The sequence below is a fragment of the Haemaphysalis longicornis genome, unplaced genomic scaffold, assembly GCF_048455015.1.
Source record: "Haemaphysalis longicornis isolate Haplotype H1 unplaced genomic scaffold, Haemaphysalis longicornis Haplotype H1 scaffold_4, whole genome shotgun sequence".
Taxonomy (NCBI): domain Eukaryota; kingdom Metazoa; phylum Arthropoda; class Arachnida; order Ixodida; family Ixodidae; genus Haemaphysalis; species Haemaphysalis longicornis.
This window is the reverse complement of record NW_027526361.1, coordinates 225,992,987-226,278,437: the sequence shown is the minus strand read 5'-3', so window position 1 is coordinate 226,278,437 and position 285,451 is coordinate 225,992,987. Positions and strand designations below refer to the sequence as shown.

Below are 285,451 nucleotides of genomic sequence, written 5' to 3'. Positions count from 1 at the left end.
CTGGGTTAAGTTTAAAACCGTTCTTGTCTGCCCAGCTGGCAAGTTTTTTGACACCGAGCTGGACTTGACGCTCACAGATGGACATATTACATGATTTAAAAGATACCTGGATGTCGTCTACATACATTGAATAAGAAATTGTAGGTGGCAGTGCCTTCCCAAGGGAGTTCATCTTAACTATGAACAGAGTGCAGCTTAGCACTCCACCTTGCGGAACGCCGTTTTCTTGCACATGAACTCTTGAGAGTGTGCTACCTACTCTCACGCGAAACGTTCTTTCGGACAAATAACTAGCAAGGGTGTTGAGCATATGGCCCGAAACACCGAAAGACTTTAGGTCACAGAGGATCCCGTAACGCCAAGCGGTGTCATAGGCCTTCTCAAGGTCAAAAAATACCGTTGTGCAAAACTGCTTGTGAATGAAGGCGTCCTTTATATAGGACTCGAGCGCGACGAGTTGGTCGTTGGTGGACCGCCCCGCCCTGAAGCCTGCCTGGCAGCTCTCGAGAAGACCATTGTACTCAAGAAAGTACATGAGTCTCCTGTTTATCATCTTCTCGAGGAGCTTGTACAGGCAGCTTGTGAGGGCGATGGGCCGATAGCTAGCGGGAGAGGAAGGGTCCTTTCCTTCCTTCAGGAAAGCCACTACTATGGCCTCTCTCCAAGAGCGAGGAATGTGCCCCGAAAGCCATATGTTGTTGTATAGATGTAGGAGTGTTTCAAGAGTGTCTGGGTGTAGGTGTTGTATCATGGTGTATGTGATTTTGTCTGCACCTGGAGCTGAAGGCTTACATGCGTTCAGAGCAACCTTCAGCTCATGAATTGAAAAAGGAGAATTGTAAGAAGTGTGCGACTTATTGTTATCACGCAGGGACTTCTTTTCTACAGATGTCTTGTGTTTCATGAACGTTTTTGTGTAGTGTGCTGAACTGGACACGTGTTCGAAGTGTTGTGCAAGTCTGTTAGCCTGGTCTTCCAGTGTGTCCCCTGTTGTACTAACAAGGGGCAGGCTGTGTGTCTGTTGTCCTTTTAGTTTTCGTATTCGTGTCCAGACTTTGTGTGTGTCGGTGTATGAGTTGATGGAAGTGAGGAAGGTGCGCCAACTCTCCCTTTTCGCCTCACGACGCACTCGCTTCCCAACAGCCTTTGCCCGTTTAAACGAAATGAGGTTATCTGACGTGGGGTACCGGCGAAAGACACCCCACGCCTTGTTCTGGGCCTCTCGTGCCCGCCTGCAGTCCTCGTTCCACCAGGGCCTCCTTGGGTTGCGGGACGCACTGGAGGCCTGGGGCATGGACTTTTCGGCGGCGTCGACTATGTGCGCCGTGACGAGTTGGGCTGCTTCCTCAACGTGTATGTGTTTTATGGTTGTGTGGTGTAGTTTAGATGTTTCTGTGAATGTACTCCAGTTTGCTTCTGATTCATTAAACCTGTTATGGGAAGATGGACTGCATGGGCCTTTACCTATGTATGTTAGGGATGTGGGGAAGTGGTCACTACCATATGGGTCCGTGCCCACGCCCCACTCAAGACATGGAAAGAGAATTGCAGAACCAATAGCCAAGTCGAGATGTGAGTACGTATTATGTCCTAAGTTATGGTATGTAGGCTGTTTTTGGTTGAAAAGGCATGCTTCTGAAGATGTAAGAAATTTCTCTATCAGGCGACCTCGGGCATCCGTTCTGGAGGAGCCCCAAAGAGAGTTGTGTGCATTAAGGACGCCTGTTAGGATGTACGGTTCGGGCAGCTGGTCGACCAGCGCCTCGAAGTCAGAGCTCAAAAGTGTGACATCAGGAGGAATGTATATGGAGCATACCGTTATCAACCTATTAAAAATTATTGTGCGTATTGCTACAGCCTCAAGGACGGTGTTGAGAGCGACAGGGTGGCATGCTAGGGATTTCCGGGCTATTATGGCTACACCGCCCGAAGAGTGTGTGCAGCCATCCCTGTCCTTTCTGAAGACCATGTACCTATTTAAGAAATTTGTGTGCTTGGAATTCAAATGCGTCTCCTGAAGACACATCACACTTGGCTGATTAGCATGCAGTATTTCGTATACATCGTCAAGATTTTTAAGAAGGCCTCTACAGTTCCATTGAATTATGTTTTCTCTTCCCATTATTTAGTGTAAGAGCTACTGGAGTGTGTGTGTTTGTTTATGTGTCGTCTTTCGGGGCTGTGACTCTCGCCTTTTTTGGCTTGTCGGGAGGCTTTGGCGTCGGGACGCGTTCCTTGCGCTGCGTTGCAGGCAGGAACGGCCCGACATCCATCTCGTCGTCGGATGTCTGAGGAGTGCCCGACGGACCGGGCCCCCTGGACTTGGCCCCCCCTCGGGAGCCCTTCGTTTGAGCCGCCACCGCCGAGGGCGTCCGGGGCGCCAGAGGTGGCACAGGCGGTGCGGTGGCGGTGGGAACCGGTGCGGGGCGCGTGGTGTCCATCACCTCTGTACCCTCCAACGCACTGGAGGGCGGGGAGACCGAGGCGGGAGCGGCACCGGTCCCGACGGAAGAGGTTGCCACCACAACCGCTGCTGCCTCAGCAAGCGGCGTGGTGGCGGGTTGGGCTGCCAGAGGCAACCCAGGGGGGGGGGGGGGGCGAGGGACCAGGTCAGACTCGCTGAACTGGGTCCCTGTGGAAACGAGACGCCGCTCCGCCCTCCGGCGAGCCGCGTCGGCGTACCTCCCCAGGGGGAAAGAGGCGAACCTCTTTCGCGCCTCTGGGAAGGTGATGTTTTCAGTGACTTTGATGTTGATGATTTTCTTTTCTAGTTGAAATTTTTCGCACTTGCGGGAGTATGCCGCATGCGACCCCCCGCAGTTTACACAAGTGAGAGTTTCGGCTGAGAAGTTCTCGCTCGGATGATCGTGCGCCGCGCACTTTGCACACGTCGTTCGGCCACGGCAAGAGTTCGTACCATGCCCGAACCGCTGGCACTTAAAACAGCGCCGCGGGTTCGGGATGTACGGACGGATGGAGCAACGAATAAAACCTGCATTTATGTATTGTGGAAGAATTGCGCGGTCGAAAGTCAAGATAATGTGTTTGGTGGGAATCTCCTTGTCGTCTCTGCGGATGGTGATGCGTCTCACGGCAGTGACGCCCTGATCCTTCAAGCCGGCAAGGAGATCCGCATCGGTTTCGTTCAGGAGGTCTGTCTCGGATATCACACCCTGCGAGCTGTTGAGGCTCCGATGGGGTGTGACCCGGATGTCAAGATCAGCCAGTCTAGTCTGAGCTAGAAGCTTTGCAGACTGCTGCTTGTCATTTATTTCAATTAAGAGTTCACCAGACCTTTGTTTTTTGCATTTATACGATTTTCCTACTATGGCTTCAAGATACTTGGCGATCAAGAAGACTGACTGAGATGCAAGAGGGTGGGTTGGATTGAGCGATTCCATCACAAGAAATCGAGAAAAATTATCTGGTTCAGGAAATGTCAAAGATGGCAATGGGGGAAACGATACTTCGGTGCGGCCCCTTTTAGGGGGCCGATCACGGTTGGAGGGGGTTTTAGACAATACCATAAAGCATAGTATAAAAGCAGGGAGACGGGGGTACTTTCTCCTTTGACCTTACCCTGGTAGTCAAAGAGGTCCCGGAGCTCCCTGCCTGGTAGACAGGCAGGGAGCCCATCGGCCGGAGCTTGACCAAGGCTCCGACGGCCACCGTTCATGGTTTCTAACCTTCCACCTATAAACACATTGCCACGGTTGGATCCAGCGTATGTTTGGGGGCGCGGGGTCCGCGGTATCGCCAGTACCGTCACCAAGATTGCTCAAGGTGCCCCGTGCGGGGGGCACTGAAGGTGGAATCAAGGGCAGGGAGCGTGTCTTCAGTGGTGGGAGGGTAGCAACCAGTGTCGGTCCTTGAAGTTGGGAGTGCCCGGTAGTGCAGATCGCGGTCTGCGGCATGAGCCGCTTCATTCCCAACCAGGCCGGCATGGCCAGGAGTCCATACAATGGTCACTTCTAGGTCCGGAGGTAGGTAGCGTAGCATGGGTAAGGCTTGCTGTGGGGCGAGACCGGCCTGGTAAAGGCGGCAGGCTTGCTGTGAATCGCTAATGATGGTGAGATAAGGCTGATTTCGATGTGTAGTAATGGCATGGGCGATGGCCAGGGCTTCGGCTTCGGGTGTAGGCATATTTCGGTAAGTTGCCGCAGTAAGGGTGTTGCCAGAAATGTCCAGGGTGACAAGCGTAGCCGGAGAATTGGGGGAGGGATGCGCAGCGTCCGTGTAACGGGTCTGCGGGTCATTGCCGTAACGCTTCTCGAGGTGGCGTACTCGAGCTTCTCTTCGCGCCCGGTTGCAAATGGGGTGCATGTGCCTGGGTATGGGCGCTGTTCTGAGTTGTTGCCGAATGGAAAGGGGGATGCGCTGTAGGTTAAGACGAGCAGGGGGCGGGGTTCGGCCTATATTATGAAGGACCTGATGGCCTGTGGGGGTGAGGGCAAGTCTTTGCAGCTGAGATACGCGCTGGGCTTCGATAAGTTCATTCAGGGTGTTGTGGAGGCCAAGTTTCATGAGTCGTTCGTTCGCGGTGTAAGTAGGCAGGCTGAGGGCTGATTTGTACGTCTTTCTTATGAGAGCATCCAACTTGCTAGTCTCTTGGGGTTTCAGATTGACGAAGGGGGTCCCATAAGTGATACGGCTGGTGAGCAAGGCTTGTACGAGGCGACATGTGTCTGACTCTCGCAGTCCATATGAGGAGCCCCGGATACGGCGAATGAGATGCGTCAGCTGGGAGACTGTCTTGTGTAGCTGTGGTAGGAGAGCTGACCCGGATCCGTCTTGATGGAATGGAACTCCCAAGATGCGAAGCGTGGGAGCTTGTGGGATGGAAACACCGGATATGCTGACCTGGGGATCGGGAGTTGTGTTAGCTTTTCTTCCCCTAGTGCGAGCTCGAAGAACGAGAAGGCCAGATTTAGTAGGTTCGCATGTTAGTCCTCTAGGTTGGAGATATTCCATTGTTGTGTCAATAGCTTGCTGTAGGCTGTCTTGCTGCTCACCGCTAGAGCCCCGGGTTGTCCAAATGGTGAGATCATCAGCATAGAACGCGTGGTGAATTCCAGGAATTTCTTGCAGCTTGGCCGGGAGGTAGAGCATGGCGATGTTAAAGAGTAAAGGTGAAATAACCGAACCCTGGGGTGTACCTTTGGCCGTGGTGGGGAGACAAGTTGAGGTGAGGGGGCCCAGGCGGAGAGTTGCTGTTCTGTCTCGCAAGAAGGCACTGACGAATTGAAAAGTTCGCAGTCCACATCCCGTGGTGTTTAAGTTATCTAGTATGGCCTGATGTGTAACATTGTCAAAGGCTCCCTTGACGTCTAATGTAAGAATGGTCTTCGGGGTGGTGCGGCTGAGGTGGTCAAGCACCTCTTCCTTGATCTGGATGAGCACATCTTGCGTGGAAAGGTGTTGGCGAAAACCAAACATGGTAAGAGGGTAGAGGTTCTGCTTTTCTAAGTGATCGGAATGATGAACGCCTCGAAAATTCGTAGTAGTTCATGTTCTTTTACCCCATGTCGCTTCCTTGAAATCCGTTTCATCATGTGCGTGATCTGATTGATCTGTGTCGTGATTTTTTTAACCCAAGTGTCCGCTTTGCCTTGTTGGTGAAGCCAAAAGCCGAGCACTCGAATTTCTTCTTTCCTTGATATGTTTGTGCCGTCTAGTGTTAACTTGATGTACGCAGCCCCTTACATGCGGCTAACACGCACTCAGATAGAAAAATTAGAAACGCAACTGCGCAAACCTATTCGTGTTGCCTTGGGACTCCCGAATTACACCCCACTACATGAGATTCGACGAATGGGAGTTCACACTCCAATATCACTCCGCATAGACATCCACAAAGAAGCGCAAGAGTCTCGGCTGCGCGCCTCTAGACAGGGACGAGCTATACTCCGTTCCCTAGGGGCACAAATCGAGGAACCAGAAGGCTACATTACAGAACGCCCTCCTTGGGAACACCTGCCAAGGCTGACTGTACATCCTATCCCCCGCCACATGAGTGTGGAAAACGACCACGAGCGCAGAGCCCACAGAGCGCGTGCCACCCGCCATTTAGTGGCGCAGAAGATAGACAAGGGTTACACTCCGGTCTACACCGACGCCGCCGCATCAGACGACGGTATAGTTGCTACCGCCGCGTACTACGGGAACGGACAAAGTACTCGTCGCTTCCTAGGAATTAGTGATCCCGGTCATGCCGAAGCGTTAGCCATAGCAGATGCCATCACGAACTTCACCGGCCGACGGAAACTGCTTATACTGACTGACAGCCAGGATGCGATCCGCCTCTTCTGCCGCAATAAAATAGCCACGCACATTCGCAACATTCTCGAAGTGCATCTAACCTCCCAACCAGAGCTTTCGGTTGAACTCCGCTGGATCCCAGGTCATCAAGGGATACCAGGAAATGTGGCGGCTCACCAACTCGCGCGCGAAACTCTCTTCCGCGAGTCTGAGCCTCCAATTGCGCTGCCGGAGGAATACGACCGCCACACCAGCCGCGTCGAAGAAAGACAAGCCAGGCACCAAAAGTTGGTAGACCTTCGCACCGATCAAGACACACACTGCGTTCCTCCCATCTCTTGGCCGCGATCGAAGACAAGTTGCATCCGCCGAGCTCAAGCAGGTGTCCTACGCACCCCACATATCATGCACTACATAGAAAATAAACCTGGCCACCCTAGCTGCCCACGCTGCGGTCACGGGTACCCTAACAACCAGCACTACATGTGGGACTGCATAGAGATTATACAGACAAGAAACATATACACAGACTCCCTTTCCCCTACTCCTGGCACTTGGGCGGAGTGGCTTGACCCCCCAGAGGATCCCCAAAAACAACTCAAACTCGCTCTCCGCAAGCGGACGAAAAGCGCCGGCCGGTACGCGCCCTCAGTCGGACAATTGACCACCTCCTCATTACGACTGACAGAAGAGGAGCACTGGGAGGCCCTCCTCCAACACATTGAGGCAGTTCTTGGGGGCGACTGGTAACAGCAGCTCCTTCCCCCAGCAACGCAGAAGCCTTTATAGAAGGGCTAATAAAGATGTTTTCCTCTCTCTCTCTCTCTAAGTGATCGGATAGGCGTTGATGTATCAGGTGTTCAAGAAGCTTTACGAGGCAAGAGGTCAGAGAGATTGGGCGGAGAGTGGTGGGGGTGAGGGGTTTGTTCGGCTTCGGGATGAGGGTGATGTCCGAATGTCGCCAATCTGCCGGGAGGGTTCCTGCTTGCCAGTGAGCTTTGAAGAGAGTGAGGAGTTCCTGCAGGGTCTCCTCATCCAAGTTACGGAGTACGCGGTATGTGATGTTATCTTTCCCGGGCGTGGTATTGTGTGTGAGGCGGGCAAGCACTGCGGTGAGTTCCGTTAAGGTAAAAGGGGCATCGAGGTCTTCATTGGGACTGCCGGTATAGTGGCTGACCGGAGGACGGGGATATCAGCTTGGGTGGCCGAAGAGATGATGCTGGATCGACTCAAGAAGGCATTGCGATGGGAGATCACTGTTCTTGATGAGGCGTTCTATCTTATGGTCGGTATGCCGCCGGGTATTAGTGGGATCGAGAAGAGAGCGAAGGAGGTGCCACGTCCTTTTTGAGTGTAACGTGCCCTGCAGTTGGTCGCAGAAGCTGCGCCAGTTCTGTCGTTGGATTTCTTGTGCATACGTTTGGGCTTGCTGGGTGAGGAGAGCGATGCGTTTCTTCAATGTGCGGTTATGTTTTTGCCTCTGCCATCTTTTAGTGAGGCTTCGCCGGGCATCCCAGATATGGGTGAGATGGGGGTCGGCAGCGGGCGTAGTATCGGTGAGTGCAATTTCTTGTGTGTGCTTTTTGACCCGTTGGTTAAGGGCTTGCGTCCAAGCAGTCAGATCTTGGGTAATGGAAGGAAGGGTATCTGTGTCTTGCCGGAAAGCGGGCCAATTTGTTAAACGTGCGGTGCCTTTCCTTATAGGTTTCTGTGTTAATGGAAGATGGATGGAGATGATGTGGTGGTCGCTACCGAGGGTTTCTTCTAGACATGTCCAAGTGAGGCCGGTGACGTTCCTTGCGAATGATAGATCGGGCGTTGTGTTTCGAGCCACGCTGTTGCCAATGCGAGTATTCATGGTGAGGTCATTGTAAAGGATGAGCTGATGATTCTGCGTGGCCCGGAGGAGGGCTGTGCCTTTTTTGGAGGCCAGGGCATAGCCCCAGGAAGGATGTGGAGCATTAAAATCTCCGAGAAGTAGGAGCGGACAGTTTTTTGCAATTAACGTGGCTTCATGTAGTAGAGCTTCTAGGGTGGATAGGCTGCCGGTGGGGGGACTGTAGACGTTAAGGATGTAAATACTGGGGTGTTGGGGCCGATTGGAAATAAGCTCAACGAAAGTGTGGGGGATGTCTTGGGGAAGGCGATGTGACTGGGCAGGATGTGTTTTGTGCACTAAAGTGGCGGTGCGGTGTTGTGGGTCGTCCGTAAATGCAGTGTATTGCTGCAGGTAGGGGACTGCGGCGTTTGATTCTTGAATGGCGATGACATCCGGGGGGTCTTGCAGGACGAAGAAAGCCAATTGGTGGCGCTTACTTGCGAGGGAGCGGCAGTTCCACTGTAATATGGAGAGCGAAGCTGACTGGGCGTTAGTCATAGTAGGGGTGATGCTTTATCTTCTTAGGCGGGTGGGTGGCGGCGAGGTTTTCTTTAATGCTAAGGATGGCCTGCTCTAGTTTGTTTTGTCGGTCTGTGAGCGCCTGTAGGCCTGTGCAAAGAGGCGCAAGAGTTTCCTTTTGGGTGTCAATCAGTTCTTTGATGAGCGTCGTAATTCTGGCGTCAATCACAGTGTGTAATTGTTCTACGGGTGGGGGCGGCGGCGGGGAGGGTGTGGGAGGAGGAGTGGCCACCAGGGCCTCTATCTTTTTAGTTAGATCGTCCAGTTGTGACTGAAAACGCTGCTGTTGCTGTTTGAGTTCAGCGATCGCCGAGGCGAGGGCAGGGGAGACGGGAGGAATGGATTGGGTGTTAGCTGTAGGTAGGGAGGGACGAGCAGTGGGAGGGGCCCGAGTGACGTCTGACCAGCTCACCTGAGATTGGGCAGTTGGTGGCTTCCCGGTGACTGTCGCGGCTGATTGAAGTAGCAGCGGCGGGAATTCCTGGCTGGGAGAGGTTGGCAGGTTGGATGTCCCGGGAAAATTGGACCGGGAGGGTTTCCGCGGCGGTGTGGGGAGAAAGCGTTTAGGACAGTCCTTATGAGCAGTTGGGTGGGGTCCTTCGCAGAGTTTACAGTGGGGGGTGCACACGTGGTCAGGAGGAGGTGTTGGGATGCCACAGACAGGGCAGTGGGGCTGTTCTGGTTGGGGGCACACATCCTGACGGTGTCCCACTTCACCGCAACACTTGCACGTTTGGATGGCACGGCGGTAGGGTCTACAGCGCACCATTTCGCAGTCGAACTTGACATAGTACGGTACCCGTGTGCCATTGAATGTCAGCAGAGCGGAGCGGGTCCGTCCCATGAGCCTGGCGTGAATCAGGTAGGGTCTATTGGTGGCAGTGTATTCTACAAGCTGGTCTTGCGTAATATCCTCTGGTAGGCCGTGGATGACGCCCCGGGAAGTTCCAGGGGGAGGTTTCATATACGCCGAGACTTGATACTGGGCGTCGCGGAGGGTTATAGTTGTTATGTGGGTGAGCCGGTCGGCAATGGCAGGGTCAGGGGTGCCGGCCACGATGAGATTGGTTTTAGACTGTGCCTGGAGGGTGACGAGGCACCGGAATTGGCAGTCGGGGATGTGGCTCGCAGCCGAGATGCTTCGCGCCAGTTCTTGGATGGGCCACGCGTCGACACGTAGACCGTCGTGTGGTCGCAGAACAGTGATGTAGTGGGTAGGTGGGAACCGGGGCGGAGGGATAACGCGCTTGGGAGCCTGGGGCTTGCTGGATAGCATGGCAGAGTCTTGGTTAGAAGGTACGTACTTTTGCTTCCGGGAGTTTATGACAGTGAGCCAGGGATTGGGGGCTGGAAGGGCACGGCCACTTTGAGGGTCGAAGTCCATGTCTGAGGTGACAGCTTCGTTGTTATCGCCTGCATCATGTTGCAGGGAAGGCTCTGGCGCTGACCCGTGGTGGTTGGTCGCATCGCAGCTCTCGTCGGCAGATGTGGACATGGTTGGCGTGGCACAGAGGCGCGCGCTCAGCGGCGGCGCGATGGCTGCCGTGCACGGCGGGGGCCGTGCACGCTAGGCCTGAACTGTAGGCCTGGTGGGGCGTCGGCGTGGTCGCAGAGTCTGGATGGCTTGTTGTGGCACCCGCTGGTCCGATCACGTCGATTGAGGGGTCAAAATGTTCCTCCGGCGTTCAGGAAGTCGTTGGAAGTGTCCAGCTGGTCGTGCACATCGAGCGATCGCAGATACAAAGCAGAAAGCGGGAGTCAAAACAAACGGGAGTCAGAGCATTTCTTTATCTCGCATGTAGCGTCCGCCGTCCGTCCGCAACAGCTCAGCGCGCAGGTGCGCCCTCTCCCCCACTCCTCCCCTCCCGCATCACGCTACCTCCTCGCTCTCAACAACAGGTCCGCACCCCTCCCCCTACATTATATAAAAAAATAATACTTACCGGCGCCTGGTTTCGATCCCACGACCCTGCGGGCGGAACGCAAGGTACATGGTGCTCTACCCACTGCGCCACAAAGCCGACACAGAATGGAAGGCTACGAACGCGCTTTATATCCTTGACTCATTCAAACTACGTCACGAAGCTGCTGATACAACGCATTCACTACCTGTGGGCGGAACGCGAGGTACATGGTGCTCTTCCCACTGCGCCAAAAAAGCGACACAGAATCAAAGAGTACGAACGCGCCTTATATCCTTGACTCATTCAAACTACGTCAAGAAGCTGCTGATACACGGCAGCAATTGCATCGATCTCGTCTTCACCAGTTGCTGCAACGCACGACCACTGCTTAAAGACCCCTTAACAGTACACTTTAGCGACCACGAAGCCGTCGTTCTCAGCGTCAAATACAACGACAACAGCAACAAATAAATAAATAACGACTTACAACCACCTACTCCTTGCCTTCACTTCTTGCGTCACACAAAAAAAGAAAAATTGGGCCCATCTCTCCACGAGGGGGGACTCGAGTCGCAAAATCACGAAAGTAATAATTAATATATGAAAGAAATAATAATAATTAATAGTAATAAGCAATAATAGTTAACACATTCACTACCACCCCACCACCACCCCCCAAACACTAACGTTAATGCAATACACCCACCCCCTACGCGACGCATTTACTCGAGTCCCCCCTCGCGGGGAGATGGGACCAATTTTTTTTTCTGTAGTGGAAGTGTTTAATTTCGAAAAAATTAAGCATCTATGGTAATATTATAAAGGAACACTGCAATTATTACTTATGTATTTGTTGTAATGTCTTGTTGTTCTTCAACAATGTTGCGAGTACGAACATTACACCGGACTTAGACGGGTAGATTTGGCTGTGACTATATAAGACTATTCCGCAGGCCTTGTTTTACTTTGGCCGGGTGGAATCGAGTCACAGACAGACAGACAGACAGGCAATCCAAAATTTCTGGGTTTAAGTAGCCCAGGCAAGACTATCGTCTTTAATAAAACAAAGCTGCATGTTCACTTCATGGTCCCTTTAAACTAACGTGGCGCTTGTATTGAAGAAACAACGAGCAAATCTAATGCCTTTAGTAATTATGCGGAAAAAATCCGGGCTTTTCTTGTTTTGCATGGATGTGGTTGTTGTTACGGTGCGTGCCTCATGGTGAAGCACTGCTTCGTATACAAAGTTTGAACAACAAATTCTCAGGGTTTAATACACCAAAGCCACCCACAGGCCATGAGGCATGCTGTTGTGGAAAGGCTACGTATTCACTCCTACCCCCTGGGGATCTTTATGTGTACCAGAACCTCAACTCACGGATGTTTCTGGTTTTAGCCCCTAACAGAAACGCTGCCTCCGCACCGGGATTGAACCTGCGTCCTTGGGTTCACCGGCAGAACGCTTTAGGCACTGAGCCACCACGGCGGGTTGCGGACAAACTTTCCAAACAATTTTTGAGGAGGCTGGTCTGGGTAACAGAAAAAGCGAAGTGTTGGACGAGCGTGCTTCATTAGCGTAAATTTGAAAATAAAGCCCACGGGCATTTTTATTTGCCACATTTTTTGTCTCACAGCACATCCCTTGACTAATTATTGCTCTGCGGATATCAAATGGAGTACAGGAGTTCAGCTATCCTATGACTTCGCTGCTTGCAGAGATTGGGTATGAAACCTCGGCTATTGCAACTCGTAAACTAGTCAACCTCGATTTAACTGAAGAAGCCATTGAGAAGCAGCAACTATGGCTCCTTAATATCTCCCAATTTTTACAAAATGTGAACTTTTCGAGCTACCTCCAAAATCATCCCAATCCTCCCACATCTTCTGAACCTGCATCGCTCTTTAGCTAAATGTACGAGAGTACATGCATATAGTAGTAGTTGACTGCCTATTTCAAGAAATTGGTAACAGAAATCGTAAACGCGGTTGCAAGTTAGCACTGTGTTTGTGCCATCTTTGTACTCCTCTTTTGTTCTGTGCATTTCCAGCATGTCGTACCATATCACCCAATAATTATACGATTGTAATTTTGACCGAGTACTTAAATAACGGCGAAGCAAACCTGGACGTGGAGTACCTAGTGAACAAAGCGTTAACATAACTCCGCAGCTTATCACCTCCAAAGTGGGAATGTAATTTCCCTCATGGCGATGGTCACCGTAACATGGACTGTCCCGCTGCTTTAGCGCGAAAAATGTGCACACCCCGTAGCATTCGATGGATCTGGCAAAATAAGTCTCTGGAGAGGGTGTAGCAGAACAATATAAAGCATTTAGTAGCCCTTCTCAAACAGCTGCACATATAAAGTTATTTTCTGTTCACAGTGATGTCCTACTTCTCGCAATTAACTGGCCCGCTTCCATCTAAGCTCCGCGAATGCAAGACAAGAAAGTCGCCACGTTTCTCACCGGCAACTCGCCTCACGGAGCACCTCACACAAAACAGACGGAAGCATAGCTTTTTCACGCCGTTTTCACTCTATGAACCTCTCCTGCTGTGTTTGTCGGGGTGGGGGAAGCCCGGTGCACAGTGATATCACCAAACTTCAGGTACCGGATGATGAGAAGCCAGCAGTCCATTGGTATCGCGTCCAGCTTTAACTGCTTGTCCGGTGTCGGATTACATACCACCGACGTGCGCACGACACCTGAAAGTCGCATGAAGGCGTCCAACTGGCACATGGCGTAAAATGCCGCCTGTACCTGTTCCCTGCACTCATTCAGACTCTTGTTGTCTCTTTGGACCGCCACAGCAAGGGCGTTGCTGGAGTGCACCAGAGAAAGCGCCATGGCCCCGCTGGTGTTCCTCAGGCTGCACGTCCCATCGCGCCAGGCGCCTTCAAAGACGAAGAGGGCAGCTCGCTCGACCAGCGCTCTATTGCGTGCCACGACGTTTCGCACGGCGAGCCAGTACCGCGACAGTTCGCAAGACCGCCCGATCCTAACGAAGGTGAGGTGGTAGTTGGCCTCGATGCCTTCTGCCAGGTGCACAAGCAGAGCGCGGAACGTCGCTGCGTGCGCAACGTCGAACGTGAATGAGATAAGCGACCGGCTGGAACAGACGATTCGGGCGAGGTAAGCCGCGTCGCGGTTGGACAGGTCCCACCGCTTCATGCACAGGTGCTTGATGTTCTTGTTTGTGGCTAGTGCCTTGAGGATGGCTTTCCTAGCGAGCTTCTCCGTAACAAAGTTCATGGTGAACGTAGTGACTGTTCTTCTCTGGAGGCACTGGATGATCAGATGAGCGTCGTCCAGGGGCACATCATGTTTCAGGCGGAGATGAAGGGAGCGGAGGCCTTGCAGCAATGCCAGGTCGGCGAGGCACTTGCGAACGACGCCGAACTGTGACTCCCTAGATGCTGTAAAGTAGATGGAGGGCACCTTAACGTCTAAAGCAAGCTTTAAGTTTTCTTCTTTCGCGTGAATATTTTTGGTATACCGCTTCAGCTCGCTTTGTAGAGTAGCTTGGTAAAACGCATTGCCTACACTGGATATCGACAGTCTTGGGTTTCCGCCATCTTTCAGAGCGGCGGCAAGAAACAATTTTATTTGCTCCACCCCCAGCGTGCTCAGGTTCATACCAAGGATTTGCAAGGATTTGCCCTTTGTCACCATCATCAAAACGGGAGCAACCGCCCAGTGTGCGTTGACCGTGTCCTGTTGATCATCTGGTATAGGCACGTCGACAGTTAGCCACTGGCAAGTCTCCAAATTAAGTTTCAAGAGTGTATCACTGGCCACGACCGCCTTCGCCACACTTTTGATGTCACTGATGTCTAGGAAAAATTTCTCGAGCCGTAACTCCTCTAGCTTCTCAAGTCCTTCCACTGCGTCCACAAGGAAGCTCACTTTCAGGGTTGGTTTCTGCAGGCAGCCTCAAAGTGTCAGTGACGTCAGTTCCGCCATGCCCCATATGCAGTCGGCCAGTAAGAAGACGTCATCACAATGCAGGCACGAAACATCCAAGGTCAGTTGTGTGAGGCTTGCAATGTTTCCTATAGTGCTGAGCAAGAATGTCGGATCTTCCAGTTGCGTTGTGTACTGCGAGAGGGACAATCTTGTCAGCTTGGCCTGTTCAAGGAAGTCCGCGAACTCCTCGAACTTCACCTCGCCTTCCCCTGCCAGGTCAAAGTGCTCAAGGTGGAGGTCTTGAAGCCAGTACAGACGGAAGATGTTGATTTTGTGCCAAATAGTGCTGCTCGATGCTGCTGTTCCCACTCGCGCATGAAGGCGAGTCAGTCCTGAAGCCGTGTGCACGCACTCAAGCCACATTTCGGTGAACAGGTCCGAGGTTAGGGTGATGCTGTCATCCAGATCAAGAGACGTGACGCACCTGTGCTCGTATATGAGCCAGCGCACTATGAGTGCCGCCCGCTTTGTGGCGGCCGTTGATCCGGGCAGCGCGTAAAACCTTGGTAGCGGCCCGAGGCTCAGGCCATGAACTGTTTCGCGCAGCTTCATGTTTACGGCCAGAAGGCAATTGTTGATCTCCGGCAGCTTGTTCAGCAGGTGGCACGGAGCGCCGCTCGAACATTTCCTCTCCACGTCGATGCCCAACTTCTCAAGGTGTGTGACGACTTGACGTAGGACGGCATACGCCTCCTTCACAGACAGTCCTTGGGGGCACATGCTGTTTAGCTACTCGGCATGAACTCGTGCGATGCCCTTTCGGGAGAGCAACTCGCTCTGTGATAAAAAGAGTGAAAACCACGTTAGTAATGCCGCTAACTAGGCATAAAAGCAAGGGGACTCAGGAAGAAAACTTGCTTTTCCTAAACTAAGCTAAAGACTTTCATCATGGCAAAGCATGCAAAAAAGCCATTCCTTTTTTCTGCACTCTCGTCGCAAAGGCAATCGCTATGTAGTGCAGCCGCTCCATAGCTCTGTGTCGCCCATATATCCGTGGAGTAACTGACCCTTCCAGAAAAACATCAGACTCCTGCGACCTTCAAGAATCAGCAACTTTTCACCGAGGCTGCCATTGCAAGTAGCCTCTTATGATCTCTGGCAAACAGCGACAACTAATCTAAAAAAGACTTAGAATAACGTTTCCCACGCATCATTCGTAACATACGGCCATTCTCGGCAAATATGAGCTGAAGAGAAGGTTCGGTTGTTTCCGAAAACCCCCAAAAAAAGTACATATTACGGTTTCATAACGCTTTCAAGGACTTGTTCAAGAAAAGAAAAGAAAAACTGCGCTTCAAATACAAGACAATAAGGAAGGGACCGGACGGGCGCAGACTCACAGCTAGCTTTATTGAAAAAATGAACATGACTTTATACCATCTATTGCACATGCGGAAAAAGCAGCCAGTTCTTGCTCTTGTCTTGTAAATTCACCGTCCTGTTCGAAAATTAAAACTCACTTTCATACAACATAACGGATACCTCGCCCACGTATTTTCCATTGTTATTACAACTAAAAAAGGCTTGTACAAACTGGCGGGCGACTCGTAGCCTGCTTCTGCTCACCACTTTAGTTTCTCAACGAGTCGCCCTAGAGTCGGTAGCCCTTGCATGACCACGTAGCCCTTGCATGACACCTTTGCATGACCACGTAAAGTAATAGAAAACACTTGTGCAGACCGACGAGGGATTGCGTTTTTGTTTCTGCTTATTCGTTGTAATTATTTACCGCCACGTGGGAGATTGGTGTACGTATATTGCTAGTGTTTTCTTCAAAATAAACCAGTTGTGAGTGCAGCGCTCTCCTGTCTACTTCTCGTTCCTTTTTTACGCTTTGTTTTTTACGCGCTGATTTTCAATCATGTGCAAGATGGGAGTAGCGTATCATTAAAAAATATTCTAAGTTCTTCGTTCATTTTCGAGGAGTTCGTTTATTACAATACCGTATTATTTTCTTTGAGACGGATGATGATGATGATCGTTGGATGTTTATGGCGCAAGGCCAACCGGGGCAAAGAGCGCCAAAACAATAGTCGATGATTGGGGTGAAACCTTAAACACTAACTAAAATCAGCAAAAACAAAAGTAAAATCACAACACGACAATGAGCATGGCTGGTGTATAGGGCCAGATTTCATGATGCGTGATAGGAAATGAGGTTTAAAAACTTGACGTCGGACAAATACTCAAACACACGTTTCACGGAAACAATGGCATCATCACCTAGGAAAAACGATGGATGTAGGGGAATATGTTGTCTGTACAGTTCTCTGAAGTGTTTGTGTCGTGTTGTGTGAAGTGCCTTGCATGTGATTAGTATGTGTACTACGGACAGGGCCTCTCCGCACCTGCTGCACTGGGGTCTAGGAGATCCCGTCAGCAGATACGAGTGAGTTGCATGCGTGTGCCTTATCCGTAGCCTACCCAAGGCGACTTCCGTGTGTCTGTTGTGTGAGTCAGCTGTGTACCGTCCCAAGTGTGGCTTTATTACATGTAGTTTGTTGTCTGTCTGTTCGTCCCAGTGTGTTTGCCATGTTCTGCGCAGGTGTTGTCTTATGTGTGGCTTGAGGTCTGTGTACGGTACGGTTGTTATGTCTACAGTGCTCCTGAGTGCAGCAGCAGCTGCCCTCTCGTCTGCCAACTCATTCCCAGCGATCCCAGCGTGTCCTGGAACCCAGCAGAGGACCAGCTGATGCTTCTTTGCATACACAGACATGATAATGTTAAATACAAGATTAACTATGTGGTTTTTGGGGGGTGTATGCGATGACAGTGCGCGAACAACACTCAAGGAATCCGTGTAGATGATAGACTTCGGAATTTGATTGTCATGTATGTGTCGTACAATCAGCAAAATCCCATGAGCTTCTGTTGAAAAAATTGTCGTGTGGACGCTCATGGTTCTGGCTGCACTGAAATTCGGACCATGAGCAGCGCAGGAGACCATAGTGGAGGTTTTAGACGCGTCACTGTAAAATTCTGCAAGTGGGTATTTAAACTGCAGAGACAGAAAGTGCTGCAGTATTGGAGCTCGCGGTACCCGATTTTTGTCAAGTTTCATAAAAGAAAGGTCGGAGGACACAGGACGAACTTTCCAAGGAGGTAAAATGTCTGAAAAGGTTGATCCGTACACATCTAAAAACGAAGCGCTCAGATCCGAGGCTCGCTCTCTCACTCTAAGTGAAAAGGGCAGAGGAACGGATGGGCGATTTACAAAAAGAACAGATGTGGATGTGTCGTTAAAAACAGGATAAAAAGGATGGTTATACAGCGATGAAATTTTAAACGCATAAAGTAAGTCCATGTACGTCCGTTGGTTCTCAAGGCTCCACTTATTACACTCGGCATACAGACTCTCGACAGGGCTAGTGCGAAAAGCACCCGACGCAAGCCGTAGCCCCAAGTGTAGCACTGGGTCAAGCATTCGCAACGCTGTTTTAGTCGCCGACCCATATACCACACTGCCATAGTCTAAACGAGACCAAACCAAAGCAGTATAGAGCCGTAGTAGGAGTTCTTTGTCGGAACCATACGATTGATGGGAGAGAATACCTTAAGTATATTCATTGTTTTCAGACATTTATGTTTAAGTTTCTTGATGTGTGGAATGAATGTGAGTTTCTGGTCAAACACAACACCTAAGAACTTGTGCTCCTTGTTCACAGGAAGCGACACGCCATTCAGAGTAATGTCTGGGTCCGGATGGACCCCGCGCTTCCTGGAGAACACAACGCAGGAGCTTTTTGCAGGATTCAATTTAAACCCATTCTTGTCTGCCCAGCCGGCAAGCTTCTTGACACCAAGCTGGACTTGACGTTCGCATATTGACATATTACATGATTTAAAAGATCTTTGCACGTCGTCTACATACATAGAATAAGAGATTGTTGGTGGCAGTGCCTTTCCAAGAGAGTTCATCTTTACGATAAAGAGAGTGCAACTCAACACGCCACCTTGTGGCACGCCATTTTCTTGGACGTGAACCTTTGAAAGTGCACAACCAACTCTTACTCTGAACGCTCTCTCCGACAAATAACTAACAAGGGTGTTCAACATATTATTCGAAACACCGAATGACCTGAGGTCACTAAGGATCCCATAACGCCAAGCGGTGTCGTAGGCCTTCTCGAGGTCGAAAAAGACAGTTAAGCAGTACTGCTTATGCACGAAGGCATCCTTGATGTATGAGTCAAGTGCAACCAGTTGATCGTTCGTCGATCGCCCCACCCTGAAGCCTGCCTGGCAGCTCTCGAGAAGACCATTGTACTCGAGGAAGTACACAAGCCTGCGATTGATCATCTTCTCGAAGAGCTTGCACAGGCAGCTCGTCAGGGCTATTGGACGGTAACTTGAGGGGAACGACGGGTCGTTTCCCTCCTTCAAGAAAGCCACTACAATGGTCTCCCTCCAAGAGTGTGGAATGTGCCCCGAAAGCCATATTTTATTATATAGATGTAGAAGTGCTTCAAGTGTGTCTGCGTGTAGATGTTGTATCATTGTGTATGTAATGTTGTCTGGGCCTGGAGCTGAGGGTTTACACGTGCTCAGAGCAGCCCTCAGCTCATGTAGTGAAAACAAGGAGTTGTAAGAAGTCTGTGATTTGTTGTTGTCGTGTAGGGACTTCTTTTCACAAGAGGCTTTATACTTCAGGAAAGTGTTCGTGTAGTGTGCTGAACTGGACACGTGTTGGAAGTGTTGTGCGAGTGTGTCAGCCTGGTCATCGAGTGTGTCCCCTGTAGTGCTGACCAGAGGCAGGCTGTGAGTTTGTTGTCCTTTGAGTTTGCGTATTCTCGTCCATACTTTCCGTGTGTCTGTGTAGGAGTTGATCGATGTTATGAAGGAACGCCAACTCTCTCGTTTTGACTCACGGCGCATACGTTTTCCTAAGGCCTTGGCCCGTTTGATCAAAATGAGGTTATCCGACGTGGGGTACCGACGAAGGACACCCCACGCCTTGTTCTGGGCCTCTCGCGCCCGCCTACAGTCCTCATTCCACCACGGCCTCCGCTGGTTGCGCGGGGCACCAGAGGCGTGGGGAATGGACTTTTCGGCGGCGTCGAGGATGTGCGCCGTGAGCAGTTGGGTAGCTTCTTCAACGTGTAGGTGTCCTATGGATGTGTGGTGTAGTTGGGATGTCTCTGTAAATGTATTCCAGGTAGCTCTTGCTTCATTAAACCTTTTATGGGAAGATGGACTGCTCGGGCCTGTACCTATGTACGTTAATGAAGTAGGGAAATGGTCACTACCATATGGGTCCGTGGCCACACCCCACTCAAGACATGGAAAGAGAATTGCCGAACCAATAGCCAAGTCAAGACATGAGTATGTGTTGTGTCCTATGTTATGATATGTAGGCTGTTTATTGTTGAAAAGGCATGCTCCAGAGGATGTAAGAAACCTCTCTATCAGGCGACCCCGGGCATCCGTACGAGAAGAGCCCCAAAGAGAATTGTGAGCATTAAGGTCGCCTGTTAGAATGTACGGTTCGGGCAGCTGGTCAACCAGCGCCTCGAAGTCAGAGCTCAAAAGTGTAACATCAGGAGGAATGTAGATGGAGCATACCGTTATCAACCTATTAAATATTATTAAGCGTATTGCTACAGCCTCAAGGACGGTATTCAAGGTGACAGGGTGGCATGCTAAGGATTTTCGGGCGATTATGGCCACACCGCCAGAAGAGTGTGTGCAACCATCCCTGTCTTTCCTGTATACCAGGTAACTATTCAAGAAATTTGTGTGTTTGGAATTCAGATGTGTTTCCTGGACACACATTAAACTTGGCTGGTTGGCATGCAGAATCTCATGCACGTCGTCAAGATTATTCAGAAGGCCTCTGCAGTTCCATTGAACTATGTTTTCTCTTCCCATTATGATGTGATAGAGCTACTGGAGAGTGATTATGTAGGGTCTTTCGGGGCTTGCACTCTTGGGAGGGGCTTTCTGGCCTTCTCTACTGACCTGGACGTCGCAGCCTGTTCCTTCCGCTGCGATGACAGCCGGAAGGGCTCGACGTCCATGTCGTCATCTGATGGCAAGGGGGTGCCCAGCGGACTGGGCCCCCTTGACGTGGTACCCTTTCGGGCGTTCTTTGCCTGCGCTGCCAGTGCCGAAGGCGTGGGGAGCACGACAGATGGCACAGGCAGTGAGGCAGGGGAGGGGGTCGCTGCGACTGCCTCCGTCTCCATCTCGTCCGGGCCCTTGCGTGTGCTTCGGGCCGGTGGAGAGGAGGAAACGATGGGTGCAACAGCATCCCCACCGGACGTGGATGCCACCACAGCCGCTGCTGGCTCAGCGAGCGGTGCGGAGGCGGGTTGGGCTGCAAGAGGCAACCCAGGGGGGTGCGGGGGCGGGACCAAGTCCGACTCTCGGTACTGGGTCCCCGCCGAAACAAGACGCCGCTCCGCCCCCCGGCGAGCTGCGTCGGCGTACCTCCCCAGGGGAAAAGAGGCGAACCTCTTCCGCGCCTCTGGGAAGGTGATGTTTTCAGTGATTTTGAGATTTATTATTTTCTTTTCCATCTGGAACCTTTCACACGTGCGGGAGTACGCAGCATGAGGTCCATGACAGTTGCTGCACAATAATTGTTGTGCCTGGCAGTTATCTGTATCGTGATCTTGGGATGAACATTTTGCACACGTTGTTTTGCCGCGACAGGAGGTGGTGCCATGCCCGAACCGTTGGCACTTGAAACAGCGCCGCGGGTTCGGGATGTAAGGCCGGACAGAACAGTGAATGAAACCTGCTTTGATGGATTCGGGGAGTGTGGAACGGTCAAATGTCAAGATTATATGCTTTGTCATGGTTTGCTTATCATCTCGCCGCATGGTGATGCGCCTCACTGCCGTCACGCCCTCGCCTTTCAGACCTTCGAGCAGATCGGCTTCCGTCTCATTCATCAGATCTGGCTCAGAAATCACACCCTGAGAGCTATTGAGGCTACGGTGGGGTGTGACTCTGATGTCCAGACCTGCCATGCAATTCTGGGTAAGGAGGCTTGTGGCTTGCGGGTGAGTGTTCACCTCGACCAGAACTTCGCCGGTTCTCAGTTTCTTGGCTTGGAAAGACTTGCCAAGGATGCCTTCAAGGAATTTGGTGATAAGGAACACTGACTGGGAGGAGATGGGATTTGACTTGTCAAGAGATTCAACAATCAAGAAGCGCGGATAGTTATCTGGCTTTTGGGATGCAATTGTTAGCAAGGGTGGGAATGAAGCTTCGGTGCGGCCCCTTTTCGGGGGCCGATCACGTTTGGGGGGGGTTTGGAAAATGCCATATGATACATTGGGAAGCAGGGAGACGGGGGTACTTTCTTCTTTGACCTTACCCTGGTAGCCAAAGAGGTCCCGGAGCTCCCTGCCTGGTGAACAGACAGGGAGCCCATCCGCCGGAGCTTGACCTGGGCTCCGACGGCCACCGTTCATGGTTTCTAACCCTTCACCTATAAACACATTGCCACGGTTGGATCCAGCGTATGTTTGGGGGCTCGGGGTCCGCGGTATCGCCAGTACCGTCACCAAGATTGCTCAAGGTGCCTCTTTGAGACGGATGTAAAAGGTAATTGAACATTCATGGCTATTTGAAGGAAATCGTGGTCACTAAAGCCGTTTAGGTGCGTTACGGGTCTGATTGTTTCGTGAGCACTGGTGAGTAAAAGGTCGAGAATGTTATTACCACGGGTAGGTTCGTGAATATCCTGAAACAAGTTAAAATCTGGAGTGAGATTTATAAATTAAACTGGAGTTCGACAAGTCGATGATACATTATCCCAATTTATGAGCGGAAAGTTGAAATCTCCAAACAAATACTCGAATGCGTTGGACACAGCTGAACAGCCGTGGTTAAACTATTGCGTAGATCGGAAACGAATGATGAACTGGCGTCAGGCGGACGGTAGCAAGCACCTGGTAGTGGTTTGGTTGTATTAATCGTTAAAGCCACCCACACAATTTCTAGGGATGAATTTGTGTCGATGATAAAGAATGGTAACGATTTCCTAATAGCTAAAAGAACGCCACCACCTCTTTTTCCACTTCTATCTTTGCGATAAATACTATAAGACTGGATATGCGATAGGCGGTTATGTCAGGATTAAGCCATGTTTCGGTGAGAACACGAATATTCGATTGGTTATCGTCAAGTAGAGAAGAGACTAAGTCACGCTTAGGCAGAATGCTGCGAGTACTTGCAAAAGATAGTGCCAACGATGTCCCAGATATGGGTGGTTTCTGCTGAGAACTCGCCCCTTGACACGTGCTGATATCTAGCTATCTACGTGACAAGACAACTGCATCAGTGACTTTATTGTACGTGTATGTTTTGTTATTGGTGAGCAGGCAATCAAGTGATAGATTGGAAGACACTTTTTGAGGCTTCGGGAATTCAAGCAGCTGCCTTCTAGCTTGTCGCATAGCCGGCGAGAAGTCTTCGCCAATAGAATATTCTAAGCGTTTTAGCTTGTACCCAGATGATAAGATGCGTTGCTGGTCTTTAAAAAAGGTCAGTTTCGCTATGATAGGTCTGTTTTTTCTTCTTGGTATTTCCCGAGCCTATGTACTCGCTCAAACTGTGAACTGTTTGTTTCAATTTGCAGTTTTTCCGAGCCCAACCTTTTTTTCAGGCGCAGTCCAGTCCTCTTTAGGCTCATCCTCTATACCGTAAAAGAGCAAGTTACTGCGTCTGATTGTTTAGAATTTCAAATTATTTGCTTACTGTGTCATACGTACAGTGTAGCGTACAGTGAATGCGTGCTCCGGGTGGTAGGGGTTTTTAATGAGGCACAAAAGACCAAACGGCTACAGCCAAGGGTCTAACCTAAAGCTCGAGAACCGAGTGACCGGGCCTAGCGCGCGATCCGAAGACGAAGATTCCGTTTCTTCTTCCTCGTCGTCGACCGTTGCGTGTGCCCTTTCTTATACAACACGTGACATTTACCTCCCCCCCAGGGGAAGCATCGTCCCGATGCTCGCATGAAGTTGTGGTGAAACAGCGATCCAGTATGGGCGTGTCACGTTCTTGCGAAGTAAGGCTTCATGCGGACGATGTGGACCACTTCCGACCGGCGTTGGCGACGCCGGGATGGAACACCGTCTTCCGGAATCACTGCGTAGGTGACGTCACTCAGTTGTTTCAGAACTCTGTAGGGTCCAAAATAGCGTTTCAGAAGTTTTTCGCTTAGCCCTCGACGTCGGATGGGGGTCCACACCCATACATAGTCGCCAGGCTCGAAGGAAGCGTGCCTGTGACGAGCGTTGTAAAGAGAGGAATCCTGCACCTGCTGTTTTCTGATGCGATACCGAGCGAGCTGCCGCGCCTCTTCGGCGCGCTGCGCGATCGCTTGCGCAGTCTCGTCGGCATTCCCGTGGTCGTGTGGGAGCATGGCATCCAGCATCGTTGTTGCCTCGCGTCCGTACAGGAGAGCGAATGGCGTCATGCGCGTGGTTTCTTGCCGGGCCGTGTTGTAGGCAAACGTCACGTATGCGAGAATTGCGTCCCAATTTTTGTGTTCTAAGTCGACGTACATGCTTAGCATGTCTGCAATGGTTTTGTTCAAGCGCTCGGTCAGGCCGTTCGTCTGTGGGTGGTAGGCCGTAGATTTTCGGTGTGAAGTACCGGTGAGATCCATGATGGCGCGTACCAACGCCGAGTTGAATGCGGTTCCCCTGTCCGTGATCAAAATTTCTGGTGCTCCATGGCGCAGAACAATGTTGTCCATGTAGAATTGAGCCACGTCGAGCGCAGTGCAACGCTGAAGAGCTTTTGTTTCGGCGTATCTGGTAAGGTAATCGGTCGCGACGATTATCCACTTATTTCCCGAAGAGGAGGTTGGGAAGGGGCCCAAAAAGTCCATGCCGATCTGTTGGAAAGGTGTTTTCGGTATTTGTACAGGTTGCAGTAAACCAGCTGGGCGTCCAGGCGGTGTTTTCCGTCGCTGACATTCGCGGCAGGTGCGAATGTAGTGTTTCACTGTCGCAGGAAGCTTCGGCCAGTAGTAGTTCTGCTTGATTCGGGAAGTTGTACGCGCGTAACCAAGGTGACCCGCAGTCGGCTCGTCATGACAGGCCTGTAGTATGTCGTGGCGAAGACACGCAGGGACTACTAAAAGGTAGGCTCTGCCATTTGGACCAAAGTTGCGTTTATAAAGGATATTGTTCCGTAAACAAAAGAACTTTAGGCCGCGTGCGAAGAGCTTGGGCTTCCGTGTAGAGCGGCCTTCCAAAAAGTCCACAAGTGGTTGCAGCTCGGTGTCTTGCCTCTGTTGTTTACACAACGTTGGGGCGTCGATTGCTCCCAGAAAAGCCGTGTCGTCTTCATCTTCAGGGCCGGGGAGCTCGACCGGGGCTCGGGACAGGCAGTCTGCATCAGAATGATGTTTTCCTGACTTATAGACTACCGTCAGATCAAACTCCTGAAGCCGCAGGCTCCAGCGGGCTAGGCGACCAGTGGGGTTTTTTAAATTGGCCAACCAACAAAGTGAGTGGTGGTCGCTCACTACCTTGAAGGGACGGCCGTAAAGGTACGGGCGGAATTTCAAGACCGCCCATACAACAGCCAGACATTCCTTCTCGGTGGCCGAATAGTTGGTCTCCGCACGGGACAATGTCCTGCTTGCATACGCAACAACTCTTTCAGCACCGTCTTGCCATTGGGTAAGAACGGCGCCTAGACCTACGTTGCTGGCATCGGTATGAATGGTGGTCGCAGCGTCCTCATCAAAATGGGCGAGTACAGGTGGCTCTTGCAAACGCCGGCGCAGATCCTCGAAAGAATCGTGCTGCTCATTGGTCCATACGAAGGCGACGTCGTTACGGGTAAGGCAGGTTAGTGGAGCCGCGATGTGTGCGAAATTTTCAATGAAGCGCCGGTAATAAGAACACAGGCCTAGAAATCGCCGCAGGGCCCTTTTGTCCTTGGGCGTCGGGAAATTGGAGATAGCGGCTACCTTTTCAGGGTCGGGTGTGACGCCGGCGTTGCTGACAACGTGGCCGAGGAAACGGAGCTTCTCATAACCAAAATGACACTTTTCCGCTTTCAAGGTAAGACCGGCGGCTCGTACGGCACGAAGGACTGAAGATAGTCGTTTCACGTGTTCTCCAAATGTTGACGAGAAAACGATGACATCATCCAGGTACACGAGGCATGTCTGCCACTTGAGGCCGGACAAGACAGTGTCCATCATTCTCTGGAATGTTGCCGGCGCCGAACACAAACCAAAGGGCAGGACCTTAAACTCGAAAAGACCATCCGGTGTTATGAAGGCGGTCTTCTCGCGGTCGCGCTCATCTACCTCGATCTGCCAATACCCGCTCTTTAAATCCATGGAGGAAAAGTAACGGGCGTGGCGAAGCCGGTCTAGAGAGTCGTCGATTCGGGGCAACGGATAGACGTCTTTTTTGGTCACTTGGTTTAGCTTCCTGTAATCTACGCAAAACCGTAAAGTGCCATCCTTCTTTTTAACCAAAACGACGGGCGACGCCCACGGACTTCGAGATGGCTGAATGACATCGTCTTGCAACATTTGTTCCACTTGGCTACGAATTGCTTCACGTTCCTTGGTAGACACACGATAGGGATTTTGGCGAAGAGGTCTTACTGCGTCATCAGTGATGATACGATGCTTTGTGAGTGGCGTCTGTCGGACCGCAGATGTCGAAGAGAAGCAATCCATAAACTTCATGAGCAGTTCGCGGAGTTCTTGGCGCTGCGTGAACGGCAAGCTGGGGTTGACATCAATCGCGGGAGCGAGACTGCTCTCGCCAGGCGGGGTGCCTTGTAAGGCGAAGCAGTCTTCGTCACCGCCAGGAATGTCCTCGAAAAAGGCGACTGCAGTATGTTTGGCGACGTGTTGGTGCTCATTACTGAAATTTGTCAGCAATAACTCCGCTTTGCCGTCGACTAAGTGCACGACACCTCGGGCAACTGCAACGCCGCGACTGAATAAAAGCGCATCGACACGTTCTGCGATGCCGTCTACAGTGCTTCGCACGTCGCAGTTGACGGATACGAGCATGCAGGAGCGCGACGGTATGTTGACGTCGTCGTCGATAACCCGCAACGATGAGCGACATTCTTCGCTTTCCGGCAGGCGGGGGTTCGGCGATAAGGTGATTAAGCGCTCGCCCACATCGATGACAGCGTTATATTCTCTTAAAAAGTCCATTCCTAAAATGAGCTCCCGGCAGCACTCTGCTAGGACCACAAAAGTGCCAACAAAAGTAGCGTCTCCTATGCTGATCCTGCCAGTGCACTTCCCCACCGGCGTCATTAAGTGGCCCCCAGCAGTGCGAATTTGAATCTTAGGCCATGGCGTCTTAACCTTTTTCAACCGATCAGCGAGGGTCAGGCTAATGATCGAGTAATCCGCTCCGGTATCAACAAGGGAAACAACTTCATGTCCATCCAAAGATACGACGAGATCGGCGCTTCCACCATCGGCGATAGTCACTCTCGTCGTCGTGAATTCCTTCGGCGGCTTCGCATGATTTCGAAGGTCTTGCGGGGTTATGCTATCAGCAACCCTGCCTCCCGGAGTTGCTGCTTCTAGTTTCCCCGTCTAGGGCTTGGGGATCTTCCCCTCGGCATATCTGTAGCGTCGCGGCGGCTAAGTGGAGCGTCGTTCCCTGGGGACGGTGATCGATATCGGCGGGACGGCGAGGGCGAGGCATTTCGACGACCAGCGAGGAAGTCTTCGATTGCAGCAGGTCTTTGTCCGAAGCGAGGCCGGGAAGCAGCAGGAGAAAATCCGGGAAGGCCAACCTCGCGGTACGGGCAACGGCGGTAAACATGGCCTGCTTCGCCACAGTGGTAGCATAGGGGCCGGTTGTCACTGGTACGCCAGAGGTCAGTCTTCCGCACTTGTCCTCGGAATGAATTTCCCGACGGCCAGGGGCGTGTACCGGCGGCCGCTGCCTGGGGACAGACGTCGGCTTGAGGCATACAGTTGCGCGCTGGGGCGCTCGCAGGAGGTGGTTGGCGACGCATTGCCGACGCATAGCCTGCTTGGAGCGGCTGTGGCTGTTGTTCCGGGGCTGCAAACGTTAAGGCCTGCCTGATTTCTTGGCGCACGATGTCGACGACTGATGCAGACGCCGGCCCGGGAGGAACGAGTCCGTGCAGCTGCAACTCCTCCCGAACGATAGATCGGACGAGCTGCCGCAGTGATCCATCGGTGGACGCAGCAGTCACCACAGTGCCAGTTGGGCTGGAGGATCTGCCGGCCCCACGGTCGTACTGTCGGCACCGCTCCTGCAGGGCTCGCTCGATGGCTGTCGCCTCTTTGATGAAATCCTTTACCGTACGAGGAGGATTTCGCACGAGGCCAGAGAACAGCTGCTCTTTTACACCGTGCATTAGGTGTCGCAGCTTTTTCGGCTCGGACATATCGGGGTCGGCTCTCCGAAATAGGCGAGCCATGTCCTCCGCGAACATTGCGACCATTTCGTTGGGCTTTTGAATGCGGGATTCCAGAAGTCGCTGGGCGAGCTCTCGGCGGTCTGTGCAGGCAAACGACTCTAGAAGCTCCCGCCGAAATTCGTCCCACGTCGACAATTCACCTCTCGCCTCTCGGTTTTCGTACCAGGTCCTGGCGCCGTCGTCCAGCGAGTAGTACACATGCCCAAGTTTTTGTTGAGGGTTCCACTGGTTGAACGACGCGACACGCTCAAACTGCTCCAGCCAGTCCTCGACGTCTTCGAACGCTTCACCACGGAAGACGGCAGGAGTGCGCGGCTGGTGAAGCGTTACCTGAGAGGCAACTGGTTGCGTCATTACTTGCGGTTGAACCACTTGGCGTCTCGGCGCGTCGCTGGAAAGGAGGCCGTACTCAGGAGACAGGCCGAGTTGGCGGCGGCTAATCCGATGAACCGGGGTGTCAACAAAGCGTGGCCGTACCGGGCTCCCAGGAGGGGTCCTGGACATCAGGTGGTTGTACCCCGCACCTCCACCAGTGTAGCGTACAGTGAATGCGTGCTCCGGGTGGTAGGGGTTTTTAATGAGGCACAAAAGACCAAACGGCTACAGCCAAGGGTCTAACCTAAAGCTCGAGAACCGAGTGACCGGGCCTAGCGCGCGATCCGAAGACGAAGATTCCGTTTCTTCTTCCTCGTCGTCGACCGTTGCGTGTGCCCTTTCTTATACAACACGTGACAATACCGTAAAAGAGCAAGTTACTGCGTCTGATTGTTTAGAATTTCAAATTATTTGCTTACTGTGTCATAACACGACATGATAAGGTATCCTTGCTGTACTTTGTGAAGCAGCTCAAAATGGCAATCAGTATGCTTACTCGAAATATGAAGAAACTGGACCTTAAGGATCGGTGATCACTCCTACTATAGCCTGGCTGGCTCTTTCACCATGCACTGGCCCCACGCCACATAACGTGTACACATGAGCTTCGTTCTTGGTTAAAGGACTCCTCCAATAGTTTTTACGGGTACTTTTCTGGCCCTACGTCTGTTCTTTGTGTTGTTAAGATACAGGCGCCAAAAAAATATCAGGATCGGTGCGGAAATAAGTACGATTTTTTACGTCTACAAATACAAGCAAATGCGGCACTACCTACGCCACACCCGAAGCCTTCATATGTCGACACAACGCGGGAAGCCTGCGCGCCCTACGATTGGTTGAGCTGGCAATATTTTGATGATGATGATGGTTTGATGTTTATGGCGCAAGGTCAACTGGGGCAAAGAGCGCCAAAACAATAGTCGTATATGAGAGGTGATACCTTAAACACTAAGTAAAATCAGCAAAAACAAAAGTAAAATCACAAAACGACAATGAGCATGGCTGGTGTATAGGGCCAGATGTGATTACGCATGATAGGAAATGAGGTTTAAAAACTTAACATCTGACAAATATTTTAAAACCCATTTCACAGAAACCATGGCATCGTCACCTAGAAACAGCGATGGGTGTAGGGGAATATGTTGTCTGTAGAGTTCTCTGAAGTGTTTGTGTCGTGTTGTGTCAAGTGCCTTGCATTGTATGAGTATGTGGACTACGGATAGGCCCTCCCCACACCTGCTACACAGGGGTCTTGGAGATCCCGTGAGCAGGTGCGAGTGCGTTACATGCGTGTGGCCTATCCGTAACCTAGCTAAGGTAATTTCAATGTGCCTGTTGTGTGAGTCAGTAGTGTATTGTCCCAAGTGTGGTTTTATTACGTGTAGTTTGTTGTCTGTCTGCTCGCTCCAGTCTGCTTGCCAAGTTTTACGGAGTTGTTGTATAATGTGTGGCTTGAGGTCTGTGTAAGGTAGTGTTGCCATGTCGACTGTGTTTCGTAGTGCAGCATTGGCGGCCATTCCATCCGCCACTTCATTACCGCCAATGCCAGAGTGGCCTGGCACCCAACACACAGTCACCCCAAGGTTTGAAGAATAAGCTACCATAATCGTTTTGAAGACAAGATGAATGACATGGTTTTTTGATGACTTTCCGGATGATAATGCACGGACGACGCTCAACGAATCTGTATAAATGACGGATGTAGGAATATGATGTTCAACTATGTGACTTACAACCAGAAATATGCCATATGCCTCTGCCGTAAAAATACTTGTATTAGCATTCATTGTTCTACATGCTTCAAAATTGGGCCCATGCGCAGCACAAGACACCGCAGTGGACGTTTTAGATGCATCGCTGAAAAACTCTGCAGCCCTGTATTTATTCTGCAGATGCATGAAATGCTGCAAAATCCCACTTCTTGGTGTCCTGTTCTTATTGTATTGTACGAAAGACAAGTCACATGCCACAGGACGAAGATGCCATGGTGCTACAAGATCAGTGTGAGATGATTTGAATGTGTCTAAGATGGAGACGTCATGTATAGTCACCGCGTCCCTCACTCTCTGCGAGAAAGGAACAGCAATGGATGGGCGGTTTAAAAAGAGTTTAGTTGTGGACGTATCATTAAAAACCGGTTTAAAGGGATGGTTATTCATTGATGAGATTTTGGAGGCATATAGGAGGTCAACATAAGTTCGCTGGTACGCTAAGCACCATTTGTCGCACTCTGCATAAAGACTGTGGACAGGACTGGTACGGAACGCCCCACAAGACAGGCGAAGCCCTAAGTGAAGCACTGGGTCGAGCATTTTAAGTGCTGTTTTTGTGGCTGAAGCATACACAACGCTTCCGTAGTCCAACCGTGACCCTACCAACGCGGCATAAAGTCGAAGCAGGAGTTGTTTGTCTGCACCGTACGATTGGTGAGACAAGACTTTTAGAATATTCATTGTTTTTAGGCATTTTTGTTTAAGTCGTTTTATGTGGGGTATGAATGAGAGTTTCTCGTCAAACACCACACCCAAAAACTTGTGTTCTCTTTGTACTGGAATCGAGTCACCAAAGAGTTTTACGTCGGGATAGGGCAGGATGCCCCGCCTTTTTGAGAATACAACGCAGGTACTTTTAGAAGGATTAAGATTAAATCCATTTTCATCTGCCCAGCGAGAAAGTTTATTTACCCCAAGCTGGACCTGACGTTCACAAATGGATATGTTACATGATTTGAAAGATATTTGAACGTCATCTACATACATCAAGCAGGATATGGTTGGCGGCAGTGCCTTTCGGAGAGAGCTCATCTTAGCTATAAACAAGGTGCAGCTCAATACGCCACCTTGAGGCACGCCATTCTCCTGCACGTGAACATTTGAAAGTGCCGAACCGACCCTGACACGAAATGTTCGTGAAGACATGTAACTACAAAGAGTGTTCAGCATGTTACCCGAGATACCAAAAGATTTTGGTCTCTAAGAATGCCGTAGCGCCATGCTGTATTATATGCCTTTTCAATGTCAAAAAATACTGTCATACAGTATTGCTTATGAATGAATGCATCCTTTATGTAGGCCTCTAGAGAAACCAGTTGATCATTTGTGCATCGCCCCGCCCGGAAGCCTGCCTGGCAGCTCTCGAGAAGACCATTGTACTCAAGAAAGTACACGAGCCTACGGTTTATCATCTTCTCGAGGAGCTTGCACAGGCAGCTTGTCAAAGCAATGGGCCGGTAACTGGACGGAGAGGAAGAGTCCTTCCCTTCTTTTAGGAAATCCACTACTATGGCCTCCCTCCAAGAGCGAGGAATGTGCCCCGAAAGCCACATCTTGTTATATAGGTGGAGGAGTGTTAGAAGAGTGTCTGAGTGTAGGTGCTGTATCATTGTATATGTGATGTTGTCTGGGCCTGGAGCTGAGGGTTTACAAGTGCTCACAGCGGTCCTCAGCTCGTGAAGTGAATACTCCGAGTTATAAGAGGAGGTTGACTTATCATTATCAAGTAAAGACTTCTTTTCAGCCAATTGTTTGTGATTAATGAAAGTGCTAGTGTAGTGTGCTGAACTGGACACGTGTTGGAAGTGTTGTGCGAGTGTGTTAGCCTGGTCTTCCAGTTTGTCCCCTGTTGTACTAACCAGGGGCAGGCTGTGTGTCTGTTGTCCTTTTAGTTTGCGTATTCGTGTCCAGACTTTGCGAGAGTCAGTGTAAGAGTTTATGGATGTTACGAATGAGCGCCAACTCTCTCGTTTTGCCTCACGGCGCACACGTTTTCCCATCGCCTTAGCCCTTTTCAGCAATAAAAGGTTTCCCGACGTGGGGTACCGGCGCAGGATACCCCACGCCTTGTTCTGGGCCTCTCGCGCCCGCCTACAGTCCTCATTCCACCACGGCCTCCTCTTGTTGCGCGGGGCACCAGAGACGTGGGGAATAGACTTTTCGGCGGCTTCGAGGATGTGAGCCGTGAGGAGTTGGGTAGCTTCTTCGACGTGTAGGTGTCCTATGGATGTGTGGTGTAGTTTGGATGTCTGTGTAAATGTATTTCAGTTAGCTCGTGCTTCATTAAACCTATTATGGGAAGATGGACTGCATGGGCCTTAAACTATGTATGTGAGTGAGGTGGGGAAGTGGTCACTACCGTATGGGTCAGTGCCCACAGCCCACTCGAGGAGAGGAAAGAGAACTGCGGAGCCAATCGCCAAGTCAAGACATGAGTATGTGTTGTGACCTATGTTATGGTATGTAGGCTGTTTTTTGTTGAAAAGGCATGCACCAGAGGATGTAAGAAACCTCTCTATCAGGCGACCTCGGGCATCCGTACGAGAAGAGCCCCAAAGAGAATTGTGAGCATTAAGGTCGCCTGTAAGGATGTAGGGTTCGGGCAGCTGGTCAACCAGCGCCTCGAAGTCGGAGCTCGTAAGTGAAACATCAGGAGAAATGTATATGGAGCATACCGTTATCAACCTATTAAATATTATCAAGCGTATTGCTACAGCCTCAAGGATAGTGTTCAAAGTGACAGGGTGGCATGCTAAAGATTTCCGGGCGATTATGGCCACACCCCCAGAAGAGTGTGTGCAGCCATCCCTGTCTTTCCTGTATACCAGGTAACTATTCAAGAAATTTGTGTGTTTAGAATTCAAATGTGTTTCCTGAACACACATTAGACTTGGCTGATTGGTATGCAGAATCTCATACACGTCGTCAAGATTATTCAGAAGGCCTCTGCAGTTCCATTGAACAATATTTTCTCTTCCCATTATTTAGTGTGAGAGCTACTGGAGTGTGTATGTTTGTTTATGTGTCGTCTTTCGGGGCTGTAACTCTCGCCTTTTTTGGCTTGTCGGGAGGCTTTGGCGTCGGGACGCGTTCCTTGCGCTGCGTTGCAAGCAGGAACGGCCCGACATCCATGTCGTCGTCGGATGTCCGAGGGGTGCCCGATGGACCGGGCCCCCCGGACTTGGCCCCCCCTCGGGAGCCCTTCGTTTGAGCCGCCACCGTCGAGGGCGTCCGGGGCGCCAGAGGTGGCACGGGCGGTGCGGTGGCGGTGGGAACCGGTGCGGGGCCCGTGGTGTACATCACCTCGGCACCCTCCAACGCACTGGAGGATGGGGAGACAGAGGCGGGAGCGGCACCTGTCCCGACGGAAGAGGTTGCCACCACAACCGCTGCTGCCTCAGCAAGCGGCGTGATGGCGGGTTGGGCTGCCAGAGGCAACCCAGGGGGGGGCGGGGGAGGGACCAGGTCAGACTTGCTGAACTGGGTCCCTGTGGAAACGAGACGCCGCTCCGCCCCCCGGCGAGCTGCGTCGGCGTACCTCCCCAGGGGGAAAGAGGCGAACCTCTTTCGCGCCTCTGGGAAGGTAAGGTTCTCAGTGACTTTCACCTTGATGATCTCCTTCTCCTGTTTGAATTTCTCGCATGTTCTAGAGTAGGCCCCGTGGGGCCCCTGGCAGTTAGCACACATGAGGGTTTGCGATGGGCAGTTGTCTGATGGATGATCGTGTTGTGCGCACTTGGCGCATGTTAGTCGACCACGGCAGGCGGTAGTGCCATGCCCAAACCGCTGGCATTTAAAACACCGGCGGGGGTTGGGGTTGTATGGCCTGACGGGGCAATGAATGAAACCTGCATTTACTGATTCAGGAACTGTGGGATGGTCAAAAGTCAATATTACATGTTTTGTTAGGATTTCCTTGTTATCTCGACGAATCCTGATACGCCTCACTGCTGTCGCACCTTGGTCCTTAAGGCCTTCCAACAGATCGGTGTCAGTTTCATTCATCAGATCTGACTCAGTGATCACACCCTTGAAGCTATTAAGACTGCGGTGGGGTGTGACCCTGATGTCGAGATCTGCGATGCTAGTTTGAGTCAAAAGATTGGTAGCTTGTTGCTTGTTATTCACTTCCACAAGAACTTCTCCTGTTCTGAGTTTTTTGGCTTTGTAGGACTGACCAACAATGCCCTCAAGAAATTTCGAGATCAAGAAGACAGACTTTGTGGCAAGGGGGTTCGACGCATCAACAGATTCGATTACCAAAAACCTAGCATAGTTGTCCGGCTTTGGGAAACTCGTCGTTGGCAACGGAGGAAAGGATACTTCGGTGCGGCCCCTTTTGGGGGGCCGATCTTTGGATTTGGAAAATTTGGAAGCCATATATCATAGTATAAAAGCAGGGAGAGGGGGGTACTTTCTCCTTTGACCTTACCCTGGTAGTCAAAGAGGTCCCGGAGCTCCCTGCCTGTCTACCAGGCAGGGAGCCCATCGGCCGGAGCTTGACCAAGGCTCCGACGGCCACCGTTAGAGGTTTCTACCCTTCACCTTAAAAACACATCACCACGGTAGGACACAGCTTATGTTGGGGGGCTCGGGGTCCGCGGTATCGCCAGTACCGTCACCAAGATTGCTCAAGGTGCCCCGTGCGGGGGGCAATATTTTGTAATGTCAATGTATCCACCACAACGAGCCTAATTATGTTCTACGTCATATTTTCCCCTTAAATGATGCATAAAAACTTATTCGCAGATAGTAGCAAAGCCAGACACTACTGGCCGCTTCTAGCGTGTGTGCCCCCTTTCAAGCCATGTTACGTACGATGCGCCGCTTTCAATGCTCTCAGAATCGCACGATGTCCGGAGTCTGCGCACCTGGCTAAAATGCATGCCAAATCGTCGGTATGCGTTTTATATGACTATGTCTATTCTCGGCGGATATCAGCGCCGACGCCAGAAGGGTGTAGTCGGCGAGCATTGCAAAGCAGACAGCAGATTCGATGTTTTCCGTCCTTCTTGAGCGTCTCGGCGTTTGGGGACGTGCTTTCGCACTGTGAAGCGCCGTTCCGTGCACCAAAAAACAATCAAATTTACCTTTTTTTAGCAGCAATCGGCTACCATGACACAAATTTAACGGCGCTATTTTTGTTGGAAAGCTGTTACCAAAGAAAATTGCAATTCCATAATGGTGCATTCCTTGGCCTGCGTCGGGGAGGCCGCGACTGTGCGACAGCTTTTTATGAGTGAAACGAGGGAGCTCTGGCCTAATTTGTTGTAGTATTAGCACGAAGAGGATCATCCACAATATCGGTTCGGGATAAGCAAACGTTACAACTACCAGAAATTCCGGAAAACGACAAAAACTAAACACACACATAGATACTAGTTGACGACTGCAGGCATCGTATGCTAAGCTCTTGAACCTTGCCGCGTCTTGGAATAGCCGAGTGATTCTCTGAATTTCAACTAACTGTGAGCCACTTTCCCGAAAATTCTGTGGCGTTGGTCGCTCGTCTACAGCACAATGAAGCCAAGCCATGCGCGAACGGCAAATGCTGTGCAGGCCCAACAACAAGACACTGTCGAATGGCACACCGTCTTCTCTATATATCAATGCGCAAAGCGCATCCGTGTGGGCTGAGTGGAAAATCTTTCCTCGTTAGGAGTACATCCCAAAGGAACACATCAGAGCCGTTGTCAAAAATTGAACCCCTAACTGCGTTTAGGTAATTTTAAAAGAGAACGCTGGCCCTAAGCCGCATGGCGGCATTACTGTTGCTTTCTTTTTTTTTTTCATTGTACCTGGTGTCTTATGTTACTGTCGAAGACGGGCAACAAATAAAAAAAGTGGAATGACCGACTGGTTAATGCACCAGACTCTGCTTTTGAATGTTGGTAGTTCGACCGCGGGGAGGCTGCCTTTCCTTTGTGAGCACCTGACAAGTCTCTTTTCTTAAAAAAAGAGCGTATGTGCGACTGTTTCTCGGCTTACTGTGAAATCACAAGTGGAGTTCACATCAAGTCTAAGTAGCAAGGCAGCGCACACGCTTCACACTTAGAATCACTCTTGGCATTCTTCAAGGTAAGTCTTGTTAGGAACAGCCTCCATGTTAACCAAAAGTAGCTTAAAGAGAATGGTAGAGTTCAGAAAAGTAGGCCTAGAAACATACACCAACAAAGCCCGACGGGCAGGTGAGTTCGGCTAGAGTGAACTAGAATGTCTTAGTTCACTCTACTTCGGCGATCTCCGCTTTCTACTTGTCTGCGCTGTATCGGCGCGGTTGTCGCGGTGCCGCCGAACGACGCCGTCAAGAAGCGCGGAAAGGAGCTTCCCAGGTCAGACAACCATAGACTTAAAACTTCCGAACGCGGCGCGTCCTCATTGATTCCGCGACGCGTCGTCATCGAGGAGAGTGGGAAGCAAACAGCAGTCCCCCGGTTTTGGAGAGAGCGAGAGCAACGTTCAATTCGCTTGTATTTTTAAATTTAGAAATTGAATAACTCTTGCCTTTCTGCACGTATCTTGATAATTCTTTTAGCGCCTATCTGTGCATGACCTGAAGAACGACGTAAAGCCGGAAAATAACCTGGAAGAAAAACGCTGCAGGGGTCCTTTAAAAGAGTGCTTACATGGAATTTCAAAGCTGAGATGATGTAAAAGGCTTCCTTTGCATATGACGATATCTCCCAGAATGTTTCAGCAGCAACCTCCAGTGTAACATACTTTAAACCTATTTTACTCATCGCGCGCACGAGAAACCTAAGAACGGATACCCTTTTGACATCGGCATCAGCATGACGCCGTTTGCTCCTGCCCCCAAATTTTCGACACGAGGGCGCCCATGACGTGAATACGCACTGGCTGTGGTTTCGGGACGGATGTCATGCTGCCCGTACGCCTGGAGATGGTGGAGACCACCGTTGGTGGAGACCACGGCGGGTCTGAGCAGGTCTGGGTGCGTCGCGAGCGTGTCCGGCCTGTCAGTGGTGCGATAAAACCGTGACGTCATGAGCGCGGCCCGGTTGGCTGCCGGCTCGGAGTTCGTTTCGTCGAAACCGAAACTGACACCAATAAACGATGCTGTGAATAGAGAGTTAGAGCAGAGTGGAGAACCCATCCCGGTACGGTACCCGGTAGGCGACCGGCGTCACTGCGCGTGCGCCGAGGTGAAAAAGCTGGTTTTGCGCATGCGCAAGCGTACCGGGTACCGTACCGGGACCGTTTCTCCGCTCTGCTATAACTCTCTATTAAATACTCACGCTGCGATAGACCGTCTAATGTGTCATTTTATGATTAGTGGGGTATTGGGCACCCATAGCATCGAAAAAACGTTATAGGAAAATTTTTTTTTCAGCTTTCCATTAACAAGATGAAAACGAGCATTGGACGACTTAGCCCATGGTGCACCTTCACAGCTTTCCGAGAAATGGGCGGGGCAATTTGTTCATAATTTATACGAGTGCACGAATCCCTCGGGCTGTTACGAGAGCCACTATAACGTGCTCTAACGCTTTCTGTGACATCTAGTCACGCTGCTGGCATCACAATGATGCATGTCTTCAAGGCTAGATAATTGCCCCAGAAATTTATTTTACAATCGTAATTTGCAAAATGTATGGATATTTTTCTGATGGTCATGATATCCGGCTATAGGAGCATGGATTGAGACATTATATAGATTCATAACACTGACAACGCCTAAAATCATCCAATCATTAACACAAAAAACGCATTCTTTCGACGGCTCACAGCTCTGGTTCCACATGTATGTCGGAATCTCTTGGTCTCATCAAAGAAAGTGTATATGTGTTATTCGAATTAAACATTTGTTCCTCCCTATTGTTCACCTCCTAATCTTGTGGACTTCCCCTAGATCATAAGCATCCATAGTAGTTCGTAATTATGATCTCATCCCTGAAGAAAACGCGTGGCTTGTCGGAAGCGCAACAGAGATTTCAGAGACTCAACCTCGCAGGTATGCGTCAGTTCTGCAGTTTCGACAGAAACGGCTGCTAAAGAAAACCATGAATCCAAAACTACAGGCCTTCTGGCAAATCTAATAACATTGTTTACCGTGACTGTATCAGTAGCAGCTGCTTTCAAAATAGTGGAAATTTGGGTGGCCAATAGCTGTAGTTTTCCCCTGCTCTGCTTACAAGCATTCAGCTGGTCTTTAGGAAGAAGTGAACATTCTTGCTCTTTCTACTGTTATGACCAATGGTGTGAGGAAAGGAAATGACATAACATGTGTAGCGGGAATTGTCCGCACTTAAATTCTTTTTGGCCAACCTTTGTTTAGAGCGCCGGAGTGCAAAAACTTCAACTAATTTCCTCATCCTAATAATCAATCGGAACACAAATTATTACACATGATGAGTAATATTAGCGAGTAATATTACCGTAGCAAAGGCTTGTTCACAATGGTTTCGCTACGGATGCCATTGTGAACAAGACTTCCGTAGCGAAGCCGAAACGTCGTGTGTGTTGTTTTCAATGTATTTAAAGGTTTTACCAGTTTTTTTTATGAGTGTTTCCGTTTTTACTTCAACTTCGATAGACGCACTCATAAACTCCCTCAGATGCCCAAATTGCTGCACAATGTGGATGACATGCCGTCGCCTTTGTTGAGAGGATTCAGGATTGTCATGCTCCCACCTACCACTCCTCTGCTCACAGTCATCGTCCGCTTAGTGAGTAGTGGCACATGTGACGGCGACGCGTCGTTCAGAGAAATTTTCAATTAGAGTGAGGCGGCGTTACGCACAAGTCTTTCACAATGGCTGAATGATGACGCTTGCAGCCATAATAAAGGCCATGAAGACAAAATAAAAGTTTGATTTACTAAAAAGGACTGTTTTGTCCGTAACACAGTGACCGCAAAATTATCTTAAAACATAAAACAAGTAAAAGATGTATTAAGGAAAACCAGTGAAGCAGTGGCGACTCCCCAGGTACCTTCTGGATACAGCATAACCATCTTATACCGCACCCGAACGAAATAGCGGCTATAACGAAGAAATCTTCGTTCCGCGTTATCATTTCTATACATCGATTTTGTGTCCAGATATAGCGAAAAGCGGATATAACGAACTGATTTTAGTTTCCCGATGTATATCGGGCTCGACTGTATTTCTCTGTGACGTCACATAATCGTGTTGGTGTAATTTTCGGCTGCCGACATAAGCCAACGCAAAGAAACAGAGTGGGTGGTTGTAGTGATACATCTAGTTCCGTTTAATCGCATCACTTGAATGCTAACGTGCAGTTGACATAAGTAAAAATATTTTTATTACAGACCCATATTACGTCACTCCTGCCCATATTGTGTCACTGTAGCGGAAAATTTGAAAGTTTTGAAATATTTCTGGCATGTTGCTTTTTAGTTTAATGAAAACGTCTTTTGTAGCTGGAACGATGCCGAGTGAGCTAGCAGAATCTAGTTCTTCCAAATTGAGCAAAGTTGTATTCTCTCTTCACGGGCCCTTATAATGCCACGGTTGACGCAATGCACCCACCTCTTCAACCTCCGTGGAGGTACGAAGGAAACAGCGGTACAACTTGTGACGCCTTGATGTATTGGCTTTGGCGCAGGCGTCATGCACACCCTCCGGCGGCTGCTGGCATTCCGGCTGGTCACCCATGGACGCTCCCACCAATGGCTGACACTGCGGACTGCCCTCCTGATGGGCGTCTTCTTGTCGGCTGGCCCTGCGGATGCAGCAACGGAGGGTGAAAGTTTAAAGACGTCAGTGCTTCTTGGCATACTTAATCGAAAAAATTTTGGTCGGTTTGTCTGCATGTATGTTCGTCTGTCCCTCGGTGGTATACCACCCGGCCAAAAGTCAAGACAATTCTGAAACGAGAGGTTTATACGCAAAAACTTTCCAAACGACGGAACGGCGCGTTGCCGTTTGGCTTCTTAGAATGCGGCCGGGGGCACCGTGGGGATACCGCTTTTGTATTTTTCTGGGCGTATTTTTTTAAAATCAAGCAGCCAAGTATTTTTAATAAAGAAACCCTGCAAATGGCACTTATGAATTGATGTATTGATGCCTCAGGAATGCGTACTGTTTTGTTTTATCTCAACAACGTTGACAAGTATGAACGTTGCCACCGAACTCAGACAATTAGAAAGGGCCGTGGGTACATAAAGGTATCGTCCGACACGAGTGTAACTTTGCCCGGGCGGCTGAATATTGTCTTTTGTATGCCTCACATTCATGTACCCAGTGCTTCACCCGAGAAGGCCTTTGCGCTGTTGGTGAGCACTTCAAATAAATAAATAAATAAATAAATAAATAAATAAATAAATAAATAAATAAATAAATAAATAAATAACTAAACAAACAAACAGAGGTACAGAGAGAAAGGCCAAAAATTTCTGCGTTCAAGTAGTCTAAGAAAGACTCTGGTGTTTAAATATGCCGCGCAGGTGCTCACTTTGCCGCAAATGTCGTCGGAAGACCACAGTTTCTTCCGGACCTGCCAAGTAAATGCCTCCCTTCTTTTTCTCGCTCCCCTTTCATGCTCCTCCTCTCCCGCATCCCTCCTCCTACAATAAACACGCTTGAGGTTTGATCAATTCAATTTAAATTAACCGCTCTCCACTGCTCCACGCGTGTTCCACACGCTATCTATTGTAACCTTTCGTCACTGTGCCGTTTGACTTCTTAGAATGCCGCCAGGAGGGCTAGTGTCGCTGGCGACCGCTTTTTGTATTTTTCTGCGGTATTTGCTGTCCCAAAAATTAATTTAAAAGAACAATGCACATATCACTTATGTATTGATGTTGTGCCTCAAATATGCCTATTGTTTTCTTTTTGCTGAACGTGTATTGACATCGCCACCCATTATTTAGAAGTTTATGTATACTTTGCATATATAATAGCCCTGATAAACTGACGTCTGGAATGCCCTCGAACCGAGTGTCATTCAACTCATATGAGGGCCTTCGAATGCCATTCAGAGTCCGTCGTGCTCCACTACAATTTCGATGTCATTTCAAAGCTTTAACAACCGCTCACCGTGCTGCGTGCGCGGCTGCAGTTGAGTTTGTTTTCATGCAAAAATACAACAATCAAATTTAGGAGCAGTCTTTGGCAGTAAAATGATATCAAATAATAAAAAGGCGAGCTTTGACACAGTTTTTGCTCAAATCCAGAATTGTAATGAAGTTTTTTTTTATTACTGTTGGGCTTATGTTTTCTGCTGTCTGGCCACACTGGTTTGTCGCTTGTTTGCACTAGTGCTGAGAGTATGGAATTATTACATCCTGATACCCCGATTTCAGTGACTGAAGAGAAAACTAAGTCCCACAAACGAAAATATATTGTTTGTTTTAAGTACAACCGCAATATATTTGTTTATCCTGAGTGAAGACGCTGTGCGCGAGAGTGCCTGAAGTGGCATTCGAGAGCCCGAATGTGTCTTGGAAGTTGGGTTGCTCATTCGACTCGAACGTCATTTGACCCGAATGCCATTTCAAAACCCAGTGGAGCAGAGAAACTTCGCATTAGAGTCGAATGACATTCGGTTTGAAGGCATTCGAGACGAACCGAAATCCATTGATACAGGCCAACAGACACAGACAGACCAAAATTTCCGCGTACAAGAAGCCCAAGAAAGTCTATTATCTTTTAAAAAAAAGCGAATGAAGCGAGCCCAGGCCTCAAACGTCCATGTATAGTACGCGCGGAGAAAGTTGGACGTTGAGGGGAGCAATCGTTCGGCCACAAAGACAGTGCAGCGATGGGAGGTAAGAAGAGCGTCGATGAAGAAAACAAGCCAGACTACGTACATTAGGCGAAGGTGTCGCAAAAAGTGGCCACCACGAGATTTTATTTTCATTTTGCATTTACCATTTATGGGCGTAATATCATCCGACATCTAAGAGTAGTGTGGCAGGCATTGTGGTGGGCTGACTTCAAGCTTCCCTGTCTCTCACCCCTCTATGTAGAACTGCGCAACTACCATTGAAGTGACATTTTCTCGAACTCGACTCAGGTGAGCGTGGTTGAGCCACATCGCTGGTGAAGTCGGCTCGGCCCCCTTCTAAGTAGGCTTGTTTGTTTAGTCGCCGCACTTCTCCGCTTTGTGTGAAGCCGCGCGTGTACATGTAGCCCATGAACGCCGATTCGATACCCTGCACATACGTCCCAAGTAAGGAACGAGGTGACATTGAAACCAGAGCCGGCACTTGATTACTCAGTGCAGAGCACTTTAGGGGCTCGCTTTATCTTTTTTTTTCTATATTCCCGGTATTCGACAGTACAACACAAATCAAATGTACGCAATCAACAATACGGCCGCCATGCCATGGTGGGCTGGCGTTGTCTTAAAATTCCCTAAGCGTGGTGAGGGGTTCGACCCTTCACTCTTAACAAAAACGCTCGTAAAAGGGTAGTAACGGCTGCATTTACTAACTCCTTACGAATTTTACTACCCCCTGAACGATACGTAGGTCCTGCCACTAAGTGTGGAACCGTTACCGTGCACTTAGTAACTGCTGCTTGTTTGAAACTAACCTTCACTGACAGTAACAAAATTCTATGAATTATTGAACGTAATAACTACAGCACTTTCCCCACTCCAAATCACGATTAAAACGTTACAGATCCACATGCTGACCTGTATATGCTGACATTAAAATGCATAATTCTAAAATTGTCGCTAAAATATTTGACTTTGGCGACAAGCCCACAAACTCTATCGAATGATTTTCCGCTTCTGGCTATAAAAGCGAGAAGAGCAGATGTGTTTTTAAGGTAACTAAACTTCATAGTGGCACGCTACCGGTAAAACCCTGGCTGCAGGAAAAAGAACTATATGTACACCCATGGGCACTTGACTGTCAATTATGCAAAAATTGATTGATTGATTGTGGGGTTTAACGCGCCGACGCAACGCAGGCGATGAGGCGCGCCGTAGTGGAGGGCTCCGGATTAATTTTGACCACCTGGGGATCTTTAACGTGCGCCGAAATCTCGTACACACGGGCGTTTTTGCTTTTCGCCTCCATCAGAAAAGCGGCCGCCGCGGCCGGGAATCGAACCCGCGACTTCGTGCTCAGCAGCGCAACGCCTTAGCCACTGAGCCATCGCGGCGGGTGATTATGCAAAAAAGCTGGAAACAATCGAGCACATCTTTCTGGAGCTGTTGGGATGCAGTGTTCCACTGGGACACCCTCCAACGAACCTTGAAAAAAGACTTACCAGTAACGCCTTATGGCATTCGCTTTTTGCCCTTAACAATGAGGGAGGCGTGCCCTATGATATGTTCATGGCACTTAGTCTGCATTCTATGTGGAACACTCGCATGTCGGTTCAAAATGCCGAAGAGGATGCTCGCACAGTGCGAGAGTACTTTATTGAAAGCGTTGCTCATAAAAGAGAAGTTTATAGAGTCATGCCGGAATAACCTGAGTGGTTACCCATTCTGGATGTTCTAGCGCAATTCAAGATGTTTTAAGCCACTCCCTTCAGCCGATTGGTGGCTCGAGCTACTAATTTGTGTACTGGGCAGTATGTTTTGTGTTGTCGCCAAGCAGGCAATAAAGGAAAAAAAAGTTGTACTCACTCTCCTCGTGCATTCCGCTGGTTTTTTGCTCAATTTATTTTTGGGTTGACTGAGTGTGGTATGTGCGTGTTGAATGTGTCTATATATGTCGCGCTGCACGATCAGCCGATCCACATTGCCACGCGTAGAATTTTACTAGGTTATGCATGGCCAGTTAGTAAAATCCACCAGGTACCTAGTTTATACTGGGACAAGTATACCTGGTTAGTGTTTTGCTAGTAAGTGCCATGACCTTTTTTTTGGCAGCCACTCAGGAACAGAAGTCTTTGTGCTCTGTACTTCAATAAACTGGGAAACATTGTCACGGATATATTTCCGCGTCGGCCGCGCGTCTACGTCACAATTATTCTACGCCTTGCGTGACCGCCAAATACTGTGCGGGCCCAACAACATGACGAGATCATACGGCAACCCATCCTCTCTCTCTGTACACAAAAACCCTATGCCATGGGGGTTCAGTGGAAAATTCTTTCGAAGTGTCCCATAGAACCACTGCTGCCCAACAATGGAGAAAGACATGCTCCACAGTTTCCAGTTTCTTGCGAATAGAGCAGTCAGTTCCCCATGGCATCGTGTTCCCATGGCATGGCATTCTTCATCCATGTTGCAACTGAAAGCGTGCCCGTATCAGTGTAAAGAAGAAAGACTTCACTCTTGGTGATACTTCAGTTCTCTTCAACCATTTTAGAACATCTTGTTCTGGGCCTGCACGGTATAAACCTCTGTACTTTGGTACAAGTAAGACTCGCATACATCCTTATATAATTTTTTTCCGTGTAACATTGGACAAATAGTGCATGAAAATCAAGCAAACAAAAAAACGGGATGTCACAATAATCTTTTTTAAGTATTCATAAACGCCCCCTGTCATACTACTCGTACAAACTACGAATTCGGGCAAAGCCCGCTAGGGGCTCGCTTTGTCGTTTTGTCGTCGTAGCTCGCTCGCGGGACCCAGGTAGAGACACCAGGCGTTCCGTCGCCGCGGCGTATTTTTTTTTTTCTTTATTGCCTGCTTGGCGACAAAACAAAGTGCACTGCACAGTACACAAATTAGTAGCTCCAGCCACCAGTCGGCTGAAGGGGGTGGCTAAAACATCTTAAACTGCGCTAGTACATCCAGAATGGTTACCCACTGTTTCTTGGGGCATGACTTTATACACTTCTCTCGTGTAACCCAGGATCTTCGAAAGCCAAGCAGTTTATACAGTCATAAGCTTTCGAAACTCGTGAACCGCGGGCGCTCGCCATGCATCTCCCCGATGTTTAGCGAAAGAAAAAAAACTTCTGGTAGATTTGATGCAAAATATACGTAATTAACCGGCAGCACCCGCGTTCATTTAGTTAGGAACGCTCGTTGGGTTGGTTTTTTAAGCGAAAAAAAGTGGAAGTGCAACGCCGGCACGTGCAGGAGGAAAAGCGAGCACAAAAAGAACAGAACTCCCACTGGTCAGTTTCAGGCAGGGGGCGCGCGAGCATCGCGAAGGCGTGAAATTTTAATTGCATTTGGTGGTAGCAGTGAGCGGATAACAGCGCTCCATCCCATTATGGCGAATCACTGCTCTGCACTTCCGACAGCTTTGACATTGAATGGAACGGCTTCATATTTTTTTTACTGTGTCTGTCACAAAAAGCTAATAGCCAAACTAAAAAAATGTTATCGGAGACGGAGAAGTTGTTGCTTGGGTTCGAGCTTTTTTGTTTAATAGGTCCCAGTTTGTTACCTTCGAACATATCGCATCGGATGTAGTACCAGTTACATCATGGGTGCCGTAGTGTATCTTGCTGGTGTATATGAATAGTATAATTACTAATATAAACTCTAAAATAATGCTATTTGCGGACGACTGTATCATTTATAGAGATTAAAAATGGACAAGACCACTACTACCTTAACAAACACTTCAATAGTATTTCAGAATGGTGCTCAAGCTGGCAAATGACAATCAATGTAAAAAATTCCGCATGCCTGACAATAATGAGGAAAAAAGAACCTTCAGACTTCCGCTATACCATAAATGGCACGGCTTTGACACCAGTACAGAAACATAAATGTCTAGGCTTATAACACTAACATCAGACAATTAGGTGGGACGAGCATATACATCGCACTTTCTCTTGCTATGTAAAAATTGAGTATTTCTTCGCAGATTAATTCGGTTGGCACCCTTGTCAACAAAACTCCTTCCACACAAAACATTTGTTAGACCGCGCCCTGGAATATAAAAATACTGTGTGGTTTCCTCATACCCAGACTAGCATTAAGACAGTATATAGAACAGTGAACAGGAAGACCATACGATTAATCTGTTCTTTGCGCTGGCCAAGACCGGGCCGGGGTGTTGTGCAAGAAACCGCAAAAATTCGGTTGAAACTCATTGCGGTCTCAAATGCTTGTGTGATCAAGTAGGCTCATAGGATACCGCACAGGTTTTCTGGGTATTCGTAACTGCAAAAGTATGCGGACAAATAAAGGGCGCCGCAAGAGATAACCCGATTCCTTCACGCGCGTTCAAAGTCGTAGAAGTTAAAGAGAGATGACACTGCTTGGTGGCAATTAGGCGTAAGCATATATGTGTGCCGTGTTCGTGAGAAACCGAGAGATCATTAACGGCAGCACGCAACGCAAGAGCGGGCACAGAGAAGAGAAAAAAACTCACGTCTCCGGCGACCGTTCTTCCGGTATTCGCTGGTCAACGATCGCGGTGCTCGGTCGCTGCCCCATCTTCGATGGCGAGAAGCCTGACGGAACGTTGCGGCTTGAAGACGTCGCCGCCGCTGCTGACACCACCCGCGCACCAGGGACCGGTTCTCCCACGACCACTCTTCAAACACCTTGGTGTTTAGCTGTCAGCGTGGATCCCCTTGGGCCCTCTCCAAGCACGTGGTGAGGAAAAGGAGGAGGAGGAGGGGCCATTAAGGAAGAATGTTGCCCCTTTGATCCCCCGTGGCTTCCTCCGCCTCTTCGTCCCCGGCTTGTGCGAAGCGCCCGCTTTCAGCTCGGCCGTTCGCGCCTTAGGGACACACCTGTCCTTCGAGGACGCGCGCCTCCTGACCCGCCGTGCAATCGCACTAAAGCACTCCGAACTGGAGACAGGGCCCATCGGCCGCGGCCGTTCTGCACCGGCTCCGAACTAACAGCGCACTGACACCAGCAGCCCGGGACCAATGGCATCAAAACAAGAACGGCAACTGCAGGAGTTGTAAGGTGTTAGCAGACGCCGAACACCTGCTGCTACACTGTGCCGACTTCGAAGAAGAATGAAGCGCTGGAGCCGATACTGCGCCCAGTGCTGCCGCGGAACTCTGCGTACAGCCCTGAGGGCGCTGGCCTCGTTCGAACGGGCCTGTGCGGCAGCGTATAAACATTTGCCCTCTATGCGACAACCAGAACCGAACGACCATGTACAGTATACACAAACTCTCAAAATCTTCTCTTTTTTCTCCACTATCTTTTATTCTACCCCCCCCCCTCCCCGCCCCCCCTCACAACTGACTTGCGGGACGGGATGACAGCCACGCACCCTATGGTGGTGTTTTCTAAACATATATAGAAAATAAAACGTCAACCGTGTCAATCAGCGGGCATGAACTGGAGGAAACGAAGAGAGCTGGTACCTAAGGGGGAGGGGGTACGGGAGGGTCACGAAATTTTATCAAACCCCGCTTCGTCAAAGTGTTAAAAAAAAAAAAACTACGCCGTTTTGAATTCCTTTTAATCAAGTAAGTCTCGCGAGGCCTTTTGCTTACAGGCGAAATTTTCCTTTTTAATATATTGCGCGTCTGAAACAACTCCCCTTCTGTCTCTCCTTTCTTTTCTGTAAACCTGTGTCCACCATTCTCCACACCAGCAGGCGTTCTGGTGTACATCCTTAGGTGAGACAAACTACGCCTGCTGGTGGTCTTTCTTATCCATTTTGACAATAAATTCATTCATTCATTCATTCATTCATTCTCCCACTGAAGCAGTCTCGATCACAAGCTGTATAATCGACAGATTTGATGAAATCACAAGCGTTTTTTTCATTATTATTTGCGGTAATAGACGTCCTTGTTCGTTACTGCCGATAGCAATGCAAGTTATGCCACTGTGTTCGCGTTATGTTTTTACGGCCGTGTTGGACTAGTAACAAACGACCAAACGTGAGGTCAAAAAGGCCCTTAAAGGAATGAAAAAAAGGTAAAGCTTAAGGTCGTGATGGGACAAAAACCTCGCTACGTCACTACGGTTTGATTGATTGTAGGGTTTATCGCACCGACGCAACGCGGGCGATGAGGCGCGCCGTAGTGGAGGGCTGCGGATTAATTTTGACCACCTGAGTATCCTTAACGTGCGCCCCAATCTCGTGCACACGGGCGTTTTTGCTTTTCGCCTCCAACAGAAAAGCTGCGGCCGCGGTCGGGAATCGAACCCGCGTCCTCGTGCTCAGCAGCACAACGCCGTAGCCACAGAGCCACCGTGGCGGGTTATCGCACTATGGTGGAAACATTGTGATAGAAAGGCTCACGGGGTTACTCTCGCAATGCTTCAGCACCTTAAAGGTGCCAAATGGACGGCAAAATGTGAATCTGATTCTAATTTACAAAAAGGGCGACGTCAAAGACCATCGAAATTTCAGGCCCATCAGCTTGATAAGTTCCATGCTAGACTTTCAGCCACCTAGACCCTGTGAAGGACTATCCTTTCTATCCTTTGCCACTTCTTTAGATGCATTTGAGCAGATAAGAACATTTTATTAAATTTGATTGCTGGCATTTTCACGTCCCCTCTGTGGGAAATTTCAAGGTAGACAAAACGTTATAAATCTGTTTCCTGTGCATTCAATAATGGGTGCCTGCAGATTGCTTAAAATTCGCAGCTCAGCGTAAGTTCTGCCTACCATTTCATTAACACTTTCCTAGTTGAAAGCACAATGGTATCCGAAGCGACAAATTTGAAAAACAGAGATGAACAATAACTGGAGTGTCACTTGTTAGCCTTATGTACCCCATACTTTAAAGCACTCTTCAGCAGGAGTGCCAAACCTGGCCCAAACGACTATCTTACCGGCTGCACCTCTCCCAAACTGGCACAGTTGGAGCTTGAGCCTCCTTGCCAGGGATGGCGAAATATTACTTCTAAAAAGTAATTAAATTACATGGCTCATTACTTTCCTAGAATTTTCTCAATTCTAATTAAGTACATTAGAAATTACAGGTGGCCGAAAGTAATGACATTACATTACTATTACTTTCAAAACTAATGAAATTACTGTGAAATGACTTTGAAACGCATGAAAAGGGAACAAAGAGGCACGAGGAAGCAGGCAGAGCTCTCGTCGAAGCGTTGTTTCTTCGCGTTCCTAGAGTTCCTATGCCCAGAAACTCTCTGGGCATGGGAACTCTACTTCTTCAACTTTTCTTGGTCTGCTTTTTTATGCCGTAAGAAAGGGGGACAGCCTATATTGTAGTCAAAAGTAATTGGGAATGTAATGAGTAATTTCTATGAAATTACTGGCCTGAAGTAATTTATCACATTACTAAATTACCAACACTCAAAAGCAATTCACTACATTATACATTACAGCAGAAAGTAACTTAGTTACTTTAATATAATTACTGCCAAGTCTGCTCCTTGCACAGGAAGCCAAGCCAGTCAGCGGAGTAGATGTCCATGGCCGGGAAGGTGGGCTCCACGCATTCAGCAGGCCAGCCACGAAGGTGAACCTACGCTCCCTGCTAGAGATGTGAGCGGTTATTTATTTGTTTATTTATTTTTAGGGGCGAAGCTCCTAAAGCCATGGGTCTGTCCATCCATTGTGTCTCGTGGTACGTGACCGCCGCATGCTTTCGGAGATGTCGCAAAGTGGGCCGCGTTGCACGCGCAAGAACCGGCTGCAACCGGCAGCGCAAACTCGGCACCGGGAGCGCGAGCTTGTCTGTGTTCGCCAACGGAGGCGCGAGCGCACGTGCACTGCGAGGGGGAGATCACGCAAGAGATCACGCCACGAACGCAGGCAGTAGTTCTCGGAGATCGAACGAGACGCAAGGACCTTTGCTCGTTTCCTCTCGTCTTGTTCGGGCACAAGTTCGCCCTAAATAAAAGTTCTTTCTTCAAATACGCACTCAGATGTATCCATATGAACCCTACCACGATCCGAGGAACGTGTATAGACTTAGTGTTTGCAAACTTCCCATTGCAGCCAGTACAAGAACCTCTCTCGCTTCATTTCACAGATCATAAAGCCGTCGTAATGAAGGGACCTCGCAATACCGTCATGACAACGACGAAATGAAAAGAACAAACGAAGAAACGAAACAACAAACGAACAAGAACAAAATAAAAGAACAAAATAAAAGTTGATTTGTACAATGTAAGCACACAGTCTTACGTCTTTCTTAATGATGTAATGGGCGAACTTTCACGGGAGAGTTACGGTTACCGATGACCTCCCCCTCTCGTGCTTCGCCTAACTTATCATCATTCATTCCGTGGATATGGCGTGATTTTTATTTATTTATTTATTTATTTATTAATACTGCTATCTTTGTTTAAGATCTTAGCAGGGTGGGAGAAACATAATTTACACGAATAACTTTCGCGGCAAAACACACAAACAAACATAGACCAAATATACAGAAAACAGAAGAAGATGCATCATGTGAGCAGGTGCAACTCGAACGCAGATAGTGTTTTTTCGGTTACCGCATTGTTAGAGAGGTTGTTCCAATCGACAATGGTTCTCGTGAAGTATGTGTATTTGAAACAATTGTTGCGTGGATTGAGTGGTGTGACTGTTAGCGTATGTCGGCGTCTTGTATCGTAACCAGTTGAAAAGTGATAGATGTTGGAGGTGTCAATAGCATACTGTCCAGTAACTATTTGATAGAAAACTTTAAGGCGTAGGATTCGATTCCTCTCAGATACTGTGGGCAGGTTACTCTTATGGAGAAGTGCAGTTATCGACGTGCGCCCGTAAGAATTGCATATAAACCTTACCGCCTTCTTTTGAATGTTTTCTAGTTTTTTAATATTGGTCTGAGTGTATGGATCCCAAATAATTACCGCATACTCTAGCATGGGACGAATAATTGTGTTGTAAGCTAGGAGGCGCACAGAGGGGGTTGAATATTTTAAGGGACGTCTTAAAAAGAAGAGTTTTCGAAGAGTTAAAAAAAAAGCGTTATGGAAAAACAGGTTTTTTTCCGTTTGTTTTTTTCGACCAGGGTAACTTGAACAAAACAAAGAGAGCTCCTCCGGTAAAATTTGTTGTGTTGCGACCAATCTGCAGTGGGGAAAATGCTTTCTGAAATGAATGATTTGACGTGAAATCGTGCGCAGATTTTGAGAGCGGAAGCTCTTGCAGGACTTCTGTGATGCAGCATGAAACAATTACGTTTTTTTTAATGTTAACGGAAAAATCGTGTTTGTGGTGCCGTCACGTTCCCCTATAGGAGACCGGGAGAAAGCGCTAAGGCTCATGGGTACGTCGTCTGCTCCCGCCACTTCCGGTTCGAGAGCTCTCCTTGCCATAGAGTTTCATACAATAACTAGAGGGGAAACTGGCGCTGGTGTCAACGCGAACATGGCAGCGGCGCTTACGCTTCAATGGGAATGATGGGTAGTTTTGGAACCGGATTGCGTAAGATCGAAACAGGCTTCTGGCTGCGCAAATTGTTTTTTGACAAAAAAAAATTCTTATTGTCCGGTTTTCCGTTTACAAATTACATGGCGAACAAAAAAGTTAGTGACAAAAAACTGGTTTTGTACGAAATAGAACGCCGCGTTAAAGAAAAAGCAGACGCGGAGTCGAGGAGGTTTGCGGAGCAGGTTTGCCATTTGCCGCCAACTACAGCAGGACGCGGACTTCTTTAAAAACTACTTGTAAAAAGTTTCGGCGCTGGTGGTTTGTAATAGGAAGCGAAAAGTTTTGTGCTCATAAAAAAAAGAAACCGATTACTTTTGGAGAAATTATTCTTGCCTGAATTAGTGACATTCATCAAGCTGCGTTCCTATCGACCGCCGATACTGCTGGTCTACGCCGTAGCGGCCGTAGTAGCCGGCGTTCGCACAAAAGGTGTGGCTATTCCAAGCGATTCGCAACCGTCGTTAGCTTCGACAATACATCACTTTGCCGAATAAGCAGCGCCGCAACTCCTAATTCGCAGACAACTTCGCCGCACAGAGCGCCGTCATTTGTGTTTTCGTACTCGCTGTGCCGGCAATGAATTGATAACCCACCCAATTCGCAACTCTAGTTCTAAAACATTCTACTCAGGGTGGCGTCAGTGCGCGCACTTGCATGCAGTTCAAGGGGAAACGTATTTTTGATAGCTTCTCCCAACACACCGCATGGGCAAATGCGTTCATGTAAATCCAAAACGAAAACGAAACTGCCTGCAATCCATAGTAACATCCGCAAGCCATTGAGTGCCAATCCGAATCCACAACTACCCATCACTCCCAGTGAGGCGTACGATCGCAGCGCCAGTTTTCCCTCTAATTATTTGTATGAAATTCTATGCTCCTGGCCTCCCATGGAGGAAAGTATTCTTTCCTCCATGTAGCCTCCCGGACGCCGGCGACTTTCACACGCGTGTGTGAAAGTCACCGGCGTCGCCGTTTACATGTAGCAAAACGTTCCCACACTACCAAATCTGGTAGCGCGCACTTCATACTTGTCAAAATTCTTCAGCAAAAAGTAAACATTATGCGCATTTGAGGGAAAACGTAATTACATAGCTGACACTTGCACTGTTCGTTTGGGTAAAAATAGACGTGGGCGTAATGTATGCGATAGCGAACACAACAATGCGTTAATATCACACTTTAATCACGATATATAGAAAGGGCTTGCGTTCAGGACTGAGGCTGGGGGCTCGGGAGCCAAGCCAAACAGTGACATAAAGTCCCAACACATAGCGCGTGAGCATAATGAACGCGGGAGAATTGAAGCGAATTCAGTAAAACTGTTATACAGTGGTTCTCAAATGAGGGTACGCGGACACACTGGATCCGCCAGGGCATTTCAGGGGTTCATGACACCCTCCCCTCACTACCTGATTAGAAGAAAAAAATATTCAGGGAAACTTGTGCTCACGCGCAAGACATCAATGGCGGGGCTGTTGTAGGTTAGCATTGCCGGACACATAGGTAAGTTTTAAGTGTCGTTGTTTATTCGCATAGTTGCGGTGCCAGTAATTGTCGTCATATGCATCGAAGAGGTCGTAGTCTTCTCCGCGGCGAAGGGTGGATGTAAAAGTCAATCACAGCACTGTAGACTTCCAGCAGCTCAACTGGCGAAGCTTGCACTGGGTCGCGCAAGGCTTGAACCACAGCGAAGTTGCAGGATTTCTTTATGAAACGCGAGTCCTGAAGATACATCACCACGCATTTGTACAAGTTTGAAATTGTTTATTCACATGTTCCCTAGTCGCTTTGCACTGTGCTAGCAGTAGTCAACGTCATATGAATCGACATTGGCGTGTTCTTCATGCCCAGTAGCGCTTCACGACAGCGCTGGAGTTCTTTTTTCACTACGCGAGCCGGCTACTCGGCGGTCCCCGCGAGGCACGCGCTCACTACCACTCGGCATTTTCTCGATTCTCGTGGTTCTTGCTCCCCCCCCCCCTTTTTTAGGGGCAAAGCTCCTTAGGGCGTGGGTCTGTCAATCCTCGACGTATGTATGTAGCCACCTCTAGTTTAGTTCTTGGATTGTTTACTAGATGGCGTGGCTACCTCTAGTTTAGTTCTTGGATTGTTTACTAGATGGCGGTACTTGTATATGATAAAAAGATGCGCTTGGATTGTTTACTAGATGGCGTGGCTACCTCTAGTTTAGTTCTTGGATTGTTTACTAGATGGCGGGGAGCGTTGTAATAAAATCCGTTCGCTGTTGGTGCGCGCTCGGAGTCGCCCGATGGATAAGGCTGCAGATGTGCGAGCCCGCGAGGCAGAAGCGCTCCGTGAAGCTGCGCGACGCCGCCGCCAAGATCCTGCCGTACGAGAGCGGGAGGCCGAAGCGTGTCGTCTGGCTGCGCGACGACGCCGCCAAGATCCCAGCGTTCGAGAACGAGAGGCCCAAGCGTCATGGCAACGGCGCGAGGACCCTGCCGTACGCGAAGCGGCACGGCTGCGGCGCGAAGAGGATCTCCAAAACGTCAGAGAACGGGAAGCGGCGAGAAAGCGCGCGTATCGGCAGGCAGACCCCGATGCAGTGAGAGCTCGTGAGGCGTCTGCAAAACGCATCAGGCGAGCTCAGCCCCAAGGTGCCGACGCGCGGTTTAAGCGAGACTTTCTAGACGTTACGTTCGGACACAGATGTAGTGGGCGAACTTTCACTGAAGAGTCACGGTTTTACCGACGATTTACCCTCAGGAGCTTCGCCCACTCATCATTCACCCCGTGGATATGCTGTGAATTTTTTTTTCTAAAGCCCCTGTGCGTGCCAGGAACGCTCGGCGGTCACCGGGAGGCACGCGCTCAAGAGCTCTCCGCATTTTCTCGGTATTTTACGGCGAACTTGCTTCTTGTAAAACAGCGGAGCTGTAGCTGTTTTACAAGCTGAATGGCTTCCCTGGACAAGGCTTCCCTGGACGCCTCGTGCGTTTGATTTTTTCGCGTAGCACAAGTTCTAACGTTGGCTTTTTGCACAGCACGCCAGCTATGCGAAAAAGCCGGACACACAAAGTATGTCATGTAAATCTTTAGGTAACTTTTAACTGCAAGCGAAAAAAACATGCATCATTTAAAAACAAGATACAAAAATCGGCCATTCAATAAGTATGTGAGCCAATTTAGCTGGAAGTGCGAATTGCTCGCCATTTTAGTGCGACTTTTTCAACTCGGAAAGGAATTTTTAAAAAGCTATGAGAAAGTAATACATAGGTAAATATAGTTTTTTTGAGTAACCAGCGTTGGATAAAACGTCCTCAAAAAAACTTGGGTCGATTGAAACTGTCCGGACCCCGTCGACCTTTCTCAGTTCGCAACCGGAAGTGTCGAGTACACCGCACATCAGGCATTAACGCTTATTTTGCTTGCAGAGAAGCCAGCGTCTTTCAAACCTGTAATTAGACAAACGTCTGACAAGTCGGTGACCTTTTAATTTGTTTGCTGAATATCGGGAGATAGATATCTATATCTATATCTATATATATATCTATATATATATCTATATATATATCTATATATATATCTATATATATCTATCTATCTATATATATATATATATATATATATATATACATACACACACAGTATATCTATATATATATCTACTGATATTCTTAACATTTCTTAGCATTTCTTAGCCTCGCCTGTTCCTGCGTCGGACGGTGTCAACAGTTTCGCGTCCGCAGCAGGTGCGCCTCTCCTTCCCTCCTCTCTCTCAACAGCAGCTGGCGCGCGCATGCGTCGTAGTCAGCGCGTTCGCTGACAGGTGCGTGATAGCAGCGCGGTGGGTCGTAGAAGGGCGCGCGGTGCTTGCGCATGCGCGCTCCCCCCCCTCCCCCCCGTACTGCTCTCCCTCTACTGCGCGCGCTGCAAATATAGCGGCTAGCGGTCGCTCGCGTTTCAGTCACTGCGTTGCTCCTTCCTTCCTTGGTTGACGCTCGTGCCCACGTTTACTCGTATCTGCTACACCAGCATCACGGAAGAAGCGATGGAAGCAACACTGCCTTCAATCAGTACTGAGGCCCCAATGCTCTGCATTTACTCGTGTTCCCCTCGCGGGAAGGCGCGGGAATTTTTTACTCAGACGCCGACGCCACCAGTGAGGAATAGAAAGCTTCATTTCAAAAATGGCGAAGCTTGCATTAGATCGTGCAAGGCTTGAACCACATCGAGCTGGATGATTTTTTTCTATGAAAGCATTCATTGGCCCACTAACACGCATTGCATTAGGTTCGAAATGAGTTATTTACATGTTGCCAGAATGTAATCCGGGAGTTGTTTTCGAGATGTGCGATTTACGACTCTTCGGATCAGCCAAAGGTAGTCGTGCGTACTAAGATTAGGTCTGAAGCCGGTTAGCGATGGATGAAACCAACCTGTGCGCTCGAGGTGCAACTGAAGTCGGTTGTTAATTAATCGCTCGATGACCTTGCACATGGTCGGAGTTCGTGCAATAGGTCGCAGATTTTCGGGTCTTCGCTGGCGTCTTTACCAGGCTTCGTGATGGGATGAATGAAGGTCGTCTTCAAGTGCTCGTGGACTTATCCCGTTTCCCATGTATCGTTGACAACACTCAGAAGGGCTTCATGGCCGTGCTTTGGCAGATTGCGGAGATCTTGCCAAGTGATTTTATCATGGCCCGGAGCGGATCTAGATTTGCCTTCAGCGAGCGCAACGTGAAGTTCTCCCAGAGTAAAAGGAGTGTTGAGTTCGTCTAGAGGGTGTGGTATGTCGATGTCGGGAAGAGATTTTAGTGCCGTTTTATCCTTCGTCGCATGCGGAAAGAGTGTCTTGATAATAGTTTCTTCTATGTCGTAATAGTCAGACTGCAGTCTCATTTCGTCAATGATAGGAAGCTTTGCTTTACCACAAAGGCTCCCTTGCCGGAGCCGATTGCGAAGATTTTGCCAGTTTTCTCTTTGTAATGTCTTTTAGTAATCGTTGATTTTCTTGTATAGTCGTTTCAGTTTAATGAGGTCAGGGGGACGTTTGCCACGTTCTCGATACTTCCTGATGAGACGTTGAGCCGTTCGGAGCAACCTATGCATATGGATATCTGGGTTGTCAACCTCAACAGTGCCGATGGCTGATTCGGCAGCAGATGTACGAGCATCGGAGGCGTTATGTATGAACTCAAGGAGGTCCTGTCGGGAGTTGATTTGAAAGCAGGATAGAAAGAGATTCCAGTTTGTTACGGTAAACGTATGTTTCGGGCGAAGCCTTTTACTGATGAGATGAAGGAACATGAGGAAATGGTCGCTACACCAAGTGGAATCTTGAGTGTGTTATTTCTTGATTATACCAGATGTAGTTATCGTGGGGTCCGGTGAGGTGTCCCGCTGAGAAGTGTGAAGCCCAACTCTGGTCGGTACAAATGGTTCATTTCTTAGCTGGAGGGAGCTGAGTTCGAGGGCTTGTTCTCAAGAGTTTTTCTCGTAGATAGGAGTGAGAGTATCCCCATAGGCTACTTATTGCATTAAAGTCTCGTCCAATAATTATTGGACCAGAAAACTTCAGCGAAAAGAGGCGAGTTATCCAGTCGTGGGTGTCTAGTTTTAGAATCGCATTGTGGCCTGTAGTAAACGGAGACGACAAGCATGGGTTTGCCTCCCGGAGGTTGGATTCGAACGACGATAACCTCCCTATTACAGTTGCTAGCGGCATCCCACCTATGTTGAACGGCCTGGAAACACTTATGAACCAGTACCGCAGCTTGTACAATGGCGGTTTTTGGTTTTGCCGGATCTTTGGAAGCATGAGCAATTTTCGGGTCCATAAAGGTAGTGTAGTCAGGAATTTTATACGGTCCCCTAGTTTCTTGTAAAAGCAAAGCAAGAGGCCGCGTCCTAGATATCTTATACTTAAGCAGAGGTCTATTTTGCGTGATGCTGCGGCAATTTCATTGTATGATCAACCGATTGGCAACGGGAAGCGATGAAAGCGTCATTTAGCGGGTCTGCTTCCTCTTGCATTAACAACCTATATGTCGACAATTTGGAGCAATTGGCGCATTTGATCGGCAACCTGCTGCAAGTCGTTTCTCAGGCAGTTAAACTGTCCCTGTAATTCGCTGATGCCATTAAAAGCTTTCTGTCATTCTTTTGAATTCTCGAATTTGATTTTGGCATCACGTTGGACGAGCACCTGTTCAGTTATTGGTAGTGAGCAGGCTTCTGAAGACTGCGGTTGAGAAGCCTTGTTCTTTTTTGTACGTGATCTGCTCCGTCGTTGAGACTCCTGGTGATAGACTCGCGAGAATGCCCGTTTCGTATCGCTGGATTTGCGGATTCTTCTCCCGCTGACTCTTCTCACTGACTGTTCTTCCACCTTCAAGCGGCCTTAGATTTTCCTACTGGCGTACCAGTCAGCGAAGCGTCCGCTTGGGCAGCGCTTGTGTGGAGCGACCTTGACCTGGAGCTAGATACAGTGTACAAACTAACAAAGTGAAGAAAGGCACATTGTTCCATTCACAAACGTGTCGTGTCTTCGTTTCAACTGAGCGAACGAATTCGCTGCTGAGCGCGACGTCGCGGGTCGCGAGGCCGCGGCGGCCGCTTTTCTGATGGAGGCGAAAAGCAAAAACGCCCGTGTGTACGAGATTTCGGCGCACATTAAAGATCCCCAGGTGGTCAGAATTAATCCGGAGCCCTCCACTACGGCGTGCCTCATCGCCTGCGTTGCGTCGGCGCGTTAAACCCTACAATCAATCAATGAATGAGCGAACGAATTGCGACGACCCGTCGGCGGCCGACGGACTAAACGCTGGTTCGACTGACTCTGCAGGAAGGTCGGCGAGCCGTGCACTAGCTCACTCAATCCAAGTCATATCTTCCTGACGGCCCACGAAAACGCCACAGAAAACGGGCGAGGATGCAGAAAGGAGGACAGCATTTTCGAATTGATTTTTCTACTAAATAAATTCGCGTAAACGCACTCGGAGTGGCTGAAACATGGCTTGTGAACTCCGGACTACAATTTGCGCTAGTAATCCCGCAATGTTTACACAAATCACTTCAGTGTCCCTTTAAAGATCCCCAAGTGGTCGAAATTAATCCGGAGCCTTCCACTACGGCGCGCCTCATCGTCTGCATTGCGTCAGCAAGTTAAAACCTAGAATCAATCAATCAATCAATCAATCAATCAATCAATCAATCAATCAATCAATCAATCAATCAATCAATCAATCAATCAATCAATCAATCAGAGGTAGGGGTGGGGGTTGTGACAGCATCCTGCCGTCACAACCCCCACCCCTACCCCCTGCCGTCACAACCCCCAATCCTGCCCCGCGGGCTGCAGGTTGCCGACGAGCAGGTTGCCGAGAAGATAACGAGCACATTCAGCATGTCAATATTTGGGCCGCGCACATTGTATACGGCTATTTTATGTTATGAAAATATTTCCACTTCTTGCATGCCCGCAGAAGTACGTCAGGCTTGGATGACTAGAAAAAGTGGCAACAAGAAGTATCCTCATCATTCGCGGCTGCTAGTTCACCTCGTCGAGTTTTGAACTCCGAAATGGCGACCGGCCATACAGCATTTGGTCCGTGCCGGCGGAATGCAATGATGGCGCCGCATTTTTGTATTACCGTATTTGCCCGAATCAACACGCCCCCTATTGCAACGCGCGCGTAAGTTTATGTAGGAATATTCGAAAAAAAAAAATAACCTTGTGCTTCATAACTGATTATCCAGCTCCTGCTGGCATTAAAGCTGGAGCCGTGAACATTCATTGTAAGTTAAATTTCAGGTGTCTTGGCATTATTTTTGACGTGACGGGCCGTTCGTTCATTTGTTGCTAATTTATGAATTCCACCTTGAAGTCTTCAAGGTCTCAAAAACGTTCGCGCTCAGGGACGGTGAGGCCTTTAGATTAAATATGGTCCTAAGAAGGAACGACACAGAACGCGCCAACCGATGATGAAGTTCCCTTCCTGGACAAGTCATATGTATGAGTGTTTGTGTGAGGTAACCTTTGGGGGCCGTCTATTCGTAGTTTCGGTTTTTGATCTCACTATTTTGCTTGAATAAGCTGTTTTCCTAATAAACCTTCAGTTATTAAACAGCGCTTGTGTCTTTCCTACTCTTCATGTCCTGTTTTCTGTCGGTGCCTCTGACCATCATGAGAGTGCAGCTTGTGTATTTTCTTCGCAATGAATTTCGAAAACATTGTTTCCAGTGTGTCATGTTGGCGGACGTAAGGCGTACACGAGTCGCTGGGTGCAGGCGCGAGTGTGTTTGTGGCAGCGCGCTATGAAAGCGCTTTTTATTTCCGATCGACGGCTAGAAAGGAGGGGGGGGGGGGTCGCACAGAAAGCCGAGGAGGAAGCTTTGGCTAGCATTTAGAGTATTAGCGAGCTCTTACATGCACCGTTGTGCTTCTCTAGCCGCCAACAGACGCTAGCGGGGCGGTCACCCCGACCTTTTCACCTCCACAGAGGACATGCGACTGGCGCGGTTACTAAGTGTCACAGCCAGCACGCGTAAAAAAAAAATGTGTGGAAAGCTCCTCGGGAGGCTTCGAAAATTATTTGTTATTAGCGACTGCTCATGCGACTGAGAGCTTCTTACTAGTCGGGGCGAGTTCCGCTGGTGCCACGATGCCTTTGCCGATTTTGCACAAGCTGTATAGAACAGAGCGAATGCGGGTTTTCTTCGGCGGCATACGTCGCGTTGACGATCGCGGAGCGATCGCCAACGCGACTTATGGTGATCGCTACATGGGAGACAAATGCAACATGGAGCGAATTTCGCCTGCGAATCCGCTGGAACGAACATTCCCACTTGCGAAGTTCGCAATGCCTGGAATTGTCGTCTACATGGGGCCTGCGAACGCCGCGATTTCCGCATTTCAGATGCGCCTTGTTTGCAGAGTGAATTAAGTTTGCCACCAGCAAAGGTTGTTGTGATTTTAACAAGGGTGGTTTTATTTTACTTTCTTGGCAAGTTGTTTCTGCCTGGTTTGCGGTAAATATAAGTTTATTTGCGATTTTATATAAGAATCGCAAATTCTTTATCAATATACGCACACACAGCAGAAAAAAACAAACGTTTTGGTGTGCCCGCGCTTTTGTCGCGCTCATATATACAAGCAACGCATTCTGGTTTCCAAGCGTGCAAGTGGTGCCGAGCTGTGCTCCTATTGGCCGCAGGTCCGGCCCCTCTACGCCGCGCACGCCGCACGAGCGGCGTTTGCTCTACCGCTTCAAATGTTTGGCACTTTGCCGCAGCAACGAAAAAAGGTTGTTTTGCCGTACGAGCGGCGCCGCATCAGCGAATTCGCAGTCGAAATCGCTCCATTTAGTACGGGCTGGAGGCGGCGATGCGGCGGCGGCGGCGGTAGCGACCTGCACTTTCTCGTTTCTGTCGCGCAACAGATTGCCGCGCCGTCCGGGCGCCTGGTTGTAGCTTACGAGGGCTCTCCTACTTAGGTCAACTTCCGAACAAATTCGCCAACACCTCCTAAAGTTATTCGTGTATGGAGGGGGGTGGGGGCGCAGTTTCTCGTGTACGACTGCGCGCTGGGCTGACCTGCAGACCTTCGGCGACCGTCGACAGAGTCCTGGGCAAAGGCGTCCGTGTATCTTGACAGGGGGGACAGTATTGCAGAGTAGTTTGGGAGGGGGGGGAGGGGGGAGAAAGGAAGGAGGCGAGGATATACGGCGCGCCAGCCAGCCCGTATGCGCGAACAAGCGCTGTTTCGAAAATGCATCGGTATCGCCGATGGCGAGAAAAGGAAAACAAAAAAAAAAGCAAAGGGTGGTGAGAAAGCAGGCGCCGGCTTGTAGGCACCGCCGAGGTAAAAAAAAAAAGAAAACTTCGTAGAGCGAAAGAGTAGTAGTAAGTAGAAAACTTTATTATGAAGTCAGGCTATCTGGCTCTCAGAGGGTGGTGCCCTTAGTCCAGGGCCCTATTTTCTGCTGCGATCCGTCTTGCCCGGTCGACCAGTCCGCGCTGGTCGTCCAAGGCTGAGCTGGAAAGAACGGCTTCCCATCCGGAGGGTGAGGGGATGGGCATAGGCAATTTGGTTGGGGGTTTGGGGCATTCCCATGTGGAATGGTACAGGTTCGGGTGTCCTCCACAGGATGGGCATCTGTCTGGGTACATGGTAGGGTAGAATTTGTGCCGGAGCGAGAGGCTAGGAAACGTGTTAGTTTGTAGCTGGCGCCATGCAGCGGCTTCCTCACGGGTGAGTTGCGCGTGTGGCGGAGGAAGTGTTTTACGGGAGAGTCTGTAGTGTTGTAGTATATGTGTGTATGTGAGTGGGATACTTTCTCTCTTGTCTGGTTTGGGTTGGTCTTCCACTGGCGCCCGGAGAGTGAGGCCTCGGGCTACCGCATGAACGCGTTCATTGCCAGGGAAACACGCATGCCCAGGCGTCCAGATTAGACGGATTGGTGGAATCAGTCGGTTTCGCTGCAGGATGTGATTGGCGGTCGGGGTGATACGTCCTTGCGCATAATTTCGGCATGCCTCTTGTGAGTCGGATATAATATTTATGGGGTTCCCTGAAGGGCGAGTGCTGATAGCGAGTGCTATTCCACACTCTTCCGCTTCCGTGCTGTTCCCGGAGCGAAAGAGGTGGTGGGATTCCCGACGACAGATACCAACGGCAGAGAATCGCGGTTACGCGAAGAATGGACCCAAACTTCGGAGATAATTGCAGTACGCGCGTTGCTCAGAGATGTACCGTAATCAATGTACTGTAATCAGAGATGTACAGAGATGTACTGTAATCAATTGAGCCATGTTAAAAATACTGCTTTACTGTTAAATTTGAGGCTGTGAAAGAATTATAGTACAGCGTGACGTCGATATAGCAATAGCGTGTTGGAAGCTGCCAGATAATTCTAAGCGTGCAGCTGTGGCAAAATTGCAAAGCAAAAAAATGTTAGTTGAACTTGCACAGTGCTTGCGATATATTAAACATTTAAAATTCTAATATTTGTACAGTAGAAAGATCTAAACAAAATAAATAACAACTGTGCGGCCGTTGAAAATATTTTACTTTCTCAATGTTTCTTTTTTATGCTGACCGTTTCTTTACCAATTTCAACAACTTATTTTTACCTCTTAAGCAACCGTTTCTTTACCCTCTGGTATTCTTTAAGAAAACGTGTAGTGAAAGTTGTAGTTTTATCTTTGCCATAACTGAACTTGCTTGTGTGGTATCTTTTTTTCTTTTTCGTCCGTACTGTACGTGTTTGAAATTGAACGGTTTAGAGCATATTTTGCTTTATACTGTCATTTTACTACAAAATATTATTGCATTAACAATATAATTTGCCAATAGGTTTTACATTAATTTGCATTTTTTAAAAACAAATCCTTTCGTTTTTAAGCAAAGCTTTATTTGCTGGCTGATGGAGACTGTTTGCGAAAACGACTGCATGAAAGCCAAGTTTCTGACGATGATGATGGTGGCGGGTGAAGTAAAAGGAGTTTGAACCCCAGCGATCAAAATTGAAACCTCCAGCGATCAAAATGCACGCCTCAAAAGCTTCGTGAAGGGAAGGGGCCTTCCCTCCACATTCTCCCACCCGAAAGCGGCGCCAGCCTGCCGCACAGGAAGCACAGCTTGATCCAAAACTACGCCGTCACGTGTTCATGTGGAAAGTTTCCGCGAAATAAGGACGGGAGGGAGGATCGGAGCTGAAATTGCAAATATACGCCGAAACACCAACGTAGCGAAAATTATGAATCCCGCTAATGCGTATTCACCCTTGCTGAGGCTACAAAAATGGCGCGTCTCCTGTGGGCGGTCGCGAAAAAAAAAAAAACGGCATGTAATGCGGGCTTACAACTTCGATGACATCGCGAAATGCGGCAGTTTTGTGATGAATGATATGGTCCTGCCTAACAATGAGTCCATTAATAAAATTAACAAATGGGGTATACTAAACTTGTCGGCGCAGTGCACTGACAAGCGACGCTACTAAGTGCCGTACTGTGCAAATTAAAAAAAAATCCCGGGCCATTTCCACTAACGTGAAATCTGGTGGAGGGCGAAGCATGCAGTGCATAAGTATTCCTACCGCCTTGGCATTTTTGCCAACGGAGATAAAACCTCTGGGGTGGTACAGGTATGCAGCTTTGCTGAAAACGTCTTTTGTCTTTGAAGCGCGAAGCTCTCTAGCGCGAGGCGTAAACGAGTGCCCCAGTGTTTTTTTTCTGTACGCGTTACGTTCCAGCGCAAGGCGTAAATGAGGTTTACGGTGTTTTAGTACCGTGACTACATGACACGAACGACGATTACGACGACGACAGGAGACGCCTACACCCCTCCCCTAAAACTTTTCCACTGCAAAAGCGGGACCATTGAGTATATTCCTATTACGGAGCCTTGACCAGCTTCGATTTCAAACCTCTCAATACAAACCAACACGAGAGCTAACGGACGCAAGCACGCAACTTCTTGTTGCTTTGGAAACGCCGGTAATGACGATAATGTGGCACCTCACAGTTACTCAGCACCACGGTGTAAGAATCAGCACCAACGCGTGAACACGTTTCCCAGGTAAAACGAACAAAAATCTCCCTCGCTCTCCCTCACTCGCTCACAACAATCTATCGGACATAAAAAGTGAGGAGCACTAGTTAGGGAAGCCCTTTTCAGCGATCTAGCGCAGCGAACACGGCGGAAACTAGTGTTCATGCTAACCAAAAAGCAAAATACGAAAATAAAACATCGCAAGCAATTTCGCCTTCATAAGTAGCTGGCTGACGACCGTGCACAGAAAGTGAAAAAGCAAAAGGCGGGAGCCCACGTCTAAATTTCAAATATGGCATGCAATTTCACAGCCGTAATGGAAAATGACCGTCGATGACAACATATCAGCAAGGGCAGCGCGCATTTTACCTTGATGTAATATATATTTCAGAAACTGCGCGCAACAGTAGCGATTCGTACTTCCTGATTCGAGCAGGCAACGCACATAACGCACGATTCTTGTCAAACCGCACGAACGCATCCGCCAACTTTAGTGGCAGCCAGACAACAAAACGAATGCAATCCACGCTGTGAAGGCGGTTGGAAAGCAAAGCTTTACGCGACAGCCACAATTATTGCCCATGTGGCGTCACTTGAATTCCCGCACGTGGCTCTAGAAAGAGCGAAACCAGAGATTCTGCCAGCCGTTACCCGAGATTCGCGCCAAAGATCGCCCTCCCCCTCCCTTCCACAGCCGTTACCCGGGATTCGCGTGGATGGCGTCCCCAACGAACGTGCGTCGGCGGAAACAAAACGGAGAGGGCCTTCTTTCGAAGGGTGAGCAGGAGGGCGGCACGCGCTCTTGTTACAGGTGCTGCCTTCAAGGCGCCCTCTCCCTCCCCAGGCGCTGAATGAAAACCAGGCCCAAAGCAACCGTCGCTAGAGCAGACGACAAATTCGTCACGCCGGTGCTCCTGCCGTTGAGAGCAAGCACCTACGCGGGGAACGCTGGGTAACCATTCGTGGCGCCATCTGCACTGTGCTCCGTTGTAACGAGTAATGACAAACCGCCACTGTAACGAGTAATGACAAATACTGATACCTTTGAGACGCCAATGCCTCGCAAACAGGCCACGTCTTCCACAACACGCCTTTGGCCCATCCGATCCGTGCCGCCATTTTGATACGTGAATCCGTGAAAATCTCTGACGCCTTTTCCAACGAGTACTGGCGCTCACAATTTGCGCTGTAGAAGATCCTATATACCGATAGCTGTAGCAAGCAAGTCAGTGATGTAACACCAGCAACCATGACACCATACTACGGTGCTTCCTCGTGCTTCTATTTCAGCGCGCAGCGATAGTTGAATGCATCCTCTTTGTTGAAACAACTTTACCAACACCAATTCCGACACAAAACGCTCCGAGCCCTAAACAGCACTCGTCGCGCGAGTGTGCACAGCATGCCCTCTATGAGGCATGACACGGAAACGTATCAGTGCATTACAGCATCAGAAGTCCATCCAAACCCTATTCCTAAATCAACACGTCACCGAAACGTCAATTCCATGGTTCCCCATAGCAGGAGTGCAGTGACGGCATTGCTAAATGCAGTCGCGCTATATAAAAGAGGCTCAGCATACGAGTGGATAGCTCCAGCGGCCACCACCACAGCGAGCGGCTCCTGCAAAGATTAGCCAACACGAGTAGAAGCTCAAGGGTCGCCGCTCACAGCGGTATGGACCGCACATTGCGCGAGTGCACCCGCCACTCGAGAATGGCGAGCGGGACTCACTACTTGCGAGTAGTGAGAGCACTCGCACTCGCGAGTGGCGAGTGGGGCTCACCGCGAGTGGCACTCGCGAGTGGCGAGTGGGGCTCACCGCGAGTGGCACTCGCACTCGCGAGTGGCGAGCGGGGCTCACCGCGAGTGGCATTCGCACTCGCGAGTGGCGAGCGGGGCTCACCGCGAGTGGCATTCGCACTCGCGAGTGGCGAGCGGGGCTCACCGCGAGTGGCACTCGCACTCACTCGCACTCGCACTCACCAGCCCACAACGATGGCAAGGCTCACTCACCACTCACTCATGAGTGGTGAGTGGGTGTGTGTGAGTGCACTCGTGAGTGAGTTTGCCGACCTATGCAGGGACGGAAGAAAACGCTTCCCCGAACCACACCGCTCCTTTAGTAGAACCCAGCAAGCCATTTATAGACAGATCCAAGCCGGATCCTTCCCGCATCCATACCTCCAGAACAAAATGTATCCAGAGAGACACAAAAAGGAATGCAACTTTTGCAAACAACCTGGCACACTCCGACATGTCATAAGAGAGTGCAATTTCTCGAAAATGTTCCCCCCGCCCCTCCCCCTACCCAATAATGCCCTTACCGAGCGATGGGAGATCTTGCTGTCCAGCCCCGCCTTGGAAGACCAGCAAACACTGATCACCAGGGGCAAGGACGCACTGGAAGCATATGGTACCCGAGAAGAGGGAACCACCCCATCTAGCGCTTAAGCGCTACAATTAAATGCTCAATAAAGTTGTTCCTCCTCCTCTTTTCGCCAGCGTCGCAAAGATGAGGCTCTCGTGCGGGCACAGCACAATGCCCGCACACTTTCGGAGAGCGCTCGCGCTGCCACGGCGAAACGCCCTCCCCTAACAATGTCGCGACGCTCTCCTCCTTTGCCTTCTTTCACTATTCTGTCGTGCCATCGTTCGCTCTGTTACGACGGCGACACGGCTCAGCCCAGAGACGGCCGTCAAAGGGCTGCGCACAAAAAGAACAGAACTCCCACTGGTCAGTTTCAGGCAGGAGGCGCGTGAGCACAGCGAATGCCGGGAAATTTGAATTGCATTGGGTGGTAGCAGTGAGCGGATAACGGCGCTACAGCCCATTATGGTGAATCCCTGCTCTGCACTTCCGACAGCTTTCACATGAGAACGGCTTTAATTTTTTTCGCATGCTTGTGGTGTCATAAAAACACCATTTTAATTTACGAAATAGACTCTGGGACCATCGTGTGTATACTATGTTTGTATTCCTTTTATGTAATAAACTTTCTTCCTATCTCTCTCTCTTCCCCTTAAAGAAAGTTTTTGTCTTGATTCCCTTAGCTTCGATTCCTGGTTAGCAGCGTTACTAACATTGTTTTCACTCTTTTTATCACAGAGCGAGTTGCTCTCCCGAAAGGACATCGCACGAGTTCATGCCGAGGAGCTACACAGCATGTGCCCCCAAGGACTGTCTGTGAAGGAAGCGTATGGCGTCCTACGGCAAGTGGTCACACACCTTGAGAAGTTGGGCATTGACATGGAGCGGAAATGTACGAGCGACTTTCCGTGCCACCTGCTGAACAAGCTGCCGGTGACCAACACCTGCCTTCTGGCCTTAAACATGGAGCTGCGCGACACAATTTATGGCCTGAGCCTCGGCATGCTGCCGAGCTGTTACGCCCTGACCGGATCAACGGCCGCCGTTAAGCGGGCGGCACTCATAGTGCGCTGGCTCCTATGCGACCACAGGTGCGTGATTTATCTTGATCTGAACGACAGTGTAACCCTAGCCTCGGACCTGTTCACAGAACTGTGGCTGGAGTGCGTGCACACGGCTGATAGACTGGCTCAACTTTTTGTGCGAGTGGGAACAGCGGCATCAAGTGGCACTCTTTGGCACAAAACAAACATCTTCCGTCTGTACTGGCTTCAGGACCTCCACCTTGAGAACTTTGACCTGGCAGGAGAAGGCGAGGTAAAGTTCGAGGAGTTCGCGGACTTCCTTCGGCAAACCAAGTTGATAAGATTGTCCCTCTGGAAGTATACAACGCAACTGGAAGATCCGACACTCTTGCTCAGCGCTATAGGAAACATTGCAACCCTCACACGACTGACCTTGGATGTTTCGTGCCTGCATCTTGTGTACGGCTTGGTACTGGCAGACTGCCTACGGGGCATGTCGCGACTGACACACCTGAGGCTCGCAAGCTCTTTGCAGGAACCAACACTGAAAGTGAGCTCCTTTGTGGATGCAGTGGGGGGACTCGGGAAGCTAAAGGAGTTACGGCTGGAGGAATTCTTCCTGGACATGAGGGACATCATCAGTGTGGCGAAGGCGGTCGTGGCCAACGTTACGCTCTGGAAACTTAATTTAGGGACTTGTCGGTGGCTAATTCCGGATGTGCCTAGTCCAGAAGAGCGCCTCGATGCTGTCAACGCACACTGGACGATCGCTCCACTCGTGATGCTGATGAGAAAGAACAAGTCCTTGCAGCAGCTCACCCTGAACCTCTGCACATTCGGGGTGGAGCGAATGAAAGAGCTTTTTCTCGCCTCTCCGAGTGCGGCAGGCTAGGACTGTCAATCCAAGAAGCAGGCCCCGAGTTTTACCAAGCTGCGGGGCAACTCGAGAGGAAGCTCAAATTTCATAGTATGCCCGCAAATGAAACAAACTTGAAGGTTGTTAATTACTTTGAGGTGAAGGTCATCCGCTTCACAACGTCCAAGGAGTCAGAGTTGGGCGCCGTTCGCACGTGCCTCGCCGACCTGGCATCGCATCAAGACCTCACTGATGTTCACCTCAGCCTGGAACATGTGGTATCCCTGGACGACGCTCGTCTGATCATTCAGTGCCTCCAGAGAAGCACAGTCACCACGTTCACCATGAACTTTGTTCCAGAGAAGCTGGCTAGCAAGGCCATCCTCAATGCACTAGCCATAAACAAGAACATCCAGCACCTGCACATCAAGCGGTGGAACCTGTCCAAGCACAACGTGGCCTACCTTGCCCAAATCGTCCGTTCCAGCCAGTCGCTGAGCTCGTTCACGTTTCGCGTCGTGTTCGCAACAACGACCCGTGTTCTGCTTGTACATCTGGCAGAAGGCATCGAGGCCAACTACCATCTCACTTACGCCGACATCAAGCGGATTCGCGGACAGTCCCGGTACTGGCTCGCCGTGCGAAATGTCGCGGCACGCAATAAAGCGCTGGTCGAGCGAGCTGCTCCCTTCGTCTTTGAAGGCTCCTGGTGCGATGGGACGCGCAGCGTGAGGAACACCAGCGGGGCCATTGCACTCCTTCTGGTGCACTCCAGCAATGCCCTTGCCGTAGAGATCCAAGGATACAACAACGAGAGTCTGGATGAGTGCAAGGGGGAGGCACAGAAGGCATTTCACGCCATGGCTGAGTTGAACAGCTTTATGCGACTTGCGGGCGTCGTCCGCAGGGAGGTCGTATGTAATCCGGCACCGGACAAGCAGTTGTAGCTGGACGCGATACCAATGGACTGCTGGCTTCTCATTCTCCGGTACTTGAACATTGGTAATATTCAATCTACAGTTTGCTTCCCACATCTAGACTAACCCAACAGTGGTGGTTCATAGATGAACGTGCAGAGCGCATCGAGCAAGACGTGGCAATCCCATCCGTTCGTCCAACTTTTTGGGGGGGTCTGTGAGTTGATGTGGGGGTGTGAAGCTTGGCTAGGTTCTTGTTCCAATTCGTGGAGCTTAGGCCTCTTGCGGTTTTTTTCTGGAAGCAGAACAACAGTGTGGGCAGAAAGTAACTGTTTGTGTGCGCAGCTGTTGGAGAATGACTAATAAATGCCTAATTTTTTCTGCCCCACTCCATGTAAGTGCAGAGACCTATTTCGCCATGTCCGTCGAGTGCAATGGGGTGTGCACATTTCCCGCACCAACGCAGTTTCGCAGTCGAGGACGTGCAAAAAAAAATTGCATTCGCACTCAGGAGGTAATGCATTGCGCGGTTACATTAACCCCCTTCCCATTGCGGACCCCGCTTTTAGGTTGGCTTCGCCATTATTTGGGTATAGGGACCGGGCAGCTGGACGGGTGGCGCCACCACTCGGCGCTCCCCTCGTCAGTGGAATGAGCCGGTGCATTGGACTACACAGCCTCCCGTTGTTTTTGTCGTCTTTGCTTCGGTGCTTTGAATGTTTTGGTGGTGTTGTGAGCGTATATGTGCGGTGAAACAAAGTCTAGACAGATGTGTTGGGTTCTTAGATGCAGTAATTACTACGTAAACTTGTCGGACGCTTCTAAGTTGGGTATCGGCTGCAATGGCATGAGCGCTTTTTGCAGCTACCTGCGCTTGGCTACACCCGTTCTGAGTACGAATAAAACTACTATTAGTATTATTATTTTTTTCTTAAATGCACTAACGGCTACGCAAACTTATTGGATGCTTGTAAGGTTGGGAATGGGCTACATTGACACGAGCGCTTTTTGCAGCGCTGTGCGCCTGGCTCCGCGCGATCTGAGTAGGAATAAAACTATTAGCAATATTATTATTCATTTCTACCACTTTAAATTATCTACACTGGTTTCCATGACTACGGTTTCCACGCCAGCCTTAGCGCTGGGATACCTCGATACGTGTGCTCTAAATATAAAGGCACCTGCATACGAGATCGATTACCGTGTAGCCGTAGAAATGTTGCGGTAGTTTACACTTTCTGTAACCGTGAGCTTTGTGCCTTCGGTTTTCGTGAGCGACACTGTGACAGCATGGGAGCCTGAAAGCCGAAGTGTAAATCCCACATTTGTGGTGGTCATTTTATCAAAAGCCAAACTTATTCACCAACTCAACAGCCCAAGCTACAAATCATCCACCATCCCTCCTCCCCTCCCCGTTTTACCACCTGCGTAGAATAAAGGCTGGCACCGATAGTTAAAAATGTGGCAGCGTTAACATCAGCCGGTGTTTTTTAATGCTTAAGTATTCTTTACAGAGTACCTAAAAAATCGTGTAATGCCTGGTGAACACCGAAAACGCGCGATTAGTTGCCTCAAATATGGGTGCATCAGCCCGAGTCCTCCAGCACAAACACATTTCCGACACGCTGAACAAAGTTTAGATTTGGAGAGGGGGCATGGAAGTTCAAAGCTGAACAGCAAAATCATCTAGCCCTCCGTGTAATGATTATGATGGCTGAATGCAAAGCATTCTTCCTGCGAAATCGAATGGGAAATGGTCAAAGTCAAAGACGCTGCGATCAAAAGACCAAACTGCGTGCTGGTCAAATTCGACGCTCAACTAGCCAAAGTTTTAATCCAGAAGGCAACCAAGGCAACCCATACGATAGAGCTTTGCGATAAACCCTCATCGTCGTTAGACGAAGGTGTGCATGATTTTTCAAGCGTAGGTGGCAGCTTGTAAACCGACCGCAGCATTCAGTTGTGAAGCTGAGTACAGGTTTCGGGCACCCTCCTGTTTTGCGTCCTTCAGCCACGCAGGAATTGGTTTTTGAAAAACCATTTACCAACTAGCCAGAAACCATTGCAATTCTTCTAAAGCAATGCTTCTTCGCGACAAGCAATAACGTTCTACTATCATGCGGTATTTATTCTATCAACGATTCCGATTACCGGTGACTGTAGTAAGAGCATTTCTGTGAAATTAAACACGTTTCAGCCGTAGGTAATGAAGTTACGGAAGCGTCGTCCGTCACAATTTCTGTTTTGAGGTAAATCTTAGAATACACCCCCTAACTTTGTCTTTCGCTTGTGCACGACGTCGACGCCGTTCCGTCATCAACTGCGCAAGGCCAGCGCCGCAGCATTCTTAGATCGGTTGCACACACCGGCTTTGTCGGAGCATTTAGCTGCAGTATACTCCTCGATACGCGAAACTGCAGGCAGGCATCAAAAAATTGCATGAAGCAACGGACTTTCACTTCCAGCTTGACTTCCAGCTTGGCGCATTGAGCGTCGTCTGCTATTTGTAAATACTGAGTATGGGCGTAAATCACACACATGGCATGCCTCGTGAACGTCACATCCACGCTCAAGATTTACCGATCTGAAAAATGCACGTGGGGTTACGTACGCTTTGCAAGCCACACCGCAGAAAAACGACAGAAAGCCATGCACAGTTACGCTGCGCTGACCGCCACCGGCATTCCACTGACGAGCGGTTCGCCACGGGCGGCGCTGTTCGCTGAAGCGACGGTGGTGCCATACAACGGCCGCCCGGTCCCTATACTCGGCCAAAAGTACAATCGGGTTATTTATTTGGCGACATGGTACGACATGCTGGAAGAGTACGGTGCAAATGAAGAGTACAAAGACGGCACAAGCGCTGCGCTCACTTATCACTGTGTGTACGATTCTCGCTAGAAATGTTGTGAAATAGGTTGTCAACTACTAGTGTAACATGCGCTCTCGTGCATCAAACCAAACAGCAATGGAGGTTCGGAAGATGTGGCGAGGGGTGGTCGCAACTGGAAAGGTTCATATTTTGTGGAATTAGTAGGGGTGTCGCAATATTGATATTTTCGAATACGTGTGTAAAGTACAAATAAGGCAAAAACTGCCTTCGAGTATCGAATAAAGTATATGGGTAGTGATTACAAGATGGAAAACAAAAGTAACTAGAGTTTTGTTAACCCCTTAGACTAAATTGTTGCATAAATAGATGGAGGGGGTAACACGCTCACAAATCACTATGCTGGAATAAATGTTAATTGCTCAAAGTTTTCAGAAATAACCACTTCGTATGCCCCCTGAAAACACCTTTGCTTAAAGGAAACAATAAACAAAGGAAAGTGCGAAACTTCTCAAGATAAAGCTTTTATTGCTTCGAAAATACGAACTTCATTTATTACAGCGATAGGATGGCTGTCGCCACCTTCAAATTGCAACATAATGTATCATGGCAAACCACGCCTTGGGGCCGCGGCGTTACAAAGTCAAGTGGTCCGAACTCCAAGAAAAAAACAAAAAAATCCCAGGCCACCTGCTTTTAACATGATACCTGAGGAGGAGCGAAGCATGCAGTGTATAAGTGTATTCTTGGCGCCTTGGCGTTTTTGCCTATGAAGATGAAGCCGTTGGGGGAAAAAGTATACAGTTTGCTTAAGGCACAAAGTGTTCTGGCGCGAGTTTTAGCACCGTGACTACGGCAACGACGACGACGACAGGAGACGCTGAGCTGTTGGCGTCTAAAAAATGTTTGGCAAGAAGTGTCAGGGAGCGGCAATTTTTTAATCAAACAACGGGGCACGGGCACTGAACCGTACACCTAGATACTAATTATCTGCCCTTATCTCCTTCCTCGGGGCAAACCTCGGGGTTCTCGCTATCAGCAAGACTTTATATTTTTTGCTCGCAAAAGCATTTGCAAGGCCCCGGGAGCTTCCGCCCCACAAAGGCTACACGTGACCTCCACGCCTTGCAGGTAACACACCTGCACCCACCGAAAGTGCATCTTGTTTATAGGTGCCTGCCTGCGTGCGTGCATGCGCCTTGGCAGTAGTGCAGTGCCTTCATTCTGCGTAAAAAATAGACCTCGATTCCATTTTGTTTATTACATTGGCGCGGCCGCGAGCTGAGCAAATTTGGGCAGTTTGTTGGTGAAAACGTACCGTGGTTGCCTCGCGTGATGATAAGCAAGCGTAATGATATAACTTTTTCGGTCGGTACGTCATTGCAACGCGCTCGGGGTGCATTTTTCTCAAGAAAAGAAAGGGTGCCTGAGAATTGAGGAATTATGCACATTTTCCCACGTACTCTCCCATTGACATAGCTTGGTGAATGCGCATGTGGAGGTGCGGAGCGCGGTGCATTTACTCCCCACGCGTTTCCAACCACGTTGAAAATGGGTTGGCATGCAGAAAAAAAAAGGGTCCTGGTTTTATTGGTCCTCGTTTGGATGCTTTAATGGTCAGTAATACGAGGCCAGCTTCCATTGAAGTGGGTTGAGCGGAGCGGCGTTAGGCCTAAGCCTTACAGCAGACGGCGCTGTCACGGCCGCTGCCGTGGGGTCTTTTTACTATACTCGGTTACAACTTAAGAACGGCACCGAAGTTGCTGCTGCGCCTCATCACCGCAGCCGGATGTCACTCCGCGCAGCACAAGTAGCGCGTTACTGGGAATATTTTGAATATGGCACGAGCCGTTTTTGTATCTTGTTGTACCTAATATGCTTATAAACTACTGCAGCGACGGCAAACAAACTACGTGAGAAAAGGCAGACGCTATCACGCATTCGTGGCAGTCTCCTTTCAAAACGCGCGCGCCCGTTGACACCCGGGTCCGCCGCTTAGGAGGAGTGATACCGTACATGAGCTGGTGCCGTTCTTAACTTGTTCCCGAGTATAGGTGGTATTGCTTGCCCTCGCCGGCGTAGTGAATAGAACCGTGTGCTTCCACGCATGCTTACGCCGATTCGTGACTACGTCGGTAATTACGGTGCCATGTAGTTGGGCCTTTACCGGAATTCGGGGCACGCATATAGTTCGTTACTTGCACGGACATTTTCAGCTTTTCCAGTATGTTCAGTCGCTGCCGAATATTCCAAAATTTTCGAATGTGCATTTATGGAGTGCTAGTGTTGTTGTTGAACCCGTTTATTTCACATTTTGATGCCAATCCAAGGCTGCTGTGAAACAAAACTAAGGGGAAAAAAAGGGTAAACGTTTTGTCGCTTTATCACTGGCTTCAGTCGTGACGGGCTGTAGTTCTGGCAGTGTGTCTGAGCCGGGAACCGGTGGCAGGAGCTTCTGCGTCATGGATAAACTGGTTGAGCCGTTGAGCGACCGCCAAAGTTCGTTGGCGACCACTGCAGTTGTACACGGGGGTGGTGCAGCCCAGCTGTGAAGGGAGTTCGGCCTTATCTCACTCGGGAGTGAGGCCAGTGGCGCTGCTACTTGAGCGGCACAGGCAGCGCCTCCTGGCAGCCACGGCGGCATATTTTGCTCGTTCGGGGCCGGCGAGATCAGCCGCCGGCAGCGGCCGAGGTATAATAAGGAATTCATCGTACTAGCGAACATTAAGACAGGGATACAGCTAAAGAGAAGACGAAACACGAAAGACGAAACAGAGCGATGAACACTAACAGAGAAGACGAAAGCTGTAGCCCTGTCTTAATTTTCGCTAGCACGATGAATTCCTTGGTATGCAGTAACCAACTCGGCCAACTTAGCGCTTTAGCGGTCGAGGTATAACAGAGAGGCGCCTTTACGGGCGAAAAATAAGCAATTCTGCCTACTTTGATGTTTGCGGATGGCTCAACAGCTACAAAAACAAGGCTGAAACATCGCCGAAGAATAAATTACGTTGGCTTTTACGCGAATGTTATTAGGGAGAGCACAGGATGCGCTTCAAGAAGCCATTTGATCACTTCCAACGCTTGGTTCCAGCCTTCTTCGTCAACAGCATCGGTGGGAGCTTGTGGTCGGAGCATATGTTGGCTCTACATTTTGGTGGCTGGCCTCGCACGCAGGAACGTCAGTATAACCGCGTTTCACATCGCGAATTTGTGCGGGAACTTTTTCGGGTGACGTGTACACTAAGTTAGATGTTCGACAGTTTCAATAGCGCTCGTTGTGCTAACATTTAAATAAGCGTTTTATCTGTTGCTATGCGTCCTTCCTTGGACGCACAGATGGCTTATCCAATGCACGCGGCAACTCCGTAGACAATTTCAGCTCGACTCTCGTGGCTACTGATATAAACAGCCTCGATCGCGTGTGTTAGCCACAGCCGCGGGAGACAGCCTTCCAGCAGCTTCCTCGGAGAAAGAAAAGAAAAGAAAAGAAAAGAAAAGAAAAGAAAACGCGCTTTGGGCGTGCCGACAACTACAGAAACGAAACAAGGGATTATGTACGTGAAATACCGACAAAATTTGAGAAGTTCAGAGGGCCGTATGTCTGCTGTGCATGGATTCCTACGCCACTTTTGTGGCTTTTTATTGCACCCAGATTGGTGCTTTTCTGATTTCTTCGGTGTTTTTGCGCGGTTTTTCCGGTTTCTGTTATTTTGGAATGAATAAATAGGCAAGTGCGGCGAAATGGTTTTCTTTTTGTTTCGTTAGTTTATTTCCAGTTCTATTGATATTTTTAGTTTTTCTTACATAAATAACATACATTTGCGCTATTATACGAAAAATGTGTTGACTTCGCTAATTATGCCCTTTTGTGCAAATGCAAGGCGTTTGGTGCGTTTTAATAATTTTTTGTCTTGTTCGGGTTGTATTTCCAGGTTTTTAAAATTTTGTTTCATTAATCATGTGATCGTTGTTAATAAGGTAGACTTTTCGATATAGCAAGGTTATTTTTATATTGATTTTCCTTTACGTCCTCTTAATTTCACTAGACAAATGGTCTACAGTTACTCTATTACGACGCGTTAACTTCGATCTCCCATTGTGCGTTATTGTGCAAATGCCAGGCATTACACAGATTGTGCTCTGGGGTATTAGCAAAAATGCTGACGGATTAAAATTTATATTTCAAATTTTCTGCTTACATCCGCCGCACTTGTATTTTAAACTATTCATTTCAATCACACCACGTTACAGGGCTACACAGACGGTTCTGTTTCGGTCTGAATTTCTGCGTTTATGCCGAAGACGTGGTTGCTGGCATCTAGTTTTTTTTTTTCCGCAGGTGAAATAGCCTTTATTTTTTGGTATTTCTGGGCTTCCTATTTATTGGAAACCACATAATAGTTCAGGCACGGCCCGCTCAGTGCAGTCACGCTGGCCCTGTGCACGAGATACGCTGACCGGCGAAGAGCGGTACGAGCAAAAGATGCGGCGCGGACAGACAGGGGGCGCCACTGGTTGAAATTGAGTGGCGCCACCATACCAGCGCACGGGGCCTATTCCGAATAAAGAAAATATTCGATTTGCATTCGAAATTTAAAATACTTGCACACTTCTAGAAATTAATAAGATGTTAAAGAGCCATAGCTGTAGCTTCGCGATTGCTCCTTTAGTCTAACTAAGGTTCGCTAGTTTGCCAAGGTCTACTAGCCGTGGTTTACTGCCAAATCTCTGCAAAAAGCCAATTCATCAGACAGCTGCGCTTCCACTCCCTTTGATGTCCGCAGAGCCTTGAATTAATTAAGAGAAGTGCCGAGGGACAAAGGAAGTGGCAACCTAAATGCCTGTGGACTTTATTACAAGGTTACACCAAGCACGTACAGTCGGTAAAACGCTTGTCTATAACAGCGATTTCGACTTCAACCAGCTACATCCGAAAACTGCCGAAACATACTCATTCCAAACATGTCGGAGACAAAAGCGAAGGGCTAAGACTTCAGAATTCCGCAGTAGTTTTATTCAAATCCCGCTCAGGCGGGGCAGGATGGGGCTGAGAGTACGAAAGCTGTGTTATAGACAAGCCTTTTACCGGCTGTACGCTCGTCTAACACTTCATTTTCGCTGTTCCCGAGATCAGCCTCTTCAAAAAAAGTTTAGGAACTTGTACGAAACCCACCCTGGTGGCTCAGTGGCTAAAGCGTTGTGCCGGTGAACCCAAGGACACTGGTTCGATTCCAGCCGCGAAGGCTGGTAGCTTTTCAGGCGGGGGTGCACATCAAAAATGGCCGCGTGTTGAAATTTCGGCGCGCGTTAAAGATCTCCAGGTGTCCGGAATTAATCTGGAGCCCCTCCACAACGCCATACCTCATAGTCCGTATAGCTTTGGCGGTGTTAAACCCTGAAACTTTGAACTTTGAACTTTGCACGAAGAGTGCTTCGTGCGGCAGCAGGTACCGCAATGAGCACAGCATCTGAAGCACGAGCTATGCTTGCAAAACAAGAAAAAAAGGACCTAATTTTCTGCGCGTAATGATTAATAAACGCATTAGATTTGCCCTGTTATGGCAAGACGAGACAGACAGGAGGGTTCGGGGTAATGACTGGCCGTTGAGGGGTGACATCTTTATAGGCACGGATATTTATATGATGGTGCTGATATCGATGGCTCGTACCCCATAGGGGGATTCGACATGCCGTTTGTTTCTTCAATACAGGTGTTAGATTAGTCAAAAGGACCATGAAGAGAGCTTAAAACTGCTTCAATCAGAAAATTGACCAGCCCATGCATCACTACAATTTTGTTCAACAGGAACATGGCTGCCATCACCCAGGGATTTGTGCTTAAGGGGCCCTGCAACACTCTTTTGGCAGGGCAAGTAAACCCGCACTACGCTTAGATTGCACTGCCAGGAATACTTGAGCCAAATATTAGACGTGTATGTAAAGCGGTAAGTTCGAAAATATCTGTGACAGTTGTTGGAAAACTAACCACGCTCCCTTAAATTTCACATTTTCACATTTCTGGTAATGATTAGGGGGGAGGGGAGCGCTAGCAGACATGTTTGTAATGTCCCCAATAGCAAAGGGTGTCCTCCAAGCATACGAACCCACTGTGTGCTTCTCCAAGTCGATTTTGGACTGTGTGAGAAATAGGTACTGGGTGAGCAACCGAAGAGATGCAGGCTAGGGAGCTATTTGTGATGGAGTTGGCTCCGGTAGCGCGTCGTATAGTGCATGCATCGTCAGGATCAAAGATAAAAAGGAGACGTGAAGCAAGATCCTCCAAGCTTGAAGTAACTGCACTTGAGAAGGAAGGCCCACCTGATTGTCCAGAGAACACATTGCCACATAGAACTCAATTGATGAGGGTCAATGCCTTCGAAGTTCAGAAAAAGGTGCAACATATGAATCTGACGTCCCCTGCTAAGGCCGACTTAGGAATGGGTGAGTCCTCGGAGCAAAAGGGGGGCAAAGCTGCCAGAAAATGAGGGAGAAGAAGGAAAAGTGTTTTGTGCGTGAAATCAAGGATGAATCGATCACTGTCACTTCCAAAACGATGTACGGTGGAGGTGTGAGGTTAATAATGTAGGCAGGAGAAAGTGTCTTGCTCCACCGACTGCAAAACTACCCCGCCCTGTACGCCTTGAAAAGTCTTAGCAGAGTCGCGTAGCTCTGGTTGGGGGAGAGAATATTTGTGTGCACGTGTGCAGCAAGCATCCACAACTGTGTGGCGTGACCTACGTGGCCTTGTCTGATTGATTGTAGGAATGCCCTGACGCAACGCAGGCGATGGGGTGCACCGTAGTGGAGGGCTACAGATTAATTTTGAGCACCTGGGAATCTTGAACGTGCGTCAAAATCATACAATTGGGCGGTTTTGGTTTTCGCCTCCATCAGAAAAGTGGCCACCACGGCCAGAAATCGAACTCGCATCTTCGAACCCGCGAACCCAGGAATAGAATGCGGACGTGTGAACCCGTGTCCATGTTCCCGCGTTTTTGGGAACCGAACCTGTGCCTTAGACACTGAGCCACCGTGGTGGGTCACGTGACCTTGTTTATGCGAGAGAGTGTTTGCAGTTGGATATGTGTGGGAATCAAAATGTCCTCCCGGGAGTGAAAATCACATTTAAAAGTGGGCGTGACACATGTCCGATTGTCGTGGCGGAGTAACCACGTTGTCCTGGAGGATATGTGCACGGCACTCGACAGTCTCTGGCACTATGGACAGCATAGACCGCGAGATCGCGAGGTTTAAAGAGCGGGGCATAGATTAGGGTTTGCAGAAGGCAGGAGGCAGGCAGGCAGGAGACAAATCTAGCTGAAAAATCCTCAGGGGTTTGTATATCAAAAAACACCCTAGCACTCCCGTCTTCTAGGGGTACGGGGTTAACTCGGGTAGGTGACTGGAGCTGTTTTGCGCGTTTCTTTTGCAATTCTCCTTTCCACGGGTTTTTTTGACACTGGTATGGTATGGAAGACCACTAATGAAATGGGGCGAAGGGCCTGACAATATGTCTCCTCCGTTTCACACGAGTGAGAATGGCTGGGATTGAAAAACATAGCTGCGCGATGATGTTTATGGCATTTAATATGCTTAAGCTGTACCTGCGCTGCAGTAAAGGGCTCCGGATTAATTTTGTCCACGTGGGCATCATTATTGTTTGTTAAAATTTTGGCACATAGGCATTCTCACTTTTCTCCTCCATCAAAAAAGCAGCCACTTGAAACAAACCGGTCCCAGTGGCTGCACTGTGACCGAACCGGTGTCCTCAAGCTCAGCAGCACAACGGCTTAGCCACTGAGCTCAGTAGTATATTCGAGCTTAGAGGAGCGATAGATCAAGAGGGCGGGTGGCTTCATGCGGAGACCCCCAAATTTATTATTGCACAGTTAATTGGTGCAGTGAATGGCCCTCACGATGCACCCACTGGTATTACTATCTTTTGCAGGGTTTGATTGTAAATGCACGGTGTCTGGCAGGAGCATGCTTGTTGAACCGCAAAGCACTAATAATTTAGGCACACTAAACTATTGAGATTAGGTCTGGTGTGAGCAGAAAGGACGAGCCGCCAAGACTTGTTCTGAAGAGTGCTTTAATGGAACATGGTAATGATAGGGATGCTGTGCACGAGGGAGTCGAGGCGTAATCTCTTTCAACATCCTCCCCGACCGAAGATGGCTACAAACGCAGTCCAGTTGACAGGCATCAAGAATTCATGTCAGCTGAAGCAGGCAGAGTAGGGGACCTCGCCGCTTCTGCTTCCACCGATGAAAACGACGCTTGTTAGCGTGCCGAAGCGCAGACCTGTTCCCTTGCTGGGAAGCCGCTGAACTGTGGAAACGAGTCCGCAAAAGAGATTTTCTCGTTGCCGCTTCTCGGTGGAAACTTCGTTTGCCAGTTGACAGTCATTTTGTCCACCACAGAAGCTCGCATTACTCGTATCACCTTGAAACTCCTTGCAGACTTCTGAAGAATGATAGGCAATATTTTCCTTCGTCTTTTCTTTATCATTGTTTTCTCTGTCTTCCGCAGGCTGTTCGCGACTCGGCCTTGCTCGACCTGTCCCTCGACCTGTTCGCGACTCGACCTGTCCCTAATTACTTCTTTTTTGGCGTGGTTGTTCCTTCCCTGCGTTTGTGGTGACATTTGAGGGATTTCATGCGGTCGGCTAGTTCAGGGAATCTAAACAAGTGCCGAAAATCCAGAAGCCTGGTTCCTTCTTTCGCTTTCTCTTCAGACGTGCCATTCATTTCCTCATGCCAGTTCGCGTGGCCGGGCACTTTAAAGGGGACATGAAGACAAAACACAAGTTTGGTTCATTCGAAAGATTGCCTCGTTAGAACCATACTGACACCACTTTTAACACACACACTTAGCTTAAATAAGCTATATAATTAGGAAAAAAGGGAATGGCCATGCGACCCACTAGCTCATTTCGCGTAACAGAACATATGATGTCATACCAGCCAGCTCTGCGATTGGTGGAAGCCGGCTAAAGCAAATGCAACTTAAGCCGAGCTGATAAGCTTGCCGAGGAAGATATTTTCGCTTAAATTTAGGGCATAATTTTTACAGCCGTAATAATGGGGTTATAAACAGTGGATGTTACAAAAGCACCAGGCGCGTAGCCAGGATTTTTGTTCGGGGGGGGGGGGGGGGCTAAGGTTATTCTCCGCCCCCTCCCACGCCCCCCCCCCCCGAAAGAAAAAAAAAGCGCGGTAGTTTGCAAGCGCCCTTAAAGGCTATGAAGATAATATACATGTTTGGTTCATTAAACAGACTGCCTTGTCCCGATAACAATGATAGCAGTTTTACAGCAAACTTCAAAGGAATTATCGATATATTAAATTAAATATTTGAAGCAATGGCGAAGCCCCGCCCACTTTCCGTCGGCGATTTCACTATGACAGCACAGGATCTTGTTGGACGATTGGTGCCCAACGACCTAAATCACCGGCAAGGAACATAATTGCGCGATTGTAGAGGGGCCTCCATTGATCTTATCATTTGAATTCCAACGTGCAGTTAACACACTCACAACAACGGTTTAGTGCTAGCCTATATATATATTGAAGGAACTAGCCTTCTTGTAAAGTGGGTACGCGAGCCGCGCTTCGCGTGATGAGGAAACACCAAGACATGGCAGTAATAAATGAACAAGTTTTATTCTACGCCCCGAGAATAAAAACACAAAATTAGCCGGCCCTTCTCCAGGCCAGTGAACATAACAGAACGCAACCCTAGGATAACAAGCCGACAGACACCATCTCGTGATAACAGGTGGCTGGGGGGAGCAGTGGAACAGTGATCACCAGCAAAGAACGTTCTATCCTGAACTCGCTTGTCGGGGAGCTTCGACGATTCAACCAGCCGTGGTCAAGCGAAGCGGACACTTACTCGTTTTCCTCGGCTACCTTGCGTTGTGCTGTTGTCCTTCCGTCCGAGTAGGTACGGGCCTCTCGTCACTCACTTCCACGGGCCAAACACCACCGCTCGACTACGCGCGACTGACCGCGCCCTCGGCTTGTCTGGCCCCCTCTTATGGGCGCCACTATCTGCCTATGCTGCGCACGCATTCTGCGTAGAAGATTGGTATCTCCTGCCGGCTGTGAACTATCAGGGCTTCGTCGTGTGTAATGATCTGTGCCCTGCGGGCGTCCTGCGCGCATGCGCGCCACTCCCTGCGCCGAGGTGGCCCACACTCCCCCCCCCCCCCCCTCGAAGACCACACGCTGTGTGGCTTTTGGGTATGGATTTTATTCCCGAGAACGGAAGAGAAAAAAAATTACATTCGAGGATAACGAAGGAAAACAAAGAAGAAAAATGAGAAGGGACACATGCAATTGGCAATTCTTTAGGTGGTCTACACTTCGTCCTCCATATCGATTAAGTCTTCCCCTTGCAAGGCGCTTTCCCGAGGCTGTAGCGGGATCTGTTGCCCCATTCTCGCGTCACCGGGGCCCTGTAGTGCCGCGGCGAGTTCCTGCCGGAGGCGGCGGGTGGCTTCCTGCGGTGGTCCGGGGCCAACGCTTGTTGTAGAGTTGCCTGTAGGCGAAGCCGTTCCCGGTGCGTTTCGGAGGACTCGTGCGCGGATTCCGACACCACGCATTGTGCGCAGACAGCGCACCATTGCACGAAGGCTTCCTCTGGTAGCGGTCTGAGGGGATCTATGCGGCGCAGGTCATACAGGCTTCTTCCCGTGAAGGGTGCAGGAGCGGGTAGGGCGCCTCTGGCGGGTCGAGGCTGCGTGTCCCAACTGGAACTGGAGGTGTATGCAGCCTCTGCACCGCCGCCGATGTGGCACCAGGTCGCCACATCCCTGGTTGCCCGGGCGCCGTGTGTTGGTCTGTGGTATCTCGGCGGTGGCCTGCTCGTGCGTGGAATGTCGTGGTGGTGCCTTGGCGCGTGATACCGGCCCCTCCCAGCCGGGAATCGAACCCGCGACCTCGTGCTCAGCAGCGCAACGATGGGGAATGGTATGTCCCGCCCAAAAAGCAAAGCCGCTGGCGTGAAATTTGTGGACCTGTTGATGGTCGTGTGTGTAGCAAAAGCCATCTCTGCGAGACGGCTGTCCCAGTCTTTGTGCTTTTCCGTATAAACGCCACCAGCATGGTCTTCAGGTTTCTGTTCACGCGCTCCGTGATGTTGGCTTGGGGGTGGTACGGGGTGGTCTTCTTGTGTTTCACGCCTAAAGCACTGCAAGTGTCAGTGAATGTTTTGCTCTTGAAGTAGGTGGCATTATCCGTTATAAGCTGCGCTGGGAATCCGAATCGGGCAAACGTTTCCAGCAGTTTCTCCCAGATGATCTTTGAATCCAGCCTACGTAGTGCGTACATTTCAACCCACTTAGAAAAGTGGTCCGTGATAACGAGTAGGTAGCGATTGCCCTTTCCTCATCTAGAATAAGGGCCCATCACATCACACGCAGCAATCTGCCACGGGTAATGGCTCTCCACCGACTGCATGAATCCCGGAGGTTTTCCTCCTCTTGGCTTTTCTGACTGGCAGATTGAGCACGTTTGCGCATACTTCATGACGTCTCGTCGCATCCGAGGCCAGGTTGCAAAGCGGGCCAGTTTTTCGTAGGTTTTCTGGCCATCGCTATGTCCTGCCAGGGCAGAGTTGTGGTAGTATTCAAGGAACGCTCTGCGCAGGTTTGCAGGCACGAAAACTCGAAAGGGTGATTCCCCGCCGTCGTTGTCGCAAGCAGGGATGTAGCGGAGAAGTAAACCCTCCTTGCTCCGTACGTAGCAGTCATGAGGCTTGTTTGCAGCTGTATCGTCTGCTGCATCGTCGTTCACACTAAACTTTTTAACACCTTTAAAGGTGCTAAAAGGGTGCACTCAACATTTTGCACCCTTTTTGCACCTTTTAAGGACTAAAACATTGCTCCGGCACCCAATCATGAGGGTGCCACATATTAAGGGGTGTAAATCTTAACATTTTTACACCCTTTAAGGTGCAAGGAGGGTGTACTGAACATTTTGCACCCTTTTTGCACCTTTCAAGCACCCAAATATTGCTCGGGCACCCCACCTCGAGGGTGCCAAAATTCAGGGGTGTAATCAACAGTTTCATAGGGTGCTACGACCGTTAAAGGGGTGCTAAAAAGTATTTCTTCTCGATTGGGGTGTTACCACGGCACCTTATCGTTAGGGTGCCTAAAAGAACGGTGTGTGAATGCAAGCATGCAAAATTGCACAAAAACCGGCTGAATGTTTAAACCGCACATTGCACTATTTCACCGCCCGTTGAGAGAATAAATATGAACTCTCCACATAGACCAGGGGAAAGGCTCTAAAATTGCTGTTCGTAAATTGAACAAAACGTGCTGAATGTTTAAATTCCACTCTGCACTAATCTAGTGCTTCGAGTGTATCACAAGGTTCGTTTCGATATCTGGGTGCACGGGAAGGAAAGGCTACAAAATGCCTCTTGTAGTCCTATAAATAAAACTTTTACGCGAGGCATCGGTGTCCTCAACGAAATCGAATTTACCTAAGAATTTGTTCCCGTATTATTATGCCCCGGGCAAAAATTCCAACAAGACTTTCTTGTTGGGCTCACAGCACGCCTGTGGGGCCAATACGAAGTTCTGTCGGCACTCTATCGTTCCAATAGCCTAGTCTTCCAACAGGGAGTTTAACCTTGATGGCGTTTGTGGGGCCAATAAGAAGCTCTGTCGGCACTCTATCGTCCCAACAGCGTAGTCTTCCAACAGGGAGTTTAACCGTGATGGCGTTTACCGGCTCGCCAACACGATAAGTCAACGCCAACAGACGCCTCGTTCGTAATCAGCGGCGCGAGCGCGCCATCAGACAGAACCGACAGACGCCCTGAAGGTGGTTTTTAGGGCCTAAACAGCAGCGTCTATGTCTGGCATAGACGCTAGACGTCAACGTTTGTGTTCTGAATTTTCCCTTCAGTAAGTAACAGTCAGACGGACGATAACATAACTATGTGAAGATATGCTTTGGCTCATACCACGGCAAGCGCAATCGTTTGTGGCTGCAGCCTCGGTTGCTCTTCGTACACAACAAACTGAATCGGCTGTACAGCTTTCTTCGAGGGCGTGTATGCAGGGGTTCTATCTTCCTTTTTTGCGCAGGCCGACGGGGGCGGTCGTGTAAAATCATTTTCGCTCGTCGCTGCCGTAGGGTTGCCACCTTCCTGGTTTTGGACCGGCCCGACCGGTTTTTTAAACAGCGGGCCGGTTGCCGGTCCATATCTAAAACCAGCCGTCATCAGCCGGTTTTTTGGCTTTTGTGCCGTGATTATGCCCGTTTTGGCGTTTTATAAGCGTCAATTCAACAACTAAGACGATAAATACGTGTCGACAAGCATAGGCGTGCGCACAGGGGGGGCAGGGGGGGCGGCCGCCCCCACTAATCATCTGAAGGGGGCGCCAAATTTGCCCCATGCCTTGCCGATGTAACACATGAAAGTAAAATTTCTGCTCAGAAATATTTTGTGTGTGTTGCAATTCCATCACATTGAAATAAAAATTTTATAACCATCCCTCTTTGCACTGCGTTCGCACCGCAAGGCCTTCAGTGAGAAGAGGTCGGGAGTTGCTCTGGGGGGGGGGGGGGGGGCGCAGCGGTAAGACTTTTTCCCCCCAAATTGAGAACTCTGCGCACGCCTATGTCGACAAGCTGCGCAAAGACACGCGAGCAGAGAAAATACGCGGGCGAGCGTGCTGCCTCAGATGGAGGGGGACCTAAGGGAAGAACAAAATAACGAAATTCTACCGCCGCGGTCAGCAATTGCGGTTACTTTTCAGTGAAGCGCATGCAGAGCGATTAACCAAGCTCTCAATCACTTTCAGTACAAACGTTATGTTGATTTCTCTCTAAGAAAACACTACAATAAATGGCACTGCATGTTAAAAAACATGGCGTCTTTTTTCAACACAATCCCCCCTCCCCCCCCCCCCCCCGGAAGGCCCGTTTTTTTTTTCGGGGAAAGGTTGTAACCCTACGCTGCTGTTCTGCCTACCTGCTTGCTGTACCTATTACGTCGCCGCCACCGCAAATCCCCACTTGTTACAAACTCAGAGGTTTTCGCACTGTTAGCAGTCGTTTTACACGATGGGTTTGATGCGCCTGACATGCCAGGAGTGACATCGCTTGTAGTATTAGAGCGACGTTGCTTGTCTGCAAGACGGTGCCGGTCAAACAAGCGTTATCAACGCCATAATTCTAACAGCACATTCCATTTATTTCGTGGCTGCCGTGGCTTGCGCAGAAAAGGTCGGGTTGACTGCGATAGCTTTTCTTGAGTCAAATAATGGAGCTTTGGCTCAATCGCTTGCAGCGCTAGCAATGCGGCCTCGTCTGCAAGACCGGTGCGTGAGAAACAAGCGTTAGGACAGCCAGAATTTCAAAAATGCAGCATAAACTAGACCATCGTTAAAGGAGGCGATGACTAGACACAAGCGACAATATTCGTTGACAACTTACGTAAGTATAGAGTTGTTTTAGGCACCTCGAACACCGCCCGCCGGCATAGCTGTTTGTAAACGCGTCCGTTTACTGTTTTGTAGGTCAATGGTTCGATTCCTCGTCGAACGTTTTTTTTTTTTTTTTTTTTTTTTTTTTTTTTTTTTACGTGAGGGTTTCATTAGCTCCTTTTTTAACGACCAGGGTAAGCACCTGTTCCTTGCTTTCTATCACGCCGACATTTACCGCTCTCTTCCTAAACCCAAAGTAGCTCGTTTTCTCGCACGTTCTCTCTTGAGAAGCCCGCCGTGAAAACAAAACCAAAACAAACGTCAAACCTCTTTACAATATCAGTATATATGTCAATTACTTTATGTGTATTCACTTTTTGTGTTTAAAAACCTTAAATTTAAGTTATAAACACATTTCAGACTTTGAAAGCAGAAAGATAATTACCAACATTACAGTAGTAACACAATTTTCGTCAAACATAGAGGTGCTGCATTTGAAGTCTGGCAACTATCTCTCACTTTTGTGCGTGTTTTTTCATGGCGTTTTGTGCCGAGTGGTTGGTGGCGTGATTTAATCCGTTTTATCTATTTCAAGCTTAAATCATAGTTATAGAAGCTTTATGGGTGATGTCTACCCTTCCAACCTACGCGTGTGTTGAACATGGGGACCCCGGAAGAACGATCATCGCCGGATAAAATACTGCGCGTCAAAAGTGGATGACATTGCATCAGAACAAAGCGTGTTCGTGTGTCCGCGAGATGAAGACGACAGTGAAGGAGAATTGTACGTTGGAAACATCGTTTTTGCTCGGGTAAGTACGCATTTTTTATTATTCTGTATTTGGTTGGAACGAGTTGTGGTGTTTATGGATCAGTAATTCGCTAGACCCCCATCTCGTTTGCTCTGAGAGCCTAGGTGAGTTAGTATACTTGTTTGGCGCCCAGTCCACCGTTTCCGCAGAAGTCAGCATCAATTTACTCTGAAGCTAGACCTTGGCTACGATGCTCGCGCTATGGTACACGGCTGCTAATAATTTCACATCACGCAAGGCTCTTTAACACCGGGGCGTTTGTTTATGTGTCTCTCAAACAGTGCCTTTGCGGTTGCAGATCGCAGTCGCAATTTCGCGTGAGTGGCACAACGCTGTGATTAGTCCTCCCTCGTGAATACCCGCGGTATACCAAGAAATAACATGAACAGGAGGTTCCCTGGAAGTGCATGTGAAAACGCGTACACGTGATTCCATGGCTGGCGTCTCGTAGGTGTTGTGAAATCTCTCCCCCCCCCCCCCCCCCCCCCCACGAATTCCGTGCAGTGCGCTTCGCAGCTATTGCGCTCGCGAGACCGGCAACCGTACGCCTCGCGGTCTTCGGGCCGCGATATGTGTGCTGTTCTCGTGAAGCTCGACAACAGCGAAATTGCCGTACTCGCTCGCCAACGCGCACCGACAGCGTACGCGTCGACCGGGTGCTGACGGAGTTGTGCTGGAAGAAAAGCAGGCAAGAGATGAGGGCGCACGAGGTGTAGTTAAACATGAGAATTTACAAAGTGCAAGGTGGAGAAAATAGTATGCAAGGGCCGGAAACGGTGAGAGAGTTCGGGCCGCGCGCCAGCGAGCGAGTGCGGTAATTTACGTTGCCGAGCTTCACGAGTCCGGCACGAATATGACGACGCCCGTCTGAGAGTTCATAGAGGTATAGAATTCACATACGTGCAAATTGAAGGTGAAATGCGCGCATGTGGCCTCGCAGGGAGCTAGCATAGTCTCGGGGTAGTGGGGGAGATTTCACAACGCCTACGAGGCGCCTGCCGATTCTGTCAGAGTAGCTCTCGGGAAGTCTGGGGCTTGATATCAGAGGCATATGTATTGTTTAAATTAGTGCTGAAAATTGAGCCAATTCGCAAGTTCTCATTTTCGCAAAACCGCAGGCCATACAGAGACTAACAAGAAAGCTGTAGGCACTCACTCAACTCGATTTATATTGGAGAATTGAACGTGCAGATACAAGTCAGACATTGAAATGGAGGAGCCTCAACTATCACGCACCAGTTCCGATTGAAAGAAAGGGATACAGATGAGCTGCTAGCATGCGTTCCATGCAAATTAGCTCAGTAGCTAGCTTTGCATATATCATGCATAGTACTCACAGTACCTGCGGGTCTAATAAATACATTCTTACTGTGACCTAAATTTCACTGGGGGTGTTCCAGGAATGTTCTTATTAGTGCCTTGGAGGTTACTGTCTTTAAACGATTAAAAATCTACTTGATGTAAGCATTCGTGCTTTGTGTGTGCTCTTCTTGTATTTCAACAAGTGTCAGCACACTCACAGATTATGCACCTGCAGGTGCTGCTGCTGGCTGTCCTGGGTCAGCTGCCTTCCAGTCCAGTTTCAAAGGCTTTGCCAGGGCCTCCCTTGGCCAACCGACACTGCACCTGCTGTACCCAAGTACTGCCTGGCCTTTCGTTGGTGCTCCGTACGCTTTGCCGCCAGGAATGGTCATTCATCCATCATCTGGCCGCTTGGACCACCCGTTCAGAAGTCAGCGCATTTGCTCGACACATCGGTCCAGGCACTGCTGCCATATCGGTGCACCCACCGATTATGTACTTTCAGGTTAGTTATTGCATGTTGTGGAACTTGCCATGATGTATACCTGTTAGCAGTGCTGTGGCCTCTGATTATTTGAAACATTTTCATGAAGCAGTGCTGTGCGTATGGAGCGTGTCATTGCTTAGCAGAGATATTGAAGAGAATCTGGGGCTGACGACTAAAGGGCAAGAAGAGAAATTGAACTGACTTTGAAGCAAGTATTCGTATGTAATCAAGCCAAGCAAACATTTAGGATCTTTCGATATGGTTTTAAACTTGCAATACAAACTGGTCTACTTCAGATCATACTGGTAATAATCATACTATACCGAAAAGTACATCCCGCAGTCTGTAGAATTCTGACAGCGCTTTTTTCGCAGTCTCTCATGACAGGCAGTAATCTCAATGGTTGGAAGATAGTCGAGGTAGCACCAGTCTTTAAATCAGGAGACGGTACTTCACCATTAAATTTCCCTAACAAGCACCATATGCAAGGTCAGGAAACATTTCATCCACTCTCAGGTCGCTAATTATTTATAAAATCACAATATCACATTCGAGTATCACCACGGTTTTCACAAGGGTTACTTGAGAAACACAACTTTCAGGATTTGTTCACGATCTACATTGATCCATTAACACAGGCTTACAAACTGCGGTAGTTTTTCTCGATTTTTCTAAAGCATTCAATCGCATTGCACACCACAGACTACTTCTCAAACTTCACCCTAATGTCCTCACTTGAGCAAAAGATTTTCATTCTTCTCAAATGCAGTTTACTTCTAATAACTTTATACTTCTTTTGCTCGTGCCACTTTGTTGTCCCCCCAGGCAGGTTGCTTGGTCTATCTTCCATGTTGCATATCCTCCCATGTAGGTCTATTTGCAGATGATGTTGTAATTTATCACACAATTTCTTTCAACTACTACCGTCAATGCTTTCAATCTGATCTTAACACAATTAACTCCTGGTGCTGCAAATGGCTAATGTCGCTTATCTCTAAAACAAAGTGCATGACTTTAACGGTGGCAAGTCTCGGATTGTAAATACTTACTTCATTAACAACAGCCTGATTACCTCTTGAGACAAAGGTGTTTTGGTAGGCCGGTAGGGGAGGGGGGATTGCATGGTGGATTTCAAAAGGTACATCGATTGGGAAAATAAGACGTGTGATTAATATTTTCATTTGCACTCCAAAACTCGCTTTATTTCATATGTTTAACACACTGCCGTGGCTAGGGTGGTGTGCTGTGGAGGCGAATGTCGGTTAGATACCGCTTGGTGTAGCCGCTTTTCAGATGGAGGCAACACGTAAAGACGCCCGTGTTTGGAGATTTCGATGCGCACAAAAATACCCAGATGGTCAAAATTAATGCGAAGCCTTCCCCTACAGTGCTCCCCATATCCCAAGTGTAGCTTTGGCGTGTTAAACCACCGTTTTTTTTTTTTTTTTTTCATGTTTTTGGTATAGTACCAGCTGCTGGTAAAATTATACATAATGTTTCCAAGAGCTAAATATAAAGGCCATATTGAAGTGCGTTTATGGGTCTATCTCATAGCAGTAGTGAAAGGTTATATACTCTGGTGCAGGTTAAGAACGCCAATGGCTCATGTGGTGTAGTCCAGTGTTTGACGGAATGCCGTGTAGGCAGGTAAAAGCATTATTGCAGTGATGAAACGTAGGTCACTGACCAAGTCAAGAAAGCCATTTAACGGTTTGTTGCTTGTTCACGGTGAGCATGTGTCGTGGAAAACGAAGCTATATTTTGGGCATTACGCGGCGCAATGAGTTTGCATAGATATGGTGCAGATTGCCATCCATTATGTTGATGATGTTGGGCGTCGTCTGAACAATGAGGGACTCGAGCAGTAATCGAGAAGATAGATTGCACTCAGTTGTCAGTAATTTTGTCTTGTTCCAGTCGACCACGTGTCCCGTCCTCTCACGGTGCTCTGCCAGTGGACTTGTTTTTGCATGGCCCTTGTTCACTTCGTTCCAGTGCTGCATTAATCTTCTGTGCAGATTGCCCGTTTCGCCAATGTACACTGATTTGCATTCAGCGCATGGAATCTAATAAACAATACCCGGAAGCTTGGAGCGTGAGAGGGGGTCTCTCACGCTGACAATGTCAGAACGCAGCTTGCTAGTGGGCACATGCACAATGTATGCACTGCGTGTCTTGAAAATGTGTGCGAGAGTTTCACCGATGTGTGGGACGTAGGTAATTGCTGCACGTTTTGATGCAGTCGTTGTCCTGAATATAATGCCTAAAGCATTATATTCAGAAAGAAGCGAAGAGGGCGACTAGCAAGAATCCACATTGACATTAGCAGGCAGAAGCGTCCACAAGGCCTGTGTCAAAACGTGCTGCAATTCTCGTCCTACACATCAATCAAACTTTCGCACGCATTTTCAAGAAACACATTGTGCACATCGTGCAGGTGCCCACTAGCAAGCTATGTTCTGACATTGTCAGCGTGAAAGACCCCCTCTCACGCTTCAAGCTTCCAGGTGTTGTTTATGTTTTGAACAAAAAAAGTGCCATTTAAACGTGACACCTCCTTCCTTGCCGATTTCTGATGCCTGATTGTTCAGTTTGTGGGGATACGTTTAGCAGATTGCTCACATGTCTAACCTGTATTTGTGCTTGAGCAGTCAAACGCTGATGTTAGCAGTGAAGTAGGTGAAAATTGTAGTTTGATTGTAGTTGTGTGCAGATTAGCTACATTGTGTTAATTCGTAGAAAAGCAAAATTGAGGTAACCCTGCTAACTGTTCCGCATTGCAGCATTTTATTATGCGAACGTTAAGGAGTTCAGCTGCTTGTTAAAGGTGAAATAAACAGTGGTACAAAAAGAAGAGCATCTACTAAACAGAAATATCTTCACAATCGCAGGATGCCAACGGTCCGCCTACCAACTTGTGTCCTGCATCGTTTCTGCTGGCTGGAGCGGTTCATGGAGCATTTTCCAGCTTCTCAAAGTTTGTGGTCAAGCGCTCCTCCAAGTGAAAGATGCCGCAGAGGGATCTTTTGTTTTAATGCCACAATTTCACGTGCTCAGCAGCAAATTTACTCGTAAGGCTTTTTAAATATTCATCACCCAAGAGGGCATGTTACCTTCGTCTTCGGTGGAATGTGTCTGCACTCAGGTTATTTGTGACAGAAACAAGTGGACCACGTCATGAGAGTCATTGAGGCCTTGTTGATTGTGCATGCTTCTGAAATGACATTTTCATTAAGCTGAATACTTTCCACATATTACGATTTGTGAACAAATTATGGTAAAAGTCATGATTAGTTGTACTACACTGCAGGAAGGAAATACCAACATACGTTTTAAGCACCTCTGATATTTCAGATCGTTGGCTGGTGAGCAATAAAACAAAACTGAAATTTTTTTAAAGTAAAATCAAATATTCGTTGTCACCAGTGCATGACCATAGTAAAAGCTATCTAGTCACCAAATTTAGAATTAGACACGAAATGCCAAGAAAAATAGGGAAATAAACTAGACAGCTGGCTACAATAAACCAATTCGTAAAATTCCTCAATGTCTATCAAGTGATGATTCAGGCGGGTTAGTTAAGATGTCAGTGGGTTTACACACCCAACTTGCAGGGAAGCACATGAGCTCCCAATGTTAACATGTTTTTAGTGAAGACCGTCTTCCTTCATTAAGCTGCTTTGCACATTGATGCCAGTCTGATAAATGTCCTGAATTTTTGTTATGATCAATCTTTGTATGGGAACCATATATTTTTATATGATGTCGCTGTGTATTTCTGAAACTGTATCTAGTCACTAATTCCAATTTGTCGTGGTCAGGTTTTTTCAACTAATTCGTAGCTTTTTTAACAATTATGGTATATTTTGTGTGCCTAAAGGAATGCCTCATTGCATGTTTAGCCTATGTAGTGTTGAAAGCGGACATTTTGCTTCAAAGTGGAATGTCGGGCTAGCAACAAGGTACTTCGCGTGCTGCTCACTTTCATTCATGCCATTATTTTTTATATTATCATTTAAAATTAAAAGCCAACCAATTTGCTGTTGTTTTAATTTTGTCACCTACTTTATACTTTCTTTTTATTTCAACTTTGTGTAAGGATTGACTATCCATATTTTTATGATACCAAGGCGTTGGACTGGGCTAGCTGGTACATGTTTGAATGGATGAAAAACCATAGGAAAACCCAGGACACAGAAGAGAACGACGGGACAAACTTGTGCTGTCATTCTGTTTTAACTGTTTCCTGTGTTTACCACTGGTTTTTTATGCATTCAAACATTTTTTATGAGTTTGTTGAACAGTGATTAGTTTAGGTGTGTTCAAACAATTGTTGGCTGCGAAGGCTCCCTGTAGCATTTGTATAAGTGCTCTCTGCTTTTTTTTTTTTGAGCCAATACCCCACCACCAGTCTTCATGAGGTGGTCTTTTGTAGAAATAAGTTGAAATAAATATTTGTTTGCATTGCTTTACATGTTTTGAAAGAATTTCTTGTTCATTCTTGTTTCATTCAACCCCGTTTCAGAATCCTGCTTAAGGCGTTTCCTCTGTTATTTTTTTTCAGAACCAGGAAGGGTGCTCATCCTCGGTTCTTGCTGAAGCAGCAGTATCCATACTTCACACGTGAGCTCTGAACACACAGTAATTATGGTATGAAACATTCTACCAGTATAAGCCTGCTTTGTAGACGTCATTGTAGATGTCAAAGCTCTTGACAGTGTAGTCCAATGTCTGGTGTAACTGGCAATGTCTACAACTTGTAAAAATTAATTTTGTGGCTATAATGTTTGTGATTATTTTAAAATGCACGTCAACTACTATTTAGAATCGCTGTCTAAATTGGCAGCCATTTTCCTGGTGGATACAGAAAGTGAAAAAGCGCATGTGTAGAGATTTCAGTGCACCTTAAATGTCCCAAATTTGCTAAAGCTAATCCAAAGCCCTCCTTGTGGTGCACTTCATATCCCATGTACAGTTTTGCGTAAAAACAGCTAAAAATTTATGATCAATTTAAACTTATTTTAATGTTTTTAAATGCAAATATTCTCAGTTTAAGCTGCCATATTTAGAGTAAAATATTTTGTAACAATTATATAGCTACCAAAGGTTTACAGAAAAGCTTTTTGCTTTTGGTTGTGCACCTTCTTATCAAAAGAAAAATGTTGTTAAGAAAGGCAGAAGAAACCCAACTATGGAAATTAGCAAACCCTAAAGCTGCGGATAGAATGAATGTTTTGTAGAGAATCTTTTGCTGATTTCAGTTCTAGTCAACTCTAAAAAAGTCTATCGACGTAGAATGCTTACCGTGAGGCACCTCGTAATACTAGCCAAAACTAATGGGCCCTGGCTGTTGGCTTTTCATTTGCAACAGTGACAAATGACCCCACATCCACCGGCAGGGACATAATGCAAGGCACCATGTACAAGCTAGCCTCATGATAAAATAATGTTTTCTGAACAATGGCATTACATTTCAACCATGGGCTTCACCAGGGAACTTGTATGCATTGTTCTGTGATGTTTGCAGTTCTTTCTTGTTATTGCTGTGGGGTCATTTAGTCTAAAGGTATGTTTATAAAACTCCAAATACCACCAAACCTTGCAAGTGCTGTACCATATGAATATTTTTCCGTAAAGCAAAAAGAATAATGCAAACGAAAATAAATGGCTTGGGTACCCAACTTTTATAAGTAGATTATGAGCCGCAGTACGGAGGGAACTATATTATGAGCCGCATTACGGAGGAAACTATACATTTTGCATTTGGTCTTCCTTGATATTGAACCTTCCTGCTCAGCTCAAGAATAAGGCACTAAACATTGCAGGTAGCTACCTTGATTGGAAGTTTGATGCAATACTAAGAAGCCAAGGGTTTTAAGGTTCAAGGAAGTTTTGTGTGGTTGAAGTGTTGCACACCTAATTGCTTTCACTGCACAGCATGGTTAGGCTCTGCAGTGAATCTCGAAGGATGTGTACTGCAGTTCGGCAAAGTGAACATATAATTGGTTTTTTACGAAGTTTTGGGTGATCAACTACCTCTAAAGTTATAACTGTACTGAGATGTGGCTCCTGACTTTTTAAATTGATGTTTTAACAATCGGTGACACAAGTTCAAGGAAATTATCAGCTGATGTTGAGCTTCAATGGAATGTCTCACAGAACCGAGCTTGGAAAGCACGAATGTTTCATACCATAATCGTGTGTGATATTGTGCAATATGTGGTCTCACACCTGCTGCACCTGTGAACCGAGGATGACGCACCCGTTTTGTACCCCTTTAGGTGGGTGCTTTTGCAGAAGATGCTCCTACAGATTGGGGTGCTAAGTAGCAGCCTAGGATACTTTTAGGCGGAAAAGGGTGTTATAAGGCACCTGTCTTCTGGGGTGCTTCACAGAGGGTGCTCCTGCGGCGACAAAATCCAAGCACCCTAAAGGGCGTAAAATATTCAGTTTTTAGGGTGCTCCTGCGGCGACAAGCTGAAGCACCCTTTTGGGCGTAAAAATTTTTAGTGTGAATTGGCAATCGAGAGGAAAATGCGCCTGCACTCCTCGTCACTCAGCTGCTCTTATAACAGTTGTTCATGGGTGATTAAACTTCCCCATGCTTCGCTGTGGAGTGTAATAGCGTGCGCTTCTGGGGTTGCCTGCTCTCTGCCTGGCAACGGGGCGCGGGACAGGGCATCCGCCACCTTGTTGCTGGTGCCTTTCTTGTACTGCACCGTATAGTCATACTTCTGTAAAGTTAGCGCCCATCGGGCTAAACGACCCGCGGGGTTTTGCAAGCGTGATAGCCATGCCAAAGCCTGATGGTCGGTCTGTATGGTGAATTTCGCTCCGTCTAGGTACATGTCAAACTTCTTGAGGGCGAATAGGATAGCGAGGCACTCTTTTTCTGTAACGCAGTAGTTCCGCTCGGCTCCCGAGAGGGTGTGACTTGCAAATGCCAGAGGGCATAGTATGCCATGGTGCTCTTGGAGCAAAACTGCGCCGACTCCGTAATCACTTGCGTCTGTTTGAACGACGAAGGGACGGTTGAGATCCGGCAGACGTAGTGTAGCGGTGTCCGCGACCGCTTTGGAAAGTATGCGGAACGCCTGTTCCTCTTCGTTTGTCCAGGACCAGCCGACGCCTTTTCGAAGTAGCTGGTGGAGCGGCCTGGATAGGTCGGAGCAATTAGGGATGAAGTGTCTGTAGAAGCCAACCATTCCCAAATAGCGTTGCAAGCTCTTCACGTCGGTGGGGCGCGGGAATTGCAGTATGGCCTGTAGTTTGTCTTCATTGGGTTTCACCGCGCCGTGCTCGACAACGAAACCCAGGAGGTCAATCTTGTCCTTGGCGAGCTGTGCTTTTCGAGGGTTCACTGTCAGTCCTGCATTCTGCATGTGCTGAAGAACCGTTTGAAGGTGTCCCAGGTGATCTTCCATGTTATCTGAAAACACAACCACGTCGTCCATGTATGCCATGGCGTAGGTGAACTTGGCATCGCCAAGTATGATATCCATTGCACGCTGAAATGGTGCTGGGGAATTGGACAACCCGAAAGGCAATCTGACGAATTCGAAAAGTCCTCTGCTGCAGGTAAAAGCAGTTTTCTCCCTATCCGCTTTGTCTAGGGGGATCTGTAGAAAGCCCCTGCTGCAATCGAGCGTCGTGAAGACTTTCGCCGAGCCGAGCGAGTACATGACTGCATCGATCGATGGGAACGGGTACGAGTCTCTCGTAGTGATTGCGTTTAAGCGCCGATAGTCCACGCAAAGGCGAGTGCTTCCATCCTTTTTCTCTGCTAGGACGATGGGAAATGCCCACGGGCTTTTTGAAGGTTGTACCGCTCCGGTGTTCAACATTTCTTGTAGTGCCCCGTCTAAGCGTCCCTGCTTGTGTACGCTCAAGGGCCTCGGATTAAACCGGATGGGGCGAGCGTTACCCGTGTCGATGCGATGCTTTAACACGTTGACGGTTCCGGGGGTCTCCGTAAACATTGGTGCAAATGGTTCGAGTACAGTCGCCAGTTTTACCTTTTGGTCTGCTGGTCCTTCGAACGTCTTCAACACGGTCTCTAAGCCCTCTGCTTGTCTGGGTGGCCCGGGAGGGGTGACTTCCGTGCGAAGTTGGAGTAACGATTCCGGCGAACTTGCTCCAAATTTGATCGGTGTGTGGTCGGTCTGGTAGCGGTAGTTACCGGCTCTGAGGTCAATTATAATCCCTGCCTTCACGAAAAAATTCCGTCCTAGGATTGCTGGGCAAGAAAGACCGGGGATGTGCAAAAATCGCTGTCTGTGCTTGCGTGCATCTGCGGTTACGGTGAGCCCCGCCGCCAATGGTGCCGACACGGATTGGTTGGCGGCCATGCGCACGGTTGTGTTTACTTGGCGCAGAGTCAAGTTTTTTCCTTTGCAACCATTCTTAATGACGTCTCCAAACACAGAAATTGTGGCCCCCGTATCCAAAAGTGCAGGTACGTCCATTCCTGCCACCCGGATGTTTATACAGGGCATCTTTTCTGGCTCGTTGCCCCGCAGTCTGAATTCCGAAGGCAAGTTGCTCATTGGATTGGTGCTCCTATGCGTCGCATGCAGGGTTTGAAACGCTGGAAGGTTGCCCCTAGGGCCCCACGTTTGGCGCCAGTGAAGGAACTAGCCTTCTTGTAAAGTGGGTACGCGAGCCGCGCTTCGCGTGATGAGGAAACACCAAGACATGGCAGTAATAAATGAACAAGTTTTATTCTACGCCCCGAGAATAAAAACACAAAATTAGCCGGCCCTTCTCCAGGCCAGTGAACATAAAAGAACGCAACCCTAGGATAACAAGCCGACAGACACCGTCTCATGATAACAGGTGGCTGGGCGGAGCAGTGGAACAGTGATCACCAGCAAAGAACGCTCTGTCCTGAACTCGCTTGTCGGGGAGCTTCGACAATTCAACCAGCCGTGGTCAAGCGAAGCGGACACTTACTCGTTTTCCTCGGCGACCTTGCGTCGTGCTGTTGTCCTTCCGTCCGAGTAGGTACGGGCCTCTCGTCACTCACTTCCACGGGTCAAACACCACCGCTCGACTACGCGCGACTGACCGCGCCCTCGGCTTGTCTGGCCCCCTCTTATGGGCGCCACTATCTGCCTATGCTGCGCACGCATTCTGCGTAGAAGATTGGTATCTCCTGCCGGCTGTGAACTATCAGGGCTTTGTCGTGTGTAATGATCTGTGCCCTGCGGGCGTCGCACCACTCCCTGCGCCGAGGTGGCCCACACTATATATATATATATATATATATATATATATATATATATATATATATATATATATATATATATATATATATATATATACCACTCCTGGCGATGTTACTTCACTGCAGCGCTAAATTTGAATATTTATATTTGTTGCATTGCTTCGGTTGAAAAAACGTCTGTAATTGGAATGGAGCTGTACGAGTTACCAAAGGCTAGTGCTATTATATTGAACAAGGTGGTGTGTTGTCTTCAAATAGGCCCTTTAAGGTTCTCTCATGATATTGGTGTTGATTATGATTGTATTTGTGCCAGGTTAAGTTATAAACTGGGCGAAAATCCGCAGACCACGTGGTACAAATCTATGCCCGTGATACAGGACGTACATTGCACGCACGGGAACCTTGTGCAGGCATTGCATTAAACGGCCATAGTTTCATGCAATCGCTTGGTTTATTTCAACGTTTGGAGTATGATTAGTGTGACATCCGCAATAATATGACGTAGGCCGTAAGAATTAGATGTTTTATTTAGTTGTTCTTGCCCAAAATGCAAAGTAAAATGTTTTTGCATTCAACGTCCGTACATTAGCTGCCAGTGTAAAGCCAATGGCGCTCATTCTGTGCAGTATACATCGAATCTTTGCACTTACGCTATGTGCAGCGCAGGTCTTATATTCAAAAAAAAAAAAAAACGAGAGGCTATGAATTATACCTGCAAGAAGCGTTATATCACTACCAATAATTTCAACAAATATCAACCCTAAACAGACATCACGCGCAAGAACAGCGTTGTTAAGGGCTAAAATTACACGAACCTGGCCGTATTAGTCCACACAAAAAGCGGAATAATTGAGCCATCGGCATTTGTTAAGTCATGCCAGTTTAAATTTGCGCTTCTGTTTTGAGTCTCAACGCAGTCCATTTCGTATATTATAGCTTCTATCAGGACTCGGGGAGGACATGAGAAGCTTGTGCTTTGTAACATAATGAATCTGGTTGACATTTCCGCACAGCCCAAATGTAGAGTCTGCTGTAATGAGCTTGGTGTTCTCAAATAGCTGCATTACTACCGGCCAAGTTTTGAATGCTTCGTGCATAAATGCCCTATATAATCTGCCTGAATGCGTGTACTATCAAGTTATACCTTTTCTGGAGTAGCCACTCCCTTTAGTTACCACTCCCAGATGAGGTAGAGCAAGTCACTGCAAAGTTCGCCATTCAATGCTGTATCGAACTTTATATTTAGCAAGAAAAAATAATAACGCAAATACGGCGATGTCATACTATTGCGGTTAGGCATGTTCTGTGCGAGCTGAGCAAAATATTGCTGCGTTTTGAATTTTGTCGTGAAATCTGAGGAAAGAGTTATAAAAGGTCATACTTTTTTAGCTGACGCGTGCGCTGCCATTTTTCAGCCGAGTACACACTGCCGGTTTTAAAGCTAAACGATAAAAAGTATTTGCAGTTAATGAGCATGGGCGGCTCTGGAATGTATAGGGCGCACAGAAGTTTTGTAGTTTTCGTTGCAGACGCGGGAAATGGAAATTATGTTTGAAATCTCCTTGGTCCACCAGAAAATAGAGGATTGGGCAGCTGTGCAGAGCCAGCATGACCTTCGGGCATGGTGGGATACCCGAAACAAGTCAGCATTTTGTTTCCCGGAGTGCACCAAGAAAACATGCGTATTGGCATGGCCCCGCATACAGAAAGAGCAAATACAACCATGCTTTAGCATGAAGCGGACAGTAATGACACAGTTAAACTATTTCCTTGGTTGACAGCGACCGTGATGTTCAAACTAAAGCATGGTTTCAGGCTACGACAGGATAGATTGGCTAAAAATTGCAAAGTTGTTTACCGTGATAATTCCTCGGTTATTTCGGTTACTTAAGAAATGCTGACGATTGCTCAAAATGCCCTTCATGCAAAATTTTCGAATGCATATAGGTACAGTTTTGGATCCAGGAAGAATCACATCAGCGTGCACCCGTATGTGTGTGTGTGTGTGTGTTAGGGGGGGGCGTAGAGGGGAGGAGGCGGGCGGAGGTGTGGTGGTGCTCTTGAGAGGGCCTGTTGTATGTGGCCTGTTTATTTATTTAGAAAATTCTGTTGTAATGCATGACCGATTCAGCCTTGAAAGGACGATACTCCTGCGCCCACAGAACTTCAAAGAAGGCCAGGAAGAGTTCAAGGAAAATTCTACCAGAAAGGCACGTTCGTTTCTTTGCCACAAGTACGAAGGTCCTTCACTTGCGCTGCGCACGCTGCTATGGTTTTAAAATTGGGTGTAGCAATGGATGCACGCATCGATATGAAACGCGGTAACAAAAATGGCCTCGTATCTGCTCCTTTCGTTGCAAATGTCGTCAAAAGGCGATAGTCTTTGTAGACATTTGCCAAGGAAATTCCCCCCTTCGCTTTCCCGCTCACCTCTCATGCTGTTCCTGTTCCGTCGCGCTCATCCCAAGGTAAACACACTAAAGGTTTGCTCAAGGCGATTTGAATTTACCGCGTTCCACGGGGTTCCTCGATGCCAGCGCTGCAGTACGGCGGAGACGAGCGTGAATCGAGGCGGCCGACTTCAAGGTTTATAGAACCGCGTTGCCGTGCTCCCCGTGCCATAGAGTTTCTTAGTAAGTATATTGTAAGAAACTCTATGCCCCGTGCGTTCCAAGCAGAACGTGAAACCCAGCTGGTGGAATCTTCCTTTGCTGTTGCCCCATGATTTCTCATATGCCGCCAGGAGGGGGCGCGGGCAACAGCAGGTGGTACGCGTTGTTCTGCAGTAGGTGTATACAAGATCATTTGCTATCGAAAAACCAAGCATGCAGGAATTTTTTAATAAAGGAACACTGTTAATATCTCTTGTGTACAAATTTTCAGTCTTATATTAGCGTAATGTCTTGTTCTTTTTCAACAAAGTTGACAAGTATGAACATATAAACCGGGCTTAGACGTTTACATTTGGTTGTGAGTATATAAGACTATTGCGCTGTGAGCATTTTCCTTTGGCCGGTTGGCTGAATCGAGTTACAGACAGACAGACGGACAGACAGACATAGAGACAGACCAAAATTTCTGGGTTTAAAGGAGTACTGACACCAAATTTTGACGCCTAAAAATGATATAATTGGTTTCAGTAGTTTGTACAGATGCCCCACAGAAACGTTTTGCGGCGATCCGAGGCCGTAATCGCATCTAAAATCGAGTTTGATTGTCCCGGCCGCGAGCTTCCACAAATCGGCAGAACTAGCGAAATCGCTTTCGGCGTGACGAAAGATCGGCCGGCGTGTCTGGCCGGTTCAGGGTGACGTCATGTAGTCGTTTTCGGAACCGGAAACGATATCCTGTGCTGCTGTTGTCGGTGGTATTCGTTTGGGCAGGAGACGTGGGTGTAGCCGTGTGAGCAATGCTTGTAAACTTTGCGCACTTAGCGTGTTGGACGTCTTTGCTCTTCAGTTCGTGGCCGGCGCATGGTGTTGCCTTGCACTGGTGCCGAAAACTGCGCGATGCCGGCACCGCGCGGTGCGCGATGTCGACGCGCACCGCGGCGACGCGGTGGTGCGCGTCGCCGCGCTCGCCCAAGTTGTGCTATGGCAAGCTCGCGGAATGCGAAGTACTGCTCGTGGAAGCCTGTCCGAGCAAATCGACGACGACGCCACGATGCATTATTTTCCACGCGGCGACATGCAGCACTAAACGTGGACTGAGTTCGTGCGCGTCGGCGGCCGCAAGAACTGTCGCCCAAGCCAGCAGGCTCGGCGTTGCTCGGCTCAGCTTGGGTGTTGGGAACTTTAGGCTTAGTATCGTGGCGATTATTTGATCGCCGGTATCTGTACAACTGCGAATGGCCATCCTTTACACAACTTTTCAATCCACTATCATCCCCTTTTTCGCATATAGAGCTTTATTTTGGCGATAATTCCCGTTTTAGCGATCGGTGATCAAGACATCTGCCGTGGCCTATTTTGATTCTAGCGCGCAGGTGGCGCCATCTTTCGGCCGCTTGCCGCACCGCGGTGCCGGCAGTGCTGGGTCAGAGCGCCGCACCTCCGCTTTCGGTCAGCGTAGGCTTACCATCGCGGCATATATCTGACCGCCGCTTTAAATTCAGCGCTGATGACAACCCCTAGCACAATTTTTCACCACACTAACATCTACTTTCTCGCATGTGGAACTTCTTTTTCGCAATCAGATTGATTATAAGAGTGGCGACAAGCTGTTGCTATCACGGTTTGCGCCGGTTCGAGCCGCAGTGATGTTAAAAAACGGACGACGGCGAAGACATCGCCGGCCTAATCGCGTGGCCAAATGAAGTTGTTAGGTCTGTCGGGTGGCAGCGACTCATCCGAGTCTGATGATTCAGACGACATGTCGACTCCGCGGGCAAGTGCGGACCTTGTGCAATCGTAGCAGACGATGCGGCGAACGTCCCTGACGTCACGGGGGAGACCGTGACGTAAGGCTGGCCCGCTTGCAGACTGGCCTTTGAACGGCCATTTTCCCGCGCGGCGACCGAATTTGAAACGGCTTGCAATAAACATGCTATATTTCATTCTATGCTGGCGGCTGACGGCTTTCGGTTCGATTTTCGTAATTACTGGGCCAATAGGTATTATTTACAGCATAAAACCTGAAAGCGAGGAATTTCGTGTTAGTGCTCCTTTAAGTAGCCCAAGAAAGACTATCGTCTTTAAAAGTCCCTAAAACGGGCACACCATGCGACAGCGGCTATGTCACATGGAGTTTCGTCCCAGTAAAAGCAAACTATTAAAACTGCAGCCAGAACAAATATATTTTTCACTCGTCATGTACTGATACTAACGCTGTCCCGATACACTCTGAGTAATCCTCTCCAATTTCGTGCATAATAAAATATTTGGCCGTTTACAGGACTTGAATTTACGTTTTCCCTTATTAAAAGTCGCCTATCCGCTCCACCGTGGGCGCTGTCAATTACCAATTCCAACGCAAATACTGCATTCGAAATAAAACGAGATAGACATTTTTTTAGCTCGCAGACGCAAGTTACTGTGGTATCGTTTAAATATTAGGAAGTGAATATTTAAATATCAAAGAATGCATAATTGATCTGCACCGCACAACTTAACGTGCAATGCAACCTCCATCGTCAAAAGACATCAGTGATCATGTAAGGATTAGTCACTGGAAGAAAATGACTTACAATTCGATATCGCCGTTGTGACTCCGGCCCCTATATACACTGCTCTGGGCAGCCGCCGTCCAGGGAAAAAGCGGTCGTGGACGCAACGGAGGGGCTTTAGTTGTGATAGAGGTCGAATATGGCCATCTGATCGTTGTTACTGTCGCGACGCCGTCTGCCTGTGGCAGGGCTGGTGACCGTCGTGCCTTCACATTTAGGATACAGTCCGGGACTGGCTCGGGGAGCCGCAGCGCGCCCTTTTTGTCGACCCGCTGTTCTCCAGTTTCCTAGGTTAGGGGAGAACACCGCCGAACAAATCTGCCTAATCGCGGGGGTGAAATTGACTGTCGCAACATCGCTGTCGGAAGGGGACAACACTCAGTGCGCGCAATCTGAGCCCACTTCAACAAAACCCTCCCGGGCTTGACAGAAACGTGAAAAAGGAAGAATGAAGGGCTGACGCGAGGAAGAGGGGCGTACCTTGCTGTGTGTCTCATTCGCAAAGGCCCTCTGCCCGCGCACGGCATTCATCCAGCGAAACTGCACGTTTCAACCATTACGTAGGCCCATCGCATTCTTAAGTTACCTTGCAGGAGTATTGAATGTGTGCCCACGGTTGCTTGATCTCCCCCTTTCTAGGAGATGGAGCGGCCGTGGTCAGCTACCGCCGCTTGCACGCTGTTCTGCTTAACATACAAAGATCGTCTGTTCTCTTTCGGGCCTGCATTGTACCAGTCTTCAACCATCAATGGCCGGCGGTCCCTCTTTTTTTCCGCCGCCAGTTAGTGCGGTCCATTCCTTGCTTCCCCGGCCGAGTCAATCTCCTCTGCTGAGAACGACTCAGCCGGCCAATTATTCTCTGTCTTGCCGCATGTCTCGCACAAAGGGATACAACGCATGCCTTTGGCGTCCCGTGCGCTGAGCTTACCCGAAGGCACCGTCGCTTTTGGGGCTGCACCCCTCCGAAATCATCCCTCAGCGGTTCGCACCCCTCAGGCGCTTCGTTTTGTCACGGCCGGACTAGACTCCCTTTCCGCAGCGCGGAAAAAGAGTCGAGTCCGGCCGTGCTTTTGTGTAAACACACATGCGGCATTTTTGAAGCATTTCGTGGAAAGTGCCATTAGTCCCACTTTCGAAGAATATGCAGCTTTATTCACAGGCGACGTACCAGGCACACAGGCAGCACGGCGACGGCCGGAAAAATTTCGGGGGGGGGGAGGGGGGGGGGGGCTGACCGGATGCAGCTTTATTCACAGGCGACGTACCAGGCATACAGGCAGCACGGCGACGGCCGGAAAAAATTTCGGGGGGGGGGGGGGGCTGAAGCCCGGTCAGCCCCCCCCTGGCTACGCCGCTGGAAAGCACACGTGAAAATAGACGTATACCGATGTGTACTGTTGCTAGTACTGTGCGCACTATGCTTGCTTTTAGCTGCAGAGCAGTCCGCCGCTTTCGTGTTGTCTTACACGCACTGGCGGATCGGCGTAAGCGGCATTGTCTTACGTGACCCTGTTTATCGAGGATATTCCATGTTTCACGCAGCGATTACTTTTTACAGTAACAAAAACAAGCCAGGTGCAAATACGGTAAAAAAACAAAGCAACGGCAGACAACGGCGGGACCCTACCATACATGAGTATGGTGCGCCATCTGGGAAGACTGACGGCAAGCAGCGCTTCAGCCGAATCACACAGTGCAAGCTCGTTTGTATACGCGCGCTTTGACTTCATTGCTGACGTCCCTAAAACGCTCGATGTGGCAGGACAATCAAAACTTTTAACCTAAATTGATCAATTTCTCAGTGAATATGGCTTCATTTGCTGACGGACAAGCAATATGAGCACTATAATCCATGGAATCTTTGGAATAAAACAAACTTGTCATTTGTCCTCATGGCCCCTTTGAGTGTCATTTTAACCAAGCAAGTGAATGCAGTAGTTGTTTCTTTGGATGTGCAATCACTAACGTTGAACTCGGCAACATTGTTTGCTGGTCGTGCATGCCTTGTTACAATCATGGTCACTCAGCTCCTTCTGAGCAGTCAATGTGCGTCGGATAGCACGTGATGTCTTCGGCACAGACACCAAGACATCTGCTTTCTATTGGAGGAATCTCTTGCCAATTCATTTGTCGTTTACACGGGTCGTTCGGTTACCAGATTATTCTTTCCATTCGCAATTTCCATATTATAAGTATGTATATAATCTTTCCGGTGCTTTCCGAGCTCTGACCGGACGCGGGCTTCGATGGACGCAATTCGAGCTAGCCGGTTGGTTCTGGTTTCAGTTATTTTCATTTTCAGCTTCACTTTTGCCGACATTACCGTGCCTTAAAATTCAAATGCGTTAAGCATCTCACATGTCAGATTCTCAATATCCACGGTGTTTTCTACATCTCGGTTAATCTGGTTCAATGAATCGTTTTGCGCAGTTAGAGTGTTCAACAGGCGAGTCAACTCCCGTATGGGTGGTTGCTCCACGCGAAGGAAGTCTACGACCTTGCCGATCACATCTGTCACAAGCTCCCGTACGATTCGCCGTATTTCGTATAAGGCCTCCATGGTCCAATCCAGCATCACAGACGTCGTTAAAAGTATGGGATCGGATTAGGCGGCAAAGGTTGGCGTGATCATCCCTGCCGGTACTCCGCTGCGATGGCGCATCTCATATGTCTCGGCAAAGGTCAGCACGAATGGGTCTGGCTCGTTTCTTCTTCTTTAGCCGGCCCCCAGCTTTATCGACGACGGTTTTGTGGAAACGGCGGCTTCATTCTTGTTCCCCAGAGGAGAGAAGGCGGTCGAAGGTACGGCGAATCCGCTCGGTGTGGCTCACCTCTGGAGGTCTCTTGGTCCCGGGTTTCTTGCACCAAAAATGTGGAGGAAGGGACGAGCCACCAAGACCCGTTCTGAAGAGTGCTTTAATGGAACATGGTAATGATAGTGACGATGGGCATGAGGGAGCCGAGGCGCTTTCTTTCTTAACACGGTCCATCGCTCAGGTCTCAGCTAGACCAGGGGGTGGAGTGCGTAGCCATCCTCCACATTGTGTCCCTGTGCATTGACCCTAAATTTTCTGTGGCGTTAAAGAGGCTATAAAGACAAAATTCAAACTTGGTTAACCAAAAGGAGTGATTTTCACCGATAACAATGATGCCAGTTTCATTGCAGACCCCCAAGGAATATTACCGATACTAGAGAAAGCAGATGAGGTCGTGGCGACTCCCTAGCAATTTCCCTGTGACGTTCTCTTGCGTTTGTGTAATTGGCGGTCCCCCACTTAGTATACTGACAAGAGACATGACTGCGCGATTGTTGCGCGACCCCTAGATCCGTTTTATCGTATGACTTGAAAGGCTAACCCTTTGATGCCCAACGCTGCTCAGGCGCACCACCTCAAACAGTATTTTTTTCCGCACTTTGAGGTTCCCGGACCTTCAAAAATTAAGAAAAGAGAGGGCAGCACGTACTTGCGTGCGCTAAAAAAAGTCTTGTTTATGCGTATCCCCTCGCATCAAGCCCAAGGGTTCAATGGGCTAGTGATAGGTAAGCGAAATTGCGCAGTGTCGTTGTTATTACAAGTGATAGCAACACAAACTTTACGTTATTGCCTTCACTTGAACCATAAATCACGCTGATCAAGGTAGTTTTCTTGTTCACTGATATGTGGGCAGCCGGCGCCCATTGTTTTTCAGTACCCAATCTGGGTCATTGTGTCCGTCTTAATGAGAGAGAGAGAATAAACATCTTTAATTTGGAGCTTAACTCTTTCGCTACCGCGCCTATCAAAATCGATCAATTTGATCGATACTTTTGGGAGTGCCTTTTCATACCGTTCCAGGCGTTTCTCGAACAAGTAAAGCTGTTCGGAATTAGATCAGAAAATGGCCTTTGAAAATCAGTTTTGTGTTCATTTTTGAAACGGAAACGTGATTTTTGACACGCTTTTGAATTACCTGGGAATGGAAAAGGGGCGTGGTCATCGCGCGTCACGGATACCAACGAAGAATGCATGCAACTCGTAATTACTCTGCACCAGCGCTTGTTTTTTGCTATCATGGCGTGAATGGGGAACTTGCAAACGATTTTCAATAGTCAGGTTCGCGCTCTGACAGTATTAATCCCAGAAATCGGCTGAAAATGTCAAGCAGTGCCGGGTTGCAAAGCTACCTTATGATTTTAGGCAGTTTTATTGCCTTTGTGCAAGTTGTTCTAAGTACTGCGGTAGTTCTAGTTACCCCAGGACCATTTGCAAACAGTTTACAACAGTTTCGGTTTTGTTTCTGCATCGCGAAATTCATATTTAGCGTTACTACGCAGTTACCCAACTTCAAGCCTACCTGCCATGGCGCCTGAAGCGTCCGGGACTGATTCTCCAACAAAGCACGGCGCTCTTGATTTCCCCCCACCCTAACCCGATTTCTGCGATAAGAACTTCAGAGGCAAGTCAAAAGGTCACACCCAGTCGCCAGATATCTGTTCCGCCGAGGACAGCGCTGCAAACCGGTAATACACTGCCAGCTGTTCGCCTTCCAGTTTCGTTTCCATGCGAGGGTATATCCGGGCGTCTAATGTTGCTGCTTAGTTGAACTGTCTATTCGGACGGAGTCTCTGATAAGTTTTTGTACTGTTTCATTTGAAAAATGTTAGGTGGCGCTGCAATAGAGGAGGCTCGTTGTGCTGATCTTTTTCAGCGCGCAACTGCTACTCGGCCAAAGATCGCAGGGCACGATTCCAGCTCTTCGTACCTCATTTTTGCGAGCAAGGCTGCAATTGCGCGTAAGAAGATAATAATAAAGCTCAGCTTTATGTTTTGGAAGATAACTGACTGTGAACTACAACAAGCATCAGCCACGGCGTTCCGTTTTCAACTTCATGCGTGTTTTTTCCGCATCAAGTGCTTGTCCCAAATATTGTGCTCGCTGTAAATGCAAAGTCAGCCATTGACAAGATGTTTTTACGTCATGTGGGGGCAAATTGGTGCCTCTGATAACGTCAAACCGCCAAATTTATTCCAGGGAACCACCCGAAATTGCACATTTTGAATTAGAGGTTGGGCTTCACCGCATGACACGAGCACCGTGCGTGCTAACATTTTTTTATCTGAAAAACTGTTCCGCGCAAGTCGACATTTTTTTAGAGTGTGGTTTTGAAATGTTTCCCTACAAAATATATATTCTAATTTTTTTCTATTACCTGTGGTTTGATATACACAACTCCTTTTTTATCATTTTTTTCGACAACTTGACAAAAATTTTGATTTTGATATTTTTTTTCACAACAATGATACATGAAAACCTTTAAAAAGCTGGTGTTATTGGAAAGGCCGTTAAATATTCTGCTTTTTGTGCTCATGCAATTAGTGCCTAACCAACTTTTTAGCAGAAAAAAAATGTTTTCTTGGACCCCTAAAAATTGGTCAATTTTCTGCGGTAGCGAAAGAGTTAATGGTGCAGGATGGTGAGAGCACCACCGGTGGGGGGAGGGGGGGCCTCCGCTGGTCCGGGATGCCCTGGTCCTTGCTGGCTGCTCGTGCCCTCTCTATCAGCATGCGCTGAGTCGAGAGGTCCGGGCTGGATAGCCGGTCCACCCACTGCTCGTACGTAGGACGAGGATTGTGTGTGAGCGATGGGGATTGTTGGCACTCCCAGAGCAGATGGTACAGGGTGCCTGGGTGGGGGCAAACGTGGCAGGTACTATAATACTGGGTGGGGTAGATATGGTGGAGGAGGGTACAGTGCGGGTAGGAGTTGGACTGTAGCCGTCGGAGTGTGGTCGCTTCGGCTCTGGAATGGTGGGAGTTGGTTGGAGGGAACCTCTGACGCTCGTGTCTGAAGTGAGCAAGAATGTCCGTGCAGCCATTCAGTGTGGGGGGGCCTTCTCCGTGTATTGGCTCTCTTCGGAAATGGCCCGGAGGGTGTGTACTGGGGCAGCGGCGTGTGCCGCCTCATTTCCGTCGAGAGACTAGTGTCCCGGGGCCCAAACGATTTGGATGTCGGGAAGCTGCGGGATGGCATTCAGGATCTTGAGGGCGAAGAGTGATATGCGGCCGAGCTGGTAGTTGCGGCATGCTACTTGCGAGTCCGTAATGACTGCAACGTATTCGCTATTTGTTGTGGCTGCTAGGGCGATGGCGATTTTCTCAGCTGCGTTCGTAGAGGTGGTGGATATCGTGGCGGCTGTGACCTCGGTTCCGTTGTGGTCTATAACCGTGACTGCGTGGGCGGGTTTGCGGGTGTACGGTGCGGCGTCCGTGTAGCGTGTCGTAGGGTTCCCTGCGTGCTTCTTTGTAACTGCATCGACCCCTGCTTTGCGGCGTGCTTTGTTGTAGAGGGGGTGCATATACCGCGGCACGGGAGCTACACGAATGTGTTGACGGATGTGGAGGGAGACACGTTGGGGCTGGTCATCTTTGGGCGGTAGCGGGTATCCGAGGCGTGTAAGGGTGGCTCGTCCGGTAGGTGTCAGCTTGAGACGGGTGATTTGGGAACAACGATGAGCCTCGTGCAATTCTTCCAAAGTGTTGTGTACCCCTAGTTGGAGCAACTTGCGCGTGGATGTTGAGGGGGTAGGCGAACGGCGAGTTTGTAGGCTTGGCGGATTAAAGTATTGAGTTTTTCTTTTTCGACGGATTTGAGAGCCAGGTATGGTGGGCCGTAATTCAGACGACTGATCAGTATTGTTTGCGTTATTCTTAGTGTCCTTCTCCTGAAGAGAGAGAGAACAAGACTTTATTATCACTATCCGGCGTGTGAGGGAGTGGGTCATGCCGCGCAGGGCTTCGCCAAGGCCGTAGCGGCGGTGGGCGATGCGTCGCACGAGATGCGTTAGTTGTGTGAGGGTGCGTTTTAAAGCCGGTAAGGATTGAGATCCGCTTCCATTTTTGGGTTATGTTGAGACCGAGTATGCGGAGGGGGGGACTGTAGGTACTGCGAGGTTGTTGATCGTTAATTCCAGATAGGGGATTGGGTCTGTTCGTTTTTTGTAAGTGCGAGCACAGAGCGTGAGGAGGGCGGCCTTCTCTGGGGCGCATTTAAGTCCACAAGCTCTGAGGTATGTTTGAGTGACGTGTATTGCTTCCTGAAGTGCATCTTGTTGGGTGCCGGTCCAGCCGGTGGGGACCCACAAGGTGAGGTCGTCAGCGTAAGTGCATGGCGTAAATTGGGGATTGCTGCGAGGAGCGGCGGGAGATCTTTCATAGCTAAGTTGAATAGCAATGGTGAAACGACATATCCTTGTGGGGATCCCTTGAGCGCCATTGCGAATGGGTCGGAACGGAGATGCCCAATGCCTATCGTTGCCGTGCGGTTGGTCAGAAAGCAAGCAATGTAGCAAAATGTACGTTCGCCGCAGTTGGTAGAGGGAAGACCTTGCAAGATAGAATGGTGTGTTACGTTATCAAATGCCCCTTTGATGCCTAGGGCTAGTATGAATTTTTTTATCTGATTTTTCAGGGTGTCCAGAACGTCGTCTTTAATTTGAAGTAGGATGTCCTGGGCCGATAAATGGGGGCGAAAGCCGTACATTGTATGTGGGAAGTACCCGTTCTCTTCGATGTGGGGTGATAGTCTGTTGTGAGCCATGTGCTCAAACCGTTTTCCGACACACGAAGTGAGAAAGATGGGGCGTAGGTTCTTTGTAATAAGCAGTTTGTTGGGCTTGGGTATTAGGGTGATCTCGGCGTGCTTCTATTGTGGAAAGGGTTCCAGCCTGCCAATGGGAGTTGAAAAATTCCAAAAGCTTTTCAAGGGCAACGTAATTACGGTTGCGGAGGAGCTTGTTAGGTATCCGGTCTTTTCCTGGGGCTGTGTTGCGGGTTAGATGGTGAACGGCTGCTTCGATTTCCGCCATAGTAAAAGATGCGTCCACGTCTGGATTTGGTTTTCCCGTGTATGATGGAAGTGTCAGAGTAGTAGCGGAAATGGGTGCTTGAAGCGGTTGCTGAAGCTCTCGCAATAAATCTGATTCTGTACCCTGGTAATTGTGTATCAGGCGCTTCAGATGGTGCTGCGTTGTAGATTCGATTACTTGCTGTCAAATAAGGATCGGAGTAAGTGCCAGGTGCGGCGCGTGCCGAGCGTGCCTTGAAGTTGGTTGCAGAACTCAGCCCAGTTTTGTTGGCTAAGTTGTTTAGCATACGCATCTGCCTCTGCTGTGATTTGAACGATGGGGATGCGAAGTTTCTTATTTGTTCTGTTCCTTTTCCACCTTCGAAGCAGGCCTTGTTTGGCATCCCAAAGATGGAGCAGGTGTGCGTCAGTGGCTGGGGTTTCTTGGGTTAGGGCAATTTCTTTTGTGTGCTTCTTAGCCCTGTCAAGTAACCGTTGGACCGAGTCATTTAGATTAGTGATGGAGTCCGCAGGGGTGTCGTCTCGAAAGTCTTTACAATTAGGGAGTCTGACGGTGCCGATGCGTTGATTAGCGTGTCTTGCGTGCGCAATTTCCAGTTATATAATATGGTAATCGCAGCCGAGTGTTTCGTCAAGTCGCGTCAACGTGGCACTCGATATTATATGTGAAGGTGAGGTCCGGGGTGGTGTCCCAAGAAATATTGTTGCCAATTTTTGTCGGGAGATCTGGAATGTTGCACAAATGCAGAAGGTTCTGAACTATTGCATCACATAGTGTTTTGCCTTTCTTGGTGTCGTTTAGGTATCCCCACGCCGTATGTTGGGCATTGAAGTCGCCAAGGACGATTAATTTTTGTCCGCGCGTGCGCTGCCAGACGGTTTTAAGGAGTTTGTCGATAGGCTGGCTTGACTTTTCTTGCGTGGATTGGATTGCGTGGAATAATTTCTACAAATGTATAGTCGATCTCAGTTGGCAAAGTGTGGGATTGGGCCGTTCGGGTTGACTGTACCAGGATAGCGGTGAGGGAGCCAAGGCCGGTGACATGTGTGTTGTAGCCACGGAGAGTAACAGTGTCCAAATCTGTTTCTTGAAATGCGATGAAATCGGGTTTGTGCTGTTGCGTGTAGTGGGTAAGTGTAGACTGCTTGTTGCGGTAGGACCGACAGTTCCATTGCCACAGGGTGAGCGTGGATGAGGGGTTGCCTTTTCTGTTACATGTCATGGTCGGATTGGAGGGTCGATGATGTGTCGCCCAGTTCGGGTGGTAAATGCCGCGTCATGGGCTTCTTGCGTGCTTTTTTGGCCTTCTTAGTTTCCTCCAGCAAGTGTAGCCTTTGATCAAGGTTATTAAGGCGTTCGTCGAGGCGTTCGCCAGTGCCGCGTATGAGGCGCTTCAAGCGGCTGAGATAGACTAATGCGGGTGCAGCAGCGTGTGGGATGGCGGACAAGGGCTCTAAGCTGCTTCTGACGACTGAGGCGTCTGAGGTCAAGGATGCTGTTTCTGGGTTTCTGTCCGCTTGGGGAGTCGGGGTGCTTAGTGATTGCTCCCGAGTTATTTATTCCATTTGTGCGAGGAGCTGCTCGATGAGATTTTCAAGGGTTGCGGTGCGTTGGGCTGTCTGTTCGAGCTGTTGTTTCAGCAGTGCATTTTCTTCTTGAAGCATCTAGATAAGGGTACCGGGGGATGGTGTGATAGTGGGTGCGGCAGGAGCAGCGGGTGTGGCGAGGGGGGGAAAAGATGTACAAACAGTGAGTGGTGGTGTAACAATGGCTGACCAGCTTACTTGTTCGTTTGGTTCGTTTGGTAATGTTCGTTTGGTTGGCAGTCTGCCTTTGCTGCTGGCTGGCATCGTAATTAGGTGCAGGTCGATGGCTGTTCTGATTGGGGAATTTGTGCCGTAGTTGGGCGGTGGGTGGCGGCGGTCGTAGTTTCTTTTTGCACTCTCTGCTGGCCGGGAGGTGATCTAGTCCGCAGAGCTGACAAATGAGTTTGCAGTCATGGTCTGGTTGGGGACCAGGCGCGTGGTATCACTGGCAGATGGCGACGTCGGGATTGGGTCAGACATCTCGTCGGTGTCCAAGTTCACCGCAGAGTGTACAGCACTGTATGGTCTGGCGGTAAAGGCGGTAACGGGTTAATAGGCCATACGCCTTGATGTGAACCAAATGTTTTTCAGACTTCATATTTGCGATGTCGGAAGTTCTTTTAGATCATAGAAATGTTTTCACAATTTTAAGCTAGAAACTAAAGTTTTGGGCATTAAAGGGATAACGATTAGTTAACACACTCATGAATTCTTGCCGACATTATGTCACTCCTCCCCATATTGCTTCACTGCGGCACGGAATTAAAATCTTTTTAAATATTTCGAGTTTATTTCATGGCTGGAATAGAGCTGATAGAGTTACTAAAGACTACTTTCAAACTAAACAAAAGTTGTATTTTGCCTTCACGGCCCATTAAAAATCACGGTGCACACACCTTAGGTATTGCACGTTTCAAAATTTTAAATTAGCAATGGCGCCACACGGAGACATCGTAATATTTCATAAAGCCAGCAGTCTCCTTGCCAAGGAATAATACATTAAATAAAGGTAGTGTCTATTCTCACGGGAACCATGAGAATTAGTCGGAAATTTCTCACAGCAATCGCCTTTGATTGACTAAACAAGCCACCCGAAGATTCTCTGGGGCAAGTATTCCTTAAAGGGTCTATGAAGACAAAATACAACTTTGGTTAACTTGAAAGAGTTAGGCTTCAGTACCTCACGCAGCTCCATTCCGGCCACGAAAAACATTTTTGAACCGATACAAACGCAAGAAATACTTAAGGACTTTCAAATTTCGCGCCACAGTGACGTCTTATCGGCACGAGTGACGTCATATGGGCCATCACTAAAAACAATTTTCAGTGTCTTAACTGCAGGTTAGCATTCAAGTGATTCGATCAAACGGAACTGGTGGCCCACTACAATCGTCCAGTCATGTGTCCTGGCAATTGATCTGTTCGGCCGCCGTCAATCGCCCAAACAAGATTCTGTGACGTCATTGAAAAGTTGCCGGAAGCTGGCTAGCGAGTCGCCACTCCTCCACGTGTTTTCTTTAATATCTCCGTTATTTTCCCGAAGTTTGCAATGACATCGGTATCATTGTTATCACGACAGAGCAGTCTTTCTAATTAACCAAACTTGTATTTTGTCTCCATGGCCTCTTTAAAATCTTTGTTCTACAGCTGCTCATGTGGTGCTGTTGTATAGCACTTGCTTTTGAACTCGAAGGCCGAGGTTAGAGTCTGGCGTTGATGAAGATTTCCTTTTTTAATCTTTCTGATTTTTCGAAGTTTCGCTAATTGTTATTTCGCTTTTTTCTATTCTGGTTATTACTATATCAAGAGATTGACGCACACGGCTTCTAGAATGCATTGGATTAGGTTCAATATATGTTGTGTTCTGTGTCGTTGGGCTGAGTTAGGCTAGGCTTGTTGCAGTTGGGCTGAATTTGGGAAGGTTATGATACGTTCGGTGAGGTTAGGTTATGTTAGGTTACGTTGGGAGCTAATATTATTCAGTGATTTTTAGGCCAGTCACCTTTTAAGAAACTGCCGTGAGAATTTCCCGGAGGCAATTCTCACGGCTGCCATGAGATTAGACGCAGCCCTAAATAAAATACATTCTAGACAATACATGAAAAAGTCAGGACAAATATTTACTGAAAAAAGACACTTTAAATTGCTTGTACGCATACACGCAATACTCAAAATCACACGAATATTTTTTTCTGTTCTGAATGAGAATATACATTTTTTGCTACAATATTTACACATTGATAAAAAGACTAACTACTGGGCTTCCTCAATCACCAGTCCCAAACTGCCTGGGAGGTAAGCAAGCACTCAATTTTCCTACGTATTCACACGGGACTTGCTGTTTGAAGAGAGTCAGACTATTTGCAGGCTTTTAAGGACTGGTAAATTGAGAACAGCCAGGAATTACAGGAAGACACTATGACATAAGTACACAAGTTCGTTGTTTGGCAAAAGTCATCAAGTTCATCTGATGCTACGACCTTATTAAGTGTCTAGCATCATATTTGACTTAAGCGAAAGTTGACTTAACAGAAAGGGGATGGCTTAGATCTGAAACAACCCGTCACAATGCATACATTTGTTAAGTTGGTTTAAAGGCCCCTGTAATTAGTAAACAGCCTGTACAAACAACATATCTGCAATAAACCAGATTAGATAACTTGACGTTCAACAAAGGCAAGTACTAACACCCGAAAGGCAAGAAAGCCAGCACAAAAATACTTTGCATCTTACACCCTTGAGAACAGAACGAAAACTCGAAAGACAGTAAGACAAAAAAAGATGGGTCAGGATTAGGGTAAGAAAGGTAGTGTAAAAGTAGGGTCAGGTAAGGGTAAGGGTGAGGATAAAGATATATACACATGTATGTTCACAGGAGGGATCATCACGCGCACATTGTGCCCTGCCTGATTTCGGACATATCTTTGTACGAGGTAGCGAAAAGCATCTGGTAATGCATGGCTTGGGTTACGAAGAAAAAAATGTGTTGCAAGGCACTCTAATTTAATTACACCATAGACGCTGCCCACCTTTTTTTGTTCATTGACACACATCAGCAATGCTTTTCACTTCCGTTACAAAAATAGCGTAGACAGTAAAATAAAAAAAAGAAAAACTAATCAAGTTCCATTCAATTGTTACTGTTTCTCACATTAGGAGCACATTTTCACATCACCAACAGGGCCTTTGTGACATTCTTTGCTCTGCCTCACTAACTATCCTTGAATGGTAAGCTGCCTAGGCCTGATAGTGGCTATACACATCGAAACTTGACTAAACCTACTAGCACAGCAGCAACAGCAAACATTGCTGGTGAATTATTGCCAAACGCTACCTACGCCAAGTAATTGTTGCAACTAAAAATTACAACACTTGTTTGATCAATCAAAAAGCAAAAACCCTAAAATAACTTTTGTACAGAATTATTAAACTGGGCAATTTCAAGCATAAGAAAAATGAGAATCCACATTCCGTTGCAACCGTTACAAGTTCCTCTCACGGTGGCTCTTTTAGGTTTGTTATACATTTTTAGAATAAGTTATCCCTGCCCTTGCTCCAAGCCCTAATGTATGGCATCACAGGTGTATAATCACACTATAGTTACCTCCGCCTAGCATATCCATGGATGAAAATAGTTTTGCCCTAAATTATTCAGGTATACCTCACATCAGATCACATTGAAATTACCTTCCTCATACCACACTGAACCAGAAAATATTATATAAAACCCTGCCTAAAAATTATTCTTACATATTTTTGCTTCAAATTTGTACCTTCCACAGGTTTGAAATAAATGTATTTTGTATGGCATTTTTTCAATGCCTCAATTTTTAGCATTTTGGCTTTGCTGCCACTGGTCATGTAATTTCCCAAAATACTATTGCTTGATTTCATCCCATTATGCGAAACTAAGCGTCGATATTGTAATATACTCATCACTTTTTTTGTTGGACCCATTATTCTAAACAGCGTACAGGCTCCACCCAGAACTAACTTGTAAGGTGCTTCTAAATAAATATTAAACGAATTACTGACCTAGACGTTTCTATTTAAAGCATTCAACCTAGCACAACAATTGCTGATCGTAACTGATTTAAACAAAAATTATCTACTACTCACTGTACTCTCCTGCATTACTGACAATATTTTTGCGAATTAGCATAACCAATTTGTGCATTGGTTTTGACAGGCCCTGCTGACAACTGGTTGACAGGCATGTCCTTGTCTCCATGTGATCGAAGTACGTGGTTTCACTACGAGGCAGCAAACTTGATTGGTTGAATGATTGATTGATTTATTGATTGATTTTGAGGTTTAATGCACTGCCACTACACAGGTGATGAGATGCCCCGTAGTGGAAAGTTGCTAAAAAATTTTGACCACCTGGGGACCTGTAACGTGTGTCAAAATCTCAAACACATGGGCCTGTTCACCTCCATCAGAAAGGGGGCCGCCGCGGCTGGGAATCGTACCCACATCCTTGGGCTCAGCAGTACAACGCCTTAGCCACTGAGCCACCGCGGTGGGTAATTAAAACATCAAATAGTCTCGATAACACAGCCAGGCACTGTTAATCCAATAGGCTAGGCTTTAATTGGCACCCTGAAACATGTACGCAGGACTAACCTTGTAGTTCTAATCAACATCCGAAATGAACAAGAGCTAAAATGAATAAAAAACTACAGAAGTTTTTTTAGAGTAGGACACTGGACTTCTTTGCTGGCTAAAGTGACTCTCTGGAACGGAACAGTGAGGTTCAGGGGTCTTTTGGCTTTTAGAATAATCAAAGGTATGCTATAATTATTATAGAGCACTAAGGACCCCAGAATTAAGAAGCAGATAACAACAACAACAACAAAAAAGAATCAAAGCGTAAAGCTCGGGAATCTAGCGTGTTACCTCACTTTTTTACCCTTTTTGCTTCACATGGGTAAATATTAACGATACAGTTAATGCTATACCTATCACACTCAAAGTCATCCCGTGTAATATTCAGGAACAGAACGCTTCGTGCAATAGTGGGAAGAGCGCGCTTTGAAACCGCAGACTTGCTAAACTGGACCTTCAAAAATTTTGATTTCTCTGCACAAGAAAGAAATATGCTGCCACAAGTTTCGTACATAATAATAAATAAATCAGGGCGCCCTCAAAATCGTTAGGAGCTACAGCCTGAATAAACAGATGCAAAAGCAAATATCTGAAGAATGAAGTACTTCCAGTGTAACTTCGATAAACAGGCTGTAAACGGTTTAAAAAAAAAATTAGTGTTCTGTCAAGCCACAAACCGTGGAGTGCATCTACGCCAAATCACCAAGCGAGTGGCCGTTTATAAATGACTAGCTAGTTTTGCTCCAAACGTTGCCAAACGTTGCCACAATAGACATGTTTTTGCCCCAAAATGGTTAACAGCCAAGTAACTGAGCTGCAAAGGTTTTGTAGCCGAACAAAAGATCATTGAAGCTTCTGAAATAACAAAAACACCGGGGCACATCAACGTCACATATTTTGCTGCGTGCAGGTCAGCTATGCAAAAGTATGACAAAAACAAACAAATAAACATACCGTAATCACACCTAAACTATTAAAAAACTAAAAACACTAGCAATTGCGCATTTTGTGGCGAAACAAAAACCACACGTCACTCAATACGTAAAACGCCCCATGCTCGCCATAGCGCCACAGAGTAAATGACTGTGTATAAGTACACTATAATACACGAAGTGCTCTGGAAGACACATCGCTGTGGAGAACAGCTCACGCGAGTCCCTCCACCCAGTGTTCTTTTCAGGCACGTTTTCCCAACTTTCTACATGGCTGCCGATTTTCAGAGGTGGGAACGGCACACGGTCAGATGTTCAGCTTGTCTTCGTAGATGGCTATGACGCACATGAATGCGATCCCCCCCAGCACTCCCAGGTTTTTCACGACAAACATCTTGAAAGGGCTCTTCCCCCTGTATTGCTTGAGCTCGGGCAACTGGTAATAGAAAAGAAAACAGTGCGGTATAAGCCATTAACCAACTGATTGATTGATTGATTGATTGATTGCAGGGTTTAACGCGCCGACGCAACGTAGGCGATGAGGCGTGCCACAGTGGAGGGCTCCAGATTAATTCTGATCACGTGGGGATCTTAACGTATGCCGAAATCTCGTACACACGGGCATTTTATGTGCAGAGCACTTTATGGACTCGCCTTGTGGTCGTAGCTCGCTAATGGTCGATGTCAAGCGACTGCCGGAATCAGGCGGCGCAGCGAGATAACGGACCCAAGTAGAGCCTGGTGTACCGTCGTAGGGGACTGGGAGTTACGCTGAGGCTTCAAAAACCAAGCGGTTTAAATAGCCATCCGTTTGAATCTCGTGAGCCGCTGGCGCTTGGCATACATCTCCCCGTTGTTTAGCGTCAAAGAAAACTGCGGGTACATTTGAGGCAAAATATACGTAATTAACCGGCAGCGCCCGCATTCATTTAGTTAGGAACGCTCGTTGGGTTTGTTTCACGACATTTAGCGAAAAAAGCGGCGGCGCAAGAAAAAAATGGCGCGTTCGAAATGACTCAGAAAGGCTCCAGCCGTTCAAAAAAAAAAAAAAATTCATTTCGAAATGCCGCAGAAAGGCTTCATTCAGCTGCTCAAGAAAAAAAAATGGCAGGTTTGAAATGATGCAGAAAGGCTCCATCCGCGCAAGAGAAAAATTACGTGTTCGAAATGACGCGAAACAGCCCCAGTATACGAAATTAAAGTAAGCACAAAAAGAACGGAACTCCTGCTGGCGCTGCTTCAGGCCGGGGCTGTGCGAGCACTGCGAGGGCGGGAAATTTGAATTGCATATTCATCAAGAGAGGAGTGAGACAGGCCGGTGAAGAGCGCGATGGGTGGTAGCAGTGAGCGAATCACGGCGCCACCACCCATTATGGTGAATCACTGATCTGCACTTCGGACAGCTTTCACATTGAGTGGAACGGCTTTTTTTCGCCTCAAACAGAAAGGAGCCGCTGCGGCCGGGAATCGAACCCGCGTCCTCGTGCTCAGACGTTAACCAACTACTGGCTGTGTTCTGAAAACGGCTAATCCGCGAGTTTTAAATGCAATAGCATAGGCAACAAGTGACATAAAAAGCACAATCTGCCTGTTCTGTCATAGAAATAAGGCAACGTTTGAGAGGCAGAGTAATACAGAAGAGGGAAAAAGAGAGATAAGGTAGAGAGAAAGGCATGTCGGTTAACCCTAAAATGATGTCCGGTAAGTCACCCTGAACTGGGGAAGGTGGCACTAGGAAAGAGAGACAACACAAGAATGAGGAAATAAAAAAAAAGATTTCAAAAGTCTGCACATCCAAGTTTGGCCCCACTACCAGGCTTTTTTAAATGCAGTCACAAAGGCCATTAGATCTTGGGAATTGAAGGCTGTGTGAAGGGGCTCAGAGGCGATCACGGAAATGATCAACACCTGAAAATTTTGCTTTGCTGAACAGGCGCTTGTTCAGCATGACGGAATCTGGTTGCCTCAGTATACGGCTACCAAAATAATGGTTCAGGTTTAGCGCTTCTTAACCTAGTTATACACACGAAAGGAACTAGACCATGCACACTAGTGTTTCGTGAAAGTGTTAGCCTTCGCTTGAGGTTTTGCAGCCTAGCGATGTCTATTGGATGATTGGATTTATCATTTCGCTTGCACTTAAGTGCCCACACAGAGAGCCCAGCCAGCACTGATCAATCAAGCGCAGGCGACGAAGTCGTTTCATCCTCGCCACGTGGAACCGCATTGGTGAATCGCCAAGCGAGTGCCTTTAAGGAGGGCGCAAATAACTTCCTTGCAGTGATCTTGCACGCTCGTGGTTCAAGGTCACTGCGAAAGGATGAACGCTCTTGAAAGATGCGGCGTTCTGTAGAGCTTAGGAATTGTATGCCTCGTTAGCAGATGCTGCATAAACTTAGGGTTATAACTCACCATGTCAACAAGCGCAACGTAGAGAAAGATGCCAGCGGTGACGGTGAGTATCCAGTCCCGTGCGGCCGCCTCTTCGCCCAGAAGAAACCCGGCGTACAGACCTCCGAAGGCTGCCAGTGCAGACAGAAAGTTGAGGAAGAGAGCTCGACGGTAACCCAGTCCGGTCGAGATCAACACCACAAAGTCACCTGCGTATAGCGCGAGTACACTTTGTTAAAACGTGAATAAATAGAACTAATGGGCAGTCACTTTAAATTAGCTATGTTTTCAGTGCTGTGCCATGTTACGCCATTTTAGTGCGAAACTAAACAAATTTTCAATATTTTCTGTACTTTTTCAGTTCAAAAAAGGTATGTTGTGGTTCATATGGAATTCAGCGAGTTACCAAAGGCTAGTTCCTTCAAAATGAACAAGGTATTTTGTTTTCATGGCCCCTTTGGGTGCATGACCTATGCTAAGTGCCCACAAAGACAGACCTTGAATGACAAATTTCTCCGTACACCGCTAGTTGCCTTCAATCCGCACAAAATTCGAGCAAAATATAAAATCTCTCAAAAAAAGTCAAGTTAACTCTGTAAGCAAAGAAAAACTTGATTTTAAGTACCACATACACGCGATTGCCCTGCATAGTTTTGAACCACGTCAAGTTGGAAAGCAAGGAATGCTATGAAGTAGCAAATGTCCTTCGCATATATAAGTTCGTTTGAACTTCAATATAACATATTGTATTGCATCTCGCTCACTTGCACTGAGATTTTTTCCACCCCCTCTTAGCACATGCAGGTGTGTTATACAGTTTCTCAAAGCCTGCGACAGCCTTCAGGCCAAATTATCGCAGATGTATAGTCAACAAGGCAGAATTGAAAGGATCATTCTAGGACACATTTTTTGCTTTCATGCTCTATATTTTGTGAAGCAATCATTCAGTAACCGGAAATAATTCCACATCAGCATGTTTGATTGCGTTTGCAAGGTGTAAGCCTGAAAATAAAATTTGTTTACGGTGTGCTTGCTTTTATGGTATAAATTTTAGTCCTTTATCTAACCAAATCACTTATTTGGGACAGCAAAATTTTAACACTAAGGTAAATTTCAGTCGGGAAGTTAGAAACTCTTTATTTAGCCAGGCATTTCGACACAGCTGTCCCCAGAGTGATACAGTACACATTTTGTTTTGTAAAATGTCCATGGCAAAGTCGCTAGCACAATTAAAATATTGTCACGAAGCCAAAGACGACGCAGTTGCCTTCAAGAAAAAACAAGTTTATTGGAGCGAACTTGTGCTCCCCTAAAAACTCAAAGAATACACAGGCGGCGAAGCAGCACTCAACAAAGTGACGTGCGTAGGCGAGCGTCGATGAATCGAATGCCGCGGCGTAGGCTCCGCAAGCATTTATCTTTAGGCGCGAGTGTTTCTGGAACCGTCGAATAACATCCAGAACAAATAAGAATATTCTAGGCTGTTCGCGTTAGTTCGGAACGCTCTGCCTATCAGAAGAGATAACACATACGGCACAGAAAGAAAGAATGGAACAAGCGCTTCCCTTGGCACACACATAACACAGACCGGCGCAGCTGGGCGTTAAAAGCAAAACACAAATAAACAAACCCATTGCATGGTTCGCGGCAACATTTACAAAGGGGATAAACCACAGAAAGGCGACTGATATAAATAATGCACATTTATTTGCAAATTCTAATTAAGGGCAAGTGGGGAAAAAGCTTTTCACTTTATTTCCTTAAAATATTAATTAGCCGTTCAACACTGTAAAGAGCATATCTACTTTCACCAGGCAGCAAGTATCGAACAGTATAACAGATCATGAAAATGTTACATGATAAGTAGCATTACAATAGGTGTAGTATTACTGATCATAAAAAGAGGTTCTGTCGTACTACAAGTGTACGCACACGTACCGAGGTAATTTTTTAAACTCCAAATCAGCCCCCTGGAATGTCTAGAATGTCTTTCCACTAACTGCATCTACTTCTTTCATCGCATTGGTCATTTCATCTTACCGAATTCATGTGGAAGCTCGTGGCAGAACACGGCCAGCGATGTGGAGAGGCCACTTTTGAGGCCGGAAGAAAAAGCAGCGCCGATGGCCAGACCATCAGCCACGTTGTGAATGGCGCCACCAATGATCACCATGGCAGCCAGCGTCGACATGCCTGGATAGACATACCGAAAATGGCGATAAAAATTCCTGCTCTTTGACATTAGGACATTTGACCCAAACATTGACAAGTTCACCTTTGCAGCTACACTCAGCCAAACAAATCAAAACCAGGCGCACGTGGAGTGGAGTGTTGAATGCACATCGCTTTCGAAGGTACTCTGGCCCTTGTCAAGAAATAAGAAAGGAGCTTGGACCGACTCGATGATAATGCCGTGCATTTCAGTATTGGCTCGTTAGTGAGCGTGAATAATTATAACCACTCAACGAACAGGGAGAACGCATGCCACCTGAACCTCGCCATCAATTTCTCCTCCTGTTCGCGCGCATTCAACCCTCCTCATTCGACCCCTCCTTCATCGTCAAGCAGATGAGAGAGATTAACTCTGGTATTCTGACTACCTCCCCCATTCGAGCCTCTCGTCGAGGAGATTCTTGAAAGCGATTTGCACACGTAAAAGCACTGCGGTATCCTCCAGTCAGTAGAGTCAAGGAAACACAGACTCAGACAGATTAGAATACGGCCATAATTATAGTGAGGCATCGAAAGGTAGACATATAAATATATCGGTAGATTTATATACTATACACAAATAGATATTGGGATAGAAATACATACAGATAAAGTGAGCGACGCTTGTACGAAAAGATTGGGCAGAAAAATTACGGGGAGTTGACTTTTGAACACGCATGGTTAAAATCCCCACCACTGAGAGCGAAAAAAGTCAGTTGAGATATGCTGTGTTGTGATTAGAATGTCTCAGTTAAGATGTTGGATATAATAAGTTCAGGAGTAAAGTTTGGTAACTGGCCGTGTGACTGGATTGATTGTGGGGTTTAATGCGCCGATGCTTCACAGGTGATGAGGCACGCCAGAGTGGAGGGCTCTGGATTGATTTTGACCACCTGGGGATCTTTAACGTTGGGCGAAATCTCAAACACACTGGTGTTTTCGCTTTGCTTTGCTTTACCGGGAAATTACTGTGATTTAAATTATTTAGGTACACCTGGCAATCACACGTAGAAACAAGCCAGATAATGCATGGCATTGTGGAACATGAAATACTGGAATGAGTGTGTGTGTGAGAAAAACGTGTAATAGAGGTAAGTAAAAATTAAACAAAAAAAACCCACAATAGAGGACGGCATTTTCTGAGTTCAGAAAACCGTGACTTGTCACTAATGCTCACAAGAGTGCAACATTTCATCCCGCAACATTTACTTCAACAACTGAATGCTGCCTTGCAAGACAGCAATATCAGCATTGCTGTCGGCCAACTTCCTTGAAAGCAACTTCGAGGCTTGTAAAGCAGTTTATAAAGCCCAAATCGAAAAAAAGCACTGTGAAGTTAGATGTTCAAAGTAATCACACCAGCAGAACAGCTATGTGTATAGCACTAAGGCAGTAAATGATAGATACATTTTGGCATAAGCAAATCGGAAGAAAAGGCTTTGTTTATGCAAAATGCAGCAATGAAGAAGTGGCTCCAAAGTTTTTGCTAGTTCTGAGACTACAAAAAGATTTCTCGCCCGTATTTCTGAGGGAAGGTATAAAAAGCTTAGGGACCACCGGTCTCAATACTGTCGTCACCAAGCAACTTAATTTTGCCCAGAAAAAGGCAGTGCATGATTTGCAAGTGCGACAGAAGGCTGACAAACGAGACAGTAGCTGTCAGTAAAATGTCCCATGTCAAAAGTATTGCCGGCTGCTTCGCTGCCTCTTTATTTTTTGCAAGCAGACCACTTGAGAATAAAAACAAAAACAAAGGCACTCCTAAAGCAGTGGTGTGATAATGCATATTATATAAGTGAGAAACGTAAACGCAGTACCATCTCGTTCAAAATAATCGGTTGACAAGAACTTCCGCACAAACGCAAGAAGCGCCTCATTGTTGGTTGTTTTTTTATTGAAGCATCGTTTAATCTGTTTAATCGAAACCAGAATTGCCTGACCTAAACAAAACCAAACGGAACGGAGTGTAAGTAGAACCGAAAATATAGTCAAAACCGCAACCAGTTACGCAACCACGGTGCCATTGTGGCGCCCATCACTCGCAGGTTTCTGCTTCTGGCAGATTCTGTTTTTTTAGCATACTTTGCACACTGCACTTGCATCTCTTGCTTTTGGGTGCAATAGGCCTGGATAAAGCCTTACGCAGGATAAAACCTCTAAAACGTCGTTCGAGCCTTGAGACCACCGACTATGACCCTGGGGTGACACCTGTGCCGGTGGAAACACCAATCCAAATGTTGGGAAGTTTCCGTGAGAACAAGGTTCGAAACTCTTTCTGCCCTGCCTGCTAAGCGCTGGTGGTGAATTGAAAAATTTCTGCGAGAGCTAAGGAGCCATATATAATGTTGTTTTCGCAAACCAATTAGATGTAGTTCCATTGTATTTTATACGTATGATGAGTGGACTACTGAACTCTTTTATAGGAAAACTGTATATGCAGCTCCCCACCCAGTTTTTGCACCTATGTGGAACAAAAACTTGGGGCCCCGGTTGAGCCACGGGGGGGGGATTCTAAGGAACAAGAAACACAGGTCTAAGGTCCTCCACATTTTGATACGCCTTATATTGACCCTGGTAAAGTGTCTGTCCAGCAATTCATTATTGCTTAGAGGTAAAGTCGACTTCAGAAATATCAGTTTAATGATGGTCTCTGTAAGCTGTCTTTCTCGCATCATGTGTTTTGCAGTGAAGCATGACCATCTATGGAGGGAGTATGGTTACAGCCCCACTTATTACTCCTCTTCACAGCCACTCCCTCGTTCCCAAGTCGTGTATACTGCAGTGCTCACCCCCCTTCCCGCACGCTTTTTGGCGGCCCCTTGTGCAATACACTAGGGCCTGTGCTGTGGTTGGCGTAGCCGTGCTATAATAACAGGCCATTGTCCCTACACACCAGTAATGTGTCCTTAGTCTGCGACCTAGAGTTTGAGCTACTGTTCTTATAATTCAGAATACGGAACCCACAGTATAGCTACTATTCTTATAAGTCAATATAGGGAACCCACAGTATAGCCACTGTTCCTAGAATTCCATATAGGGAACCCACAGTATAACTAGACTTTAACGTAGCAAATACCACCAGAGCTCCAGCTTCACTAGATTTCCCTTTTCCCAGGGTGGAAGGGCTCCGATTTTAAGTCAAAGTATCAGGGCAAAAACCATCTACGGCTTACTTTTGTACTATAAAGTTTGTGCCCATTAAGTACCACTGTTGCTGTTAACTAGATTTGAAGTCGCACAATGCTGAACCTGTCCTCTCTATAAACAAACTTCTGATAAACGGGACATAATTTCCCTATAGCTTCAGGTTCTGTTTAACAAGCACGCACTGTGCTAGGTTTTCGAGGTTTAAAACTGCCATAAATAACAGGCTGATTTAGAAACATTCTTGCAATGATGAAATGAAAAGTTCACGCTTGGCGTAATACGAACCACAGCAAATTGATCTTGATTTGAATACCGGGGCTTGTGGACTTTCTTCGGTAGCCAGTGAAGGAGTGCTTGAGCAGTGCGCCTGGGCAAATGTTAGAGGAAGTCACAGCAGCAGTGTGCATGCCCGGCCATGCTGATTGCGGTACTATATGGCCAAAACTGCGCAGGAAAATACTGACAGTGAGTGACTAATTCAGCAGCACAGCCCTGTGTTGTAATGTACTGTTTGCTGTCCGTTGTCCTCAGTTGACTGCTCATTTACAGCACATCACCATCTTGTCACTCCTATTTCCTAATGTAGTCACAGTACCCAGAAGTGCTCAAAAAGCTCAATGTATATGTCTAACAATATTTGTCTATGTCATATGTGTTACAAAATATGTCTAACATGTCAAGTCTATATGTCTAACAAAATATGTCTAAATAAGCAGCAATTAAGACTACCAGATTCATAGATAAATAGTTAAAGTTGTTCTCCAAAGCCTCTCATAACACTCAGGACAAATCTTGAGGTAACTGATCCTATAACAAGGTTTTAAAGATTTTTGTGAATTTGAAAGTTTAGAATAACAGCAGATTATTATGCTGAGTTTTTAAGTTGCAGGGCAAGAACAGAGGGATAAAAAAATTTTGAAGACTTTCTTAGGCCTAACGAATAGTACTAAATGCAGAATGCATTTCTGACACGCGAGACAACGGAAGGCCATGTTTTGCTCTGGGTGGGTTGGTTCACTGCTTGCTAGAAGTGTTTTTTTATTGTAAGCTTTAGGTGCTGAACCTACATCTGCGCTATGAGTTGGGCTGTAGTAGAGCGGTGCGGATTAATTTGGGCCATATGGGAGTCTCCTAATAACACGCCTCGAAAACTCAACACACAGGTGTTTTAATTTTTCGCCTGCATCAAAGAAATAGCTACCACAGCTGGCATGGAGCCCTACGTCCTAGGTTTCAGCAGGTCCAAGTTCGATTCCCAGCCGCAGCGGCCGGTTGTCTGATGAAGGCGAAAAGCAAAAACGCCCGTGTGTACGAGATTTCGCCGCATGCTAAAGATCCCCAGGTGGTCAAAATTAATTCGGAGCCCTTCACTACGGTGCGCCTCAACGCCTGCGTTGCGTCGGCGTGCTAAACCCTACAATCAATCAATCTAGGGTGGAGGCATTTCATTGCACTGTGAACAGAGACCGAGAAAAATACACGCTGCGACCAGTAAAGTTGCGGTGCTTACCAACTCCACATTGGATTCTGTTTTAGAAGAAACCTTCGTCATGTGCAGATCCCCAGGAATGTTTTTAGGAAGGTGGCTGTGTCCATGACCTTCATTCTAGGGAAGAAAGAAGGAAGCAAGGAATAAGTCTCACAGTAGAAAATGAGCAAGCGTATTTTTAGACCATGAAATAACTGCAGATTCTCAGCTTATAACCAATCACAACTAAAGGTACACCGTAGCTACTGCGATTTATGCTGTAGTTACTGTGAGCTTTTAAAAAGGTCATGAAGACAAAATAAAATTCTTTATTAAAAAGACTGCTCTGAGCCGGTAACAATGACACCGATTTTACTGCAAACTTCAAACAAATAATCAAGGCATTAAAAAAAGACATGAAGCAGTGGTCCGCAGCAGCCACTTTTGGGCCTTTGTATATGACGTCACAGAATTTCGTTTGCGCGATAGTCAGGTGTTTACCTAAGTTACCGCCTAAAAACATGACTGGCGAATGTAGTGGGGCTTCTAGTTTTGTTTGATAGTATCACTTGAATGCTAACATGCAGTCAACACACTGAAAGGATGTTTTCCTAGTGTTTGCGATACATCTGTGGTGCAGGCTGGGCTCTCTTGCCCATCTCACACTCTGTTGGCCTCTATTGTGTCCCTGAGGCCTATAACACATCACTGCAGCGTGAAATTTGAAAATTTGACTATTTTTGCATTCTTTCATTTGAAAAAGAATCTTTCGTTACTGGAATGAAGATGAGCGAGCTACGAAAGGCTTGTTCTTTCAAATTGAAGAAAGTCGTATACACTCAAACCTCGTTTTAACAAAGTTGAAGCGGACCTGTATTTATTTTGTTATATCCGTTATTTCGTTATATGAATTACAACAGTTTACCGCAATGTATGCTCAGTTGGGTGCAAAACGATAAGCATGCAAAGAAGGTAATCACCTTGCGGCCCACTGTAGCACTAAGCAACCACGCATGCGACAGAAATCGAATAGATGACAAATATTTTGTTTTCTCAATGCGTCCTCTTCCTATGTTATTATCTGCTAGACATAGCTGGGAAAAAGTCTGTGATGCTCCTTTGTTTTCGGACATTGCAAGTGAATGACTTCCTTTTCAGCGGTGGCCGCTGCCCTGATGCTGTTTTTGCCATTGCCACGGGCGCCAAAGAAACGATGTAAAAAGTCAACCGTATCGAGTACCTCCGATGCACGTCGAACGCGTGTGCATGGGAGACCACGCCATCTTCGTCATCTCTTGCGTCGGTTTCTCCGGTGCCATCAGCGACAATAGCATCGTCGGTGGGCCGTGATGTCACCGCGAAAACTTTAGAACAACCGCGTCGAACAAGTGTCGAGCTCCGCGGAATACTATACGCACCATAGTCGGGGTTTCTTTTGGGGGAGGGGGGAGCGACTAATATTAGTTCGTTTGACGAGACAAACTAACCCTGGACTACATCCAAGGGGCCAATTAATGCTTCCTGCATTATATTTGAAAGTTCTGCGTTGCATACGAACCTCTTCGCGGCCGAAGATTGTACTGAGGGCCTCGAAGACGAAGAGGCCGTAGATGGCACCGATGAGGCCCAGCTGCTTCCACATGTAGCTGGGAACGAGCCCTTCATCATCGTGGTGGTGGTGGTGCGAGTGGCCTCCTCCCTCGTGGCCCCCATCATGCGTGTGAAGGCCAAGAACCTGGTAGAAGCAAAAAAAAAGCTCAGGTGAAACACTTCCGAACCTAGTTATCACGAGCGAATGCTAAGAATATGCATGCAGTCTTTCGTGAAAGTTCCCTTTTGCTTCAGATCCCATGCCCTGCATTAATTATAAAGTCCGAGGGAGCCACAAAACACTTCGAATTACCCAAAATTCCAGTAATTCAGAAAGCACAAGAACAGCATTTTACCAGTCCACCCGCCGCGGTGGCTCAGCGGCTAAGGCGTTGCGCTGCTGAGCACGAGGTCGCGGATTCGATTCCCGGCCGCGGCGGCCGCTTTTCTTATGGAGGCGAAAAGCAAAAACGCCCGTGTGTACGGGATTTAGGCGCACGATAAAGATCCCCAGGTGGTCAAAATTAATCCGGAGCCCTCCACTACGGCGCGCCTCATCACCTGCGTTGCGTCGGCGCGTTAAACCCCACAATCAATCAATCAATCAATCAATCATTTTTACCAGTCGGCAACACTTGATTTCATTCTTCGTTTCATTCAGAACCTTGACTTCAGTTGACTTCAGCGTGTGACACGCGTTTCTGTGATAATATATAACCCATCGCTAAAATCGAATCCTGAAGCGTCCACGAAACAAAACTGCTCACACGGAACTGTTCGCAACAAAGAAGGTTGAGGACCACAAAAGAGAGATGCTACGCTGGTGCGAGCCTCAACTGAACTGCCGCTTTATCGACTGTGCCCTGCTTCTGTTGCAACAGTGCCAACTAGAGCCACTAAATAGGCTACGCTTAAATTGACATACACCGAGGCCCTTTAAAGTTGGTTTCACTGCTTTAAACACTTGCATTGCTGGAAGAACAGCTTTTCGGGAAGAATGTTAGCTGTGTTTTGGTGAGAATATGGAGGCCATAGGGCCATTCTACAGCATGTCCTTATGCGGCAAAGCTTTGACACGTATGCTTTACAGGTAAATAAATGAGTTTTACTGCCGAGTTCCCGTAGAAATGCTTAGACTTTCAGTCTCCCCCAATTTTTTTCTATATAACACGGATTTGGGGAAAGAAATTGTTCACACCACTCTTGCTTTTTGATGGACTTTTTGCAGCAAATGATGAATTGCAGCAAAATTAACTGTTTTGCCAGAATTACTGGTGCTATCCTCATGTAAAGTACAAATACAAGACCATATAATACCTTTCTGCAGTAACAACGAGTGTGTTGTAGATGGTGCCGAGAAAGCCCTTAACACTTTAAAAAGACCAGCATAAAATGTTATCCATTGCTTCTTGGAATGTTCCAAGAGTGATTTGATAAGCAGTATAGCGCTAACCACATAGAGCGATTTTTCCGGCGACGCGACTAGCGACGCGACTAGGATCCGCAGTCGCCGAACCGAAGTCGCTCGCCGAGGCAACCACATGACAGCGACGGCTCGAGCCAACGGCTCGAGCGACTGAGGATGGCGATTTCAATGTTGCCGCACTGCGCATAGTAACGGGCTCGGTACATTTTTTTTGTTCATTTGTCATAAAAAGCATGACTAAAAAGTATTACGCCTTTCTACCTTGCTTTTTGCACTTCATTGCATCTCTAAAACTGGTTTCGGTTAGCGATAGCGCACGCTTTTTCTTCTGCGCCTCGTCTCTCGGATCCAACATGAACGCCGTGAAGAATTCGCTTTCTTGACGTCGTTTTTACCACACGGGTCTCATCCAGTGTGTGCGGGAGCCTTCTTGCTTCTGCTTCAGTGTGTACACAAGCTTTGCCACGCAAAGCTTTCTTTGCCGCTGCACCGCAAACGCCGTCTGCGTGGATATAGTGCCTTCTAGGCACTATAGCGTGGATTTGCAAAATCTTCCCCCCGTTCTCTTCCAAAACCGGATGTTGCGGGCTTACGTAGGGGCTCTCCTATTGGCTAGTCACTGAGGCCACTTCCGGGACGCGAGCGGCTGTTTCAGGCGACCCAGAACCGAGCGATTAGATGAGCGACTTGGTCCGCGGCGAAAAGTAGTTCGTCGCTATTCGCGTCGCTCCCCAAGTCGCTTGCAAAATCGCTCCATGTGGTTGGGGCTTATGATTTTGTTATCTGTCACACTTCTTTAAATTAAATGCGTTGCTGTTTCCAAAAATATGTTAGCTCAGCTTACGGTTGAGTAAAATGCAGAAAGAAGAGGTGCAGTTTTTACTCTGAGACGACCAGGCAACTTTCTGGAAGGCAAGACACCCTAGAATCTCTTTTAAGTGCGAATGCACTTTAGAAGCGACCCCAAACCATCCACCGCCGGCGGCGGCGGCGGCGTCCGCAGTGCTCCTCTATATTTAAAAAAGAAACAGCATCCGGCGCCAGGTTTCGATCCGAGGACTTTGCGGCCGCAGAGCGACGCTCTACCGACTAAGCCACGGACGCCACGCTGATATCAGCGTGAGTAACGCGCCTTATATCTTTAACGCATTCAAACTACGTCGTCAGCGGCGTGCGTTGGCGACTCAGCGGCGTTATAGCGGCTTGATAACTGCGTGGTGTACACGTGATACTACAAACCCGATGGAAGAGATGGAAGAGAAGGCGGCGAGGCGGTGGGCTGCGGGGGCCGAGCGCAAGCGCCGCAAGCGGGCCGACAACCGTGCATTCGCACTTTCACATTCTCCCCCACGGGGAAATGCGGGGGAATTTTTCGAATTGAAATTTTGGGCGTTTAATGTTCCGAAGCTACATTTGGGCTATTAGGTGTGCTGTAGTTGAGGGCTCCCGATCAGTTTTGACCACCTGGGGATCTTTAAAGGGGCCATGCAGACAATGCAAAACTTTGGTTCATTCGAAAGATTGCTTTGTTAGAATCATACTGACACCACTTTTAACGCACATTTCTTTAAATAAGCTGTATAATTAGGGAAAAGGAGAATGGCCATGCGACCCACTAGCTCATTTTCTACAATACCACCTATGATGTCATATGTTTCCAGCTGTACGATTGGCGGAGGCCGGCAAAAGAAAACGGAAATTAAATTATTCAAGGCTTATATGCTTGGTGAACGAGCTATTTGCACTTAAATGTAATGCATATTCATTTTACAGCAGTAACAATGGTGGGGTAAACAATGAAAGTTACGAAAATGCACGTAAACATAGAAGTACTGATGCCCACTGTTGTTGGTTCTGGTACACTACGCTTGTCTTAGCTGCACAGCAGTCCGCTGCTTTGAAGTTCTCTTACACGACACTGGCCGATTGGCGTACGCGACGTTCTCTTACGTGACCCTTTTTCTCGAGGACACCCCATGTTTCACGAAACGATTACTTTCTACCGCGTCTGTTACCTGCGGGATGAGGTGCAGTAGGGCATCGCCAGTCATGGTGCCGAAGGAGAGTCCGATGAAGCCCATCATGATGTAGTAGTAGGCATGCCTGGCGAGGCAGGGCAGAAGGAGCACGCCCATCAGCGAGCAGAGGCTGATGACGAACACCGACAGCGTCCCGTACCCGTACACTGCGCCAGAAGGACGGCAGCTGCGCTGTTAGCCACCTGCCGCAGCAGCAAGGGAGCAGCGGAGCGACACTTCAGGTACGCTGAGCAAGTTAGGTTCTCCTGGTAGCGCAAGTCGACGCTTTCACGTGCAGTAGTTGCACGTGGAAGTGAAGGGCTCGTAACAATTTAGGTCAGTTCAGGTGTCCCTGCGAACTGGCCAAGTTGGAATTGATTAATCTTAGACACTTATTGCGCCCAAACGTGGAAAAGAAAGGGTATTAGCACCTGTACGTGTTTTCCTTTCTGGTCCCCATTTGTGTACGTACGCTAAGCATCAACGTTGACCTTTCAGGTGCACTGAAATTATGCGCACATGAGATCAGTATTCACTGCACTGCCACCACGATCTTGTCATCAGTCGCACAACGTTTTAGCCACTGATGGAATGCAGTAGGTGGATCACTATTTTTCTGATCTAAGCAACGAAAGTTTGAGGGCCATAGAATGGTCTGTAAGCTGCACTAGGGACCAAGTGTATTTGAAATGCATCGGCAGGTGTGCCGTCCTCCACTTGAAAATAACTTTGAGAGAAGAAAACAAATTTACTTTTGCATGTCTCACGTGCACGGGATTCAAAAGTAAGGAACCTGTTTGTCACAATGCGGTAGGGGCAGACGCTTAGTGTTTGTGCCTTCAGAATAATTTTAAATAATTTAAATAGAAGAATAATTGAAATAGAATAATTTTGTAGCTAAAGGCTCTACTCAAAGTTATTTTTAAACGCAATATCAGAAAACCTAGGTCTTCCCAACAGAGGCGAGATTTTTGCGAGGCTGGGGTATAACATGAACTTGCTGCAAAGAATTACGAGGAATTCTTAGAACTTTCTAAGGAGGTGAAGGCGAAAGCCCAGTTGGACTTTGTGGTGAACTTTCCGCTAGTCTTGCACACCCACTCACCACCGTTTTACCAAACTATTAACACCACCCTTCGTAGCTCCTCCCACGTAGCTCCACCCACCTCCCACTTGCTTGCCATCGCCAGGAGCCTCCCGTTAGCTCCTGTCAGTACGTTCATATCGAAAGGCGGCTCGTGATACACGTGTAGCAGCGGCCTGATTCCTTAAGCTGGTGCGAAAATTCTAGCTCTCACTTCCCAGCTTGCGCAACCTACTTGTTCTGGACAATTTTTTGCACCTCAAAACAAAGATCGAAAGCTTCCGCCCCCACCCGTCCTAAACACAACAAAACAAGGAGTTCTTGATAAGCCTTAGCAAGACAAGACCACATTTTGACTATTGTGCTTGTGGCCGCATGAGCATGGTGGCCCACAATAAATAAGGAAATTAAACGACTGAGCATGAATAGAAATGTCTTGCACTGGAAGACCCATGTCATTAAAGAACATGAATATGAATGAAGCGGAACAAAGCCTATTTTATAGGTTGTGCGCATCGATGAGAAAGAAGGCAATTTGTTTAAATTTAGGCCCACAAACTTCTAGTCAGCATTCGGTGACCTCGCACACAAGTCATGCTATATGCTATCACATCTAAGTATTACAGCGCGCTTGTGTTTTGTTCTTGGTTGGATTAGTTGTTCTTAGTACTTAGTACCAAGGACACACTTAGACAAGTACTTAGTTGTTCTTAGTACCAAGGACACACTTCCCAAAGTGTGTCCTTGGTACAACTGTAGCAGTTATGCCAAGAAAGGGCCTATTGACACAGCACGCTTCACTGTTTTTGCCAAGGCAAAGTTTGGCATAGAACTTCTTTCCCCAATATGCACTACCTTTGAAGTGGTAAATGCAGCAGCAAAACAAGGAGTGACATGTTTTTGTGTTTGGTATACATTCAGGAGAATACAACCCCATTTTGCTTTTCTAGGCATCATTCTTCTTTTCCTAAAATTTTTGAAATTATTCTAGCCCCTGTATTCTGTATTTCCTTTTACTCTCGAGCCTCCAGTCAAGACGATTCTCAAAGGCGACTTTTGCGAGTAAAAGTGTTGCGGTATCTTTTACTCAGCCGAGTCGAGGAAACCCATGGAGTAGCGGACAGACTCAGAGTACGGCGATAAGACAGTAAATCACTCTTTATGATGTAGTACAGCCCAGCATGCTTATAACAAACATATGGATAAATGTAAATCAGTTCGTTATATCAGTTTTCGCTATATCCGGACATAAAATCAATGTATACACGTGGTAACGGAAACGAAAGATTTGTTCATTATAACCAGGATTTTGTTAAAACCGCGTTTGCTATAGATGGGCTATACTGTACATGTAAAAGCCTTGGCATTGTATTGTGCATGTGGCATGCTAGTATTGTGAGTGCCGCCATGTTTCACAGCTATCTTGATGTAGAAGGTTAAAGTAGCCCATCGTCGTATGCACCGCGTTGATGAAAGTTGTAATCGCGAGTTCGATTCCCGGCCGCGGCGGCCGCTTTTCTGATGGAGGCGAAAAGCAAAAACGCCCGTGTGTACGAGATTTCGGCGCACGATAAAGATCCCCAGGTGGTCAAAATTAATCCGGAGCTCTCCACTACGGCGCGCCTCATCGCCTGCGTTGCGTCGGCGCGTTAAACCCTACAATCAATCGATGAAAGTTGTAGAAGTGTCGCGTAGAAAGCGGCATGTTCATTCTAGGCTTGATATGCTGTCGTGGTGCTAACAGTGGTGTGCATGTGTCCTCTCACTATCATCATCATCCTCCTCCTCCTCCCTATGCAACGTTTTAATCCCCTTTCAGGTAATATGACTGAGAAGCCTGGCAAATCATGCTTGTTAGCCCGACATGCAAGCCATTAGTGTTAATTGTGTTATTTGTATTATTTCAGCCTCCTGATGATTTTAAAGAGTACTGACACGAAAATTTTATGTTCCATTTTTATTGCTTTTATCGATGCTTAATGGTTTGGCAAACCTGACACTGCACTTTAAATACTTCAGCGTGTGATAATTAACTGCATTGATTGGCCTGAAAAACGTTTGTTTCAATTTACCCCGCTTTCAGCCCGAAAGGTGCATACGACAGAACCCCGGCATGACCTCACTGCTTAGTGCGGATGTCAAAACACTGTGGAGGCCGGTGGGGGCGTTGCTTCTTCCGCGCCACTGCCGGAGCTGAACGGCTGAGCTGCCTGAAGGTGCTAGGCCTGCCATTGCGGCAGAAATTCGATTACCGCTTTCAATAAAAGTCCCGATGGCGACATCTATAGCGATTCTAGGCTATATTATCACTTCCTTTCCCGTGCGTGGAACTTTATTTTTGCCAACAGTGCCTTTCAGGGACGTGGTTATGCCTGTATCTTTGGCTACGTGCACCTGTTTGTGAATGCGCCGGCGCCCAGTCGCCGCTCGGGGCGCCGCGCCGGCCGCTCACGTGAAGTGACGTAACGAGTTTTTGACGAGCGCTGTCCACGTCACTTTTTTTGGCTAGCACGGGACGATGCCACGCTGATGTCCATTTGCTGAGTGCCGCTCCGCGTGATGTTCTATCGGCGCGATAAATGAGATCCAATTAAGTACGTTCTTCGCATCGCAGGCGAAGAACGTACATTACGTACATGTACGAAGACTCGACATCCGGCGTTTTCGTTTTTCACCTCCACTTGAGAAGCAGCCACCGTGGCCAGGATCGAGTGCGCGTCCTTGAATACAGCAGCACAACGCCGCAGCCAACGCGATGAGCCAGCCAACATAGCTAACTAGTGCTTTCGCATTGAAACGTTTGCAACAAACATACACGTGCAGTCCTTGTGAAATAGTGCAGGGAACGTCTTTTACAGAATGCACAGGAGGCATATGGAATCAGTTTGTCTTCCAAGTACTAAAGCTTGATGTTGGGCTAGACGCATACACATTACTGCTTGAAAAACAACGCAGAAAACTTGGATAGAGAAGAGGACAACCATAGCAGTTGTGATGGTCATCTATTTTGTCCCGATTTTCCGTGCTGTTTCTCAAGCAATATTTAATAATCCTTCAAGAAACGTGACGAATGAAACGAGATGCTGACTCACACTCAGCTGTGGTTGGCCGGTGCGAGGCCTGCGTACCCTGGCGGCAGACGTCACTGACCGCCTGCTGAATGAGTGCTGGGCAGAGGTGGAAGAACTCGTGCCTGCTGATGGTGCCGTTCTCAGACCGTCCAAACTGACTTATCAGCTCCCCGGGGCTCCAGCACTGGTGGATGATACAAAGAAAGAGCATTTGCATCCTTATTAACAGCGGAGCTGTTTAAACTGTCTTCTGTCTGTGCAGATTGTTAACCGGAAATTCCGCTCGGCGAAGTGGAGTGGGGAAAAATGCAAGGCCAAGAAGTGTGGGGGAAAGTGGCGAGGGGGTAAAGAGCCCATGAGCGGGTGTCGGGAGTGCGTGCCTCAAGAAAAAAACTCTTCCCGTGTTCGGAATAGAACCTGGGTCTCTCGTGTTATGAAACTGCTACCTGATTGCGCTATTTTTGCATTCGGGCACAGAGCATTTTTGGGGGGTTTGGCTTAGGACTTTGGCTGAGTTGAAGTGGACTTGGGCTTTGGTCTTTGGCAGTTTGGATTTAAAACTTTAGGAGGGTGGGTAGTGGGCTTTGATTTAAACCAGTTTACTTGGAAAAAAGCTTCGTTATTTAACCATCTTCCTCTTAAAAAAGGGGCAGACCTAAGAAAAGCCAAGTTAAAGCTAGTGCAGTCCAGTAGATCCGCTGTTTCCTCAGGGTTCGCATCTCAATTGCAAAGGTGGCCGACTTTGTTTATGCGAGAAATAAAGGGGGGGGGGGGCTGTTTGTGGATTTGCCAAATGGACCAATCAACAGTGTTTTGCTTTCGCAGATCTTCAATATCTCGCAAACTGCATGACGTGAACAAAAATTTCTGTAATTTGTTTAGATGTTGGAGTGCACTCTTAAGTGGAATGCAGGTCCCCTTTTTGAAGCTTTATGGCCGAAAAATCCAAACTGGCAAGAAACAGTGATTTGAAACTGAACCAGTTCACAGTTTTAAATCAACTGTGAACTAGTTCACAGTTTTAAATCGCTGTTTCTTGCCAGTTTGGATTTTTTTGGCTTCAACAAATTAGAACATGAAAAGGCGTTCCAAGTTCCTGCTTCAACATTCAGCTGGCCTATGAAGCATGCTGTAAAATCGCGAGAGGTTTTTAACTCGCACTGAAATATCAACCCCGGTGTTCGCATTTCTCTTTCATGAGAAAAAAAGAAAGATAGCCACCATGGTTGGAAATATCCCCCACAACATCGAGGCTCTTAAGCGCAAAAAAAAGGCTGAAGCACTGAATCAGCACTGCGGGTTGAACCTGAATAAAGTGAATGGTGCACATGTAGTGCACTTCATTTACCTTCGTCCTTGCGCTGTTTCTTATCATTAAAATAATGTTAAGCCAAACTACAGTTGGTGCACTCACCTTCAGCGCGGAACTGGTGTGATTGTGGCTGTCGTGCTCCGGCTCCGGCGGAACACTCCGTCGTCTCCTTGACAGCGCTGGCTGGCTGGACGGTATTTTTTCGGGTGCTTGCACCACAGGCTGGTGTTGATGGTGCTGGTGGTCGACTTTGTGTTCCTCGTGGTCGTCATCAGGGTCGACGTGCTGTCCAACATGGTCGTGATGCTCCGAATGATCGTGAGTGTGACCGGTTGTGGATGTGCTCACTGCTGGTGGGGTAGATGTCAGGTCGGCAGTGGTGCCATTGCCTTGGTGACTATCATGAGTTGAGTGCTGGTGACTATGTTGGTCCTCATGGTCATGGTGACTGTGATCATGGCTGTGGTCATGGTCATCGTGGCGATGCTCATGATTGTGGTCATGGTCATCATGGCTGTGCTCATGTTTGTGGTCATGGTCATCATGGCTGTGCTCATGATTGTGGTGATGATCATGTCCATCCTCGTGGCTGTCATGACTGTGGTCGTCGTGATCATGGCCATGCTCATGGTCGTGGTCATGCCCGTGACTGTGACCATGGGCAATCTCATCTGAGGCAAGGCGCAGCTTCTTGAGCAGCCTCTCCAAACCTGCGAGTAGGGTAACATCGAGGAAATGTGACACATGCTAGAATCACAATGTTATTCAGTGTACGCCTAAGTGTTTCTCCTGGAGCTCGTCCATTTTATATCTCAATGCAAGTGCTGAAACACGCAAATTGATTTATTGTGGGGTTTAACGCGCCGACGCAAAGCAGGTAATGAGGATCGCCGTAGTGGAGGGCTCCGGATTTATTTTGACCACCTGGGGGTCTTTAACATGCGCCAAAATCTCGACCCCACAAGCGGTTTTGCTTTTCGCCTCTATCAGAAAAGCGGAAACGCTTATCCAATGCTTAGTGGTTGGTTCCTGATGGCGTGGTCTTGTGAATGTTTAAAAAGTGCTCCATAAGCAATTCACTGGACTGCACTGAGTATGACTTGCCATTGGTGCCATTGGTGTGGAAGACAACCAGGCAGAAGCAGTCATTCAAGAAGATTTCAGATGGCTCTAATAAGTAACCTTAGACAAAAAAGTGCTTATAGCCACAATAAAACGATGTTGTGTGCCTAATTTTTTTCCCCATTTCATGGCCGCAAAGTGAGGGGGTCGACCTATATTCTGGCTTATATGGTAGGTTAGTTTTCTATAGATTTTTCGATGCCCTCACATCAAAACACCGTGCAGCAAAGCTAACTTTACCCAAGCGTTTCTGAAGTGCAAGTGATTTCATGGAGCAAGGTGTTTGCATGAGCACATTTGCTTATTTGTTTGCATGCATCCTGCTTGTTTGCATGTAACTGCTTTCGAAGGAGGCATCTTCTGGGGGCAGAAACTTTTACTCCGCCGGTCGAGTATACGACAAAAGACCAGAAAGACGCCATTTTTTCATCGTATAGTCTGGGCTCGCAAACATTAGGGGCCTCTAAAACTTGCAAGTCTGATGATGCGTGCGCGCTCTGCTTAAAGGTGGCTAGCCCCAATTTTACGTCATAAAAGGATAGATCTTCCCACTGACTCCAGCCTAGTTATTGAGGTTACATGAACATCGAGGAATGGTTTTAGGTGCAAGGACCCTACCCCTGTGGTGGTTGGCGGCGATTGCAATGTGGGTGGGTCAGGACTGAAAAGGGAGTAGTTTACGCGTTTTGTGTTGAGGACGTTTCTCTTGCGATACCACATCGATCTGGCCCAACTGACCACCCAGCGACATATTACGTGTATCGATAGGGCGTTATTGCTCGAGAATGTCTCTTCAGTTTAGGGTATCGCAGCGACAATTGTGACTTTCATTACTTAAGTGGAAATGACTTTACAGCTTCGCTGGTTGTACATAAAACATATGGCGGAATGGCCTTAAATTTTGTTTACAAAAAGTGTGTAGGCATTCTCTTTGTTGGTAGCAAATGAAGCAAGACAGTATTTAAAAACAAATACTGTCATTCTGAGGGACAGAAATACTGTTTGGTGCAATCAGGCAATATTCTGGATACGCGAATGAAAAGAAAAATATTTTGTAGTTTTTTACTAATCCCACCATTGGCTGTCCAAAGCGTCAAATATTCGGTCAAGAACTTGCCTTGCTGGGTCATGACTTCAGTTGAGTTGTCACCATACCGCTTGAACAAGTCTTCGAGGAAGTCAGTGACAGCATCTCCCACTTCAATGCAGTGACCTGTGCGTAACAAGCAAAGGAAGATATCGTGTCATGAAGCAAGGTAGAGGCATAGCAGCACTCTCTGTGTAACAATATAACACCGTAATAAAAGCCGAAATAATGCCAGCCACTTTCCTTTCCTCATGAGCCCTTGCAAACTACTATCACAATGAAGTGCAAAGTACAATCTTATAATGCTATAAACGTGATAGGGCAAACAAGTATATACGACTGCGGAGGTATTTTTCCCTGTGCGTCTACATTTGATACACTTTTGTAAGATAGCCGTATCACTGCTCTGCCTTAGTGGAAAGACAAAGGAGTGGGTCTGGTGATCAAGGCGTGCAGTTTTTTTGCAGAAAATATACTCACAAAAAATTACTCTGCAACCACATATAATTGTGGGAATCATGTACTAATACATACTTGCATTAGCTTCGTACTTGCCTTGGCTTGGAAGGCTTAGCGAGTGTTTAACGAGCAACATAAAAAACAAAAAAAGTTGTTTTTTGTTAAGGTATGAAAAATAAGGAATGCTGTAGGAAACACAAAGTGAAATAAGGCTCATTTTTCTATGTTATATGTTTTTTATAGAAGGACACCTTTTTTATAGAAGGAACATTTATCGTCTGCAATTCATCTGTGATCCTGATGGGACAACCAGCTTTTACATAGAACTTTTAATTTTCGCAGTGCCCCAGGAAAACATGTTTCAAAGGAACAGACAACTGCTTTTTTGTGGGGTGCATGTCCTCTTGCTCGTACGAAAGCTAGTGTATGAATAGGAAAGGCTGCATTTGATTACTGTTTTAGCTGGGTTTAAGTATTTCTTTTCTTTCCTGTACAGTTAAAAGTATGTTGCTCTGAAGTTCACTGTCGTGGTTGGCAGCATTCGTTTTGGCATCATACTTAAAGCTGGTAGATCAAGACATTCAGCTTTCAAACATTCTATAGGGCCCTGTCAGGAAAACCCTTTTGTTTCAAGGTGTTTCCAGTGATGCCCTTTCATTCGCGACAGAGAGGATACACTCCACAAATATCTGTTGTTTGCCTTTAATTGTTCTACCATAATTTTAAGGAAACAGTTTGTGAAGAAAAATTAGAGCCGTTCCACTCATTGTCAAAGCTGTCGGAAGTGCAGAGCAGTGATTTGCCATAATGCGCTGTGACGCCGTTTATCCGCTCACTGCTGCCTCCCATCACACTCTTCGCATTTCTGTCTCACTCCCTGACTTTAATGGAGGTTTGTCCAATGCAATTCGAATTCCCCGCCTTCGCAGTGCTCGCGCTCCCCCTTCCTGGAAGGGTACGATTGGGGCCTCGCACATGCCGGCGTCTTACTGCGCAGTATCGAACGCGTCGTTTTTGGCGGCCACTTTTTTCTCTTACTATAGTAAAAACCAACCCAACGGGCGTTCCTAACTAAATGGACGCGGGGGCTGCCGGTTATATACACAGATTTTGTCTCAAGCGTACCTGCAGTTTTCTTTGCGCTAAACAACGGGAGATTTATGACTGGCGCCAGCGGCTGAGGAGTTTCGAACGGTTATGGCTGTATAAACCGCTTGGTTTTCGAAACCTCTGTGCTACGCCATTACGGTAAGCCGTGGGGCTTTACTTGGGTCCGTTATATCACTGCGCAGTTTGATTCCGGCAGTCTTGTGACAGTGTGACAGCGAACGAGCTGTGATGACAAGGCCAGCCCCTAAAGTGCTCTGCATTTAGAAGTCCATAAAAGTTCTGTGCGTAGAAGAAAATGCCTTCACTGCCGCCAACCTTCAGCTAAATGATGCACAGTTCGTAATGGCAGATCGGCTGTGTCAGGTGTGTTAACTGTGGTGCAAACATTTACCGCAAGCCGATATAGACATGCCATCGCCCAAAGGCATCACCAAGATTCAATGCCTTAAAAAAATCCCGGACCATCTTCACTGACGTGAAACCTGGGGAAGGGCGAAGCATGCAGTGTATAGGTGTATTATTGACACCTTGGCGTTTTTGCCAACAGGGATGAAACCGTTGGGAGGTAGAGGTATACAGTTTTGCTGTAAGAGTCTCTCGATCGTCTTTGAAGCACGAAGCCCTCTAGTGCAAGGCGTAAATGAGTGTCCCGGTGTTTTTTAGTACGCTTTACGAAGCACTCTAGTGCGAGGTGTAAACGAGTGTCCCGGTGTTTTTTAGTACGCGTTACGTTCTAGCGCGAGATGTAAACCGTGACTGCATGAGTACTGTGACAACATGAGTGCCGTGACTACATGAGTGCCGTGACTACATGACTACAATGACTACATGAGACGACGATTATGACGACTACAGGAGACGCCAACAGCCCCAGCCCCTTAGGGGATTCGCCCCTAAAAATATTCAAATTTTCGGGTTCAGCCTGCCGAAGCTACATATGGGCTATGAGGCTCTGGATTAATTTTCACCCCTTGGGAGTCTTTAACGTACGCCGCAACATTGACACATGGGCATTATCACTTTCGCCACCATCAGAGAAGCATATACCACGGCCAGGATCAAACCAGCATCCTTGGGCTCAGAAGCACACTGCCTTACCCACTGTGGTGCGTAAGTTTCGCTGCTCTTGGATGTAGAACTGTTAATAAATGACAAGTTTATAGCATGGAGAGGCTCACCCTGTGATAGGTGAGTAATGACTGCTGCTGCCACTTTCTCCACGTATGCCTCCCGATCTTTTTCATACGGCATGATGCTGCCCAAGACATCCTCCGCTGTGAAGCACTGGGAGAACAAAAGCGTAGCAATGTTGTCTCAAGGCAACGTGAGCGAGAAGTTGATAAGGTGAGGTGGGATTTTCATGAAAATTAAAAAAAATATGTTGCAAAGAAAAAAACTTATATAGAGCAACCAGTTCAATGATAGATATCCGTTCCATTCTGATCGCACAGTTGTGTGAAGGCAATCCCAGTCTTGTGCGCATGCTGTAACGTCTTCAGCCTTTACTAAAGCTTTAATGTTGAATAGATTACTAGGTGTAAATGAGTTTCAGTTTGTATGTGCTTCACGCACTTGGGCACATCAGCCCATCCGAACCTCTAGATTTTATTCAGCTTTTAATGTTGGGGGTGCAGAGTACAAAATCCCGCTTCGTCTCACGTTATCGGCAATTTAGGAGTGTTTTCTCCAGTATTTACCTTGCCTCCTCAGGTTTCACTGCCACCTCTTCAGGCTGGTCATGTATGCACAGCGGACGTTATGTATTTGTAGCTTATCATATTTGGGAATGGGGGCTCGTAAGACAAAGGATAAGCAGTTCATTTCTTTTTTGGGTGAGAATTGGAATTTTGAAATGACACAAAAGAATGAAAATGGAGACAAATATGGGCTCTCCATGGGATACGAACCCCCAACTTTCGAATATTACACCCAATGCCCAATTACTGAAGCTACAGGAGGGCAAAAATTGACATATCTAATTGTTGGACACATTGATAGACTATAGAACAGCATGGTATGTCAGCCAGAGCTATAATGGTGGCCTTAAAATTATGGTGAACGATTGTGTCTAGGGGCTCCAAAAGGGGAGGGGGGTCAATGGCAAGGAGGGGAGAAGCTCGAGACCTAGGTCTAGATTTGGCAAAGTTAAACTGTCTCCAAAACAAACAAAAATGACTTGACTGAGTGTGGTGCAAAGCGTAAGGCGCAACACGACTGACCCTTTTCGCCCAAACTTACGCCCCACCTGCAAAGGCTAATCGTTATTTAAAGGGACACTCAAGTGATTCGTAAACATTGCAGGATTACTAGCGCAACTTGTAACCCGGAGTCCATAGGCCAGGTTTCGACGACTCTGAGTACGTTTACGCGAATTTATTCAGTCGAAAAATCAATTCAAAAATGCTGTCCTCCTCTCTGCACGCTCACCCATTTTCTGTGGCGTTTTCGTGTGACGTCAGGAGGTAATGACTTGGCTTGACTGCGCTACTTGCATGGTTCGCCGACCTTCCGACAGTCAGTCGGCTCAGCGTTTAGTCCGCGGGCCGCCGCCGACGGGTCGTCGCAATTCGCTCGCTCATTTGAAACTGAGCCACGACACGTTTGTGGACGGAAGAATGTGCCTTTCTTTACTTTGTTAGTTTGCACACTGTATCAAGCGCCAAGCCCAGGTCGCTCCACACAAGCGCTGAACAAGCGCACATGCGACACTTCGTTGACTGGTACGCTAGAAGTAAGATCTAAGGCCACTTGAAGGCGGGATAAGTCAGCGAAGTCAATATAGGCACTAAGTTAATAAAACCAACTGACCCTTTTACCGTACAGCGTAAAACTAGGGAGCACGAAGAACTTTTGTGCGCTGGGTGAACAAGCACAGCGGTCAGCAGCACGCCCACACAACTGTGAACGCTTTTCCGTCTAAGAAATGCAATTGCTAGACATGAGATATTGTGGAAATTTGGGGGAAACTAACTGCATGAGCGCTATACAACAAATAGTCACCTAAGCTGCTTATGGTGCTAAAACTGAATAAAAGTGTAAACTGGTTATACATTATATACCTAATATTTCCAACACCAACTGCGCTGGTCCGTGGTCAAGCGGTCTGGAGCGCTAGGCTGGTTACTTTGCAAGTTGAAAGTTTGAATTCCTGAGGATACAGCCATTTTTATTTTGTAAGTTGATTTTTTTCGTTTTCGGCCGATGTTTTGTATACGGATTTCACCATTTTTTGGCCCGTAACGTTCACTGCTGCACGAACGAGTTCGCAGAGAGCGCTCAGACTGACACTGACGCGCTAGCGAGTTCTCGTTGGCGTACTGTTGCCATAAGCACAGGCTGCTTGCGGGCAGTGGGTACAGGCCAGAATCAGCAGACCCTTGGCCTGGTGCGAACACGCTTTTTACGATACAGGCATGAGTGAGGCCAGCTCCAAATATGGGGGAAAGGCGCATGGCATTTGAGCGTCTACGGTGACGCGGAGGGTGTTCATCCACTGCGTAGGCCTCGGCTAGTGATTGCTACGATTGCACGCCGTCCTGGGAGGCTTATCTTACGCATTTTACAGCCGAGAACATGGCAGAAGCGCGGTATGGCGATTATTGAGATATCGAGAATGCCCATCCAACGATAACATCGGATGTCAAGCATGTTTTACAGAACTGAAACCGAAACTTGTTTGAATGCTAATCTTGCACATCGTCCAATCACGGTGCACCTCCTCCCAACGTCACAGCGTTTAGTTGTTGCGGCCGCCGCAGACCGCCATGGTAGCTTTTCTTCTTTCGGTCTTTATGAAATAATTACCGACTTATCAACCGGATAAATGATGAAAAGTGTGTTAGTTGGAGCCAGTCTACGCAGTGCAAGCAAAAACAAATTCACTTCAGTATTCCTTTAATTCCCCAGTTGCCATTTTTGTTTTCTTATAACTTGTTACGGACACATTACTATAATTAAATTGGCTATTCCTGTAAAATGGAGTAAAGTATGTCCTTTCCGTAATTTTATTGGCGATGTCGATGGCACCTTGAGTGAAAGAGCTTATAAGTGCATTTTGAGTACCTCGCAAAGGGTATGACTTCTCTTCTATTAGGGAGTGTGAAGTGGGTACAAAGTTTTTACTTAAAGTAATTGGCGTTTTATTAAACACTTATCAGGAAAGACGGAGCCACTGACTTGTGACAAAAAAGAAAACTACCCAGCGCATGTTTCTAGAGCCACAAATGCGATAAAAAGAAAGAAGTGAAAGGTTGGCGCACATAAAATCTGACTATCAAATTATGGGGATCCAGCAAAAGGTGTCCTTAAGCTGTAAATACCATTATCATCATCATGACCATCACATGTATTGAGCCTTCTGGCCTTCCCCGCTTTGAAAACAGTTCCAAAGCCTCTGGATGCGTCGGATGAGCTGCTAAAAGATTAACTCTTCAGGAGATTTCAGAGACACTAATGGAGGAGAAATATAAATCCGCACCTTGTTTCTCCTGGTGGGCACGTAGACGGCCTTGACCCGCCGGAGGATGTGCTCGAGGCGCGCGAGCCGCTCGGTCGTCCCCGGAGCCTCGAGGCGCAGAGCAGAGCGGCACTCAGAGTACGAATCGCAGCGGGCGCTGCCACCATTGCAGGGCCTCGACAAATCCGACAGCCGTTCCAGCAAGAGCACACTGAGCTGCTCCCGTTGCCAGCCTTCCCGGGTTCGGGATGTGCTGTTCCATCCCGGCAAGTCTGCCAGGCTTTCGTGGGACAAGCACTGCGCAAGCCACACGTGGAACAATTAGATCATCATAAAGGAACACCAGGTGAACATTTCTGGAGGTTGGCAAGGTTTCTGTTCAAGAAGGGCTTTTAAAGCAAAAGTTTTCTTAGTAGAACCGATAGCGCCCTGTCAACAAATTAATGCAATTCCCCATAGACCGGAAAGCTCTGATAAGCTCTCTCCATGGACACATTGCGTGCGTGAAACCGCGCTTCCATTCAAAAAAGTTACTTGAAAATCGTGAAAAAGAAACGGTTCTAGATAACACAACACACGCATCGATCATAAAGGAGTACAATGGTATGCCTTTATCTCCTAACCGACGTATCAGTATACATTTCGATCCTTTGTAGATGCGTTTACCTAGTGCGCGAAAAATTGCCGCAGGGGTTTGTTCTTTGATTGCGATTTGAGTCTTTGATCGATAGGACGCATTGCAGCGTAGGTATTGACGCACTTTGGACGCAGCTTTAATGTCAGAAAGATTTCACACTTCTGTCAACCTTCGTTAGGATGCGAAGATAAAGTTTTTTAACGCTGCAAATACCCCGGCACAATCTTTACATTACGCAGCCACAAACATCCGAGCATACACTTTTACGTGTGATGAAGAATTCAAAAAATTGCACTAAGTGTCAGCTTTCGCTTTCATTGCTTTATATGAAACTACTGCAATATAAAAAGACAATAATTTTCGAGCAGCAATAGTTTTTTTACCTTATAAAGCTGCTCACTTGGCTGCAGCTGGTAAACGTAACTGTAACCAAGGCCAATAATAGCGCCAAAAATGATTTGCCAATGCTCATCGCTGTGGTAAAATGTAGTATAGTGAGAGTATTATATAAAAATGAGCATAAAATAGCATTGCCCTCATGCCGGTTGTATGAGCTAACTGATTGCATGAGCTCTGGCGGGTTGTCTTCAGTGCGTGAAGCATCTCGACAGTGTCCACTCAAATTTATCTTAAGGACAGCACATGAACTGGACAGCACATGAACGTCAAGACACTCCAAGTGTACAACGAAAATACTTTGGCCTTAGCAAAGCTAATTATGCTCAGCAGACGCGTAGTCAATGAGCTATTTGCTATTACAAAAAAATAACACCTGCTTCGTATGCAAACGAGATTATTAGCAGCCTGCGAGCACAGTTTTTCAGAGTTGGTGTATTCAGTGTTTGTAAAGCATGGGGCACATGAGAAATGCTGAGAGTACCAGCACTTTCAGTCACTATGGAACTTCGCAGGTAATAGTTCTGATTACCCAGCTCTTTATAATTACTGCGTGTAAAATTGTTACTGCTCAGTCATAAAGAGCTTAGCACACTGGTTGGTTGGGGAACACGGCAGCATGCGAGAAGTAAATTAGTTAACAGCCTCAGGAACGATAATGCGCCAGCATAATCCCGGCATGTATTTCGAAATCCACGGTGGTCGCACCGCGTGACAGGGTTACCGCACAAATTAGGTAATAAGCAACCTTGGGAGTCATTTGCTTTTCAAACGAGACCTATTTAGTTTTCCCGATAAAAAGAAAAAAATTGAAGTTATTCTACTCTGTGGAGGCGGTCGTCTCGAAGAAAGAGTTTTGAGTTCCGGACATGATGCATACATGAAATCTAAGCCATAACGTTTGCTATGGTTGAACGAGGTTAGACCAATTTTACAGAGCGAAAGCTAAGTTTTCGAGTGAGAGCAAACGCGCACGCAATTGCACCGCAAGAGAAAACGCGCAGTGCTTGGCGCAGTAGCCGCTGTAGGCGACAATGGGCGGTGAACTTGGTGGCACGCCGTGACCTTACTCTTTCCCCCTTCCTCCTCTCTCCCCCCTTTCTTGGAACGAACCAAGGAGTATATAAAGATTTGTTATATCCTCCTTGAAACGAACGTGCGATTAGATTCACTGCGGAAGCGGGCGAGGCGCTGGCTTGACCTCGGCTGAGCTTGAGCTTGAAAGTCAGGTTGACGCTACGAGGAACGAGCAGTTTTCTTGGTTTGACCAGGAGTAATAAGCTTCACGTAGAATAGCACCCTCAGAACAACACCTCCAGTGTTAATTACAGCACTTGACATACGATCGCCATGGAAAGATGAAAATGAAAAATTCCACGGCAAAGAATTCATTAGGGCCATACAGTTTTATGTATTGAGGCATCACAAGACAGGAACGGTTGGAAAGCTGATGATGACAGCGCAGATGTTATTTTGGCTTGAATTATATTATTCGTAGCTTCTGAAGGTGTACGCGCATATCAGAAACTTGGGAATATCAAAGCAGATAACTCGATATTTGATGCAGCTCTGAATGAAATAGCATCATTTGAAAACAAATACTTTTCAAGTATTTCGACGTTCGAAAGCAAATATTGACAGTTGTTTCAATGAACGCAAATGCGCAATATATAGCCTAGTTGGAAACGAGAAATGCCCCGCGAACGACCAGTGCTAAATGTAATCTTTAGACCAGTTAGTACTAGCTACTCAGTTGATGTATTGCCCTTCGAGCACTGGCGATCGACCGCCGCAAACGTTCTCCGGCTTCCTCCGCAGGCGGCGAAGGCATTTCCCTCAATGCACCAGTGGCGTGCGGGTAAAGGGCAATAAGAACGAGTTAATGGATCGCCGTCTATCTCTTTGGCATTAGGCCAATTCAACCTCGTCCTTCTCTTATCGCATCGTGATAAAGTGGTCGCGCTCAAGGTGCCCTGGTCAACAGTATCTAGATAAGAGGGCCTGGATACTTACCACCACATTCCTGGATACTATGATCAAATGATACTCACATCGATCGTTTTAGATGCGACTGCATCTCATTCACTCGCCTTGTCCCTCCATACGGCGTTGTTGTTGTCCGTCTACACCCCTCCCCCATTCTCCTCGCCGCGCGAGCTGCGCTCTCCGCCGCTCACCCCCTCTCCTCTCCGATAGCAAACACTCTCTCGCGAGGGTCATTGGATTGGATTCGATTGGCTTGGCTTGGCTTGTATTGGATTGGATATGGATTTGGATTTGGATTGAAGTGGATTTTGTTGGATTGTGTTGCGTCATAGCCGCGCCACGTTGCGTCATAGCCGCAGCAGGGGGTTCACGGCACGTTTCACGCGATGGGAGAATCAACCTAACGGAAACAACAACGGAACCCCCTATGCGTTGCATCTACACAGGGGTTCCCGCGAGGGGAGGTGGGAGTAATTTTTTTAACATGTAATTTTCTTTTGCCTACACAGAAAATAGAGAAGACGGCATAATTGTCTAGCTTCGTACTTCTATACATTTAGATAAACCTTTCCAGAAAAGAAGGTGTTCACTTCGTAACATTGATTTGATTGATTGCAGGGTGTAACGCGCCGACGCTTCACAGGCGATAAGGGGCGCCATAGTGGATGGCTCCGGATCAATTTTGACCCCCTGGTAATCTTTGACGTGCTCCGAAATCTCGAACACACAGGCGTTTTTGCCTTTCGACTCCAACAGAAAAGCGGCCGCCGCGGCCGGGAATCGAACCCGCGACCTCGTGCTTAGCAGCAACAACGCCTTAGCCACTGAGCCACCGTGGCGGGTGACCCCGTAGCATTGGAGAAGCCAGTCTTATCAGCTGCGCACGTTTAATATTGCTTGACCAATAGATGGTGCATCTGGGGAAACAATTCACTGTCGATACACGTACATACAGCGATAGAACAAAGAACGTCAGAGCGTGCGCGGAGAGAGGTGACGTCGCCGAACCGGCGGCGGTAGTGGCTGCAGTAAGCTGCAGGATAGCTTCTGCTTCGAAAATTTCGCAAAGCCTTTTAAACGAGCCTTTTATTTTTCCACAAGCTAGTTACTGAAGCAGGTTTGAGAAATTGTTAACTGAAATTCTCTTATCGGAAATCGGACAATATTCTTTTGATGTTGAACTATTCAGACGAAATCCTTATTTGCTTCGAAAGCAAAAATCGCTATTCGTACACTCCTACGAAAAACACTTGAAGATCCACTGGTGGATCCGTAGAAATACGTGAGCATCGTGTCCCTCACCCTCGCGAATTGAGGCTCGGCTCATGCGCACGCCTCGTTCCGACTTCACAAAGGTCCCCAACGGGGCGTTTCACGCATGGTCCTCGTACACTGTGCCAACCGTGCTTATCCTTCTAAACATCCCAGTGGTCACATTTCCTCGCTTTAGCAGCGGCATTGGCCATCTGACGCTTCTTTTGTTGTCCACCAGTATCGGCATTTCGTCGCCGTAATTTTTACCTATCCCATTCCCCTTTTGCTGCTTGTGATGGTTCGGCCCGATCTACTGTTCTTAATAGCCTTCCGTGCTTTCTGGAACATATACAGCGACAACTCTCGTTCATTTGATTTTCAATCATTCTTATTTATCGATAATTCTAACTATACGATTCGGTACCGCCAAGCCTTCAAAGAAAACTGCGTACAAAAAGCCTGTTAATTGGGACGCGAGTGGTCTCCGCAATGGATAATTGCGCCCAACCGCGCCCGCAGTTCCGTTCCGAGGGCGTTGGGCAGCTCGGATTCGGCGGTGCAAGATGCCATCGTCGGTCGGGCTGCCAAATTCACTGGGGACCTTCCTTCCTCGGTCACCACCCCTCCCCCGAATTTGCCCTTGCTGCAATAAAAGTTTTCTCTCTCTTTCTCTCTCTCTCTCTCTCTCTCTCTCTCTCTCTCTCTCTCTCTCTCTCTCTCTCCGTTCCTGGCCTATGGCCAGTGGACCATACCCGCTGCCTACGCACGAGGCAGCATCGGCCTCCGGAAGGCAGAGAAGAACGCAGAAAAAAACGTAAATTGGGTAAAATCTTATCTAAGGCAACCATAGCCGATGTTTTGGGAGACGTTTCTTTGCGAACTACGTCGATGTGGACACGAGTTCAGTGCGGGGCTTGCTGACAGTTGCATCATTTCTGAGGTTGGAAGCGTAGATCCAGTCGCTGCCAGTGACTACGAGGATAAGGGCGGATAAAGCGGCCATCGCTCAGAAAGAATGACCACAAGGAATGCTACCCGTCTCTTCCCCAGTTTTAAGTGTACGCGAAGAGGAAGTCTTCCTCTACATAGAGCAGAAATGTCGGTTTTTGCCTTGAATGATAAAAGGCAGGCTCCAATCGCGGATTTTTCTAATCATTCAGTTGCTGGCTAGCTCTACTGCTCCCCAATCGCATTCTACGGTTTTGTCATTCACTTTCGTTAGTTCGAACTCTCGTTACTTCGAAATGAGGTAGCGTCCGCTTGCAGTCCGAATTACCGAGCTTGTATATACCGTATTTACTCGACTCTAAGCGCCCCCTTTTTTTTTACGCTCGCGATGCCCACTCGAAAAACCTAAAAAAAAGGACTCGAAAAACCTAAATTACCCCCCCCCCCTTTTGTTTTCGCGGCCGTATCTCAACAAGACAGGCGCAAGGAATAATGTTTTATTTGGTAAACATTCAAAACATAAATAGGTAGACAGTGAACCCAACACTTATGTCTGATCCTCAGCCACCCTCACTACCACTAAAGTGTTGTGCCGCTTCGGCCACCGCTGTCAGTTCCCCCAGCAGGTCGTCTTCTGTTCCGTTGAGGTGTTTGTGATTGCAAACTTCATAAATGACTTGGCCCAAACGTCAACTCGGGCCCTTCCACTTGTGTAAAATCCACCTTGGGCTGGTTGCTTGGAAAAGGAGGTGCTTAGATCCGTATGCCACCCGGTGGGAGGGGGGGGGGGGGCGTGGAGAGGGGGCTCACTCTTTTGCATAATAAAGTTTGATCAATCAATCAATCAATCAATCAATCAATCAATCAATCAATCAATCAATCAATCAATCAATCAATCAATCAATCAATCAATCAAACGTTTTAGATGCGAAGCATCTCATGATCGGGGCTGTGTCCCTCCCTCCCTCGTTGTCCGCTGTCCGCACTCTACTACGCATGCGCGTCTCTTCAGCCACCTGAGCGTTTGGGCTGACGTCAGCGCAGTCCACTATAAAAAGAAATAGTTAGGCGGCGCCCGGTGTCGGTCACACTACTCTCTAGCCGCAACGGGAGGTACGTGGCGCTCTTCCCACTGTGCTACAAACCGAGACGGGAGCATGTGCTACGAACGCACCTTATGTCCTTCACTCATTCACACTACGTCAAGAAGCTACTGATACAACGAAGGCACGCGAAGCTTAACGTCACCGGAAACGACGAACTGAAAACTAATGGGAACTTCAGTCGGCCCCATGGCTGCTTCGCATACTACTCAGGGTTCTCCCTACGGGAAGATGGTGTAATTGTTTTTCCCGTTTTTTTCCCCGAAAGTAGGGGAGGGCAATTGGAATCAGGGGGGGGGGTGCTTAGAATCGCGAAATTACGGTATTATGCAGCAGTCGCCCTGCTGAAGTGGTTTCACAAGTACGCACTCAGTAGATGCTTCTTATAATTGCAGAGAAATGAAAACTACCTTTCATTTTTGTTTTATTCGAACTCAAAGCGATTGGCAGCGTCAATAGGCTGGACGTGCCTGTGCGTGCGTGCGAGACGGCCCACATTTTTGTCCTTCCAAAGCCGGGGGAAGATTGCGCAAAGCACCAAACGCTCTCCTTTCCCACGTCGTAATCAGCCAGCCAGGCGGGGCACGGCTCTTGCGCGGTTTCGACATCTCCGTTTAAGTGGGCCAGAAAAGACAATGCAGCGTCTTAATGCGAAAACATTAAACGGCTAACTGTGCGAAAAAGCCGGCGCCGGGCGTTGGCGTCTGGGACAGACAAACGGTTTTTGGTGGAGCGTATACATATGGCTTGCGCATGAAGTCAGCACCGTCCTCTCTGGCGCACTGCTCTCAGCTTTCGTTCTCAGCGCTATTCGAGATAAGGGCCAGACAAAGAACTTAGAAGACATGTTCGCAACCTTCAATCGCGCACTCGTGCACGAACATGGAAGCTAAAGTGACGGCAGTGCGAGCCACAGGCTTCGCACTAGGATAAAAACAAAAGGACTGCGCTGCTAGGCTATGCACAGCCACGTGGGAAGCACGATGCAGAGACTTGCAACAGTGGCCGTGAGTTTAGTGTTCGGCGGCGTATCAAGCACGCGCCCCACTGACCTGGCAAAGCGGCGCAACAGTCATAATAGAGAGAGTTAGCTGACCGTCTCTGACGATCCGCTTCACTCCCAACGGCCCGCTCAGCACAACCAGAGCGTCAGCCACACAAACAGAGGCTTTTAGCTAAGCGATAACCGTGTCCCCCTCGACGGGTAATAATTCGCGTCACTGGTCGTGTCCTGTGCGTGTGTAAACAAAAACGTCATCCCACAGTAAAGATAAGAATTGGTATTTTGGTGGCTCACATAAAGTGAAATACGGTATTAAGTGCCATATTTCAACTTTTTAATATAACGTAGTCGCTCACACAGTATAATGGTCCTAAATAATCTAAAAGAAGCCGTCCAACGTTAGCCAAGACAGGGCTGTCTTTCTCGGCGCTGCATAGAAGTAGGCTCGCGCTTCGGACGACGTTTTTTGCTTCCGTCCTAAAGCTCGTTGAGGTGCGGGCACCTTTGCCTATTCGAAAGCGCTTTCGCGGTTTGGTCACTCGTGTTTCAAATGAAGCAACGGAGTTCACCGTAGCGCGCTCGCCTCGCGGGGGGCAGCCATGTTGGAATTCCTTGCGGTATCGTATGCTGCCGCTTGAAAGTCCGCTAAGAGGCCCCGGATAGTGGAGCGGGGCTCCGTTCCGGTATCGCTGGTAGTGCCCTAGCGCGCCACGCATGCGCAATGGCACTCCCGCTTGCTATCGGAGCGGAGCGGACCGTCAAAAACGGTCAGCTAAAACTCTCTAATTACTCGCACCGCAAAACTGGGGGGAGCACTCAGCCGCGTTCAGCTGGACATTAATGCTTTCACATTGACGACTCGGAAGTGACTAGGCACTGGAGCTCACCTGTACGCACTCGAAGGCGCTCAGTCCGGCGGGCGAGCAGCGAACCTTCTTTTGCAAGCTGCGGGCCAGCCCCTCTGCGCCAACCCGCGGGTCCTCGGCGCTGCTGCAGGCGGCGAGCGCCAGCAGCAGGAACTCCCCCACGAGCCATGTCGCCTCCTCGCGACGCATGCTGGGCCTGGACACCTGCAGCGTGGGCACAGAAGCAGCCTCAACGATAGGAACAAAACCATCCAGACTGGGGTTATAGTCAGCGAAGCTGCACTGGCTACGAGCATCGGCTCTGAATTGGCTTAGGCGGCATGGGGCCCTGAAGACAAAGTACAACCAGGGGCGGTATTCTCCTGTTTGTCCGTTTTGCATCCGTTTTGTTGTGGTGTACGTTCAGTTGTAGGCGGGCTTAGGGTTGACTTTTGCACGAATGTTCTAGTAAACACATTTTAAACGACTAAAATTATTTTAAAACATCTTTTATGTGTTCATTGTTCCGCCAACGAACCAAGAACAAGGCGACAAAACATCGTCTGCTCCAAATCGTCTGCTCATGGGAAGCCGCGGCTCATAGCTCCGCCGGGCTTGTATGGCGTCACATCAGGGTGTTCGCTTTTAGCCAGTCAGGGCTTGCTCAAAACTGACACTTTTGAAATGGGCACAAAACGGACAAAACACGAGAGTACCGCCCCAGGTTCAGTTTGAAAGAACTAGAGTTTGGTAACTCGCCCCGCTGTATTCAAGCTACGAAAGGCTTTTATCAACAGCAACAGCAACAAGAAAACTAGCAAGAAGCTTTGCAAAACATTGAAATGTTGTGCTACATGACGCAACACCGGCAGCGGGGCCCAATAGAGGTCATCCCTAAAAACTTAGTTATCACTGTGTCAACTGCACGTCAGCATTCAAGTGGTACTACCGAATGAAACCAAAGGCCCTACCAAATTTGCCCAGTCATGTTTCTTGGCAGTGCACGCTTTGGTCGGCGGCTGCAGTTCGCACAAACAAGATTTTGTGACGTCATAAAGAAATCTCCGGAATGTGGCATGGCTGTTGCCCCCACTTCAGTTCTTATCCTTGATGCCTAAATTTAGGTTGCAGTAAAATTTCTGTTTTCTTAATAGGACAAAGCAGTCTTTTTAAATAAATGAAACTTGTACTTAATCTCCTTGCCCTTTCAATGTGATGCATTGCACTTTTGCGCCCATCACCCTTCCCCCTCATTGGGGCCGCGCCTCCGCTCGCGCCGTTGCTGATCACGGAGGACGTGCGCATACACACAAACCCGCGCGCGTCAAGCCACGCTCCCGTCCTCCGCCGCACTTCCCCACAGCGCAGGTGCGGTGCATGCTGACATAAGTCGTCCTCTTTCTTCTCCGTTGGGCTATCGTTCGCTCTTGCGGAGCCTCCGAGTACGGGTACAGACATCTTATGGCTGATCCCGCTAGCACTTGCGCACTAATACGCTCAGAAGATGTATCCAGGCTGTAAACCGCGAGATTCGAGAAGCGAATTGTCTTAGAAGCAATAACCTAGAAAACAATTTCGTTTTCGAAGTACGTGCTCGTTTTCTTCCTTTTTCTTTTTTTGAAGTTCGCGTTCGTGCGAGTATAATGGGCGCCAGTGCAAAATTAAACGTACTTATACGTTTTCTTTTCTGAACAACAACAACAACAGCAACAACAAAAACAACAAAAAAAAACAGTGAGAAGCAAGCTTCCAACGGCCAGAACGCAGCCCCTGCAACGAAACACGCCTGCTACATGAGTGCGATGACGACGAACTTACCTAAGAGTAAGGTAGACTTGAAAGCTCGGAAAGGAGGCTACTGCTCTGAAGGAAAGTGTGCAGTAGACTGAATATGCTCAAGTGCATACATGAAGTCTTCTTTACGCGTTTGATGTGATAACGGCTGTTATCACGGTGCAGCACAGACGATGAGGCATGCGGACAAAGGGACTGTTATCTCGGAAGCAGGACAGGATGTTTTACAAGGGACAAGAAATACCCTTCACCTAGCTGTCCTGAATACCCAAGGATAAGAATCGGTAATCGGAATGACGCATTTACAGGAAGAGCTGAAGTGGACTTCTTTCCGCGCCAGTCCGATAAGCAACACAGTCGTAAATAACACGCGGATAAAGGGTGCCTACAAAACCGGCGAATGTTCTTAGAAAGATAGTTGTGCAATTCGTGCAAACTTTTCATCGCATCTCATTTGTTTCTCAAGAGGGCATTACACAATGGGGCAAGGTACGCCTAGTGGTGATAACATTAGACAAAGCGAACAAATACTAAATAGAATGTTGCGAGGAAAAAACCACTTCCGAGCGGGAATGAGAAAGCAGGACATTTCATTTCAAGCTATACGATCTTACATTGTCTAATGATAGGGGCTGTCGTGATTATGTCATCTCTTGTTGCGACAATGTCGTCGTCGTCGGAGTGATATACGCCTGCCGTGTAACCTTCACGTTGTAACGGTTGCTGTGGCGTCGCCGGGGGTTGGTTTTATGGTAGAGCGAGCTCCCGCCTCTTTCCTCGCAGTGCGGTATTTTTTTTTTTTTTCATTTTCTTCCGGGGCGTACTTTTGTGGGAAACTAGGTTGCACACTGCAGCTTCCGCTAAGGTAGACGCTTTAGAGTACATCGCAGTAGAGACTCATACAGAAACGTGTCCAGTAGTATGGTTGTGTCCTCGCATTCGTCATACTTTCTTTCCCATTCCGTGGTTGGTTGGTTGGACCCTTCAATCCATTCCGTCGTTCTCTTACTGAGGGGCTCTAACAATCGCCGTCATCGTCATCCCTACACACACGCTGTTAATGCAGACGTGCTTCGATACTGATCATGATCAAATTGCATGATCATGATCATGACCTAATTGCATGATCAAATTAGTCCCGTAGGCCTCCGGTGGTGCGATTGTGTCGTCCCATCAACATCATCATGATCATCTTCCTTTTGCCTTGTTTTCTTTTCTGTTGTTTCGTTCTCCTTCATCTCGTTAGCCTTACGTATACGCTTTTAGCGTAAACGTTCTGTGCTGTCGTCTGTAATTAGCATGCAGAAATTACTCCTGTAGGCCTTTGGCACATGCCTCTGACACGCGTACTGAAATCGACGGCCCAAATGCCTTCCCTAGCAACACACATTGTAGGTGGGCCAGTTGGTACACAACTGAGTTACAAACAGCGCAAGAACAGGACGATGGGAGGATGACACAAACACGGCGCTGGCTAACAACTGATGTTTATTGTCATGAACATGCAATGAATACGAAAATACCGAAAACACGTCACATACCAATCTTGGAATGACAAATGTAACAACAATAATAAACGCGAAAAACTAAAAAAAAAAACATCTATGACACAGTAATCTGCACTACTGTTAAATCCGCAGCATCCAGCACAGTTTATATCAGAGCGGCCCACAGATAAGAGCGGTTGGAGATCGGAGAAGCATGGGAAATTCACACCGGGCAACAGGATTGCATAAGAACATCTTACTGGGAAATAAATTGACTATCTTGGTAACTAGGAGAGATTGTGTGGGCCGCTCATGATATAAACTGTGCTGGCTGCTGCGGGTTTAACAGTAGTGCAGATTACTGTGCCATGGAAGTTTAGTTTTTTGCGTTTATTATTGTTTTCACAGTTGTCAATCCCAGATTAGTATGTCACGTGTTTTCTGTCTTCGTGTTCATTGCCTGTTCGCGACAATAAACAGGAGGTGTTGGTCAGCGCCGTGTTTGTGTGGGCCTCCCATCGCCCTGTTCCTGCGCTGTTTGTTACTCAGAATTCACTAGGTCTACCTGAAGCAATGGCTAGAGCTGAGTGAGGACCGGCCGGAGAGTGGGATATGCAAGCTTCACCTTATGGGCCGAGTTCAAACCCCAGACTTAAGTTCACCCAATTTCTAAAGCGAAGCTTTCTATGTCGTACTTGTGGCGGTGTCGGAAAAGAAAACGCACTGCAGGACAGCCAATTTTACGTGATGGGAGGACACACGATGATGATGATGATGATGAAACGCGATGCGTTCCCCGATACAAATACAAAGTCCACAATCCAATCAGCCAAATTCCAAATCAACAACGCTGGGCTAACCGAATCAGCACATTCAGATCACCCGTACCATCACATAGGTTTTAACTCTGACTGATTTGAGTGTCGACCTTACATTTGCATCGGAGAAACCTTCGTGTTTCAGCTATCTTTCTTCCAGAAAGGGGCGTTAGATTTTCACTAACCGCGTGCTGGGCCGTCATTCACCAATTTTTTCTTTAGTTTTATTCTGTTAGGACAGACGGCCATTTTTTCGACACCGCTCCATCACGTCGACGCCGGGCGCTGAATTTTAGCATAATGGCGAATTTAAGGCTTCAGCATTGAAAACACTGTTGAACATAATGGGAGCGCGTGAATTTCAACGATATTGAAAAAAAAAATCAAGAGAAGAGATGTTGATAAAACACTAAATTACACATGTTAAAAGAAGAGCCGATAATCAGTGGTTATACTATAAGGTCTAATTTGCACATTATGTATTCCTACACCCGAACATGCTAACGTTCGGGAGAGTATGCATGCATTTGAATTGGTTCCATTCATAGTGCATAATACGCAGCTCCGTAGTAGTAGAGGACGTAGACCCGGAAATACAACTGTTGGGACGAGTACGCTTATGGATACAATGGACTTCCGGATACGCGTGTGTATCCATTCTTGCGTGGGGATAAACAGACGCGGACCTGCCTATCTAATATGTTCGGTCGTCCGTGCAGCCATTAATGCACGTACGAACGCATACACATGTACCCTGTGCACAGACATATGCGGGCCGACGGACGTACGCGTTATGCCCAAAAAAAAAACTTGCATAACGCGTTAGTGATCATGGTGGGCGTTTCACGCGTGAAAGTGTACTTATCTATGATCCTGCTGTAGATTGGGGCTGCAGATTAATTTAAACCGCAGGAGGATCTTTACCGTCTGCCGAAATCACGTCCTAAAGGCGTTTTAGTTTGTTGACTCTACCAGTAGAACGGTCGCCGCAGTCTGGGCGTCCTTAAGCTCAGCTGCGCTCCAGCGTTAGCCCCTGAAGCACTGCACGGGTTCACCGGCTAACGAGGAACCAAGTACAAGCAACCCTTATGCGCACGAGTTACTTGTAGGTTATCTTCTGTGATGGGGAACGAGTAAGGTATGCCCGTTACTTTTTGGACCTCGAAACGAGTAAAATATTTAGTAGAAAAGTTTGATGTTGGGCCTGTTTGTACAGAGGTCAAAACTGTTAACAACAACGCGCGAACGCGTGGCCTGCGATACGTGCATCGCAGCCTGGTGATAGCCACCGGCTTGACCAGCGAGATTTGCGGCAGCTAGGCATGCGAAAGCCATTGCTAATGCTTCCGTGTTTTGGGGGGAAAGCTTCGACGTCGAAAGTCGCTCGCCACGAACGCCGCCTTCGCCTATATCAAACATTATCTGAAGCTGATAACCAGGGCAGTCTCGTTTTCGCCTTTGGTATGGTTTCCAAGTCCCCCTTATTTATATTCTAACCATACAAAAAGGCTACGACAAGACTGGGCTGGTTATCAGCGTCAGATAACGTTTAATATAGGTTCTGGCGGGGGTCGTGGCGAGGGACTTTCGGAGTCGAAGCTTTCCCCCCAAAACACGGAAGCAGCAGCAATGGCTTTCGCATGCCTAGCTGCCGCAAATCTCGCTGGTCAAGCCGGTGGCTATCACCAGGCTGCGCTGCACGTATCGAAGGCCACGCGTTCGCACGTTGTTGCTAACAGTTTTGACCTCTGTACGTACTTTGAAGAACGGTGGAACCCAGCCTTGAAGACGTGTAAACGAGGAGAAAGTAGGACAACACACACGCTGGGACTAGCAACACTTTAATGAATAAATTTCGAAGAAAAAACAAGGTCAGGGCTTGCGCCGTAAAAATTCAGGTAAGAAGGCCAGCTGATCACGCAATTCGATTCAATTTGTGGCTCCCCTACCAATTATATCAGTTTTGTCAAAGAGGGGCCTGCATCCACAACCTCGGCAATGGGTTGTGGATGCACCCCCCTTTTTGACAAAACTGAAATTCTTGGTAGGGGAGCCGCAAATTGAACCGAATTGCGTCATCAGCTGGTCTTCTTACCTTAATTTTTACGGCGCATGCCCTGACCTTGTTTTTCCTTCGAAATTTATTCATTAAAGTGTTGCTAGTCCCAGCGTGTGTGTTGTCCTACTTTCTCCTCGCGTACGGGTCTTCAAGGCTGGGTTCCACCGTTCTTCACAGAATATTTCGCTTCATTTGAACAGAACCATGCACAACGTAGGTTACACGCACTTTTTTTAAACATGAAACGCTCGCGCACGTGAGAACCCGTGACCGAAAGTCAGCATCTATCGGGATTTGTTTGCTCGCTGCCCTGACTTTGGCTGCGCGCCACGGTTTGACATGTGCGATGTCAGGACGAGGCGTAGGAAGCATAATGCGAGGGAGATATTTGAGGCTGGCCTATTATCAGAGCAGGGTCGTCGCGCGTAAATGTGCCATCGCTCGGTCTGTCAGATAAGAAGTCCTCATTTTTTCGCACCGCCGCAACACGTTGGTATTGGCAGGGAGGCTGCCATAATGGTGTGAGTACTTATATGCAGGCGTTTGATTGATTGATTGTGGGGTTTAACGCGCCGACGCAACGCAGGCGATGAGGCGCGCCGTAGTGGAGGGCTCCGGATTAATTTTGACCACCTGGGGATCTTTAACGTGCGCCGAAATCTCGTACACACGGGCGTTTTTGCTTTTCGCCTCCATCAGAAAAGCGGCCGCCGCGGCCGGGAATCGAACCCGCGACCTTGTGCTCAGCAGCGCAATGCCTTAGCCACTGAGCCACCACGGCGGGTCCGTCCGTCCGTCGTTCTGCTGATCCTGCAAGGAAGAGCTGGGAGCTGCGCTGCCTCCAATATCTCAAGCGTTATATGCGTTCTGTGCCTATTGGACAATTCCAGGCTGTGTGGAATAGATTTCCTTTGTCCTGGCATTCGCGGCAGTTTTCATTGAATTTTGATGGGATCTTGTTCCAAGAACGGTTAGTTTGCAACTATGGTGACAAGAGGGGGATTTGTGTGTGTGCGTGTTTGGTAGTGTAGCGGGGTTGTGAAGCGGCACTCCAAAAGGGCGTTTTTGAAGTTAGCGCTGTGTGGCAACTGTTTTCTCCAAGGTCCTAGTCTGTATGCGCTATGGCTTTTCCAAGGGTAGGTTCAAAATCTTCGCGCAGCCCTGACAATGTTTTATCAAATTGCCTCGCTGCTTTAAGTAAGCCTGTGTAACCATGCACTTGTTTTTTAGCCTGTTTACCACATTTCAAAGCCGTATGGCAAGATTGAAATCCCCCATCGCGGTAGCTCAGGAATTTTCGCTGCTGAGCCCACGGACGCGAGTTCGACTACCGGCAGCGGCTGCCGCTTTTCAGATGAAGGCGAAAAGCAGAAACGCCCGGGTTTCGCAATTTTAGAACACGTGAAAGATCCCCAGGTGGTCAAAAAATCAATCCGGGGCCCTCCACTGCGGCGCGTCTCATACCCCAGCCTTCTGCGCATATACCCCCCCCCCCCCCCCCCAAACTTTAAATCACATGACATTCATCAGTGACCGCTTTAAATTGCTTCTCCCACACTTGCTCCGACGTGCACACTCGGCGCCTTGGTGGGTTCTTCTCGTTGCCAGCAACACAAGCAAAGACAAAATGGGAGGGCGTATCTGCTGCTACGAGCGTATTGCGCAGTGTCGCTCTGTGCAGCGATATTTTTAGCTTTCGAAGTCCTCCGCACGAAATAAAGAGTGGAAATTTTTATCGGCAGTGTTGCAGGGCCCATTAAACGAGCCCTCCGTCCACCCGCTCTAGCAAAGAGACATTTCTTCGGCAGTTAAGTTGTAATTACTCACTGGTTCGACGGTCTTCCCGGAACAAAGATATTTGCGTGCGGACTTGATGAGGAAAATAGATATTCCCAAACTTCAGACGGTCAATTGGTGGCAGCAAAACAAGCTTGATTCCACGACGGAAACTCTGAGAATAGTTTTTTTTTTCACAAGACCGCACATCACGAGTAACCAGACTGCACGAGGTCGCGCGTCATTTTTGAGCAGCGACGCATCGACCCAGAGACCTAGTGAACACATCATTATACACGTCACGAGGTTCGCCTTTTGAATTCAGTCACGCTTTCACGCGTGCGCACACAGAACGCGGCGACTCGTGGCTAGGCTTCCGGCAGTCTACAAAAGGGACCGCGGCTAAATCCGGCAACAGCCGTAAATACAAAAAGTGCACCCGTTTTTTTTTTTTCTGCTCGTGACCGATGGAATGAAACACTCGGTGAATAGTTACGACATAGTTTCAAAAGCATTCAAGGTGTGATTCTACAGGACCTGGTGGTCACGCTTGATGCCGAAAAAAATGCAACGCTTTGTTGATATCTCCAGAAATTTTCTTCTTAAAAAGTCTGAAAATTTTAAATAAGAAGAAGCCCCCTAATCTGAATGTTAGCCACCTGCCTGTTGTCCCATAATACCTCGCGAAGATGCGGTATGTCTTACACAACGCGGCTGAAAGTTTCGGACTCAAAGTTAGGCGATGGGCTTACACCCCTCGCGGAACGCTGGTTTTGCACAAAGCTCATGCATTTGGCGAATGCATCGAGCAAGGCTTACTCCTTCGTATTTTGTCGAGTTGATGAGCCCATATAGGCAGCTTGGTGGGCAATGGGCCGGGTCGGTATTAGGTGCCATCTTTTAATTGGGCGTGCGCATGTACTGTGCCTCTGCAAATAGGCTTGTGCGTAACTTAAAAATTCTACAGCTTTGCACAGCGCAAAAGATATGAAATGCGAGGACAGGGGGGTGCAACACACACAAACTTTGCATTCTAACGCATGTGTATAAAAAGATGGTGCCTAGAAACAGCCGATGTGAGGTAGACTAACGACAGATTTTGCAAACACCTGCACAAGACAGGACACTTCGGCTATCACTGCCGTCACTTGGTGCCGGTTCTTTTTTGGAGATAACAGGATGACCGCAAGTCATGCTAGACAGATGACCAGAAGATTGTTGATGTTGCATAAATGAATCGATAGGCGAATCGTGCGTAAGTGCACGCGCCATTGGGTAGAACTCGAAAAAAAATTTGATTGCATAGCCCGTGCAATGTTTCACTAATTAGTGCCACGAGGAGGAGCTCGATTGCGATGACTCATGGTAGTTTTGTTATAGTTATGGGTTACTTAAATTTAACGTTTTGTGTCTTATTATTACCAAAACTTTAATTGGAGGTTAGCGCTTGTGCATGTCGGTTCTAGTAATTTTTTCATTATCGTATCATTTGGTTTTTTTTTAATATCTTCTATGTTATGTCGACCTGATGAACTCGGCGGCCGAGCGGCCACACCACACCCTTCATCACCAGCCCAGACGAACCAGAGCTCTTTATTAAATGATGGCTAAAGAAAGCTCAAAACTACGATTCCCAAATTGCTGAATCCCGTACCGCGCAACGGTACGAGGGTGGCCCAAGTGCTCCTTACCAAAGCATGGAGTGGCTATGCCATCACTGACGATATAACGGCACGTTGAACGCACTACAGGCAACACAAAAACGCGCAAATTCCGCCTGACAAGCTTCTCTGCCATCAATGTCACCGACCATTAGCATCTGCTCTGGTCTTGCCGGGAACTGTCAGGTATCCAATAAAAACTGTCAGATATCCGATTTTTCGTGAAAAAAAAATTGACGCGAAGGTATTTACAACTGTAACTTGATTTCATTTAGCTATCGACTTGCGCCGATTTTGCAAGTTTTCCATAGACTATCCTGAACTCAACAGAAGCGGAGCGCAATATACTTGGCTGAAGGAGATTATACTCGTTTGATATACGCCGACAAAACCTGTATCGTTCCAAGCTATCTGGCTAATCGGCAAGCAAGAACTGTTTTCGTTGAATTGTCGAGGAGTTGGTGACATTTTATGAGCTCAGTACGAAGTCACAAACTATGCCTCTTGGTAGAGTTGTTAATTTTCTGGGAGCTCATTTTGTTTACCTGTGAAGAGGCTGCTTGCATCAGTCTTAATGAAGTCTTCGAAATGCTAGAGTTACATGTTGCTCATTGGCAGGAACTTCTAGCTTCAACCGAAGCTGTAGAGGAAGTTGCGATTGCCCTAGCTTCCGGCACAACCAGCAGGGACTTCATCACAAGAATAGCTGAATCGCAAGCGGCATGTCGAAGTTATCAGCGGGGGCGCATCACTGCACCAGCACTGCACATTCTGAAAACAATTGGTCTAGGTTCCCTGTCGTCTAGGTTCCCTGTCGTCTAGGTTCCCTGTCATAAATAGCTCCAAGGTGATGGGGCAGCACGTGCCGCTGCCCGCACGTACAGCCTCCCAAATTTTTAATAATACAGCGGGAACGACGACCAATCGGCATGTCATGGCCTTATCACGCGGTGTTGAGAACCGAAATAGGCAAGAGTACGCGCACGCACATAAGGCTATCTGCTGTATAAGTGTTACCTGCTACGCTGTTTCCTTAAGATTGGTAGACCCCCTGCCAGTGAATCGGAATGACTTTATTGTCGAGAAACCGTTGTTATATGATGCGCATGTGCTCATCAAATGAGCGTTTGGTTTCCCTTTCGGATCACTTGCCCCGCGCAGCGCGAGGAATGTCACTGAAAAGGTAAATAAAAGTAGAACAGGACCGGTTTTATGGCCGGAATGGCCTTAAGCCGCTGCGGATTATAATGCGATAAATAACAGGGGATGTGTTGCACTGAGGAGAACAATGTAGCAGACGACGCTCACACAACAGATAGTTTTATGCGCGTGCGCGTACTCTCGCCTATTTTGCCGGTGAGCACCGTGATAAGGCGCTGACATGCCGATCGGTCGTCGCTCCCGCTATATTATTAAAAATTTGGGAGGTTGTACATACACTGGGCCATTACCCGAGACGGAACGTTCTCCGCTGTGATCAAAACTGACTCACTTCGCCGGTATTCAAAAGTCCTGGCACTTTTAGGCTTGGCAGGAGAAAATTCCCATCACCGCACCCTCGGTTAACCAGACAAGAAGCCACCACTCTTCGGCGATTGGAGACAAATTCCAATTCCCATAGCACCCTCCTCCATTCTATCTACCCCACTCAGTATCCCTTCCTTTGTAATTTCTGTCCCACGCCCGGCACCCTGTACCACCAGGTATGGGAGTGCCAACGAACTCCAAACCAACCCCCCATCCCGTTCCCTTCTTTTGAGCAGTGGGTGGCTCGCGTGGCCGATCCGGTCATTGGACATCAGCACGAGTTGGTAAAGAGGGCTCGGAAGGCAAGTCGCAGCCTGGGTATCCGGGAATAGGAAGGCCCTCCACAGGGAGAGTGTCCGGATGTCAGTACTTACGGATCATCAATAAATGTCCATTCTCTCTCTTTCCCTGTAGGAAATATTCGGGGTAATAGTATAAGAAAAACAACGCATCTCTGCGCACTCAAAATATCATGCGCATCTGTTAAACAGTAGGACTCTAAATTAGGAGAAAAGCTAACCTAAAATGATGCCGTGGGATAGAAGCTTTTAGTAAAAGCGCCGATAATTGTACCTGCGCTAATTTGTAAAAGGTTTACCAGCGATGGCATTCCCCGATTATCCCAAGTTTTGCTGTAATTTAAGGCATTCACAGTCAATTTCTATTCAATCGACTCCCGTTAATACGAAGTCCACGGGAACCGCAAAAAAACTTCGAAATAACCGAATTACCAATGAAATAAAAGACACAATAACGACATGGTGATTAGTTTGCAAACGTCTCCCCTCTTGATTCTTGCTTTCGTTATTATTTCTTTCTGTACAGAAAGGGGAGCAGAGGCTTGGAGCCTGACTAGGGCCCCTGCTCTGGGGTGGTAGGTAGCGTGCGGGCACAGTATACTAAACTGCACACTTGCAGTCGAGTGTACAAAAACAAGACCAAAACAAGCAAACAAAAAACAAAAAAATACAATTGCGGTCATGCGCCTAGAACGCTGAATGTGCGACTACTATGCACAAAACAAAGAATACAGAACGAAATTTTCACACGGGGTATGGTATCACAACACTTGCGAATTTTTCGGTGCAGTGCATGAGTGAACGGACAACTAAATACACACGAAACAGACTTACTTCAGCATAGATATCTACAATTTCACTGCAATAATTTATTTCATGCGTCGGTAAATTTCAGCTATGTGCAACTAACTGTTCAAAGAGGACATTTTTAATGTGCTTTTAACAAACGTTGGCCAAAATAATGTGGTTCTGAACTTTGTCGAATAAGGAGGGGATGTGATAATCTGTGTTGCCGGCCGTAGTTCTTGTATAAGACATCGGTCGATGTCGTCTCCGCAAGTTATGTTGCGTGGCACTAGCAGGGTTGGAAGTATTGTATAAATCACCGTCCCTAATGCACTGAAGTAGTTTGTTCTAGCATATTTGATTCGCCTTAAGAAGTGAATGCTTTAAAAAGTGTTCATAAGTATACAGTTAGATATTGAGGCCCGCCGTAGTAGTTTTCGAATATTCGTAATACCTTCTTCTGCAACAAGGGAAATTTGTTATAGTTCTGTGTAGACGCAGTTGTGCCCCATAAGAAAGCTTGGAGAAAAACAATGAATAATAGAGCGTATTCTTTAGCCGTAACGGTATGATATCTCAAAATATATATATACACAGCCCACCGCTTTGCTCAGTTCAGCTGTTAAGTTACACACATGTGCATTCTATGATAGATTATTTACGTTCAGAATCTCGACTGTCGCCGCCGAGACGAGCGTGTGACCCGGGTTGCCGTGGTAGTTGAGACTTATATCTCAAATCGAAGCCTATAGCGTCCACCGCAAACAGTTCACACAGCGCTGTGCGAAAAAAAAAGAAGGTTGACGACCTGAAAAGAGAGAGATGCATACGCACCCGCGTTATCAAATGTGCGCTACCTGAGTACCGATGGCGCAAGCATCGGTGCAGCCCACGGTGCTGTTCTGGCGCTAAATATTTTTGAATTTTATCAAAACAGGACGCTCACGTCGACGCTTTTTATTCGAAATAACTCCCACTTAATCGATTAACCGGCTCTTAGCTTCGAATTATGAAGCCATTTCTTCCATTTGATTGCATGTAAAATTGCCGGGACCAGCGCATCCCTTCCAATTAGGCGACTTCGAATTATCTAGAGCCGACTGTATAAACGTTAAACGATAGAGCTTCGTTTAAAAGCTATGTTGTTCACAGGAGTGGCCGATCTTGCGGACCGTCAATAGGCGTGTAAAAAAGAACCTTTTTGTGAACTCCACTTTTTTAGAGACACACTTAGATCCACACGTGTTATTTGTGCTCACCTGAAATGTTATGCAGAAGAACCTTTTAGCATGACCTTTGTACGAAAATAGTAAAAATTGCCTCAGCCGCTGCCTAGATGAGAAAAAAAAAAGAATCCCTGTCACCAACTATTTCTAAACCTAAGTGGGACTTGAAAGTATCTTAGAAGTAACATGTCACCTTTTTCTCTACTGAGCACCAGTCTACATAGATGAGATATTAATTTTGTCTAAGCCCGTCAACTGCTTATATTCATAAAATAGGATATGATCATTGATCGCTCACTAGGTCGACAGCGGTCTTATCAGGGCTTCGGGTTGTGTGTTTACATTGTTTTCTTTGCGCACCCTACCTTTCTTTCTTCAAACTATCACCGAAAGCCAGAAGGGATCTAATTGAAGGGGCAGAGGCTCGTTGCATTGCGTACTATGTGGGCGTAATTGTTCACTTTACCTAATGTTAATGGCTTGGTAATGAAAATGCCAGTGGTTGCCCAATTGTTTTCCTAATGATAACCTTACAGTTGGCTACCGCGGAGGGCAGTTCTTCAGATCTAACTCTCGGTACTCGTTTGAATGTTGGCGTTGCCCAGATTGCGTGTGCTTCGTATGCGGCGAAAACAGTTTTGAGTGCTGTGTGCAGAGCTACAGACTTTGAATTCTTCTGCAACACGCCAAGTGGCTCCACTTCGAAACTCGTAGCGGCCATTCCGGAGAGAAAGAGGGGAATTGCGCGATGTCCCAAATCAGCTTTTCTCGTGCTGCCTTACACTTGCAGTGTTGGCGGTCTTGAGTAATTTCTAGCCACGCATTTTTCAAATTAACATTCTTTTTTCATGTTGTCGTGCGAAAGGGGATTTTCATTGTGCTCTATTAGGCATAATTATATTCGGCCATGTCTGCACTTGAGCGGGGCGCGTATTACGCTGGGAGCGTTCTGGGAACCAGGATCACTTTAAGGCCGGAGGAAATGTAGCGTCTGTGCTTCCGTGGGAATGCTCCTCCCGAGAGAACGTTCGGGGAATAGTGCCTATTAGCGCCCCTTCGAGATGGTATTACGACGCCCTCGCCAACACCGCGCCCCGTGAATCTGCATGGGAAACTGACTGCCAATACAGGCGGAGACGATGGAAGAGCGCGCTGCGAACTGGTCGCGAAATTATAGTGCCTTTTTCGCGTGTGCCTAGACACCCGATATTAAGTGCGGGCTTGTTTCTGGCTTTGCGTACATACAGGATCAGTAGTTGCAGTGTAGCGCTTGAACACATTCTATGTAGTTTCATTTGTGGAACGCTTTGCTTTGCTACATTTATTATTCGGCTTTCAGAAGTTTCCCGCCAGCAGGAGGAACTTGTAATGACCCTATCGCCAGAACTGTGCTCGCAATTGTGCCGCGATGTTAACCAATCATTAAAATGACAAGTTGCTAGTGATTTATTATAGAAGTGTATGCTTCCCTCCATTACCTTGCTGCAAATTTCTATGGGGATTAGTCGTGTGTACTGCGGTGGGAAAGTAACCGCTTCCGCGCGAATTTTAAATCAGATTCGATGATTATCCGAACTGTAAACCAGGCGCCTAAATATGTGGCTGTACCTGAAAATGTTCTCATTTTCAGGTACAGATTTTTCAACTAGTTCGCCAGGCATGGCGAACTAGTTAATAAAACAAGCAACCATGCTTGCTTGTTTTATCACTTCCTCAGACAGATTCCCGAGCAGTTGTAAGCGGGCATCAGCATTAGAAAACGCTCAGGTTGTTCAATCCTGTTTGACACTAATGCCTAACCAAGCTGACGCTACTTTGTCCCCGACCTGCATTGGGCCTGGTTCTCCAGCATATGCTTTTACCAGTACACCGAAGACTTGGCATTAATTTCGACGTTGCTGCATAGATAACAGGCTTTCTGTCTTTTACAGCCACATTTTTAGCGAAATAAAATTGCCCTTCAAAGGTTACCCTTCTCACGATGGTCAAGGAAAAAACAAAGGCCGGGTACGTTTACTCGGGGAACACCTACACTATCAACTGGGAACGCAAGTGCCGAAGCGCGCTGGCTTGAGGAACACCCAAGTTGACATCGGGTGTTCCTCAAGTTAGCGTGCTCGGACACTTGTTTGTTCCCAGTGTATAGTGAATAATTAACTAGCAGCGCATAATCCGAAGGCAGGCTCTGTTCAAATAACACGATATTTCACACAGTCGACGACGCACAGTGCTTTGAATCTGTCAAGTACTACTCTCGCAGAATAAAAACATGGTGTTCATACAGCCTAATGATTACCAGTAACTACAAAATTAAGGGCAGAAGGTTTTTTCTTACTAAACACGAATACAAGGGAGCTTGTTTTTTTGAGTACTTTGATGTTAATTTCAAATCGAATTTAGCGCGTATTAAAATGCTAATCAGACCACTGCATCTCCAAGCGGCATCATTCGGGGTCAGCTGAATAACGCATCACCGTAAAATGCTATGAAGTCCGAAATATGTCAACATACACTTTCCCGAAGAACAGCAGTTTAAAAATAACGAAACGCTAACTGGCTAGCAACGAAAGTTAGGAAAAGGCGAGAAGACCATTACTGGAAAAATAAAATTCAAAGCCCCTTCGTCTAACGACAAAGGTGGTTGAAACGCGAAGCTTCTGCCGCCGCAAACCGCCGCAAGTTGGCTTTCCTTCCGCGGCAAGTTGGGTTTCTTGCAGTGCGTTTTGGGCGTGACGATTTGGATTTTGGACTTTGACTTGGGAATTTAAAGACATTGGCTTTCGGCCAGAGAGAGTTTCTCGTTCCGACCATCTTTCACTGCACCCACGATCATCATCATCGTCAGAGAAAGTTGGATTTTCTGCAGTGTGCTTTCACGTACGGTCGCCATCAGTGAGGCGAAGAAAGCTTCGCTTTAACAACCAGGTAACAGGCGGTGACGGGGCTGCCACAAACATATTGGTCGGAGTATTCAGTCGCAGGGCAAGATAGAGACCTTTAGGCAAGACAGATTTTAAAATTAAAGTAAAAAAAAAAAAAAAAACGAAGGAAGCTCACACTAACGCCTAGGACTTGAAGGTAGCGAAGCTGTACGGAACCTTCACGACCATCACGAAGGTTTGAGCCCTTGATTGGAGCCAGTTTGTTCCATATTCACTTCCAAAAGGACCTTTACTCCTTCATTGCTGCTATAGATGTGAGCTTCCTTCATTTTTTGGGTAGTGATAATCCCTAGACATCACATTGGAGGGGCGTACGCTATGACGTGTCCTTCGCGTACCGAGCAAGTGCTGCAACGATGACGGCAAACACTGGTGTTCTTTTTAAATGCAGAGCATTTCAGTATATCACGATGTCACCCGCGTTGACGTCCGTAGTCGTAGTCCGCACCCCTTCCCCTACACTATATAAAAAAAATACTATCCGGCGCCTGGTTTCGATCCCTCGACCCTGCGGGCGGAACGCAATGTACATGGTGCTCTAACCACTGCGCCACAAAGCCGCCACAGAATGGGAGGCTACGAACGCGCCTTATATCCTTGACTCATTCAAACTACGTCAAGAAGCTGCTGATACAACGCATTCACTACCACCAACTCCCCAAACACTAAACGTTAACGCAACACACCCACCCCCTATGCGACGCATTTACTCGAGTCCCCCTCGCAGGGAGATGGGCCCAATTTTTTTGGCTAATCTTGGCCGATCTCCCTAAGTAGGTATGCTTGGCTTGACAAACACGCACCGGGAAGGCTGGGCGGTTGTTGCGAGGCGCGCACACACGAGCTCTAGGCATTTTCTTGGTTTTGTTAACTGCCGGGCGGTCGCCGCAATCTTGGATAATATTCCTAAGTGGGTGTGCTTGGCTTGACGAACGTGCGCAGGAAACGCTGGGCGGCAGCCGCGGGGCACGCAGACACGAGTTCTAGCCATTTTATTGGTTTTGTTAACTGCCGGGCGGTCGCCCCGACGCCCGCGTTCACGTGCGCGCGCTGGGCAAATTCTTGGTATTTGTAACTGCGGACACGAAAAATTACGATTTTCTAAACATCTTCGCTGTTAATATCCTCGGGGCACTACTCCTGCTTACGTTCTCAGCACGCAAAAGTGTAGCGATACTTACCAAATACTATTTTTTTTACTGTACGGGGTATTTGCGTCTCTTCGGTTTTCTTTTTTTGTTTTGGTGCCAATTACTCAACAAGGAAACTGGTAACCCTGCGTCACAGCTTTCCTAGTTTTACGGTTTTCAGTGGCTGGGCTGGGGTGAACCTGTTCTACTCACGTGTCATCACGCCCACCTGTCGCGCGGTACGCATCATTCTCATTTTCCCCCCTGCGCTGGCAACGGAGAAGGTCGCGCGGTGGTAATGCACGCGAGAACTGCGCACTCTAGAGAATTTTACTCTGGAAACATGTGTTCAATTTGCACACAAACTGAAACGTGTTTTATTTACCCTTGACAGCGGCAGCAATCTTCTGTGCCGGAGAACAGCAACAACAGCGGTTTTTCTCAGAATGGACCACCTACGGCTCTCGCCTTGAATAGCAGCAACGAGACAGCTTAGGCAAGCGACGTCGCATTCGCGCAGCACTACATAAACGGGGAGCCTTTACCCGACGGCTTCATTCGAACTGATCACCACCGCCAGTACTACCGGAGATAAACAATATTCATCGAGACCACCCTTTCTACACCCCCTCACCCCCATTTTCTTCTCAGAATGAAATTAATTAAGTTCACCATATCTTGGACCCACGGAGAGAAAAATGTAAGGACGGCCGAGATCACTCTAAAAGTCGGAGGAAAGAAAGGTTGGCATTCACTTGGGGCTTCACTCGTCACAGATATCAGAATCTTGATAGTGAGGCGTGCCGTATGCAGTGTTGAGCTGCGGTTTGATTCACACTTCTCTTGATATCGAACGTGCACCGACATCTCGGACACACGGGCGCTTGAGTTGTTCGTATCCACCAAAATACCGGTCATATATTTGCACGGAAGCCACCATATGGAAAGTCCCTTTGCAAGAAACGCGCTTCTTGAAGGAATCAGCCGATGCGGCGCTCACATTGCTCGACAACGACGAGTTGTACGCGGTGCAGCTCTTTCTAGTGACCGGTCGGATACCATACGTAATGTTCTTTGTTGCGCGATGCAGCTATGCGATAGACGCTATGTTGCGACGCGAGATCGACTCAAATTGTGCTTCAGCTTCCGCTCACGATGTTTACAAGTAAACAATTGCCCGGCATTGGCGTATCGAGTCTCCTGTAAACAAACGATTTCCTCAGTGAAGGGTCAGAAATTCGTCGACACCCTTTTTCCACCTTGTATTCTAGAAGACTCAGAAGTATTTCAGCGCATTTTCCTACTTTTTTGCTCAATCAGTACAGAAAAACGGTAAGTGAACAAGGGCCCCTACGTTCGTCTTGGTGTTAAGTATCCCCAACCCCGAAGGCATCAATAACCCTGAAAGAAGGTAAACAGTTAGCGACCAGTACATTCTGAAGGCGTACAGCAGTGCTTATTATTAAGTGACCTCAGGGAGCGCCATTTTCCCCGATCTTCTTCATCTGTCAATCGAGGATAATTCTGAGAAATGTTGCTTTCACCATAAAGCATGTGCGTCGTTCTGGCTTCCCAGACTGCCTCTAATTGCAGAAGAAGAAATGCCAACAAAAAAATGAAAGGCAAACGCAGAAGAGATGATGAAAAGCTAGATGATGACGGACCTTAGGGGAAAAGCTAACTCCTTTGGCAGCCACGCGTCATGTGTCCGTTCATCGCGCATCAGCAGCACTCAGAATCCTTTTTTGGGTTTCGTCAACATTTTTGCAAGTCTAAGAGGGACACTGGAACGTTCGTGATTGAGAAATGCTGCGCCAGGACATGAGGATGCGTGCCTTTGGCTCCTTCCGGCAGCCGACGGCCTACTTTGTTTGGCACGTGCGCACAATGCACCAAGAGTACGTTTGCATAGCTGCACCATGTGCAATGCCGGCGAAATATCCGCGTCGCTGCGCCGCGCTGCCTTGGCCTGATCGATAGCACGATGTCCGACACTCTGCCGTTGTTTTTTGGCCACTCCGCAATTTGTGGCGTTTTCCCAGTGTGAACACCCCGATTTTTTAAAGCGAAGATTTTGATGGCTATTGTTCCGTGCAGTTCTGTTCTTCGCGAGCAACGGCGCCTTGCAGCAAAGCTAACTTTTTTGCGAACGCTCACCAGAAAACAGTTGCAGCTTTTGCTTTGTCGAAACTATCCCGCAACAAAGCATGTGACCAATAACCGCTAAGACGACTATACCGTAATAACGAGTTTAATTTACTTTTCGCAATTAGGTAGTCAACAGTGAAGTTGCAAGTGTTGTGGAATTCCCGTCTGCTGTCAGTACAGGGGATTCTACGAGACGGAAACGGAAAGCCCCATGTTTGCTTGCTAGGATCCAGTCAATCCAAGTTTCATTTAGTAAATATCACAAAGTCACTACCATTACCAACTGATGAGAAAGATACGTGTGCATTCTCTAACGATGTGTGTGACGACCGTTTTCTACAGTATATTTACCTTCACAAACTGGATTGGCTGATAATTATTTGTATTGCGATAGTGAAGTCACGTTTCGAGCGCTATATTTCGAACGCTATAAACCGCAGAAAATGTTCTGACGGAAGTCCACGTGCGTGGCTTTGTGAGGTGAGTTAAGTTTGTGAGTTAAGTTTACAACTCGCATCGCTTATACCCTCGATCACAGCTTTTGTTACGAAGCACAAAAGACAGTTTTCTTTGGCGCTACTTCCCGCGCTTTACGTAAACGAGAATTTCACCAACGATTGTGGATGATACACTGAAACCGTTGACTGCCACGAAATCATTTGCTGAAAGAACCTTGTTTCATACTCCAATTTGAGCGGTGTATTTATGGCGAAAGCTAACTTTAGCCTTCAACGTCTTTGGCTGGCGGTTCAAACGACATGGCCATCCTCGTAAATAAATGCGAGGAACGGTCAGGAATTTGTGTGAAGCTTAAGGTGTGTACCTCGATTATACTCGTGATGAGCGTGATTTTCGTTCCCCCATCCCCCGAATAAAGATCCGATGAGCTTTAGTTTAACTTAAAGGAGCCATGAAGACAAAATACAAGTTGGGTTTATTATAAAGACTGCTTAGTCCCAATAACAATGATACCAATATCATCGCAATCTTCGAACAAATAACGGAGATATTAAAGAAAACGTGTGAAGCAGTCGCGGCACCCTAGCCAATTTCCCGCAACTTTTCTATGACGCAACGGAACCTCGTTTGTGCGATTGGCGGCCGCCTAACTGACCTGTCGCGACGACACATGACTGAACGCCTGTAATCGGGCTTCTAGTTCCATTTGACCGCATCACTTGAATGCTAACGTGCAGCTAACGCACTGAAAATTATATTTTATTGTTGGCCCGTATGACGTCGTTCTTGCTCATAACACGTCATTGAGGCGCAAAATTTGGAAGTTTTTATATACTTCTTGCTTTTTTTTCGTTAAAAAACATCTTTTGTGGCTGTAATGGAGCTGAGTGAGATACTGAATCCTAGTTCTTTCAAATTAAACGAAGTTGTATTTTCTCTTCATGGCTCTTTCAAATATATACAAGACTCTTTTTTTTTGTAACAGCAGCGGTAATTTTTCCTGTACACGGATGAATATTCGAGCCTACCTCCTCAGTTGTTAAAGAGCGTAATTTCGGACACACCGAGCGCTCGCCACTCTCCAACTCGACGCGCTCGAATCTCGCTACCGGCAACAAGAGTTGGTGGAGAGATAAATGTCCCCGAGAAGGTGTAATTTTCATTTGAACGATTCTCGCGGTGGTTTGGAGCAGGACCAAAACTTTGCCAAGCCACCTTACCAAGAATACCCAAATACCGTTCCAGAAAGCTTTGATGGTGAGCACGCTGGTGTGCAAAAATGTAAATCGCGCCTCTTCACGCTTGCCGGCAAGACAACCACGCCAAATTCTTCCCGCGTCCGGGACTTCTAAAGATAAGATAACAGAACTGAACGTTTCGTTTTACTTACTTGAAAAATCGGATGGGGAGGGCGCACCCAGTGTCGCGGAGGTTATCGCGTAGCGGCGCGCAGGCGGCCCCGGCCAACACTCGGGCGGCAATCAGGACGCAAAGTGTAGCGGCTCAAAGTGGTGCTTAGGTGAGCGTTAGCATCGCTCGTTGCGGAAGCCGTGGAAAGAGAATCACGCGTGCGCCGAAACCTGTCCGCCTCCGTGCTGGTGGCCGCTCCATGGCACAGAGGAGGCTGCGGCAGCAGCGATGGTCGGGGCTTGCGAAACGGCGTAGTAATCACACCTGACGGGCACAGTAGCGCTTGTTTCGCATCTCTCCCTCTTTCCCACCTCGCAGGCAATTCCGCAGCAGGAAAAAGCGCGCGTCCGCAGGTGGGATGTCCAGCGGCCTCGACGTCGGGGTGTTTGCAGCGCGAGTGAAAGTGCCGCACAATATCGCCCGGCGGAAGCGAAAAAGACAAAACGACGACGAGCCGCTCCGCCGGGGCACGCCACGAATAGCTTTTCTTTAACGATCTGGGCGCGAATGTTATTGCACCTACGCTCAGTCACGAAGGCAGAAAAGAGTGAGCGTAGAACTGGGAACGTTTAGGTTCTGGTTCCGTGTGTGTGCATTGCGCGGCGACGTTGCAGGTGAGAGGCAACTGCTGCGCGTCCGGTACTGCCACGCCCCCATATTTTAAGCCAACCGCGATTGAAAGCTCTCTGAAACATAGCCGAAAGAACTGCAGGCATTTTTTACCTTTTTGTTTATGTAGCGTGGTCTGTTTGTGCCGTCAGTGGGCGTATGAAATGCTTTTGGGAGACTCGATTTCGTCGGCGCATCAGGGTATATTTTGGTACAGAAAAGTTTCATGTAAAAATGCGTCCATGCACTCCGTGCAGATGGTTAACTAGCGAATCTGTGATGCGCGGCGGATATTTCCACGTGTGTTTCTTTTTATGGTTCAGCGAAGGCTGTTGTGCCCGGGCAGCAGCATCGGCACGGCGTAGACAAGCACGTTTCGTTCCTGCTGGCGGCGTTGCTAATCGTAAGCTGCGTGCTCCTCAGGAGTACGTGTGACGCGTGGTCTGTACTCGTTTCGAAGTAACGTGCGGCAGGTGTTTGTCAGTGCCACTTTGACGCCCACCGTTACCAATTCAGCTGCACACTGAAAAAGAAAGGGAGTCAAAAGGAAGTCGCCGCTACAATGAATTTCTTTGACTCTACCAAGACTCCCTTTTACACTACGACTCTCTTTAAAACAGGGGGAAGGGTGACAGTGACTCTTAAACTTTGCAATGGGAGTCACGTATCAATGGCATGTGCTCCACTCAGTGGCTGGCTACGGAGGCGCTGTGTTGCGTGATACTTCGTCGCTCCCTCCCCTGCACTTCCAACTCCTATACAACCTGATTTTTCGCGCATGCGCATGGGGTTGCGCCGGAGGAGTTTTCTGCGTATACTAGACCACCAGACGTTCCTATCGTGCAGTATTGGAATCCAAAGCGACGTTGCCAAGGTTGCAGAAAGGATGTACTATATAGTGCCGTGACGCAAAGGAAGGTTAGGAGTTTTCGAACCTAAGGGATATGAAGCGGTTCATCATCCTGATCATCATCATATCAACATGGCTGAATCCTGAAGGTCATCACGACATTCTAGGATCCAGTAGGGCGGTCACCATGTAGGCCGGCGTACGCGGCCCTTCATCGAGTAACGCGATACCAGGCTATGTTCAGACTACCGACGCAAAGGCCATATCGCGCGCTATGGGCGTAGAAAAAAACGGCATTTCACGCAGTTCTTTGGCTTAGACGTGAAATGACTCATTATTTAAAGATATTATACCACCTCTGAGACAATAGTCTGAACCCGGCCTTATCCTAAAATTCCACAGCTGCGCTATGAGGGTGCCTCGGATGATTTACGGGAACGGATAAATCATCCTCGCTGCTCAGAACAGGGGTGTATCCCCGATAGCTTATGCGATTGGTGTTATCAAAGGTGACAGACTGCCACTGTTCCTATGAACTGACGATCGTTCACATGGCTGCAATTTTTTGAAGCAAACCTAGCGTGTCATAAAACTCGACAAACTTCACTCTGATTCCGAAGGACGAAGCACATCCCCACAGAGGGCACGACAACGCCTTATAAAACGGCTAATCAACTCCAGGAATTTAAGTCAATTAACAAGTTCAATAACGCTGTTTCTTTATCTTGTGTGTTATACCGAAGCTACACCTGGGATGTGAGGCGGTTCGCAGCAAGGGGCTCCGGATTAATATTTACCAGCTGGGGATCTTTAACGTGCGCCGAAATCTCGACACAGGGGCGTTCTTGCTTTTCGCCTCCATCAGAAAAGCGGCCGCCGCGGCCGGGAATCGAAGCCGCGTCCTTGGGCGCAGCAGCCCAAAGCCTTCCACCGCGGCGGGCAGTTTGGAGTTTATTTGTTTCTTTCTGAAGCGAACATTTGTTTGTCGCTTTGTTTCTTTCTCAAGTTCAATAAAGCAATCCCTTTGTAAATTTACAGTGCGTGCGCCATCGAAAAATTAACCCAGCTTCACTGACTTAAAGGAGCCATGAAGAGAAAACACAAGCTTGGTTCATTCAGAAGATTCCCTCGTTAGAATCATACTTACACCACTTTTAAAGTAAACTTCGCTCAAATAAGCTACATAATTAGGAAAAAATGGAATGGCCATGCTACCCACTAGCTCATTTCCCGCAACAGAACCTATGATGTCATATGCCCATGCAGCTGTGCGAGTGGCTGAGGCCGGCAAAAACAAACGCAAATTAAGCAGGGCTTATAAATAAGCCTGCCGAAATAACTATTTGCTATAAATTTACGGAACAATCTTTTTATGGCAGTAAGAATTGTGGACTGAATAATTAAAGTTACGAACGAACACGTGAACATAGAAGTGCAAGTGCGTACTGCTGTTGGCGCAGCAGTACGCAAAGTGAAACTGGGCTAAGTATGTCATGCGGAAGATCGACAACACTTGGACACGTCTTGAAACAGGTTGGCTATGACGGGGCGAGATAAAAAACTACGTGCAGGAATAGAAAACTTCAATGGCAAACAATAGATTCAGATGACAGCAAAAGAGCAGGCTAACGGTGGTGCAGCGGCGCGAGCGTGTGTGCGTGCATCTAGGTGTCCCTGTACCTGTATCTATGCGTGTATTTGAATGCAAATGAATGCAAGCATGCGTGAATTTAGGCCACATGCCTGTATGTGCGTACGTATCTATGTGCGTATGTACTGTCAGCGTCAAATGAAACGCGAACTCTAATATGTGAACCAGAACGTGCAAAATTCTAAAATACTGCTTCTAGAGCTCATATAATGGCACGCTGTTTGTATGTTTGGAAATCCACTTTTCCCAACTTTGTTTTTGTAGCTAAGCCACGCGTCATTTTGGCTTGCATGGGAAGAAAACCCGCTATTTGTGTGTTCAGGTTCATATTTTCGTGTTCGCGTTGCATTTGACGCTCAGAGTACATATGCGTGCTTGTATATGTGCCCGTAAGCATGCATGCGTGCAAGAAGGCATGTGTGCATGTATGTATGTATCTATGTATGTATACATGTATATATGGATGTATGTATGCATGCATACGTGTACGTATGTACGTATGCACGCTCGAGTGACTGACGTTGCGCATACAGATCCTCTTGGCCACAGACTTCTATTTCAGAGAGTACGTTCGGATTTAAACGAGTGGGATCCTGGTGGTGAGACAGCGCACAAAAACAGGTACAATGAAACGATGTGTACAGCACGGTACTAGCGCGCAACTACACCATCCTCCAGGCTACAGCGCAAAAAAACACACACGGACAAGAAAGGGACACACACAGCGTTGCGCACGTCCCTTTCTCGTCCCTGCGTTTTCTTCTATGCTCCATCCTGGGTCCTGTTGAACCAACTAGCACGGACCTTAGATCATCACCGTCATCCTTTTATCTACAGGACGAAGGCTTCATGCATGTATGCGTGTATGTATGTATGTATGTATGTATGTATGTATGTATGTATGTATGTATGTATGTATGTATGTATGTATGTATGTATGTATGCATGCATGTATGTAGGTATGAAGGCTTCAGGACGAAGCCTCTCTCTCTTCAGGACGAAGGCTTGACCCATGGACATTCAGCGCTTTTCACTGCGCTGTCTGAATTCATTCTTTACGGTCAAATTTCTTAATTTTTTGCGCGCCTATTTCATCGCAGTATCGCGACACAGTGGCCGATCTTGAGGGGGGGGGGGGGGGGCAAAATTAACAAGGCAAACGTAACGTCGCAAGAGGCAGAGAGCCATCGAACCTGCGGACAATAGCGATGCTTCGCAATGTTTGCCCCTTCGGGTTTATCGCAAGAGCCAGGTTCACTTTTCAGCGAAATGTAGTCGCCGTATTACATCATACCCCGATTCCCGAGATGGCTTTGCGAACGTGGAACGTAGCCGTATATATCTACGGTGGCCTTTCTCCGAGCCAAAGATGCTTTTGGCGGCAACAAGGTGCTCCTTAACTGTCCACAGTCTTTTGGGCACAGGCGAATGTTGGTTGGGCTGAGCAACGTTACCCCAGTAGAGGGAGTAAATATTTTGTTATCTATAGATGAATCGCGAGTATAAGGCTGGGCGTCGGCTAAGAATTTTAATCCAATTAATCGATTAATAAGTTATTTTTTAGAAAAGAAATTAACAAAAATACTATTCTAAGAATATTTATAGTAATAGAATAATAATGATAATAACAAGATCGATGCACCCGTCGGCCTGTTCGCAGAGATTCCAGATGAAGTAAGCAGTTTATCACAGCGCTGATGCGGGCGAGACGCTTATCACCACGTTGGCCACAGACACTTTTCTAGAATCAGGAACATCCGCACTTGCCGTAATTGCAGAGGAAGCCAGTTAATTGTGGTTTACTTACGACCGTTAGTTTATACAACGGCCAAACGGTGCGATTGCTCGCTTGCCCATTTTTTTACCGCGTAAATTTGTATTAAGAGTAGCCACTTTCTTGTCTGTCTTGGCTATATGCTTTCGGTTTTAATCACTATCATCCGTGATGAATACTTGCATGGCTTTCTGTTGTGACGTGATGCGAGTGTTTCGAATACGAATAGGATTCTCGATACGCTTCCGCACTCTTGTTTCGGTTTGCTCGCATGACTTCAACCGATTAACCGGGTAAAAAAAATTATTCGCGACTAAAGCATGAATCGATTAATCGGAAGGTTAATCGACCAATCGGCCACCCTTAATCACGAGATGCCAAATAATGGGCGCTGGACTCAGTTACAAGTAGAGAAAGGTAAAACAATATAAACTACCTGGACATTGTAATAATTTCGGAGCAAAAGCAGTAGCGGTCCCGAATGTATGCGAATACATCCACACTGCATATCAGAATCAACAGACAACCTTCGGAGGCAGTTTGTCAGACGGTCATGTCGAGACGTTCGTGTCAATAACGATGGAGGTGAGAACGCGTACGCGCGAGTGAACTTCTTTTTTGTTCGGACGAGTGTGCTCAGAACCGAGAACCCGAGTTGCAGATGTCAATCCGATAAAGTGAATAGGCAACGTTCATAAATGTAGTGAGAGTCTGATGGAGATGCGTCCAGAAGGGCAGGAGGATGTTCCCCTCTTCGTTAGGATTGATTCATTGATTGGTTGTTTGTGGTACCTCCTTTGTAGGAGGAGAAATGACGTGTGTCTTCTCATCAATAAATCTATCTGTGTTGTACTACTGGGCTTTTTTCCAGCTCTGGTGTTAACGGCAGGCCCAAATTAAATGTTGTCCGTTACAGGTAGCAGCTGTCCTGGGCTATATTTCCCTCCCTGTTTGTCTTCTGGCATGCTAATCTAATTTAAGCCACCTCTACGCCTTTGAAGTTAAACCCTATGGTTTTGGCAAGGCGAATATTTCCTGTGACAGAACGAGCGTAGATTACTAAAAATTACTCCACTTATTTTTGTACAACCGCAAGGTCCTGCCTGCTCTTCTCTCGTCCATATTAAGAATATTTTACTATCATGGGGCCGAACTACCACCTTGCCACTACTGCGGAGGCTATCCCAATGCCAGCCACGTATAATGGGAATGCTCCCGTATAATTTCAGAAATATCTACAGTCCTCCCAGAAACAAAGCAGCGCACCCTTCTGAGTTCCACCTGGCTGACTCAGGCCCTGACCGGCTACTTGGGGTAGATCTCTGCGCTTCAGAAGACAGCCCAGACTAATACACCTGTCACACGGGCACTTTCAATCGCGATTGAATCGATCCGGATCGAGCTCATTCCAGACCGGGCGCTGCTACACGGCAGTTTCAATCGCGATCGAGATCGATCCCGCTCGAACTCAATCCTGGTTTCTCAAGCGCGATCGAGGCTTCCAAGCGCGGTCGAACGAAAGCGGCGATACTCTCGTCCCCGCTCAGTAATGGCACAGAAGGTGACAACTTCAAGTAATGCCATGACTTGTGTCAAATAACTCGACCCAAATAAGCGTGCGGTAACATTACGTATAACTCCGACTGCGCGAAGTTACCAGACGCCGCTTGCAAGTACATTGTTAGCGCCATCTGGCGTATACGAGTGCAATCGGTGCAACTTCTCGATCGCGACTGAAACGGGTCGTCTAGCAGCGCCAGTGCATAGAGCGCACTCGAAAACTCGATCGCGATTCACTTCAATCGCGATTGAAAGTGCCCGTGTGACCCCGGTACAAGGCTGTCCGGATCACCACCACCTGATACTAAATAAAGTTTCTCTCCTCACGTGGTATTAGATCGCGGCTGTCCATGGATGGGGGCGAAAGATCAATGTATGATTCACACATTAGTAAATGCGTCGCGTTTACGATTGCCGTTGTCACTAATGCCAGTGCGGGCAGCGCAACGCAAGCACCGACAGTGACATTGACAACGGCCAAGGCACTATGGGTTCCGGAAACTCCGGAAGGAAACTGTTTATGGCGTAACTCGCGGAATATATCCACTGTTTTTAGCACATCACTGACGCACAATTATTGTCAATTGCCACGACAGTTACGTAGTAACCTGGAAAATCTATACCATTGTCTACGGCTAAATTGTGTTTGTACAAACGGTTACCTCTTTCGGCTTGGAGTAACATAAAACGCACACTGCGATCATTTCTCTTGTGTAGAAGCAGTTGAACATACTTGTTTAGTATGCACGGCCTACATGGCAGCAGGTCGCACTTTCTTGAAGACACTGAGCGCCTAGAATAGGGTCCGATAACTCTTAACCATATTCAGGACCGTAGGCTTGTCCCTCGAAGCATCGCTAAGCTGTGAAAAGTTTGTTTTAGGGACAAAGCCCCTTAGGGGCTGGGGCTGTTGGCGTCTCCTGTCGTCGTCGTAATCGTCGTCTCATGTAGTCTCGGTGCTAAAACCCTGGGGAAACTCGTTTACACCTCGCGCTGGAGGGCGTCGTAAAGGGTACTAAAAAAAAACCCCGGGACAGTCATTTACGGCTCGAGCAAGAAAGCTTCGTTCTTCAAAGACACGAGACTTTAAATTACAGCCAAGCTGTACACCTCTACCCCCCAACGGTTTCATCTCCGTTGGCAAAAACGCCAAGGCGCCAAGAACCCACTTATGCACTGCATGCTTAGCTCCCCTCCAGGTTTCACGTTAGTGGAGATGGCCAGGGATTTTCCTATTTGGCTGACACTGGCCTAAGTTCAAAATTGAAAATTATGTGGTCCGAGCTCAGAGAAGAAATAAATACGTGTTATTCCGTCATCGCTTAGCAAGATCAAGCCAGTTCTTTTTTTTCCCTCTCTCTCTCTCCTCCCCAGGTTCTATTATGGGCCTTATCTTCCTGCGTCCTCAACCCTCAGCAAATAAGCATTTAGGCAATTTTAAACGTGCACAAACCTCTGCTTTTTCAATATGAAGCCTTCTGTCCATCTCGATGGGTTATGGGGATAATGGCGAGGCTGGTTTTAAATGCCGTGCGGATTACGAAGAGCGATGTAGGCATGTGCACCCGCAGCACGCAAGGGACGATCATTGCCGCTGAATGTAAAGATTGGTTATCTTTGTGCCTCGCTGCGACAGGTCTTGTGCGGCTTCTGAAGAAAAATGGCAAAATAATTACGGCCACGTGCCTGCAGCCACTAAATACTCCGTTCACTTCCTCTACGCGACAAGCCTAAACAACGCCAGATAGCTTGAGCGGACCGCACGAATTCAAGGACTGTGCCGATACTCCACTCCGTGTGCTCATACGCAGCACAACGGAAAATCACCCAAGTACTGAGCTGAATTCAAATGTTTGGTTATATTGCGCACCCTAACAACTGCGGCGAACAGCGTGGAATAATGAATTCCACGCTGGCGGCTTCCATAAAACAGCCTCCTGCGTTACGGTTTCCTTGGTACATTTTTTTTTTGTACGGAAGGTTTCGCATGCTTTGAATATCGACGATGCTGGACTTAGTGTGTTTCAGTAGTTCTCACGTGCCAAGTAGCTTATGAGGACAGTCGTTACGGAAGCGCATTGCATACCTGCGCCCAGGGCCTCATCGTAGAAAGAGAAGAGCTTATTTGAAAAGGGCAGGGTAAAAAATGACTGTTGCGACGTTAAGAAAGCCCGTCGTTCAGCCAGTTCCCGCGCCTTTCTTGCCAGTCGTGACACGGGAATGCCCACCCACAGCGTTTCCGCGTGCGGAAAAAGGAGAAAACAGAGTGAAGGAGCAGATCCAAAAGGTATAAGAAAAAAGAATGCTTAGAAGGAGAAACAAAGAAAGAACAGGATGAAAAGAGATTAATAATTGGCGCTATCACAATCTCCACTTAGCGGTTGGCGTGGTTAACTTAAACGCAGCTCGTGGCTTTCATTTCCAGTTTCGAAACTAATATGTCCCGTTTAGGTCTACATCTTATCGTGGAAGCGCAGTAGACTTCGCTTGCGTCAAACTCATATTCTTGTAGACCTATAATCTTATATTCTTACCCAAATGTAGGATGACTTAAGTAAGCTTCTCCGTAGACCAGACCTGTCGGAAAATAGTTTCCAAGTTCACAGCTCCGAGTCACCGCGAGGCTCATAACAGCGAAAAAGCGGCGGCACCGTTGGCTTTAGTGCTACGTCCACTGAGACCATGGCTACTTTCACGCCCATCGCGCGGAAAACCTGGAAAATGGCGGCGTTACTGCGGGTGCCGTATTCCTTCTTCGCAAGTTATGAATTAACTTAATTAGCTCCGCATCTTACTCCAGTGTTCGACGAAACTTGGTGGGGTCAGGGGTCACATTTCGAAGTCTAAAATCGCAGTCAGTGTTGACTTGGTCACTGAATGCGATTTTGCGCTTCAAAACAGCTCCGTACTACCCGTAGGTGGTCCGCTAGTAGGTGATAAGGACTATAACGCTGCCCAGATGAGGGCTAACTGACTGTGATAGTCGACTAAAAAATATGGCGTAGCCGACAGACTGAAGACAGAATGGTCGACGACGCAGTTATAATAAATGCAAATATTTGAGTTTACCATCTTGCGCCTAGTGACGATCAGTAAAACCAAATCGCCCCGTTATCCGTTTTGATGCAAAGAAAAACTACGTAAATTTGCGTCTGCATGCCAATCCAACCAAGGACCTCCGGTTTGAAAGACAAGTATGCATCCCCTCTGCCATCACAGCTCGATGACTCCAGCTGACTTAAGGTGCATATATCCGGTAAATGCGTCGAGGGCTCCTACTTAAAAACATGTGTTAAAGACATGTACTCAGGCCTATGCGATTCATTTAGGCATGAACGTCGGGCCTCCGTGCGCAGCGTTTTACAGGCTGACGCAACCTGGCGCACTGAAACTAACTGCAGTAACAACTTGCGCTCTTGTAAACGGAACCCTGCATGTTGAAACCGCATTTCACTAGAAAGCTCGGACAAACGTCCTTGCATTGTGTGGCTTCCGCATAAGGGCTGACCGCCAACTTGCCACGGTTTTGTCCATTGTCTGGGACAATTCTCCACGTGAACCCAACCTTGGCCTTGGTTTCATTAGGACTCATTATATTCCTTCATCGATTTCTCTCCTCCCCCTGATGTTTCCCAACGCTTCCGCTCGAGTAGACATTTGTTATGATGCAGCGCGCAAGATATCGTACACGCTTGTATCGCTTGGTTTGTTGGGTGCTGGGCCGAGTATTTCTATGCCAAATGAAGCAGTTTAGCGCTGGAATGTGGCTGCCAAAGGAGGTAGAAATGCTCATTAACTGCAAGAAGCGCATGGGTCAGTAACCGAATTGTATATCCCCGGGGACGGGGGCACGTAGAAAGACAGCCGTACGCGCAGACAATCACCACAGCTGGGGTTAATGAACGTTTTCCAAGGCAGGCGCAAGATCAAGAACAGCGGACATCAGCATCTTAGATCCTGCGCTTCCCTTACGTTTTGTACGAGCATGTACAGGCGCAGTATACGTAGTTAGTAACAGGAGAATTACTTTGCTAATGGGAACGGTGAAGGTCAAGGGACATGATCTATGCAGTGCTGTTTAAATCTTGAAGGCGTTGCTAGAGTCATTGACGGAAAGAAGGCAGCACTGAAAGTAAAATTGGAGTAACGGAGCAGCGTGGCAAACGTAGGGGTTCTCTCTGGCGATTTGAACTATGACCACGGAGAATGAAAGACTGCAACGAGATGGTTGAAAAGCAAATCTGAAGGGACATAACACATGTCGACGTAGCCGGAAGCTTTCCACACGGTACATTATCTATCCGTGAGTGAAGCAGCGGCGCCAAATGTCCTACACGCCGAACTTTAAACTTCATTAAACTCTCTTTGTTTCTATTTCTTTTGTATCCGCTGCTGTACGCGTGTGGCGGTGACCACCGGCTGCTGATAACGGGAGCAAACCTCGGTGTAGGTAAAGGCAAACTGCCCTGGGCCTTCGTAGTCTGTCGTGATAGACATCACAGAACGCCTCGTTAACACCTGTCTGCTGTTTTGTGTGCGTGGGCATAAGCGCTGAGTGCGTGCGCGAACGGAGCGAATGTCAATTCGAAGACATTCTAACAGCGATGTTGTTTAAGCTGGTGGTTAGGCCAGTGAATGTGCGCAACAAACCCTCGCCGCGCCGTACGGAGGCCACGCCTGCGCAGATGCAGAACTAAGCCGTGACGCCACCACGGGGCTTAAAAAGCAGCTCCGCTCCACCGCCGCGGTGACAGAACCGCTGGGCTTCCGACGAAGGGAAAGTTAGGGCGACCGAAGAAGAGCGTCACTAGCGAAGAGGAGGAAGCGCGGCGCGAAATCCGTCGTGCGCTTACTCGAAAACGGATGCGACGACTTCGGTCCAATCCCGAATATCGCGCTGGCAAGGCGGCGGCGGAACGACAGCGAGTAGCAGAAGATCCGTAGTTACGAGCTCACGTTACCGAGCAAAAGCGTGCGTGAAACAAGACGCGCATAACCACGCATAAACTTAGCCGAGCCGAGAATAAGCTAAGTGGGGCCGCCAGCTTTGCTGTTGGCCCAGTCTTCTGCCACCAGTCTTCTGCCCCATGTTTTCCCCAGTCATCACAGGGCCAATGCGCTGGTGCTCGTGTGTATATTTTTTTAAATGCGAATGCATTTATTAGCCGGGGGTTGTCTTGCTCCGTTGGCCGGCGTGCGCCTACATTCCTCCAGCGCTAGCGCACGTGAGCGCGCGCACGTGCGCTCCCGCCTCGTAGTTCTGCCTTCGTCGTCGTCGTCGTCGTCGTAAATGCGAATGCATTTCTTTCGCCGTCGTCGTCGTCGTCGCACTTGCGCTCGCGCCTCGTAGTTCTGCCTTCGTCGTCGTCGTCGCCGTAATTGCAAATGCATTTCTGGACGCGGCTATGGAAAGTGTGCGCGTGCGCTCCAAACCCTCTGACCCCATAGTCTTGGTTGGCGACGTCAACGTTGACGTGCGCAAGAAGAGTGGCGAGTGGGTGGTCGAGTACATGCAGACCAGGCACTCTATGCATTGTCTCTCTGCCGGCTTCGACACGTGCCCCACTACCATTCACGGGAGTTGCATTGATCTGGTCTTTACGCGAAACTGTGACGCGCGTATGCTTCTCAAAGACCCTTTGACCGTGCACTTTAGCGATCACAAGGCAGTGATTGTGGCCGTCAGGTACAACGATAACACAAACAGGTGCTGATGAATAAATGATTACGTTCACACTCTCGTCATTAATTACGCCATTGCTCGCAACACACTCATCGGTGCACCCAATGCATTCGCATTTCTGCACGATTCCCTTCGGGGAGGTGCGGGGGAATTTTTTAATCTCATTTTCATCTTGTTCATCCGGGCCAAGACCTGTATTGCTAGACTTGGCAATTTGTAACCCCCTAAATGTCTCTCTTTCCTCCACTGTTGGCTGCCAAATAGGGACAAGTATATCTAGTCTTTGCAACCAGCATTTCAAGCCACAGGTCTTTATATAACCCCCTGAGACTTGACAACTTCTACCGATAACTCTGTCAGCTGGCTCCGACGATTCAAAGAATTCTCTCCGCCGAGAAACGAAAACGGTCGGCCCCGGGGCGCTTAGCCACTCGACACCACCGAATCTGCCGCCCCAAGACGCGCAGAACGACCGGAATTTACGGCCCCGGTCGCGCCGTGAGGACCCGAGAATAAATTTCATGGTGTCGGAACGAAACGAAAACCGGAAACAAAAAACGAAAAAAAAACTATTTTTGGCTGAAACGAAAACGAAAACGTAACAATATTAATTGTTTCGTTCAGGAGTGAAACCGAAAAAAATTCGTTTCAGTTTTCGGTTTGAGTAGAAATTTCAGGTATTTTAAGAATAATTTCAATTTCCATTCAGCGAGATGGAAATTGCGTTGATTCTCTGGCATCAAAAAGTCTTTCGTCTTTCTGGCTCATTCGGAAGGCTTGCTGCCAATCCCATACTCTCCGTTTGTTCCGACAGGCGCAGTGCTGAGCTCCACGCGTGATTGCCGCGGTCATCTGGCTGCGATGCAGACGTCACGGCTTTATTGATTTATTTGGTTAGTTTAGGGGGTGATGCATGTATAATATTGTTTAGGGGTGTGATGCATGTATAATAAACAATAATATTCTAAAAAAAGACGAAAACAATGACGAAAAAATACAACCTTTGGTGTGAACATGCACCACTACCAGCGCGAACAGCAGATTACAGCCGCACTCAATGCAAACAGCTACCACTAACGTTGCACTTGTGCGCAAGTGCTGCGAGAGTGCAGCGGAAAACATTTCATAGGCAGCGGAAGCAAGTTTCGGGCAGGGCAGTGTTATCTCTAATAGTTTTTCGAAAAATACGCTTCCAATGCGGATGTGCGCCATTATTAGATCCGACGCATCTCATTCACTCGCCTTGTCCCTGCATCCATCCTGCGTTGTTGTCGGCGTCCACCCCCCCCCCCCCCCCATTCTCCACGCCGCGCCAGCTGTGCTCTCCACCGCTCACCCCCTCTCCTCTCCGATAGCGAACACTCTTTCGCGAGGGGCATTGAATTGGATTCGATTGGCTTGGCTTGGCTTGGATTGGATTGGATTGGATTGGAACTCTGCGATGCTTCGTATCACCTCAGGGTCCCCCTCGGGAAGATGGTGTAATTTTATTCACCAATTTTCCTTCTGTTATGCCTTCCTCCGACTATATATCGGGGGGTTGCTGAAGGTAGTGAAGTTAATTCATTGCTACCTATTCTCATACAATCGCTTTTAAGATTAAAAACAGGAGTTTTACAGTGTTTCATGAGACAGACCATTTTAAACTTTTAACAAAGACATCACAACTATATGAGTTCCTCAGAAATTATATTTTTCAATAACGTATTAGGCACGACTTCACCTTTTTTAACGAAATTTCATAATTCTCAATTTTTTCCACAATTTCACAAATCCAAATTTGTTTCACGCAAACATGAACCGTTATGAACCATTATTTTTCTCGTTCCGGCGCCGAAACGGAACGGAACTTTTATTTATTGAACGAAACAGAAACCGGAACGAAAAACATTTCGTTCCGACACCTTGCGGGCCGAGATCCTCGAGAGAACGAACGCGCCCCCGACACGGGTGTGTTATGACCGAGAACATGAGGCGACGTCAGACGCAACACGAGTGTTTATGTTCAAGTTTTCACTCTCTCACGTGTGTGTGCTGTTTGCCCAAGAGAGTCACCCCACGCCTGTGCACCGCGTCAGATGTTTTCTCCCCGTGCTATGACGCTATGCCGTGTGTCTCTCGTTCCGAGCAACTGTTACCACGATTACGGCAAACGCTTCAGTCTTTCTAAAGCGGTCTAGCACGGGTTGTTTGAGCGGCTCCTCCCCCGAACGAACTGGCGAACGTGCACAAACCCTATTGCGACCACCACGAACTGGCCCATGATTTGCAGGTTCCAAGAACTGGCCCAGTTATTGAGTCTACTGAGAACGACCAGCATTTGTTTATTTTCTCTTACCCTCCCTCCCCATTCCTGTCGCCCATCGTGACCAGTGGTCATCCTTTTCTACTAAAGGTTCTCTCTCTCTCTCTCTCTCTCTCTCTCTCTCTCTCTCTCTCTCTCGTTCCGAGCAAATGTTGCCGGGGTTATGGCTAACGCTGGAGTTTTTTTGCCAATCTTGGCCAATCTCCCTGGTTATGTTTGGCTTGACAAACGTGCTGCGGGAACGCTGGGCGGTCGCCGTGAGGCACGCACACACAAGCACTTGGCATTTTCTTTGTGTTTTTGTAACTTCCAAGAGGTCGCCGCGAGGCACACGCGAGCGTGTGCCTCGCGGTCATGTGCACTCGGTATTTTCGTGCTATTTTTAACTGCCGACACGAAAAATAACGCTTTGCTGTTAAAAGTTAACCCTCAATTACCCACAAAGCTGTGTTGTGCTGTGTTTTATGGCACATAAGCAATTAAGGCTATCATGAGCCAAACAGAAGCTTTTGTGTTTTGTTTTGTGGATAATGACTCGTCGTTTTAGCACATTGCAGCTTGTGCAGGAGCGTTTCTTGTTTCAAAAGAACTAAAAACAGAGGAAACTTTAACAAGAGCATCCTCCCCTAAAAGTAAACTGTGGTGCAACAGAATGTGTTCGTTGTAGAAGAGCCTAAAATGTTTTTTTATCTCAGGTCTTCAAATTTCGCAAAGGAGAGTAAGATGTAGCTTACTGTTAGCTCTTTTTCACAGTCTTCATATTGTTTTCTAAGTTGAAAGTTATTTGTCAGATGTGTATGTCCAATGCGTAAGCGCCATAAAATAAGTTCTGTGAGGCATTCTTCGCACCTGCTTGATTCCTACTCTGCTATAGTGGGTTTACCTATGCGAAGTTTGTTGTTGGCTTTTTTTATCCCATGAGGATAAAGAAACCCCGATAAGTCACAAAGCGTCACTTTTCAGGAACCTAGTAGAACAATTTAATAAACGTAACATTTCGCTCGAGCGAGCTTCCACCTCAAATCGTTACAACTCAAAATACATAAAACGGTCTATAGTGCTTAATACCGGAGGCCCAGCTGGCGTGTCCACACAAAAAATAGGTTCAGTGTGTCTGCGTGTGCTCGCCTGCGTGCACATGTACAGGTACAATTAAACGTAAACGGAGAAGTGGTTTAAATGGTTCATAAGTTTAGGACGGTCTCTTCATGTGGCTGCCACCATAAAAAGTGTTTGCGCGGACGGATTTTAGCTGAGAAGGGATTTTTTGAAAAGTATCCAAAAAGCTTCTGGCTAGGCACACGACGGATAAATTCTCTTAGAAGTGGGAACCAGTGCTAAGACGCTACACAAGGGAAGAATACACACACGGACGGCACTGGCAAGACGGACGCCTGGGTCGTCCGTGTCTGTATTTTTCCCTTGTGTAGCGTCTTAACACTGGTTCCCACTTTTAAGACTATGAACCAACTGGCCCAGCTTTCTACCTTTGTCAAATTCTCTTAAATTCCCCAATTCGTGCTCCGTCTACTTTTGATGCTGCTGAAAGAACCTCGCATCTTTCCTCATCCGCGCTCTCCTAAAGTGAGGCAAGAGCGAAATGTCACCCCTCTGTATCTTACGAGGATCAGCCGGCTGATGACCTTCCCACAATTCCGCGCTTTACACAACCAACAATGTGGCGTAGCGTAAGGCCCCTAAAGTAATTTTAGGGGTCTTAGCGTAGCATGCCTCAAAGCGCCGCGGGTGGTTTTGAAATCGGCCTTCCCATCTATCGTCAGCGCTTAATGGTGCGCGACAAGACAGGCCGCAAGAAATGAGTTAATGGAAAAATAATTAACCCTACTCCCTTCTACTCGATTTGCCCTTTACGGTAGCGAAGGGCAGGAGAAAACAGCACTTTTGGTCCCCGTCCTCACCTTAACAAGGGTGCTTCATTGAACGCCACTCCAAGATATCCCTGATAAGGAATAGGTGACTAGCCGGTCCGTCGATTCCGTCGCTTCATTTAGTTATGAGCGGGATAAAATGCACTCATCGTCAAAGGGCATGACACCAAGATGCCTCTTTTCAGGCTATTAGGTAGTGTTAGGGAGTGCGTGCTTTTCGCGAGAAGCTGCAGAAACGCCGTTGTCCAAAGACGTCATGCTGTAGCGCTTCTGCCACGACCCAGACCTACACTGCTGAGAAGGGGGCAAATTGGGCCAACTTTTTCATGTGCTTGATCGCCAAATGTTGCTGACCATTGAGTTACAGCTGGTGGCTTCCATTTTCCTACACCTGACAGAAGAATCTTCTAAACCCTTCTATTGCACAGAAAGCGACCCAAGATACCGGAGAGGCTTCCGGGAGTTGGTATCGATTGATTGATTGTAGCGTTTAACGCGCCGACGCAGCGCAGGCGATGAGCCGCGCCGTACTGGAGGGCTCCTGATTAATTTTGACCACCTGGGGATCTTTAACCTGCGCCGAAATCTCGTACACACGGGCGTTTTTGCTTTTCGCCTCCATCAGAAAAGCGGCCGCCGCGGCCGGGCATCGAAGCCGCGTCCTCGTGCTCAGCAGCACGCCTTTGCCACTGAGCCGCTGCGGCGGATCCGGGAGTTGGTATCCAAAACTACGTCTGTACCCGTGGAGCAAGCAGCAAGAAATGCAGTGTACTCCCGCTAAAACGAACTCGGTTAAGACGACTACTATGGTTAAGCCGAACAACATTTTTGCTCTCTTGCAACGTCCACAATGCAAAAAAAACTCCAATTAAGACGAATTTCTGATAATAAAAAAAATTACGGTCCCTTCGAGTTCGAGTCTACTGCATATTCTTGCCCCGTGGCTTCACCACACACAAGGAATTCCCCCCAGTCAACCGGAAAGCAATTACCACAGCAATCCTATCACGCTGTATACTCGTAAACGCCCAAGGAACATCGTCACGCTCCGAATCCGCTGGAGAGTGGGGCAAACTTGAAAAACGCGAAATTATACCCGCGTGCTTGACCAGCAACCGCGTATCAAGGACTAAGCGTGGTGTGCTAGAAAAATCAAAGGCTAGACCAACACGCAATCACGGGAGGCCATCGAGCTCTTGTCACACTCCCGCTCCTAGCTGGCGGCAGTCGATAGATATCGCTGCAAGTGTCCCGAGTAGAGCGCTCGCTCTTGCATTCTAGTAAATCTGTTGACGGCAAACTTGAGCAGGAGATCGTGTCACATGCAAAGACAATCTCACACGATCACGCAAAGTAAAAAAAATAAAAAAATAAATAAAACCGTCTGCATAGACATGGAAACCAACCAATGCGAAGTAGCGAGATACTTTCAGAGTGCTATACTGAAAATCTGAGCCCGAAATAGGAATAAGAAATTAGAAAGAATTTAGTTGCTTAGGGCACGAGTCCGTCGACATATATCAATTCCTCGTCAAAGATAGTGCGCATGTCTGTAAAGCTCGAGTGTTCTCAAGCCAATCTACACGCTAATTGTATTCCCAGGGCGCCCCAGAAAATGTACGGGCGTGTCCGAAAACTCGCTTTTCACCCTTCCGTGCGTGTCCTTCACTGAGAGCGCCTGCCTTTTGTGTGAATTTCTGCTGATCGCTTTTTTCTTCCTCCGATTCACGCATTTGTCGGTAGGTGCGTGTATGCGCTATTGCGCCGCCCCGAGAACGTGGGCTGGTGTCCTTCATCTCGTGCTAGGCTTGTCTACGCGACACCAACGACGTCGAATGGCTGGCCACGAGTGCCGTTGCCGAAGGGGAAAAACCCATCAGAGCAGGGCGGCGCCACTCACCTTGACTAGGTCTCCAATCAGCCGTCCATGAGCGCCGCACCTGCGGGGTCGAAAACGGGGACTCTTGAGACGGAGGAAGCGTTCATGCGAAAGCATCGGTTAACTCGGTAGGCAGAAAATACGGATTCGTGGCCAAGAGAGAGCCCACAAAATGGCGGCAAGCAGGTGACACATAAATACGCTGACGGCTCAAAAGGTGCGAAAGGAGTGAATTGTATAATGCTCGGGCGCAAGTTACATTTAGGCGAGACCCCTCTAAACGACTACAACTGTTGCCACGACTCATATATGGACATATTTTGTCGTGTAAAGACTTTGTAGACTTTGTTTGCATGCTGCGTTTTTGCCCAATCTTTCCTTTTTTTGTATGACTGTTTTATATGCATTGTAAGCATTACTTCTTTGAGAATATAAACCCATTACCGTCTATAATTCTTCGGCCATAACGGTGCCTGTAAATAAATAAATATGTCAACATTGTTCGTGGCAAAGGCAACCTTGGGACTATTTTAGGCAAAACAAAAGTATATAACCGAGAGTACCACCACCCTTTGAATTTGAAATGAACGGCTGATTTGTTATCACGATAGCAAATCAAAATTGCAGGCTCCTTTCTGGAAGGCAGACTGTTGAAACACGAAGCTTTTTCCGATAAAGTTGCAAAGTCCACAATTCATTGAGCCAAAGTCCAAATCTACGACAACGCTGAGCTAACCCAATGCGATGTTATGATATTGGATCTATTAGTGTGCGACTGGGTCTTCTGAATGTGCTGATTAGGTCAGCTCAGCATTGTCGTTGCTTCGGGCTTCCCATTGGTTGAGCGTGTGGCGTGCTCCAACGTGCCAGCTGTGCCCTCGTCGCTTTCATCATCATCATCGTCATCGTCGTCGTCGTAATCTCTCAACTGGATGCCGCTAAACTGCATTCGTCTACCCCATCGAAATCCGTTATGCATGTGAAGACATAAGATTGTTTATACGGTGTATGATCCTTCATGGAAACCCATTCTGTAAAGTTGGCTTTCCTGCTGTGCGTTTTCCCCACATCGCCGCAAGTGAAACACCGAAAGCTTCGCTTCAGAAAACAAGCGGGTTAAAACGGCATCGAAGAAAGGCGACATAGAAAGGAAACACAATAAACAGAAGACCTGATTAATTGTGGGGTTCAACGCGCTGAAGTTATAGCTTCACACGGGCTATGAGGCCCACGCAGTTGAGGGCTCCTCCGGATTACATTTGGTGATCTTTATTGTACGCCAAAACGTCTACACACGTTTGTTTTCGCTTTTCACCTCTATTAGAAAAGCAGTAACCAAAGCCGGGATCGAATCCGCGTCCTTGGGACAGAAACAGAAGACGTCGGCTCGATCTACTTCAAGCACAACAAAAACAAAAGATGAATAAAAACTCGGGATACCCAACAGATGACCCGCTAGCAGTGCGAGCGCGGGAAAATTTAATTGAAATAAATCATTTTAGTACACAACGGATGGCTTATAGCCCAAGTGTAGAAATGTAGAGTGGGATAAAAGGGTGCCGCTATATGAGGAAAAATGATTTAATTGTGAGAGTGTAATGAGAGGGCATGTTTGGCCGGTGGACATCCAATGCTTTCGCATCCGCTGCATCATAAGCAGGGCTCAGATAACACCGTAATTTTTTAACCCTCCCATTCCGTTATTCGTCGCGCACATACGAGAGCAAGAAGAAACATTGCATTGTTTTTTAGATACTGGGCCGTTAGCGCCAGTGTAATGAACGCACAACGTATACATATCGGGGAGGTCATTGATTCAGTCCACAACCGCAGGGCCAGCCCCTTCGGCCGCAGCATCTACGATGCCCGTGACCGCGATTTGCCGCTTGAAGGCATTATAGGGTGACAGCCTTCCAACTCGGAGCCACGCAACCGTGATGGGGAGCGACAGTGCACGGCATTGTTTTAATGCAAATGAAACGGGCGCGCTGCACGCGACAGTTTTGCAACGGTTTCAGACCCACGAGGCGTGACGTAGGAGATAAGACGAGGGGTATAATAAAGCAAGAAATAATGGCCAGGCAGACTAAGATGGGATCTGCGAGTCGCGAACGCACCGCTGCCCAAAACAAGTTTTCGGTAGATAATTATTGTGGACAATCGAAAATGGCTGGCAAATATTTGGAGCGTGTATACGCTAAATATTATCAATGGTAAGTTTAGTGTAAGGCTTTTACGCCGTGAATGCGTATTCAAGCATAGGTTGTCTAAGTTAGGCAAAAACAGAAACTTTAAGTTGGAGTGGTAGTTGCGGAGGCGTTTTACTTTCATTTATTTTATAGCCTCAAGGCTAAGGGGATAGAGAGAGTTAGAGCGGTATACGGGAAGCTAGTTACGAATTTGGTCTCAAAAAGCAATGCTTTCGAAGTGCAGCTGAACGAATGTTATCTATGTGCACGTTCTGAGACAAATAATTAGTAAAGATTTAGCTCATATTTCTACGTGGCGACCTCTCTTAGTAAAAAAGGCCGAAGTTTGTACACATTTTTGAGATTTTCTATGCTTCGAATGCAGATAGAGACTTTTTAGACTTAATTCATTACACGAGACACCACGATCCGAGAAAAAAGAAATTACGAGCTGCTGTTGAAAAAAATAAATTACAGCCACTGGTGTACACACTTTCGAGTTCCCTTAATCGAAGAAAATGCACGACCAGTTTCATTTAAAGAATTGGGGACTTTGCTGGTGTTCCGTTTTAAAAAAAGAGTTAAAAGAAGAAAATAAAACCATTCCCCGTCGCCACACTGATATACTGCACCACTACCGTCAGAGCCGCCGCCATTTAACCAATGCCTCACTCCTACCTCAACACTTGCGACGCCAGACTGTACCGCAGATTCCAGATGCAAACATATTTTTGAACACCCCTATCCTTTGTACTATATCACCCAATACATACACTTACACTTGGCCAACCTGCTGCACTCCCAAAAACGACGTACCATTCCGTATGGGCGTGCGCCGACCACCCTACCCCCACCCCGGAGCAGTGGGAGTGCGGACTGACCAGCTTAGGAATCTCCCGGGATAGAGCAGCCGTCGCTCGCGGCTTTTTCAATTTATTTTTGTCGGCTCAAATAAAAATGTTTGTGCCACCACCACTTCCAAGTTGAAAGAAGGTCAAAAGAGGCTCGAGAACCGACATGCCCGCAGTGCAAGCTGGCGTGGGGCACAAATGTTACGTTATTGTTTTTTTTTTAAATTAAACAAGTGGCTTCTTCAAGGCACACAACACTTAAGTTGTAAATAAAAAAAACAATTCGGCTCTATGTATCTGAGAAGAAAAAAAGAGGACATATAAGCATTTTTAAGAATGCCACGATTGCGTATACATTACCGTCGATTAGTCAAACATGTCCTCGTTATTCTCATTCTCTTGGTTACCATGACTCGGCACATACCCCCGTACGCATCTCGAAGTCCTTTAGCGGGAACGCACTTTGCTGGTAGTCTAATTGGTCCTTCTGTAGTCAGAATGGTCAAATTACTTAGCATATGACGTCACCAACACACGCGTCTAAGTCGAAAAACACAACTCGTTCACGATGTTCTTCTCTATAGTCAGCTATAGTATCACCGAGCTGTGCTGGAGTTTGGGATGCATGCGAGTCCAGTAGCATTCGAGAGGTACCTGGTTAAAATTTGACGGAGACTCACATGCACCCGATTTTATATACAACTCGAGGGTGCTTTTCTTACACCAGCTTTCCTGATTAATTTGGCGTGAATTCGAGCGCTCCTGCACCCTTTATTATTTGAGCGGACGGCAATTTGTGTGCCGTCTGCGTGCCAGGGACGCCGGATTTCCGACCTACACAGTTAACTAATCCCTTCAATCAATCAATCAATCAATCAATCAATCAATCAATCAATCAATCAATCAATCAATCAATCAATCAATCAATCAATCAATCAATCAATCAATCATTACTCCAACAACATCATTTTGGGGAACCGTGGACAAAAAGCCCCCGAAGGGGCTTTGTGGCGTCCAGAGGCCGAAGAAAAACAACGCGACGAAAAACATGCGACTCTTGCTACAAACTTCCAATTTCTCGAAACCGAAATTTTGTGTCAACTATCAAAGGCTAAATCTGAGCCGAACAAGGGAAAAACTGCCTGCATGAAACAACACCGCCTGTGACGGTGTTGGTAGCTGAGAGCCCGCACTTGGCCTTCCCTTACGGCGCACTGCATGATGGGAAGTAGGCGCGCTAGTTGTCCCGCCGCGAGCGCGTTTACACGTGGCACCTTTTAATACACCTCGTGAATTTCGCTTAGCGCTTGGCGTCGTCTGCAAGTTCCAAACACCCCAAAAATTTCGTCGGGCTTTATGTTCCGGTGTCACAACGATGGTGACTAGGCCTTCTGCGCCGTTCTAGAGAAAAGGCAAAATATTGCAATAACTCCACATTGCAAAACATTATTGCACCAACATTCCTTCAGGTGCACACGCCACTTATTGACAAAGAGTGGACATGTGACTTTTGAATGTAACTCTGTGGACCCTACGAAAAAACTAGTCTGTCCATTTGTAACGAGTGCTATGTCACTTTCAGAGTACTAGAAACTGATAACAATAACATTCAGGGAAGCTTGCACCAACGCGGAAGACTTGAAGCTGTTGTAGGTGAGCATTGCCGGACACATAGTTAGGTTTCAGTATCACCGTTTATTTGCATAGTTGCGGTGCTAGTAATCTTCGTCATATGCATCGAAGAGGTCATCTTCTTCGCGGCGAGTGGTGGGGGCGAAATCATCCTCAGCGTTGTAGACTTCCACCAGCTCTTCGTCATCGACTCAAGACAGCGGTGGCGGGATCTGCAAGTCGTCTCAGGAAGGATTGGCACACTTGTAGCCATTTCTACAATTATCCGTAATGGCTTCTACAGAATGCGGTAGCCACGGTGACCTCTTCCAAAACCAAACAGGGTGTCTTTTCAACTTTAGCATTAGAGCTGGAGTTTTTTTTCTTTTTATATGTGCGGCAGCACTTGAGGACAGCACTGGAGTTTTTTTCTTGTTTTTTTTTTTTTTGCTTAAGCCACTGCGCAAGCCGGGGACTCGGCGGTGGCCGCGAGGCACGCGCTCACGAACGCCGGACAGTTTCTCGCTCCTCGGGGTTTTTACCAGTTTTTTTACTAAAGCCGTAGCGCGTACCGGGGACGCTGGGTGGTCGCCGTGGGGCACGCACTCACGAGCGTTCGCATTTTCTTTGCATTTCTTCTTCCAACACCGAACTTACGGCTTGTACAACCATCCCGCTGTTAAAAGGCCGTACGGCCTTCGTACTTTCATTTAAAACCGCTTTTATTGCCCTAAAAAAAGTATTTCCAGCATTGCAATTACGCATAATAGTGAAGCTGGCTTTAAAAAAGGCTCACTGTACGACGCTGGGTAGACAGAAATACTTGGAGTCCTAAGGATGTATTTATTTCAAGCGAAGCTTGAATTGGCTGCATCGTTATGCCGTCGCTGTTGACGTCTTTCCCAAAACCCTTCTCCTCTTAATTCCACTCTCCGTCCCTCTGGCGGCCGCTGCATGGCCGCCCCCACAAGTTGCGCGCCGGATCACGCCATACTCCCGGCTACTCACAGGAGCTCTCTGATTTAAGAAAAGGGAAACGAAGGTTAACTCGCTTAGCGCGCGTTTCTAATGAGCCACTACAAGGCCGGCTGCGCCATGGGTACAGGCCGCGCTTGGTCCACTGCGCCGAAGAGCGGGAAGTCCTTTAAAAACGACAACGGCAGTGGGGCTCGTGAACCTGCGCGTGCTGGGCGAGCTAATCGTTAGTTTCGGCAATTAGAAAGCCGGGCAGAACAACGGTGGTCTGATTAGACAATATCGTAACCTGGGCCTCAATCAAGGCCACATGTATCGGGGCCGCGGAAGTATACGCTGTGACCCGCGCCGTCACTCATACTCCCGCAACGATTGTAATTACGGACTGTCAAGCAGCCTGTCGTAGTTTTTTTAGCAGGTAACATAGCCTCTGCAACGTGGAAGCTCCTCAACCAACACGTCCGCAGCCGGAAGGTCGACATAGTGTGGACCCCGGGATCTCCCCACTAACGAGCAATAACTTTGCCCGTAGACAAGCTGCAAACTTTCCTCCCAGGCCTCTGAGGAACACCCAGTTTCGTTCCTTTGCTCACATTTCCAGACATCCCCCAATGGTCCCACACTTTAAAACATTTCCTAACGTCACTAAATAAAGGCTTTTAGAGTATCGGCACTCTTTTCTCTCATTGTTATGTGCCGCCAGGATTTATTTATTTATTTATTTAGGAATACTGCAGGTCAAGTCTTTGGCCCTGGCAGGAGGGGCATTACATAAACAATGATAAACAGTATAAATTCAAAAAGTATCACAGTGGACTACGCCATGGTACAATGGGCAGACATAATGCCAAAACAAAAACAGGTAACAGACCTATCGTCAACACTGAGAACATAAGAGAACATTTTAAGAGAACATAAAATGCAGGACACAAAACGCACAAACCATAACCTAATAAACCAACAGAAAAGATGGTGAAAATAAAACAACATAAAATGTAATAGCACCTTAATAACATGTACTTCATTGGTCGGTCGGCGCCACATGATATTTGTTTACATATGGGCGCAGCCATTTTGTTTCTGGGCACCTCTCTCTCTCTCTCTCTCTCTCTCGGGTGTGCGGACGCTAGAGCGGCTGGTCACACACTGCCCATCACAACCAGCGGATGTTTTTTTGGGAGAGATAGCAACACTGCAAGCCAGAAACAAAATGGCCGCCAGACGCTTCCGGGTGCACGAAGTGACGGTGCTTTTAAGTGTAGCTTATTTAGTGACGCTAACATTTCCCACCTCCTCACCAGCAGCTTACTAAAAGAAGAGTGATACTACGAAGATTTCAGACAAACACCTTTCCTCACCCAACTTGGCTACATCGGATGTACCCCACCCAATGCCTAGCCGCATGTAAATTCTACCCTAACCCATGTACCATCATACACATTATCTTGGGGTGTGCACATAACTCCGCCCTCCCACCCTTACCAACCTTCCTTCCCCTCTCGGAGCTGCGAGAGAACAACAGGTTAGGGCTAGGATCGCCGATGATCAAAGACAACGCCGGGCCGATCCAACGGCCCGACAGTATGCCGTGGAGTCCAATCGTCCTTGTCTCTGTATGTCTGTCTGTATGTCTGTATGTCTGTCTGTCTGTCTGTCTGTCTGTCTGTCCGTCCGTCCGTCTGTCTGTGACTCGATTCAGCCACCCGGCCAAAGTAAAATTCATATTGCGCAATAGTCTTATATACTCACAGCCACATGTAAACGTCTAAGCCCGGTTTATATGTTCATACTTGTCAACTTTGCTGAACAAGAGCAAGACATTAGGCAAATGTAAGACAGGGAATTAGTACACAAGGGATATTTACAGTGTTCCTTTATTAAAAAATTCATGGATGCTTGGTTTTTCGATAGCAAATGATATTCCACATCTACTGCAGAAAACCGCCGCCTCCAGGCGGCATATGAAAAATCACGCGGCAACAGCAACGAAAGGTTCCACTAGCTAGGTTCCACGTTTTGCTTGGAACGCACATGGAGCACGGCCACGCGGTTCTATAAACCTTGAAGTCGGCCGCCTCCATTCACCGCGTCTCTGCCGTACTGCAGCGCTGGCATCGAGGAACCCGGCCTGTAGCAGTTGAACGCGGTAAATTCTAATCGCCTTGCGCAAATCTTTAGTGTGTTTACCTTGGGATGAGCGCGACGGTACAGGAACAGCATGAGAGGTGAGCGGGAAAGCATCCTTGGCAAATGTCTACAAAGACTATCGTCTTTTGACGACATTTGCAACGAAAGGAGCAGATACGCGGCCAATTTTTTAAAAAGGCGATAGGAACTTCCTGTTGTGGCCTCAGACTGCTTATATGACACACGGAGAAATGTATTTCAAGTATGCATTTGTGTATAGCAGTAAAGCCGCCTTTAAGAGAGCTTGGTGTATAGCAGAGTAGCTTATGCTTTTATTCGACGTTTTCCAAAGGTGATTTTTAGCAGAGGGGCTGTTTAGGCAGAGCGTTATCCGACCGTCGCATCAAAAAAGCCTGAAAGCCTCAAGAAAAATAATGTTATGGAGGTCTCGGGAGTCGAACCCGGGACCTCTGCGCCGTGAAATTGGCAGTCTAACCAATTGGCCCACACTAAGGCCCGTGGGGTAGGGGGTTAGAAGCGGCGGGGAACAATAACATGTGCGTCCAACTGGAAAGGAAAAAAAGTTGTTTTGGCACGCAGTGCGCAACCCCTACATGGAAGCAGAATCGACAGTTGGGCTAATTGGTGTTGATACATCGTGAAGTAGCTCTTGAGACAGGACAAAAGCAGAGGAGGAGCGCCGTCGTGTGTGTCTCCACTGCTTTCGGCCTGTCTCAAGCGCTACTTTACGACGTACCTACAAGGAAAAAAAGGCCGGATAAGAATTTCGACAGCTACTAGAGCCAAACGGGTAAATATTGAAGGGAACGAAAATAAATAAACCTGTCAACGACATTAAACGCCCGTAGCGTGCAAAAACCATTTCATCTTGCCGTCCCAGGCCGCCTAATTACGAGACGGGAAGGCCAATGCGCAAGTGTTTGGGAGGTTGGAAATAAGATAATGAAAAAAGCGGTTACATAGCCCCCAAATTAAGCACAACACAAAACAATCAAAAGACCACCGCCGCATGAAACACAAAAGAGGCGAACCAGGGTGAGAAACGCTTCCCTTGCGGTCGGATTCTAACCTGAATCCCTCGGGTTATGAAACCGGCTTTGTGATTGCGTTCGTGGCGTGACCTCTCGTGCGCTGTTCCCCTCGCCAGTTCACGTGCGTTCGTGCCTGAAGTGGGGAGCACAGACTGCAAGTTCGCGAAGCCTGCTGCCGCGAGTTCTAGCGCGTGCCATAACGCGGTCCACTTTGGGAAAGATGTGAAAGCTTGCGGACGAAACAATCCGGGCCTGCCAGTCATGGAGAACTTTCAGCGGCAAGTTCGGAAATAACCCATGTGAGATGCAACAGCCGGGTCTCCGACGAAGGGAGAGGGACCACCAGCTCTGCTGCTTCTCCAGCCTTTCACCACTAGTACAGGCTGCTACCATTTTTTGTACTTCTTTTCTAAAGAGCTCGAACAGCGCCCAGAAATAATAGAGCTGTTTTTTCCTTCACATACAGGTTATTCATTGTCACGCGCTGTCAAACGGTAACGACGAGGTTGAGTTCGTTGGCATTACAAGAAGCGCTCATATGGCCACTGAAGCTAATAGCGCCATTGTTGTGTTGCGGAGTGCACGGGATGTGGCAATGAGGCGGCAAGGGAGCACATCCTCTCAAGTGTCAGGCAAACGCGACCACCTGGAGCTGAGCCAAGTCGGCGACGCTTCGAGCAAGCGAAGGCGTGCGAGTGCACATGGTGGTGTGCGCTCCAACTTCGAGTTCGGCGTTTATTTTCTGGATATTATTTTCCTAAAAAATCAGCGAGGATAGCAACTTCACAAATAGATATCGTTTCGGTATGAGAAGTACGTATGAACTGAGGAAAAAGAAATCGCCAAACGAAAGGAAGAAGTATTCAGAGGATATATGAGAATTTTAAAAATTTAATGCTATTGTCCGTTATTTATTTATTATAAGCACGCCATTCGCAAAAAACCTCCGCTGTTCAGGAATATGTATTGTCTCAATACGGATGCAGAAAGCGCTGTAGAGGAGTCATAATGCAAAGCAATTGCGAATGAGTTCATAATATTAGAGCAAAGCATTTCCATGGCAGTGGCTTTAGCCCCTTTAGTGGATTTCTGCTACTACTGCGAATATTTTTCAAATTACCATGCCTTCCCCCGGAAAATTGGTGAGGCAGTCAACAACAAAACAGCAAGCGGCTTTCGCAAGCGCTTTGTTGGACTACTGCAAGCTTCTATTTCCTAACCTGGAGTATCTTCTGGGGAAAGCATCCAGCCGAGATTCTGAACACAGACTTAGTTTCGACATCAGTGTTGTGTTGGATCTGCGACACGCGGTGGGGCTGAACCGTGCGGTAACAGGGCTAACGCTGTTCGGGCTCTTAAACAGTACGGGCTCTTAATGAGGATAACATTCAGGCTCAGTCACGATGTAAACAACATTTTATTTATTTATTTATTTATTTATTTATTTATTTATTTATTTATTTATTTATTTAAGAACACACATTGACACCGTCTGCGTAAAGGGCATGCGAGCAATTTCGCCAGTCTAAAAACACTTGATTTTTCTAGCTTCCCTCATTATTTCGAGGCATACGGCCAAAGAAAAAGGAACCTAAGGTTGGCAGTCATTTGTGATGGTTATGTGTTGTATAATTAAGCAGCTATTACGGAAAAGCCGATGTGAAATGGACAATATGGCTGACCATAGTCAAGTCAACTGATGATGATGATTTGTGCCCGAGTATTGCAATCGTAATGGATTTACCTACTTGCCGTTGTTTCTTTAACATAATGGACAGTTTTGCTGAAAAAGAACAGTTAAAGAAAGTGATATTGTAATGGAGCAAAACATACAATATCTGCCAAAACGTACGCTCGTCTCAACCAGTGCCTACATTTTATGCCGATTTTTTTCCTTTATGCTAGGAAGGCTGATACCGAATGTATGTGCTATAGTACAACTGATTGATTGATTGATTTATTTATTCAATAAGCTATAATGAAATAGCAGTCGTGATTCTTGACGCTCGCGAGATGAAAGGTGTTTTCAGATAAGATTCCATGGTGCTCACCCGCTGTGCGTCACGTGGAATTGAAATAAGGCAAGGTTAATTTTTGTCCATCCAGTTGACCTTAGTTGAAAGATGGCAACTATTCTTTCTGTACTATATCTCCGTATACTACAGACAAAAAAGCATACCCGTCACAGTCTTCTGCGAGTTACTGTAGTGGTGTTAATTTAAAGGCTCCATGAAATAAAAATACTGCATAAGAAACAACACGAGATTGAGAACACGTACAGACACAGAGATGTTTCCTTCCTCGAGTTGTCTTGTTGCGTTGTTTTTTAATGTGCCCACTTGCCAAAGCATACGTTTTTAGTTTTTACTCCTATTAATCAGGTACCACCAAGAATACAATGTCTGAGACTTGTTTGGAACACCATTTCTATCATTCACTATTAGATTTGCAAACCATTAGTCCCGAAGAATCTCCGGCCCATTTCGCTAACATCATGCGTAGGTAAAGTGCTGGAGCACTTAGTACACAACCGCCTTTCGACGTACATAGAAGACAACGATTACTTCCCCCACACAATGTACGGATTCCAACCACATCTGTCCACACAGAACGTACTGTTGCGGCTGAAAGAAGATGTAATTCAACGGCTTTCAAATTAGCATAAATACTCTATATTGGCAATTGACATGAAAGGAGCATTCGACCACGTCTCACACTCAGCCATACTGCAAGGCTTGAACTCCATACATTGCGGGGAAGGAGTATACGAATATGTCAAAGCCTTCCTCACCGACCGCACCGCCACTATAGGCATTGGACACCTACGATCTGATATATTCCCAGTATGCCCAAAAGGAACACCAGAAGGCTCGGTAATCTCATCATTGCTTTTTAATCTGGCCATGAAAGACCTGCCTTCCCTTCTCCTAAACATCCCCAACTTACGGCATGCCATTTATGTCGACGACCTCACACTGTGGACACCGACAGGCTCCATTGGAGAACATCAAGAAGCCCTACAAGAGGCAATAAATGCAACGCAGGAGTACTTACGCGCCTGAGGCCTCCAGTGTGGCTCTGAAAAATCAGCCTTGCTAACACACTGTAAACGGCTATCAAAAAAGAACGCGGACACAACACCGGACCCTACAGTTACCATCGATGGACAAATCATCCCCTACGTACCACATCTATGTATTCTGGGCTTGACGATTCCCAGAGACGGATCAGGATCGCAAACCATCTTACCACTTCAACGCACTGTTACCCAAATAATGCACCTTATACACAAAATTTCCTAAAGACGCTCAGGGCTGAAGGAAAATGATACTATCCGCATAATACAGGTTATTCTCATCAGTCGAATTGCTTACGGAACACCCTATTTAAATCTTAAACCCACCGAACTTGCCAAGCTTAATGTTAAAATAAGACAAGCATTCAAAACAGCACTCGGCCTCCCCCCGAAAACCTCGAAGAAGAAGCTCCTGCAACTAGGAATATCTAACACCTGGGAAGAAATATGTGAGGCACATCAGTCTTCCCAATTCCGCCGACTACGCCTCACCACTGGCGGTCGCTTCACTTTATCTCAACTTGGCTACCCCGTTCCTTCTCTGCAGGACCAGAAAACGTTCATCCCTCCCATGATCCGACAGAACATACGGATAGCACCCATCCCCCGTAATATGCACCTCGAATACAACAAAGCAAGACGGGAGGCTCGAATCGGATACATCCGCAAACGGTTTCAATATGTGCCGACCACCAGATACACAGACGCATCGCCCTACCAGGACCAGCCGGCTCACGCAATCAGCGTAATCGACGCAGCGGGTAAAGAGCTATCGGCAGCGACCGTCCTAACAAAGTCAACGGAGATAGCAGAAGAAGTCGCAATTGCCCTCGCAGACACCACTGGAAAAGGGTACATCACCATCATCACCGACTCACAGACGGCCTGCCGCAACTACTTAAATGGAAGAATTTCAAAACCCGCTCTGCACATACTGCAGCGACACCCCCTATTGCCGAGCGTAGAAATCGTATGGTCGCCCGCACACACCACCCTCGAAGGAAACGAAGCGGCTCACGCCGCAGCTCGAGAACATTCACACCGGGCCGTCTCCGAGAGGGAACAACAGCACCAGAGAGATTCATCTCCAAAATCTATGCCTCTTCACACATACGCAGAAATATTGTCGCACTACAGACAGGCTCGTCGCAAATATCCAGCGCCGGACCACCGACTAGCCAAAGAAGACGCCACCACGCTACGAAGACTCCAAACAAACACTTATCCTCACAACAGCATACATCACGCCATGTACCCGACACAATACACTGCCAACTGCAAATACTGCCCGCAGAAAGGCACCCTATACCACATCGTTTGGGAGTGCTCCCCCACGCCGCAACTCACACCAAACCCCAATCCCTCCTTTCAGCAATGGGTGAAGATGCTGACCAGTTCTGACCTCTCCGACCAACAAACGTTGGTCGAAAGAACGAAGAAGGACGGTAGACTCCAAGGGGTCCTGAACTGAGGACTGCTCTCAGCGGGCGGGTGCCCCTGACACCAGCACCTTGCTGTTTAATAAAAGTTTATTCCTCCTCCTCCTCCTCCCCCTATCCGTAGCGTATACGTGGGTTGTGGAGGACCAATTTTCGTACTAACGATGGTAATGGCAGAGATCTAATGTAACTAAGCTTGTATACGACGCTAAAAACGATGTATACTTCGTTGGCGTCATTGCTCGCATCCCATGTTTTCTATCGCCAATAGTCATACTTTCGCGCGTCGATCTGCTCGTAGTTTGCTAATCATTCTCCCCTACAGTCTTCTTAAATATGTCTTTCCAGCCAATATGACATCATCTTAGGGAGTACACCCCCTGAAAAAACATATTTTGAAACAAAATAAAAACTGCCATATAATCTGTGCCACCCGTTGTTTGCTTTTAGGGGCCCGGCTGTTGAGCCCTCCGGATAGTGTAACAGATCCACGCACAAAAAAAAAGAATGCCGACGCAGTGTAAGTACTTAGAATGCGACGCTGGTCATGGGCTTCTGCATGTTAGCTGGCAAAGACGACGTTACTCAGACGTATTGAAAACAAGTCACCTCTGGACGCAGTGCGGCGCTTTTCAAACCTATGTGACAGAACGAATTAGAAAGAACTTTTTGATGCAGTCGAGCGTCCGACGGTAAACATGAAGCAAGGAAACTGCTGGCACACCCAGCCGGAGTGTAACGAACGACAGACGCGCGACTCCCCAAGCTGGCGTCACAAGTCAGAGGTCACCACTAGGAATCCCACAGCCAATGCGGCGCTTATACGTATCAAGTGCAGTGAGGACGTTCTGAGCGCCACCCGACAGCGCATATCGTTTGCATGGCAACTTAGTGAACGGTAACTCAGCGTTTCCGTCGCAGAAAAGCTGATGGCGTCAACTCGCGCTGGGCGGGGCTCTGGGAGGCAAAGCGCCGACGCCGAGGTCACGGTATACGGAGACATGGGCCTCGTGTCATATGCGCCTTTTCGTCGACAAGGCGCGGTATGCAACAACTGACACGGCGGACGTTGATTCACTGGGCCGGTGAACTTTGGTCTGTGCGAAAGATTCGAAACGATCGCAAAGCTACATGGTGCGGGTACGAACCACTCAAGGTTCAGATAGACGTGAAGCGACATTATACTGCGACGTGGCTCCAAAGTTATCGATGCATGATTGCGCGCGTTCCTCCTCGCCCCCTCCTCCGAATGACTCCAGCATACCCCAGTCGCTTCCAACTCCAACCCTATAAAGGGAAATATAAGTAAACCAACTGAAATTCTCGTTTCCGTAGAACGCTATCGCCTTCGATTCATTATTCGCTAGCATGTTTTAAATAACAAACAAAGCGTAATTGGCAGGTCGGCAAAGTTGAGGCATTTAATTGGTATATTAGTGTGAACTCACACTATTTGCTGGAGAAAGAAAGACTAATACAGAAACTACAGAAACTAAAAATGGTCTAAGGAAATCATAAAAATTTCACCGAGTGCCCTTCAAGTACGTAAAAATAAGAATAAACACAAGATGCTACCAAGGGAACGCAAGCTTTGGGAAACATAGAAGCGGCATAAAAATTCTACTAGACAATTCTCGAAAATTTCTGCCCAGTTTTGTCCTGACGAAAACTAACTGCATAGCGAACCTTGTATCCTAACTTGCAGTGTTACTGTAGTAATAGCAGCAGTAGTTTTATTATACTCTATCTATTGTGTCTAATATTTATCGCAAATGGAAACTTTAATACTGCAAATTTCATACATTACTCCACCAAATGCTAGTCCAAATTCGGTCCAAATTCTAGTTGAAATTCCGACACGCACGTGTTACCTACGTAGTTGTATGCACAGTATTAAAATGCATCAGAGTGTACTGGTTGGCAGTAATAAATGTGAAAATAAATAATGCAACATGCATGTTATCGCCCGTGATGAAAAGGTTACTGTTGACATTTTACCATTTCCTGCGGCGAAAAATATGCACACAACAACCTGGTTCACTAATTACAAAGATCTTCAAATAATGCGTTTAAAGGAGCGTACTCAGCAGACTTAGTCGCAGGGTTAACGATTTATAGCAATTTGAAAGTAATGTTAGCAGTGCTAAATATGCCCGAAAAAAGCGCCCCCTTACTGCAATGAATGCCTAAAAAAGATGGATATTCGAATATAAATATCTTGGACAAGTTGTCATGGTCGATAGAAACGACGTGAAGAAACTAGGCGTAGTATTACTCTGGGATAGAGAGCTTTTGTCAAAAATTCAAGTAATGACTGGTGGACTACCTGTCACTAAAAATACAAGTAAAAACGCGTACTACCGGTGATGACCTACGAGACAGACACATGCAGACTTACTAAGCACCTCAAAAGGAATCTCGGCTTGCCACAACAAGCAATGAAAACATGAATGGTCGGTGCAACACATTAGGGAAGCGAGCAGCTTGGGTTAAAAAATCACTCGGGTGGAAGACATCATCATCATCATTATCAGGCTATCTACACCCACTGCAGGGCAAAGGCCTCTCCCATTCTTCTCCAATGATCCTGGTTCTGTACTAACAGTCATCAATTTATCCCCGCAAACTTATTGATCTCATCTGCCCACCTAACTTTCTGCCACCCCCTTCCACGCTTGTCTTCTCTAGGAATCCACTCTGTTACCCTTAATGACCAGCGGTTATCTTGCCTTCGCATTACATGCCCTGCCCAAGTCCATTTCGTCTTCTTAATTTCTACTAATATGTCCTTAACACGCGTTTGTTCCCTGACCAACTACGCTCGCTTCTTGGCCCCTAATGTTACACCTATCATCTTCGGTTCCATTGCTCGCTGAGTCGTCCTCAATTTAAGCTGAACCCTCTCAGTGAGCCTCCAAGTTTCTGCCCCGTAGGTGAGTACCGGTAATATGCAGCTGTCATACATTTTCTTCTTCAGGGACAACGGTAGGCTGTCATTCATTATCTGAGAATGCCTGCCGAAAGCACTCCACTCCGTTCTTACTCTTCAAATTATCTCTTCCTCATGGTTCGGATCCGGGGTCACAACTTGGCCTAAGTAGATATATTCGCTTACCACTTCCACTGCCTCGCCACCTATCTAAAACCGCTGTGCTGTCCCGAGGTTATTGATCAGTACTTTAGTTTTCTGCACATTAATTTTCAGGCCCACGGTTCTACTCTGTTCGCCCAGTGTGGTAAGCATGCTTCGCAATTCTTCCCCCAAGTTACTTAGCAAGGCAACGTCATCAGCAAATCTGAGGTTACTGAGTTATTCTCCATTAACCCTTACTCCCAATTGTTCCCAATCCAACGTACTGAATACTTCTTGTAGAGATGCTGTGAATAACATTATAGAGATTGTGTATCCTTGTCTGACGCCCTTCCTTATAGGTATTTTACTGCTCTTTATGGTGGACGATGGTAGCTGTGGACCCATTGTTGATATCCTCTAGTTTTCTTACATAATGCTCGCCTACGCCCTGGTTCCGTAATGCCTGAATGACTGCTGAGGTTTCGACCGAGTCAAATGCTTTCTCATTATCTATGAAGGCTATATATAGGAGTTCAGTATACTCCGCACACTTCTCTATCACCTGATTGATCGTGTGAATATGGTCCATTGTTGAATAGCCTTTACGAAACCCTTCTTGTTCCCTAGGTTGACTGAAATCTAAGGTGGCAGAGATTCTGTTAGCCATTACCTTGGTAAGTACCTTGTAGACGACTGGCAGTAAGCTGATGGGCCTGTAATTTTTAAAGACCTCCATATCACCTTTCTTATGGATTAGGATGATGTTCGCGTTCTTCCAAGATTCCGGTGCACTCTCGGTCAATAGGCATTGCGTGTACAGGTTTGCAAATTTTGACTAGTACAATATGCCCGCCATCATTCAGGGTCTGCTGTTATCTGATCTTAACCAGGTGCTTTGCCCCTTTCCATTTCTTTCAAAGCCTTTCTTACTACTTCTGTCGTTACTGGTGGGAAGTCTATCCCCTCTGAACTACTTTCTCGCTCGGTGTTATCCTGGATGTCCCGGCTACTGTACAGATCTCCATAGAACTCCCCGGCTACTATGACTATTTTATCCCTATTTGTGATGAAATTTGCTTGCTTGTCGTTAGGTGCAAACATCTGATCTTTCCCCATTCCTAGACGCTTCTTCACTGCTTTCAGGCTACCTCCGTTCTTTACAGCATGCTTGATCCTCGCCATATTATACTTCCGTATGTCAGCTGTGTTACGCTTATTGATTAACTTCGAAAACTCTGCTGGTTCTCTTCTGCAGCTGGGGTGGAAAGTGTCATATTTTACCGTTTCCTAATTAAATCTTTCGCATTCTGGGAAAGCTCACCAGTATCCTGTCTAGCCATCGTGCCCCCGACTTCTACTGCACACTCTGGGATAATGCGTGTAAGATTATCGCTAGCTTGCTGTGTCGGAAACTCTTCTTTCTTGGTTAGAGCTGAATATCTATTCTGCAGCGCGATCCAGAATTCTTCAACTTTACGTTTTCCTGCAAGCTCATTGATCGGATTCTTTCGTAGTAGCTTGTCACTGTCCCTCCTCAAATCCAGCCTACTTCGAGATCTTTCCATACGATGGTCACTACACCTTACCTTTCCCAGCACTTCCACATCCTGCGCGACGCCAGGGTTATCGTATAATATGAAGTTTATTTCATTTTATGCTCCCCATTCGGGCTCCTCCACGTCTACTTCCGGCTCTCCCGTTTGCAGAAGAAGGTGTTCATGATGCGTAGATTATTACGTTCTGCAAACTCAAATAGTAGGTCCCCCCTGCTATTTCTACACCCCAGACCATGGTTCCCAACTGCCTTGTCTCCAGCTTGCTTCTTGCCTATTTTAGCATTGAAGACTCCCATAACTACGGTGTACTGTATTTTTACTTTAGCCATTGCCGATTCCACATCTTCAAAGAAGCGTTCAGCTAGCTGGTCGTTGTGGCTGGATGTGGGCGCGTAGCCCTGCACCATATTGAGCTTGTACCTCTTATTGAGCCTAATTACAGGACCGGCTATCATTTCGACCCTTTCGTCAATGCTATAGTATTCGTCTATGTTGCCAGCTATGCTTTTACTGACTAGAAATACCACTTCCAGTTCTCTTCTGTCCACTAGACCACGGTAACATAGGACGTGTCCATTTTTCAGCACCGTAAATCCTAACCTCACTAAGCCCTATGACATCCCATTTATTGCCCTCTAATTCCTCGAACAACACCTCTAGACTCGCCTCGCTAGATAAAGTTCCCGTGTTAAACGTTGCCAGGTTCAGATTCCATTCGCGGCCTGTCCGGCTCCACGGATTGTTAGCACCCTCTGCTGCGTCACATGTGTGACCGCCGCCGTGGTCAGTTGCTTCGCAGCCACTGGAGACTGAGGGCCGTAGGTTAATTGGCATATTGATAGGAGGTTGTGGCCACAACTGCACCAGGGTGGCCGATTCTGCTCTGGTAGAAAACATATCACAGCTCAAACTGATAAAGAAAGGGAGCTTTCCTGTGCATGTAGTGCGCAGAAGTGCAACCGGTGAACCCCCGGAGAAGCAGAGTGACTGTCAGTAGGCAGGGCTAGGAGATAGAGAAGAACGATAACTCGCTGTATGACTCAGATAAGAAAATTTGTTTGCAAAGAATGGATGCGGGGAGCGCAGCATGGGTGCAGATGGAAGACTATGAGAGAGGCCTGCGTCGCGCAGTTGACATAAATCGGCTAATGATAAACATTCCGCTACTTGAATGATATGGCAGCTAATTTCCAACGATTTGGCGTAGGTTTAACAGCAGTCGGTAAATCTTTAACAAGCAACAAGATACAAATCATAATCGCCCTTCCGCGATAGGAAAGCAAGTATGTGAACAAGACTGCATGGTTGACGGCTCTGACGTCGTTGTTGTGACTGCCTTGCTATGCCATGCTGAAAATGCTGAGTGAAACGAGACCTTGCAAAGCCCTTTAAAATACCCGGTTGCGGATTTCTTGGTGCGCAACTATGCTAAGGCGGCGCGATGTCATTTTCCTAGTCATGGCGGAAAATCTTGAAGCCGTGCCAGTCAGTGCGCGCTACCGGAGCCTTTGCCCTTATCAGAGTCGCGCCAAGAGAAACATCCGTTTGGCAGCGAATGCTGCATTCGAGCAGGACATCCTTTCGCTTTCTGCTCGCGTTCTGTCTCCTCCACGGCTTCCCCGAGTCAGTCTCCAAAGCAGCAGGCAAGAGTCACCGAGACTTCGGCGAGGTCGAAAACGTTGTTCATGCCGACAGAGCACGCGCCTCGGCGGATCTCACCTCAGAGCGTAAACAGGGCTTGCCAATGATGCCCATTGGGCCGAGAAATTGGCGGCAATACTAAATATAGCAAGCGTCTAGGGAAGCCGATTGCGTAGCCTTGGACTTTTTCTGGTACCGGGGGCTCTCTACCACCCGGCAACACGTGCACGCGCCTTTTATGTCGCTTCCTGGTGGGTAGCAACTGGCTGGCCAATGACTTTCAACGTACTTTTCCTTTCATTGGTAAGGCAAAGAGTTTTGAATGCAAGAGGGTGGATACTTCATAGATGTTGGCGTCGGCGCAATTAGGAATACGAGTGAAAGTTCAGAGCAGTGATTAGTAACTTGATTCTCATTAGCAATGCAAGTCGAATCGAAAAAATTCCCCGACGAAGCCATCTGGTAACATGAGATCGGCAACAGAAGCGTATACGTTGTCTTCTCAGAATATCCTCCGCTGAACGTTCGGGGAGGCTTGTTGGGTAATTGAATTTGTGCCAGAAGCTGTCAGAAATTTTTCGAATACGTTTACACAGCAAAGAACCACGGCCCTTCTTTTTAAGAGAAATAGGGTAGGGCATAAAATGTGAGGATGGGGGTTTTAATGCTAAAGCTTTAACAGAATACTTGTCTAAGAATTTTAGCTGTCGGTCTTCTATGTGTACGCAAAACTGTCCCTTACGATCGCATTTGGAGACGAAGAAAGCCGGAAATCCGGATAACACCAAAAAGTGACGATAGATCATGGTGAGAATGGTTTGTCTATTGACGATAACGATAACGTTGATGAAAATCAATAACGTCAGGCGAATGTTTGGTTTTACCCAATCACTGATGACGTAAGAAGTAAAAGGGAACTTTCACGCCCGGTAAAAATAGGCAATTGTAGTGCGAGGTATCATCGTCGAAGTGCACGCACTAGTGTTCGTGGTTTCTTGCAGAACCGTACCATTACTACGCCAGCAACTGCATTTGGGAATGGTTCACCAACGGACTTGCGAATCAAGAAGAGCCGAAATTTCTCGCGAGTAATAGCGCGGGACAGAGTTTCTTTTCGATCATTCCATACAAGAAGAAAAAGCGGTAAAAAAAAACTTCCCGACTCAATGCCGATAAAATCATGGTTCTTTAAGATCGGCAGTTAATGTCTGTTCTTTTTTTGACCCAGCGACAGGAGGCCATAATCAACGAGTATAGCAGGATACACGACCTCGATGCTGCTGAGCTTTGCTCCCCACCCTCATTTCAGCGACGTCATATATTCGGAGAGCTCACAAACCAATCCCGGTGATAGTACATGTGCAGACGCTTTGAAGCGCTATTAATGAGGGAATGACAGCTTTACACAGGGAAGGAGGAAAGAATTTTCTTTTTGGCAATCGTTACTTAAGCGACGATTACCCGCAGCTCATGCAATGCCTTCCTTCTCAGTCCCAGCGATAACGCTGTGCTTGCACATGTGTTATGTCGTAGAAAGTACCCAATCTTTTGAACACCTGGCCTCTTGCGGTTCAAACTCCGCGACGCTTAAAAAAAAAGAAAAGCTAAACCAGAACAAACACTGTCACGGTTGGACTCGTTGAGATCATATATGCTCCCGGAACGGCGAGAAAGAGATATACATCTGGCGGTGCACTGTGTAGGCGTTCAATGAGCAAAGTGATACCGCTAATAGCTGAGAATGCGCGAAGCTAAGGAGGGCTAAAGAGTGGCGGCAGATTTGAGCCAAGTTTCTTAATCATGGTCTCAACGGCAACGGTAACGGATTGCGTCATAGGGGACACGATGGCTATGATCAGTCGGCTGCCGCAACTTTAGGCCTAACCCTCACCGTTGCATTCGCGGTGAATAAAACTTTACCATCCACTCCTAAAGAAGGTTGAGAGAAGCGCGAAAGCTTTCTTACATCAAAACTGCACCAAAACAGCGTCAACACCTTCGCTAAAAGTGCGTCCAATCGATCGTCAAACCTTTCAAGACCCAATCGCAAACGAAGAACGAACTCATGCGACGCTTTTTCGGGCAAAAAGTAAACACATCTAAATCTATACCGATACGTGGTTTATGGGATAAAGGTGTGCTATTTTACTCCCTAATGATTGATGCGTGCATTGCTTAAGTAGAACCATTCCTTTTTTGCGATTTTCAAGTAAGGATGCTCGGTTTTACGCATGCGCAGTGTCAGGCGATCTTATCAAAGCTTTCCGGGCGACCAACAGGTCTATGGGGAAATGCATTAGCGTTTTGAGGGGACAGTCCCACTAAGAAAGATTTCGCTTTAAAACGGAGAAATTTCGGTAGAGCGATTACACGCACCAATGGTCAGACTTCAGCAGAACATCTTCATACTGCCCTTTTCCAACAGATTCAATGCTCGCCATTATCTATAAAATATTGTCTTAGTGGTGATGTGTCACATCACGGCGGACGGCCTCCACGCATGCGAGCGTACGCCAGTGACATTCGCGCAACGCTGTGCTTGCGTTTGGCAAGGGCGGCGACGACCGCGATCCACGGGAAGGGCAGGGCTCGCGTGATGTGGAACGCCGGTGTATAACGCCCTTCCGGGTCTCGTTTGCTCCTTAAGATTCTTCTCACACGCGCGAGACCTAACAGAAACGGAGAGGTTTATTGCCGGATCCAATCGAACGAGTAGCCTTGACAATAGTCACGGAAAATAAAAGCGTTCAGAGGTGCATTGAGAAGCGGAGTTCTTAGTATGGCATGAATGGCTAATATCGGTGGTCCCGTTTCGAGAAAGCGCCAAGCTTTAAAGTTCTTCAGGAAATGTCGGCACCGGGCAGAGCCTGTCCAAGCTGCGTATAAGATAGGAAAGCCTTGTCAATAAAAGTACCAGACATACTGTCATTTGTTCTGTTCTGTCCTCCGACTGTTCTGTCCTCCGACGCTTCTGTCCACGCGCCAAGGGCGAGAACAAATACACACACATTGTGCCCACATTGGTGTGTCTTTTGGTTGCAATTGTCACCTTGACGATAAAAAGATGACAAACATGCAGAACGCACAGAGATCGAAGACAGCACTTCATCTGTACTTTCGTACAGCCCTCGTTAGTGAAGGGTGGAATTGTAAAGAATGATTTAGAGCCTGCACAGAGAAAGGTCACGTATAGGCCTAACTGCGAAGAAATGTAAGATTACGCCAAACAGCCCTCTACATACGCAATGGTATACTACGGCGATGAATGCAACACTCGCGTGAAACAATTCCCAGTTCGTATAAACCACGACACAAGAGGACTAGCGCCACCGTTACAATGAAATCGAGTGCAGAATTTCTCTATAGCGGGGTACATTCCGTGGCCTCCTGAATACCCGCCACCAGAAAATAACGTCAATGAGCGCTTCCAGCGAAAGCACGCAGGAAGAAACCTGGGTTTCGGCTTAACTCCACCAAGAAAGCAACTGATGCCATTCCAAGCAGTCCCGGAAGGAACAGCGATAAACGTATGGAAGAAAATGTTGTGCGTTGAAGTAAATGGGCGAAAAAAAAAAGAAAAACCAGAATGGATTTTCAGAAGGCCGGCGCGTATAAGATGATTTGTTCAAACATTTTGTGGCTCAGGCTCATGGGAAACTATGTTGGGTAGCAATTTTTGGACACTGAAGGGCACATGGCAATGCAAATAAAGATTTCCTGAAGACCACACTCTGAAACTCCATGGACACATATGACGGTTTAATATAGTTACTTTAGCTGATATATTAAGGCAATGGGGTGCACTTGACATCTGAACGACTGAAATGACCTCAGCAAGTTGTTGAAACAAGAATGCCATTTGAACCCACCACTATTTATGCTTTAAATGAAAAGAAAAAATCCTGCAAGGAGTCAGTCAGAATTAACCTTAATGCGTAGCCGGCAAGAGAAAGTGGTAGAACGTAGTATCCCGGGAACGTTATACGCAGAACCTAGTGTTCTTTTATCTGATAACAACAGATACATGCACCTTCCCACAAATACTCGTGACAAAACGTCAGATGCCTTGGTTAAATTTAGCGAAGAGTCATAAACAACGGCTTTTAATGAAAGTAGCATTGAACAGTGCCAATTCATCACCAGGAAAGCAGATTAAAGGGATAAGTAAAGGAATAAGAAAACGTGTAAAGGATTAGAGTATTTGGAAGTATTGATAAGCAAAGGAAAAAAATACTGAAAACGCTCGCAAAGCACAACCTTAAATTGAAGGGAACCAATTCGTGCTGTTGTAACGTAGTATCTTGGTCACATACTGCCGCTGCTGTAGCATGAAGATTGGAAGGAAAAAGTCGAGACGTCGAAGAAGTTTTAAAGTTAACTTGGTTACTTTACTGGTAGCATTGATGACATTTAGCACATACAAAGTTGAAACAATTACACTTATTACATAGATGAAAAAAGGCAGTCAAAAGATTAAGAGTACTTGGTACATAGCTGGCGGGCGACGGCGTCCGGCCCCGACGACCGGCAGCAAGCGGCTCTCCTGGTGTTGCTCTCCCTCCCCCGCGCAATCGCCAGAGGGGCCGCGTTATATTTGCTTTGGGGGGACGCACTGGGGGAAAAAGCGCATCCTAGCGTGTGCGGACCGCGCGGAAAAAGGCTAAGGCACACCCGCAGCCAATCAGGAGGACGCTTCTTAGCTCCAATCAGACATGTCCCCGCCAAAGTGAAAAGACCAAAAACACAGACACAAGGTTTCGACTCGAAAACGCGCGCCTGGAGAATTACGGGCGTAGAGCAAGTAGTTAGACAAAACGCACTAAAGTAAACAGGGTGAAAGGGAAAGTCGTCGGAAGAACACTGGAGACACGGAGCCCGAACGCGACCAGCGCACACGCCACGGGGGGGCATGGAACGCCGCGGCCGAGGTAACAGAAGCCGAGGCGCCTGCTCGCTCCCCGTCGTCTCCTGGTCGGCCGACGGGCCAACACACACTCGGCAACACGGTTCTTAGAAAAGCGGGGCCTCGGTGGCCGAAGAGGGATGAAAAAAGCAAATGGAACCGGGGCTTCGCGACACTGTGACAAAACTTTGGTGGGTAATAACACACGCGAAGCAGCGCCAGAAGGCAGTTGTCTGAAATCAGGCAACTTAAAGCCTATTTTTTATCGGTGGCGGTTGGCTGGTGGACATACGGAACACTGTAAATGTGTCTTCTACGGTCGCACAAACGGTGCGGAAATGAAAACAAAGGAACAAACAAACAACAAAGTAAACCAACGGCCCCACTGTAAGGGAAAAAGCCTTTTCAGAGAATCGGACACACCGGTATACACAAAGTAGACAGGTGGCACGAAGCGCAAAGAAAGAAGCAAGTGATCTGGTTACGTCTTACCAGGGAGTTCAAGAAGGGGAGAAGAAATGTCTATCCAAAGATCGGCAGAGCAGCGCCATAAATAAAGGGCGGGCGACACACACTGTCGCTTTTAGATGCAGTGAAGAAATCAAGCGTTAAGACAAACAGCCTCGCACACGGATTGTTCGAAAGAAAGAAAGAACACGGGCACTATTTCAGACTGTGCACGTGCATCCCGAGTGGTGGTCTTTCCGAGAGCGTCACGTAAACCTGATAGCTAAGAACGGCCACAGACACACATACACACACACACACACACACACACACACACACACACACACACACACACACACACACACACACACACACACACACACACACACACACACACACACACACACAAAGAAAACGTTAACCTCCAAACACAAATAACGCATAAAGCTTATGCAAATCCGCATATCATGCAAACCTTTCCGGAAGTGGCGCACTTTCGCTTTCAGGCGTGCAGTGGTACACAGCACACGTGTGTTGCCACGGGAAAAACGGAGTGGGATGCTGCTGGCGCAAGTCTGGCGGCTGGGACGCCCCGCTTCGTCGTGTGGTGTCGAAAGCTCCTGGACTGCACTTACACAGCCCGTCTGCGCTTGTCCTCCTTCCGGTAGGCCTGTTCTTTCTTTCATCGGGCATCTCCAGGGAGCCAACACTCCAACATTGCGACAAGCCAAATCGTGCGCACCAACGTGTGTCGCGGGGTCACGCACTCGAGAGTTCACTGAGCCGGCGGCACGGGTTCGTTGAGTGCGTCGACAGGCAGTAATGGCCGAACACTCGGCGCGTCCTGGTAAGTGAAGCGGGGCTTTTCTTTGGCCGTCGTTGCAAGGTCGCCGCTGACATCGCAAGGGCTTCGACGCACTTGGTTTCTTTGTAGAGGAGAGAAACAAGGGGGCAGGAAGGCGGCGAAAGGCGTGTTTCCCTGAAGGCGACGGGTTATGCAAACCGGATGATGCGAAGCTTGCGAAACACCCAGACGTCGGGCAAGGCGGGAAGAATTACGCGCGCGTGACGGAACATCGGAGGACGCCTCCGTCGCAATGGCTCGACGCATCGCTGCACGCCGCAGGGTGCGCAACTGCACAAGTGCCATTCAAAATTCTACCCCTAAGGCATCCGCCGTGAACAGGAACGTCCATAAAAGGGCGTCGCGGCTACTTCGTTCCAGATGGTACTGCAGCGAAATCCTTCTTTTGGATGCCAGATACGTTAAGCGGCGTCACAGTTTTCATCGACAGCTGGCAATAGATGACCATGCGGGGTGCATTCATAGGTGGTGAGTCTTTTTTTTCGGGGCCGTGTGTGCGTTGCCCTGTGGACATCATCGGTATGAAGGCACACGCGCTGCCGAGGACGAAACAAAATACTTTGAGTCCTTCGTAAGTTTAAGGCAATCTCGCGAAGGCGCCTCACGCCACGAGCTGTACCTGCCGATTTCGCACAACTTCTCGCAGTCTGCGAGAAGCAAGGAGTATCCGTTACATTTATGGCGAAAGCATTAAATGAACCTTTTAGGACAAAAAAGCCTGGGTACGATGTTTGCAGGAGAGGGTGACATGGAACTGGTATTCTACACTGCAGGGTGGTTGTGGTTAATAAACTCAAGAGAAGAGGACAAGTGACGTCAGTGGGGAGACGGATGTCCGTCCTAGGGTGCACGTCTGTGATGATATGCACCATGCTGCAGCTTCGAAAAGGATGCACCCATTGGTTGCAACACATGCAGCGGCGTGGGCACAGACGCCGTAGCACAAAAACCGCTCCTCCCGAGCCCCTATCGGCTGCGGAGTGTAGCACTTACCAGCGGACATGATGCCGCAGAAACTACAGTACAAGCAGCAACCATACATTTTTCTCTGGTTTCCCGCCGTCCCTTCCGGAGCGGCACCAGACTGTCCTTGATAACCTCGGGGCGGCATTTCAGGCTCCCCACGTACTGTCAGAACTGCCGGGAGGGTTTTGGTATGGCAGCCAGCTGGCAGCTCGAACGGCGTAAAGAGAAGAGGCCCACTGCCGTTTCATTTTTGCGCAACTTTACAGTAAGGCAGGTACCACGGTGAGTTTCGAGAGTTTTTCTTCGTCAGCGAGGCATAGCACGTTGAAAACATCTTTGTAGTAGTCTTGATCAACTTCAGCCCTTCTTTCCAAAGTTCCTCCTTGGTGTATAACGAGCAAGCATGCGCTTGTCAACTGGAGAACATTGTTGGGAGAGAATGTTAAAGATTTCCGACAACGTCTATAGGTTATTCTTACGAGAATTAAAAAAGATTGCAGAAATACACAACATAGAAAGATTATACATAATTAGCGCTAGTATTGCCTATTCTTCGTTTGTCCTGTGCAATTCTTGGGCTCTCGTGTAAAATAATCATGAACTAAACTCCCCAAACAGCAAGTTTTTTTTACACTAAGGAGTGGTGAACGCGGAGACATTACTGTCCAATTTAAGGCCGCTGAGTGCCCCTTCGAGTTCACCGCTGCGAGTGATGTTTCCGTTTTGGTGCGTTGTATCTGAGCAGAGTGACATCGATGGCCGAGGTTGGGTACCCCGACAATGCGAATGATCCGACTCCGTAGAGGTGCAGTACGTGCAACCACGCTGTGCGGCAGTTCGTACGGTAAGGGCGAACTGTGGTGGCTGAAAATATGGACGGCGCGCACGATCCGTTGTGCGTGTAAGGCAGATATACCTTCTCCATACATTCGTTGTTTTGAAGACGGTAAGCCACGTAATGTTACCAGTGCAGTGAGACATGTTTACACGTCACGTAGAGAGCTGAAAGTGTTAATCTGTGATAGATTGCGTTTGAATAAAAACGAAGAATTATAGCAAAAAGCAAAACCGGTCGCCCTACGGTATCCGGTAGTCCGCAGGCGCCATACATGCGTGCATCCGGGGCTATCAGTTGGAGCGCGTGCGGAGATGCACATACCCTGTACAGCAGGCGCCGTACCGGTAACAGCCCAGCTTTTACTGTTCTAAGGCGCGTTGCAAAGGTGTTCTGGTTTTTTCCGACCAAAGAATGCGGAATGTACCACTTTCTACCAGCCTACATTTCGAATAGGCATTCGTACCTTTACAACGAACTCTTGTTACGGCCAGGACCGCATACTTTCTGGCATGAGGGACGCTAACAACAATTTCCCGGAAACTACGGTGTGCCCTTGTCGGAGCCACGCCGATAAATCAACAGGGACACACTTGCCGGCATTTCGGCTGGCAGCAGCCCTCCTTCCGGAAGTAGCGATCGAGGCGCGTGTTACTTTTGCAGCCAGGGCGTTGCCTCTGCTTGCGCAGCTGGCGCCACTCGAGCAGCCCCCCTGAATTACCGCAAGCAAGGCTGCGTGCGTTCCCCGCTGCAGAGGCATTCGCCACCTTCATTCCCGCAGGCAAGCGTGTCCACACGGGAGGTGAAATCAGACCTGCGAAGGCCACGGCGTACAAGATGAAAAAGAAAAAAAAAATACTGCCGCGATAGGATCGGTTGTTGCGGGTGGACAATTAAGAGAATGCAAGAGAGTTAATTAGCGATTTGCTGAAACTGAAGGTTGGACCTCTTTATAGGTTCGTTGCCATTTATTTCGCGACAGAAGGTGCTTGCTCTCTGTACAAATGATAATAAAAGAGAACAAATCTCATTTTCTTATTTACATCAAATCTTCATTCATAAGAGTAACATGTTCCAAATGGCGTCCAAGGCAGTCCTGCGGCCTAATTCCAGTCGCTAGAAGGTACACACACCAGTCGCTAGAAGGTACACACAACAAGCTGCCGCCAGCACCGTTGGCTTTACAATGAAATCGGTAAAACCTTTCTTACTGAATCAAGATCACGCGACTCGCCCGTAGCTAAAACGATACTTCAATAGCTTAAGGTAGCTGCAGAAACTGCTTGTTCCATTTCTGTAGCTGGAGAATTTCACAAGAGCAGTTAGACAGCACACAGAAACCTCCAAGTAGAGAAAATAATGAAGACGTCTGGCCAGGAAAGGGAGGTAGAAGGCGGCTTCTGGGCGGCGTATGTGTTTTTTTTTTGTATTGGAGATGCTAGAAGTGAACCCGTTCGTGTGTTGCCTAAATTTGGCATACGTTACAGAATTTCAGCTGGTCAAAACTAATTTGCGTACGTCGGCTGCTGCCCGCCTCAGTTAACGCGCAGATATCAGGCATAAAAGCACTAATCACACCTTCGCAGACCTTCCACAGGAAACGGAACGTTTCGGTCTTGGACACGGCTCACAAGCATGATGAACGCTTCTTTTAGTGTTAACTAATATTATATTTTCTGGGCTGCTGCTGCTCCTGATGATGATGATGATCAATACTACATCTTAGTCCGCTACTTCTCCATATAATCGAGCCAGCAGCGAACTAGGAATATTCAGATGCGATTAGAGCAACCATGGCAATTGTGTGCGAACACAATGCTCATGGCGTACTCGTCGGCAGAAGGGCCGTTATCAGTACCGAGATAAAGGAATGGAGGTGGGGATGTGGCAGCTGTATACTTCAACTTAAATTTGAGAAAAGGCTCAGCTTAGTGTCTGTTTTGAAAGTTTTTGCCAATGTATCGATAAAATCTGTCTATGAAGGAATAGCGCTGTATCACAGCGATATGTAAGGGAATGCTTGGCATTTGGTGACTCCGGTTTTCTAAGGTCGGTGCAACGGGAACGCCGAGATACGTGTATGAAGAAAATGTTTTCATACGACGTGTTCTCGATGCTTAGAGCAATGGGTAACCTGAACGGCTTTCAATGAATACTGACAAATAAATATTAATTAAGGTGAATATGTCTGTAAGCGAAGACTAAATCCTTTGAAGCGACTCCGATGTTGCTGTCTTTGCCGGTTTCACACTCTTATGTTACGTGTGGATGGATGGATTTATTGGTAATGACATCAAATACTTGATAATTGTTACCGAGCTACGCATAACAAAGAATAGTTGTGGAAAGAAACAATATGGGAACAATATGGAAGGTAGAGAGGCCAACCGATAGCAAGCCTGATTCAACAACGTGCCCAACTGAGAACGACAAGGTAGCGAAACGTGCAAAAAATTGCACAATTTTACACATTGTCACGGCGCCCGAAATGCCACGGCACAAGTTTTAAAGGGAAGAAAACGACACAAGCGCTAATGAACAAGGCCGGATAACCTAGTCAACAATGCATCTTTAAAGAAAGCACTGCTCCAAACAGAGCTATCTAAAGGACATGTAGATGGGAGCTATCACCTGATGGATGACAACCAAAACGCAATGTCTACATTTCAGACGGACAAAAACGGTCATTAACCCACGCGCAGCTGACCACTGTGCTAATGGCTCCCACCAGGCCTCAAGGAGATTAGTTTGATGTCTGCGGTGCCGTGAACATTCACAGCTGCATTCAATAGTGTTCCTCCGGACTCATGCCGAGGGCCCTACCGAAAGAGGCGTTTAACATCTCCCCACGAGGGCTCACATGAGCAAGAGCCGGCAATGGAGACAGGCGTACGCGGCACAAAAATCTATATGTTCGACACCTATAACCGAAGGCGACGGATTATACTGTCTATCTCAGTCAGCACACGTGCGCTGGGGATACTTTTTGTCAGGGTCAAATTGCAGGAACTGACTATTCTCGGAATTTCGGTTAAAATGCTGATCATGCGTAACCCTTGCACAAATATTACACGCCCCTTATCTCTTACCATATATTTTATACATTTAAACCTCATTTTCGGAGAGTGATATTACGTGGTACGGAAGTAAGCCTGCCCACTGAGTATTCGATGCAATCATTCCCAGGTACACAGTGTAGCTCTATTCGATGCTCTAGTGTTGTGGCGTCAGAAATCGCCGCTGCGATCCTGTGCAGCTGAAGAAGTTAGGATCACATTGCGAAAGGCGGTGTAAACATTCCAGTGCTCGCCGGGAATAATTGCAGATGCATTAAGGGGCAGTGAAATTTTGCAGGAAAATCAACTTTGTGAACGGCAATGCTTTGTGACCCTTAGAAGTTGTCCGTGACATCCCGTAGCAAGGGCGATGACCTTGCAGTATCCAGAGAGATGGGGAAAAAAACGCCGCTGTTGATTCAGAAGGTACCTCGGAGCCTTCATTAAAAATGCATACGGTATTTGTAGAAGTCATGAAGGTGACGTCGTAAATAATGTGGAGAAAAGCGGGTAAACAGCAAAGTTCCCTGAGGACTCCCACCAACTGTGGCATAGACTATGGTGACCGCATGGAGCCCTCACGCCATTCTGTCTGGGGAGCTGGAATGATTTGTTGCAAGCACTTACGGAATAAGAGTGATTGATGGTATAGTGTATATGGTTGCGTTAGAACGGTGGTTTGCGCCAGTTGGTGCATACTAACTGAAATTCAAAACAGCGCAAAAAGACGGAACCAGAAACGACGACACACGGCGCTGACTAGCAACTGGTCCGCGGGACTAGCAACGCCGTGTGTTGTCGTTTCTTGTCCCGTCTTTTTGCGCTGTTTTGAATTTCAGTTAGTGCATATGGACTGCACAATGTATAGTGTATATGGATTTCCTATGTGAGAATGAACCAAAACTTTCAATTCTTGTTCATGGCCTGTTATCACCTTAATTTCTTTTCTCTTCTTCACCGAGCTTGCTGGTTTATGACGTATTTAGTAAGACTTGTTAAGCGAAACCGTGTGTTATTCCAGCTCTTTTAAGTATCTTGTCTGCTGTGCCTTGTAACGGCTTCATGCGCCTTCGTAAAGCTGCTCAAGCAGCTTTTAGCCAGGAAGCCATTCAGTTGCTTCCGCGAAAAATAAACTGAATTGAAATTGAAATTGTGCGGTTTACCGTGAGAAGGTACACCTGGGCTATCAGGCGCGTGGAGGGCTCCGGATTACTGTTGACCCCCTGGGCATCTTTAACATGATCCGAAATCTTGAACACAGGGCGTTTTCGCTTCTCGCCTCCATCTGAAGGGCGGTCGCCGCGGCCTCGATCGAACCTGCAATGTCCTTCAGCCCACCAGCACAACGACTTAGCCGCTGACCCATTGCGGTGGGTAACTTACGGCATGAGCTTTCTCATCAACGACAGAGACTGCAATGCGAAGACCGTTTGGTAAAGCCTGAAGGGTAATGCGATCACAAAAGCGCCTACATGTTTCTTATTGATTGTAGGGTTTAACGCGCCGACGCAATGCAGGTGGTGAGGCGCACCGCAGTGGAGGGCTCCGGACTAATTTTGACCACCTGTGGATGTTTAACGTGCGCCGAAATATCATACACACAGGCGTTTTTGCTTTTCGCCTCGATCAAAGAAGCGGCCGCCGCGGCCGGAAATCGAACCCGCGACCTCGTGCTCAGCAGCGCAACGCCTTAGCCACTGAGCCAACGCGGCGGGTGCCTACATGTTTCTCCGACACGAAGAGGTGCAAATGGAGGCACGACAGCCTCGCACCAAGGCAAGTAAGCTGCAGCCGAGGGAGTTTCAGATAGTCCCGGGTACTTCGTGCCAGTAAATATCAAATTCCACATTTCGCTATGAGTAGGAAGCCATAAAAAATGACGAAATGGTTGTCAGCGGTAAAACTGGCCTTTCGTAGAATGTAAATGCAGCGTTGATCTCGTTCGGCTGTTTTACAAAGTGCTCCACTATTCGATTCAGTTCTTGTAAATTTCTAAAAAGTATCCAGGATACCACAAAACAACGTGAAAAGTTTAAGTTGCGTTAAAACTGTATATGGTGTGCCGGTAGCTAGTCACCAACAATAGGCCGGTTATACCAGATCAACGCAGCTTTGTTGCGTTCTCAACTACCAACCGGCCGAAAAAAAATGGCTCAGATTGCACTAGTGATGCAAGGCAGGAGAAGCAGCAGAGCTGGCGGCCCCTCTCCCTTCGTCACAGACCCGGCTGTTGCACCTCGCTTGGATTTCCGAACGTGCCGCTGAACGTTCCCCAAGACTGCCAGGCACTCGTTTTGTCCGCAGGCTTTCACATCTCTCACAAAGTGTACCGCGTTAGCACGCGCTAGAACCCGCGGCAACCGGCTTCGCCAACTCGGCGTCTGTGCTTCCCACTTCGAGCGCGAATGCACGTGAGCTGCCGAGGAGAACAGCACGCGAGAGATCACGCCACGAACGCTGGGCACAGTGTTCTCGAAGGTCGAGCTGGATGACGCCTTGCGCTCCTCACGAGGCGCACGCCCACGTGCGCTCTGCTGGGCTGACTTTTCTGGTAACGCTCGATGGCGGAACTGAAACCTCTAACAGCTCCGCTATTAAAAAAATGGGAAAAAGTTCGCGTCTGTTGGCGGTTTATGATAACACTGTGGTCGTACTCACCAGCACCGAAACCAGGTTGGCGAAAGCGCCACTCCGCTTCACTTTGCATGCAACCAGCGTCCGGCGTGACAGCCTCGACTGGGCGCAACCCTTCGGTCTTGACAAGCAGCCTTGAGGCGGGGCGAGTTGGCAGCGCTTTCTGCGCGTCGTGCTCGCCTGGGGCAACAGCCATGCCGGCACGATCTCCGAGACCGGGAGAATTTGCGACGCTCGGGACTTTTCCGCCGTCGGAAGGCAGCGAAAGCCGTTCACTAAATCAGGCGTGCTGTCGCGTGTTTTTGCAGGCTGAGGCTAACGAACTCTTGAGTTATGGAAAGGGCACGCTGACGTCCTGCGCCCGCGACCTCCGACGAGTGGGGGCAGCTTATTGTCCTTTGTTTGGTTTTTAATTGTGATCGGTGCGCAGTGCCGCGGGACAAGAGCAAAACAACGCGGCGAGGTCACGGCCTTTCCCATGGCCTCATTTCTCACTGGGCAGCCTTGCGACTTGGTTTGGTTCGCGTGGGTTAGGTTCTTTATACTTGGTTTGTCTTCACGGACGCGAGGACAACTACAACGAGAGCGGAGGAAGAAGACCCCAGTGGCTGCCTGTAGTGAAAAATATTTATGGTTACTGATATTAGCAGCGTCGAAAAAAATTTTTGTAGCGAGATATACGCATACAATTATCCCAGAAATAGAATGGAATAGGACAGTCCGAACGAGAGCACCTGTAGCGGATGTTTTATTAAGCATGACAATGAACTGCACAGAAAAAGCAACCGGAAACCTCGGGCCGCGTACGGGCATGGGCAAAGGAAATACGAACGCGAAAATATGAACCGTAATACACAAATAGCGCGATTCCTTTAAATGCAAGTCAAATTATCGAACGGCCATAAAACCGTAACAAAGTTTGCAGAAGTGGCTCTCTAAATATACCACTACCGCGTCATTGTGCGATCTCCACGGATCGTATTTTTTGATTTTGAATGTTCAGGTTCATATTTGCGTGTTCCGTTTTCATGTCCATTTGATTGAGTGGTTTTAGGGTTTAACGCGCCGACGCCACGCAGGCGATGAGGCGCGCGGGAGGGGAGGGCTCCGGATTAATTTTGACCACCTGGGGATCTTTAACGTGCGCCGAAATCTCGCACACGCGGGCGTTTTTGCTTTTAGCCTTCATCAGAAAAGCGGCCACCGCGGCCGGCAATCGAACCCGCGTCCTCATGCTCAGCAGCACAACGCCTTAGCCATTCCATTTGTCCATGACTCTACGTACGCGACGAAATGTGTAGCTGCGCCGAATATGCAGACGGTGATCCTCGCGAGAACGAAGCAAATGTCCCAAGGTACCGAGGCAGCTACGTGCCACGTGAGGCCAATAATCCGCAGTTGTGAGCTTAGGACGGCCACAAACATTCACGTCCCTTCAACTGAAAAAAGAAAAAAAGAGAATGGCCTCTACGGGAAGTGCGGTGAAAGATGCGTTTTACCACTACCCTGCAGCTACGCTACCCTAACCGCAGCCGTTGAGGTACACTTAAGTTTGCTTGCGGAGTTTGAATGCGAAAGGGCTACGACTTCCCTTAACGATACTTTACTGCATCGCGTATGTACCATGTGGGCTCATGAAGTGTCGACGTAGTGGCAATTCACTAGGTTTCACATTTCCCAGCATTGCCCACGTCACTCAAGCGCGTTGTGCAATGACGGTGACAGCCGTCGTCAGCGGCCGGAACTGGCAACGAACCCGGGGAAGTGCGGTGACGGACAAATCACTTAAATACCCTTTGCCTAAGCAACACTGAACACGGACTTCGAAGTGAAATGTGCTTCAGTGCTGTGAATACTGAGGCCTTATATCTTCTCCTGGCGATGTTTTAGTGGTACATTGCCCGTATGTCATGCTAGTTCTATGACGTGCTAGGAAAAAAGTGACCGTGGTCCCAAGACCGGCTTATTGAAATGGCCAACTACGACGCAATGCACTGCGCTATTTACAGTTCTGAACACTGACAGTGTAACAAGCGTCCGTTTTTCATCGTTCAGCAGAGTCAAATTGTCGCCAATACCGGAACTCTCAGTTGAAATTTTCATATGAATTTTTTTTCTGCACTCGAACAAAGGAGGGAAACTGGCACGAATGCGGCCGCAAGGCGCTGAATTACTATCTTCCGTAGCCTCCAACAATACAAGCATTGAAATTGGCTAATACGGCTTAACAGATTCTATATATATGGGCTTGCAACATCACTATTGTGTTCGAGTGATAGTATACGAGTAATCATGTATCAGTTTTTTCGTGTACAGTTTTTGGGACACCGTCTTTGGAATCGCAACTTATCCTGAAAGTGTTTATTGGGATGACTCGGTCACCGGACGGCGCGTAATTGAGCTTACAATAAAGATTATACACTTTAAACTTTACGCGGTTTCATTGAGAGAATGGAGTGTTTAGTGGAGCACAAAATAACAGATACAAAATCACAGGCATCTCTGCAGCCCTTCGCAGTTTCTACAAGCAAGGGTTAAAACAATGCATCCCACCAACCAAACAGAAGAACCATTACTCATTCCGATGTGTGCTTGACAAGCAATGTGGGTTAGGACAAAGAGTATAGCAGAATCACAACGGGTACAGACACTCCTAGCACTCTTCACTACTTTGTAGACAATAATTTACGCAATGCAGGCAAGCAACAGTCGCCGCCGATGTGCAGCAAATTTCAGGCAGGAAGACAACACAATTCACAAGTAGATTAAAAATTCGAGTTTCATCATCATCATCATCATCATAATCATCATAATCGTACTGACCACTGCAGAACGAAGGCCTCTCACGTGTTCCTCGAGCTGTTCCTGTTATGCGATGCCCTACATAGTCCATGTCTCCCAATTTTCTGAATTCACCCCTTCCTCGAGCTAACAGAGTTGTAATTTGTAGATGATTTATGGGCGCCGAGTACTCCAACCCTTTATAGAGTTATTAATCATTGCCAGTTCCTCGAGAATGCAGACCGCTTGAGATCAGGTCAAGCAAGGGCGCCGAGAGTGAACGAGCAGTGAACGACCTATGTGGAACGTTTGAGTTGCAGGGAGCGGCATCCGGCACGGGTGACGCTGTAGTGGCCGCTGGATGAATATTTACGAGCAATTACGTCGGTGGATTGTCGTGCCGACCGCGGTCAAAGAATCAGGCGAAGGATCGCCGGCGGCGGTGGCCAGGTTAGCGGAGAGCGAGGGAGAACCAGAGCAGTGCGCTCTGTTCCGGTCCGACGAGCCGGAATCGATGAACCGCTTCCTCGTCCGCGGCTCCGACGCCTTTCGCTGCTGACCTCTTTCATTCAGCGGCCGGCGTCGAAGAACTACTGCACTGGCGAACTAGGCAGCCAGAGCACGTGGAGCCCGCCAGGGGGAAAGGCACTCCACTCTCGCGAGGCATGTTCGCACCCTCTCACCGGATATGCCGTCCTTTCTACGCTGCTTCCAGAGGAACCCGGCTGCGAAAAATGAGATGGTAATCATTGCCCATCGCGGAAGCTCGGGAGGAGAACGACGCCGAACCTGCTCGGTGCCGGCGCGCACGCACGGCGGCAACTACCCGGCAGTCGGTGTATCGGTGCAGTGGAATTGCCTCTCCCACGATGCAGAACTTTGATGCAATTGAGATACACCATTTTCAGCTGATTTCGTATAAAGGAAAAATCTCGGGCCTTGTCTACTAACGTGAAATCTGAGGAGGGGCAAAGCAAGCATTGTATGCGTTCTTGGCGCCTTTCGGTTTTTGCCCGCGGAGATGAAACCTTTGGGGGTATAGAGACGTACAGCTTTGCTGTAACAGTCTCGTGTTGTTGAGGCCCGAAGCGTTCTAGCGCGAGGCGTTGGAACACGAGTGTCGCGGTGTTTTTTGGTGCGCGTTGTCGACCACGGAGATGAAACGTTCTAACCCGAGGCGTTGGTAAACGAGTGTCCCGGTGTTTTAGTACCGTGACAACATGATACGAGATACGGCGACAACGACAGGAGACGCGGACAGCCCGAACCCCTAAACGAAGTGAGTAAAATTTCCCTGATATATTTTTCAGGGCGTCTACATTGTAAATGGTATACCCGTTTAACTTCCATGAACTTCTGAGCTACGGCGATTAAAGACAGCTTTATTCAAAAGATGATCTCTCTCTCTGACTGCAAACAGCAGACGTGCTAGCACGCAAGGCTACGACCATCGCTGCCTCTACTTCTCTTATATCCTCGAACGATTGAGTGCTCATATGTTCTTGCAGGAGTACTTCAAGGAGACGTGCTCCCAGCTTTACCGAATGGCCGCAGCCGTCTGTACAGGGAAATAGCCAACCTATTGACTGTCCATTAAATTTATGGCCCAGCGATAAATTTGATAACATCAACGCCAGCCAACTCGCATCGATGACCAACTTAAATGAGACGGGGCGCACGCGAGGACCTGCATGCATAAAGCTCCCGTAGGAGAGGATTATACAGAAAATCTAGAGGGATGAAGCGCCATCAAACCGCTGTACGCTTTCCCGCAACACTAAGGCGTCGTCCGCTGCAACAATAAGAAGAGTATGGGTGGTGTTCAGAACATCTACCTAGGATACGATCATGTAGTATTGCTCTGTTTTGACAAGAGATGTTTACGCTTTGAGTTGCGCCGTCGAGCGTTACTAGAAAAAAATTCCCCCCATTTCCCCGAGGGAAGAATGTGAAAGTGCGAATGCACGAGTTGAATTTGCGCGGTTCGGTAATGTTCGCGAAAGAGAGATCACACACACACACACAACTACAAAGAAAGAAAGATGCATTTATTCACAGGCACCTATTTGTGTTGTCGTTGTACTTGTTGCTAGAGCGGATCTCAGCTTTGAAATTTCGTGTCAGTACTCCTTTAAGCGGGTGCATTAGCCCTTCTCACGCCCGATTCCTGGCCAATCCCCCACGTGGGTATGTGCCATGTCAGCGGCCAGGCAGCGCGCGCCCATCTCCCCCCGTTGCTAGGGAAGACGAGGAGCGCGCGCACCCGCAGCTGTTGCTATGCGGACTACGGCGGCGGACGATTCCCCACATGGGTATGTGCCATGTCAGCGGCCAGGCAGCGCGCGCCCATCTCCCCCCGTTGCTAGGGAAGACGAGGAGGACGAGGAGCGCGCGCACCCGCAGCTGTTGCTATGCGGACGGCGGCGGACGATTCAGGCTCGCTTAAGAAGTGCATTCGCACTTAAAAATTACACCATCTTCCCGTAGGGGAACCCGGAGTTGTATGCGAAGCAGCCATTGGGTCGACTGAAGTGCCCATTAGTTTTCAGTTCGTCGTTTCCATTGACGTTCAACTTCACGTGCCTTCGTTATATCAGTAGCTTCTTGACGTACTTTGAATGAGTGAAGGACATAAGGCGCGTTCGTAGCACATGCTCCCGTCTCGGTTTGTAGCGCAGTGGGAAGAGCACCACGTACCTCCCGTTGCGGCCAGAGAGTCGTGGGATCGATACCGGGGCCGCTATTTCCTTTTATAGCGGACTGCGCTGACGTCAGCCCAAACGCTGACGGGGTTAGAGACGCGCATGCGCAGTAGAGTGCGGACAGCGGACAACGAAAACGAGGGAGGGAGGGACACAGCCCCGAGCATGAGATGTTTCGCATCTAAAAACTCAGCCCATAGCGGAGCGCACGGGACCGTGCGCCTCGTGAGAAGCAGCCGGCGTCGTCCAGGATTGCGCGTGGGCTTGCGCCACTTGAAGGGTGTGGGAGAGAGAGAAATCACTTTATTGAGCCTTAACCGGGTTCACGGGAGCGGTGTGGCCGTCGGTTTGAGGCCGGCGGCGACGTTGTCAGCGCGGGTCACCAGAAGTATCTGGACCTCTGGGTCCGAGCTGCCCAGCGCTCCCTCCCACTCAGGGTGTCGAACCGGTATTTTTTCGGGTTCGGTTCGGGTTCGGGTTCAGGCCTTTCGGGTTCGGTTCGGGTTCAGTTCCGGCGCACCATTCTGTTCCGGTTCGAACCGGTTCGAGCCGGTTCAAACGGGTTCGAACGGGTTCGGAGAAGAAAAAAAACAAGCGTGTTTTTTTCTGTTCATTTTTTTGTTCTAGTGTTTTGTTTCCTTGTCAGGTTTCCTTGTCAAAAACGAAGCATAATGTAGGTTTTTTGGTGCAAGTGTTTTGTTTTGGCCAAAAATAAGTAACCCTGCAACACTTTTTTCAACTTTGTTCGAAATCTTGAATGCGTGCATAAAGTAGTCAACCAACACATCCAGTACTTAGATCAGGGAGTCGGAAAGTCCCTCAGACGAAAAGTATACTGCTCTGTCCCCATCAGATAACTTACAAACTTGCTTGAAATACTTTTCTTTCTTCCCCAGTCTTGGCGTTCTTCTACCGCTGGAATGACGTCATTACAGCGAAGTAGCGGCTATTTGCCGGCTTTCCTTAAGTTGTGACATTAAAATGAAACCACAACAGCGAAGCAGAAACGGAAGGCGTATCTGCTGGGACGAGCAAATCCCGCACTGCTCCTCTTTGCTGGCAATAGCTATAACTTTTGCAGTGTTTCCAGATGCGAAGATAAGAGTGAGAGCGTTGATCTAAAGTGTTGAAGAGTTCCTTTAACTGTAAAATGTACTGCAAAAGGTTTTCTATAGTAGGTCCACGATTACAACATTAACTGAAGCGAAATGAAAAATTCGCTCGGACACATAAGACTGCGTATTTGTATGAATGTGAAAGCCCTGCTTTTTATGGCCGCAAGTTTATTTTTATTTATTTAGTTTCTTTCATTTTTATAATTTCATTTAATTTATTCTTGGATCATAACACTGCAGTTTTATACCCCGCAGTTGTTTTCTTGAGGAAGAAAATGACGGACGATTACGACACTCGCTAATGCGAAATTTGAGTGCAGCGCGAACTGTAATCTTCTCGGCGACGGCGCATAGATGCTGTGCCTCAGGAAGTGGTCGCGTCATCAGCTAATGTACGACGGCGCGCGGCATACTCTGTCGTTATCTCGTAAGGGGTCGCCACTGGGAAGCACATCTCGCAAGGTCACGGAATTACGCCCTCCCCCTTACACTTTCGTCATACTTGCAACCTCCGTTTTCCTGCCAGCTCTATCTTCGGTGGCGTCTTCGTTCTCTAGGTTACAACGAGTCCAACACTGAGGGACTACGCGAAACCACAGGAGCGGGTGCTTAAGGGCTGCGCTCTAACGCATGGCTCTACGTAGCCGCTGTGCAGCCATGTGATCCACTCCCTTCGCCGACAAGTGACGGGCCGCACATCGTCTCCAAATAATGCGTTCTCGCCACAGTCTTCTGGAAGGCAAACAGGTAGCCTCCTGACCAGTGGGCAGCACACTGGTGCCTCCGACGCCTCCCCCTCAATGCATCTTCGCCAGAATCTTCTGGTAATGGGCAGCCTCCCTGCAGACTGCCTATTGACCCGTCCTACTAAGCAGACGACCCGTCCGTCCACAATCGTTTTAACGCGTACCATTCTTTGCCCACAGCAAGGACCGTGTAACCCCCTTAATTTCCACAAAAATACCGATTTCGCGGGAGTTCCACCTGTAATCGCTATATTAGCGTAAATGGAGATAACTGGTCGCACAAAATTTCTGAAAAACTAAAAAATAAAAAAAGTAATAACCGAAACTGGCAAACTGTGTGACACCCTGCATTTACACAATAATGACGATTATTGGAAATTTCCACCTGTAATCGTTATATAGGGTAAATGGAGATAATTAGTCGAACAAAATTTATAAATGTAAAAAATAAAAAAATGTAAAATAATTGCGGAAACTGGCGAACCGTGTAACACCCTGCATTTCCACAATAAGGCAGATTTCGCGAGTTACAAATGTAATCGTTATAATGGCGCAAATAGAAATAATTGGTCGAACAAAATTTTGAAAACTGTAAAATAAGAAAAATATTAAGCAATTAAGGAAAATGGGAAACCGTATAACTGCCTGCATTTCCACAATAATGGATATTTTGCGAATATTATATTTGTAATTATAGCAGCGTCAATTGAGATAATTGGTCGGACAGGATTTATAAAAACCAAAAAATTGGCTGTAGAAACTCACACTGAGGACAAGCGGCATAGGAATGCTACGCATTAAGATAATTGTTTGAATTTCTGCAGAAATTTTTTAGTACCTTGGAGTGTCGCCATGGTACAGTATTTTGCGTCTCCACCGCCTCCCCCCCTCCGCCCGGGCGTCTCGTGGCGGGCCGCCCCTCGTCCCGAAATCACGCATCCTCGCAGGAATCGCCTGCCTGGCAGGCAGCCAGGCGGGCAGGTAGTTTACTGGCGAGCGGGAAGTTTTTTTGGCGCGCAGGAGAGCCTGAGCGCCCAACATCTTTTTTGGTTCCACCAAATGTCTAGGCACGCACGCGCGCATGCACCCCTGTTTTCGCACAATGAGGCAAATAATTTTGCCTTTAAATAAATTGATTGGTCTGCTACGCTTTTCATGTACCCCTTGTTTCAACGGCGCTTTAGCTTTAACACGAAATCATTAGCACTGCTAGAAGTCGAAAACAGTCCCGCGTCGGCGTCAACCTCCGACTGTCAAGCGTGGCTGGTGGCGTTTAAAGCGATTTCCTTCTGCTCATCTTTCATATGCTAACGTACCAGTTAGAAAGAAAAACGGCTTTAATGACTCATTGGACGCCGTGTACAGGGTGGCATTAGATAGGGAACCACCGGAGATAGGAACTTGCTACATGGCACTTCAGCGACAGGTGAGAGCGGTTGGGCTCTACGAAAGATAATAGCTGAGTGAAGTCACAAGCAGCAGTAAATATCCCTCGCAGAGAGAGGGAAAATGAACTTTAAATAAATCGAGGAAAAGTTTCAAAGAGGCGTCCTCATTCGAGGGGTAGAGTCGACAGTCGTTTCCATCAAGAGAAACTGATCTTCCAGGCCGGAGCTGGCCAAGGCTTTCTCCCAAATCTTTATGGAAACGTGTAGGTTGGATGGATCTAGGGTGGACTTGTCGCAGCCGCCTACTGTGTGTATGAGGTTCCCAGGCTCCCCACAGAAGCGACGGAATGGAGAGAATTGTGTCCCGTCAAAGAGGTGAAGACTGGTGATGTGTGGGAAGGTGTTAATCCGCAGTGCACGAAATAATAATATTTCCTGGTTATTCGCTAGCGATTTGTGCGGGAAGGAATACGTTCTACGGGAGAGCCTATAGTGCTAATTAATTTCCTGGTATGTATACAGGATGCATGCGCTCGGGCTCGGCTTCATCAGCGCTGGCTAAGCGGGTCAAATGTCCAGCCACGAGGTTGGCGATCTTGTCTGCCGGCGATGCCAGTATGAGCTGGTGCCCATACAATCCTGGCTGGTCTCGTTGGTGGTCTCTGCTTGTTCATTCGAAGTGTTGTAACATGCAATAGACTGTTGGCAAAGTTGCGCCACGCCTGATAAGAGTCTGTTATTAGACTTTTGGCGGCCCTTTGGCTAAGCGCACGTGCTATCGCCTCTTCCTCAGCTTGGAAGGGGCTGTGTTCGGGGGTTGAGATGCTACACCTGCGGAAGGCTGCAGAACGGTAGCACGAAGAAAGAGAAGGTATCGGAGTATGCTATAGGGCGTCTTTCGCATCAAACCAGTTGATCGTTCCATTTTTTTTTTTCTTTCAGCTTAGTTGCTTCTTAGTCTTACCTCCTATATATACACATTTTGAGAACCTTTTGGTGAATATAAGACATGCATTAGGCAATTAGTTTTTAACTTCATTGCGAGATGTAAATCTTACGCGAGAAATAACATAAGAGCGTAGATACGTGCATAAAAAAGGCCTTTTATAGCATTCAGGTGGTCGACACATAATTTCCGGCTATTTTGTGCGTAACTAAATTTTTTGATTGGGCGAGAAAGAGAACGCTGCAAAATGTGCAAATGCCAAGGACCCCAAATCTATCATGTTTGGTCCAACCCTCTAATCCGCCTAACTGACCCGCTAATTCCTCTAATCCATATTAATCAACACCGCAGTCCCACTAATTCACATTAGTTCATTCACTCATCTCTCGGGAAATAACTACTGACTACGACTCCTACTCTCTCCAATCAGATCTAACTAGCGTCAGTAACTGGTGCAAAGAATGGTTAATGGAACTTAATGTCACTAAATGTAAAGTAATGCGTGTTTCAAGAACTACTAGTTGAATGCCTGTATATTACCTGAACAAAATACCACTTGAAATCGTTTCCTTTTATAAGTACCTAGGTGTTCATATTACTAACAATTTAACTTGGACGCAACACATCGAATACATTATTAACAAGGCAAACCGTATGCTAGGCTATTTGCGGCGGAACTTTTCCTCAGCCCCGTCTTCTTTAAAACTTCTTCTATACAAAACACTAATGAGATCAAAACTAGAGTACGCCACGCCAGTATGGGATCCGTGTCATGACAATTTACTTGCCGCACTTGAACTTGTTCAGAATAATTCAGCCCGTTTCATTCTATCAAATTATAACAGGACTGCAAGTGTAACGACAATGAAAAGGAGTATTGGCCTCCCATCTTTGGCGTCACGACGTCGCATTTTTCGCCTAACTTTGTTTCATAAAGTTTATTACCATGCTTCTCTCCATGCTGAACTGCTTTCACAGCCTCAGTACATATCACGTCGAATTGACCATAATCATAAAGTTGGAGTTGTTTCATCTAACACAAAATATTTTGCTGAGTCTTTCATTCCCAAAACATCCCGAGACTGGAACCACCTTCCCGCCGATATTGTTTCCATACGCGATAATCATCTGTTTCATCAAGCATTAGGCTCTTAAGGGCTCTCCCGGTACCCTACCTTGCATCCGAAGATACTTTTACCATTCGCCAGACGGCACCACGCAATATTTTGCATAGTATGCAGTTCCCAAGGCCCATAAGGTGAAAATGAGAAGGCCCCAATTTTTTTTTTTCAATTCACATGTTCTCCTAGGGCAGTAACCAAAGGACACAACGGCACTTTACAAGAAAAAGTTATGGTGACGTAGAGAACTGTGAGTGTTTGTGTCTCAGTGCTGTTTTTAATATAAGCGCCCACTCAAACTAAAATAAGTGGAAAATACGGATTTATTGTAGATGGTGTCCCTGAAGGCCTTCACAAGCGGACACGGATGCATTCGAATTAACAACATGAAAACTTCACACGATTTTAAACACACTGCACATAGAAACCATAAAGAATACCCCATGATATGTTGCCATGGAATATGCGTCCTCACTTAAGTTATTGTAAATGCAAAAAGATAATTTGGGGAGATGGGCAATACCTAAAGCAAACTAATAGTGTATACGGACTTTACATTAAATTTAGGGTAATAATAAGATGAAAACCTTATGGGCCTTGGGAACTGCATACTATGCAAAATATTGCGTGGTGCCGTCTGGCGAATGGTAAAGGTATCTTCGGATGCAAGGTAGGGTACCGGGATGGAAAACTAGAAATCACAGTTTTGAGGCCCCGGAACCGGTTCGGAACGGTTCCTTCAATTCGTTCCGGTTCGGGTTCAGTTCCAAAATGGCGGAAAAAATACGGTTCCGGTTCAGTTCCGGTTCCGGGCAAAAATTCGGGTTCGGTTCCGGTTTTCGGTTCGGTTCCGGTTCCGGTTCGACACCCTGCTCCCACTGCTCGTCACTAACTATGGAGGGAAAGGGATCTTGAGGGCAGGCCCACATAGAGTGGACCAGTGTGGCTGGGTCCCCACAGAGTGGACAGTTTGGCGAGGGGAATTGCGAGGGGTGAATGCGATGCAGTAGTGCTCGGCAGGCCAAAGAGTTTGTCTGCAGGAGTCGCCATAAGCGCTCCTGATGGTTGGTTAGCTCAGGGTGGGCAGGAGGGTACCGACGGCGAGAGAGGCGGTAATGCGTGGTTATATCGTGGTACGTGATTAACTGATCCCTGGCTGACCTGGCGCCGTGGTAGGGGACGAGGCTGGCACCGGCACGGATGGTCAATCCTCGTGCTGCATTGTGCGCTGCCTCATTGCCCCCCAAACCAGTGTGCGCCGGGGTCCAGACGATGTCTACCAGGGAGGACGGGGGATTTCGAAGGAGAATTTTGGACGCCACGGACGATATGTACCCGCGGGCGAGGTTTTGGATGGCCGTTTTCGAATCGGTGATTATAATTGTAGGTGTCGGCCGGGTTGTTAGTGCGAGCGCTATTGCCGCCTCCTCTGCCGCTGCAGGGGTGGTTGTGCGTACGGATAGAGAGGTAACAGGGGGGTCATTCGGGCTATTAATTACGGCGAGGGCAAAGGCGTCGTGATGGCGGTATTCTGCCGCATCCACATACATAACGTCAGGTTTGGTGAGAAATGTTTTGGCCAGCGCCCGTGCCCGTTGCTCCCTTCTACCTCTGTGGTAGGTAGGGTGCATGTTCCTCGGAAGAGGGCGGACGCGGAGGCAGTCGCGGATACGCTGGGGGATAGGAATAGCCGGTTCGGAACAGACTGGGGCCCTGATACCAAGTCGGACCAGTATATGCTGTCCCGTAGACGTAGTTGAGAGGCGACGGAGCTGATTGATATGGTGTGCCTCGACCAGCTCCTGGGCAGTATTATGAACCCCGAGGCCCTCAAGTCTGGCAGTGGATGAACTCTGAGGAATTTGTAGTGCAGCTTTATATGCCTTTCTGATGAGACAATTAATTTTGTTAATTTCAGCGTTCGAAACACGAAGGTAGGGGAGAGAATATGTTATACGACTAATGATAAAGGCTTGGACAAGCCTGATTCTCTCAGCCTCCTTGAGACCATGGTGGCGTCCTGTGATTCGTCGGATGAGTCCGATTGTCTGATTAACGTGTGAGCTCAATTGCGAGATAAATTTTGTGTTGCTGCGATTATGCTGCATGATAAGACCGAGGACTTTGAGGGTGCGCACCTCTGGGATCAAATGTTCATTCAGGTAAATTTTGATGTCGGGAGAATTTTGAGAGGTCGGTTTGGCTGGTAGGAGGAGAAGCTCCGATTTTGCGGGAGAGCACTCCAGGCCCGCAGACTGTGCTTCCTCATTCACGACACGTGCGCCTTGCTGCAATGTGTGTTCAATGAATGCGTCGCTACCACCAGTGACCCATAACGTTATATCATCCGCATATAGGCTAAAATGAAGTTGCGGAATCTTTTCAAGCTCTTTGGGAATGTTGAGGAGAGCCAAATTAAATAATAGAGGAGAAAGAACGGCCCCTTGTGGAGTCCCTACGGAAGAGAGAGTCAGCACGTCAGATTTAATGTCACCTATTTGAACGAACGCTGTACGCTCCGTTAGAAAGTTACGCACGTAGTTGTACACGCGCTCTCCAGGGGATATTGTTTCCAAGCCACGCAAGATGGCGCTGTGGGTGACTCGATCAAATGCTTTGGTGAGATCCAACGCAAGAATCGCAGCAGTATCGAGTCGGGTTGAAGGATTGATTACCTCACGGGAAAGTTGCAGAAGGACATCTTGAGTAGAAAGTCCAGGGCGGAAGCCAATCATCGAGTATGGAAGAGCGCTTGTGGAATTCAGGTGAAGCGTTAGGCGGGCGAGAATGATATGCTCCAGGACCTTACCAACACATGAAGTTAGAGATATGGGTCGGAGATGATCTATAGTAAGGGGCTTTCCAGGTTTTGGGATAAGCGTGACCTTGGCATGTTTCCATTCGGAAGGAAGTGTCCCGCGTTCCCGAAAATAATTGAAGTATCGCGTGAGAGCCGATATTGAGGGATCGTCCAGGTTGCGCAGCATTTTGTTGGTTACACCGTCTGGCCCCGGTGCCGAGCATGGGCGAATAGCCAGAAGAGCGCTGCGCACTTCCGCCTCCGTGATGGTGGAATCTAGGTTATGATTAGGTGATCCATGATATGGTGGAAGTAGAGAGTTATAGCAGATCGGAAAAACGGTTCCGGTACGGTACACGGTAGCCGCTACGGGACCGTACCGGGAAGGCTCGTTTTTAGAGTTATAGCAGACCGTAACTACCCGCCATGCTACCGTGACTGGGAGAGAATTGTGTTGTACGGCGTTTGGCAATTTTTCGTGAGTCTGTGGCGCATCCTGTGCTGAAATATTAGTTTTCAGTTCTCAAAAGCATTAGAAAAAAAAAAAAAAAAAAAAAAACATCCAACGCCCCTACGGAGATTCGAACTGCGACTGCGTGAACATGGAGCGGCATTTTAACTCGACGCCATTTCAATAGATGGCGCCAGTAGGTCAAGCTCAGTACATACGGCTGGCTGTTTCTAGTTTTTCGTTGTATTTGAGAGTCCCTCGCTCTGATACCGCCTGTTCCTCACTCGCCGATTTGTAGACGGGCCACATCTTGCTGTTAATACTAGTTAAGTAGCCGTATCGCCTTTATTTAACCTAAAAGAAGCTATCGGACATGCGTCGTTCGACGACACAAGCCACGGCAGTTGGGCCGGGACCGTGTTTCGCTTGCTGCTTGAGCTGTCAGAATCGCGTGGATTTCACTTGTTGCAACCTCATTTTTCTTAAACGATCTCATATTTACAACCCATTCGACTAGGCGTGAGCCAATCGTACGTATCCTAAACTCTTCCAAAGCGGCCGCCCGCTTCCGAGCGACGGACACGGTATGTCTCGGTACCGCGCGGCCAAGTCGCTCCGGTATACGGTAGGGTTCTGCGCATGCGCGGTGGCGTCCAGACGGTAGACGTTACCGTACCGGAACCGTTTTTCCGATCTGCTATAACTCTCTAGTGGCTGAGAATCTCCCGTGGGAATATATAAGGAGCAAGCTCTATCCATTAGTTCCTGGTTTGTACCCGGGAATTTTTGTATGATCGCTGTGAGCCGATTACCTTGTTCTGTTTTTGTGCGAGTGGGGTCCAGGAGGAATCTCAAAAGGGACCAGGTTCTCCGCATACCAAGGTTGCCTTTCATGTTGTTGCATATTTCGTGCCACTGACTTTGAGCAAGTTGTACAGAATAGTTCTCTATTTCTTTATTTAGGTGAGCAATTTTCAGTTTTAATTTTCTGTTGCGCTTATTTTTCCGCCATCTGCGCTGGATGCTTCGAAATGCATTTTGTAAGTGTTGCAAGTGGGAATCCACCGTTTCGGATGGAGTGCCGGGGTCTACAGGAGTGCTCGTGGTTCGTGCGTCAGTAAGGAGCTGCTTTACCCACTGTTCAAGACCCGAAGGGGTGATTTGTGGAGGCTCGTGGGCTTGCCGCACCTCGCGAAATTCATTCCAGTTTGGCAGATGTGTCTGCCGTGGACGGGGCCTAAGGGGGCCTTTTAAATTTACATCAGTTTGGAGAATAAAGTGATCGCTACCCAATGAGTCATTGGTGTTCGACCAGCATGCGCTGGTGACGTTATAAGTGAAGGTTAGGTCTGGGGAGGAATCTCTCTGTACGCTGTTGCCAATTCTAGTGGGTGACATTGGATCCGATTCTGTAGTAAGCCGATGTGCTTGGATGTGATCCCAGAGGAGCCTGCCCTTGCGAGAACAGTGAGGGTATCCCCAGGCGGTGTGTGGCGCATTGAAGTCGCCGACAATAATAAGAGCATGAGGTCCTACTGTTTGCTTAGTGAGAGTAAACAAGTGGCTAAGGGTGTGGGAAAACCGCGCTTCGGCTTTTAGTGGCGCCGAAGAAAAGACGCGAAACCCGGCATCCATCGCAGCAAGCGTCGTCGTGTTCTCTTTTTGGAAGACAAAGCAAAGGTACAGCTCGCGCGGCGTGCTGCACGTACAGCCTCTTCATCGTCGTCTTCCTTGCGCGGCTCATTCCAACGACGTGACGGTTCAGCGCGATATTCAAATACAACATCCTCCGCACCCGACAAACTTCACTCGCCCAACTCCAACGGGCACAACAGCTGTACTGGTCTAGTCACTTCTCTACCTCCTGGTAAAGCGACCCTACATGCCCTAACATGATTGTCCCTCGATGAGTACACTGTGGTTATCCTACCGAGTTTCCAGTCGTTTACTTTTTTCGATAGGATAGGATCGATAGGATCGATAGGATCTCGATAAGTCGTTTACTTTTTTCTGCCTGCACTTCCACAGCTTGAGGGTATCAGCGCGATTCGAAGATGGTTCGCCACTATTGGAGCTAGGCAACGCAGTGGACTTCCTACCAGTTAGGAAATGCGATGGCGTAAGTACCACTGCCTCAGTAGCGTCAGAGGAGATGTATGTTAGTGGCCTAGAATTTATCACATTCTCAACTTCTGCGATTAGTGTACCGAGCTGCTCAAAATTGAAGCAGCCCTTCCCTAGTGTTTTCCGGAGGCAGCCTTTGACTGATCGAATCATCCTTTACAACAAGGGGTTCGCAAAAAAAAAAAAAAAATACTGAGCGCACGTGAGCATCCGCCTCGTGGGGAGCCTTGGCGTCGGCCAGCTCTACCTTCGAGAACACTCTGCCCAGCGTTCGTGGCGTGATCTGTCGCCTGCTGTTATTCTCGCCCGTTTACGCGCCTTCGCGCCTGAAGTGGGGAGCACAGATGCCGAGTTCATGCTACAGAGGCAGAGTTCCGGGGCCAGTTTCCGCGGGTTCTATAGCGCGTGCTAACGCGGTCCACTTTAGGAGAGAAGTGGGAGCCTGCGGGCAAAACGATCCGAGCCTGGCAGTCATGGCGAACTTTCAGTGGCAATTTCGGAAATCCATGCGAGGGGCAACAGCCGGGTATCCGACGAAGGGAGAGGGGCCGCCAGCTCTGCTGTTTGTACAGCCTTGCACCACTAGTTCAAGCTGCACCATTTTTTTTGTGTACAAAGCACACCCTTGCTCCCAGTAACACCAATGAACCTTATGTTGCAACAAATGCTTTACATATACCCACACTGCTTACAGGAGTCAGGAAGAGACCACAGGTTCAAACCAAATCAAATTATCTTTATTTTTTCAAAACAAACATTTGGAAGAAGACCCAAGCAAGAAGTCGAAGCGAGTCCACTTGACGAGGGCTCGGACCCCTTTTACAAGGAACAGCGAAAGTTCCCAACTAGACGACCAAGCACCAGGAGCGAAATAAAATACCCGGTTCACAATAACACGTAATTAACGAGAAAGATAATTTGAACAACGCGTGAATAAATTTCGGATTTCTTTTCATAATTTTATTCGGCATGTGCAAAATACTGAGCGAAGTCTCGACCTGCTAGTAGTTTGTATATTTATTCCGTATTTGTGCATAATTTGTTAGCACAGGAGGGAACAGCGAAGCATTTGTTCCCCGGAGGATATTGTCGAAAACGGTGCTTGCCAAGGTTTCGAGTTGCGATTTTAATATATCCGCACCCTATTTGCCAGGCCAGCTGGTTAACCTTCAGTATAGTTATTGCTTTGTCTGCACCTTAGAGCCAGGTGATATGAGTAAAGTGGGAGAACATAAAATATATTAAAACGATGTAAAAGTGGTCTAGAGTGAACGTGGTATTTTTATTGGTTATGAGTAGAAAAGCTTTCTTTTGCAGAATGTCTAAGCGATTGAAGTGTTCTTTGATTTTCCCACTCACAAGTATCCGAGAACACCAGAATTATAAACTTTTAGTTTATTCTCATGGGGTATTTTTACTAAACTTCGCTTCAGTCTCAACAGGCTTTACACTACGGCTAATAAAGTGATTACTGTGCTAATCCAACGACATGTTTTTATAAAAATAGACACTAATGACTGGAATCGAGGCAATTACTTAAAGGAGCCATGAAGAGAAAATGCAAGTTGGTTTTATTCGAAAGATTTCGTGTTTTATAGTGCCCCCAGCGCTTGTCCGGATACAAACGGTGCTTTATTCCAGGGTGTCGAACCGGAACCGAACCGAACCGAAAACCGGAACCGAACCGGTATTTTTTCCGGAACTGAACCCGAACCCGAACCATTATTTTTTGAGCACGCTGAACCCGAACCGGAACTGAACCGGAAAAAGAAATAACGGTTACCGGTTCATGCCGAAACGGTTCGACCCTCTGTTGTTGATATTGCACAGTCAATGCAATTCAGGCCTTTTTTTCTTTCCCGTACCATCAACTTCGTACTTGCTCGCGCACTTTCCCCTCCAGACAATTGAACACTATCACGCTTTATGTAACAACAGGGGAAATGAATGAGCACCAATGCAGCATTGGTCTGTTGCTGCTGGAGGCGCGAGCGTAGTGCAAGCTGACCAAACGAAATGTCATTCTCGGCAGCTTGCAGGTGATATAAAACGACTTTGCCCTTCCCTAGCTGCGACTTCATTGGAGAAATCAGGCTGCAGGAGTGCTCCACTGCGCAACAGCGAAAGCTCACACCCGATGTGTGCAAACTTTTTGCATTTCATAATTTGTTGAAAAGGTCCGACACCTGCAAATTATTAATACTTGACAAGTGTGACCGCAGGAGCTGCTCAGTGGCTAAGCTGTTTGCTAAGCCGTTTGCCCAACTCGCTATATTGCTTCTACTGCTACTCGTTCCGGAGGGGAGTACTGCTGTGGACGAATTAAAGAGCGTCTACCCAAAAAGTCCCATCTCATGCTCCACGTGTCAAATTTCCCTTTCATTTTGTAACCGCATTACCTGTTATAAGATTCCGCAATGTAGCACACGGAACGATGGTAGGGGTTCAGGCGGTACGATGACATACTGATTGTAATGCACACTTTCGGTATCGCAAAAGGAATTGCAGTGGTAAGAGCAATAATGCAGTGACTGAGCGTAACTAAAGCTTACTTTTAACAAAAGTGTGGCTAACACATTCGATAAGGTGACAGCTAACAAATTATTCAGGGTTACCAAATAATATAATTCATTGGTAGTATTTATGTGCCTGTTGTAGAATTTTTCTGTTTTGTTACAAATATAAAAAATGTGCGCCATTGTTATTAAGCGCTGGTATTTGAACACGCCCGTACGCAGGACTAAATTTAAGGCCTCAAGGTTAGCGTGATGGGCGATTGCATAGCGACAATTGCGATTTCAACAAAAAAGGAAAGGACAGAAAATATATCCCACCATCATATCTCTTGGCGTTGGCTTTATGAATAGTTGCTAGGACAACAGAAAGTCTGAGCGATAAAGAAGGTGGTAAATCGTCGCCACTTCATGTGTTTTTCTAATATCTCCTAATTGTTTAAAGTTTCCTTTGCAATTGCGCCACTGCCCTTGGGGAGCAGCACCATTTTGAATGTCAGTTTGTGTTTTGATTTGACGGTCGTTTTAAACTAGTAAATGTTTTTTTTCTAATTTTAGTGATAATTCAACTAATCGAACCGGTTCGCGAACCGGTTCAAGCTCCCGAACCGGTTCGCGAACCGGTTCGGTACGTGATTTTGTCGAACCGGAACTGAACCGGAACGAAATTATTTCACCCGAACCCGAACCGTAACCGAACCGGTATTTTTTTCAGTTCGACACCCTGCTTTATTCACTGAGAAATTAAACAATTTAGGTTAAAATTTTGATTTTCCCGCTCAATCGTGCGTTTTCGTGGTCCCAAGTGACATCACGGGAACCGACCGCTCTGCAGCTTAGAGTACCTTCATTCACGCATCCGCCGTACAGGGTAGAGACACGTAACGCTGGCGCCGCCATGTTCGGTTGCTCGCTCGCCGCCGAAGCAAGTCATTGTGTCAAAACCGCGTTAAAATTATCGCCGCAACGCGGTTTACTGAAGAAGTTTGAATCATATTGTCTGCTTCGCGTTGCTAGGTCTCGTGGGAAACGAAAAGAATAACGCGTTGAGCCCGTTGGCCCAATTGCGGCGGCACGGGACCGTTCAAAGGTTGTCTCCACCCTGTAGCGGTGTTGGTTTGTTCCCGCGTTTCTTTACCTTCCGTAACCTAGATGGCGCCACCATACCGTGGCAAGCGTTTGGTTTGTTTTTGCCCGCATTTAAACCTGGCTTGTTTTTGTTCTGGGAGAAAATATTCGTTCCCTGAAACAGTGCTCGCTCGACAAATGGGGTCACGTAAGACACCGTTGCTTGCGTCAATCGGCCAGTGTCGTCTGAGACAACCCCAAGCCCCATAGTGCTGTGCAGCTAAACCAAAGCATGCTGTGTGCAGTACGAACAGCAGAACGCATCAGTACTTCTATGTTTACATGTGCTTTCGTAACTTCCACTGTTTGTCCCATCATTCCTATTGCTTTGTAAAGAATGTGCCCTAAATTTAAGCGCAAATCGCTCGTTCGTCTAGTTTGTAAGCTCTACCTAATTTGCGTCTGCTTCTGCCAGCCTCCGCCAATAGCAGAGCTTAGCTCATGTGACGACATAGGTTCTGTTGCGGGAAATGAGCTGGTGGGTCGCATGACCATTCCCGTTTTTCCTAATTATGTAGCTTATTTGAGCGAAGTTTACGTTAAAAGTGGTGTCTGTATGATTCTAACGAGACAATCTTTTGAATGAACCAAACTTGTGTTTTCTCTTCATGGCTCCTTTAAACAATAAAATAACAGAAAAGGTGATTTCCTTCTAACCCAGCGCGTGATTGTTTGGGAGAAAAGAATTGATTTCGTTTTCTTAACCTTCCTTCCATTTAATTGAACATGCTCCAGGCAATCAAGGCAATCGTTTGTGCTGAGATTCTAGTGCCGTAGTATTGAAATCTCGGAACAGTACTGTCGTGTCACCCGCATAAATAACAAATGATGGTTTGACACTACTAATAATTATGCTGTTAATATGCGAGTGGAACGGGAGCGCACCAACGATGCTTCTTTGGAAACAGCACCATTCAAACTTATGAGTAAAATAAATCGTACATCACTAGGGCTTGTGTATCACTAGCGAACAGCTGTTAATGGCTGACTGAAAAGAGCCCAGAGTGTTTGCCTGGAGCACAAGCGTGTGATTATCGCCGCGTTAAGGGCTCATGCGCGCCCAGCGGATGGCGAGCCGTGGCGGCGCGGCACCAAGGTCAACAAAACATTGTCGCTCAAGTGCACTCGTACAGAGCAAGGTTAGGGCATTTAGAGGCCAGTGGAAACCCGCGCAGTGAGCGAGTCGAATAGGTAAGGAATTGCGCCGACAGGTGGCAGGTCGGCCTTCAGCGGCAGGAGGCAGCCGCAGATTTAGACGTGCTATCGTCGGGAGACTCAGGTATGGGCAAGACCACACCAGTATATGGGCAGTCCTTGCAAAAATTTTCTAGGCCACGACAAAAGTTCTGGGGCCACAAATAGACTGAATTTGTTTATGACAGTAACAAAGAAAGGTTTCATCGCTAACTTTTTGACATAGACATTTGGGTCTTACTCGAGAGGAACACTTGTATTTTGAACTTTTTGTTGCCTATTAGCTTTTTGCACGGCTTACAAACTTTTGACCAAGACTGCAAGTTGTGTGCATTAAACATAAATTGGCGGTTTAACGCGCCGTCGCTACACCTCGGCCATGAGGCGCACCGTGCTGAAGGGTTACAGATTACTTCAGACGCTCTGAAGATCCTTAACGTGTGCCGAAATCTGGACGCATGGGTGTGTTCGTTTATTTCCTCCATCAAAAAACGGCTGCAGCAGGCGGTATTGTATCCGCATCCTTCAGCTCAGCAGCACAACGCCTTTAGCCACTGAACCACGCGGCGGGTGCTGGGAGCAATCACATAGGGGACTTATGATTTGGTGAATGCCTTCAATTACGGCAAAGGGTTTTAATATTCTTCTGATGTTTTCTAGTTGTTGCATCGGCTACCACGAGAACTGGAATAGTAAATGGCTTCCGATAAAGAAATACTCACTTCACTATAACAATCTAATGTTAGCTCGTTTTCAAAAAAGAATATTGTATTTTGCCAATTTTGGTGCCATACTTTGTCATATGCCAGGATGCCGGCAGGGTTAAAAAAGAAAAGCGTACGAAAACAAATCCCCAGCTACGCAGTTTACACCCCGCGAAGCTGCAATTTCCGCGGGTAGATTCACTTCACCTAAGTTTAAAAGACTTTATTCTTCATAGGATCAAAGTTTAACTTGAAAGTGCAAAGTTCTGTGCCGACTGTACTTGACGTGTAGCCACGGTGAGTGGCAAAGATAATAAACACCCACAGTTAAAGCATTTTTTTAACTAGTTGAGAAGCTTGCAACAATAGTGTGTATTACCAGTGAACATGAATAAATTTGATGTACAAATTTACAAATTTCCTTCGTTCGCTGTCGTTTGTACCGCCTCCCGCAACCCCCTATCATTACCACCACCTTTTTGACACTTTCACAGATACTTCCCCAAACTTCAAAAACTTGAAATTCGTAAGGACGTCGAAAAGCATGACTAATCATTGTCCTCAAAATCCAACAAGAGCAACAAATCCAACAATCCAAATCCAACAATCCAACAAATCCAATTGGAGCATAGCTATGTATTATAATCAAAGACAGTGCTTTTGTTATCGAACAAGCTAAGTCGTTCACGCTGAATTAATTGCTCTACACTGTTATATCCAAAGTAACTTGCACGTCTATACAAGGAAAGTAGGCTGCTGTTCGCAACTACTTTATTTAGGAACGCCATGTCATGGTTAGGCAGCATGTGAGAACGTAGACAAGCTATAAACGAATTTGTCGCCATACAAGCATTTTCGGGGCCCGTACACGTTTTAAACTCTTGGGTACTGGTTGATAAAAAGCTTGTAGAGTTCACATAAACATAAAGTGGCCAGCTTTATAACTGCAATAACATCTTGAACGCAAACGTTCCGCGCGTGGAACGCACTGGTGTTCAGGGCAGAGATAATACTCGTTCATTAGATTGTCACGAGGGGTCCCACCGCAGAGGGATGTGGTCCTTAGTCCAGAACACCTTGATATTTGCCCACTGCGACGGCTCTCTTCACCAGCCGAAGCTGGTCTTCTCCGTCGCAGCGCGACAGTACTTCATCCCACTGTAAACAGGAAGGGGTATGTATTGGCTCCAGTTCAGGGTTCGCTGCGCATGCTGACATGACATGGCAGAGTGTACCCGTCTCCTCGCCGACACAGCTCACGTGTGGGCGTTCGCGACAGGCCGCAGGAAACGCTCATTCCCACACGAAAGTCGCAGCTGGCTTTCGACGGCAGATGAGAAGGCTCACGTTTTCTGGGAACTCCTTTTCCGATCCTGTTTTTTTTCTGCCGTGACGTAGTAGGCTGCTGAACGAGCGGTGGGCCAGCGAACCGCGGAAAGCACAGATCAATCACCTGTAGCTCGCAAGCCGAAGAGCTTGTTTCGCTTGTAGTTGGTTCGGTAAAGACCAAATTGAGATTGAAAGGAACGGAACTGAAAGAAGTGCGTCGAAGTTCCTTGCTTTTCTCATGCTGAAGTCACTTCAATTTGCAGAGAAGCATAGCATCATTGAAGGCAAAAGAAAACGCTGCCAAAAATCGAGCGCTGAGTACACACACCTGTGTTTGTCATACTTATACGCAAACCTGCGCATACGGACGGGACAAGAAAAAGAAGAGACAGGTCTGCTCTCGTCCTGTCTCTTTTCCTTGTCCCGTCCGTATGCGCAGGTTTACGTATAAGTATGACGAACCAGCTAGCCCAACAACATGCTTTCCACACCTGTGTACCGACACGAATTTCATGTTCAGCAGGTGGATCTCGAAAATGACTTTTGTTTTTAACATCGGTCTTGTGGGGTGACACGCAGACAGTTGCAATGATGAGACATCTATTCGCACAGTGCTTATCAAACTTATCGTTCTCGCTGCAGTGACGGAATCTCGTAGCAATGTTGAAAATGTGGTACAGTTCACGCCACCATGATAATGCCGTTTTAAAAGGCCACATATGATGCAAGTTTAATGTTCATAGTTGCTTCGCCTATCTCCATAGAGAATGCGGCACTTGTGACAGAAATGAACTCGTAGCCTTTATCTTAGAATTCGACGCATGCAAGGTTTGGGGTAAAAATTTGCTTCCACATATACACGTGACTAGATCTATCCCTCCCGAACATTTCCCATCTCGGAATTGTTACGTGGCGGCAGGGCGAAGATGACACGGACGATGAGATGGGGTGAAACCATCTAAATACAAAGGTAAGGAATCTATTTACAATGAAGCCATGACAACTCCAGCAGAGTACGTGGCACCCCGTGCTTCATCGTTGTCGGCGTGGGTCCCCTGGAGCTATGTTCCAGCGTCCACTTCTGCTTCCCGTAACAATGTACCTTTCGCGCCTGCGTAGCGGCTATCTCTAAAATGCATTAAAGCTGAAGTGCGAATAGCGCAAAGTTGAGCTAAGGAGATGTGTACACAACCCAAGTACACAACACAACATCTCTCCGGTGTACACCGCCCATTCGAGCGCTGTTCCTAATTCAGTGTCAAGTCAACTAGCCCAACGTGTTACCCCAATCGATGGAAGACTCGCAATGCTGCTCCGAATGTTTCACCTCCGTTTGGCCGATAGTATACAACTCGTAGAGAAGGAGGATTTTGTCACACCGACTTCATCATCACCACTTTAGCGCTCACCACCATCACCGTGAGCGCCTCATTAATGGCCACCACGTGTTGTATCCATAGGGAACGCCTTGGCAACCCCACTGACCAGCCGCTACGTACGCGCGCTTTCACTCGGGTCTTTACGCAGCTGCCATGACAACCTTCTGTATACCAATGCGGGCTCGGCCGCACCAACAGAACAGCCGTCTAGGAAGCAGACGAGAAGTAGACTAAGTGGAAACTCGGGCATTGCGTTGTGCTCCCAAACAGTAGATGAAAGCGGAGCTCTGAGTGGCGCGATCTTGCTTGAGCTCCTTTAGTAGAGTTTAAGGCAAGCGCACTGAAGGCCAAGAGCGCCAGTGTTATGGTCACGTAAAAATGTAAGCGAACCTGCAGTGAAGTGGATTAGCAATAAAACGCTAAAATGCTACGCCATGGCCTGGGGATGCAAATTTTTTAGGCCATTCATTTCATGCTACAGCGCGACACCACCCAATTCGGCTAGCAGCCATGATGACTGACCATGCCAGTTCCTTTCTCATTACTTGGCTGTATTGCGTGATTATAAGGAAAATATTTGCGTTGGCTTGGACCTGTGGAAGGTGGCTGTTCAGTTTCATGCTGCGCTTTCAGCTTGGTGTAGGGCTACACGTGTGTGGCGGCATTCGCTTCACATTTGACCTTATACGCTGGCCACTGCTCTCAAAGAGTTAACTGCATGGTTTCGACGAAGATTGGCGCACGGTCGTCTATAATTTCGAAGCGGATGAACGTCGCGTACGGCCACTAGTGGTGTCATTACAGAAGGCCTATCTTGTTTCTTTCGTTTGATGGAGCCCCTGAAGATAGGATGACGAGAAGGTGGCCACTGCGGGAAAAGGCGTCCGCTGACTCGGTGCCTGTTTCTGTTAACGTTTACCGGGAAGAAGAGGGGTGGTGGTTTGCACGTGCTTGTGTGCGCGCACTTTGCCAAAGCTGCTCGGGTTGATCGTCGCCGCCTCGCAGGCGCCGTTAATAGCTCAAAAAGGAAGCGTTGTTCTTGGAGCCTGACCTACGTTGGCACACGCAGCAGGTCTATACAGAGAAACTGCGTCAAATGAATGGCCCGTAATCGCGCGTTTATAACGAATTTTTAAGTAACCGTGCACGTGTGCACGAGGGTTTAAAGCTCTCTGTTTTGTTTCCCTTTTTGCACACCTGGCGTCGTTTTATGTTTGTTTCGCACAACGTTATTGCAAATCTGTCGGGTCTGCGCTGTCAGGACAGAATGGAACTTAAGAATGACAACTGAGGCTCACAGCCTACCCGGATGCCCTTTTCTTCTCCCCATACACCTGACACAACGCTTATGTTCTGAACACACGCCCCTGAAGCATCCTCGTGATGTACACAAAACATTAATCGAACATTTATCATTCATTTCATGGTTAGCTTTTTGTAGATTGGGAAAGTAATTCAGACCTGAACAAGCATAGGTGCCCTAAACCTGATCATAAATTGTTTCTAACTCTACTGTACTTTTCAGTCCGCTCAAGAACCTCAATATTTTCAGCAGATGAGTTTCTAGTCTGTCGCACACGCGCATTTTGAGTCTAGTTCGCATACGTACGTGTCCTTAGTCCGTTGCGCGCACGAGTCCTCAGTACAGACTCCCGTCGATTTCCAGAGTTTCAGACCGTCGCGTTGCAGAGTTTCCGACTGTCGAGTTCCAGGCTGCCGAGTTTCCGAATATTCCGCCGTGGGTGCCCTGTGTTGCAGAGCGCCGAGTACCGAGTTTCAGAGCACCGAGTTCAGAGTTTCATATTGTCGAGTGCCGAGGAGCTTCAAACCGGCTAGTGCCGAGTTTCAAACCATCTAGTTCTGAGTCCGTCGTACGAGTTCTAACACCGAAAGAGTGTTAGAACTCCGAGGTCTTATAATTTCCGAGTGAGGCTAAGCCTTGCGCTGGCTCGTCAGTCTCAGTTTGAATGAGCACGTATGAGCGCGGCAGCGATGAGGTTGAGTAGGAGTGAGCCTCAATCAGCTCGCCAGCGAGGTGATGTCGAAATAAACTTCTGAGCGAGTTTGAGCTCGCAGCTTCGACGTCACCGACGTATGCTCGTAAGTGATTTACGCCTGTTTACATCGAAGGGTTAAAGTAACGATGCACCCCCGTGTACGAAACTTTTTTTTCTGCCTCGCTGCTCATGAAGACTTTAGTCTTCGCATGAAGGAATAGCACGTTAGAATTTGCATGCAATTTATTTATTTATTTATTTATTTATTTATTTATTTATTTATTTATTTATTTATTGTTCTAGAGTGACGCGAAGAAGTTACACCGGGGCATGAGGTGTGAAGTAGTGGAGGGCTCCGGATTAATTTTGACCTCATGAGGATCTTTAACAAGCGCGGAAATCTCCACACAGGGGCGTTTTCGCTTTTCGCCTCCATCAGAAAAGCGGCCACAACGGCTGGGATCGAACGTGGGATTTGCAAGCGATCGCAACAACCACTATTGGTGCAGAGACCACAAAGAAAACACGTTGTTCCGTGCACGTTTCCGCTCCAACTACTCCGAGAAAGCCAGAATGTGCGCCTTGCACAGCACTGCGGTAAGAATAGCAAAAACGGACTCCGCGGAGCCCGCCTGGCGTCCTTCCTGAAGCCGTTTTCCTCTCCGCGCGAATCTGCCCGTGTGCGACGGGAGCGCGCCATGCACGCACGCTTTTCAGACCATAGCGTTGTCGAGGAAGCGGGACAAAGCGAACAACACAGCGTGGAAGAATTGAAAGCCCTGGCTACTTGTGCGACGCGCGCTTGCCAAGCCGCGGTGTCGCCAGCGCTCCGGGCTCCTTCGCCACAGAAAAATGGTAAAGCGAAAGCGAAAGTGGCAATTCATTTGACCGTTGTTTCTCAACGAAGCACGCACTAATTTAATGTTGGCAGCACTTAAACCAGCATTTGCGTGTATACCCGACTTGATCATTTGCTGCTATTCAGACATTTTCAACGTGCGCGTCCAGTACTTAGGCCATAGAGTTTGTTACTAATATGTACTAGAGGGAAATCTGTCGCTGCAATCGCACGTCGTCGTAGGCGCCACCGTAGCGGCTCGAAACGCTCCGCTGCTACTTGGCTTGGCCGGCCACTTGGCTTGTTGTCGCCCTTGAAGCCAAAATCAATAAAAAAGGGATTACATTTTTTTGTTTGTGATTTACGCACCTTCCAAATAATCCCTGAGAAATCTCTTGTAGTTATACCATTATATTGTAGGAACAAGTTTATGTATAAATCCTTAACAGTAACATCGTTTTCTTGCAGCCAGAGACAATTTTTCCTCCTGTTCATCAGTAATTTTAAAGACAAGTGGAACGTTCTTACATGATATACTCGACAGCCCGCTCGCCGAAGCGCGGCTATATAATTTTATATTAGTATGATACAAGAAGGGACCAAAGAGCGACGGTATAGCCCGTCCTGCGCACCACCGTGGGAAAATGCAGTCGAAACGCGGAACGCTGACTGTTTCCTGCCTCAGGGGGGGGGGAGGGGGGGGAGGCACAAGACATCCCGCGCTATAGTATACACACGCCCAGCTCGCGAAGCCGGCCGCCACCGGTTCTAGCGCGTGCTGACGCGTCCCACATTGGGAAAAATGTGAAAGCGTGAGGACAAAACGATCCGGGCCCGCCAGTCATGCATGTACATGGATATGACTACTACTACCATAGTGAGAAGCGACGATGAAACATGTATATAAGCAATCTCAAACCTAATGAAATGCGCGGTGGTGTGTCCTTCAGTGCTTACATAGAACATGTAAATAAACAATCTCAAACCTAGTGCAATGCGTGCTGGTGTGTCCTTCAGTGCTTACATAGAAAAAAAATCCTCCAGTTTCGCTATGGTTTCGCGCGACTTAGTGCAAGTTTCGCTAATTTTTTTAAAGCACCTGTGATACTAAGTAGCGAAAGAAACGTCCCTAAAAGCTTAATAAAAACCGCCAACCTAACTTTTTCCCCTTGTTATGAAAAACATTCTCGGGCTTCTCGGTCCCAATACGTGATTCTAGGATACAAAAAAAGAGAAAAAAGCGCTGATAGGATCGTTCGTATTTCCTTAAAAAAGAGATAAAGATCTACACTCATGCTTCTTGGAAACAACTCAGCGCTGTTTCTTTCTTGCATGTGTCACTACAAGCACGGCCGCTCGATGGAAACAAGGTCTTTCCATCGAGCGGCCGTGCTTCACGTATTAAACCGAGAGCACGAAGCGAAATTTCTTGCGGTTCACACCGGTTGGTTTTACTAAGGTTAGGGCGAGGTATTTCTGGATTCTGTAAGGTAAGATATTTCATGAGTCATAAAAATATATGTTCAACAAGGATCTAAATGCAGGGTTTTTGAGCTCTTGAATCTTGTATATTCTGGTCTTTCCGGTCGAAGCTCCCGTTCAATTGCATGTAAGCGCGCACGGCGGAAACAAATACAGAAAACAACGAGTACGACAAAACTTCTGGATGACCGGAGAACAAAAAGCCTTCGTGTTGACACATTACTGACGTGAGCCAAGGAAGCATGTCCGGGAAAAAGCTGACGATGTGTGTTTGCCTATGTCATCAAAGAATTGGGCTGAAACGAGTTAACTTTAATGCGAGCTAATTCCAGTCACTGGCGCCCATGAACCCTCTAATAAACTGTGAACGTGCAGGGACTATTTTTGTTGTGGTTGAGTTTTGCTCCCCCGATTCGAGTGAACGCTCGATTTCGCGTGGAGCGGCAACGACTGTTTCCTTTCCGTGGCTGCACGCCTTCCGTATGCCGACCGCTTTGCTGGCAGCTTTGACTGCAGCATGCACATGCTTGGCCGCACATCCGCTTCAAAACACACAAAGCTTCTGTACGCCATCCGGCTCGCCGAACCAAACATACAGGAATTTGAAATGTATTCACTTAGTTTGGTCATAGACGAGCACAAAGAATACAGAACACAGATTCATTATTTGCTTTTTATGCGTTCACACAAGCGTATGCATGTACAGGGGGGATCAAAACAAATACGAACGGAGCGCACAGCCTCCGGCTCATGCTGCACCATCTGGCTGCCAAGTCAGTAAACTGCGCGCATTCGCACTTTTTCGAGAGCGTTTGAGGGTGTGGCCTACTTTTATGGGAAATGCTTGATCAAGAAGCGACGACGGTCGTCGATTTCGAGGCGCCTTTTCACGCTGCGTCGACACTGAGCAGAATGATCGTTGCAGGGTATCATGCTAGTTGAAATGAGCCTGCGCCACGCTTGGCTCCCAAGTTCAGTAGATAACAGGATGCTCAGTGGCGACAGAGCGTAAAAAGACGCCTGAAAATAAACTTCTTTATCAAGCATTTCCCCTAACAGTAGGCCATGCTCTCAAACTCTCTGGCAGAACTGCGCATGAGCGCAGTTTACTGACAGTGCAGCCAGACGGTGCGGCATGCGTCGGTGGCTGTGTGCTCCGTTGTTGGTATTTCTTTTGATCCCCCCTGTACGTACGTGAAAAATTATTTGGGCAAAAAGTTTGTTCACCTACAAAAACCTGGTAACGCACATATGGGAAAACAAGTGTGTACAAACTTCAGAGTATTCTAAAAGCCTGTTTTCTTTTCTGCCCGTCCTGCAAAAACGAGTTCGAACGGAAGCTGCACCGTTAAAAGTCGTTTTTGCAACACGCAAAGATAACAGGGTTCAAGCATCACACACTAAACTTTTTTACACACTTTTAGCCAAAAAGGGTGTAGAATAAGTGGAAAAAGGGAGTTGGGATGCAGTCACACCCTTTTTCTTAAATCTCAACGCCCTTTTCCTATCTCTACACCCTTTTTGCGTGAAATAAAGGGTGTTGATCAACTTCAACACCCTTTGTTTTTCTTAAGGTGTTGAAAGGGTGTGGAAAAGGTGTTCAGCTGTTCATTGAATAAGGTCATGCTTGGATGCATAATAGCACTGTAAAGAACAAGACATCCACTCATATACTTCTCTACTCGCAAGAAATTTTCAAACGCAAAAAAAATCATTGCTCGTATGCAATGACGATCGTTTCCATATGCAGTGCACCTCATTCCCCAAGTTTAGCTTTGGCACGTGAAACACCAATTCGAACCATCAAAATTAAAAAGACTATAGTCGTGTGGCGAAGAGGGCGTATACCGACTGCAACACGCATGGCTTTCTGCTGGGTGTTGAAACGATGTGAAAGCGTTCAGTTGCAAAAAAAAGAACAGCGGAACGGTGGGTAAACCTAGTTCCTTCCGGTGTTGCTAAATTTTCTTATGTTTGCTAAGCTTTCAATGTTCTTGCTAAGCTAGGATGACCGCTGAGGGGTGAGGCCAAGTTGATCCCCCCCCCCTTCTGCCAGGGTATCGAAGGGGGAAACAAGCTAGGTCGACCCCCACCTATGGTGTTTCTTCAGTCTTGCACCACTATTGCAAGCTGCGCCAATTTTTTTGCCTTTTAGAATACGTAAAAGACTGGTACCTTTGAAATGGTATAGTAAGCGGTGCGGATACACATAAGCCCCTTGTGCTCACACTCTGATGATGATGATGATTGCTATTGGTTTCCCCTTTGAAGCAGGGTGATGACATGTCATCTTACCAAAAAGGACTATATAACCATGTTTTACACTCTTGGTTTAATACTAGCGCTGCTTAGGGCAGGCACTAAAGCTTATTAGGCCCGAAATACTTTTTTCCCTGTTACAGGTGGTAACTATCCTAGGCAATATTCCCCTCTCTGCTTTTCATCCACCAGCATTCTAATTTTCTTTTCGTCCCCTCGACAGCTTTGAAGTTAACTTCCTCTCTGATACCCTTAAATCCTAGGTCTTCTGGAAGTCCAATATTCCCTTCATGTAGATTTGGATGGATACCCTCACATTCTAACACTATGTGCCGCATAGTTTGTTTATTTTCCGCAGACCACGCATACCCCATCCTTTTGTGAATACTTCCCCACAAAACTCTTAGTTCGCAGGCAACCTGCTCTAGCCTCAAAACGCAAAGCACTACCCTGGGAATTATCGTAGAAATTTTCCTTTCTGATGTTCAATTTCTCAGCCCTGTACATCTCTAACGACGTTTTAGCTTCCATTTTTTCTCTCCATTTATTCGTTTCAATCTGCCTTGCCTCTTTTTTGGTTACCTTGGCTGTTTTGGATTCTCAACTGTTCTTTCCGTATTTCATCGTTAGCCTTCTGTTCTTTCTTAACCACTGCGTGTCCACGCTTTTCAAGTATAGATACCTAAAAACCTTAGCTGCCCACCTTCGTTGATCCATTGTCCTCGACCTCATCTCAAAGCCTATTTTGCTCTAAGCTTCTCAAACTTCAAACGACGCCCAGCCCATATCTCCCTGAACTGCTTCGTTAGTTGCTTTCCCATGCGCGCCTAAGGCCAAACGTCCTACCGTTCTCTGGTTTACTTCAAGCTAGAAACTTCAAGCTGGTTTACTTCAAGCTCTAACAAGCTCGAAAGCCGACTTCACTGTTACAATACCCTATCTGTGGTGGTGCACACTTTACAGGTGCCGCAGTTCCTTTTCTTTGTATTTTTTTGCTAACGCCACCGAAACTTACACAAGCTTAAACAGCTTCACTGGTTATAAATTATGCCAATTCATATTGCTTTAAATATCGGGAGGTACAAAACACCCCTCGCTTGTGAAAATGTTCAGTACAAAATGCCTCCAAAGTTTTTTTCTTATTGGCGGTCTTTTCTGACACCCTTTTTCTTAGTTTCGAACACCGTAATTTGTAGCTTTATGCCCTTCTGGGAAAAAGGGGTGTTGAAATAATGAACACGCCCTATGAAGGATGTTGAGCTGGCGGGGGAGATTTCTTCGGTATTTAATAAAATTTCACAAGTTATGGAACACAAAAACTACCCCGTGATTAAAAAGATTTTGCCAATCCGTGTGTTGATTTGTATATTCTCATAGGAAAATCTATACTTCAAAAATTAGCACTAAAATATCTGTTTTTTTTGCGACAAGTCCAGCACTCGATTTGGGGCTTTCCTCTATATAAAAGCAAGAACAGCACATGCATTACTAAGTAAGTATACACTCCCGGTACCGCTTGCATCCTGTTGGTTTTATTTGTGTTCCAAATGTAACTTGTGCTTATTGACTGTTGTATTGAATGCTGTGCGCTCCGCCGATTCATTGTCACTGCGCATACCATCACCTTAAAAAAGGGTGTGAGAATGCTCAACACCCCTTTTTTAGGGTGTTGAGCTAAACACCCTTTTTTTCATCGATACACCCTTTTTTGCCAAAACACCTTTTAAGGGTGTTAGCCATGGGACCAAATTTTTACACCATTTTCGGCCAAAAAGGATGTAAAAAAGTTTAGTGTGCACGCTACGGAGTAAAGTACAAGATATGAGCACGTTCTCCGCGCCGATATTTCAGAATGGTGTGAGACTGCAAATGCCGGGAAATATTTAAGTACTGCGACTGTTCCGGTCATGTGAAGACAGGCGATGCTACTATCATATTTTCCCCAATTACGTTTCAATTCCATGGTAAACATTAAATCGGTATGCCCTGGATTGGACCTTGTCGAACAGGACGCACGAGTAAACTTGGACCGGGTTACAAAAAAAGCGCATAGATCTAGCGAAATCTAAGGCAGTTTAAATAATTGGTCGCCACGTGAAGTTGCAACGACAAGTTTTGAATGATCTAAAATCATCATTGCGTTGAGGTAAATTTTGTTCCAACTAAAAATAATAACAAACACAATAACAATAATAAGGTGCAGTGCTTCCTATTCCGTCATGCGGTTTTTAATCACGCATCGAAGCCGAAACGGAGCTGCTTACATACTAACGGAAGTGTACCGTTTAGACAGTACATGGCGCCACCTTGTGGATGCCAGAAAGTTTATTGCCAAATTGAATGATTTCCCCCAGGTTAGTGAGAAATTCCTTGCGGTTACACCGCTACATAAAACGCACGCATTCATACCAGCTACAGGACGTGTAGACGACAAAAAGCGCTTGGCTGTCTCTTTTAGCGCAATTCCGTTTACGCCTTTTCAGGGCACAGGATGGGCTCCCTGAGTGGCAGCCATTGCGCGCACCGCTACGATGTTACTGTAGCAAAGATTCGATTGACTGTAGGGTTTAACGCGCCGACGCAACGCAGGCGATGAGGCGCGCCGTAGTGGAGGGCTCCGGATTAATTTTGACCACACGGGGATCTTTAATGTGCGCCGAAATCTCATACACACGGGCATTTTTGCTTTACGCCGCCACCAGAAAAGCGGTAGCCGCGGCCGGGTATCGAACCCGGGACCTCGTGCTCAGCAGTGCAAGGCCTTAGCCACTGATCCACCGCGGCGGGTAGTAGCAAAGATTAGGTTTTGTGATCAGGCATCTGCGCAACGAGCACGCGCATTCACAGACGTCTAACGGAACATGTTATCGGCTAGACGCGTCTATTTTTAAGTCCCCAGACTCGGGAGTGGCGCGAAATCTACCACCTGTATATTTTGCAATACCACGCACCCGGCATGGTAGGAGGGGGCACAATGTGCCAATCAACGCTACTACGTGCCAACAGCGTCGAAATTTTGTACTGAGCTGAAGTAGAAGATAAAATGATTGATTTAACAGCGGGTTATTGTGATAGAGGGCCATCTAAAGGCGGCACGGAGTAACAAAGAAAACAAATACGCGTAGTTACCAGTCCCCAGCCTGTGTAGTGCTGCATCTGCTGTGCTGCTACTTTACTGGCGATACGAGGCAGCGTTACTTTCAGTCTTTCTTCATGGCGTTGTTCAGAGCAGCTTGAGAAAATGATGCATTCAAATCGCCAACGCTGCGCCGACCGCGAAGACACATATGAAGTTGAGGACATCACGGACGAAAGAAAAGTGCCGTTTGTTCGCTAGCCTGGCGACCTTAATGCCAATGATGATATTTACGGATAGGATGGTGAAATATATTTTTGGTGAGCAATGTCCTCAATAAAGGGAGCCATGTGATTTGCTTGTTCTTGAATATCGAAACGAAAACAAAACAAATTATATTCTCGTTGGAATCTTTCTGGGCCGTGAAAAGAGGGAACTGCGCGACCCATACTAGGTAATTACGGCCAATATAATTACCTTGGTTGCGATAGGCATAACGAAATTACAACGAGATTGCTTTCTTCGTCTCATCTCGATTACCGGAAAAAAAACTTTTTTCTAGCAATTTTTTACAAAAAATGACTTTTCAAATATTTCATGTTTCGGTCACGACCCTTGCAACGCGTTCAAGAGCGGGCCTTTGCAAGATGCTGCTAGAGCAGGCGAAACACGTCTGCGCTGAACATTTAGCTTTGCATCCGCGCTGAGGCAGGAAATGAGTAAAGTGAATAACAAACATGACGGAGCTCCACACGGGACACCACAAATTCATATACCAACTTGCACACACACAAAAACACAAAAAGAATAATGTGGAATGAACTTAATCCGGTTGTGTCTCAAAAGTAAAACCTTAGAGTATTTACAAAAGTTAGCTCAAAACGAAAGCTATTCGTTTACAGGTATGAATACCTTTCAATGTTACAACGCTGGAGACGGAAAATGAAAAAAAGAAGGCACGCATTGCAGGCCACATTAAGCCCGCAAGTCACATCAGCCACAACGCATTGGATCGCATAAGCGTTTATCCACGTGCGGCCGCTTAAAAGAAGGAATAACCCATTCTTGCTTCATTCGCGCATCACTCGCGCAGACGCGTGTTTTTTTGGCGAGCACGTGTTCGCGCGTACGAATGACAGCAGTAATCGCGCTGGAGACGAGACGACGCGCCAAATGGGTCACAGTATGCCGTCATCGGCAGGCACGGCCACGTGTTGCTGGTAATAGCTATGACTGAACTGTTGGCGGGTGGTCCCTCGCACGGCAATTCCGCAAACCATTTGGAGAAGACTGCTGGAGGGTCAAGGACACGCGGAGGAGGACAGGACACTTCTAGCAGAGGGTGGCAGGTAGATCTTAACGCCGAGGTGCAATATCGGGCGGCTTACCACAAGGAGGTTGCAATGGCGTTACGTGGTTACCCGGGCTAACATTTAACACGTGCCCTACATATCAAACACCCGCCCCGGTTCGGTCAGTGGAGCATCAGCGGCATGTCGATCGTTACACGTGTTGTCCACAAGGTTCGACAGACCGCCCGTCGTCCTCGAAGAGTTGCACGGCGAAGCACGCGGAGACACTGAGCTAACAAACCGGCCTTCCGTACGCTTTTGTCGGCAGCAACAACACGCCATCCGCTTCGACTTGTGTGATTACAGAAGGGACGTGCGCTCCGAGCCGGACGAGCGTCACGACGCGCGTGCAAGCGACTTGGTCGACTCACCGGAGACTGGCAGCTGCACGCTGGCGGCGGAGAGCGTATCCGAAACAGCGGTGGTATCCGTCCTTGCACGGGGCAAACGGGGACAGGGACCTTCGGCCAGTTCGCCCGGCGGAACAGCAATGGCAAGCACGGCCAGACAGCACGAGGAGACGCAGCGGCGAGGAGGGCCGACCGTACCGCCGCCGCCGCCTGGGAGGGAACCGGCCCTTGTGCCGTAGTCTGGCGGCGCGCCCTGTCGGCCAGGTGCGAGGCTGACCGCCGCCGATGATTCTCCGGCTGCTAAGTCGTAAGGGCCGCGACGCTGGGTAATCAAAATGGGCTGGATGAGCAGGCGCGCAGAAAGAGACAGTCACGCAAGTGCAGGTGATTGGGCCGGGCAACGATGCAAAGCATGCGCGGATGAGCTCGGTCCCTGTGGTCAAAATGCGAATCGGTGGTGCGTGTGCACCGGTGCACGCACGCAGACAGTGGTGCACTAGGTACGCAATTGGCGTCTGAAAGGTAATTCACGAGAGTGCTGCTGCGGCCTGTTGGAAGGGCATGGCGAAGAATGGAAGCGCTAACACAACGACAAGCGAGTAGACACACAAGGCGCTAACTTCCAACAGTTTTATTACCAGACAACTTATGATTTACATAAAAACTTTCCCGCATCAGAATGCGTACTTATTCTTTGCCGTCTCAAAGGGTTTTCGCAGGGTGGTCTAATTATCGGATTAAAATTCTTGCGGTAGTAATGGCGGATCGTACGATGAATTATGTTGATCGCTGTCATATCGTAAAATAATTTGCATTTTCAGCTTACGTCGTCTACGCACGTATCCAATGCGTACAATTTGTGCCGGACTTTGATGCTGATGCGTATAGCAATGTCAAAAAATTTGCTCTTGCACGTAAATGTCTCCAAAAACACCCATAGGCTGCTTTTCCTCTAACTAGCTTTTTCTCATAACTTGCGTATAGTGCGGAAAGCCGATGGTAGATAAGCTACGCCGAGAAACTCAACGCCCTTGCATGCAGAAAAATCACCTTCTTGCATTGTCACCAAGGTCGCGCAAAACAGAAAAGCATGACGGGGGAAGGGGGGAGGAGAGTTTCGGGGAGGGCTTCATGGACCCTTGAAATTCCGTCGCGTGCCCTGTGGGGTCCGCGGACAACCATGTTAGACCCACTGCTTTAGAAAGATAAGGCTTTAAAAAAAAAAAAAAACTGCGCGCTACTATATCGGGAGGAGCAACCATAGGGCGTACTTTCTCTACACTTAGATCTCTGTTAAATTGCAACCCTTTGAGTCCCTGTGTGGGGCTATTAACCCGCTAAAAAAGACTCGAGTAAGTTCTGGCGGGCTGCAGAGATGAAGTGTTTAAGTTCGCCACCAGGCTTTCATTTTATTTGAGAATTGTTCGCAGCTTGCCACCCTTGGGATGTAAGCTTACGAGCTTTTGCCAAAGCTGTCTAAATTGTCACTATTATAAGCTGTTGCCCATTCCTAGTTCTTACATACACACAGGCGGATCCTTTCACCGGGTTTTAAAGCAAGTGGGTAGCTCTCACTCTTTCTATTGCTTACGCGGTGGCGAAGTTCTGGACGCACAATTGGTTCACCGTTTACAGATATAATCCAGCTGTGCAACCGCGTTGTTAGGTTCGAACGCCATTATTTGTGGTTGCATGCATTCCGTGTGTGGAAAAAAAAATTACAGTAGAATCTCGATAAACGGAAATCGCTTAAACGAAATTGCCGCTTAAACGGAACAGTAGCCGGTAAGTTGGTTGGTTTTGTATTTAGATAACGTAAAAAATCTTCCGGTAATCGGAACTAAAATTCCTGCGTCACTGTGTAAACGGAACTAGAATTGGAACTTCTTGTGATACCCATTGGCATGAGAATCAGCTTTTTACGGTTCCGGCTGTTTCGTTTTTGTTTTTTCTTCCTCCGTGTTTCTTTTTGTTTTTAGCCTCGTTGGCCTCGTAAGCCTCGTCTCGTAAGTGGTTAGCCGTGTTAGCACAAAGAATGCAACATCGCAGTTCTTGTTCCAGTCGTTTGGTCTCTATTCAAGACGCCGAGGTTACAGGGCTCAGCTTCTGCCGCCTCGTTCGTGCCATCGTGGTGCTATTCGCGCTATACAGTCAAACCCGTTAATAGCGAACTGCAATATGCACTGCGATTAGTTCGATATATCCAATAGTTCGATGTAGCCGAACCCGCTTATAACGAACTTATTGTTACGAGTTCGCAATCCGCGGAAGCCACCCCCATTCCCAACTCCGCCATTCCCGCATGCAGAAACGAACACAGTAAATTAGCCATTACCATACACAAAATAATCAATTTATTGCAAATAATAAAGCTACTTTCCGCCTTAACTGCCTACTTTGCAAAAAAAGCGGTGATTTTTGTTTTCACTTTCGTTTTGGCGGCTTCAACTAGCATAGCATTCTCTACACGAAACATTGTTTGCACCAGTTCGAGTCCGGGTCCTCCAAAATCTAAGAAGCATTGGCGCAGCACATCGACTGCCGAAAGCGCTTCATTTTAAGCGTCGGACGGCTTTCACTCGCGACATCATCGGGAACGCTGGCGACCTCTTCCCACAGTTCAACGATGCTGTTGCCTTGGTCCGGACTCGCGGAATGGGCGTGTTCCATCGTGACTCCCGCGCGTCGGAAACAGTTACGGAAAGTGTCGGGCATCACGTCGCTCCCTGGCAGGCGCAATGTCTCAGTCGCGGCTCTCGCTCCGTGGTCGCGCCCAATCCACATCTCAATCGCCGCTTCCACATCATGCGTCTCGGCAGCCATTCTAGGCGCGCAGAGTTCGATATATCGGATGTGAACTTCGTTATAAGGAATATTTTTCCCATGTATTTCTGTAACTGAAATATTTTGTTCGATATATAGCATAATTCGCTCTATCCGGGTTCGTTATAGCCGGGTTTGACTGTATTACCGCGTTGCCGTCTTCTAAATTCGGTGGTTCGTAAACATTCGTGAAGTTGAGGCTTCTAGCCTCTGTCAAGATGCAGTAGCAAGGACTCAACAAAAATAATTGATGCATTTTGTAATTCACAACGACTCATTGTTGCCAAATCAACTTTGTGAATTCTGTGCCTAAACCTCTTGTAGTTTTCTGGCTTTCTGAAAAACTATTAGCTACATTTAGTGCTTAGGGTTCCATGAAATGGTATTAAGAGCGTGTACGCACATAAATTTGCACTTTCCCACATCTCTCCCAGTAAACGGAACTCCTGCTAAACGGAACAAATTTTTTCGGTGCCTTGAAGTTCCGTTTATCGAGAGTCGACTGTATATAGGGTAAATAAGCCTTCCGAAATTTCTTCTCAATATTGTTCAATAGGTTTCTGGGTCTAATGTGCAATGACTTCAAGGTGCGAACACAAGTACAACAAAAACAAAACCTTCTGGACATTTTATTTCTTCGCAGCCTGTCTCATGTCTCACGTTGTTAAAGCCTACAAACTGGAGGGCAAGTGGCACAGATCGCTGTAGAGGAGACATTCACGTTTCGGCAAGCGTGCTGAGCAAGAAAGGAAGCTTAGAAAGCGCTTTGGGAACTGAAGAGGTTATCATCAAAGGAAAATGTCTTGCAAAAAAAAAAAAACTGCTCAGTCAAAATTATTAAGATTTGTAGGCCTTAAGTACCATAAATGTCCATTTATTTCGCCCCGCCATTCTTCTCAACGTATTCAACAGTGTTGCGTTATGTGTATAATGCTTCACGATGCAAAATTCCCTACAGGAGTTGAGGAAAGAAACGCTTCTTTTCCTTTGGCTGTTTCCCTGTCAAAAGTGTCCATTGAAGGGTACTTGCGCAGATTGCGCTCGGGCTGCACGAATGACAGTTTGGCTGCGCCCTGCTAAACGATGCAACAAAATACGTTTTGCCATGATGTCACTGACGATAGCCGGTAGAAATAGTTTGAAAAATTACTTGAAATCCCCCCTTTTATCACTTCAGAAACAATGTTAACATTTTGTTGTATTTGTATTGTTCCCAAACGCAGTCGGTGCCCTACACAAGTCCACGAAAAAAACAGTCAGGGGCGACTGAACACCGGCGCTGATATCTTCGCTGTTATTCGCTGTGAAGTGAATCGCAGAGGAATCATGATTGACGGAAAATTATCAGAGAGCGTGGAACATAATAGAAAGGTTTGAAACGGGAACACCACCACCGAGCCACAACAAACTACCTACGAGAATGCCGCAGAGAACGGTCGCCATGGCGCAACACCCCACCAGGCGGCGGTGGCACGTCGTTGGGAGAGAGATTATTTGTTTTTTACCGCTGCTTCTTATTATGCTTAAATAAAACAATAATACATCGAGTGTAATTAACTTTAACCTTACTTTTGATCATTTAAACGCTCACTGTTTTATGTTTTTTTTTATTTTCTCTCGGCTTAGTCTCTCGGCGAGCCTCCCCTGGTCCGGGACACACTCAGCTTAAAGGGACGTACAACATATTTTTGTGGAGTGCATGTCGTTTAGCTCATAGGAAAGCCAGTGCTTTATGTATACTGAGGTATCCACAAGAAATTTCTAAATGAACAGAAGGAAATAATTTCAATTTTGCACTAAAATTTCGCAAGCCTGAAAGGTGGCGAGATGAAGTGTCTAAACATGACACTGCCTTACGTGCTAAAACAATATCGTCGATTTCAACGCGTGATTCAAAAACCGCGTGGAGGAACAGGAAAGGTCGTAAATTATTGTTGTTGGGACACGCTTTTAAGTATTTCTTTTAATTTCACGCGCAGTTAAAAGTGTGTAGCCGCGCGGTTCACGGCCATGGTTGCCTGCATTCCTTTTGGTGGGACGCTTATGGCTGGTAGATATGAAAACTCCGATTCCAAGAGTTCTAACGCTCTATCAGCAACCGTTTCGAGTAAAGGTGTTTCAAGTGATGCCGTTTCATATGGGACGAAAAAACTATACTCGACAAAAATTGGTTGCCTGTCCCTTTAAAGGGCGTTGGCTGGAAAGTGTCATTCGCGTTTGGCGTTTAGCTGCACCCGAATGGCATTTCATAAGAGTGCACTCGGTGGAAATGCACTCAAATAGGCACGTTTGGCAGGGGTTGCAAATTAAGTTCTCACTGAATACAGCCGGCCCCCAAATTGTAGTAATATGCAGGGCAAAAACATCTATGAAAACTCATTGGCAGTGACTCCATTGAAGTAAAAGTTATCTGAAAACAGAACTGAACTAAGAGGATGGCAATTTCGAGTGTTTTTGGCAGAAAAAAACAATAAACATGTTTTAAACGAATTGCACTGCCTACAATGAAGCAAGAATGCAGAACGCAAATTTAAAAATGATTGTTGTAGGTCAAACTTTGTGGATATAGACTTGTCGCGACCGGCGCAGTGACAATCAGCCACGACAGCGTTTGGGCTCGAACTGATTTTTTATTCCTCCAGCATGAGCGCACGTGAGCGTGCGCCTCGTGGTTCCGCCTTCGTCGTCGTCGTCTTCTGGGCGCGGTGGACACGCGCCGCTACACGGATCCCCCCCGTAGAGCCGGAGGCCGTTGTTGAAGACCACGTGACAGCTTTGGACGGTTGATGGTGCAAAGTTCTGGGCATGGTTGTTGAGACGGGGAAGGTCTGGCTGGGTTGGAGAGAGGCGAGGTATGCAGGCTTTACCCGGTCAGCGGCGACGACGTCTTGGCGGCCGTTGATGTCGAGGGTGAACGTCTTCGGGTGCCGCTCGATGACGCGGTACGGGCCATCGAAAGCGGGAGTGAGGGGTCGACGGGCAGCGTCGTGGCGCACGAACACGTGAGTGCAGGAAGAAAGGTCCTGGCTCACGAAGACGGAGTGGTCGCTGCGTTGTCGAGGAAGGACCGGCCGGATTTGCTCGAAAAGGCGACGAAGGTCAGCCACGTAACCGGCGGGGTCCGAAGGACCATCGGCAGGCGGAGGTGTGAGGAGGTCGCCCGGCAGACGAAGAGGGCAGCCATACACCAGTTCGGCAGACGTGCAATGCAGGTCTGCCTTAAAAGCCGAGCGTAGTACGAGCAAGACGAGGGGAAGGTGGTCGGCCCAGTGCTCCCTTGGCTCGTAGGTGGTGAGAGCTGCCTTGAGTTGGCGGTGTAAACGCTCCATCATCCCGTTGGCAGACGGATGGTAGGAGGTGGTGTGTATGTGGCGTACTCCCAATATGGCAGCGAGAGCGTTGAACAGGGCTGATTGGAATTGACACCCGCGATCAGTGGTGACAACAGCAGGGCAGCCGAAACGGGACACCCAACCACCAACAAATGCTTTGGCGACTGTTTCCGCCGTAATATCAGGTATCGGGATTGCCTCTGGCCAGCGCGTGAAGCGGTCGACGCACGTCAACAAGTAGGTGGCGCATCGCGACGGTGGTAAGGGGCCGACCAGGTCAATGCGCACGTGCGCGAAACGGCTGTCCGGTGGATGGAATGGCGAGGCAGGAGTGACCGTGTGCCTGGTTACTTTGACACGTTGGCACTGGAGGCAGGTGCGTGCCCACTGGCGGACATCTGCATTCATGGAGGGCCAGAACCACCCAGCTGTGACGAGGTGTTGAGTTGATCGGATGCCGGGGTGACTCTTGCCGTGCAGGGTGTCAAAAACGGCTCGACGAAACGCCGGTGGAACATAAGGTCGGGAGACGCCGGCTGATGTCTCACATGCGATTGTGCCTTCGGTAAACGGCAACGGCACATCCGTGAAAGTCAGCGTGGAGGTGTCAGAGCGGCGTTGCTGGAGCTCAGGGTCTTGTCGCTGTGCAGAAGCAAGCTCTTCCATGGAAATTGGTTGGGGTGTAGACGAAAGTGCTTCGACGCGAGACAGCGCGTCAGCAGCAGTGTTGATCGGGCCGCTGACATGGCGGAGATCGACAGTAAACTCCGAGACGAAGGAGAGGTGACGGATCTCACGCGACGAGTACGAGCTGTGGTTGCGCTGGAAAGCAAACGTCAGGGGCTTGTGATCCGTAAGGACGTAGAAGTCCCTGCCTTCCAGGAAATGCCGGAAATGTTTGATGGCAAGGTAGACAGCCAGTAGCTCGCGCCCGAAGGTGCTGTACCTCGTCTCGGCAGGTTTCAGCCTCTGGGAGTAGAAACCAAGTGGCTGCCAACCGGAGACGAAATGCTGAGCCACAGCACCGACAGCCACGCTGGAGGCGTCGGTTATAAGAAGAAGTTGAGCATCAGGAACGGGGTGTATAAGCATGGCAGCGTCGGAGAGGGCCTTCTTCGCAGCAGAAAAGGCGGACGCTGCTTGCTCGCTCCACTCGAAGTGCTCTGCAGGGCCTGTCTTGGTGGCCAGCAGATCAGTGAGGGGCTGGACTAGTTCGGCACAGTTGGGAATGAACCGCCGATAGACGTTCAGCAGGCCCAATAACTCTCTAAGCTTCTTAATTGAGGTGGGCTGTGGAAAGTCCTGGATGGCTTTCACCTTGGTGTCGAGAGGTCTGATGCCCTGTGGAGTGACCAAGTGGCCCAGGAACTCGATGGTCTGCACGCCGAAGACACTTTTTGGGGTTGATGACGAAGCCATATTCGTCAAGCCGAGTTAAAAGGGCTCGCAAGTGCACTTCGTGCTCGGATGGTGATGAGCGTGTGATCAAGAGGCCGTCGAGGTAGGCAAAGACAAAGTCTAAACCGCGGGTAACCTCGTCGATGGCACGTTGAAAGGTCTGGGCGGCGTTACGCAGGCCGAAGGGCATGCGGACATATTCGAAGAGACCAAGGGGTGTAATGATGGCAGTCTTCGGTATGTCTGCTGGCTCCACAGGTATCTGGTGATAAGCTTTGACCAAGTCCACCTTGCTGAATATCTTGCAGCCTGCCAGATTCGCGGTGAAGTCCTGCAAATGAGGGAGCGGGTACCGGTCCGGCACGGTGATCGCATTGAGGGCACGGTAGTCACCGCATGGCCTCCAGTCACCGGGGTCCTTTTTGGGTACCATATGCAGGGCTGACGCGTAGTTGCTCGAGGATGGACGGACAATTCCCAGTTCCAGCATGTGCTCGAACTCCCGGCGAGCAATGGCATAACGTGATCCGGCGAGACGACGCGCTCGAGCGAAGACAGGGGGTCCCTTCGTGACGATGTGGTGGGTGATGGTGTGCTTCACCGGGGACTCTCCCGTGTGGGGTCTTGTGATCGCGGGAAAATCTGCAAGTATCTTCTCGTACACGGAACATGGCACAAAGGCTCGAAGTCCGGTCGCCGTGGCAGAGGAGAGAATGTCATGTACTGAAAGGCTCGTCGTCATGTCCACGAGGCGTCGAGAGTGCACGTCCACGGCCAGGTTGTAGCAAGCCAGGAAATCCGCACCGAGAATGGGCTGCTTGATGTCAGCAATTGTGAAAAGCCACCGGAAGGTGCGACGTAGGCCAAACATTCCCCCACATTTCCCCGAAGGGGAGCATGACGAAGTGCGAATGCACGGGTGATGCTATGAGGGGGAGTTTGTTGAAATTTGGTGGCATTTGCCCGTTAGTTACATTAACACCCCCGCGTGATCACGTTCGGGCCGCGACAGCCTCGCCTTTAAACCCTCGCGCAGCGCGACGGCAGGCGAACGAAGCGGGAGAGAAGGCGAGAGCGCGCAATGGCAGGCGAGTGAAAGAGGAGAGGAGGCGAGAACGCGCAACGGCAGGCGAGCGAAGGGGGAGAGGGAGGCGAGAACGCGCAAACGGCAGGCGAGCGACGGGGAGACGGAGGCGAGAGCACGCAAACGGCAGGCGAGCGAAGGGGAGAGGAGGCGAGAGCGCGTGACGTCACGGCGAGCGGAAGGGGAGAGGAGGCGAGAGCGCGCGACGTCACGTGGCGTTCTACGTCATGGCGCCGTTGCTACGCACGCTCTCCCCTCCGCTCCGCGCCGTTGCTAAGGGCGAGGAGGCGCGCGCGCGATAACACCTGCGGCTGAAGACGGACGGCGGCAGAAGCGTGACTCAGGGTAGCGTAAGAAGTGCTTTCGCACTTAAAATTGACTGTGAGCGACCGCTGGCCGTAGGTGTTGATCGGCGAGTTGTTGACCACGATTAACGGGGAGGTCATTTCTCGGTGTCGTCGGTCTAGCGAAGAGGCCGGTATGACGCTGACCTCTGCTCCCGTATCGACCAAGAAGCGGTGGCCGGCAACCTTGTCGGTGACGTAGAAGAGGCGGCTGACTGCATGACCGGGTTCACTTGCCGCCGCCAGTGTCCGGTCTCCTAGTTTCCTGTCCATAAGCAAGGCTGGCTGCACTTGCGGGCGGCAGTGCCGAAGGTACGATGATACCAACAAACGCCCGAAGGGCCAGGCTCACCGCGTGTTGCGGAGGAGCCATGTTGAGAACGGGACGGGGATGGGGAGTACCGTCGGTCGCGGGATGCACGTCGGCGTCGGTGCAAGAGGGGTGCGAGGGATGACAGCTGATGGCTGAGTTCATCAATGCGGCTCTCAATTCGACCAAGCCTGGAGTCGTCCCTTGAGGTGGAGGGCGTATCGACGACTGCGGCGATGCTTGGGGACCGGGAATAGTCCGCGATGCGGTCAGCCAGTTCCGCGAGTTGGTCGAGTGGCATGTCAGCGGCTGCCGCAAGTACCGATACCATGTTCTGGGGGAGGCGTTGAAGAAAGAGCTCCCGAAGAAGTGGATTGTTGAGGTCCTGGCCATGATCGCCCAATAGCTGCCGCATGCGATGTAGCAACTGCGAAGGTCGCCTGTCACCGAGCTCCTCGGTGTTCAGAAGCTGCTGCAGCCTGCTGCGCTCCGACTCCGACTTGCGTTGGATGACCGCTGCCTTTAGGTGGTCGTACGGCGCTTCAGGATGTGGGGCGTCGAGGATGTCGGCTAGCTCGTCCGCGATGCTGCCTGGCAAGGAGGTCACGACGCTGTTATATTTCGTCTCCTGGCTGGTGATGCGATGCAGACGGAAGCGCGCTTCGACTTGCATGAACCATGTCCGCGGGTTCCGAGACCAAAACGGGGGTAGAGTAGCGCTGTGCACAGCCGCGGTTGTAGCGTGAGCAGGCGGAGCTGCTTCGTGGGCGGGCGTAGCTGCGCCGGGTTGTAGTTGGCCCGCAGAATCCGGCGAAGCCGAAGGGTCCGACATGGCGCGGTCAGAAGAGGCGAGTTCGGTCCACGTCACCAAATCATGTCGCGACCGGCGCAGTGACAACCAGCCACGACAGCGTTTGGGCTCGAACTGATTTTTAAGTGCGAATGCACTTTATAAGCGACCCCAAACCATCCACCGCCGGCGTCGGCGGCGTCGGCGGCGTCGGCGTCCGCAGTGCTCCTCTATATTTAAAAAAGAAACAGCATCCGGCGCCAGGTTTCGATCCGAGGACTTAGCGGCCGCAGCGCGACGCTCTACCGACCAAGCCACGGACACGACGCTGATATCAGTGTTAGTGACGCGCCTTATATCTTTAACGCATTCAAACTACGTCGTCAGCGGCGTGCGTTGGCGACTCAGCGGCGTTATAGCGGCTTGATAACTGCGTGGTGTACACGTGATACTGCAAACCCTATGGAAGAGATGGAAGAGAAGGCGGCGAGGCGGTGGGCTGCGGGGGCCGAGCGCAAGCGCCGCAAGCGGGCCGACAACCGTGCATTCGCACTTTCACATTCTCCCCCTCGGGGAAATGCGGGGGAATTTTTTTATTCCTCCAGCACGAGCGCACGTGAGCGTGCGCCTCGTGGTTCCGCCTTCGTCGTCGTCGTCGTCTGGGCGCGGTGGACACGCGCCGCTACCGACTCTCCAGATTTCTTTGAGAGAGAGAGAGAGAGAGAGAGAGAGAGAGAGAGAGAGAGAGAGAGAGAGAGAGAGAGAGAGAGAGAGAGAGAGAGAGAGAGAGAGAGAGAGAGAGATGACTTAATTGGGAGAGGCTGGTGATCCTAGGCGTCGGCCAAGAGCACTTGGGCTCTAGCAGCGTCCTCGGCCAGCTTGACGGCCCCGACTTCATCTGCTGGGTCAGACTGAGCAACACGGTCTCCCATTGCTCGGCCTGAGTGATTCTGCGCGCGGGTGTAGCCGCCTGCGGGCAGGCCCTTAGCATATGTGCTAGATTTGCCGTTTCTTTACATTTGTGGCTTTTGTCGAAACGTTGCCCTGGATAGCAGTAGCTATACATAACCGGGTTCGGATACGCATTCGTCTGAAGTAGACGCCATACGACGGATTGCCTCTTATTGACTGACGGATGAGCGGGAGGGGGGGGGGGGGTGGCGGCCCCGTTCCAGACGGTAGTGATTTGTTAACACGGCATCTCTAGGGGCTAGTTGTTGTGTCCTGATTGGTTGGGTCCCTGTAGGACACGAGCCGATCCCTGCCCGAACATCGGAGCGAATGGGCGAATGTGGTGTTAGGGTCGATGTCAGCTCGGTCGGTGAACCCTCGAGCAGCATCGTGCGCGCACTCGTTCTTATGTAGATTTTGCCGGTCCGCGCATTGCGACGAAAGCCAGGGCCCGTTTGCCCGAACGCGATAAGTAGGGGAATAAGTTCTCAACTACGACTTTAGCGCTGTATAGGTAATAAGCCGTTTGCCCGAAACTGATACAAACGCTCGGTCAAGGTAGCGTTTCTGTTGGATTTTCTGGTAACCGGCTTATTTGCCGTGGCCGAATTCGACTTATTGGCGTCTTATTCGTTAGCGGGAACTTAATTGGGAACTTATGCGTACGGGCAAACGCGCCCTGATTTAAGGATCGCAGACTCTTCTGGGGAGATTCGCACTCTTGAAAAATGTATAATGGCAGATTTGGAATCACTGATTACATATTTGGTGCTTGCGGAGGCCGTCATTGCCAGTGCTATGGCCGCCTCTTCTCCCGCTTCCGGTTTGTTCGTGTGAATTAGGCCGGTGAAAATAAAATCATTCCTGTGAAATGTTACTAATGGTAGTAATAACAAAAAATATGTTCAAACAAGGAAATCTTTGTGTCCCGTTAGCAGCGGTGGAAGTTAATAAGTTTTAGGGGTTTGTAAAAACTCAAGAGACGGAAGTTATCTGTCACCAACCTGATAGACGTTTCGTTCACAATGCTGACGAGGAGTGAACAGCACTGCTTTCAAAATAAATACACATAATTCCAAATGTATATTTTTTCTCTGCTGTCTGGCGCAGGTCGCTTCCATCTGTATCGGCGGGTGGGTAGACACAAGCGTCATTGAAGTGTCACGCTTCAAAAAGATATAATTAAATAAAAATAAAAATAAACTAAAAATAAATAAATAAATAATAAAAATAACAATAAAAACGGTTACCAAAAAAGTTGCATTTTCCCGCCGCCCCATTCCACAGGAGCGATTACCGTACAAGCCGGGTCAACTTCTCTAGCGTTGTCGTCTCGCCCAAGGGCCGAGCGACAGGCCAGGGTGTTGCTGTACCGTATATTTTACCGGTAGTCCGGCGCCCCCAAATCACACTTATGCACTCGGTGCCTTCCATGGCCATGGTGGACACCCAACTTTGTAGCCGCCCGTGGCAGGACAGCCGCCAGACTTTCTATCCCCCAGGCAATGCGGTGTTGTAAATGGTCGGGGGCCTCGCCAGATAAACCAGGTTCAGGAATCTCTCGCAAGCATAAAGGCAGCTGTCCAGACGTGAATTCCCCTTCAAGGGTCCGCACTCAACAAGCAGCCATGATAGAATGGCCTGTACCATGGCCTGTGCGCATTGAAGAAAGCGGTGGGTGCCCGGAGGTACGAGGATTAGAACCTGGCACTTTTCGCATACCAGGAGAGTACGATGACCTCGGCACCATCTCTGAGGTAAACAAAGCTCGGACCACAGCGTCTGGGAGAGGAAGAGGGAGAAATAAAGGGTGGAGAGAAATAGCAAGACGTCTTCATGGAGCATTTAGGATTTGGAGTGGTTCCTCGTTTGAGGATGCCACTTGCCATCTTTGCTCCACCAGCCCTCTCGCCCAGCAGGAGTTGATCTCGAGGTAAGGAGCTGGTCAGTAGTATCTTCCGCTGCCCGGTGGAAGGCTCTGGCGTGATCTGGTTGTTGTTTCTCTCCCTAATTAGGTTTACGGAAGTGCCTTGATGTGACCAGGATTGCCATTGGGCGTCGAATTATGAGGGGAATATAACGCGTGCATACTGATTAAATGGCACTGGAAGTGCTAGTCTGTATTAATCTGAGCGTAGTTCCGTGACTTCTTGGGTTTCGGGCGCTGGGCGGGGTATCTTCTATTGAGCCTGCGTGGCTGTGTAATTCCTTGGGAGGTCGTGAGCGGTGTGTTTTCCAGTCTCTTTGTGGCCTAATGGGCGAGACCTTGGGTCTTGAGATGGTCCTTTTCGTGGCCTGTGATGGAAGAGCGGTACAAGCTCAACACAAAAACTCCCACCTCCCCTCGCGGGAACCCCTGTGTAGATGCGACGCATAGGGGGTTCACGTTGCAGCGTTGGACAGCGGAGGAACGGCGCTGGAACGATGGAGCGGAGCGGCGCAGGTACCGCGTTTTATAGCGCGCATAACGGTGAGGGGACGCGCCGGCGCCAGTGCGTCTGCCACGGCTATGACGCAACACAATCCAACATAATCCACTTTAATCCAATCCAATCCAAATCCAATCCAAGCCAAGCCACGCCACGCCAAGCCAATCCAAGCCAATCCAATCGAATCCAATCCAATGCCCCTTGCGAGAGACTGTTCGCTATTGGAGAGGAGAGGGGGTGAGCGGCGGAGAGCGCAGCTCGCGCGGCGAGGATAAGGGGGGAGGGGCGGACGCCGACGACGCCGGATGCAGGGACAAGGCGAGTGAATGAGATGTAGTCGCATCTAATATCTACCTTTCTGAACAGTGTCTTGCTTTTTACTGCGCGTAGCTTCGAGGGCTCCACCCAGCCGACGTGAAGCTTTTGCGAGGCCGCGACTACGTTGCGTGTTCTGCTTTGCAAGAGAGCGGGAGAGATGGCAAGTTCAGTTTTTTTCCGTGGCTTGGGGAATGGGGGCAGAAGTGTGGTGAGCTGGCCTGGTTGGTAAGGGTCCACGGTAGATACTGCACAAAACAAGACAGACAAAAACACACAAGGATACAGACAGGCACCGACTCTCAAACGAATATTTTACTAGGAAAGGAGGACAATAAATACTAGCTATTTTCTTCCCCTTCTGTGTGTGTTGTTTTGTTTTTCGCTGTAATCGCTATGTAATGGAGGCACCGCTCAGCTTTTCGCAACCTTCAGTCATCCCGACGGCCATGCTTCTTTTGTTGTTCCAGCCGTCGTGGGAATTCGTGAGTAGTGATGGTAGTTTAGGTGCATGTTTCAAAAGACTGGGTGAACAAATATGCACTGATGCCACGATTTGTTGACCAGCTGCGGCTGTGGTCACAACTGATAAGGTCTTCACCAACGTGCCGTACGCAAGTGTTTTCTCCTATAGAGTCGAGCTCAAAAAAATTATAGTGCCAACACCCCCGCCAGTGCCCCATCTATAGTTCATACCACAAGCTAGGTGCAGCACTGTGGAGGCTACATTGTTGTCAACAGCCCGCCCCCTCAGGGCGCCTAACTCACCGCGAAGGAAGCGCCAAAAGGCGCCGAAGCCTTGCCGAGAAGGGGAGAAGGGAATGTCCTTTCAGGACCCCCTTCACGGCGAGTTAGGCGCCCTCAGTGGGCGCACTGTTGACAACAATGTACCCTCCACAGTGCTGCACCTAGCTTGTGGTATGAGCTATAGTATCCTTCAGCGCCCCTGCCCCGACCCGACCCTCACCGACTTCGAGCAGTGGGAATGGCTCAGATTTGCAGGACAAGCAGTCTCACTTAGCGGGCCAAACTAGTGCTATGAACGTGGCTACTTGGACAAAGCAGGACACCCAACTGCTATAAATCTAAGACAGAATAAGCAGTTATTAAGGCGAAAATGTCAGATGTTCCGTCGTTCAGTCGACCTTAAACGTCCTCGAGCGAAAACCGGTAAGCATCCACTCTATGAACGGATTCTGGAACGCCTGAAGCGGGATAAAGGCGGTTGGAGGGGTTTAAATCATGACTGGGCTTGAGTGGATGACACAGCTGATTATGAAAGATGACAAAGCAAATTAAGAGTAATCGAAGTGAATTAAGACGACTCGAAGTGCATTGACTGGCGTCAACATGAATTAGGATTGACCGACGGCAATTAACAGAAATAGAATTGAATTAAGATACATCAAAAAGAATCAGGAAGACAAATCAAATGAAAAAGTCAATGCGAATGAAGGGGAATATAAATAAAGTAAACTGGATTCTTAAGTGAATTAGCCTATATTAAAGTGCATAAGAGGAGTCAAAGGAAATCAAGAGAATTAAAGTGAATGACTAAGTGAAATAAACGTAACGAGAGTGATTACGGCGTAACGAGAATGTCGCTAGTCACGGATCGACGAGCCTCACGTTGCGATTACGGCGTTCATTGTTCGTTCTACATGGCCCCAAACTTAGTGGTGTTTGCAGAATAAGGGGGTTTAGGATTGCCGCTAAAATTCGCTTGTGATAAACCCAAGCGCCGTTGAAGGCAGAGCAAAACAAACGTTCATGAAGCATCTTGAACAAGTGCTCCTAGCGAATCCCATACAATTAAGCCTGTGATGTGCATTCTTTCGGCACCTATACCCATACGTTTGTGAAAAAAACTAAGTGAGGAAGTCTGGTGAGGAAGGTGGAGATTTTGGGTCAAAGTAGAGGAACAATAGAGAACACGAAAGTTAAACAAAATTCAACTTTGAGCGAAACTTTTATTAAGAATAACTTACCAGAATGTCTCCAAACAGAGAAATCCCACAAAGAGAGGAACAATAAAATAGGCTCCAAACGAACTATTGATGCCGCTTTAAAGCAGCACGTGAATGTTGCTATGAACGAAGTGCAGTTTCATCAACAAATGGCGTAGCATTTTTAGCGCCCACGGAATTTCGTCGATGTCATCACGTGTAACTACTACCCGAACAAATCCTAGCACCTGCCTGAAAGCAGTCTGATGCGTAAGGTCCTTTATGTAATACACACACAAACACAACAGCAAGGCTTTTTCCGGTGGCGTGTCCACTTGCAACGTCACGATTTCTTTGGGTCAGAGTCCTTTCAATGCGTTTCTGTCTGGGTTCTGCCTCATACCAGCTGCTTCACGTCGGCCCATACAGTGCACCGGCAAACGATGTTGACGGGTGAAACCTGGCAAAGATAAAATGCAGCTTCAATATAATACTTATAGACTAATGCGTTCGCACACTCATACAGCACGCAAACTTCTGTCGTGGTGTGCAGTACAAACGGGCACAATTTTATTATGGCCTCATAGCGGCGGTTCTGTAGAACGGGACACGATTTCCAAGGCTTCGTAATGTACGCGGCGACTGTGCGACTTTGCGGTATAGAATATTTTTCGTCGTTTCGAGGTGCTCTGCGGTAGAGGAAGAGAGCAGGCTTCTTCTACACGGGCGGCGTTGCGACGTCCTCGCTCCAGAACGGCCACCGGCGCAAACCGCAAGCGCAACCGCGAAGTTTACTGGTAACGAGCCAAAGAACCCAAGCTCCAGACGACGAAACCGACGGAAACCGGACGACGAACGAGAGAAACGACTCCCAGCCACAACAACGAGAAACGAAATCCTTCCTTCTTTCTTCTCATCTTTCCCTTTCGACCGCGTGATCCGTGTCCAACAGAAGCTACATGTAGAACTAGGCCTGAAACTAACTCACTCGAAGTTCCGAGACAATAGGAAGATCTACACAATACACCATACACGCCGTCATTCGGAAAATAGTTCTAAAATATATAACGAGAGAAGACTTCAGGAAATAATTTCCTTACCTGGATACTGCAAGCGACCGTGCATGACAGCGGACTGCCCACGGCAAACACTCCATCCGGGCGGGAAAGCGGAGTTCGTAGTGAACGGCTCCGTGAAGGAGCGCATTTCCTGGCAGTCGACACTCCGTGTTCTCGCACTAACCGCGCGGCACCCCACACCGCCCAGTCAAGGTCAAGTCACTCATCAGATTGTTCCTTCTTCTCCACTTTCCACCACAAAGAAGCGAACACTCCGCGCAGTTCGCACGTGATTGGCAGAAAGACACGACGCACAAACTGCCTGCTTTGGCCGATGCCTCCAACGGCTCTAACTCCGTTTTCCCGCCAAAATCGCTGAAGCGAGCGCCACCTTTCAATCCCTTCGCCCGACAAAATAAAGAAAAGAAGTGCAAGTCACAGCAACATGCAGCCGCGCACCCCACGGCTCTGTTGTGAATATGTGTCAGGATATGTATATGCGTGATTAGGAAAGGCGCGATCGCTGGCGCGAGATTTTTCTTAGCGTGATTTTTACGGTTTACACGCATGCAATCTTGCAGCACGCGTAAAAGAAAGCGAACGTGGGTTTTCCCGACCTGCTTCACGCTTATATGGAAGAAACTCACGCGTATTACGAATCATGTGGTGCTCAAAACGAAGCTTACGGCGCCAAGGAGCGTTTTTCACGCTTTGTATATGCGTGGAAAATTTTGGAGTGTATGGAACAGCTAATAATTCAGATAATTAGTGGCTCAGTGGCTAATGCGTTGCGCTGCTGAGCACGAGGTCGCGGGTTCGATTCCCGGCCGCGGCGGCCGCTTTTCTGATGGAGGCGAAAAGCAAAAACGCCCGTGTGTACGAGATTTCTACGCACGTTAAAGATCCCCAGGTGGTCGAAATTAATCGGGAGCCCTCCACTACGGCGCTCCTCATCGCCTGCGTTGCGTCGGCGCGTTAAACCCTACAATCAATCAATTCGGATAATTAGCTTGAATATTCAAAGTGAAAAATTTTGCATGACCAAGCGCGGTTGTGTGGACGTGAATATAAGGGCTGCTTCGGGTAGAAGTCACTCTGAAAGAGGAATAAAGATATAGGTCAATAGTGGACCTGGGCATGGACAAAGAGTACGTAAAACAGAGGAAGTCATGTGTCTCTTTTTAATGCATTGCTACTCAGTCTTTCTCCTTCAAGTCGTCTTAGGGCTAGGATATAGACCGCGTGAATTTTTTATCATACGCTTTCACGATTTAAGTATGATTTTTTTATGAAGACTATCATTAGGTCGCGCTGTTTTGTGCACTGTGTCGTGTGTGTTTTCTTTCACCTCCGCGATGAAGTTTGCCTGTATGTATACCGGTTTATTTCGCGCGAACCTTTTGATAAGTGAGCCTCACTGACGCCTTACGCTATGTTCGGACTACCGACTTAGCCGCCGTATCGTGCGCTATGGACGTAAAAAAACGGCGTTTCACGCAGTTCGGTCGGCTGAGACGACAAATGACGACATTATTTAAAGATATTACGACAGTGGCGACAACAGTCTGAACCCCGCCTTACGTGGGTAACTTGGCGAAAAAACGCCGTAATCAAATTCTTACACTCACGACCTGTCTGCGAAATTTCCAGTGTCTGCATGTAGCCGGAAAAGCACAAAAAATTCCCATTCTAAGTGGGGATTTCCACTCCCTGTAAGAAACTTTTAGGGCTGAGTGTTATTTCAGGCTGTGAGCTTTAAAGTTTGCCTCATGTTCTTTCTCCAAGCACAGCATATCCACTCTGGTGGCTTGGCCAGTGATGATGACAGCCGTCAGAAGCTCAACTCCAGCCCATTCACCAAGTGACATTTTGCCGCGATGTCAACATACCAATCCACATTTACCATGTATACTCACTCAAGGGGATTGACCAATGACGATGACATAGGCCCTGAGGAGGTCACACCAATTCTGGCATATTATCGCTCATTAAAAAAAAAAGTCTGCGACGCCAACATACGCAGTGTCTAGAGCGCCGTCCGACGACGCTCTAGCTCAGCGCTGCGGGCATGGCTAGAGTGCCGTCCGACGACATTCTAATATTTGGGATCAGGCTAGTACCGCCCATAATCATCTGTCGTTGTAGTGTAGAGGTTCCGTCATAGCATCTTGAGTCCAAAGACGGTGGTTCGAGATGGGCTCTTGCCTCAGGTATTTTTTTTTTCGCGGTGTTAACTTACAGGTAGAGCGATGTAGTGCCAACCGCGGTATTTTTTTGCAAAACGCCAGTGGACGTCGCTACAGTGGAGTGATTACAGTACCGTCGGACGGCCCGCTAGACATAGCCAACATAAAAACCCCCAATCCTCGCATAACCACTCGGGAGGATTGGCAGTGACGATGACTGCAACAGTAAGAGGTCCCCGGCACATTAGTTGTGAGCTATGTAGGAAGGCATGACCGTAAAGAGTTGGTTTGATGATATGCGACACCTTATTTAGTACATAAACCGCATGTCGCGTTTGTCTTCGCGGCATCATTTGGAGGCACTGGGCACGCACCGTTTATGCATGCTACATCACTGCGAAAGTTTCAGGCTGACCGAATGCAAACGATGTGACCAAATGATATCATTCAGCCATCGGAAACCCCCTGACCGAAGCGGTGCTCCGAGTAAAAAGCCACCCATCTGGAGTAAAAGACGCTTCTACGTTGACTACCGACGGCTGAACTGTATGGCATTTAAAAAAACAATGTTCTCGACTACCCTTGGTATTGCAAGGGCTTCCTCTACATGACCTTAAGACCGGCTGCAGGCTTAAGTGAACAAATACACCCCTTGAAGACAGGGTTTACGGTGTCGGATAGACTGCCGAAAAGCAAGGTCTTGTCGTTTGTTCGCATCACCTGATTATCAACGCACTAAAGGAACGGGATCAATGTTCTAGCAGGCCTAAAGTGATACACCATTTGTCCTACCCCGACGTTGTCGTATCATTTTCGAACTGTTTCAAAGGGCACCCTGCGATGCTCGAGCAGGTACTGAAGGCTGAGGCATGAAAACACCTTGTGTGCGAGAAACTGGTGATTTCGGTCTAAGTTGTCAACGCCAATTATATCCAACCGGACCAGAAGAAAATGCCAAATTAGGAAAGTCCCTGAAGCACAGGGACAACAAAGACGTGCGAAGATTTCTCGAGCTGTGAGCGCACTGTCGGCGCTTCGTCTAAACCATGCACGTGTAGCTGCGCCACTCCCGTGTTTGACGAAAGACGCCGCCACTTTCGACTTGGAGGAAGCACAACAGGAAGTTTTCTGCAAGCTTCAGCACGGCCTGCTCCGTCTCATTTCGACGCACACACCGCGGCGGAAGCGCGCAGAGACAAAAGCGACGTGGGCAGTTGTTCCATCCTCGACTCAAAACAAACCGGCCGCGAAAGCATGCTTGCTCAAGCGATGTCTTGCGACAAAAGGTTGCTGATACCTGGCCTCTTAAAGCTATGAGGGACGCTTTCGTTCGGCCTTCAATGTGCTAAGGCAGACTTTTTGTCTTGTTTCAGTGCTTATGCTGAATCAAAGGGCCACTTGCAGCAAAGAATTGAATGTCTCAAACCTGGACCGTCAACACTAAGCTTGATGATTGGACCATTCCACTCACCATTCTCCCAGAGCAAAGCCCTGTCTGCATTATTTGAGTACCTCGAGGACATTGGCGTCGCTACAACATTGTAGCCATGTCCCTAGCGTGTACACTCAAGGTTTTACTCAGCGCCCTTAAACAGGACTCTATTCATTTTTAATTTTTATTCTTTTCTTTTTAATTTTTATTCTTTTTCTTCTTGTCTCCTACCCTTCTTCCATCTACTTCCTCTGTTTCCCTCTCCCCCTTTCCCCGCATGTCAGCGAATTCATGCTGGCAAACCTCTCTGGTTTCTCTGTAATAAAGAGTCTCTCTCTCTCTCTCTCTCTCTCCCTCTCTCTCTCTCTCGCTCTTACGAAATAAACGATCTTATCATCACCATCGTCATCACCACCACCAATTGGAGCGAGATCCTGACGTTGGCTCACGAGGACCTCCGCTCTGCCGGCTCCTTCCCTCACACGGAGGGTATGACTGTTGAAGAGAAATGCGTGTTTGCAGAGGACACTGCTCCACATCCTTGACACCAGAAGGGATCTGCAGTAGCACTGACGTGCTTCAGTTGGGAATAGTGAGAACATAATTGGAGGCTTCCATGAAGCGTGGTTACTCCTCAATGGCTACATCTTTATTGCTAACTCACGAAGACAGCATCGGTGAAAAAGATGTTACCACGCAGGGGGCAAGGAAGCGAAAATCGTGGTAGTGGTGGTGATAACCGCCCACCTTGCGTGTGCCCCAGCGTGATTTCAAATAATATTAAAAAAACATAAACCATGAAGGCATCATTGAAACAATCAAAAATGGTGTCTTCAGGATTTAGTTTCTGCTAGTAGTCAAACGAGCCTTAGAAATGGCGCCACCTCCGTCGCCAAGGGTTGGTAGTTTGTTCCTCTCGAACAAAGAATCCGATTCTTGCACCGAAACGACAAGCCGTATGGAAACTGTGATGCAGAGGTAACGTAGTGCGCCATCCAAAGAGCCCCACGACAGGCGAATCCGGCTGAAAAAGTCGGCGAAGTAGCCTGCACCCGCGAGAATTCGACATTAGGTCTTTAATAAATTATCATTACACTTCTCAAAAAAGAAGGCCAACTGTGTTTTGTTCGCGCAGTAGAAACATACTCGGAACCCTTACGCGTTCGCTGTGAAAAAAAAAAAAGCATAACGGCTTCCGAATGACCAAAAAAAGGAAGCAGACGTTGACTACGTTACTGTCTGCTGTAGCGTGCAGGCCAATCATTTAATGGTGATATGCCCGGTGTACATTTTACCAGGACCACCCATGTGTGACGTTGAGAGGCTCCTCAGTGCACGATTTCCTCGGGGCGGAGAAGGGAGGGGGGGAAGAGTGATCATGCCACCCTTATTGTGGTCGTGGGAATTTTTAATGTAGATATTTCGGGGCCACAGAGAGACAGTTCACGCTGTTCCCGTTGGAGAAGTTTTGTTTGCGATGTCAGATTGATCCGAGCTAACCTGCAACGAAGCTGCGGTCGTGCATAGACCTGACATTGTCAAAGAATGCGTCGTCGGTTTTGACTTCCTGAACAAGTTCTTCTTCACTTGGACGTGCATAGTCGGCACCTGCACACTCGGCAAAACGCGTATCTATAACGTGGGAGCGGCGTGCTCCGGACTGCGCTGGAGACATATTGTGATAACTCCTGGTTTGAGACCGGCAGGCCGGCAGCATGTGAGCATGCGGAACCCCATCAGTGCGATGGCTGTTTCCCTTGCCGCTGTGCCCGTCGCCTTGGCTTCCGTATACTTTCTTTCGCCGGGAAGAGCGTTGCCTGCGCAGCCGAGTCGCAAAACAATAGCGCAGATTAGCTATTGTTAGTACTGCGTTGGCTGCGTTTAATTACGTGCAACGCTTAATTTTCGCGGCCCCT

General features: G+C 48.0%; 1 protein-coding gene and 1 long non-coding RNA gene across 7 annotated transcripts; one reads left to right on the top strand and one right to left on the bottom strand.

The window, feature by feature from the left end:
- The first annotated feature begins 86,803 nt into the window (after positions 1-86,803).
- On the top strand, positions 86,804-93,330 carry LOC144179671 (uncharacterized). Its single transcript, XR_013324323.1, has 3 exons — positions 86,804-87,069; positions 88,607-88,876; positions 91,750-93,330. It is a non-coding gene; the product is annotated as an uncharacterized LOC144179671 (long non-coding RNA).
- A 21,451-nt stretch (positions 93,331-114,781) lies between these two features.
- LOC144179670 (zinc transporter ZIP10-like) lies at positions 114,782-263,429 on the bottom strand. Of its 6 annotated transcripts, none has more exons than XM_077708115.1 (15): positions 263,159-263,251; positions 194,088-194,127; positions 154,387-154,569; positions 146,194-146,469; positions 142,895-143,000; positions 140,178-140,273; positions 138,041-138,648; positions 136,648-136,810; positions 132,469-132,638; positions 128,996-129,172; positions 127,480-127,575; positions 126,255-126,336; positions 122,652-122,804; positions 120,633-120,820; positions 114,782-118,656 (listed from the first exon to the last, which is right to left on the bottom strand). In XM_077708115.1, the coding sequence occupies exons 3-15, from the start codon at positions 154,552-154,554 to the stop codon at positions 118,528-118,530; spliced, it is 2,412 nt and encodes an 803-aa protein (XP_077564241.1). In that variant the 5' UTR covers positions 154,555-154,569; positions 194,088-194,127; positions 263,159-263,251; the 3' UTR covers positions 114,782-118,527. The 6 variants fall into 6 exon arrangements, with proteins under 6 accessions (XP_077564241.1, XP_077564242.1, XP_077564246.1 ...); XM_077708116.1 differs by lacking the exon at positions 263,159-263,251 and adding an exon at positions 227,387-227,455; XM_077708120.1 differs by lacking the exon at positions 194,088-194,127 and having other exon boundaries at positions 263,159-263,429.
- Between the last annotated feature and the right edge of the window lie 22,022 nt (positions 263,430-285,451).

Bases quoted from the DNA above. Each gene is read 5' to 3' on its own strand.
- LOC144179670 (XM_077708120.1), bottom strand. From the start codon at position 154,554: ATGCGTCGCGAGGAGGCGACATGGCTCGTGGGGGAGTTCCTGCTGCTG. The intron at 126,337-127,479 runs GTAAGCACCGCA...ACATTTGCCCAG, and splicing joins CAGAATCCAATGTGGAGTTG to GCGCACTGCTCAAGCACTCC. The intron at 120,821-122,651 runs GTAAGATGAAAT...CGCTATACGCAG, and splicing joins CGAGCTTCCACATGAATTCG to GTGACTTTGTGGTGTTGATC.